The 288358-nt window shown below is 44.2% G+C and overlaps 1 protein-coding gene across 2 annotated transcripts; it reads right to left on the bottom strand.

The window, feature by feature from the left end:
* Positions 1 to 105843: 105843 nt before the first annotated feature.
* Positions 105844 to 265483, bottom strand: ARHGEF28 (Rho guanine nucleotide exchange factor 28). 2 transcript variants are annotated; one of them, XM_087815412.1, is made up of 35 exons: positions 265342 to 265483; positions 262033 to 262326; positions 250348 to 250531; positions 247799 to 247979; positions 245196 to 245268; positions 234228 to 234280; positions 233571 to 233631; positions 199584 to 199705; positions 195986 to 196266; positions 191572 to 191779; positions 188814 to 188932; positions 185357 to 185433; positions 184709 to 184751; positions 179393 to 179516; positions 178921 to 179053; positions 172482 to 172537; positions 171374 to 171422; positions 169411 to 169555; positions 169209 to 169330; positions 167873 to 168013; positions 164747 to 164994; positions 163014 to 163136; positions 161787 to 161904; positions 158025 to 158279; positions 156438 to 156514; positions 153342 to 153520; positions 152276 to 152364; positions 150460 to 150642; positions 148408 to 148542; positions 144470 to 144570; positions 141509 to 141547; positions 141364 to 141411; positions 136396 to 136869; positions 134755 to 135055; positions 105844 to 107042 (listed from the first exon to the last, which is right to left on the bottom strand). In XM_087815412.1, exons 1-35 carry the CDS (start codon positions 265481 to 265483, stop codon positions 106879 to 106881), a joined length of 5142 nt encoding a protein of 1713 aa, XP_087671538.1. In that variant the 3' UTR covers positions 105844 to 106878. The 2 variants fall into 2 exon arrangements, with proteins under 2 accessions (XP_087671538.1, XP_087671537.1); XM_087815411.1 differs by lacking the exon at positions 185357 to 185433 and having other exon boundaries at positions 188821 to 188932.
* Between the last annotated feature and the right edge of the window lie 22875 nt (positions 265484 to 288358).

The raw sequence follows: 288358 nt of genomic DNA, 5'->3' as shown, positions 1-288358 counted from the left end.
GTTGTTAAGTGGCAGCTACTATGCTGAGCATTTCACTTATGTCATCCCATACTCTTCCCAACACCCTATGAGGCAACTACTATTACTACCCCTTTTTATAGGTGAGAAAATGGAGGCTGAGGGAAGTCAGAAGAAGCACTAGACAGTCTGACTCCAGAGACCAACATCTTGACCATGACCCTATACGGCCTCCGGGAAATTCAAAGGTGAGTCACCTTGGTCCATAACCTCATGAACTCATAGTTCAGAAGAGGGGGAAGAATTGCAAAATAGGCACAATGAAAATAAATGTTATCCTAAAGGAATGTGCTCTTAAAACAGCATGGAAGAAGGAGCACCTCAGTCTGCCAGGTCTAGAGGATGGGAATCATGAGGATCATGTGTGGGTAGAAGGAAAACAAGCATTCAAGCTGAGATGCAGACTTCAATTACGCTCAAGTTTTCTCCAATAAAAGATAAAATAAAGCTGAAATCGTTGCTAACAGGCTCACATCTGCTGTGGAATGGGTCAGCCTTCATTGATATAAGAGACATGAGGCGTTCCCCAAGAATTTGTAAATGAGGGAAACCTGCCCTCGGAGACTTAAAGTATCAGATATAAGAACTTGATTAGTGTCTCAGTCCGTTCAGGCTGCTGTAACAAAATGCCATAGGTGGAGTGGCTTATAAACAACAGACGTTTCTTTCTCACTGTTCAGGAGCCTGGGAAGTCAAGATGAAGGGGCCCGCAGATTGGGTGCCTGGTGAAGGCTCACCTCCTGGTTCAGAGATGACTGTCTTTTTGTGATAACCTCACATGCTGGAAGGGGCAAGGAAGCTCTCTGCAGGTCTGTTTGATGAGGGCACTAATCTTCCTCCTGGGGGCTCCACCCTCATGACCTAACTATTTACCAAAGGCCCCCTACCTCCTAATACTATCACAATAGGGGTTAGGATTTCAACATATAAATCTAGGGGGACACAAACATTCAGTCTATAACAAATAAAAATACGCGGTGTCCATGTAGTTCTAGTTCTCTTGCCGGGCCCACCTATCTGAAAGTGTTAACATAAATACATAAGGGACACTGCAACCAGGACGATTGATCAGCCATGTTTAATGATCTTAGACAAGGAGAGGTTCAGAACTAAAGGTTGGTGTGGCCTTTCTAGGCACTGTTTAGGAAAGAGGATGCCCTTTTAGGCCAAAGCCGGCGTCCCAGTGTGTCCGCCCACATCTGGCTGTCAGTTCCTGAGTACCACATCCAACATTCCCACGGAAGAACAAACTCCCCTATTTCTGATCTTGCAACTTTGCTCCCCCAGGATCTTGTCTGTAAGCTACAAAGCAGTACATAGAACTCTATTACTCTTTATACAAATTCACCAATTGTTTGCATTTGCCTCACTTGCGTTATCATTCTGTTTATCAACCTATCTATAAAATGTAATGTATATTATATAAGACATATATATACATATTTACATGTATACATATACATACAAATGCATGTGTGTGTATATATACAAACATACATACATTTTCCCCTAAACCATTTGAAAATGAGTGGAGAGCCCGGCCGGGCATGGCTCAGCGGTTGAGCATCAACCTAGGATCCAGGAGATCGGGGTTCGATTCCTGGTCAGGGCACATGCCCGGGTTGCGGGCTAGGCAACCGGTCAATGACTCTCTCATCATTGATGTTTCTAGCTCTCTCTCTCCGCCCCCTCCTTTCCTCTCTCTGAAATCAATAAAGATATGTTTTTTTAAAAAAAAAAAAAGAAAGAAAATGAGTGGAGACACAGTACCCCTAAATACTTTAGTGTGTATTTCCTAAGAAAAAAGACATTCTCTTACATACAGTGCAATTATCAACATTGTTAAAAAGATTAATATTGATAGAATACAATGATCTAGACCACAGTCAACTTAGAGCTTTGTCAGCTGTCTCAACAATGTCCTTCTTCACTGTGTCATTTTTTAAGAATACAGACAACTTTCCAGAGTGTCCCTCAGCTTGGCTTTGTCCAATGTTGGCTTATGATTAGATTCTTGGTTGTGCATTTTTGGCAGAAATACCACAAAGGTAACACTGTATCCTTCCCAGAGCATCATATCAGGTAGGACATGATTTCAGTTCATCTCAATATTGGTGATATATTTATCCCAAATTTGGTTATATAGTTATTGGTGGTCACTAGGTTTCTTCATTATAAAATTACTTTTTCCCCTTTGTAATTACTAAGTAATTTGTGGCGAAATTTTTTTAGACTACGTAGATAACATGTTTCTCATCAAGACATTCATTCTCTAAATTTAGCATCCATTGATAATTTGATAAATCAATCATTTTGTCTATATTTATTTGTTGTCATTCTAGTTAAAAACTTTTCCTCCCCATTTATTTATTTATTTATACACATCAGAATAGAATAAGGAATTTTATTTTATTCAATGGATTATAAGGCAGTACGATCACTTATTCTGATATTCAAATTGTCCCAGATTTTAAAAACATAGATTTTAATAACATTTCTGACTCTAAGAAGGTATGTGAACTGGGACAGTTCATTTTGCTTTTTGAGTTCCAATTTCTCATTTTGCATGACAAGAGGACTGCATTAGAAAATCTATAATTCCTTTTTCTTTGTTTAAGTCTAAAGAACCAAAAGACCTAATTTTCCTTCTGTTCCTTTTAAAGGCCTTTTGTTTTCATTGTTGTTTTTGTTTTGAGAGTATTTTTTACTCAACTGCATTTAAAAATCATTTAGATAGCCATAATAGCAGCTAATCAGTCTAAAGCAACACATGATTAGTTAATTCATTTATTTCTTCGCATGGGGAGGAGGAGGAGTGGAGTATGGCCTTTCGTACCAAAAAGGATGGGGCAAGCTGCAGACCCCTGACGCTCGGCAGGAAGCATTTGCCGCTTCCCCTGACTGGCAGCTCTTCTCAGATCGGGCGTTGTCCTTGGCACTAACGGCCAGAGAAGCGGCAGTTCTCACCCACCTCTTCACCCCCCTCGCTTCCCCACTGTTCCCCACCCACTGAGATGCCCAGCACCCAAAGCCCCACGGGTCTCTCTCCCTTACAAGCTTTTACAACCTGGGTGGATCTGCTTTGTTAGTGACGACTGGGGGGTGATCTGCAGAGGAGGCAGGTGCACGTGGGGCCCCGCTGTGCCTCCTGCGGCTGTCCCAGGCGAGCAGGCCTCAGCTCTGTCGGCAACCGAATGTCTAAGGTGTTGTGCAAGCTGTAGGTGTGCACAAGCGTGCTCCTCACATACTCTGCAAGAAACATCAATTCATAACGCACTTTTTTATTTCTGCTTTAAAAAATTCTTAGATATTGTGGAATGCACATTTAATCGAGTTATGATTTTATTTTTTCTTTGCAGTGCTGATGGAACTATTAGGAACATTTTTAAAACTAGACCTAAGGCCAAAGAAACAAAGGTAAAAAAAAAAAAAGTGAGGCGCATCCATAGGATCCTTCTAAAAATGTTTCCTTCGGCCATTTATTCTCACGGATTTCAGCAGTATCGCCCTGACGTCATCGAGCTTGCCTCCAGGCCAGGCCAATAATGAAACAGACCAACTGCAAAGCGTTTCTTCTTTGTTTCATTCTTTATTTTAAATATTTCTATCAGCTTCCTAGTGCAGTATAATCACGTTATCAAAGCAGCTCTAACCTCATCTCTGCAAAGACCATGTTTTGAGGGAGGGAAAAGGGAGCAATTACTTATAGACCTTTATCAATATTTCCAGGCAAAAATAAGCCTGATACAAATTTTCCTTCAACCAGGTTTACAGTTGTTTGGAAATACAGACTTTTCTGTTTGCTAACATTCATTTCTTTGAGGAATCCCATGGAGAAACCTATGTTAATCTAATTATCAATTGAACACAAGAGTCCAGACTAACCTAAATCAGAAACTAACCAGAAATCAGAAACCAAACAACATCTTAAAAGGTTAAGAATAGGGCAAGCACGTAGGTTTTATTGCACTCACTCAGTACGTTAGTGTAGCAGATATTCTGACTCTGCAAGCAACCTGCAGAGGCCTTTATGAATGGAGAAGCTTCTAGAGTCTAATGACTCAGAGGAAATGAGTTATTCTTGTTATCAATTGGGGACAGTTGCCATTCATGCTAGAGAAGAAAGCAGACCTATTGCAGGGCATGAAATTAAAATTTCCAGGTAGCAGCAAGTAATTGATACCATGAGGTGACCTTTGCCCGCGGCAGCCAATTTCAGTCTGCCGAGGACAGCAATGGGGCCAGGACCCTGTCTGACCTCCAAAGCTGAGCTGGCAAAGCAAGACACCCGAGGATCTTCAATTTCTTTCTTATAAATGCTCCCCATTTTTGTTATCCTTATTATCTCAGCCTTTGTTCTAATTCAAATTTCCCCGATGGTCTTATACATTTTTTATGAAATCAATAGTTCATCCACCTGAGACACTAAGTGAGAATCCAATCTATCAATTTACTCTGTGGCTTAGGTTATTTTTTTCTCTTTCCCCTTGGGGTTTTCTTTGGGGGGGGGGGGCAACCCAACATTAATTTTAATTTTTCTGCATTTTCAAATCCTACCTTTAAAAATGTATCATCAGAAAGGCTTTTGGGAAACAGAAAAAGGTAAGCCCAGATAAGCTACATCACCTCTTTTCTTTCTGAATACTTATTCATCTACTCAAAATTAATCGGTTTCTTCTGGATTGTGCCAGAGCATCTGTCAACTAGAATTAGTTTTAGGAAGAGCGTTGAATTTATTTAAATACAGGTTAAAATAGAAAAGGCAACCAACAGCAAAGAAATTGTGTGTCTGTCTTTTGGAACTGCTCTAAAATGAAATCATTTTGGAAAATCACTCCATAACCCACTGCTAGTCTTGAGATTCTTGACATTGGGTATGCAATTGCTCCCAAATTAGGATAATTTGGTTCACAGCTCCAGACCTTTTAAAACCCCTTAGGTAAGGAAAATGGACTGAAGTCCTAATATAGCAATTTGGGGCATAAATTATGTAAGTGCAAGGAGCAGGCCAGAAGATCACAGCTCCTTGAGGCAATTTAGATTTTAATCAGATTTTTCATTCCAACTTTAATTAAAGTGTTTGACTTAGAAAAATGGTTATTAGAAAAACTGACTGCCAGTAAAAAAAAAAAAAAAAGAGAGAGAGAAATTAATTGGAAAAAAATGTACCCTGACTGCTGTGAAGATTCATAGCATATGTTAGGAAAGGGAGCAGAAGAATCTTTAATGAACTATTATAACATATAGTGTTTCTCTCTCTAGACATACAAAAAAATGGGTGTCATGTTTTTCTCCTATGCTGATGTAGGTAAAAATAACAGAAAATTCCTTTTTTTAAAATAAAATCTAATGCTACCCTCTAACTAACAGCCATAGTTTATCATGAACTTCTTCTGCCTGGTTTGGCCAGGCTAATTTCTGTAACAATGAATCAATCCACTCATATTTGTTGAGTCTTTGCTGGAGGATTACTGGAGAAGCATTGAACGTGGTTCCTGCTCTTGAAAAGCTTATAGTGTCATTGAGGAAAGAGATGGGAAAAACCTAAGACAATCAGACCTCAAGCCTGAGAAGCTGGATGTCACATCTCTCACGCTTATAAAAGTTGAGGGAAGGTAGAATCTGTCTGGTTATAGCAACTCCACCAGCATCCATGAAGGCAGGATATTGAAGGATGGACGGGATTTGGATAGGTGCAGGGGTGTCCTGAGTCACTCCAATACAGGGGACAGTTGATCAGGCTCAGGCAGGAGAAGGGAGCCACGCCTGACCAGAAGGGAGGGTGTGTATGGGTGATTAAAGATGCAGGAGTTAGGCTGGCCTGGCCCTCGGCTACTAGACAAAGGCATTTACATCAGATATGATGTATCTAGCATTTATTCAGTGCTAGTATGCCTGCCTGGGTTTCATGCATTTATATTATTTCTATGCTACACTACCTCTTTTCTCTAAGGGCTGGAGATGTAGGGGTGAGAGGATGCCATTCTGGAAAGAGCAGCCTGCCGGGTTATGCAGATTGCGTTGTCGGAAGGAGACTGCAGCAGGGAGGCTAAGAGGCCACTGTCCTGCCCGGGTGAGGTGGGCCTGTCTGGACTGAGATAGACGCGACAATGATGGATGCCAAAAGGAGATCCCGAACCACCTTCATTCAGCAAACGTCGTTAAACACCTTCTATGGGCCAGTTTGAGGATAAAAAAAAATCAGTAAGACTTGGTGGAGGAAGGGGAAACTCACGGTATCCACGTAACAAGAACAGAACTCTAGGAGGCACAGGCGTGGATGGCATCTAGCTTGAGATGGCATGGGCTGGGTGGAGGTGTGGGCAAGGGAGGCTTCGCCCAGGTGACATTACCTGGGCTTGGGAGGGCACGTCAGATTTTGTCAGGCAGAGCAGAGAGAAAACACAAAGGCAGAAGTTCAAAATTAACTAGAAAGTTAGGCTAGCAAATCTGAGACAGAAATTAAAAATTTAATTAAAGAGCTGCTACCATCTTCTTTAGTCCTATGCACCCCATCTCTGAGATTTTTCTGAAGGAGAAAAAAAGAAGGGCTCACATACTTTGGCAGACACCAAACCATTTCTAGATAGAGAGGCTGAGTGTTTGTCTTAGCCAGTTTCCCTCAGTGGTTAGAGCGCCGGCCAGCGGACTGAAGGGTCCTGGGTTCGATTCCGGCCCAGGGCACGTACCTTGGCTGCAGGCTGGACCCCCGGCCCTGTTTGGGGCACATGCGGGAGGCAGCCGAGCAAGGTGTCTCTCTCACACCGTTTCTCTCTCTCCCACTCTCTCTGAAAAGCAATGGAAAAAATATGCTCAGGAGAGGATTAAAAGGAAAAAGAGCATGTTTGGAACTGCGGGCTGAGGTGGAGGTGCTCGTGCTTCAGGGGGACGTCCAACCACAGGAGGCGAGGGTGAGGCAAAGGACGTGGGGGGGGAAGCAAGAGTGGGGTGCGCATTACTGCGTCGGCTGCTGGGTCACCGTAAGCCAAGAAGTGACAAAGCCAGTGGCTTGACAGGTGCAGGATGTCTCTGGACAAGCTTGTGACAGACCAACCTCGGACGGTACGTCAGAGGGAGGAGGGGAGGGGCGGGCCTGCTGCCGGCTGCCTGCTGCCTCTCCTGTCCCCCACTTGTGAACATGCCTGCCGTGGGAGCTCACCCCCCACATTCCTGGCCTCCACTGGAGGCAGACCTTGTAACGGCGTGGCACTTCAGGGCATCAGATGTGGGTGACACAGGGGAGCCACGAGGCCCCTGCAGGGAGCTTCCCCCTCAGCTGTGAGGCTAGGAGGTAGGGGTCCAGGACAGGCGAGGCCAGGAGGACCTGACAAGGCTTATAGGACGCGTCCTACACCCGGCGTGATTACCACAAATACCTCATTACAATTGGGGTCAGCTCTTCCTTTCTGCCAAGCCATTTCCAGACCCATTGCTTGTTCGGTGTCTCCACTCTGTGTCCTTCCTGCGCCCAGTTGTTTAGACGCCCTGCGAAGGTGGCATGAGGGAGGAAGTAAACCCGTGCTGGTGAATGCTGTTGCCTGGAAGGTCACAGGCAAAACTGGCTAAGCAAGACAGAGACGAGTAAGGACAGATGGCCTGAAGCTGGGGGGGGGAGATCCTGAGCAAGTTTGCTCAAGGTTGGTTTTCAGCAAGTATCTTCTTTCTTTTAAATTGGGGGGCTGGGGGCTGAATGTGCCCATTTCCTTGAACTTGACGCTGTTCTCAGGGGAGGAGCAGAGAAGGTAAGATGGACCAGATGAAGGGCACGTGGCACGATGGACACAAATGCTCGCCATCAGCGTCACAGGGAAACCTCCGGGAAGGCCGCCTCGAGACTGCAGAGCCGGGAGGTTAACAGCTCTGCCCTCGCAGCCCAGCTGACACACTCATGAACTTGAAAACTACTTTTGGAGAAACACTGTAAAACGAAAGAGATGACAACGAAATCGGCGCTTGGAATTCACACACGTAACTGCTCTAGGCGGCAACCAGCCCATGCAAACGATCGCGAGCCTTCTCTGGAAGATGGTTCTTAACGTTGAAAATGATGATATGATTAGCAACTGGCCAGAAGACCTGGGTCCCTCTGAACTGAGGCTCTGCTGGTCCCCCCTAATCGATCTCTGTCCCGCTCACTGTGAAGTCAGCAGGGGCCTCGCTCCTCCTTTGACTCCTGCTGTCTGCTGACTTAAGCTAATCCTCGCAGTGCTCTGCAAAGAATGAAAAGGAAAAGATTAGCTGTACCTGGAGCTACAAATGCGAAGGCTGTGTGGGTGGGAGAGGAGGGGCCGCCCTCTTCCCTATTGTCTGTTTGAGGCCCCTATTTTTCAAGCTGTCCAGTGTAATTACAAGGGAGAATTCTCAGTGCACCTCCTTGTCATGCTTATAGCCAAACAACCGATTTAATTACTTCTTTTTTGTCTAAATAGATTTGGTATCATGTAAAATTTTTACCTGACATCTACACCTTTTTTCAAAATTCGGTCATTTTCATGCCACCTCCAGCTCTGTCTCTGGATCACTTTTGAATTGGCTCCCTTTGAAGAAAGTAAGTAGCTGCTTTAGCCTTATCGAAGCGACAATATTGTGGAATTCCAGTGCTGATGCGCTCTGTGTGCATATGTGCTTGTGCGTGTATCATTTTTAAAACGTATAATCTCATCCAGATTTTGTTTTCTGGAGAAAAACAAAGTTTGGATGTGGTGCTCTTTAATTAGAACAATGAAAACAATAACATGGAAAGAAAAACAGCATCAGAGGCCTTCTACCTTCCTGGAAATGCGTGGGAGTCTAAACTGATGTGTTTGGTTTTGAAATGGAAATATTGCAATATTTGCCACCTGCCCTGAATCTTTGAACTATTGTGTGTTAAGAAGCACTCTTTCTATAAATCCATACCTATATTCACATTTATTCATCTTTTTATATAAATTTCTTCTAGTAAACCTATAAATAACCAACCAAAAAAATTTTAGTCATGTGCTATATAAAATCATCCCGTGTCCTACAACTTGTAAAAATGGTATACGAATTTACATTAATTTGGAGGGAGGGAGGGAGAGCCCTTTGACATGTGACCTCAGTCAAAAGGGTCGCCATCACTGAATTCCCAGCCTTACTGCTCTCATTCCCTGGAGGTCCAATCACTGAACAGGGTTCATTGGTAATATTTTGCAAATAAAGCACAGCAGTCTGGGTAGACACTGCAGAGCCTGGACTCAGACCCCTCACCCTTTTTTTCTGTAGGGAATTTGGCCCCAGTTCACTTTTCCTAGAGACTGTCATACAGAAAATCGGGATTCCTATCAGATGGCTAGATAGACGCTTAACACAAGGGAAGTTCATGAAAATAAAGAATAGTTTCGGTTCAGGGCAAGAGAACAAGAAGAGTTCCACTTTCAGAAGGGTGGAGAGGAGCTCCATGGAGTCAGTCTCCAGCAAAACAACCATAACTAGGAAAATCTATTTTTAAAGGGAATCATATAAACTCTCTGGAAATCACTCTAAGGGCAAACAGCAAATTAAAAAACATTTATTGAAAAAACTCCACTAAATCTTGGTAAGAAAAGTAAGAGTCTGAGGCGCCTGAGCCACAAGCCGTTCTCTCCCTCCTCCCACCTCCCAGAAGCTTAGAGAGCAGAAGCTCCACTCTGGGGAGATGTGGCCAAGAAAAAGGGCAACAGATACAGTCTCTCCCTGAGACGGGGTGGCCACCAGCGTTTCTCATTCCCTTTAGCTCTGACTTGTAGAGAATATGTTCCTGAAAAGCGTGGCTAAGAGGTTATTCCCACCCTTCCCCCAACCCCCCACTCATAAGGGAGAGGTCCTAACTCAGTCTTGGCAGTCTGAGGACACTGGAGCCCCAATTACCCTGGCCCCAGCTTACTTTTAGGGTGGTGGTTCCACACTGGGAGAAAAACACCAAGAAGTCCAAAGGCTACTGCTCCTGCCCAGCACCCTGCTCATAAGGCAGGGGGATCACTCTTCCCAGCAGTGGCTCAGAGACTTTGCCAGGGAGTAATGCAGACCATGAAACAGAGAGCTCCGAATCTCTTCCCAAAGGAACTGACTTTATTTGAAACAGAGTGTGGGGAAGTTCAAGCTTCTTTTAAGGATGCTCGATGGCAAGCAAATTAAGAAGCAGCTGGTAGCTCTATGAGAACAACAAACTGAACAGTAGGCCAGCTAGTTTACCATAGAGAACAAGGGAAAGAGGTAGTCAGGAAAAGCCCAGCTGGGGTCAGAACAAACCTGAGACTGGCCCTGCAAATGGGGATGGATTTAATGGGATCAGAGTGGGGAGCAATTCATGCACCAGGCCGTGTCAAAAACAATGGTGCAATCAGCCAGCAATTAGAGGAAACTATCATCTGGGAGGGCTACGTCTTAAGTGGCCACAGAATTTGGAGGTAGAATACGCATTCATCATGCACACTTGAGACGGAGTTGAGGCAGCAAAACACTATTTATTGGAGCATTAAGTAAAACAGACAGAGTAAAGCAAAGTAAGACAAAGAGTAAAGCAAAGTCCTCACCACCCGAAGAGTCTTTCTAAGACGCAGGGGAACTGAGGCAGTGCCTTGGCTTCAGGGGTGTCCGGCGAGCGTCCCTTGGCTTCAGGGGTGTCCGGCGAGCGTCCCTAGTTCAGACTAGGGCCTCTCGGGAAGCTATTTTTATAGGATTTCTTATAAGTGCTTGATTTATGGAGTTTTCTATAGCAATGGGGCAACCTACGTGTGGTTACCATAACCACAGGGGGGGCACCTCTACGTGATCCTATGCATGCATTCCACCGGTGGGTCAGCTACCGGTCACCCTGAAAGGCTAGTGAGGCTGCTCCCAGCTCACTGCTGCTGACAAAAGAGTCAGTGCCCGGGTGCCACCCAGGCAGAACGTTCCTAGAGCACAACAAGTGGAAGGCACAAAGGGACGCCTACTTCCTTCTATATTTACTTAACAGTGGGGTATCAAGTTAAACCCACACCTTAACAGATAAACCAAGGGAAAAAATTAAAAACAGTCCAAGAGTCCTGCTTTAACCAGTCATCCCAGTATGAGGGTGCGCTGAGCAAGGTCCCACCCGCTGAGAAGCAACATCATAAGGTTCATACTATGGGGAAAATAAACATCACTATAATGGGCCAGCCAAATACACAAGTAAATAACATCAAAAACAAGCCCCAGAGAGGGGAAAGAGATCAGTATCCAAAGTTGCTACAATATATTTCTTGAAAATGTCCAGTTTCCAACAAAAAGGTCCGAGACATGGAAGGAAACATGAAAGTGTGCCCACACGCAAGGAACAAAGAAACAAAAAATGACTGTGAGAGGGCACATATATTGGACTTAATAGACAAAGACTTCAAAACAGGAAAGGAAACTACACTTTAAAAGGTAAAGGAAGGTGTGATGACAGTGTCTCATCAATAGATGATATTAAACTATTTGGAATTCTTTTGCAATAAATCTTTGTCTTTTCTCCCCATTTATGTATTTAATCATTTATTAATATTGGTATGAATTCATGGATATTTATTTTATTTTATACTTTGAATTATAACCCAATACTTCATTTTGCTGCTCAAATTGTCCCAGCTTTACCCATGGCGAGCTCTGTCAGGTGGCTCCAGAGGCCCTTTGATATGCCCCATGAATATATAGTGTGAATGGAAGAGGGGCCCCGTTCTAACCCTGAGCAGCTCAGGGGAGGCCTGCATGGCGGCCTTGCAAACTCAGACCAAGGGTAACCACAAGGAGGGTCTGAAATGAAAACTCCTAGCTAAAAGCAAGTCATGGCGGCAGTCATGTCCCAGGCCGGTATCTTCCTTGACAAAGGTCAGTCTTTACCTGCACTGAGCCTGACCATTGTCTTTTGCATCCCTGATAACATGCCTTTGGAATGTGAGAGTAATCCCCTTTTCCCGGCCCCTCAGGGCACAGCCTCCCACCAGAGCAGGAGACCGAGGAGCCCCTCATGCTATCTTGCTGCCCAAATACCATCTCCCTGTGCTGTGCTAACTCTCCTGTACTCACCAGTGTCAAAGATGTGTCTCTCCATTTGGCCTTTTATCCAATCTCAGAGATTTCCTGGCTTTGCCTTCTCCCACCTCCCTAACCTACCACCAATGGATTCCATGCCTCCCCTTTGTCTCCCCCCTAGACTCTGATGTATCAAATAAGCCGTAAAACTGCCATTCTCCAGAGCATTTTCTCAGTCCGTTGAGATTTTGCTTCCCAGCAATTGCCGGTTTGGCTCAAATAAACTCATAAAAATTCTCTCCAGGTTTGGATGTTTCTTGCATTGGCAATACATTTTGGATGTTTTGTTTTCATTGTGTGTCTGTTTGTTTTACCACTTGTCTACTTTCTGGCACTATACGATGCTCCAGGTTCATCTTATATATTTCCTGCCCAGTCCTAGAACCAGCCATATTCCCAAGGAACTCTGGCTCCGTTTATCGGAGGATAGTGTTAGAAACCACAATCTGGGCCCTCGGGTTCTTTTCTTTTAGAGTAAGGAAAATGTTCTAAAATTGATTGGGGTGATGGTTGCACAACTTTGTGAACATACTAAAAATCATTCAATTATGCACTTTAAATGGATTAATCTCAAAGCTCTCATTAAAGAGGGAAAAAAATGGTCTGGGGAATACTCTATTTCACAAAGCAAAGGAGAACTAGATAGACAAAAGCTGTACATAATAAACCCTTTGCCAAGCAGAATCAAGCATGTCCCCAGGGAGGGAGGGAATACAATTGGAATATCACCTACACGTCAAGAATTACTACCTGTAAATAAGAGAGTCTTAAAAACTTGTGAGCTCTTTTTAAAGAAAATTAGACCATCTCAAATCATTCAAATTACCTCTTTCTTAGGGCCTTGGGGAGTATTACCTGTGGCATTGTTTAATTAGATCTCTGAAACAATAAGACGGGAAAAAACAACATCATCAAAAACTATATTCCTGTAAATATTTGGGAATCTAAACTAGTTTATTTATCTTTAATGGGAAACATTGTAGTAGTTTCTAAATAACTGCTGTGAACTTTTGATGCTCCACCCACCATACTCAAAACAAAGAATTAGGGTGATATATGTACCTTCAGGACTGTCGGAAAACATAAGCCTGCACACGTGGGAGTGTTGCTTATTTCCTGAACATACTCAGAAGCCCAGGGCTCCCTTATTCCATGTGTGGAAGACTATTTCTTGGTATGGAAAAGAGTGGGAGAAAGAAAAGGAGAGAGAACTCAGATCCAGCAGTTGTGTAGCCACCTCTGGTGTTTATTATCATAGCTCCCAGAGAGATGCCCTGTTGACCTCCTTTCTTGTCTTCACTTTGCAATTCGTTCAAGAGACAGCGCATACTCTTGACTGTACGAGCACGTGTGCAGATATAAGCGAACATCGATCAGCCATCTCCTGCACGCCCACTACTGGGGATCTTTGAGATGGCAACTCAGGCATGTGCCCGACCGGGAATCAAACCAGTGACCTTCTGGAATATGGGATGATGCTCGACCAAATCAGCCACATCAGCCAGGGGTGTCTCCTTAATGTTTATTGGGGATAGAGTCAGCAGCATTCAGTTTCAAACATGCACACTGTGACCAGAGAAAAACATTTCCAACTAAGATGATTTTTAATTTCTTCTTAATCATCTTACTTTGTGATCTGACTCTTATTTGCAAATCTTTTTTTTTTTTAATATTTATTCTGATTTCAAAAAGTCATTCATGCTCAGGAAGGACACTGGAAAGAAAAGGATTAAAGAGAAACTAAAAATCACCATTATTCCATCATTCAGAGGTAAGCAGTAAAAATTCACAAATTGATAAAAAATCAAAAGGCATGAAATCACAAAAGAAAAATAAATAACCCAACAGGAAAACTAGGTCAATGACAGAAATAGACATCTTATGGTAAAGGAAACACAAATGATGGCTATACATAGGAAAAAATGCTCAACTTCACAAGTAGGCAGGAAATGTAAATTAAACCCAAAGGAGAACCTATTTTATACCTATCAGATTGGCAAACAGTCGAGAAGTCTAAAAACATCAAGTGCTGATTTGGATACAGATAGAGGGATTTCTTATACACTCTGGAGTGAGTGTACATTGGTGTTACAACACTGGGAAATGATTTGGCTTTATTGACTCCTGTAGTAATTATTCCTGGACATATCCCCTAAGTAACTTCTGGCATATCTACAAGAATGGTCATAGCACACTCTCTGTAAGAGCTAAAAACTATCCAAACAACCCTACTTTCACTAGTGACAGAGAAATTCCACCGACCCAACCCTCCAGCAACATTATCTCTTTGCTTCTTTAAAAAAAAAAAAAAAAAAAATGTTTTCATTGACTTTAGAGCGAGTGAGAGAGAGAGAAATATTGATGTGAGAGAGAAACATAGATCAGTTGCCTCCTACATACACTCTGACTGAGGATCGAACCCAAAACCTGGGTATGTGCCCTGACCAGGAATCGAGCCAGTGACTTTTTGATGCAGGGACACTGCTCAAACAACTGAGCCACACCTGCCAAGGCTCTCTTTGCTTTCTTTACGGTCTCATTTGACAAACAGAAATTGTTCGCTTTAATTTTAATATTCTTAATTTCCATGGTCCCAGCACTTTATTCCCATTTTGCCTTTTCAGTGTAATTACAACAAAGAAATGACAACACAGCCCAGCATTTCCACCACGATGGCTCCCCAGGAACAAGCTTACAGTCAGCCCTCTGGTGGGGAGGCCATCACAGTCTCAGCGCTCAGAGGGAAGAAAAACTCACTTGGCCCCAATTAACCAGAACAACAGAAAAATATATTTCACTTTAAAAAATACCTCAAATCAGATTAGCAAACCCAGCTGTGTAGCTCCGTTTAATGACCCCCACGCCATCCTGTGTTAATCGCCTCAATTGGCTTCTGAGTGGCTTTCTCATTCGCATCGCCCCCTGCCTCGCCTCTCTGTGCCTGTGTGCCCTCTCCCTTAAATCTTTTTCTCAGGGCTTTCCTGATGACGAATAAATCTGGTGAATTTGGCTCTTTTCACTTCTTAAAGTTCTTTATCACTGTCATACCCATTCGCTTGTCACCATTAAGTTTTCCAGTGCTGAGCAAAAGGGCAACATTCTCTTTCACACTTAGGTAATCCTAATTTCCAGTCATTCTTCACGTGTATGTGTTAAAAGAGGAAATGAGATTATTTTTTTTACCTACTTGGCTTAAGGTTTTCCTAGGATTTACAAGCAGGCTGCTCTAAAAGAGAATTAAAAGGAGTTGGGAAGGTGGGCGGGACCGAGAGAAGGGTCCCTGGGGCAGGGGAAGGGCCCGAGTCTGCTATTATCTCTCCCCCTCTCAGTGGTTCGCTAAGGCGAGGTGGAGGCCGGGTGAAGACAGGGTGGAGGCCGGGTGAAGACGGGGTGGAGGCCGGGTGAAGACGGGGTGGAGGCCGGGTGAAGACGGGGTGGAGGCCGGGTGAAGGCCGGGTGGAGGCCGGGTGAAGGCCGGGTGGAGGCCGGGTGAAGACGGGGTGTAGGCCGGGTGAAGGCCAGGTGGAGGCCGGGTGAAGGCCAGGTGGAGGCCGGGTGAAGGCCAGGTGGAGGCCGGGTGAAGACGGGGTGGAGGCCGGGTGAAGACGGGGTGGAGGCCGGGTGAAGGCCAGGTGGAGGCCGGGTGAAGACCGGGTGGAGGCCGGGTGAAGGCCAGGTGGAGGCCGGGTGAAGGCCAGGTGGAGGCCGGGTGAAGACGGGGTGGAGGCCGGGTGAAGGCCAGGTGGAGGCCGGGTGAAGACGGGGTGTAGGCCGGGTGAAGGCCAGGTGGAGGCAGGGTGAAGGCCAGGTGGAGGCCGGGTGAAGACGGGGTGGAGGCCGGGTGAAGACGGGGTGGAGGCCGGGTGAAGACGGGGTGGAGGCCGGGTGAAGGCCGGGTGGAGGCCAGGTGAAGACGGGGTGGAGGCTGGGTGAAGGCCAGTCCTTGGGCTGATGCTACTTCCATAGCTCCTGTCTGAGCAAAGGCGTGCAGATGAGTGTGTGACCTAACCCGAGGAAGCCCCTCACCATCTAGTCCCTCAGTATCCTGGGCTGCAGTGGAAAGATTCGCCCATAGTACCAAGGATGCTGAGAAGGAAAAAAAAAAAGATTCAAAAAACAAGTCCACCTTCTAGAAGACCTGCTCCTTTGCTGGCTGGCTGGTGAGCTTGTGTTTTTAGAGGCGCAGCCCTCATCCTACAGAGAATAAACCATCCCTCGCCCTCTAATAGCCTCTCTTTGGAAACTCGTATTTATGGCCTGATGTGTCGAAACAATAAACATGGGTGGGTGGCCGGAGTCTCGGGCGGGGGGAGGGTGTGGAGGCCGGGAAGGGGTTCCCCAGCTTTGTGTGAGAAGTGAAAATTAGGTGGCAGCTTTTGCAGGCCGGTCGGGGCCCCTTCCTCCCTGCCAGAAAGCAAGTGCCAGCTGAGGCCCGACACCTTATTTTATTGTGTGAAGACAGGGAAAAAAATCTCTCAATTATCTTCAAATTAACTGCCTCTTGCCATCATCTGCTCCCCGAGGGCCAATCAGAGAGCGCGTGTGGAAAAGCTGGGAGCCAGCCCACCGCTTCACACTCCCCGGGATCTCTTCCCACCTGCCCCTCCCGGACGCCCGGCCAAAGCCATCGGCGGCTGCCATTTCTCGTGACAAACTTTAATGCTTTAATTAGGAAGCATCTGCGTGTCCACTGTTCACAAACACCATATGGCGCTCAGTACTAACTATGTTTCATTTTCGTGGCAGCAAAGCCTTAGGAAGGGCAGTCCTGTGACCGTCGATTGTTCCCACACTGGGTGAAGAATAAATTTTCTGTGCTTCAAAAGAGATGCCGGCCTCGGAGAGAGTGAAGGGTTTATTCCCTACTCAGCAAAACTTGAGGAAAAGATGTCTTATGTTAGAATAAAGCAGGATTCTACTTTCAAGCCTCAGAAATGGAAAGCCCTTTAGGTGTATATCCCAAGAATCCCTAAATGGTCTAAAGATTTAAGATAAAAGATGTCCCTGTGCAAACATTTCACATTGTAAACAGGACGGTAAAATAGCCATCTCTTATATGTCCCATCTAGAGAGTCTGGGACCCAGTCCTGGGATGTGGAAAAGGCCCCACCAACCAAAGCGTCCTGCCTGTCCTGCTCAGGAGAGTGGCTTTTCAAGGGCATGCTACACGGGAAAATCAACTACTTTGCTACTTGGACAGCCATGGATTAACTTGGGAAATATGGCCCAATGGGATACTGTCTTTGGGTTTGTTTTCTTTTGCAATATTGTGTCCTTGAAATAACAAATCTAAGCTTTCCAAAGTTCACATTTCTTTAAAATTCAAGAACCTAAATGAGGCCAAGTTTCAAGATCTTTTCTCCAGTGAGGATGGGGGGGGGGGAGATATGGGCCAAATTCCAACATGGGCCTTTTCCTGCTTTTATGCAAATCACTCAGCATGCAAATGATTAAATAATTAAACCATTATGGTATTTAAATAAGCCATTTATAATTTCTTCCTTGCCCAGGTCAGCTACCATTCTGCTGTTGGAGGCAATAGGAAAAGGTTAGGAAGGGTCCCTCCGGAGGATGAGGGTTTGGACTGGGAATGGCTACAATTACTCATTTTTGTTTTAAAATAAATAAAGCAGTGGAGGCTGTGGAGTGAACAGCACCCCCCTGGCCCCAAATGAGGGATTGGTTTCTTTCTCCCTCGTCACCAGGGCCCCTGCTCCTCACGCCGGCGTGGGTGTCAGTCACCTCAGTTTCCTCTCAGACTCTACTACATAATTATGAGCTACCACATGTGGCTTCTGAGACACAACTTTAATTATCCAAATTCAGAGCACACAACAGACTCTGAATTGACTGAACAAAAGCCTATTAGAAGCTGGTCCCCTGTGGTCACATTGTAATTACTGTCATGGGCCATGGCGGCTGTGGAATTATTTCTGTAATATCTCGATAACCTTCTATCCTACAGTCACGTGGATGATGATTTGTGCCATAATCTCATTGCCTTTAATGGTGTGACAGTGAAAATAAAGGGGGAGGAGGGTTGCCTGACTCAGGCCTGAAACTCAATTCAGAAGGCCGCCGCAGATGTGCAAACACAGCACCTCCAGCAATTATTGCTGTGACAGCCTCTGTCTTTACACCCAGCAAGCCCGCAGCTGGGGACTGTGGGCTCTGCCACTCACAGTCGGCCACTGAGACACCCAGCCAGGGCGGCAGCAGGTCCCTGTGAATGGAAACAAACAGGAGCGACCCAGCGAAGTGGTTCCATGTGTCTCCTCAAAGACTTTAATAGAAACATGAAGACTTATTCCTCTGCAATGGGAAATCTTGAAATGAAGGGCACCCACGTGATGCTCATGGGCGATTTTGTTGCTATAACCAAGCACTCTGTGCCCCCACGAGATGCTCATATTTTATCCTTTGAACCCCTGGAGTAGTTATAATGCAGTTCGGCCCAGATTGCTCACTTCTAGTAGGGTGAAGTAGACTGTTCAGCTCATGTTCAAAAACCTCAGGTCAGCTTCCTCACAGAACTTTAAATATAACACAGAAAGAAAAAGCAGTAAGGTCAAAAGCCACTGCTATTTTCATTGCCTATTGAACAGAAATGCTTTAATGGCTTCCTTTGCATTTTACTCACAGGACAGATATAATAAATTAATCATGGTATAGACTTCTAGATTACAAACATAAGAAAATTCTGATTTCTCATCTCAGAACTTAATGATAAATTGTATCATCATGTTATCACAGATTCTTTTTTCCTTCCTGCAGTTCCAGTCTTTTCCTTACACCAATTATGTTTTTGGAATATGTGCTGACACAAACCAATCTTACTGCTCCCACCCCAGCCAGCTTCTCCTCGGGTTTTGTCTGTGTCTGTTATCACTTCAAATGAGCAAATCCAGGCATTCAAGGATGCCCATCATGTGGACCTAGGGTGTGAAACTTGTCTATTTTCCCTTCCTCACCTACACATGCCACTGAAGCCAGCTAAACTAAACTCTAAAAACTTATATGCATAAATGCATAACCCATGGACACAGAAATAGTATGGGGAAGGCCTGGGGGTAGGGTGGATTCGGGGTGGAGGGGATCAATGGAGAGGGGGAAAAAGGGGACATGTGTAATACTTTCAACAGTAAAGATAAATTAAAAAAATAAATGAAGTGTTCATAATTTCCCTCCCACCTTGCTGTGTTCCTTCGCTCTGCTCCCTCTGGCTGGAATATCTTTACTTTCCCCATCCCACTCCTGATTATGACACCCTACCCATCCTTCCCGGACAGTCCCAAGGACCACCTACCCGTGATTATTTTCCCAGGAGTTGCATTCTCACCCAAAACTAAATAGCGCTTTTTTTTTAAAGGCATGTTCACTGACAAGAATTGTCAGGAAGCAAAATCTCAATGGATTAAGAAAATGCTCAGGAAGATGGCAGTTACCACTTACTTTATACATCAGAGCCGAAGGGGGAGACGTGAGGGGATTCCACGGCATCCAGTGGTGGTGGGTTAGGGAGGCGGGAGAAAGCAAAGCGGGGAAATCTCTGAGACGGGAGAAAAACTAAAACCGAGACACATGCTTCTTTACATTGGTGAGTGCAGGAGAGTTAACAATTAGCACAGAGAGATGGTATTTGGGCAGCAAGATAGCATGAGGGGCTCCTCGGTCTCCTGCTCTGGTGGGAGGCTGTGCCCTGAGGGGCCGGGAAAAGGGGATTACTCTCACATTCCAAAGGCATGTTATCAGGGATGCAAAAGACAATGGTCAGGCTCAGTGCAGGTAAAGACTGACCTTTGTCAAGGAAGATACCGGCCTGGGACATGGCTGCCGCCTGACTTGCTTTTAGCTAGGAGTTTTCATTTCAGCCTATCCTATGTGGTTACGTTAGGTCTCTGAGTTTGCAAGGCCACCATGCAGGCCTCCCCTGAGCTGCTCAGGGTTAGTATGTGGCCCCCTCTCTGTCCGTCCACACAACTCTTCTGTAACTCTAAAATTATTCCAAAAATAAAAATAAACAATAAACAAACAAGCAAATACGCCTCCCAAAAGTAGTCCATGACCAACAAGAATATCATTTGGAAGCTTCACCCTCACCCACAGCAGTCTCTGTTTATGCTCTCAAACAGCCTTTGCTTAAGCTGACAGGAGGATGCAGAGCATGGGTCCACTCACCCCATCTGTAACCTCCTGAGCTCTTGAACTCTCTGAATCCAATTATAGGTCAATGTCTTCTTGACTGGATTGGCTGTGCTGGCCCAAGTGACATTTTGCTGTGAGGCGCTAATGGTGACCTGGGCTATCCCTGGGGTTCTGACCACAGCTCTGTCATTAGCCAGCTACCATTGTTTCATTAATCTAATGAATGGCTCCATAGGAAATAACAGAGTAAAGGCTTATTAAAGGTGCAGGCTTCATCCATTAAAATGCTCTTTGTCCTTAATGAAGGTCAGTAGAAGGCTGATTGTAGGAGGAAATCTTGCTTTATGCTCACCCATATGTCTCAATTAATCACCAGGGCAAGCAAGTCCTCAGACTAGATTTGTGTTTGGCTTTATTTAAAAATTGTTGAAGAGGGTATTACTGAAACAGTCTTAGTACGTTCTGTCGTCTGGGAACTGGGTGTCACATGCAGCATTCACCAAACTGTTTGAGGTTATTTTCCGAGATAAAATATTTTCAAGTATATAATTTTCTTTTAATACCTAATCTCACTAAAACTTTCAGGTTTGCAATATAATAACTACTAGTTACATGTGGTTATTGGGCACTAAAAATGCAGCTAGTATGAACTCAGATGTGCTATATGTACAAAATCTACACACTGGAGTCCAGAGACTTAGTCTCCCCCTAAAATGTATAAGATCGCATTGATAATTTTTGTATTGATTACATGTTGAAATGATATTTTAAATCACAGAGTTAAATATTAAATTTTATTTCTCTTGCTCTTTCCATTTATAGTGTGGCCAGTAGAAAATGTAAAAGTGTATATGTGGTTCAAATTACATTTCTATCAGATAGTGCTGCCTCAGAGAACCCAGAAAAATGTGGTTAGTGACTGCCTGAGCCCACCTTCTTCTCAACTATATTTTAGATCTGATGTCCAGGCAGTGGTGGTGATGGAAAATCTGGTTTTCCCTGCTATAATAAATTAATCGGTCGAGGCCTAGCTGCTGTACTTTGCTCGCAATAAAATGTGAGTTTTACATGCAGCTGGGAATCTCTTGTCACTAAATTCTTACCAAGGACCAGAAATTGCCCATCTTAGGCACTGGGAGTAGACACACATAAGGTGCCACCTTTGCCTTGTAGTCAGTTTGTTCCTGTCCCTGCTGGACCCCTTCTTCCTCTGTGAGGTCTGCTCGAGAACCCCACCCCCAACAGTTATTCAGCATCTACTTTGACAGCTGCTTCCTAGGTCTTTCCAAATTATCTTTTAAAAGAGTCTCTGCAGCTTGACTAAAGCTGCTTGAGAGCACGGCTCATTTTTTTTTTTTTAAATATATCTATTGATTTCAGAGAGAGGAAGGGAGAGAGAGAGATAGAAACATCAATGATGAGAGAGTCATTGATCAAGCCCGCAACCAGGCATGTGCCCTGACTGGGAATCGAACCCCAATCACCTGGATCCTAGGTAGATGCTCAACTGCTGAGCCACGCCTGGCCGGGCAAGGCTCATTTTATTAACTGTCTTGCCTCTCACCGTCCTGGGCACTAGGCACACAGTAGTTGCTCCATCAACATGTATCAAGTAAATAATAACCATAATAGCTGCATCGTTTATTGAACCCTGATCACATGCCTGGTTTTTTCCTAAGCGCTTTTCCTGTATTCTCTCACTGAACCCTCTCAGCAATCCTATGAGATAAATACCAAAATTACCTATAATTTACAATGAGGAAACCATGACACAACGGAGCCTAAAAACTTACTAGTTCTTACACAGGTGGTAGGTGGGGAGGCAGATGTAAATCCAGGCAGACACTGTACAATCAGGGGGAGGTGGCAGCCGGCAGTTTAAAAACTGGCCCAGTGAGGCTGAGGATCCCATGCTCAGCCCGAAGCGAAAGCTGGCTGAGGAGTCTCCTTCCAGTAAGAGCACTAGGCCCGAGAACAGAGAGCCACGTGCCAGCCTCTCCAGTGGCTGATCCTGGGAAGCTGCCGGGACACCAGGTTTTCTGACTTAGACAGCAATCTGCCCCAGACAGCCACATCCCAGGAAACACGCGGTGGAGCCTCACGCCTCCTGCTCCGAGGTGAGAACAGGCAGAGGCCCCACCCAGGCTCGTGCCCAAAGTGCTAATTGGGGGGGGGGGTCAGTCAGGGGAGCTCAGACCCTCATCAGCCTCCCGACGGGAGAGCGCCCAGTCTTCGCTCGCTCTTCAGGGAGCATCATGACTCGGGCCTTTCTTTGCAGCTACAGGTTGATGCCTCCACAATCCACCTGGCACCTCGGAAGAGCATTTGGATAACAGATACCTAGCGTTACAAAAGTATTCCCTCTTCTTTATTTTAAAGAGTTTTAGGCAAAAGGTGGGTAGTGGTTGGAGGGTGGAGAGGACTGAGGGAGAGTCAGGGTGAGAGGCAGGCAAGGAGAGCAGGTGAAACTGAAAAGCACCCAGCTGGTGTCCCCGGTGACTGTGATTCTAGCTCTGTCGCTGATACTAGTAGTTTTATGACCTTAAACAATTCACCTTACCTCAGGATCTCAGTTTGTTCATCATTAAAACGAATAAGTTGATTTTGTCCCTAGTGTTTATCAAACAAAACATATTGGTATGCTAAATGGTATTGTAAATGCATTTCTATCTTTTTAAAAAGGGCAAATGCATAAAATAAATTCACCTCCGCCAACCCCCTCCCTAGAAATGGTCCATGGAGCAAGTTACTGGCAGGGAAAGCACCTGGAGGTAGAGACATGCCATGTGCACATGTTCATACTTCTACGGCTGCCGTGAGACACTACCCCAGCTGGTTCAGCCTTCTCGACTGGAGGGAGACACGGCTTCCTGGCTGCCCTCGGGCTACAGTGAGACAGTCTCCTAATGATCCCGGGCCTCTGGGAGCTTGGCTTTCCCTCACAATACGAGCTTTCGAAATGTCTCCCTCCAGTTAGCAATTACACTGCATGCTGCATCTTTTTTGAGGTATTTATTCTCTTTTCATAGATGAATCCTACTAACCATAGAATACAGAAGGACCTTATTTGTCATTAGACCTGAAATAATGCAAGGCAGTTGTCCCAAATTTTTTAAAAATTGCTTGTAAATGGCATTTATACAATATTTCTTTCCTGTCTACATAAAGTTCCAGTGCGGATTTTCTGGAAGAGTAATCCAGTGCGGATTTTCATTTCCAGGTCTCCTGGGAGTGAGATGACTTCAGAGGATATATAACATGCAGCATCACATCTGACTTGTCTGGGATAGTCAGTTCTTCCACAAAGCATTGCTATTTATAGATGTTTGCATCTGTCTAATTTGAGACTTGTCTGTCTAATTTTTAAATAGCAAGACCTTTAGGCATCAACCACGACTAATTGTATGTTTTGAAGAGTACTTAGCGCATGGTTGGTGCTCAATAAATGTTAAATAATTGAAAATGTTAACAATGATCATATTTGTAAGCACATTGAGCAAGACTGTTCCTAAATATGTTTGAGTAGAGAGCTCAGTGCATTGTTGGCAGGCAAACAGCATGCGATGATAATAACACCAAATGGTCCTCTTGTTTTTTTCCAGAAAAAATATAAAGGGAAATTTAGTGACACTGATTTTAGGGTCTGTAGGAGGCAGAAAAATGGCCTCTCAAAATGTCGGTGTCCTAATCCCTGGGACCTGTACACACATGACGTTACAAGGGGAATTAGGTTGCAATGGAATTAAGGTTGCTCATCAGCTGGCCTTGAAATGGAGATGACCCTGGGCTCTCCAGGTGGCCTAATGTAATCACAAGGGGGCTTACATTTCCATTTCCAAATCAATGGAAAGGATGGTGGGTGGGGATAGAAGAATCAGAGTCGGAGATTTGAAGATGTCACATTGCTGGCTTTGAAGAAGAAGGAAGGGGCCATGAGTCAAAGAATTCAGGTGGCCTCTAGAAGCCAAAAACGGCCTGGGGAAGGGAAGGAATGCAGTCCTGCTAACGCAATGATTTTAGGGCTTCTGACTTCCAAAACTGTAAGATAATAAAAATGTTTTTTAAGCCATGAATTTTGTGACAGTTTGCTTCAGCAGCAAAACAAAACCAATACAGAGTCTCCTTAGCATAGGCAATTGGGCTGACCATTGGTGATGAGTGGTTTGTGTGTGCTCTGGGCACTACCTGGAATATTATCCAATGTTACCTCACAAAGAGAGCAACACAGGAAAAAAGCAAAACACAAACCAGATAGTGCTCCCTATCTGCACTAATACGGCAGCCACTAACCAGCCACATGTGGCTAATATGATGGGGAAGTAAATTTTAAACTTTATTTAGTTTTAATTAATTTAAATGTAAATTAATTTTATACTGGTGGCTAGTGGCTACCATACTCAGTAGTGCAGATTTAAAGCCTTGTAGATACAGACACTAAGACAAATCTTCAATTTACATACATATTTTTCTTGCAGAAGAGTATGATGGAATAATCCACGAAAGACTTTGCTATATTTTTATATAAGAACATATTACATTTGAATAAAAGTCTATGTGGGCAACAGAATGGAAATATAGAATCAGGGCTGGGGGTGGGGGAGACAAAATTTCCAAATGCTAAAGTAGGTCTTGCTCATCTATGTTTTTTAACTGGACCATGGTGAATATCATATCCTTATAGCACTTCAATTCCTTGGATATGTTTATAAGAAGATGTAGTGCTTTTATTTTTAAATGTCAGTATTTACAATATGTGAGGTATTATATCCTTGGTAATAGCTGCATTTCAATGATTCGGAGACTATCTTTTTGCACAATTTTCACATCTCTGAAATTGGGGTGCATCTTACAATGATGGTGGATCATAATTTCACAGAATTTTACCTCCTTAGTTATAGATAACATAAAGCAATAAGCATGATGCATAATATCTTGCAATCAACATACTCTTAGATTCTTGGATATATGATATTGTGGGGGTTCAGAACAAGCCACCCCAAGATGTGCCTCAGTGGCATGCGGATTATTTTGAGGTAAATGCAACTGAGACCTTACAGGCTCAAGAGAAACGTCTGCTCCCCACCCCCCAACTATCTAGAAGAATTTAAATTAGGAGCTTGGCTCATGATATGAGTTAAAACCAGAAATGAGTTTTACCTACCCATATGGTAGGGCAAAGTAATAACTGCCGAACATGAGCTCTCCCCTCAATTACCACAACTACCTTCTGAAGCCCCAAGGCACCTTCCCTCATCCTTAGCTCAGAATGCCATATATTTTAACTTTCTGTCCCTGAACCTCTCATATATGTGGGATCTCTGATTCTCTCAGGTATGCAGGATGCCTGTATGTATATGTACCAAATTTAGTTATTTTCTCTGTTAATCTGTCTCATGTCTACAGGTTGTCTCCCCAAAATGTGTGCACACTTTGAATAATTTTAAAGGCAATGTTTATTAAAATACATTTCATTTTCAAAATGTAATAAAATCTACAGACATGTGTGTATACATTTTGGGGGGACACCCTTATTTTATTATTAGATCAGCCAAAGGAACCTTGTGGGTAGAGGAAAGTTTCTTCCTCTCCCACAAAATGAAGGTAAAACTTTTAAGATATCAACTTGAAAATGTGTGGGGATATTAGGTTTTCAGAATTCTGCAACTATGTGAGCAAAAACATTTGCAAGCCACTGATGTAGACCCCTTCCTGCTGAAGTTCGGGGATTGAATCGCAGCTTCTTTATATGCACGGAACGAAAGGCTTGCTTAGGCCAGCCCAGGGAGGGTTGAAAACTGGAGGGTGATAGTGCAGGAAGCCGGAGCTCTCCCAGGAGCTCAGCAGCGTGCTCAGTCCAGGCTGATCTCGGGACTCCAATCACTTTCCCAGCACTCCCACCATTTCTTATGGGCAATATAATTTCTCCTCTGCTTTTCTCTCCTTTTTCATATCTGCCGCACTTTTCTGCTTCTCTCAGCAGAAAAAACTTTCTCTCTCCACCCACCAGTGTTCAGATAATGACTTCAGACCTGAGTCTACACAACTTTTCAGGTCAGAAAGCCATGTTCACTGTTCCCAAACCAAGGAGAGGGTTCCGATTTATTCGGCTCAGATAAGATGTCCACTCCTGACCCAAACAACTGTGACTTGGATGGATGACCCATTTATGTAATACAAACATCACTGGGAACAGTGGGGGTAGTGGGTGAAAGTAATTCCCGAAGATGGGGGCTGTGAGCAGGCAGACAGCCACAAAGGCATCATCTAGAGTCAGCAATAATGACAACTGACACTTCCATAGTTTTTACCATTGCCAAGACTGTGCTAATTGCTTCAAATACATTAACTCATTTAGTCCTCAGTATAATGCTAACAGATAGGTATTGACATCGGCCTTTTATAGATGAGGAAACGGAGGCACAGAGAGCTTGAGGAAATTGTCCGAGGTCACACATTTGATAAGTGGAACAGCCTGGATCCAAACCCGTTGAACTAAACCGCCTGGGCAATTTCATCTCTGTATCTAGACTTGCCAGTGGCAGCACTAAGCGTGGAAAATTGTGCATCAGGAAGTGGTAACTAACAGATAAAAGGTAACAACTGATATTTATCACATGACTAAACGCCATTGAATATTTTGGGAACTAGGAAGCAAGGAGAGAGTAATGATAGCATGTTTAATACCTACTTCATTCCAGGGACTTTGTATACATAATGATATTTTATACACACTGTAATCCAAAGAAATAAGTATTAAAACTTCATTTTATTGTTGGAGAAAAGAGTTCAGAAGATTGTGTAACTTGCCCAAAGTCTCACAACTAGGAGGTGGCAAAGCCAGAGGCCTGACCTAGGCCTCACACTTGGGCTGGTGGCCTTTCCTCTCCGTCCCTCTGCCAGGTTAGTATCAAAACAAACAGAGCGACGTGCAAAGTAGAGAATAATTCAGTCAATCAGGAAACAAACCATAATAAGAGTCAACTTCCTCAAAGCAAAGTCATTTTTCAAAATTCGCTTACAGATACTTGTCTGATTAATCTGATTAGACATATTTACTCTCTATTTCCTTTTGCCTGTGCACGCATTAATCTAGCTGCCCCTGAACTCTCTGTTGCAGGTATGGAAGTTTCTACTGAAACAAGGAAAAGCTCTGGGCAATTCTTTGCCTTCGATAAAGTTTATTTTTGCTCCGTCTTTCCTTGTAGCTAATTCTTTGCTTGTTGACTTAAAAAGAGTTCTCAGGGGCTCACAGGATTTTAACTCTTCAAAGGCAAACCCCAAAGGCAGGAACAAATCTTTATATTAGTTATCACTGGTACACTGTGAGGTTTGACATAACAAGTAGGCCCTGTTAGGCCCTTTTCAGTGCTAAGAAACCATCTTGTCACGTTCAGTCCGGCAGCCACTCACTGCAGAAATCACATGTCACCCTTCAGTGGAATAGGCACAAGCCATCTGAGCTCAAGCGACCCTGGAAGCATTTCTGAGGTTTACTTACCATTGTTTGTTTTGCTCAGTCTTGCATTCACCCAGCTCACAGTACATCAGCTCAACTGCAATTGAGAAGGCAATGTCTCACCAATAAAGGCAGGATGGGGATCCAGACACTGGGTTTAAGTGTAAAGTTAGAAAGCAATTGGACCATCTGTTATAAAGAACCAGGTGGCCCTCTGGGATCTCTCTGAACCAACTACTTTAATGGAACTGCCTTGAAGTGGGGAGGGGGCCTATGTGTACTGGGGCTTCCCATGTGCCACATGCCATGCAAGGAGCAACACACCTAAGAAGTGACAGAGGAAAGCCAAAACCAACCCAAACTCCAAAACCCACATCTCCTTTACTTCACTATGAGACTTGTACCAACCCTGATGGGCCACACGGAGTAACAGGCAACCAAGAGTTATTAATTAGGGCTTCCCAGAAGAACTAGCTCACGATGTGTTAAATTGTAGTTCACTAGCTGAGATGCAAATCATTCCTCTTCCAGACCTAGATTCACAAATCTTGCACACATTTGCCAGAGTATTTCTCCCCAAATGCCACTGTCACTGTGTTACTTCCCTACAAAGACCCTATCACCTATGACAATATTCTAGAGCCTTACCCTGCATAGGAGAGGAAAGAGATTGAGGAGGCTTGGGAGAGAATCACTGAGAGTAGGAGGCTCTGTGAAGAAGGGTCAGGTCAAAGGTACAGGAAGGAAATTAACCTGAGAAAAGAGAAGGAAACTTTCTTCCTCTGAGATATGGAAGAAAGATAAGAAAATGAGTTTAAAGCTAGACTTTTGGAGGTGGAATGTTCTTAGAAGGGAATCTCATACGAGAGATAACATATGTGGAAACCTTTCAAAAAGATCCTCCCCAGACATAGGATCTTTGGGCATCTGCCAAGAGTCATAAAAGGAAATCTGGCTCCAGAGATGAAAGTAACATTCTGTAATAATGAGAATACTCTGCATGCTGGGCTCCTGTGCTGCCAGAACACTCATTCTGAAGTAATGTTCGTGTGAGGCACTGTGATACACCACCCAGATCTCCCTGAGATAAAAGACCTGTTGCTCCAGCTTCTGGGAGTCTGTCAGTGGACAGCCTTTGGCTGTCAGCCCCTTCAGGAATTGCCTCAGCTGCAATGAGCCATCTCGCCCAAGGTCATGCCCCTTCCTGGGCAGCTCATATCTAGTGGCCAAGTCATGATGGAGTATAAAGACCTCACCATCTGGCTCAATTTAGGGCAACCTAGAAGACCATCCTAGCTCAAGAGCTCCCCATAGGGTTGGCCAAGGCTCTCACTGGCTCTGCATAACATCTCCACTTCCTCCTCCATCCAGTCCTGCTGCGGCTCCCTCCCTTTCACAGGGGTGGGCCCCAAGGACACCCCTTAATAAATATCCCACACATTTCGTACAGTCTCAGAGTCTGCTTCTGCAGCAGTCCAACCTGCAATAGGACTTTTATGAGCAAGGAGCCAAAAGCAAAACAGAAAATTGGTGTTCCTTTTGCCATACCCCAAGTCCATTCGGAGTATCACAAAACAGCACACTGTCTCTCATCGTGGGGTTTGGGTAACTGCTTAAACAGGTCTGTTCGTTAGCTGAAGTACTACCCAAAGAGCCTCCCATGCTGCAATATTCTTTTCCAAAAACTCACAGAGACTTATTCATAAAATGTTGTAAGGTTAGACAGTTTCTTCTTTACTATACACATAGTCACTCAAATCAAGATTTATTAAACACCTACCCAGGCACTGTACTAGGTAGGAGCTGGGGGTGCAAAAATGAAAAGAAGTCCCAGCCCTTACAGGTGAGTAGAGGTCACATCCTCTGAAACAACATGAAGAGGGCTACCATGGAGGCACAAACACAATCTTTTTCCAGTCCAGATGAGGGTATGATTGGAATCTCAAAATGGGAGAAAGAGGAGTAGCTAGCACACGGTTGCCTTTATCATAGGCAATCAGCTGTGGTAGTGGGGAATGCAGACCCTGGAGCCAGACTATGTGGGTTTGAATCTTTTCACTGTCTTTCTAGTTCTTACTAGATAAGTTCCTTAACCGCTCTTGGTCTCAAGTTCCTCCTCTATAAAATGGTGGTTGTATGAGTCAGCTCAGGCAGCCTTAACAAAATACTCAGACTGTGTGGCTTAAACAACAGGAATTTATTTCTCACAGCTCTGGAAGCTGGGAAGGCCAAGGCCAAGATGCTGGCCAATTTTACTTCCTGGCAAGGGCTGTCTTCCTGACTTGCAAACGGTCGTCTACCTGCTGTGCCTGCACATGGTGGGGGGTGGGGAGCAAGCTCTCCGGTGTCTCTTCTTATAAGGACACTGATCCCATCATGAGGACACCACTCTCAAGACCTCTAAATCTAATTAATTCCCAAAGGCCCCATCTCCAAATACTATCACGTCGGGGGTTAGGGTTTCAACATAGAATTTGGAGGAACGTAATTCAGCCCGCAGCAGCAGTGCAAATAGTGACATCCTCATAGGATTGTCGTGAAGATTAAATTACATGGCATGCCTAGGCCAGTGACGACCACATATTAAATGCTCTGTTTGTAAGTGCTAGCTTATTATTAAAGTCACAAAAACTGGGAAATGTCTAATGCATCAAGGCCCTCCTTGCTGAAGCTCAGTTCCTTTGGGCATAATGTCTCTCAAAGGACAAGAGAAAATGAGCTTATCCTTGGGAATTAAGAATGGTCTATTTTCATGCAAATGCTAGTTCCGAGAGCTCTTAGCAATCAATTATTACTAAGGTGAAAATCCCCAACCCCTCTATTTTCTTAGCTTTCATACCTCCCTCTCCTTTCTCTTCTTTCCTTTGTGATCAAATGCCTAACAATCTCAGAAACACTTCCACTCAGGGGATTACTCTTGTTAAAGAGTATTTAGTTTTTAATCCCACAGGGCACAAGCAGGTTGAAATATAAACCATCATAGAAAAAGAAGAATTGAGTAGAGTTAATCTAGAGGTGAGAGGTGAAAGGGGTGAAATGGAATCCAGAGGAAACCCATCTTGATGAAAATACCAGCTAACTTTAGAAGAGACAGGCAGCGGTTAGTGTCTCTGCCCATCAGGAGCTCTGGAACTGTGCTCACAAACAGCACCACCTTCTTTCCCTCCAGGGGGTTTCAGTACATTTTCTCCTGGAGCTGGACTAGGTTCTAGTTCAGAAGATGTGGCATTAATGTACTACCATGGGTGAGCAAAAGGAGACTTCAAAATCCTTTCTGCTGAGAAAAATGGGTTTCTCATACCTGTTTGGAATGTGTTAGGTCCCATTCCTACCTGGCTGCTGAATTCACTGGCAATTGTTGGCAACTTGATTATGTTGAGTGTCGCCACCTCAGTCATTTCCATTGTTATTAGCCCGTAAAGCTGACAGCCAAGCCCTTAGACCCCTGACTGACCCTCAGCTCTTTCTACTGCTTCCTGCTTGGCCCTCCAGCTTTAGAGAAAAAGGAAAAAGACCTTCATAATCAGAATGAATGATGATGAAAAAATCTGAACATCAACCATCAAGAGTGATAGTAGGTTAGTTCAGAAAGTTTTCAACACTCCAAAAAAGAAACCCTGCACCCATTAGCAGTAACTCCCTAATGCACCCTACCTCCAGCCCCTGGCAACCACTAATCTACTTTCTGTCTCTATGAAGTTCCCTATTCTGGATATTTTATTATAAATGGAATGAAATAATTTGTAGCCTTTTAGTGAACTACTTCTTTCACTTAACATACATTCTCGATAGGGTGTACATCGGCTCAAGATTTGGAGGAAAATGTGTCAGTATCAATTAAAATTAAAAATGCATGTACTCTGACTCAGGAATGTTATGTCCATGAATTAATCCCTCAGAAATATTCCCACATAAAGAGAGTTGTACAAAGACATTCGCCACAGCCTAGTCTGCACTTCTCTGCACGGGGGGAAAGTCGGTTTTCCTCACTGTTTTCTATCTCACTGTGTTCGCTCACGTTCACTCATCAGTAGATTCTGGAGATCATTCATACCAGAAAGGTGGGAAAAAATCTAAAGCCTGTCGGTTAGGGGCCTGGTTGGACGCGCCGAGTGCTGTGCAGTCATTCCCAGGGCGGGTGGGCTCCCTGTGGAACGGCGGGAATGATCTCCAGAATCCACTGGTGAGTGAACATGAGAGAACATAGTGAGATAGAGAACAGTGAGGAAAACGGGCCTTCACCTGTGCAGAAAATGTGCATATATATTATATGCATGTGTTTATATATTTATAGGCACGTATGTGTGTTTCATATACAGGAATTAGGGGGGAGGGAAAGGAGGGAGAAGGAGAAGATCCATCGCTAGTGCAATGTCTAAAAAATGGCTAACTGGTTGTTTCCAGGGAGTGAAGTGGAAAATGGGGGTCGGGGGTGAGGGAGAGAAAGGGCCTGCTGGTCATTCTGTACCTTTTGGTGTTGTTTGACTTTTATTTACCAAGTACACATATATCCTTAGGAATTAATACGGAGATGATGTTGATAAAGTTGATTAAGCCACTGCATGGGCAGGTTAGGGGCTGGGGACTACACAGGGAGTCCCACAGCCTCTGCCCCCGGGGTTTTGGGGTCAGTCGCTGCTGGTACTGACACCCCAGGTAGAGAGGACCGGTTTCAGTGAAGCAAATAGATCAGTGGCTTGAAGCTCAGAGATTTCTGTTCTCTCCCCAGAGGCCCGCTGTCACCTGCAGAGCACTTTACCTGCCAGTTAGGACAGACAACGCACTTTGATGTTAAAGCCCGGCCGGAAGGGCAGCTTCAGAGCTGTTCACTGACGCCCTCCCTCCTCGCATTGCCTCTCTCCTGAATGCTCCTGACCTCCGGTGCCAGTGCCATTTCGGAGCCTTTCTGAGTCCCTATTTACACCCCTCATCTCCTTTGAAGAGGGCTGTCAGCGTTGGGCCTGGGATGCAGCCGGTTATCTTAATGCTCCCTTGACCTTTGGTGGAAGCTCTAACGTTTCCTGTCCTGTTTCCCCAGCTTCTCTCCCATCTGCTGAAACACTGACCCCAAGCGGGAGAGAAGATACACTCACGATCCCCACCGCCTCACTGTTGCTCTCTGCAGTCAAGTCACTTTTAAAATTTGATTCCTACCAGAGCTCATTTCCAACCACTAGTGTTGGGATAAATTCAAAATTGAAGTGAAAGACAGATTGTGTAACTTCTATTTTTAAAGGGGGTGTTTAATTATGGAAGGCATGGTTAATATTTTAATACTGTTTATAATGGCCTTCATTTATTTTTTCAGCCAATAAGAAGCAAGAAATCCTGTCACCATAGCCAGAATCTGATATAATTCCTCCCCTGTTATACAAAAGACTCTCTGTTGCTGTACAGGATAAAAATGTCAATATACATCATGTATTAAAATTCACCTGTATTTACTGGACACCTTTTAAGATATCTCTCCAAATTGCTTCAGTAACCTCTCCCATCAAAGACTGGTGAGAATACATGGAGCTTTCCTTCCTGTTTGAGTAACACCTATTAAGAAGGATAGTAACTAGAAGCAAATCATAATTTTTAAACCTTTAGGGAAGCTATTGCTGTGTTGCTGGAAATACTCAGTTATCGGAATGTGAGCTAACACCTCCATACACTGCAATTAGTAATGAAACAGCAAACCCCAGCAAGCTTGAAGACAAAGCCTCTCCTAGAAGAACCCACAAGCAGCAGTGCCATTCACACATGTATGTGAAATGTCGCTCTCGCTCCACGCTGTTCCGGCTCCCTGCTTTGCCAGCACCACCAAGTGCTGACTGCTCGGAGCAGGGCACGGTGATTTGTTCCTGCAGCATGTGCTGGAATGCATGCAGCCTCCTGAGCCACGCACCAGCTGCAGCTCAGCCCAGAGAGGCCAACTGAGGCACCTTCCAGTGCCTTGCCCGCCTCAGCTCTGCACTGGACCTTGAAAGCCACATAGAATGAAAGGAAACCCACTGGAGCTAACTTTACAGGCATCTTAAGAATAATATCGTTTTCAGAGATCCCACCCATGAAACGTCAGATCCCCTCTGCTTTCCAGTTGCCACTGCCCTAGGGGGTAGTGGTCGTATCTGTGGCTGCACATTTAGTCCCCTGGGGGAGCTGGAGTGGCGAAGGTGGGAGCACAGAGGTTAAAACATACCAGTGTCCAGGCCCCACTCCAGAGACCCTAACTTAATGAGTTTGTATTGTGCCCTGGGATTAGCACTTTTAATCCTTCCCTGGTGATTCTAAAGCACAGCCAGGGGTGGGAACCGCTGGAGCCCGACACAGCCTTTCTCGTTTTTCACCTGGATTAGGGCAAAGGCCTCCTACATGTCCTTGGTCCTCTGCGCCTGAGATAGTCACCTGAATGTGTCGCAATAATGATTGATTTCCTCCATTAATCCATGTTCGATGAAAAAAAGCAATGAGAAAATAAATACGAGCAGAATTTCAAAATATATCAATTACAATCCGAAGTAACAACATTGAATATTTCATCTTTCCTCCCCAACTTTTTCTTATGTATATGGACATAAAACATGTATTTGCAAAAATAAGATCCCACTAAAACTGCTCTCGATTCTCTTCCTCTCTTCTTTCACGACTGTGGGCAAATCTCGCATCAGTGAGCCGGGAGCTGCGTCCTTCCTCTGGGCCGTGTGGCACCCGGGCATGTGGCCCGGTGGAGCGATCCCGCTGTTTCCCAGTGGGCTTGCTGCTGCTCTTGTTATTTGCAGTCTTTGTTTTAGTTTTTGTTTTCTTTTGCTATTATAAACAACATGGGGATGAACCATTTGGAACAAAGGTTTTTGTGAACTGACCTAATTTCTTAGGATATATTTCTAACAGTAAATTTGTTGACTGAGCATAGCTATTTGTTCTGATGCATTACAAACCGTTCTTCTAACCCACATTTATACCGCCGGTGCTTGCAAGTGTCTTTTCTCTGGTCCTTCACTAACCCTGGGCATTAGCCCTTAAAAAAAAAAAAAAAAACTTTGTTCAGTCTGGTAAATAAAGAAATAGTCTATACCTATTATAATTTGTTTAGATTATTGGCACAATTGAACATTTTTCATCTGTTTCACTGGACATTTGAATTTCTTTTTATGCCCATTTTCTAAAGGTTTTTTTTTTTTTTTTGGTCTTATTTATGTATATGAGCCATGTGTATATCAAGGCCATTTAATTTACTCCAATTTGTCTTTTTTAACTTTTAAAAAGCTCTTAAGAGATTTTTGCCCTGCCTGGCTGGAGTGGCTCAGTTGGCTGAGCGTCACCCTGTGCACCGAAGGTCAGAGCACTGTGGTTTCTCTCTCTCCCCTTCCTCTCTCTAGGCATGTCCTCCAGTCTTTTTAACTTTTAATAGTTGTTTGGTGATATACAACTTTTAAATTTTACATTTTTAAATTTGTTGTTTTTTTCCTATATGGTTTTAACTTTTTCATGTTACACATGGAAACCTTTTCTTCAAGTTAAAATTACATAAATATTTACTTATTTTTTTTCTAGTACTTATATGATTCCTTCTTTTTAATATATATAATTAAATCTTTGTGGCTAATTAACTTTGAAAGTACAAATCTGATCATTACTCCCCTCCTTAAGTCCTTCCCCATCTCTCCACTGCCTATAGGATTAAGCTCAAGTTCAAGTTCCTTCACGTGTCTCACATTATCTGGTCATTCTTTAGCTTCTATGCCCCTTTCACCTTTGCTTACAGGGTCCATTATTTTTCTAGAATACACTCGAGGAGGCCCCTCCTCCTTCAGCCTCTTACCTCAGGCTCCATGAGAATAAGAACCAAGGTTGTTTTAATCATCCCAGCACCCAACCCAACACCTGGAGAAAACAGACATTTATTAGGTATTTATTGAAAAAATAAATAAAAAGTTAGCTTTCCTGGGAGGTCTCTTCCCATGCCTCTGGGCAGAATCTGTTCTTCTGTTATGTTGCTAAAGCACATTGTTCTGATCACCTCTCTGTTAAATTTCGTCATTATATTGTATAAGTCAATGGACCTACATCTATCTATCAGGCTCAAATCACACCTTATCTCTTGCTGGGACATGCAGCAGGTACTCCATACATGCTGTTGAATTCAGATACATGAATTCTCATGAGGGCGCCCTGGCTTGCAGTTCTGCCATGGGTGTGCCCAGATGTGTCCTGTATTTAGAAGTAAAGACCCTGACAGTCTCTAAAGACAACCAAAATTATCAAGTGACAATGTATGCACCCAGGTAAAAGCTATGATCATCAACATGGGCTCAAAACAGTGCACCATGAAGACAGTGTCTCAGAGTGAGGCTGTGACAGTAATGCCTTCGAGCACCCCAGGCGTGTCATTAAGGATCAGAGCATCACTGCTGGCCCCAGATCCCTGCCCTGGGTGGATTAAAAAACAAAACAAGCAAAAAACTCTAGAATGGGGGGCGTGGGTAATGACAGTGAGCTAACCAACTAACTTTTCTCCAAGGACATGGTACCTGCAGAATTAGTGTTTCAACAGATAAAGAGAAATGAGTTACTCATACTGTTCCCCTTAGCTGCCTTTAACTGAGAAGTTTGATATAATTATTTCCTGTTCTTTAATATATTTTTCTTTTTTTATACTGTAATGGCTTTATTATATGCCTCCATTTCACTACAAGTCACTGCAAATCCCTTTAGACAAGTAGCAGAGTGCCCATCATAAATAATAATTAAAATAAAAAACAAAAACCCCCTTCCTTTGCCTCACTCCCTTTGCCCAGAGGGCTCCATGCATGAACAACATATTCTGAGGCTTTTACCAAGACGTAGCATTGAAGACCTTGAGGAAAACTGTATTACAAATTGGTTCCACTTAGTAGCTTGAGGCAGAATCAGAATTCTCTTTGGGTGACATCCATGATCATAATCTCTGACATTTAATTGACCTTGGGCACGTCTTTTTATCATTCCTAGGTTCAGTTTTCTTATCGGCAAAGTAACAACTCGGTGGGGTTATATGATCTCTAAGGTTCCTTCCCACCCCAGAACTGTATCTAATCATCTTTCCCAGGATGATAGGAACAAAGAGACCACCCAGGCAGAGAAGGGAAAGCTTTCTCTCCTTCTGTCTGCCCTGTGACCCTACCTTCTGTCAGTCACCCTGATACAGATAAGGGGTAGGAGAGTCGATTCCCAGCCCAGCCTTACAAACACTCCAGGCCTGCGGTGGTCACCTGCACTGCGCCGTCCACACTGGCCTCCCCCAGTAGAGGGGCCAGACTATGAGCCAACCAACTGTCTGCTGACTGGATAAACAGTGTGCCGACTGCTTTCTAACAACACCGTGCTTTCATTTATGTGCTCAGGAGGCTACTAGTGATGGGTTAATTTGGTGCTTCTACAAAAGAAAGGTTTTTTCCCTTTTTCTTTTAAAACTCTATCTTGGGTTTTAATCATTAATATGGGGTTTTTAAGCAGAAGTGTTTTGGAGCTGAGAGCCTGTCTTACCCAAAGGGACTGTGAACCCAAAATGAACCCTACCAAAGACAATTTTCTAATCTTAAAAGATGCTGCATGTCCTCCAGCCTTCACAAGTGCCTGGTTACCCCATGTCCACCAAGAAAAAAACACACAACAACAACCAGAAAAGAGAATGCTAACAGGCTAGGACCACACCATGCCTGGTTTTCCCTAAGGAAGCCTAAGCCAGGACCAAGGAGATGCTGTTGGGGTGGGGGGAGCAGGGGGAGTGGGGTAGGTGTAGAGCAGACATCTCTCCCCCCTGCACCTGACCAACACAAACAGCCCAGGTGAGGGAAGAAAGGAAGTGAGCTCACCCTCCACCTTCCAGATCAGACACGCCCCATGCCCCAGGGCTCACATCCTACAATCTGAGGCTTTCCTACAGCTCCAAGAACTAGCCTACCCCACCAGCCTGCACTTGGGCAAAGGACACAGCCCAGTGGGTGCTTAAGCAGACAAGACACAAATGGGGAAGCAGTTAGCCTTATGATTAAACGCACAGGCTGTGGCCCTAGACAGCCCGGTTTTGTGGCCTGGGCATGAACTTAGGTAGATTTACTTAACCTTTCTCTGTCTATCTCCATATCTGAGAAATGGGGCTGCAGTGGTAATGAGTAAATACAGAGTGTGAGGAACAGGGCCTGGCACAGGATAAGCCCTCTAAAGGTTAGTTACTTCATGCACATCAAATAAGCCCGTGTCACCAGCTCTGTCCCCCTAGGTGAACTCATAGAATAACTCATATTGATGCTCATGAGTAATCCTTTGAATTTTTGTTTTTCCTTCAAAGCTTCCTTTGGTAGTGTTGATTTTGATGGCCTCTGCTCGAACAGTAGTGCTGGTGGTAAGTGGGGTTGGGAAAGCTGGTAGTAAAGGAGAGAAACGTAACAGCCACTGCCTCCTGAAGAGATGTCTCTGAAAGAACACATGGATAGTGAACAGTGAGTCGATTTTACTCATAAAATACACATAATATTGCCTCATAGCCTTTTATACATCAAGGCAAGGTAGACTTAGTCATCAGGCTTGAGAGTAAACTCATCTGAAAATACAGACTATTAAGTTTTGGGGGTTTTGTTTTCTCATTTTTGCATAGACTTGATCCAACTCTTGTGTTATTTCAAGTGATGGGAAATAAGCATACTTTTATAAATTGAATAACATCAAAATAGGAAACTGATGCATTTCTTTTCTAGGGGGGACATTGTTTCCCAAAACATGGTGCTCGACTGACGTCCTCCGTGGACTGTGGGAAAATGAGTGTGCAGTGCACTGCCGGATTCCCACTCGGGGCGGGGCCGCGCAGAATCCCAGACTCCGGGGGCGGGAAGGCTCCTCGTAATCGCCGGCCATTCCCGGCCCCTCGGCTGTAAGAGCTGTGAAGCCCACTGCCGTTTTCAACATTTTGCTACTGAGCTACTTTGAAGGACAGAAAATGGGCTGGGGCAAGAGAGAGCTGAAGATGGACAGAATAGCTAACACGTGCCTTGTTTGCAACTTTTCATTATAGTAGTTTGAAAAACAGTTAAGGAAAGGAATGAGGGTCCTGACTAGATAGAATTCAGTCCCCTCCTGTTAATGGATTCGGAGCATGAAGAAGCACCAGGGTAATCTGTCATTGCATTGCTGCCATCACCGGAGTTGTCTGTGTTTCAGAGAGTGTTCATTTCCTTCCCCCGGAGGACACAGACCTCCGTGTGCTGATTTGAGTGTCAAGATATATGAAAAAGATGAAAGAAGAGAATTGGAAGCAGCAGCTCTCAGATCAGCCCTGAGAATGTCTGCTCTGTGTTCCATGGGCCTTTGCTTCTTGTGAGTTCAGACACCTGTCATTAGACTGTGAGGCTGTGGGTGGCCCTATTTGTAGGATTTCCAGAATAATTTGACCCTAGATAAACCTTGGTGTTTTCTAAGGGTCAGCTCAGGTGCTGGACTGAATAGTGAAAAATTGCTTTCTAACTAACCGATGAGCCAGGGCCCTTTGATGTTATGAGAGTGTGCTGTGGCGTGAGAGCACTGCATCAGTGGGATGGGGCAGACCACTCGCAAGCTGCTTACAGAGTGAAACCATCCCTAATGAGATGGTTCTGGAGCTGAGGTTATGAGTCATTAATATGGGTGGCAGGTAGAGGCCAGTGCTGGGCCCTCAATGGCACAGATACAAAGACTATGTTTATAAGCATGGATTTTAAAATAATTCTACAAAATAATAGTAATCACTTACTGAGAACTTGGTCAGCTTTGCACGTATTATCTCTAATCCTCACTATAACTGCTTTTGATGGGTTCCACTATGTTCCCTCTTTCCCAGAAAAAGGAACTGAGGTCCAGAGATAATAAAAGCATCACCTAAGATGACACAGATAGAAAGTGACCGAGCTAAGACGGAAACTCAGGTCTTTCTGGCTTTTCCTGTGTTTCCTTCTGTTTCTCTAAGACAGGCCACAGAGAGCTGCATGTCTCAGCTGTGTCCCAGTATCATGTGTCTAAGGGCAGGAGGAAGAACTTCACAAACATGTCCAGCTTCCTGGCCTTGCAACCTGCTCAGAAAGGAGAGATCTAAAGGCCAAAGACAAGACAGAGCCCTGGAGTCATTGCCCCGTGAGTGGCCAGGGGCCAGTCTGGTACTTAATCAATAAGAGGAACTCATCTGGGGTCTTTGTTAGCTGATTGTAAACTTGGCAAGCCAACTGTTAAAGTATGAGAGGAGGGGTGAAAGTGCTGTGTCTTGTTCCGGCCTCATCACAATTCCTGGTAACTCTCCACAGAAATACACATACACACACATATATTCTTTCCCCAGCCATTCTACTTTCAGCAATTTAACCTGCATGTATACTTGTGTAACTGCTAAAGGGTGAATGTGCCAGGCTACTCCTTGCAGCATGTTGCAATAGTGAAGCACAGGGACCCACCCAGGTTTCCATCGGCACAGCACTGGTTCGGGAACTGACAGGGCACCCGCGTGACGGGATTCCACGCGGCCGCAGGGACACCAAGGAGGCTCCCTGTGAAGTGACAGAGAAACATCTCCAGCATGTAGTTGACTGGGGAAAATAGAAGGTGCTAAATGATGTTTACAAGATGCTAGCTTTGGTGTGAAAGCAAGAAGAATCTAATATTTTCCTCGTAGAACACAAAGAAGTCTCTGGAAGGAGATGTAAGGAACTAAGACCAGGCACACCTGCGGGGCTGGGAAGGGAGAGCTTGGCCCATGACAGACAAGGATGGTAGGGAGAGTTTCCCCCTTTCGGTTTTCACATATGTGAGAGAAATAAAGACAAAAGTGACATGGCCTATGCTAACACCTCCCCCCCACACACACACACACACAACGTAGGCACAGCGGGGCCATGCTCTTTTCTCTAACAAAGAAGAACAGACTCTCGGGCAAAGGGCCAGGTCCCAGTGCTGACTTTCCAGCTTCCTAAATGGGTTACATTTTCTCAACCTCGGTTTTCTCATTTAAAATTAAAAAGGAAGGAAATAACAGCATCACTGTGTTGAGGGTTGACCAAGATCACGTGTAAAAGTGAAAGGTTAACTCTACAGCAGCCCCAGTATGTGGTAGTGTTGCCAGAGCAGTGAACTCTGAGGGCCTGGACCACGGCCTGGCCAAGTGTCCCGAGCACAAGCTCAGAGCACCCTGCTCCCCCCTTGGCCTAGAATGTCACCTTCTCTAAGAAGCCTCGCTAGGATGGACCTGGTACACTTAGCAGTGCTTCTGCATCGCCCGCCCAGTGAGGCAGCCGGCCTCCCATCTTATGCCCCACGTGAACCCATCTTTACTCCTGGCTGTTGCTTTTACTTTCTCGCACGAGTGATCCTGGTACTAAAGCGAGTCAGGGTCAGAGTCTAAGCCCCAGGAAGCCAGGTTTTTACCTATACACTGGTGTCTCAAACTTAGCTGCTGTAAATGATGAGGGTGACAGGGACACATCTCCCAGGAGAAAACTACTGATGAAATGATGTTACACAATTGCAGGTTGAGGCCCGGGCCTCTGATTGCCTCACCATGAGATGTTAAGCGCAAGAGAACTTCGAGATTGCATTTGGATTGACGAAGTTGAACTCCAGGCTCAGCTGCCCGTTTGACTGGCACTTCTGGGGCGCACTCCACCTCGGCATGTGGCACAGCTCCTCAGGGGGCCCTGCTCTCTCTGTCCACTGGCCTAAATCTAGATAACTCCTTTCTCTCCCTTGCTATGCAAGAAGCGCCGTGACTTGCTGACAGCTAAGCTCCCTCCCGCTCCTCTCCTTTCTCCCTCCCCCTCTCTTTCTTCCTTCCCAATACTGAGGGGATGTTCTTCTGCCTTGATGATTTGAGCAAAACAACACCTCAGGTCTGGTTACCGTAAGCCTGGAGCCCTGAGCTCCAGGGTTCAAACGGTCCCGTCTCTGGACCCCTTCTCCTTCAGCCATCGCTGCTTTGCCCCTTCTCCTGCTGTGTCCCCCCTCCGCTGTGAGAGCCCTCAGACCCTGGACCCTAGGACACCCGAGACGCCCTGCTCCTCAGGTGCGGAGCTGGGGCCAGCGTCCCCCAATTATGCTTGCGCACCTTCAGGCCTGGCCCCGGCCACTCCCGGCACCTCTTTACTTGCCTATTTTAGGCGCTCAAGCACAGCCATTGAAAGAGAAAAATGAAAAGACGGCTGTGGAAGCACTTAGTTTTTAGTTCTCATGACAAATTTGCAAGTCATTCAGTTTTAAACAATAAACTCTCCTCCGGTTCATGCACCTGATTCAGACAAACAAAACTGTGATTAATTTGAATCCCTCGTGATTGCTGACATTCATTGAGAGTTAAGGGCCAGCGCCCTGGGAAGCGCTGGCCCCAGGCTGAGCTCCCTGGCACAGCCTGAGGTGGGGGTCCCGGGCAGGCCAGGGGGCACTGTCACTGAGCAGAGGCCGTGGAGGAGGGAGGGAGCCGGCAGGGCAAGGAAAGGGGCCGGGCAAAGTGTGTTTCTAGAGAGCTGTGGATGGCACCCCAGCATTGACTCCTTCCAGAAGCAGTGGTGCTGGCTCTTATATCCCTGAACCGGTAAGCTCCTGGCTGTGGGCCACCCCAAATGGGGCAGGGTGGGTAGAGCACATACGGAGCGTCACCGGCAAGGCTGCTCCTACCAGCCACGGGCAAGTCTCTCGTGAGCTATGAAGTAGCCCAGGCCTGCAGCAGGGAGAGGGGGGCGTGGGTGTCCGTGAAAGGGATCCGCACGGAGCAGGGCCGGCATCTATTACAGCACTTTATAGGTGTTATTTATTCTCCACAGCATTTGGGGTAAGGCACTATTTTACAGAAAAGGAACCTGAGACGCAGAGGACAGGTACATCGATGAAGGTCACAGCAGAAACATGATTACAACCAAGACGCCTAACATCTAGGCCGAGCCTCTTTACGCACCTGCTGTGACCGGGGAGGCCTGGGCGCAGCATACATGGGCGATCTCCTTACGTGCTCACCGGGTCACTCAGGTTAGCACTCCCACCCACTGAGGCAGAAGACTACAACACTTCACGGAGAGACAGTAAATATTTTTCATCACTGCAACATAAAGATTGACTAAGACCAACCATTCCAAAAACAGAATAAAGACTTTTTGGGCAATGCCACTGCACCAAGAGCATGCATCTCCCATGCAATAATATGTATTGCTTGCTCCATTTTAAATTTCATAGCACAGCTCATTATATTTTACAAAATCTGTATTTCTCATAACTTTAATCACTATCTTAGTTTCAAAGCCTAAAACAAAACTTAGAGACAGTAGAAAATAAACTCATATATGTGTTATAACAACATTTTTTAAGTGTCTTCGAGCAGGAGTTCGGGTTCCATTTGTCATACTTGTAACCATGTTAAGCCATTCTCTTTTTCCCAACATCTTCAATTTAACACGAAAAATGAGACAGAGTTAGAATTTCCAGTGTTCTGGCTGTGTAAATGGTATGGAACAGAACTTGACGTTCAAGAAAATGTTTGAAGAACACAAAGTAATGTACTTCTGTGAAGAGTGCAGAGCATGTTTCTGTCGCTCAAACTAATAACGTGCCCCTAAAAAATTATTAGCGTGTGGAACGAGGCCAAGGCCAGCCGGCCACTCCCTCCAGGCAAACAAAAGGAGAAAATGCCTTTGGTAATATCATTTCACCAAACAGCTCCTTGCCTGCCTCATAATTAATAATGCCATAATACTATCTGAAAATAATATAAACTCTAGAAACAGGTACATGTCACGTATTTCTCATGCTTTGTTAGAATGCTTCCCCAAAAAAAATTAGGAAAAGAGAGAGCCTTTTGAAATAGAGCCCTAAAGCATCCTATTGCAGACACCTTTGTACTCCGTCTGTTTAGCATTATTCTTTGAGATCTAGAAACTCTCTCTGGGAACCCCAGCCCATGTGTTTCCTGCAGTGTCTTGGCTGAGCTCAGCAAAGCCTAGGATTTCACTAGGTGTTAGGTAGTAAGATCTACTGTGACAGTGTGGACTTCCCCTCTGGGACCTATTAGTAGGTCAGAATACCTAGCAAACCTTCCTAAAAATGGTCCCAAGGGGCCAAGAAGGTTAACCCAGAGTCACTGTAGCTGTGAGGGACCAGCTGAAATAAATCAGCTGAAAGCTCCTGCGGGGCCCTTAGCTTAGATAAGCAAGAGCTAGGAAGGGAAGGAGAGAAACAAGGTCTATTTTCTGACCCTCAGAGGGGAAGAAGGAAGTTGGCTAATTAAATTTGGGGACCCAGGTGAGAATAAAGAATCCATGATTTCGCTAACCCAGGAAGGAAATAAATTTGTTGGAAAATTAGAGCACTGAAACTCTAATTTAACCTTTGGTCCTCAGTGAATGCTTGAAAGTGGGGAGATTGATCTTAGGAAAAAGCAGACATCTCTGCATTGGAGATTCTCAGGGCTGCCTTGGTGCTTGCTTTAGTACACCCGCTTCCTCTGCCTCCTTACCTCCTGCTCTTTCCTGGACTCTCTGCAGCCTGGATCCTGCCCCACCTTGGAGGGTACAATCTTGAAGGCCCCAGGAGACACAGCAATAGCCTCTCCTGCTTAGCTTCTCTAGCATTAACACCATGATCATGCCTTTCCTAAAATCTTCATTATCTTTCGGTACTTTTCTCGGCAGCATTCAATGGCCTCTCCAGACCACAGTCTGAGCCTTCTTTGCTGCCACTTGATGTAGACATTCCCTAAGGTTCTGTTGCCTACATATTCACCTCACTCCACGTGCTCAGCCTTGCTGATGTCATCTATTTTCCTAGTTTCCACAATCTTCTATATGTTCGACACAAATACAAACGCCCAGACCCAGCCTCTCTTCCAAACCCCAGCTTGAATTGCAAGCTATTAGACAGCTGCGGGCATTGCAAATCCAATAGGTACAAAGCCAGTCATCAGCTTCCTCGTTAAATCCTCTGTCTCCCTAAAACCCCTAACTCTTCTACTGGCATCAGTGCTCAGGCTACAGTCCTTAGGACAGTCTTTAATTTGGTCCCCTCCCTCGTCTATCACATGCAATTTAATTTTAAAATCCTGATGATATTCCTTCCCCTTTGTCTTTCATGTCCAAATCCCCTTTCTACTCCATCTGGCCTCTGGCCTTGTTTAGACTTTCAGACGGCCTCCTTAGCACTTAAAAAATTTCTAAAGAGTTAGTTGGCCAACAGGTCTTTCTGTGTCTCACCCCTTCCTCTAATCTGTCCCATCCACAAACACAGAGCATCAGGTCACTGAATTGATGTCATTACCCTCAAAAACATCTGGGGGCTCCCTGTTATTTACAGAATAATCCAACCTCCTCAGCGTGAACAGCCAGGCCTTCTAGAAACCAATGTCCAACATTTCCTTCTGTCACTCTCCCTTCCCCAACACATACACCTGCTACTCTTCAGCTTGCTGAATATACTCTGCTTTTTTTTTTTTCTGACTTTTTAATATTTTCTCTATGTGAAAAACACTTCTAGTCACAGCTTGCTCAAGCCCTACCCATACTTCTAGGTTTTGCTTGAACACTACTTTCTCCATGAAGTCACTCCAGAGAGTGCCCTTTCCCACCTCATCCCACCCTCAAAATAATTCATTACTCTCTTCCTCCTCTATAAATAACCCCATCACTTTTGACTTCTTTTATAACAGTGCTATTCAAAAGTGGTCCGTAAAGTAGCAGGATCAGCATGACTTGGGAATTTATTAAAATGTAACTGCATGGGCACGATCCCTGACATATTGAATCAGAATCTTTGGGGGTGGAGGGCAGGGTTTGTGTTTTAACAAGCTTGCCAGGTGATTCTGAGACAGGCTAGGTCAAGCACAACTGCCTTAGGGCCCTTGTCCCAGTGTCAACATAACGGGTTTGAATGTGTCTCCCCACCTAGACTATGAACTTCCTGAGGACAGGGCTTACCACATGGCGGCTTAATGCAAGTTTGTTGAGTAGCCAGCGGTTGTGTCTTGGTGGCCTGCTTAAGTATAATGATTCTGTAAAGAATTTGCTGCACATCAGCAAAAGAATCAACCCTCAGCTAGCAGGAGCTTAGCTAGGAGGTTTGAGGCTTCAGGGCCCAGCCTGAGCCATCACAATAAATCCCCTCTATGGCTTTATACCTTCTAACTAGGTCTGGGCTTTTTGTGGAAACCAGAAGATTCTCTCCTGGGTTTCATGAGATCATTCAATTTCCCAGCCTAGTTATGAAACCAGGTCTTACTGTGCCCTGGCTTTTCTTCAGCTCTTCTCAAGCACTGAAATCTCCAAGGCTACAATAGCATTTTTCTTGCCAGTTTTTAGTAGACTCAAGGTCAAAGCAATTATCACCTGGGTAGAGCCTCCCTCCTGTCTTCAGATGAAGCAGTGAGTGGAACTGTTCCTGAAACCCATTAAAGCCTGCCTGGGGTGCTCTGTGAGTCATGAGCCCTCTGAGTTGGAGTAGGCAGCAGGGCCATTGGTTTTTATGGCAGCGCACTCGCACCCGGTATTCTCAGGGTATTGTTAACTACCCTTTGAAGGCCCTGGAAACCTCCGGTTTGGCATGGGGATGGTTTTTCACAATTGTCCCCTAGATAGAGAGAGAGACTGGTTTGGACAAAGCCTGTGGTCTGGAAGGCTCTGTCTGCTGGAGCGTAGGCTCCACACACCGAGGGCACGCCCCTGTCTCGAGCTCTGGGCCTGGTTTATAGCCTTAGACTTGAGAATTGAAAAGAGAAAGGTCAGACTCTCAGTCCTCCTGTGGGCTTTTCTCAGGCCCAGCTTTACCAGAGGACCCAGGCAGGCGCATGCGTTTGGAACTCGCTCAGCAAGCTGGCTTGGACCCTGCATGAGTCCCAGGTTCCCTTTCATTGTGGGGAAGGGGAGGAGGAGACAAGGGGGGGTGCAGGGGAATTACTCTACTTTGACACATACTCCCGTTCAGTATCCAGAAAGGAAGCTTGGCAAGCCAGCCTGTGAGTGTTTTTACCATAGTGTTTAAAGAGAAAGTTAACAGAAAAATACCTCTTCATTCTTCATTCATTCATTCATTCATTCATTCATTCACTTAACAGCCATCCATTCAGCACCCACTAAGCGTCAGGTGCTGTCAGTTAGCTGGGGCTGATTTGCAGACACCACAGCCCCTTCCTTCAAGCAATTCTGACCTAACAGGATCCCTGTATTACGCATCTAGTACTCCCTACTCTCTCGGGGTCATCCCCTGCCAGCAACCCTGTGACTCACATGCCCAGAAGATGTAGAAAGGAAAAATCATTGCCTCTTCAGGCCCACTTCCCCCACCCCCAAAACACACACAGGGAGGCTTGGGCCTCCAGCCCCCCCTCCAGACCCCTAGCCCCTCTGCACCTGGCCCCCTGCTCCTCCCTCGAGAGCCCCTCTGCCCTCTCTAGGCAACCGCAGCCTCAATCGCCTGCTTGACAACTCCTGAAGCCCCCTCAGCCTCAGTCAAGAGAATTCTTTGCTCTTTCCCAGCCTTGCTGAGATCCCTGGTCTAACTCCATTAGAGCCCCCCTCATTCTTTCTTGAAAGATGAGAAAAGTATCCCCTTGACAAATGTGGTTGCCCACCCGATTCCAGCCTCAACCCAAGTTTAAAAGACTCAGAAGTTCAGAAGTCACTAGGGTCAGCCACATCCTTAGTCTGAAACTATCCCCTACAGGTACTTGAAGACCCCAAGAAACAGAAGCCTGCTATCTCCCTCCCCCCTCCGTTGTCATCTCCCAACCACGGGAAAACAAGAGTGGGCCAAGCAGAGAAGGAATGGCAGTGGGCCGCCAGAGGGGGGGTGGAAATGGTGGGTCTCAGGCAGAAAACAAACCCTGGCAAATCCTCTGAGAGTGTGACTCTGTAAGGAAACCGGTCAGTCAGGGGAGCATCAGAAGGAAGGGGACCCGTGAGCACATGATGGTGTCCCTTAGCGTCAGACACCTAGCTTGAGGCCGCCCCTGTGGACACACAAGCTGCACTGCTGTCCCTGTTCCCCTCCAAAGTAGGAGTGAGGCTTCAGGCTGAGGAGGGGGTCAGTAAACTCCAAGTGTAATGGTCCACGTGTAACCGTCCAGAAACTCCATTTCTTTAGCATCACCCTTTCCTCTTTCTGTCCCTCCACTCCCTTCCTCAGTCGTTAAGTCCTTAGGACATCCGATTCTGGTCAGTATCAAACTGTCTTAAGAACAAAGTCTCTGGTCTTTTGATCACAGAAACAGAGTTTGATCAGGCTAAAGACAGCATTAGCCCCAGGCCCATGACCCTATAGACCACACTCAGGAAACCAGGCAGAACAATGCCATGGCTGACATAGGACCTGATGCAATGACCAGCTTCTCCCTACCCCGGCCCCAACCAATCAGTAGAGCTCAGGACCCCAACTCCTTTGGCCACCATGACTGATGATTTCCCCCCCCTATAACCTATCCCCTGGAAGCCATCGGGGGGCCAGGTCTTTCAGCACTAGCTAATCTGTGACTCCGGACTTGGTGCCATTTCCTCAGTTACTAAACCTCTGCTTTCTTTGCTGCAAGCTGCTGTTTGCGTTGGGTATGACTTGCATGCATGCAGGTGACTGGGCCCCCTTTAGGTCCGGGAGCACATGAGGTCACACAGCGCTAAGCCGAAAGCCCTGTCCACACAGGCGAGGTCAGATCCTCACACTGCGCAGGAGAAACCCTTAGAAATATCTGAGGTGCGTCAGAGGTGGTAGGCAAAGAAGTGGGGTGCTAGCAGCTGTGGGGCCTGGGGAGCAAATAAAGTTTCAACAGAAACAAGAATAATTCCCTCTGGAAAATGAGGGGCAGGACAGGAAGGCAGGGTTGAAATTCCTGCGTACAGATGCTTCTCCCTCCTGGAAAATAGCAGCTGGGGCCATTTTTGCTACCTGCCCGGATGCCAGCAAGGTTTTCACGTCAAATAAGCGCAGCAGGACCTTAACCGACGGCAACTTATTACAGGTGCGGCGGCATCGGGTTTCCCTCCCTGCGATGGAGCATCCCCCAGCCCCTGCGCTGGGCTCTGCTTACCCTGCCCCCCGAGATGCACCTCCACCCTCATCCCCGACGCCGAGCTGGGGCCCAGGCGGCACCGCCACGTCCCGCTTCGCTGCAGCCCCATCGCCTGCGGCTCCCAGGTGGCGGGTCCCTGGGAGGCACCGGGAGGAGACTGGAGGGCAGGAGGACATCACAGCATTGCTCCCGGCGCTCCTGCCTCTGCCAGCACCATCGTGAGGCGGTGCCCGCATCCTTCCAGGACCAGAGCTCCTACTGGGCAGCCCCTCTCCTGGGCTCCTGCCTGCAGCGTGGCTGTGGAACGTGCTCTCCTCCCTTTACGTTCTAAGGCCTGGACAGTAGTGGTCCCTGGAGCTGCCCCAAGTTCCCTCGCTGGTCCCTGCATTCTGCACACACCTCTGTAAATAGTCCCAGTCTCAGCCGGGGCTGCCTCTTGGTCCTGGCCGGGGTCCTGTCTGATAAGCCCATATCTTATGCAGACGTGCTTCTGGCCCTACAGTTGTGCCGCCCAATAGCTAATCTAGTTTTTAATTAGGTATTTGCTAGGGGTTTTGAGAGCTTATGCTTGTAAAGAAGGAGAATCTGACTAGATCTTAAGTGTGATATTTTTATTGGTTCTTGAGAGAAGAGGCGGGGAGCCAAATACCATGTGGGTGGGGGAGGGGGGAGGCGGGAGCCCAAACTTTTCTGTGTAAAAATAGTAATAATTTCCTTCCTTCCTTCCTTCCTTCCTTCCTTCCTTCCTTCCTTCCTTCCTTCCTTCCTTCCTTCCTTCCCTCCCTCTCTCCCTCCCCCTCCCCCCCTTTCTTTCTTTCTAAGGCTTTATGTGCTGGGGTCTGTGTGAAGTCCTGGGATGCAAAGATGTCTAACATACAATCGCTGCCAATAACGATGAAGATGATGATGGTGATGATGGTGATGATGGAGCGTGCTAAGGGCTGTGTCAGAGACATGCACTAATCTGAGACAAATACAGAAGAGGACACTTAACCAGAGAATTGGGGAAGATTTCCTGGAGGAAATGACCTCAAATCTAAGCCTTACTGGGGAGCAGGAATTAGCTCAGAGACAGGTACACAGAAGGGAAATTTCTTAACAAGGATACTCCAGGCAGAGCTGTACAGATCCCCATGGGCTTTCACACTCATCCTCACTGTAGGATTCAGATCTGCCCCAGGATTCTCACACTGGAATTGTGCATGCTGCAATCACTTGAGGAGCTTTTATAACTTACTGATGCTTGGGCACCACTAGGCTTACTCCGAAGCAATAAAGTTAACCTTCAGGGTCACTCACTTGCACAAGACCCTTCCCAAGGTCCTGGGATGGGAGGGATCCTAGCAATGTGTTCACAGGTCACATTTCTGCAAAATTTACAAAAGAAGACTCTGGAATGGGATCTGGGCATCAATTGGCACGCTTTCAAAGCTGTCCGAGTGAGTTTAATGTGCACCCAGAGCTGAAAACATTGCACATTTTAAGAGTTAGAAGAGATCTTAGGGTTCCTGGTAAAATTCCCTCACTTTAAAGCAGTCATCATGACCCAGGGAGCAGTGGAGAGTCCACAGCTCATCACTGGAGAGCAAGATTCAAACCTAATCCCCCAGCTGCAAAGCATGGCCCTCTCCCTGCATAGATAGATGCCTGGCTATTTCTGGACACAGGGACCAGGTACCAAAACACACACACTTTCTCTCCCTTCCTTCAAAATCTGGGTTTCAGAGCCGCAGGGTGATGAGCATCTTGTGAGGTTTGCTGACTCGAGGAGGCCCAGCACAGCTGCTGCAGGAAAGCAGAGAGGACAGGGCAGCGGGACTTGGGGGGGGGGGGGGGCCTGAGGTGGTGATGAGGCCCCTCAAAGGCTACAATCCCCAGGGAACGCCTGTGACTGGCCCAGCTGAAAGAGCCCGGGTCAGAGGGAAGAGGCACAAAATTGTAGCTGCTCTAAACAGATCATCCTGGGAAAGGCTTTGCTGGAGCCAGTTTTTACCAAACTCACAGTCTATGCAATTATCACCTGGGCAGAGCCTGCCCGCCTCAGACAACCCCGTATTGTGAGAAGCCTGTGAAACCCACTGGCCTATGCCCAGGGGCCCCACTGAATCATGCACAACATTTTCCCTAGGTCTGAAGACCATTCATTTCATAACAGTGCACTCCCCAATGTATTCACAATCAGTCTTTAAATTAGACTTCAAACTGCCTCTTTAAAAGCACTCCTGTATTTAAAAAAAAGTCCCCAGGGAAATAAAAAGCATGAGATGATTTGGGGAAAGTAGGATACCCCATCCTGCTGGGAAGCACAGTGGCCGCTGGGCATTTGCAGACGGGAGACAGCAGGCGAGCTACCTCGGGCTGCGGGGCGGCGGAGGTGGCGGCCGAGGCTCTGACCTTCACAAGGCGGCTGTTTAGAAGGCCTGTCTATTCGTGCAGTACGCAGAGAATTTCTGAGTTGCTACAAAACAGGTAAAAGCTCACAGGAGGGGCGAGGCGCAGAAGCGCACATGCCAGGACCCATACGACAAAAAGCGTTTCCCATCGGCCCCAACCCGGAGAGAGGGGAACCCAGGACAGGGGCGCGGTCTCCTGGATGATAATTCACTCTCTACGGGATCTAACTGGTGTGACTCCTACAGCGCTAAGGAGACATCGACATCTGACCAGCATGCTCTGCTGCTGCGCACCTTCCGCACCCGCGCCCCTGCCTGCTCCCCGCGGCCGGGGCGGGCAGGCCGAGGCGCTTGGGTGCAGCCCTGCTCGCCGGCCAGGGCTCCGCGCCCGGCCTCTCGGCTCCGGAGCTTTCGGCCAGTGTGCGGGCGGACAGTGCTCGCTTGCGGACGTGTGGAAAGAGGAAGAGAATCACTCCCTCGAAGAGGAGTGTTATAGATATTTGCTACCCCAGGAAAAGCCAAGTTACATTTTAAAGAAGGGATCTGGGTCGTGGAGTGTGAGCTGGCCTCCCCGCAGCTGGCTGAGTCGCGTGTGTTTATGGAACTGGGGCTACTGAGCCAAGTGCTGGCCTCCAAACAGGATGGGCCTGGGGAGGAATATTAGTCATCGCATTTCAGAAAACTGTGGTCACCTGTGCGCCTCTGGTGTGGAAATAAATCAGTCCCGGGGGCATCTAAATTACGTGTTTTCGTCGTCATAACTGACAAAATGTACGTATACACGTCTTTAAGAAGATTAAGACACAGTTGGCCTTCAGAAGAATCTTACCTACGCAGGGCAGAAAAAGAACCTCACAGGAAACACCAAGGAAACCACGCAGATGAGTTCAGAGAACAGGAGATTTGTGCCTTTCCTTTTACGGGTTATAAAAAGAAGAGAATGGAATGACTTTAGGGAAATATGATCAACCTAAAGTTATTTTCCTGGTTCCTCATGTTTGGATGCTAATCCCTCAGCCTTCACTCTCCACCCTGCATTCCCAGGTCTCCTGGGAAAATCTTATGTATTCTTCAAACTCTTTAGTATGGACTGAATGTTTGCGTCCCTCCAAAATTCATATCTTGAAGCCTTAATCCCCAACATCATGGTATTTGGAGGGGGTTCTTTGAGAGGTAATTAGGTTTAGATGAAGTACGAGAGTGGAGCCTCCATGATAATATTAGTGCCTTTATAAGAAAAGACAAAAGATCCGTCTCTCTTCTCTCTCTCTCTCTCTCTCTCCCTCTCTCTCTCTCTCCCTCTCCCCTATATCAGGACACGGCAAAAAGGCAGCAGCCTGCAAACCAGGAAGGGGGCTCTCACAAGATATAAAATCAGCCGTTAAGTGTTGTTTTTCTAAAATATGATTTTACTGATTTCAGGGAGAGGGAGAGAGAGAGAGAAAATCAATAATGTGAGAGAATCATCGATCTACTGGGGATCAAGCCTGCAACCCAGGCGTGTGCCCTGACTAGGAATCGAAGCTCAATCTCCTGGATCACAGGTCGATCGATGCTCAACCGCTGAGCCATGCCGGCCGGACAAATCTGCCAGCAACTTGATGTTGGACTTCCCAGCCTCTAGAACCAAGAGAATTGTAATTTAAGCCACCTAGTCTATAGTATTTTATTATAGTAGCTCAAACTGACCAACATACTCCTTCTAGGCAACATCTTTTTAATGCCACTCATCATTCATCCACCCATTCATTCATTTATTCATTCATTCATTCATAATATCTCAACTGAGCACCAAGCATGTAGCAGAGTTTTGCTACATCTTAGAGATACAAAACCATCCCTGCCCTCAAGATACATTTAGTCTAGATGGAGAGACAGGCAAATAAGCTGATAATTCCGATAGAACTTGCATGGGGTGCTGTCAGGACATAGATAAGGGGCATGTAATCCAGACCAAGGGTTTAGGGAACACTCTCCATAGGGTAATGCTTGAGTCCAGCCTTCCTTATCTTAGGTTGTTTCTAGCCTCACATCACAGAGGTAATCACTGTCTTTACTGTAAAACTTCTGGGACTTTGTATATGATTCTGTCACATCCTATTTAGTTGGACTGCAACTTAATCACACATCTGTCTTCTTCCTAAAATGAACACTTAAGGACCAGAACATTGTCTTACTCATCTCACTATTCTCAGACACTTTCAGAGTATCTGATTCATTGTAGATACCCAATTACTGTTTGATGAATAAATGGATGGATGGATGGATGGATGGATGGATGGATGGATGGATGGATGGATGGTTGCACAAATGGATGCTCGATAAACATTGTCAAGTATTCAGTGTTTTTATTGTCTGAGCATAATTGACACTCCAGAAAGAACTCTTTAAGTAAATTCACTTAAAATATAAATGATTAAAAAAAGGTTAACTTGAACTTTGTTAAAATAAAATTTAAATTTTTGAGATATATTTATAATAAAAATTTAAATTATATGTTTAAGTAGGTACTTTTTTTAAAAAATAAGTACCTACTTAAACATATAATGGGTGTGTGTGTGAAAATTTTCAAAAAACTGACAGCACTAAGAAGACTTTGTAATTTCAGGTTGGACCACTGTACCATAAGTAAAAGGAATATTTTAGAAAAAAATTCAAGATTTTATTATTTTTCACCAGGATTTCCCTGATACTTTGATATGTAATTTATTATATTGTATGCATTTTGTTCATTTCCCTTGGTCAGTTGATAACTAAACAAACTCTCTCACATCTTTACTTCTCAATAGCCATGGGTATGTTTTGGAGTAAAAAATATCACTTTCATCAATGTCACAAAATTGTACATTCTTTAAAAGATATACAGTTTCAGTCTACCTTTCATCTACACTGAAGTTTTCTTTTCTTTCTGGTACTTTAAACAATAGGCAGGAAGTGGTCCAGCAATGATATGGGTAGGCGTGAATATGTTTGTATGCACAAATGTATGTATTATTGACTTTCTAATTTGGGACACAGCTTACTTACTTAAAGATTGTTGAGAAGGTTGATTTGGACAATCTGCAGATTATTACAGTTGATCTGCCAAATGAAATATAACTAACTGTCAGTTCCATTCAGAAATATTTATTCATTTTGGGAATTGCCATGATTAACCGTAAGTGTTCTTGCACATACTTGCATGGACTCCACATAATCAAGGGCATGCAGGCTGTGAGAAAGAACTTCAAAGTTGCTGAAGTAGACCTGGAGTTTCAGAAAACCCTGTATCTACTTTGATCTACCTGCTTCTGAAGTAGGGTGACCGGGGAAATCAACCAAATTATAAAGTCTTTTTTTTTTTTAATGCAATGGGCCAAAAATGAATGAAGCTTTATTGTAAATCGGGAGTATTATTTGGCCCAAGTAGACATTACAGACCAAGGGCTGACTAATCACAGACCTGACCCACACGGCTCTGGTTGCCAACCCCCCGCAGTCACTTCCACGGGCTGGAATAAACCCAGATTGCCGGCTCCCACCTGCAGACACACAGGCAGCTCGCTGTCGGGGCTGTGAGCAGTTTGGTTCTTGGAGTTCAATTACACCTCTGTTTGCTGCCAACAAACATCTAGTTAGTTTATGTTCTGGGGTAGGTAATGGGCTCTCTCTGGCTTTCAAAACTCCCTGGCCGAGCTTCTCCACCCCATCTCCCCCCACCCTGTCCCACAGCCTCTCTGCTGAGTGCACGGAGCACCCTTCTGGAACAGAAGTCAGTCGGAAGTGTCTCTGCCCTTGGGACTGACTCAGATCTCGTGGGTGCTCCTGGAAACTGATGAATGTAAGATCAAGGCCGTGAGCAGAGAGGCCCACCAAAAATGAAAGGTGAGAGGCTGGTCAAGAGAGAAAGGTGCATTGCATTTCAGGGTGATTGAAAGAATGGCGTGTTATAGCATAGTATTTGCCATTTATCAAACCGATACAGTTTAATAAAAGAATGGTCACTGAAGGTACATAAACCTGATTCAATTGCTCTGCCATCTACCAACTAAGGTTACTGGACAGCAATTTGGCAACACATATGAAAACACCTTTAAATGTTAACCACCTTCTTCTCCCAGCCAAGGTGGAATCAGAGTTATCAGATTTACTCTGCTGCCAGAATTTACCAAAAAGAAGTAGGGGGGAAAAATAAACAAAATATATCAAACAATGGTTTTCAAGATACTTTCTGAAAGGCAGGAAACAAATGAAGTGAGCCCTACAAAATTGCCCCAGCTGATGCCTGGAGAGTCCCAGAGCAAGGAGCAGGGAGAGGGAGCCCGAAGCTTCCTGAGTTGAGAGGAGGGAGCTGAGAGTCTGGGGAGACCGGCAACCCGAGTTCTCAGAATGAAGCACTGGAGAGGCAGGAGCTTCACAGGGAGATCAGCGGAGGGTCTCCCCGAGTATTCAGCTGATTAGTGATCAGCATACGCGTGTGAGGAAACTACCCACAGGGAGGAAAGGCCAGCTAACAGGATTAGAGGCCACTGTGCCCGCACTCCCACGGACTGGGGGACTGACTGGACGTTGGGCCTGTTCCCACAGGCAGTTCACTAGGTAGATACACAGGAGGCTTCGCGGCAGTGTGGCTGGTAAGCCCGGCATTGAGCACTGCTTCACTCTTGCCCAAAAGGTCTTAAAAGCAAGACTAAAAAGGACCATACTATCTCTGACCAACTTAACTGCATCGCAGAGCAAAGCTCATGAATATTAATAGAAATCCAAAAATATTCAATACCCAGCAAAGTAAAATTCACGATGTCTGGGATACAGTAATAAATTAACTGCCGTGCAAAAGAGCAGGAGAATATGACCCATAATAAGGAGGATGATCGATCAATCAAGACTGAACTAGAACTGACACAAGCTTTAGATTTATCAGGCCAGGACGCGAAAGCAGTTAATATAACCATATTCCATATGTTCAGAAGTCAAGCATAGACGTGGAAGATTTCCCCCCCATCTTTACTGAGGGACTAGAAAAAATTTTAAAAACCTGATTAAACTTTTAAAGATAAAACCTATAATATGTAAAATTAAAAATGTACTTAATGGTATTAATTACAGATAGGCCTTTGCAGAAGAAAAGTTAGTGAATCTGAAGACGCGGCGATAGAAACTAGTGAGGGAAAATCATTTTTTAAAACATGAACAAAGCATCAGTGAGCTGAGGGACACCTTCGAGAAACCTGGTATATATGTAATCAGTCCCCAAAGGGGGAGGGGAGGGCTGTGCAGAAAAAAAAATGTGTGAAGAAATAACAGCCAAAATTTTACCAATAGATACTATATAAACCCCAAATTCCAAGAAGCTTGGACAACAACCAAATAAGCACAAGTCAGCAAAACCAGTGATAGAGGAAAATCTTCAAAGCAGCAAGAGGAGAGGGACACATTACACATAGAGCAACAAGAATAAGGGTAGCACCCGACTTCTTACAGGAAAACGCAGCAGTGGAGCAACAGCTTCAAGGTACTAAAAGAAAAAAAGCTGTCAAACTGGAATTCTATATCCGGGGAAAATATCTTTGAAAAGCCAAGTCAAGACAAATGCTTTCTCAGATGTACAAAAGCTGAAAGAATTTATCACCATCAAATCCCCACTGGAACAATATTAAAGTATATCAATCAGGGGAAAGGAAAATACCATCAGATATGGATCTACACAAAGGAAACGAGAACCAGAGAGAGCCAGAATGGATAGCTATATAAGATTATTTTCTTATTAATAAAGTATCATAAAATGATAATTCACTGTTTAAACAAAACTAATATCAATGGAGTGTGGGGTGGTAACAGATGCACAAGTAGACTGTAGGACAGTAATACCACTAAGCTTAAGACAGCAGACACGGGAGTATACAGCAGACACAGGAGTATATCAGATTCTTACCTGCAGGTGAAGGCGGAGTGTGGTGGGTTAAAGGTGCATGCCATACACTCTAACCACAAAACAAAGGGTTATAATTACTAAGACAAAGGAGATAAAATAGAAACATTAAAAATATTCAATTAATCCAAAACAACGCATAAAAAAGAGGAAAAAGGGAACCAAGAAAAAATGGGACTAATACAAAACATTGCTGAGATGAATTAAAGATCTAAACAGATAGAGAGATATATCATGCTCATGAGTCCTAAGATTCAATGTGATTAGCACGTCAACACTCTCCAGATTCGTCTATAGACTCAGCACAATCCCAATGAAAATCCCAGCACTATTTCTTGTAAAAATTAAAAAACTGATTCTCAAATTCACATAGAAATATAAAGGACCTAGAATAAGCAACTTTGTAAAGAAGGAATAAAGTTGGCAGACTAACCCTCACAGACTTCAAGACGTATTATAAAGATGCAGTAATCATGACAATGTGGGATTGGCACCAAGCTAGACCAGTGATCAAGGGGGCAGAATAGAGAGTCCAGAAATAGACACGCACATAACAAGACAACTGATTTTCGACAAAAGCATGAAGGCAATCTAGTAGAGAAGGTATAGTATTTTCAATAAATATGATGGAACCATTGGCTATCCACATGCAAAAAAAAATGGAGAACTTTGACCTATACCTTACGCCACATCCAAAACTCACTCAAAATATCCAAAAGTTAAGCCAAAATAGATCACAGAGGGAGCTAACATTAGTTAAGGCCAGGAGTTCCTTGGTCACTAATTTGCATGAGGTGATTTGCCTTGAGACTGGAGGACTGGAAGAAGCACACTGACCTCCCAAAAAGAGATAGGAGTGCAGAACCTACAAAAGCATGGGGTGGAGCCCGGCCAGCGTGGCTCAAGGGCTGAGCATTGACCTGGGATCCAGGAGATCGCGGTTCAATTCCCGGTCAGGGCACACGCCTGGGTTGTGGGCTCGACCCCCGGTTGGGGGCGCGCAGGAGGCAGCCGATCAGTTACTCTCTCTCATCATTGAGGTTTCTATCTCTTCCTCCCTCTCCCTTCCTTTCTCTGAAATCAATAAAATCATATTAAAAAAAAAAAAAAAAAGCATGGGGTGGAGAAAGAGGCATGCTCCTGAGCAGGCCACATGGAGGCCATGGAGGCCCAGGAGGCTCCAGAGCCTCTGAAGCCATGAATGTTTTGCCCTGGCCATGTGGCTCAGTCGGCTGGAGTGTTGCCCGTACGCCCAAGGGGTGTGGGTTTGATTCCTGGTCAGGTCACATGCCTGGGTTGCAGGTTTGATGCCGGTCCGGGCGGGGATGGGAGGCAACGGATCGATGTTCCTCTCCCACATCAATGCTTCTCTCTCTCTCTCTCTCTCTCACCCTCTCTCTCTCTCTTTCCTCCTTTCCTCCCTCCCTTTCTCTCTCAAATCAATAAACATATCCTTGGGTAAGGATTAAAAAAAAAGAAACCATGAATATTTTGTATGTGGGACCCTAAGCTACCCCAGGCACACCTAGGAATGATTGCGGGAGAGACTGAGGCAGCACTGGAGATCCCACCGGAAGCCAGAAAATGTATTAATTTTTTAAAGACTTCATATAAACCCATAAGTTGGTGAGGCAAGGAGACATTTGGGTGACCAGGGTACCCTTGAAAATAAATCAGTATTATCAGTTATTGTCTTTGGTTGATGGAGTTCCAGGTGATTCTTATTTTCTTCATTATAATTTCCGTATTGTATGAATGTTTTACAATAAACATGTATTACTTTTATAGTCATAAGAAAGCAATAAAGCTATTTTTAACTTATTTAAAATCTCTAAAACAAAATCAGAATTTAAAAAAGGACAGTATAACCCCACTTAGTGAAATACAAACTCAATATAAATGTACAGAAAAGAAGCAAACAAGGCAATACACTCAGATATTAACATAACAACCACTTAAATGGAATAATTGTGAGGTATGCGTGTGTTGTTTTTTATTCACTTTGCTTTTCTGTTGTTATTTTTCCTCATTTTGCTGCAATAAGCACTTGTCACTTTTATAATCAGAAAGATTATAAAATTATGATTATTTTAAAAATCTTGTGAATAGAAATGAAGGCTGGCTGGACATGTAACTGTACAAATCTGTTCAGCTCTCTGAGATCTCTTATTTTATAAAATGAGGAGGTTGGACTAGATGGGTTTTTAAAGCCCTTTTCACTATAAAAATTAATCTATTTAAAAGTTTTAGAGATTACATGTGAAGAACTTTGGTACTCTTATGTTGAAGCTTAAAAATAAAAATAATAGGAGAGGTTTTTAATTTCGGATTGTCTCCTGAGCTGGGCATTCTGCCCTAGATTTTCTTCTTTGAAACTGAGGCCCTTATTGCTTCAGATGAGATTAATTCTGAAGTTCAAGATTGCTAGGCCTTCATGTTTATTTATAAGCTCCTTACTGAGGCACATAACTTGTACTTGTGCAAAAACTGATGCAGCCTATTCTGTGCCATACTGCCCATAAATTATCCAAATACCAAGTTTCCAGATTGATTTTTTTTCCTTTCCCTCCCCCATTAAATCATCATATTAATCACTCCAACATTTTCCTTCATTGAGGATGTTGATGAATGGGAGGTAAATTATCTGTCAATTGCATATTCGCCAAAGTATGTAACATTATTCCAGACTTCTTAAAAAGTAGCTATCCAAAACTGCCCGCTAGAAAAACCAGGAGACTGATTTCTTTTGAGTTACAACAGCAGATGTGCTGGACTCCCCCTGGAAAGGGTAACGCTCAAGTAATCACATTGGTGCACGTGAATTTGATTTTATTAGTTGCCATTATTATTTATGGTTTGCTGGGGTGCAGTGATGCATAGCTCTTTGTGGGCTCACATCTTAGCTCACTTACCATGGAAATACTGGGCCCAGGATATATTTTTCCTCTACTAGTGTCTCGTCCTTAAAGGCAACAGTTCACATACTCAAAATTGAAATGAGTATATGGAGCAGCTCTAATATAAGATATGATGCTTCCCTACTCTCTTACAGCTGATGACCTCCTTTGCGGGAACACATTTTTATTACCTTTACAATACAGGTACCCTAGAGGCTATTGGGACAAACCACTCATTAATGTGGGAGGCAGATGGCATTACGGTTACAAGCGTGGGCCTTAGAGTCACATAGATCTGCCCTAAATCCTGGATCTGCCACTTATTAGCTCTCATCTTCATAAAGTTACTTAACCTGTCAGGGCTTCTCTTTGGTAACTGTAAAATGGATTTAATAATAATACCTAACCCCGTGAGAATTAAAAAGATAAGACGTTGTAGACCCCTTAGGGAAGTGCCAAGAGCACAGATTATATCCAATACATTTTAGCAAATATGATGGAGAAGATGAAGACCATGGGCAGCTGCAGTTTGCAGTGAATTACAGTTTTCTTTTACCTGTTCCAGAGAGGCAACCTGACGTCCCCAGGCAGCCAGTCCAATATTTGGTGTCCTCTGAGGGTTTTTTCCCTCCGCAGACCATTTTTGTTCCTAACTGTGTTTTCCACTATTGTCTGAACAAAGGTCTCATGAGTGCCTTTGTGTTGCGCTCTTACTGCCTGCTGAGTGCTTCTCTACGCTGATATCTTTCTGCACACAAGTTGTGCTGGTGAGCTAATGACTGAATGCTCTGGCTTAACACAGTAAACCATAAAAGCATTTTGAAGCCATTAAAAAAAAAGAAATTAAGTAAAATTTAAAAAAAGAAAAAGAAAAAGGTCTGTTTCACTTGTATTAGTGACAGGGGAAAAAAATCTTAGCACCTTTATGGCTGAAAAGAAAACTACAATGACAATAGTTTACATTTTCTTGCCAAAACATGTTGCAAAAATTATTTTATTTTTGTAGAAAACCACGGAGGTATGATACTTTTAGGAGGGCAGAGGTGTAATACTTTCAACTTGCTTTTCTCAACTACAAAGTTAAGGCCAAAAGGAGGTTAAGCAACATGCTTCCTGCTGCAGTTGGGCAGCAATTCTGAAACCAGCGGCTCACGGTGCCATGGGTCACCTTCTCATTTAACAGCGTCCTCTCCTTTGGGGAGACCAGAGGCTGCCACTTGCAGATACTGGAGCTACTCTGATTGTCATCAACATAACAATAACAGCAATAATGGCTGACATTACCTCACCCTTATTATAAATCGGATGCTGTTTGTACATGTATTAGCTCAATCCTTCAACAGCCCATGAGATAGGTACAATACATGCTCCCATGACCAGCACCGAGGGAACTGTGGTACTCAGAGGACACGCTGGTATGCAGTTTGTAGCATCACGGTCAAGGGCTTCGGTTGGCTGGGGTAACTTGACGAGCAGCTCTCTGGACCTACTGCTGCTCCTTTCACACCCTTCCATCCCTGCTCCTCTGCTAGCTCAGCTACAAGCATGACACTCTTCCAAAGGAGGCCACGGCAGGGCCCAGGGGGTGACCGACACTTTTTTAAGTAAGAAACATATAAAAATTTAAAAAGTTTGATGAAATCTTACATTTGCAACAGCACAGATGGACAGAGAGGTCAGTAAGTGAAGTAAATCAGTCAGAGAAGGACAAACACCGTATGATTTCACTTTTATGTGAAATCTAAAGAACAAAATAAACAGAACAGAAAAAGACTCATAGATAAAGAGAACAGACTGATCGTTGCCAGAGGGGAGGGGGATTGGGGGACTGGGTGAAAAAGTGAAAGGATTGAGAAGTACAACTTGATACTTACAAAATAGTTGTGGGATGTAAAGCACAGCGTAGGGAATACAGTCAGTAATATTGTAATAACTATGTACGGTGCCAGGTTGGTACAGGAAATACTGGGGGGCGGCGGGGGGGAACACTTTGTAAAGTATATGATTGTCTAACCACAATGCTGTACACCTGAAACTAATACAAAATAATACTAGATGTAAAATGTAATTTGAAAATAAACTTAAAAATAATAAAAGAAAGGAGAGTTTGGAACATTGGCTCAAACCTCAGTTTCTTTTTCAAATTTCTACCATTTCTTTTTAATTTTTATTGACTTTTAGAGTGAGAGGAAGGGAGGGGGGAGAGAGAGAAAAAAACATCAATGTGAGAGCGAAACATCGATGGGCTGCCTCCTGCATGGATTGAGCCACAACCCGGGCATGTGCCCTGACCGGAATCGAACCAGCAACCCTTCAGTGCCTAAGATGGTGCTCAACCAACTGTGATGCTGAGGACTGAGGACTTTCTAGGGCTGGATATGGTATGAGAGCCTGGCGTGGTAGGGATGGTGTTTGGTGTGCAGTTTGTACTGGATTGAAGTCTCCCGAATGTTGTTTCTTTCATCATTCAAGTTGACTAGAGCATTACTAATACTCCCTCCTTCTTCTCCTAATCACCAGTGACTAAGAGGAGGTCAACCTTCAACGAATTCCTGCCACGGTGAAAGCAGGAAGAGAGAAGGGCCCCATTTCATTGACGGGCACAGGCTGGCAGTGATTAAAATCATGACTCATTGTCAAACCTCAAAGCCTGACACACATTTGTGGAATAAGGTGCCCTTCAAAGGGCTCCTTTAAACCTCCAGGTAGACAACATCAAGTTCTGACCTGGGAAAATAAAAACCTGTAAATGAAAGATTAGCCTTGGAACAAATTCTCAACCAAATGATGAACTTACTCACTGATCAATGCCGAGAGCAGAGGGAGAGGAAACTGGGAGCCTCCCTTTATCTCGACACCAGACAGGGGGTTCACTGTAACCCCAAATCGTTTTTTAAGCAGGAGAAAAAAATTGGCTGGTGGGAGAGCGTCCAAGTAGGTGAGGCGAGCACCGGCACTGGGAGAGGGCTGTGGGCACACCCGAGCCCCGGAGGCCCAGAGCTACCCCGAGAGCCCGCTGCCCCCGGGCCCCCCGCAGCGCGCACGTGGCACGGGAAGGGGTGGGGAGAGAAAAGGTGGCAGAGAGGCTGCCTCAGAGCTTGCCCAGGGCTGGGCTTCCTTGGGGAGTCACCCAGGCACCAGCTCCTGCTGCTCTGCCGGGCAGGTGGGCTGTTTACCCTGCTCCTCTCCCGGGAGGGGTCTAAATTCATGTGCGGCACGAGGCGGAGGAGATAAATAAGGGGGACATTCTGGTGCCTAAGCAAAGTGGCCGAGTAGTAGGTGCATCCCACCTCTGCAGAAGCAGAACACATTTTGCATGCAAGGGTCCTGCGCCCCACGCAGTCCCGAACAGCCCCCCGAGAAGCCAGGATGGCTCAGAGGCGGAAGGGCAGCTGGCACTGGCACGAGGGGCAAGACGCCACAGCTAGGGGCCGGGGCGGGGCGAAGGCCTGGGGCATGCCAGTGTCGCCCACTCAGCTGCTCACCTCTTACCCGCCCCACGGTCTAGCACCGTCCCTATGCTCAGGGACTAGCAGGTACTCTTCTGGCATTTATTTATTCAAGTTTACTAAGATCCTAGCATGTCAGTGGGAAATTTATAAAAAATACAATTAATTTAAAAATTATTAAATGCAACTATCAAATTTTCCAATTAAAACCACAGTGAAATAGTTTGTGTGTTTTTTCTTTCATTTCCAAAATTAGCAATGTTTGAAATTATAATGCTCCGTCTGGCAAGAATGTTATAAAAGGAACCGTCTCTTGATGATGATCATGATGATGATGATGATATCTGTTTTATGAGGTCCTATCTGCTCTAGAATAGTTTCTTTATCATTCTGACAAACAGCCCCAGGGTAAATGACCTTGTCTCTCTCCACGTTAAAAATTCTCCTTGGCCCTGGTGGAAAATGTGATGAGTTTTGCAATGGATTTGAAGTTCAAAGTGTGATTCATGTTCTTTGAGAGCAATCTGTCAAGAAAGCTTTCAACAGTATAAAATGTTCTTTGCAGTAAGGCTTGGCTAGTGGTGTGTTGGTTCAACGCAAACCCATTTGGTTCTATAAATACACAGGTGAGCCACAGAAGTGGTAGTGGGTTACCTTGTTCATCGTGGGGGGTCTTTCATTGGTAGTAGGTGGACTCTCGCCAAAAAGAGTTCTCAGGACTCACTGTGGGTCAGAAGGAGATGGATGTGAGGAAATGATCACACAGGAAGCACAGGATTCTAGAGCCATTAAAACTAACCCATTCTCATTACAGATGAGAAAATCGAGGCTCAGAGAGGGTGAACAAATGCCAAAGTTAAACAGTCGGAATTGGAGTCCTGAGAAACTAATTCCCAGTCCTGGGTTCTTTCCACCTGAACAGGGTGGGTCACAGAATATTTCGTGGAGCACCAATTCTAAAAGATTTCCCAGGACATTTTCTGGGCAGAATGGGGCTTTATGGTGAGATATGTTTTTGGAGCAGCATATATGCACTTTACTCTACCTACCCAAGCCTCTGCCATCCCCTTTCCCCTGGAGGTCCACAATGCACCTCAGTATTTAAAAGGCCCTGAGAAGACAAGCAGCAAGCAATGCTTTTAGGGTTGTTTAAATCAGTGTTTCCAAGTTTGTACGATCAGGTATCTATTACATTGAATGACAAGTCTATAGAGTTTGTAGTCCTCAGAGCTCACTTTCAGAAATGCTGCGCTGTAACTTCCATAAGTCTTCCCTCACCTGAAACCAACCTCTGACAGGGGAGGAAGATCACTGCCAGGCCAAAGATGGGGCCTCAGAAATAAACACCTATTGCTCCCCCAGGACCCTTCCTGGCCTTGAGCACTGGGAGGGACTAACAGGTCTTCCCCTCTATTTTTATTCCTAAACCCTAACCCTTCAGAGATACTGTGAACTCTGTCCATTTCTTGACTAAAGTCTAAAGTTTACTAGCATTGTAGTTATTCCATCTGCAGATAGCCGGGAGTATCTGCCAACTCCCAGCCTGGGTAGAGCAGTACAGGTGCTGTGTCTACTCCACAACCCTGCCCAGAACGGTGGCCCTTCCTAGTAATTACCACAGTTCTTAGTAACACTTCCTCTTCAACTGATCAGAACGAGTGTTTGCATTTCCTGTACCATAGAATCTTCCTTTAGCTTTAACTAAAACATACATCACTGAACAAGTTTCCAACAGCACTTTATTGGCATCAGCTATCATGGAACAGAAGTGAAAACCCCCAAATGATGTTCCATTAGCAGAGATGCAGAGGGCTTTTTCTCAGGTGACACATTCCAGAGTTCAAAGCATACTTGCTAAAAATATTGGCCTTTCCTAGACCTTACCCCTCAATTCTTTTTAAAGACTCCAGAAAGCATTTTGGCTTTCTTTGCTTAATTAAGGAAGCGTTGGATCGGGTGTGGCTCATTCATTCTTTCCAGCATAATCACTTCCCACTCTGCAAAGTCCCCTGATGGGTCCCCATCAAGCCGTTCACGAGGGTCTTGCTACCCATTGCTGCCTCTGCTCCACGTGACCATCTTGAACAGCCTGGAAGGACACTTACTCAGAACTGAGCGTGACAGTAAGCGAAGCAAGTAAGGTTTGTTTTAGAACCTGGTCCTTGCCTCAGAGAAACACACCTAGAGTATGGCTCATAAAAAGAGGGGTGGATGGGTAGTTAGGGGTAAGCACAGCTTGCTCTTCTGAGGGGGTTCAGTGGCTACTCTCAGGGGAACTGAACTACAGAATCTGAGAGGCTTAGCTTAGGAGGTCGAGAGGAGGCAGGGGCAGAGAGGATGATTTGTCCCAACCAAGCACATTTTCCAAAACTAGCAACCTCTCCTAAATATTTTAAGGTAAGGTATAGATAAGCAGTTAAAAAGATGCAAATCTTCATGAAAATGTGTGATTAAATCACCAGTGGATGGATCTTAGGACAGAGAAACTGGAAAATGTACAGCCGCTGTCCCATGCTCTTTCCCCACCGATCACAGCCACAGAGCCCCTCGCGCTCCAGCTGCCTCCGACAGGTTCCTCAGACAGTAAAACCTAGAGAAGCCTCTGGGTGCAAAAGCCTGAAGGGTCTTGTCTTTGCTGCCTGACTGCTCAGAATGGAAATGCTGTCCCTCTTGAGTTGAATGGGCACCTGAGAGTATCTAAAGTAGCAGGAGGAAGTCCTCTGCTCCCACAGCTTTCAGACCCATTTCTGATGTGGGACCAGGACACGATCTGGGAGCAAATCTGGACAGTTCTGTCCTCCACTCTGGGCACCTGAGAAACAGAAAAGAGGTTGATAGAGTGGAAAAGGAAGAGGCATTGAGTGATCTATAAAGAAAGATTAAAGCAGTTAAAAGACAGTTTGGCCAAGGTACTACCAAGATTAGAGAGAAAGGTTAAAGTCCATAAATATTTGCATCATGAAACAATTTCCATCACACACATATACATGCACACACACATGCACACACACGTGCACCCACAGCCCACAGATGGGGTTAAATGCCCGCCCTTTTAGGGGTTTAAGTACGTGCACTGGTGGGAGATTTACTGCACACCTGAAATGGTCTGCTGGTCCTCGCAGGGGAACTGAATTCAAACCAAAAGTTTATCTTGGGGGAGGCAGGAGGGAATTAAGGGCGAGAAGGGGTAAGATTTCTGTCCCAAGCACATTCTCCAAAAGTGGTAGCCTCCGTTTGGGCTGGTGTGCTGGCAAGGAGAGCAGTGTAGGTGAACTTTGGGTTTATAATTCTCTCTCCTCACTGTCGTTTGTTGCTTTTTGTGCAATCAGAAGACTTTTTGTGGAAAAAGTCAGAAGAAACATTCCGACGCAATCCACTGTCATCCTTGCTGTGTGCCTTGAGACAATGACCCAACGGCTGTCATTATTACATGCCATTAGGAAGCCAGAAGGGTTGATACGTATCGAGCACACTTCATTGTTATGTGCCCACCTTAGAATACAGTGACTGGTTACCATTCTTGCTCATAGTTTTATAGTCCTCATAAAATCAGGTAGCATTCTAAGTCATTCTCCTGAGGTCCATGAACTCCCCCAACACAGAGGGAGTTTTGGTAAGAAACCATGAGGCCTGCAAGGTTGTCCAAATCAGAAGACAAATTCTTCTGGTGGAAGCCATGACTGGCCGGATGACATTAAAGATAACCCACAAAGCCAGCAGGCTGGAGCTGAGCCCGAGGAGCACTAACCAAGCGCTGCTACTCCCAAGCCTTGTTTTATCACCCATCTTCCAGAAGAAGAAGAAGACGTTTATTTCATAAGGAACACACACTCACAGTGGGGGGAGCGGGCGACATTCCCTCCGTGGAGGATTGCACCACAATCCCCAGGCCTCACCGCTCTGTCTCAGTGCCTGCTGCCAGGACTCTGCAGATCCTTCCACTAGAGAAAGTTATTTCCTGCCCCCATCGGTTTAAGCTTGGCCACGTGGGCAGAGCTGACAGTGTGCCAGCTCTAAGCCGAAGCCAGAAGAGAGATGTGCACTTCCACTTGCTCCCTCTCACTTTAGTCATTGCCACGAAAAGGAGATGCTCTGGTTTGTTAGCCCACTGGTCTGACATAACAAGGATGAAATAAATAGGGTGGGCCCGGACCCCACCTGCAGCTCGAAGGCCACGCCCGGCCAAGCCGAGCTCCACCCCTGCCGGCCGGCCCACAGGCACACGGCTGTGGCAGAAGAAATGATTGTTGTCCAGAGGTACTGAGTTTGGAGTGGTTGTTACACAGCATTACTATGGCAAAAGCTAAGTGCTGCAAGTATAGAGAGGAAAACAAAAAATGCACATAATCCCAACATCCAGAGATAATCACCTTTGGGTGTGTATTTTGTTCCTAGCGTTTATTAATATATGCTAACTTTTATAAAGCTATATGTGTATATATACATATACACACACACACATATATATATATAAATATATAAATATAGTACATACTTCTTTGAAATTTTTTTCCACTTAATTGGGAAATTTCTTCCAAACCAATGTATTTTACAACATATTTTAACCTAATTTAGTGACCATATAGTGTTCTGCAATGTTGATGCAGCATCAATATCTTTACATTTTAGTTGATGAATTTGAGCAGTAGCTAAATATATTTTCTTTGTAAATGATACAAAAATATATAGACTAAAATGCAATTTCTCCTTTAACGTATGCCCTCCCAAAGTATACCTCTCCATTCCCCAGAGAGAATCACTACTAAAAGCTGGATTTGTCTCTGTTCAGGCCTTTTCTCTATGCTTTTATTGCACGTACAAATATACCTGTGCATGCATAGGATTTAATGGCATTATAATGATTTTATAGTCTGCAGCTTTTCTTTTTTACTAAACAGCTTCTTTTGATGATTGTTGCATGCACGTAGGTGTACCTTGTGATGTTAAATTGCCGAATAACATGTCGCATTACAGATATGCCACAATCCACTGAAGTGCTCCAGTGTAGTACACATGTGAGTGGCATCCAAGTTTTTGGACTGTTCAGCGAACACCCTACTTCATGCCTCTTTGATTACATATGAAAGTGTTTCTCCAGGACCAGCACCTTGAGGTGGAATCGACAATTTTAATAGATACTGTTGGGGTTCCCTGCAAAAGGTTGTGTCCGATTTTCCCCCCACCAACAGCAACCCATCCTCACCAACCAAGACTTCTGCATTTGTTTCCAACTAACTTTGCAGCTTGTCTCAGAATTTCAGCCTCCTGATCTTTACAATGGCCATAATTCTTGCCTCATCAGGTTGCTGAAGGAAAACTCACCACTGTTCGTAGCAGCGGCATCGCTCATTTTTCTCATCACTGTCTGCTAGCGTTCCTCCACGTGAACCTTTGATTTCAGCCAGCCCAGCCCACCTCTCGTCACCCCGAGCCTGCTTCATGCATTCCCCTAGGGCTCCCCAGTCTTCCTGCTTCTCAAAACCAGATCCTCACTATGTTTCAAGGTTAATTGCAGGTCCCTCCTTCATCACATGATTCACTGGCCACTCTTTTGAACTCCTACACATGTCCTTGCTGTGCCATTTTTTTACTTTACTTTGAATCACCACCCATTTAATAATAATGTTTACATGGCAGCTATCGATTGATTCTTAACTCTGTATGAGCCACTGTGTCAAATGAGTTGGAGACATTATCTCTTTTATCATCATTACACTGTTATTATTCTCATTTTACAAAAGAAAATCCAGAGGCTCAAGGCCGCACATGAGTGACAGAGCAGAGACTCAAAGCCACATCTCCATGTTGCACGTCCTTTCACCAGCCACTCCAAGGTAGGGTCCTTTCCCCTTCAAGGAAACCAGAGGTTCCTGAAGGCAGAGGCAGAATCCTGCCTTTCTTTGCATGGTTTTCACAACATAACACAGTGCCCTACACTTGGAGGCCACTCAATTATTGTGTTGATCGGTTGAGTCTCTTCCTCTCCAGGCCCACATTCAAGGCATGAGTAATCAGTCATTCCTACTGTGGCAGGTCCTGTCATCTCAGTCCTAGGAAGGCAGCTAAGATTTTGTAAACACTATGTAGCCACCCTTATGCAAGAGCTATTTGGGTTATGCAAGGAATAGATTACACAGCCCCTTGGCTTAAGGAACTTCCATTCCATATTTAAAGAATGAAACACAGGCAACTGGAACAAATTGTTTTGACTCACAATGCCCCATAACACCTACCTAAAAAAAAAAAGACCTGAGCCAAATCGAGTTCCATGGCATACAAGTGGTTGGGAAGAGACATTCTCCATCAAGTTGAGGTCACATGAAATGTCCTTTCAAGAATGGGTGAAATGGGCAGGTAGGAGGACAACGCCAAAGTAAGAAATAGCCAGAATGAGGTCACAGGGCCAGATTTCCAGCTCCTCCATCTTTCCCAGGCGCCAGGCTTCCCTACTCCTCATTTCCCTCTCTACCAAGTAGGGATAATAATACAGCACATCACTCATACTTAACAAAAATAATAAAAATGATCTAATTTGGCCATGCTTGTAAAGCATTTTGAACTCCATTGCAGAAGGGAAGTGACTAGAAAGAGGAACGTTATTATTAGTGTGATTATGGGATACCCCCCTTTTATTTGAAAACCAGAGCAGTTCTCTCATAATTAATTTTAGTCCTAGAAAGCAGTGACCTTGCAGATTCCTATATAGAAAGCCTTCTCTATTTCTAGGTTTCAGACAAAGACATTAAACTGAAAATAACAATTTCACCATGAAAATGGAAATAGTCAAAAATGATCAGGCCCCACTGGTATCTGAAAGAGTAAATGACTCACATATAGGAAACAACTTGAACAAGCCAGATGATAAAGATGATTATGAACTAGTGATTCAATTGGAAGCCTGAACCCTGGCCAGTCTGGCCTTGGGCTAAAATCACCAAATCTCATACTTAAGCCCATTAGAACATGTTTGCACAAAACTGTTAAGCAATGCTTGCTGTTTATGTCCAAAAGACAGTCCACACAGTGAGTCCATTGTTTCTCTCATAATACTAAGACCTGTCTTCCAAGATTGGAGCATTTTTCCTCTATGAAACAAATTTTGAAAACAACAAAATTGCCAACTGTCTAAACAATGGGTTTAGGAGATCTCTCCCTCTCGTGGAAGAGGGCGTGGCAAGGCTCCCGATGCCAAGTGGCAGGATTGCAGTCAGTTTGTGGATGTGGTTAGAGGGAGGCAGACTTCAGATTTACCCAGAAAGGAATTTGTGACACTTACAGCTAGTGGAGAGTGATATAGACTTCATCTTGAGGTGGTGAGTGCCCCAACACTGGAGGTAATCAAATGCCAAGAGAGACTAGAGAAGGGATTCCCCAAACAGAGAAAACTGAACTAGATGACTTATAGTTGCCTATTTGTGTCTATGATTGGGTGTTTCATCATAATCCAAGGTGGGCTCTGCTGAATATAAAATAAATCAGACCCAAGAATGGGGTGGGGACCAATTAAAAGTCCCCTTTGTTAAATGTTCTCTAGCTGCAAATTATTCAGCATCAACTCTGATCACAGCCCTGGCTTTAATTTCTTTAATGAAAATTAGTAGAGTTTGGGGTTTGAGGAGCTTTACTCCTTTTTTCAAAAAATCTTTAAAACAACAAGTGGGCCATGATCTGACAGGAAATATCATATGCCCTGCTCTGAATGGCTTCTTTTTCCAGGATCCTATTAATCCTGGCATTATGATCGCCCAAGGAGCTCAATACAGACATGTAAGAAAGTAATAAAAATTTAATAGCAACAACAACAATAAAGATAATAAGAGCAACACAACCACTCCCACTGAGAGTGGTATGCCCACTGGTCTTAATGCTATTCTAACTAGATTAACTTATTTAAACCCATTTTATAGATAAGTGGAGCTAAGATTTGGAAGCAGGCAGTTAGGTTCCATGCCCAGGCATGGGACCATTATGCTACACTCTTCACATTTTAAATTTCTTTTTCTATCTAAATTCATCTGTTTATGTGCTGTGCTTCTCTTTGCCCATTTTAGAATGTATGCTTTGGAGTCCATAGCAAAAAGAGCCCCAGTGTCACGCAGATCAAGGCCTGTCATCTCTCATCTCTGTCACTTGCCAGCTGTGTAACTTACTCTCATCAAGCTTCCTCTTTCCTCTATAAATCACTGGTAGCAATACCGACCTCTCATGTTTGCTGTGAGGATGAATGGCCATGTGTGTGCCGCCCTGGCATGGTGGCCAGCACAGAGGGAGCCCTCAGCACATGGGACAGATCACAAAGCAGCACCCTGGATCTCCTGTCATGTGTTTCCAAACGTGGGGTTTTTCACAGGGTGTCATGTTGACAATGAAGGTGGCCATTCTGGTCTGCGACTACGGGTCACTTGCCAATAGCTGGGCCTTCAGGAGGCCAGCTCCAGGCTGGGCGGGCAGGGCCCACCAGAAAGCTGTAGTTTGATTCAACACTTGAAACATGTCAGAGCAGAGCCCGGTCTCCTTGGTGTTTACTGCAAAAGCTGCCAAACATGCCCAGAGAGCAGGAAGGACTGCCTCCCTCTCCACGGCCAGATTCCGGAGCCCGTGGGAAGTCAGGCACAAGTGAGATTCCATGAAATGCAGTCGGGATGCTCACAGTGGGTGGAGTGCTCCTAAAAGTTACACATTAATGTGGGTAAATTCAGAGTTATCTCAGATCGCTTGTAAATTGATGGGAATCGGAATCACAGGGCACTTCAAAGAGCTCTGATAATCTTCAGGTGTTGGGAATTATTTACTGAAAGGCAACAGGAAAACAGACCTATCAGCAAGTCCTTTCTCAAATAACAGGACCCTGGAGTGACTCCACAGAGCCAGGCTGGTGCCTGAATCTTTACGGACAATAGTTAGGCTCTGCACCAAAGGGCGAAGCAAAGGGGACACAGGTCGTGAAAGCTGATATGTACACTTGTTCTGCTAGAAGTCACACGGAATGGGATGTGTTTCCATGTAAGAGCCATGTGGTTTTACAGTGTATAAAGGAAATTTTTGTAAACAGATCCTTTTCCCGTGGACAGAGACTGTCATTTGAGAACCGTTGTCTTTACTTAATACTTGTGGTATGTTAGGGTGACCCACAGTCCCACTTTGCCTGGATCTGAGTGGCTTGCCGGGACACAGGATTTTCATTTTTAAAATCAGGACAGTCCACAGCAAAATGGGATGAATCTAATCCTTTAGATTATGGCCTTCTCCTTCCCTAGCCTTCTCCTTCCCCCACCAACCTAAACCAGTAGTCCTCCAGCGGGGCTACAGGTTAGATCCATCTGGGGAGCTATGGAAGTTCCCAACGCCCAGGCCACCGCCCAGATCCATAACATCACAAGCTCTGGGTATAGGAACCCAGGCACTAGGCATCAGGATTTGGAATCACTGCTCCAAGTAGGCACCAAATTAACAACTGGTGAGGAAACGATGGGGCTGCTAAGGCCCACTCCTATTAAAGGAAATCCTTCTACAAACCAAAATCCTCATGACAAGAATAACTTTGTGCTAATTAATTTGATAATTTTGTATTTTTCTCCCAATGTCTTTTAAAAACAAGGCCCACCAGTAGATGTTCATGTGTGGGCACTCATCATCTCTAAGCATTTTGAAAAATAATTGGCAGTTATAGTTTTGCAATCAAATAAGCTTGAACAAGAACAAAATGAATCAGACTTGGAAGTTACTAAAAGGTTCTTACCACTGACAACGTTAGCAATCTTCACAGCTCTTAAAGCATTTCTCTTGACCTAACCCACGATTTGTGCTTGAAATCATGAGAGACACAGGAAGCATGGGCTCTGAAGGCAGACAGCCCAGGGTCTGAGACTTTCCTCTGCCATCGACTCCCTGTGGGAAGGGCAAGTCATTTCACCCACCTGAACCTCAGTGAAAGGTAAAATAACAGAATTAATGTTGGTTTTTACCCAGTGCCTGCACCTGGTGGGCACTCAGCAAGTGAGAACATCTTCGCCCACCGACAGGGAAAATGAAGTAGGCATGTACCTATCTGATAAACGATTGCTGATTGTGTGGGAAAACCAATATCTGGGGGCAGGGGGAGACTTTGAAACTGGGGGTCCCTTTTCTGAGCCAACAGAATCCTTCATCCAAAACAACAGGCATTTGAAATCCTTCCCAGCTCATTTCCACACAGCTCTTCCCAGTTCTCTGGAAGATACTGTATCACAATGTGAAGCCCAGGCTTTGGTCAGTGCCTCTCTGAGCGCTTGCTTTGATGTGGGCTTAGGATCTTGGGTCATTGGGAATAAAGCCTCGTTCACCAACAGAGACAAGAAGGAAAGGACATGTGCTCGGGGCAAGGAATCAGCTCAGAGTTTAACTGAGTTTGGTCCAGAGAGATGGAGAGGGAGAGTGGGGAGCGTCTGGGTGCAGGTTAAATCTAAGCGGCCTGCCTGCACCTGGCACATAGGAGCAGCCAGGAGGGAAGACTTACACCTTCTACCCTAAGGTGGAGCCTATGATCCAGCCACGCTCAGCCTGAGTCCACGCTCTCCAATTCCGCACATTGCAGGGCTTCTGAGCTAATCCCGAGCGCCCACTACTCTGATTTTACAGAATGTAAGAGCTAAATTACCGAGCTGAGAATTGAAACAAGCGTGTGTGAAGCCAAGTCCATTTTGCCAGCTTCTGCCTTTGGAAACTAACGATGTCAAGAAGGCTTCTGAGTTCCCACCCAGGGCCAGTCACTGGGCTGGGCTTCTCTTTTCTCCACCATGTGTTCCACAGGCTTCTATCAGGAAGTTTTCTGTTTGCTCACTGTTTGTCTAATTTCTGGAAGCAGACTGAGAAAAGTCGAAAGAGCATCCTGGAGTGACACCTGAGGCCCCAGGGTTGAACGGTTTTCTTACCCGAAGGCTCAGAGCAGCGCCTCACGGATGGCGCTGCGCCCCATTAGCGCTGCCGGCCTGCCTGCGGCTGCTCTCCTTCCTAATCGCGCCTACCCTCGGCCTCCAGGCTCTGAGTACCCATTTATGTGAGAAGACTCAAGCGCTATAGCATCTACCCAGGGCTATCAAAAATTCTCTCCCTTTGTCTTGCAAACAAGGTGCACTTTATTTGAAAAAATGAGGAACTAGCGCTGAAGGCATTTGAGTGGCTTGCCCTGTGTTAAAGCGGGAGGGACCTGGCGGAATTAGGACTCAGCAAAGCGCTCTGCCGTCAGATCCGCCAGAAAGGCAACCTAGCTAGTCATTACGTTAGAATTTCTTGACTGTCACGGCACAGCATATAAGTGGAGAGCTGAGCTACCAGCAATAAAATGGGAAAATGGAACAGAAGAGATATTAAAAGTGAAGCGCTGGAGTCCAGCAGCTTTAGGGCTTTGCTAGTCATCAGCTGGGTTGAGCCAATACCTTGTAAGTCTCAAGCACCTTCTCTGTAAAGGGGGATAACAGTACCTACCTTATGGGCGTGATCCTATCGCAGCACCTAGTAGTGGTTTCTGGCAGACAGTGAATGCTCGTACATTTCAGCTACCATCATTATTATTACCAGTTATGAAGACTGGTATTTACAAATAATTTAACTTAAAAAAATCAGTCCTGATTCAAACAGGCCTGTAATAATGTCACTTTTCTTACAGTGTGAGTGGAAGAGAAAGGAGCAGAGCCATAGTTACAAGCCAAGAAATGCTCAGAGTCCTAAGAATGTCAGGGAGTGCCATGCACGTGGATGGCATGTGCGGCGTCCTAACTCAAATGATGTGCCAGGCATTGTTCTAAACACTTTACATGTATTAATTCATTTCATTCTCAACAGCATTCCATGGAGTAAGTACTATTATTGCCACCATTTTATAAATGAGGAAAACTGGGCACAGAGAGGCTAACTGACTTGCCTAAGCCTGCACAATAGGTGGTGTCAGAGTCAGGATTTTAACCCAGGTGGTCTGGCTACAAAATTTATCCTGTATGTTACACTGCAAAAAATAAAATTAAAAAAAACAAAACTTACTGATTTTAATATCTTCTTGATTAAAGAACTGGAATTCCAACAATTGACTAATTGAGCTTTAGTGCACAACTGGTGTGTAAAATAGAGATTTTTACACTTTCTGCATTCCATTCAGAATTCCACTTGTATATTTATTTAATCGCATAAACCCCAAATGAAGTATGAGCCTTTGGGTTCCAGTCTCCCTGCCCACCTCCCCGGCAGTGGGTCCTTGGGTAAGAGCAAGAGCAGAAGAGCCCCTTCCCAACCTCCGTGTGGTAGGCAGCCTTCTAAGATGACCCCCAAAGAGCCACCCCTTACATAATCCTGGGCCCTTGAGTGCAGGTGGAGCCCATTCCCGGCTTCTATCCAGTAGAGAACAGTAAAGGTGATGCATGTCACCTTCACAGAGAGAGGTCTCCTGCTGGCCTTGTTGAGAGAGGGCTTGAGAGGAGGTCACATACAAGGACCTAAGAAGTAGCCCCCAGCTGATAGCCAGTAAGAAAACGGGGCTCGGAGCCCTACAAGGAACTGAATTCAGCTGACAGCCCTGTGATCTTGGAACAGCACCCAGAGATCCAGAAAGAAATGCAGCCCACCACCACCCCGATTGCAGCCTGTGAGGCCTTAAGGGCAGGGCCCAGTTAGCTATGCCCAGATTCCTGGCCCACAGAACCTCTGAGATAACAAATGCGTGTTGTTCTAAGCCACTGAGTGTGCAGCCATTTGTGATGCGGCAATGGAAAATGAAGATGCACTGCCTCTGTCATCACACAGGCTGGCAAACCGCACTTGACAAGACTAGGTAATGCCGGAGTGTAAAAAACAGCCCTTCTAACTAATCTAGCTCCTTAATTTAGCATAAAGGATGTCTTCTGGGGATTAAATTAAAAATATAAAAGAAGAAATCCAAAGAGAGTGGAACTTAAATGTTCTCACAAGGAGAAACAAGAAGAGAAACGTGCGGGGAGGGATATGTTCATTAACCACGGGGAAGGGCGTCCTTTCTCTGTGCAGGCATGCATCAGGTCACCACGATGGACACTTTAGATATCTTACAGCTTTGCATGTCAGTTTACCTCAATAAAGCGGAAATTAAAAGGAGGAGAAAAAATACAGGCAGCTTCCCTACCTAAGATAAAAAAACATATACCAATAAAAAGATGTTTCTTCCCTTTGAGGGAATTTTTCCCCAGCTGGGCATTCGCCTCCTTTCGCGAGGTTGTAGACTCAGAGAGCAGAGTTCTCAGGAGTCTCTCCTGTTCACTCTCCCAGCTCCGGGAAGGCCCAGCTGAAAGCAAATTTAATGAAGAGGTGTCTGCTCTTAAACGTCTCCCTTGACATCCCAGTGCCTTAAAACCTTCAACCTCAGAAAATTCCTTCTGCCCACTGGAAGGTCTCCTTCCTAAGCCCGCTTTGCTTTGGCCCCTTCTCGGAGGGGTGGGAAGCAGGCTGTCTGCATCGTACACACAGTAACACTTCATATATTTGAAGGCAGATAAATCCCTCCTAATGCTTGTCTTCCTGAGGCCAAAATCCCCTCGCTCCCACCCCATCTCTCCAGCTCCCTGATGTCTCTCGCAATGGCTTCCTGCTACCTGTGTCTCTCTCTTGTTAGGGTGTGCGAAGGCCCAGCCACAGGAGTCACAATTCTCCATCAGGTTGGGCGGATCAGAGATCCCGTTTGACCCCAGTACAGCTGAAGAGAGCCCCTCGGATTATATGGGGGTAAAAAGACCAGGAACAAGAAACAGGGAAGTATTAAGGAGGCCAGAGCTGGTGAAAATTCTTCTTAGGGAATTAAGCAGGTGCTGGCAAATGCGAGGAGGAATTATTCCAGAAAGAAAATTTGACAGGGACATTGGAAGAACTAGGAGCTGAAGAAAAGGGAGGCGATCTGGTTCATTTTGATCAGTGGTTCTCAAAGTGTGATTCCAGGGCCAGCAACACCAGCATCTCTGGAATATTAGTTTCCTAGGGCTGCCAAAACGAATTATCACAAACTAGTGGCTTAAAATAACAGAACTTATTCTCTCACAGTTCTGGAGGCTGGAAGTCCAAAACTGAGGCGTAGGCAGGGCCGTGCTCCCTCTGAAGGCACTGGGGAAAGACCTGCTCCATGCCCTTTCTTAGTTTGTGGTGTTGCTGCCAGTCGCTGGAGGTCTTTTCTTGTGGATGCATCACTTCAGTCTGCGTCCCTGTTGTCACATGACCTCCTCCCATGGGTCTGTGTCTCTGTCTCTGGGTCTCTTCTTTTCGTATAAGGACATCAGTGAAATTGGGTGAATAGTCCACCCTACTCCAGTATAACCTTGTCTTAACTAATTACATCTGCAATGACCCTATTTCCAAATAAAGTCCCATTCTGAGGCCCTAGGAAGGACATGAATTGGGGAGGGGGGACACTATCCAACCCATTATACCCAGGAACTAGTTATAAATGCAAATTCTTGGGCCTCACCCAAGACCTACTCAATCAGAAATTCTGAGGGAGGGGTCCAGCAAGCCATTTTACCAAGCACTCCAGGAGATTCCGATACTTGTAAGCTTTCAGAACCACTGATTTTTATACAACTGAGGCATTTTCAAAATGCACCAAAGCGACCCTGACTCAGAACTCAGAAATCCGTAGAAACAGGAGAGTATCCTCAGTGGCATGCAAAGTGAGCCACTTCGTTTGAAAGCGGGCCTGTGAGTTTATTTTGGTGAGGAAACATATTATTTGCTATGAATATATTGAGAGGGCGTCTGCACTTAAGCATCAGGAACCAATGCGTGACTGTTTTGGGTTATCACGCACTCAGGGGCAGTCCAAGAAAGGCCCTGAGTGGAAAAAATTCTGATCTCAGATCACAATTCATAAATGGCCCTTCCTTACCCTCAATAGTGCAAAAGGTCCTGAGGCAAGTGACCTCCAGAATCTAAACAAAGCACCTAAGCTGGTCTGAGGCCCAGAAGCAGCAAAGCCAGGGATCAAGGCAGTCGGGAGGGAAATCCACCAGCTCTTAGTGCGCAGGAAGGAGGGAAGCCATCCTCAAAGGAAACATTTCCAGCTTCCCCTTTGCTAAATAAACACACCTGCCTGGGATGCTAGATGAAGCTCCTGAATTTTAGTACCGTCAGCAGAACTTCCTGGCCATCTGGGAAGCTTCATGCTGTATCCTTCAGGCTTGCTGGGTTTTTATTGCAGAGTGTGGCCTGGAGACTTTGACTGTCTCCCGGGCTGCAGTCAATGAAGGGACATGAAAAGAAAGTAAGATAGCATTCAAAATCGCCCCTTGCACCATGAGTAATGGAAAATAATCACACCGAAAAGAAATGGCAACGTGTCCTTTGGGGGCTCTGCACTGCTTCCTCGTGCCTGGGTTTCTCTTCTCCTGGAAGGAATTACGCGGTGACGGTGGCTTCTGCACAAGCTGCGGGCTCAAGTTTCCCCGACAATATCCTGACTTTGGACGCATGTGTCTCAGCAAGATATATGTCCGTCGGCTTGGGAGAGTACAATAGCTGCTTGGTGGCTCGTTAGAGGAGTGAATATATTAAGCAAGGCAGCAGTTTTTATTTTTAAAATTCAGGCTCTTTCTGACTCAAACATGCCTGGAGGAATAATTCCGCCTACTACCTTGATTGTATGCAGCCTTATTTCGCCTAAAAGCTTAAAAGCTTCTTAAGAGAGACATCGGGACATTTAGATCAAGTGTTGCTCAGATTCTGCATCTATTCTCTAGTGTGCTCTGAGATTTATTCACATGCCACATGCGTTCTGTATCTGAATAGCGTGGACCACTGGTCAGCTGCCACATCTGCAGGCATGATTTGAGGAAGCTTGAATGAGGGACCCCCCACCAGCGGTCAGGACTAGGAGATGAGACAAGAGCTTATGTAGATGGGATCTACCACCCTCTGTACGTGCCATTCACCTTGTTGGCCTCCCACCGCTCCACCACCCCTTCCCCAACCCCTACCCCTTCCCCAACCCCTGTCTGTTTATCTGTCCTCCCTCCTCCCACCATTCCCCAAGGGGCACGCCAAGGGGCTCAGTCAGGGACTGCCCAGGGCTTTGGACTCCACCTGCCCCATGACCACCCCTCATGGGCAACTCTGTGTGATACTAGCAGTCACAGGGCCCATTTCCAGCAGGTGGGCACACACCGGGACAGAAGGAGGGCTCCTCTCCCCAGTCCACTCCACCTGCCACTCTTCACAGGAACAAAGGGCACTTAGCAGTATTCCCAGAGCCCAAGAAGGCAACCAAGCCCAATAGGACAAGCATGTCTTGGGAAGTAAACAAGCCCCCTGCGGAAAGCCTGGCTTTACTGCACCTACATAGTCCAAGTATGCCTGCCCATCCCGCCCACTGCAGGGTGGGGTCCCCAAGCTGCTGCTAAAACGCAGGAGGAGGTTTTCCTGTGAAAAATCCATGAGATCCGTGGGTTCTGAAATGCCTGGAGGATCTAGTGAGAGATTAGCCATCAATAAACAAAGTCAAGCAAAACAGGAAAAGGAAATGGAGGGAGGGAGGGAGGAAAGAGAAAGGAAGAGAAAGAGAAAGAAAGAGAGAAAATCCCTAAGAGCGAGCCCAGGGGGTCCCATTGGCCTGGGGCTGCAGGGATGGGGCCAGCGGAGGAAAGGTAGCTGTGTCACGGTGTTATGTTGCATCTGGTTTTTAACCAGCTTCATTAATGAGCAGATTTATTTAGATGCCACTAAATTATGGTATAACACAATGAGTGTTATGCAAACAAAACATGAAGCACCTGAAATCTTCCTGGCAGCACTGCCAAATGCTTTCATATCACTGTCAACAGTACAGCGTCGGAAGCGCTCTCCTAGGTGCAGTGTTGACGATAAAGAATCCCCCTCCTGGCTTTTCTACACAGCTTGATGAATCTTTTTAATTAGAAAATTTAAAATATGAAACAGAACGTCCCTCAGAAGGTCCCCCCGAGGCAATATTGTGTACAATTTTTTTTTTTTAAAGATCCTTTTTGGGCCTCACGCTGTTTTTGCGCCTAATTATTTAACATCTCTTTATTGTTCAGCACTGCAAACTTTTTTGGGGGGGAGGACAATTTTTTTTATAGGCTTCTCTCTCTTTCTCCCACTTCCTGTCATGGAGAAGGGGAATACATTTTAATTTTGTAATAAGGCTGCTTAAATCGCTTCCTCGACCTCTCTGGAGAACAGGGTTTCAATAAAAACACTTGGTGGGCCCTTAGGCTGTCTTTCTTTTGTGGCTCACTGCTTGGGAGATGGGGAGAAAATGGAAACTACTGCCATGGGCCCAAGCCTGGCAGTGAAAGAACGTCCACCTCTGGAGAGATCAGGCTCAAATTGGGAGGCTGGGTTGTGCTCCACACTTCAGCAGGCCGCCTCCCTCCCTGGGGGCAAACAGGAAAGGGGGCTGTCAGGCTGGCTTCCCACACTCCCTGGCTGGCAGCTTCGCTCCCTCCCAGGGACCATTTGCGAGCTGCTGTCTGGTGTGATAAAGTAACTGCTTTTATCCCTCCTGAAAATATTTATGGCTAAACACTGGAAACCGCCCTGGGAAGTAGCCCTATAAATTTCCTCCTGACCCTCACCTTCCCCGATCTTGAAACTCAAGCTGAATCAATCCTCCAGTGAAAAAGGGGAGGAAGGCCCTTCCAGGGTGAAATCCGATAGCAGTTTCTTATCTAATTGGCAGCTCTGAGTCTACAAGAGCCACTTAGTTGCCCAGGGGTGACCGACCACTGGCTGGGAATCACGGTTGCTGTAGAGAGGTTCCAAGCCTGCGCTGGGGCTGGCTCAGGACACTCGACCCTCTGAGACAGCCTGACACCTCCCTCTGCAGGCTGATGTGCTAGCAAGCCCGGCCGGAAAGGCCGCCCTCTCCAAAACGATCTGAGGCAAAAAGTGAACATTTGCAAACTAAATGAGGCCGTGGGGGCTTTGTTGGCATTCAGCAGCAAGGCGGCCTTTGCCTTGCACGTGAATTCTAGGAGACGCCCGCCCATCAGGCCCAGTGCGGCGTCATGGAGGTTCGGAGCTAGTCATCCGAAGATGCGCTTCTGTAGTATGAAGACTGTTTTGAGCTAAGGGCAACTTTAGCTGCAGACCCAGGAGAAACTTAGGCCCTTCCCTTGACTACCTGGAAGAACTGAATTAGGGGCTTGCCCATAACAGGACAGCATCAAAGACAACCTCTTGACCGACCTGTGGGACAGGACAGATGTCTAGTCACTAAACATCTGCTCTTCTAATCATCCCGCAGTGACCTTTGAACCCCCAAGGGTGTAACCTCATGCCTAGCTCAGGGTGCCTTACCTATCCATGTTCCTTTTCTATCTATGAACCTCTCGTGCATGTGGGGCTCTTATTCGTTCATGCATGTGGGGTTCCCTTACATATGTATGTGTTAAATTTGGTTGTTTTCTCTTGCTAATGTGTCACGTGTCTATTTGGTTATTAGACCATCCGGGAGAACCTTGGGAGCCAAGGAAAGTTTGTTCCTTTACCACAGCACACAGACAGGACTTCCCATCAGAGTGGCTTCCAGAGCTCAGGGTCCCTCAAGGCTTCTCGAGCAGCCTGGTGCTTCCTGTGGGGCCACACACACCTGGCTCTGCCTCATATCGGTTATGTGATGCTGGTGTCCTTTTCTTCATCTGTAAAACAGAAATAATAATTTGCCTTATAAGATAACTGTGTGAATTAAATAAGGCAATGTAGATAGCCTTTTGCATGGTAACAGGCCTGTAGGAAGCCCTAATGGAAAATTAGCTGTCATGCCATTGGTATGATGGTGACATTGTGACGGGCTCCCAGTGACTGGGCTGTTGGCAATTTGATCTTTCCACAGGCTGAGAGAGTCTGTGCTTACAGCAGAGCCTGCTTCTGGCTCCGAATCCAGACCCAAGAATGGGCCAAGCACCCTGTTGTCAGGAAACTTAGTCCATTCTGATCTATAAAGCACTAACATCTCCTCAACAAAGCTCTCTTAAAAGTATTTACATCACAGACAAAATGTCCCTGACATACAAGTAACGCACATGGAGCACATAAATAACAGCCTTTTTACTGGAATCAAGTAACGCTTGGTTGGTCTCCCTCTATCAAGCGCAATGTGTGAGTCACCCTCGTGTATCCTGGTCATGAGGAATCAATGATGAGCAGTTTGCGCACATGACTCTAATTGGCCTGGTTTTCACACAATAAAACTGCAGTTTCCATTTTATTTTCTCATTTTCCTAGTTCAGGACATAAAATTGGTGTTTGCAGTAACTGTTTTCCTGATTCTGGAGATATTTCAAAAAATGATGAAAGTCAGACAGTGCTTTCAAAATTTCTGAGACTTATAACTGTTCCCCACTGACTCCAAGGCCAATTGGACAGGGCTTCCCGGGCTCCGTTCATCACAAGTTCTCAGACAGCAAGCTGAATCTCTTCCTTACCTTTAAGGGCTTGCCTTGCGGTTCATTTCTACCTGACTGCTTACAAAAGCTCCGTGTGTGTGCTGCAGGAGGGGCCTGAGTTCCCCAAGAAGGATCCTGAACATTATGTGCTCTCCTTCCTCCCCTACTCACCCAGGCCATCCCACCTCTCCAGAAAGACCAGTGCCTCATTCTTTTCCATGCAACTTAAGGCATCTAGAACATTCTCTAATGCCAATTGCCTTGGCCACCAGGCACCATGGCCAGTGTTTGCAACCTACAGACCACCCTTGACTTGATCCAGTCTTACTTCATTCACTCCCAGATCTTGCAACTGGTGACCATGTCTTCAGCCTCACTGCAGTCCTAGGAAAAGGTGTTCTAATGGCTGAACAGAAAAGCTGTGAGTTTAGGAAGCTGCCGTTAAGTATTGGTGCTGCCTACCTCACAGGAAGGAAAAGTGTTTTGGGTACTGTGGGGTAGCCTGTCGAGAAGTGAGAATGGAAACCAGCAGCTCGGCAGGCTCAGCCCTTTTGTTCCTCAGCTTAAACCTTCAGCCTGCAGGACCCTGACTTGTAAATGAATATAGGTCAATAAATTCCAGGAGCTTTTTCCTAATTTCCCAACTCCACCCATGACTAGAAATAAAATCTCCCTCTGGGACCCAGTCCCATTTTGAATGGTGTGTGTTTTCTAACACTCTTTCAGTGGAACAACATTAAAAAGCTCTCCTTCATATTTTAAGGTCCTGGAGCCCATACTTAAATCCCTTGTGATCAAAGACTGTTACTCATATTACCACTGAAATACACGGTTTCTATATTCCTAGACAGAGAATCATCAATTGCCAGGAACACAATGCCCCTAAGCAATGGGGACGATCATTTCCATCTTCAAAATTGGCTTTGGCTTCCTTTAGTTCATATAAAGGTCCCACCCGGGCTGCACATTATACTGTGAAACCTTCTTACTCATGGATTTCTGCACAAAGTGAAGACTCTGTTAGGAAGAAATAGGAAGGGTGGGATGGATGTTAGGTAGACAGCCAAGAGTGTCCGCCTTTTATGGGGCAACCAGGGCACTGATGTGGTCCTCCCTTAACCCTCATGAAATCCCCATAAGGTGGAGAAGAACATGGGTGGCTGCTAATTCCAGATGGAAAAATACTACATGGAAATGACTTCTGATCAGCTTCAAAGGCAGTTCGTAACAAAAGACAAGGACACTGCCTTCTACTCCCCATTTCCTACTTTTCCTATATAAGCTCTCACCAGATGTGCAACTTTATGCTGTGCACTGTCTTCCATAACCCAAGGAGCCTCTTCTTTCTAAGCTCCTCTACCTTGCTTTAGAAGGGACTTGATGCCAGTGAAAAGCACACATTTCATTTCACTGTGCATCTTTGTCATGCAGATGTTCCTTTGGAGACAGCAAAGATGAAGCTCGAAGCATTGCAGATAAAGAGGGGAAGCGAGTTGTGGAACGAAGACAGGCATATCTCAGCATTATGTGGCTCCCTGTCTTAAGAGCCAGAGGACTCAGCTATAAAGGGTCATACACACTGCTGGCTTCTCTGACACTTACATCAGTTGCAAAGTGGTAATCCTCCTTTGTCTCTCTCTGCTCACGAATGACTGAACTGTGACTGTAAGAACTCAAATCAGTTGCCAAGTCAGTTGCCTTAAACTAAAAAGAGGTTGATTTTCTCATCTAAGTGAAAAAGTAGGGAGATCAGTGATCAGGTGTGGTTCATACAAGGTCCTAGCTCTACGCTATGTAGTTCTCTTGGGGACGAATAGGTATGAAGCCTCCCTGGATAATTTTCATTTTTAAGCTATAGGAGTTCTGGACCTTATGTCCGTGAATAACAACTTTAATCCTAACATTCCAGGCAAGAGTTGTGAGATTCATCCTAATTGGATTATGTTGGTCACATGCCTTCCTCCTGAATAGTTGACTATGATTGGAAAATGGAATGTGTTTATTGTCTTCCTTAACTTGATTAACTAGGAATGGCCCCTGGGCCACGGAATGTTAGGTTGAACCATCTGAAACTGCTAACAGTCAATGATATTTGACTTGTAAAAACAATTTCATATAGTTCAACCTAACACATGGGCTGTGTATGGAAAAAGACGAAGCCAAATGAAAACCCAAGTAGTTCAGAAAGTGAGTAGGAAACCGACATGTCCAATGTATGAGCATTGCAGGGGATGTTGGTAATAGTTCTCTGACTGGCTTTACTGGGTACTAGCTAAGTAAATTTTTAAATTTCTCTGTGCCTTGGCTTCCACATTTACAAAATGTAGATTACAACAGCCCCTACCTCAAAGGGCTGTGGTGAAGTTTCGATGAGTTAATATGCAAAAATCAAGAATAAGACCTCTCAGCAGATTACAAGCTATTATTAGTGTCGTTGCCTTGTTGTTATTTCTTGGCAAATACGATGGCCTCCATTTGCCATCACCACGGTGCTTCATGCACACTTGGTTAAAGTGCTATTTTGTAACCAAGAGCAATAGCTGTACTTCCAGAGCACTAATGTTCTGGGGGTTATAAAAAACTGGAGTCATCATTCGATTACATGTCATCGCACTGAGCGGAGGTTGTTTTCATTTGTGTGCTTACCCACAGCGGCTCTGCAATCACCATACTCTCAAAGCCAATTAGAGTCCGTGAATTACCCAAAGACATAAAATTAATGAACTTTCTGACATAATTGTTTTCTAGAAAGCACAGAGTGACTAGAGAGGCACAGACTCAAATAAGATGGCTCATTTCACGTGCTCCTCAACCCCAAGGAAAAGGCCAGCTTGCTTGCTCTTGCCCCTCTCTGAAAGGAGGTTCGAGTATTTGTTTGTTTGTTTTTAAATCCTGGGCCTCAGTATTATCAGTAGCATCCTTGGAAAACCATCTCGGTTTATGCTTCTGCCTCTAGCCAGAGTTTTATCAAAACCACCCAAGGCTAGATGGGCAGCCAGGCTCCCCTGGGGGACAGCCCAGCCTCAGCCAGAAGCCCAGCCATCCTTTCCGCCTTCCCCTGCTCTGTCCTCAGTGGGAACTAGGGCCGCGTTGGCAGAGTAGTGGCCAGGGGACGCTGGGGGACAGGGGTAGGGATGGAGGTTTCGGGCAGAGGAAGAACTGTTCTAGAGGATGAGCGACACAGCCGGCCACTCCCCAGGCTGCTGCTCCGGCCACCTCTGCTGTGGTGTTTGGAGAGCAGATGTCTCCTTCCACAGGATAAGGTGTTTAGACTGCATGGCCTTTCATCATGCTCAGCTACAAACTTCTAAGACTCTGGGGCTTGGGGCCTCTGGTGACATGCCTCCTAATCAGTTCTAGCTAAATTCCCAGAGGCACCACCTGTTAACACATTTTACCCAGGGGCAGACACAGTGCTAGGCTCCAAAAACATAAGACCATAGCCTGCCTTGCACCCCCCAAGCAGGGGCTCCATCGGGAGGGCCTTCACAGCGCGATCGAGGATACCGTTTGAGCCAAATGTGGTTTATATCTATTTGCTTGGATGATACGGCCATTGTGTAGGAATCATCTTTAATTCATTTAGCCTTTTGCATAATGCCAAGTTGTCATTGCCACAAATATATCAGCCAGCCTTTAATGTGTGGGGATTCTACATGGAGCAACTAAGGTCTTTGTCTGCATTAGCTCATGGAACCCTCTCCCTCCCCTTTGAGGTAAGATATACTAACCCCGTATTACATATGAGGACCCTGAGGCTAGGCTCAAAGAGGTTAAGTAACACGCCCAAGGTCATACAGCTAATATATGATGTGATGGAGGCGAGACTTGAACTAGGTGTCTGCTTCCATAGAGAACCCTCTTCATTTGTAAAATGCCTGTGCTGCAGGCTACTTGGGAAGGCGATCATTACATTTCCCTGGCTCCTCACAGGACCCAGCACAGAGCTGTACACCGACTAGAACCTCACAGCCTCTTCGATTTGCTTCTGTCTCTACTGAGGTCAGCAAAACTCCACTTGGGACCTCTAACAGCTGCCCTGTCCATTTCTGGCTTCCACCCCGTCTTGTCACACTATCATCCATGACTACTGTGCACCAAACAAAAGCAAGAACTATTAGTTTTGGAAGCCTTAGCAGGTATGAAATGAATTCAGAAAATTTGGCTCTCGGCCTACTGAAACTTGAGGAATCAAGCAAGCACATGTTGTTGGTCAAGTTTGGGGATTTTTCTAAAGATGTGTGGCTCCCTCAGCTTTCGTTCCACATTCTTTAGGTGTTTGCCTGGGTGCTCGATGTACAGCATTAAATTTAACTTCCCAGCCCTGATAACATCCCAGCATTGCTAAGTGCACCAAGGTACTTGGTAACTCATCTTACTGGAAATTTTCACAGCTCAGTAAGCGTGCATTTATTACCATAGAAATCATTTAATGTTTAACAAACATATCTGGCATACTCTCAGCATTCACATTTTCCATTTCCACCTAACTGTCAAGAAACATGCTATACGTATACAAATAAACAACTCATGCAGAGATGATTTCTCACTCTAAGAAAAGACGTTCAAGTTTCAGATTCTTTTACAAGAGGTTTCTCCTTTCCCAACAGGCTGTGTTTTGACTCTAGTAGCTACACCCTCAACAAGGTAGGTCCTCCTTCCATTCAAGACCCAGTTTAAGATTCACACCCTGCATGAAGGTTTCCCTGAGTAATAACACACCTACTTCTCATTCCCTCGGGATATACGTCTGCGATTTGTGCAACACTCCCTGTCCTGAGTTGACAGTCTTTGGGTTCCCAGGTTGCATGGGCGTGGTCCCTTCCATTAGATTACAGCGATTTATCACAGTTTCTTCTGTTTTGCTTTTGTTTCTCACATACTCTTTTGTGCTTCTCACTGTGTTGTTCCCTCTGTTAACACTCTATAAATATGTGTCAATGTTGGGCACCAAGATATCACGTTTCTTTGAAAATATCCTACGAGGACCCACCAGCCAGCCACAGGGAGGATGTCCTAAGGAATATGAAAAAATATAGCCTGTTCCTTCCTTTTAGATTGCCCACAACTGAGTGGGAGAGATAATGTTTTATAGATGAAACAATAAAGAATGTAATTAGCATGTAGATTCTTGATATTCTCTAATATGCAATTTTAATGAGCTTCCCCATGACAGGAGATACAAACTGGCAGCCAGCCAAGTTGTCCAGGCTACATGTAGACCTTGTCCTATTCATTTTTGGCTTACAGAGTGTTTATACATTTATAAATTAGCTGCCAAAATTTTAAAAAATAGGACATTTCACAAATATCTATATTTCTAGCTTCTCTTGGAAAATAAAATATGTTTTCTTTTTGGAAAACAGGCAATACTCAATCCACATTCCCCTTCCAAGAGCCCTTTGGGAAGGGTGTGAATCTCCTGTTTTTCCATAGTGCTCAACATTCCTACTGTTTCTCTAGCACTGAGTCAGAGGTCAGCTAACACTGACTCACCTTTTCACCTTTATTTATTTATTTTTAAAATATGTCTTTATTGATTTCAGAGAGAGGAAGGGAGAGGGAGAGAGAGAGAGAAATAGAAACATCAATGATGAGAGAGTCATTGATCAGCTCCCTCCTGCACACCCCCTGCTGGGGATCGAGCCCGCAACCCGGGCATGTGCCCTGACCGGAATCGAACCTCCTAGATCCTAGGCCGATGCTCAACCGCTAAGCCACGCCCGCCAGGCTCTTTTCACCTTTAAAAAAATCCTAGAGTTTTTCTGTTCAGAAAAACAGGAAAGAGAAATGAGTGAAAGGACTGTGTTTTTTGGTTTGTTTTTTTCCAAAACGGGGAGGGTGGGGGTGGTGACAGTTCTTGTGGGAAGGAAGACTGACCACGTGCTTAACAGGGTAAAGTATGTTTGAATGAAAGAACACAGCTTAATGTTTCATTATGAAATAAAATATGATAAAACTACAATCAGTGAACTGGTCGGGAATATATTCAGCTACAAGTAGGAGAGAACTCGAAAACCTTGGCTTACATAGGTGTGAGGGTCAGCAGCTCCACAAAGCTGTCAGAAACACAGGCTCCTTCCATCTCTCTGCTTCACCATCTTCTGCCTGCTTTTCATGTTCATGATTGAAAAACATTTCGCATGTTTCAGGCAGAAAGAACAAAAATGGACAAAAGGCAGCTCTCCCATGACTTCTACCTGTGTCCCATTGGTCAGCACTCTGCCATGTGTCTATTCCTGGTTTCAAGGAAACTGGGAGATCAAGTTCCAGGCTCTAAACACGAGAAAGACAAAAGAGAAGGGGGTTTAAATGACATTAGAAGGTGCCCTTAGATGTTGTCGCCACAGTCGGTATATGGAAAGCTATGCTTGGAATAGACAAGAACCAAAATGTCATAGCATTCATTCATGACCCTGTCCCCCTTCACCCAGTCACACAGCCCTGTGGGCATCCAAGGCTGCAATTCTTAGTCCAGGATCTACTGCAATTTTTGTGAATGCAAACTTGACTCACTCAAGGTGGGAGCCTCGCATGAACGAGGAACCACTTAGTTGAATGTTGGAACCCAGTGCAACTCACAGCATCCCCCTCAAAACTGGGCTTTGCCTCCCTCTGTCAGGGCCCAAGCAGTAGTGTTGGTAAAATAATAAAATTTTATTTCTTTGTAAGAAATGGCCCTAAAATGAAAGCCAACCAGCTTTATAAGTAACTTAAGTCCTATAATTTATAGAGTCATTAAGGGTCTAAAGGAACACTTAAATTTTTCTACCACATTTTATTGCATTGTGTGTGGGATATTATTATGTTATAATAATATTTGCAATTTTGGAGATTCACTAGGGTTTTAGAATATATTCCAGTGAATTCCAGGGGTGTACTGTGTGTCATAAACTACTTACTGTGTGGTAGAGATCAAAGTGATAGATGCCCTTAGGGAGTCAGGGGAGGAATTAATGAGGGCTGGCTTCATGAGGAAGACTAGCACCATTTGCTGTAGGAGCCAACAGATACACGGGCAGACTAAGTAAAGAGAGAGGTTCTGTTTTCAAGATTACAGCAACATCTCAGTTACCTAGAATTCCCACATCTTGTAATTTCCCCTATCCAGAACACTAAAACAAGCACAAAAGGCTATTAAAATAGCCAAAGGGGATCTCACAAAGTCCATGTACTGAAATGTAAATGTTTTATGCAAAATTAAAAAAATAAACCCTCACTCGGAGACTATTTACTCTCGCTTTATTTAAAAGTTTACTAAGATTGGTTATCTGTCCTTAGTCCAAAGTTAAGTAGGCATGGGTGATTTAAGGAGAAAGCATAGAAGGAGACCTACTGATACAAGCAAGCAGTTGCACCAACAAAATGACATCATGAAAGAATGCAAGAACGATTCAAAAAATCAGAATTCCAAAGACAAGCTCACCCAGAGCCATCTAATGAAGGGGCCTCAGAACACTTAGGCAAGTCTTAGATCAGTACAGTGATGATGGTTTTTAACCCTCACCCTGACTTATCAAGGAAAATTTAACTTGTGTTGAGAATCACTGTTTAGGAACTCAGAGAAACATGCTTTAGGATTCAGAAAATATTTTCATTTAAATGATTGAAATAAATATGTTCTCACTCTTAAAGGGAATGAGCTTCGACTCTCTAGAAAATTCTTATTGTGGACAACTTAAATCCCTAATAATGCTGGAAAGATGTGACTCTTGTATCTATACAGGTGAAGTTGTGCACATGTTCAATTTGTAAAAACATAAGAAAATAATCAATGTTCAGGATATAACCATTCTTCATTGTAATCCACTTTGAGTCAAGCTATAAATATTTCCATCCTTGAATACAGAATGAAATAAACATGCTCAAGGATATTTATTGACTCATACTAACTCCTTCAGTCAATTTGATTCCAATACAAATCGCCTCCAAAGCACTCTCAACACACCCCCCCCCCCATACAACACAGGCAGGACTGGACATTAGAAGACAGAAGACAGAACAACTGAAGGAGTATAGCGTTCATTAACCACAAGCATGTGGAGCACTCAAGCATGTTCTAATGAGTGTGACTGAACCAAACCACAGTACTGAGACACAGCACTGCCAGTAAATGGACACTAAATATTTTCCATTAAAGGCATGTCGAGTAGCAGTCTCAAAATCAGGCCCTTCTAAGTTATTCTCGGCTCAGTAAGTCTGCTGCCTAAAAGGGTGTACATTGTATGGTGGTTGGTCCCTCGGTAGGAAATCATGTAGAGCTAACTTGCAGTTGGTTCTTCTCGTATCACTTCGATTGTCAGAGTGTGCTTTCCCCTCCAACTCCAATGCGAGAAGGGGCTGGGCTTTACTCAGGGCCCTCTCTCAGGTGTTCCCGGTCAGGTTGGGCAGCACCCTCTGCCCCAGGGGTGGGATGAACAGGAAGGGAACGGACACTGCTCTGGAGTCCCTGTGAAAAAGAGGAAGTGCGCATCTTGTCTGCATCTATGAGTCTAGTGTGAGGCCCACCATCTGCAGAAAAGCCAAGGCTTTTGAAGAGCATCCAGAGATCAAAAAGTTAAATATACATAGGTAAGTAAAAAAGGTTTCTGAGATTGAAGACTAAAGCATCTGTTTTTGCTGTCAACCTGACACTCAGATTAGGAATCAGCATCATCACCCTCATCACCATGCGTATGAAACACCTACCTTATTTTTCAGGATTTTGTAAGACTGGAGCTTTATGCCAAGCATTTTGCATTCATACATGCTCTTATTGAATCCAATGAAGTAGTTATGCTTCCCCATTTTATTGCTAAGGAAACAGAAGAATAGGTAAAGAGACTTGCTTAAATGGTAAAAAGTGGTAGAATTAGGATTGGAAGCCAGGCATCAGACTCCAAACCCCATTCCTTAAGTCACTGGTCAATGTTCTTATGCCCACCAAAGTAACCGAGTCAGGCTCGAGGAAACCCTCCCAGTTCTGCTTGGAGGAAGGGCTCAGTCCAAGAAGGGTGTCAGTGTAGAAATGGAGGTGTTCAAGCCCTCTAGGGCTCCCATGGACAGGCTCAGATTCTGGCCTTTGTTGCTCTTTGACCACCTGCACCCCCCCAGTTAAAATTTCTAGCTGCCATTATCTTCTAACTCTCCTTTTACTGCCATGCCCAAGTTTTGTGTGGCTACAGCCCATCCATGTAGTTATACCCCAGAGAGGGCAAGGATGATTGACTTGTAGGGAAAGGGCTTTCCTCTTTGCATGGATCTTTAAATGTATATAAGATCAATTGCCTAGTCTTAGAGCGGCCAGGCATTAGGTACATTTACATGTCACTTGTGGTTTCCTGTTAGTCACCTCCCAGTCATCCCAAATATGTCTACTATGATCCTTTTCATTCTTCCATAAAGTTGATTGGCTTCTCTCTGCTAAAATCTTTCAGAATTACTTTCCTCTGGTTCCTTGTTCCCAGGTTTTTAAAATTTTCCATCCCTTTAATTAGTTGGCCCATGGAGTTGAAGCCAAATGCCAGGGCCAGCCAGGAGGAAGAAATGTTCCACAAGGAAGGAAAGAGGCAAAACCGTTGTCTCCCCTCCTGCATTCTGCCCCCCGCCCCCCGCACTGCTTCTGCTTAGAGAAACAGGAGGCCTAACACGTTTTCCTTTGTAGTTACACAGTGAGGATCAGCTTCTTCCTCCCTCCACCTCCCTCTTTCGGGGCATCACCTGCTTGTTTCTTTTGCCCGGTTGGTGGCTTCTGCTGAGAACTGAGTTTTTAAGTGACGTGCATTCATGGGTAGCCAACAGAACCTAATTCCCGCTTTTCTCCCTCCTTTCCCCGCCCACAACCTTACCCTTTACCACAGCTGCCACCGGCTTCTCATGGCCTTTGCCAGAGTGGCCCACTCTCTGAAGAACTTTCTACTCGTGGGGACGAAACAGCTTTCCTACCTCCTCCAAAGTTATCACCAGCACTTCTGAAGTCTGTCCTTTCCCAGCCCACACACCCTGGGTTGGATTCGCTGGAGTAAAAAGTGGCTGGTGTAGCAAACTGGGAACTAAGGGAACATCAAGGTCAGCCCCAGGCTGAACCGCTGACCGTGCAGGGCTAGGCTGAGAGCAAGAGCCAGAAGCCACAGAGGGTTAAATCAAGAGCAAAAGTACATAGGTTTCGAGTGAGCCAAGAGGTAGGAACCAAGGGAGGAGATGAGTCACCTGGAGCAACCTCATGCCCAGGGCCGATCCAGAGGAGGAGCCAGGTCAAAACGAGTCACGACAGGACCAGCAGGAGTCTGAGGTGAATCCAAGGACAGGAATCAAGAGGCAGAAACAGAACAGAGCTGAAAAGCAGCAGGACCAAGCCTAAAACAAGAAGATGGCGGAGAGGGGTGGGCATGATATCCAGGGGCCGAGCTTCAATCCCACCACTAAGGCACATCCTACCATCTTTTCGTGTCCGTTCGTTCTAGAAGCATACGTCGGTCCATGCACTGTAAAGCGAAGCTCAAACACTTGAGCGTTGGAGTCGGCCAGCCAGCGGGTGAATGAATCGTAGCTCCACCGCAGAATGGCCTTGAGCCGAGCACTCGGCCTTTCTGAGCTCAGCCCGCCCCTCAGCGTCTGAGGGTAACAGCAGTACCTGCGGAAAGGCTCCTGCGAGGTGGCAGCCCACGCGCAGCATGTTGTGGGTGCTCAGCAGGTGGAGCCCTCACCTGCTGGCCAGACCTCAAGCCTGACCCTGGCAGCCCACTAAACGCAGCTCCCAGCCTGAAGCCACACAGGCTCTTGTATGGGAAGGAGAAGGCTAAGCACGCCCCCCACTCTGTGTCTATCTACCCATTTCCCACCCAGTTCTAGGACTGGTCTTGCCTGGAGGTCCTGGATTTACTGTGCTGCCTGCCATTGACCGGTTTTGTTAGGTGGCTGGTGGTTTCATCTCAAGCAAGTCAGGGAGGTGGTTTGGCTTAGTCTTGGAACAACTCTTACTTTGCTTGTGGTTTTTGAATTTCAGGTTGGAAAAGAATTCTTGGCAGGTGGAGACTTTCTCATTCAAAATAAAATAGCTTGTTTGTTGTTTTATTAAAGACTCGTTGGATTTCTGGGACATCAAATGGCTCTTATGAAGGAGAATATTAATTGGTTTTAGCAGAAAGTCGTTCAGAAGCAGAGACAGGACAATTTCCTTCCACAGGCAGATGGATTTCAGAACTTGGTGCAAGGAGCCGGCAAGGACACCTTGGGTGCAGCTGAGGCCGAAATGTCTGCAGGCATTTGGCTGAGCCTGGTCTGCCTGCTGCTTTTCCCAGTGGGAAGCTGAACAATACCAGTAGCACCGCAGCCAGATTACATGTTGCTACTGGGAATCATGTTATGTCATCTCACAGAAAAAATCTGCACAAACATGCCAACTTTCTTCGGTAAAATCAAAGGCCCACACATCTCTTTCATCTTCCCGGCTCTACACCTCCCAGGCTTCCAAGTTGCTGCGTGTGGCTCGCCGTTTGCATTAGAATCAGCAGAGTTTATCAGCTCAGCTCAAGTCGGGCGCGTAGCCCATGCCGCGTAAACAAACCGCAAAGGTAACATGGAAGCAGCTAACATTCCTAAGTATGCTCTATCACAACATGGGCACGGTGGGCAGGAGTAATGAAGGCCGTGGGACAGCTTCATTTTGGTTCAAGAGAATGAGACCTATGGATCTTGTAACATAAAGGAGTGGTTCTGTTGGAATTACCAGCTTAGGGAAAGGTAGTAGGTTCAATTAATGAGTTAATCAAGCTTCTTGTGTCCTTTTTTTCTTTTGATAGTATATAACCTATGGATTCAAGATGGTCTTCTTTATGGATTCTGTGGGAACAAGCTTAAGTCCAAGAAGAAAATTAGAGCTGGACAGTTAGCCTCTATTCCAGAATCAGGGAACTTTATGCCTCATTCAGCAACACATCACACTGGGCCCAACAAATTGTACCTGAGAATCCACTGGGTCAGAAGACAGAACCAATACAAATTGCTATGACGTCTAAATATGAGACACACCGAAGCCCCCAGCCTTAGGAAGTGCTCCTTCCTCCCCAAGTCTATTCTGGGGGATAGTAACCTTGACTCAGGGAAGGAGTGGAACTGAAATGGTCTTGGGAATGCTGTGTGTTAAACTAACAGCCGCTCTCCCCCTCCTGTTGATTACATGTAATATACTGGGACAGAAAGGTCCTATTCCTACTAAAATTAGCATCTTGCCTGAGAGGTAGCTTTTACCAAAACAATGGCAAATGCCATTCCCTTTTGCTCTATAGGTTTGTGTGTCAACTCTAGCAGAAGTTCCTGAGTGGAAAACCAAAGAAGTCATTCAGTGGTGTCCCTTATCCGTGGTTTTGCTTTCTGCAGCTTCAGATACCTGTGGTTAACCTGGGTCCGAAAATACTAAATGGAAAATTACAGAAGTAAATCATTCATAAGCTTTAAATTGCATGATGTTCTGAATGGCATGATGAAATCTCACGCAGCTCTGCTCCATCCCGCCTGGGGGTGAATCGCCCCCTTGTCCAGCGTATCCATGCTGTATGCGTGCCCCCACCAGCCACCTAGGAGCCGTCTTGGTCATCCAACCAACTGTCTTGCTACGGCAGTGCTTGTGCCCAAGCCACCCTCATTTTACTTAACGGTGACCCTCAAGCACAAGAGCAGCGATGCTGACCATTTGGATATGCCAAAGAGAAGCCATAAAGTGCTTCGTTTAAATAAAAAGTGTGGCCTTAGCCGGTTTGGCTCAGTGGTTAGAGCGTCGGCTTGTGGGCTGAAGGGTCTCGGGTTCGATTCCAGTCAAGGGCACATACCTCGGTTGCAGGCTTGATCCCCTCCTTGTGTCCGGGTGGGAAGCAACCAATCGATGTGTCTCTCACATCGATGTTTCTCTCTCTCTGTCTCTCCCCCTCCCTTCCATTCTCCCTAAAAAAATCAATGGCAAAAATATCCTCAAATGAGAATTAACAAAAAAGTGTGGACATTACAACAAGATATTTTGAGAGGGAGAAACCACGTTCACATAATTTTTATTACAGTATGTTGTTATAATTATTCTATTTTATTATTATCATTGTTAATCTCTTACCACGCCTAATTTATAAATTAAGCTTTACCAAGGGTACATATGTATAGGAAAAAACAGGATATATAAGTGTTCGGTACTGTCCTCAGTTTCAGGCATCCACTGGGGGTCTTGGAACGGATCCCCCGTGGGTAAGGTGGGACTCTCCCATGGATAAGGTGGGACTTCCCCTGGATAAGGTAGGACCCCCCCATGGATAAGGTGGGACTCCCCCGTGGATAAGGTAAGACTACCCTGTGGATAAGGTGGGATGCCCCCGTGGATAAGGTGGGACTCCCCCTGGGTAAGGTAGGACCCCCCCGTGGATAAGATGGGACCCCCCCCGTGGATAAGGAGGGACTCCCCCATGGATAAGGTGGGACCCCCAGTGGATAAGGTGGGACACCCCCCCCCGTAGATAAGGTGGGGCCCCCCGTAGATAAAGTGGGGCTCCCCCATGGATAAGGTGGGACACCCCCCCCCCGTGGATAAGGGGGGACTCCCCCGTGGATAAGGGGGGACTACCATATTTAGTATCTCTCAGGGAATGACAGTTTGAGGTTCTCTTCCCTTTATTCCCCCTCATTGGGGCTGGTAAATTAGTCATTAGCACTTCTGAGGTGAAGTCACTAAGCTCATGAAACACGGTGAGAAGAGAACCAGGAAAGGCCAGAGAACTGGCCTGCTAATGAGGCGCTGGGTGCAGCAGCGTTATTTCCCCGTCTCTAGCAAAGCTGCTACCAGAAGACTCGCTTTCTTTCCATTGTGGGGAGGTGGCTTGTACTTGTGCAAATGCTGGTAGCTTCTTTGAAATATTGTGTTCTCTTATCTACTTGATGATGCTGTGAGAATTAATTAGGGGTCTTCAATCCACTTCTAAGTTCTCAGCTAAAGGGACCTCTGTGAATCAGTCAATTATTTCAAGGGAGTGGTGGGGATGGTTAATGCCATTGTACAAATGTAGTATCCAAAAGTAAGTTCCAATAACGGCTCTTAATATAGTCATGGAGGTTTACTGAGGGTTTCCTATGTACCAGGTAAAGCTCTCTCAGAGCTTTATATATATCTCAAAATAACCTTATGAGGTAGGCAATATTATTATCCCCAACTGACAAATGAAAAACTGAGGCACAGAAAGTTAAGTAATAACTCACTTAAGGTCGTATAAGTAGTAACCAGTAGCCCTGGGCTTCAATTCCAGGCCGTAGAACCCAGGCTCATAACCACTTCTCCATACTGCATTTCGCAAATTCACCTGAGATCTGTTAAGGCCCCGGCTTCTACTCCATCCCATTTAAGCTATGTCTATGAAGTGAAGAAAATGATGTAGTTAAATTTCTGTCTGCAAGGCTAGCACTCTCTGGCACATTCCACTTGATCTAATGACTTCAGGATGATTTAACCATAAATTCCTTCTCCTCTGCACCCAACACTTAGTTGGCAACTTCAGATTGCCCCTCCTGGAGGAGTACTTTGGCACTTCAACACAAACTCGGGTGGCTGTGTGGGAGGCAAAATGCCTCCACCGGCAGCATGAACCCTAACACTCTATATGACCAGGGCCAGCAATGAAGCGCTCTGCTCACTGGAGTCATGTCAGCCATTCCTAGATGCTAATATGTAACCTGATGTTGCCCAGAGGAGTCCATCAGCAGGCCTGTCCCTTACAGTTGTTAGAATTCAAAAGTAATTCCCCCTAAAGCCCTTTCTTCCTTTGTAATCAGGGTTGGAGCAAAGGGTGGGACAGTTGTGGCCCAGCGAGCTACACAAGGCTGCCAACCAGCGCACAGAGCCTCTGGCAATTAGCACCGTCCCTACAGTTCCTTAAACAATGTTGATGGACCCTTGTCTTTCATTAAGCTGCCTGAAAGTCTATCTCTTGATGGATCCCACAGGGAACATCAAGGAGAGTTTATTTTCAGACACAGCTTAACAGCAACCAACTTAAGAAGTACCTAAAAAATGATAATTAAATATTTCTCCAAAGAGCAAATGAATATAAATACCCCAAGAGTTATTCCGCACTGATCTGTTTAGAAAATGTCTAATTAGGATAATATGCGTCACATTTCAAAGACCAAAGGGACTGTTTTGCTTCACTCCTTTTATGCCGTTGTCGATATTCCACGTTTCTAAGGTAATGATAATTTTTTACACATTCGGGAGCAGCCTATCTTCTCAAGGGCAGTACCAGGAGCTATATTTGGGGACACAATATCTTGTTCCCACTCTGATTTTGAGAGGCAATGGCTTCTTAACAAGAGTCAAAACTGAAGTTGTTTTGGACCAATGAATGGAACCTGTTAAAAAGGACGTATCTCATTGTGACCAAATTTTGTGTCTATTGATGTGATTCTTAGAATAGCCCTCTTGTGCTTTTATCTCCATTTAATAAAAATGATCATCTGTTTTTCTAAAAGAAAATTAAGGATTCTCTTGTCCTGTTTATTTTTATTGGGCCCCCAGAAGGCCTCTGTCAACCTGGCTTCTAGATAAATGTCCCCTAAAGTGGTTTCATTCCAAAGAATTCAAAAGTATACCTTGTGGTGGATCCTTGAGTTAAAGTCCTTTACGTCTCACTTCATTAATCTTCGGTGAGAGGGTGAACTTTGCTGTTAGACCACTTTATGGATGAGGAAAGCCGAAGTGTGATTGTTCTGCGGCAGCAAAGAGGGCTCAAGCCCTGCCCGGGCCGTGTCTTCCTCCTCACAGCTTCCTGATCCTGCTGCCCCTCGTGACAACGCAGTTAGCACTCGTCCCAAAGCAGGTGATACATTTCCAAACGAAGGTAGATCGGTTTAGTTTTCTGACCTGAGCTTTCCAAACCCCCACATTTCACAGGTCACGGCAGGACCAACCCACTTATAGAACCAATTTTTGCTTGTCTGTCTAGAAGGCCCTTCAGTCTAAAGCACGTTGGGAAATTTCAGAGAGCAACCATTTGTGTCTTTGACACATGAAATGCCTACCAGGGTCTTTGTCCTGATCGTTACCAAGATTAATATGAAAAAACGCTACTGTGAGCAGAAGAAAGGCAGTATTTGAATAACTTTTAGTCTCAATGCAATGCAAATTTTTGTAGTTCAAATGCAGAAAGTGCCTCATCTTCTTTGCTTTTGGCCAGGAATAGATCATTTATTACCCCTTACCACGAAGAGCATGGCAGAGCTCTCATTATCTCATATCCATGCCTTTCAAATCAATCAGCTCTCTGCTACACTGCTGGGCTTTTTAATTTAAATCAGCTAAAGTTAGAATGTGTTTTATAAAAATGTCAGAGCCTCATTAACTGCGGTTTTGTGTTGGTCTTGTCTATCATTTCTTTGGTTGACAATGTTAAGGAAATTATTTCTCTAAGAATGCTTGCACTAAGACTCCTCTTTGAATTATTATGAAACCCTTCTTAGAAATCTGAACTCTGGTTAAAAACCAAGATGCTCTGAATTACTAGTATCTATAAATAGTCACATCTCAGAATGTGCAAGGTTTGTAAATGCTTTCCCGCCTTTGAATTCATGTGGCGAATAAATAAAATACTCCAAAAGCTGGAATTTGATGGGAGCTTCTCAGTGGGCTCCGGAGCGTGACAACTGTTCCTGGACGGGACCGTCCCACCCACTGCAGGACCTTCAGCTTCCCTTCCCCTCCTCTCCACGAAATGCCAGCGATTCTTCTCAGTGATTACGACAACAAAAAAGCCCTACACACATTTCAAACACCTCCTGAGGCCCGATCTGCCCCTGTTGAGACAAGATTAAAACAAAAATTTCAAAATCCTCACACCGGACAACAAACCAACCAAATTACTTGCCAGCCACAACGCCTGTCCTCACACTCAGAGCGCCCCTACTTATTTCAGCTCCTCAAACGGCATGCTCTCCTCCCCATTTCACTGTCGGATTCACTACTTGGGACGCTGCTGGAACTCACAGCTATTTCACTGCTAACAGGGGTCTTGACTGGCTTCACAAATGGTGACCTCCTGAAGGCAGATAGCACAGGATAGACAGAGGCCTGGGCACAGCAAATATCCACTGACTATACTGAAGGCAGGTAGACGGATGGATGAACAGAGAGGCCCGAAATCCTGGACCACTGGCCATTGGCTTAGCAAGAAAAACAGGGCACTCTGCCTCTGTGCGTCTCACTTGCCTTCGTGACTCGCTGGGGTTGCGATTGTGTCTACAGCGTGGCGCCTGCTGGGTTCTCCTGGCCTCACACTAACACAAGGAAGGCCCCGCTAGTGGGAAATAGGGTGCAGCAGGTATATAGGGTGGGGCAAAAGTAGATGGACAGTGTGCGAAACACAGAGTTTATTCTTGAATTATTATTTATTAATTATTGTATTATTTTCCATATGAACAACTGTATACCCACCTTTGCCCCACCCTGTGTTATCGTGACCACAAATAGTGGTGTGTACACATACATATGCTGACACACACAGAGAAGGAAGACATACTAACATTTAAGAAGAATAAAATCCTTTCTCAAAATTTTATGATTTAGGGGAAAGGGAGATTTTCCTCTTGGATTAACTCCCTAACCTGGCTCTATTTTTATTCATTTGTTTCATGGTTTCCATTGTTGCTCTTTTACTAAGACACTTAACAGATGTCCCTCTAAAGGCGTCAAACCACTGTTGTTGTTTTCTCCCATCCCAGTATCTTTTCCAGTAAACAAATTACCCAGAATATAGTTTCCCTTTTATCTAAATGTGTTGGGGGAAAAATATACATATACTTTTAAAAAGGTCGTTTTTCTTATTAATGACCAGGGAGAAAGAAAGAAACCACAGTTGATTCAAAAGGAAAATACTAATCCTTTCTATTTCTGTAGCCTCAGTAACGGCTTTCTCCCATGACATAAATGGAGATTATTCTCAAATAAGAGGAAAGGTGGAAAATACAACAGATTTAACAATCAAGCTTGAGGGTGAGTGAACTACAGGTCACATCTGGAGAAAACAACACAGAAAAGAAGATTCAAACTTGAGTTTTTCCCCCAGATGGTGATAAATTCGCACTGATCCAATTTGTCTCTCTTTCTCTGTCTCTATAGCTTCCAATAGCACACAAGTGTAAGGCGTCTGACCTCTAAGATTTAAGAGTGCCACCTATAGCCTTCAGCTCATTAGAAAAAGAAATTGCTCCATTCACAGACTGAACCAGGCTGCAATCAGAGGCGTGGCAAGACTGGGCAAATGTTTTTTGGGGGGTGGGAAGGTGCCTTACCCTTTAGGAGCCTATGTGTACAATCAAATACCAAGCTTTTGTTGAGATAGCTTTGTCTGCCTGTGTCGGTATCTATCTCTATCTCTACCTATCTCTACTATCTCTATCTATCTCTATCCTCTCTCTATCTCTATTTATCTCTATCTCTATCTCTCCCTCCCAGGCCACGCAATTCCTTATATCATTCCATTCTGACCCATCTCCATGGTCTGAGGGTGGTAAGAAGCTGACTCGGGCCTCTAAGACACTGTCCCCCAGGAAACAAAGTACCTCCGTGAAGTTTTCTGATTCCCCATTTTCAGACAACACTGCTTCCACAGATGTGAGACAGAGGAAAAATGCTCATGCTTCAAAAGCGACCAGTTCCAGCCGAACAGCATGCCGCCCACCCAGCAGAAGAGCATTAGGGCAGGCTGCCGTCCAGTCGGAAGAATTGCAACCCGTTAACTCCTTCCTGCCTGTCAGGGACGCTGCTCACTGGGGCCACTAAGCAGGAGGCAAGCAGAACCTAATTTGCTGAACTTGGACCTAAACCTAATCTTAATATCATTCAAGTGAAAATAGAAATACATTGTTTTAAAAATCGACAGATTTAGTTTAAACTACAACAATCAAATATCCTCCAAACCAAACCTAATCTAGATTGACATGTCATTTATTTTCAAATCTTGAAGGTATTCCTACAATAATTTCTCCATGGCATTGATCAGCCAATTTCTATCTTGGCTACCAATTCAGTGATGACAATACCCCTGGCAGGTTGGGCAACGAATATAGCTCCAGTCTGCAAACTTGGTCTCCTTGCCAGGTAATTTAAAAACCATTCACACAGTTCAGTTTGGTTTTTGAGTGCTCAGACAACCCGCTGATCCAAGAACATGCTTTTGCATATTGCTGTGCCTCTTATAAATCAGACCACAAAGGGCAGAACGGATGGGCTGCTTGGCCATTTCGAGCAAGCATTCTGCCTGTCATGGGTGAAGGAGAAAGTGGAGAAGTGTCAGAGAGCTATCAGCAGACAGTTTTACTGGGGGAAACACTACATGTCCGGCGCCAAGCACATCTGTGTGGCTTCTTTGTCCCTGATTGTCTCCATTTTTTCTCCTCTCTCACATATACACGCACCCGCTTTAATTACTAGCAGAAAACAGTGCATTCTGCACACTTCACAACATCTGTTAAGGCCTTAATTAATCCAACTCTCGCACAGTCTCCATAGCAACTATGCTTAGCAGGCTCAGTCTCTGCATTTGAAAACCTTCCTCAAAGCCAGTGACTGAAAACATGGCCATTACCAAAATATGTCTACATTAATTCTAATGTCAGATATAACAAACTTCTCACAGAGGGTATCTGCATGGAGAGACCAAGTTACGAAGTCACATTCAGCATCACCACAGTCAAATCAACTGCCTCAAACCAAGAATACACGATAACACTAATTTTTCAAGGTATTGCAAAAGAAAAAAAATCTATTCCTACCTTTATGTTACAAGAAATTCCCATGCTTACAGAAGATTAATGACCACAGTTACCCTGATGGAGCATACAGCCATTGTTTGCAGGGAAGTTAGAAGAAACGCCAGTGTTAAAAAGAAACTCATTAGGAGGTTGCTTCCTGACTTCTGGCTCTCCAGGCCTTAATTAAAGGCCTATTGTCCTTTGCTGGCACCTGCCAACTTCTTACCCAAATTAGAGCTTGCCAGCAGCAGAGGAGAGGAGTAAGGCTTTCCAAGGAGCCCACGAACGCTGCCAAAGGAAATGTCGAGCACATTTCTGAGAGTCTGTTTTAGCTCCATGGCCTATACAGATCCTCTCCTTGATGGGGGCTATGTTTGTGTTTATATTTGACGCTGTTATGTTAGAGGTTATAAAAATAAGCACTGACAACTCTCCAGAAAACCTGCTCAGACGTTATACGTGGTGCTGGAGGAAGCAGTGGTCAAGAAAGCATAGAAAAACGAAGCCAGGCATTCACCCCCAAGTGATGCTTCAGCCATGCTGGCTTCTGTCACTCAGTGTTTAACTTAGGTTGCTAACAAGAAGGCAGCCGTTCCTCAGAGCTCTAGCGCTCTCCCCTCGCCCGCTTTCTTTCAATAGGCAAACGACCCCGCAGCAGCCGAAAGCGGACAAAAGAACAGACACACTCTTGGGTAAGTGGAAACATACTTTAGTAGAATAATTAGGTCCCTTTTCTGATCCCTTTTCTGACACACTCGAGTGTGTCTCTGAAGAAGACGACCTTCCCAAACCTTCCTGAGTGGCGGGATTCTGTGGAGCCAGGGAACACTGGCCTTGAGGACACTCTGTCCCCAGGCTGCCTGGGGACAGAGCCGAGCTGAGCCAGGGACCTGCGCTGGTCCCCAGACTTAGGGATAAAAAAGGGGTCACTGGAGGAGGTGGGGGCTGGGGGTCCTTGCAGAAATAAGGGCCAGCTCTCTAATGTAACTATAGGACCTAGTGGCATTAGCAAAGGAAGCATAAGCGTCTTTTCTCAGCAGGCCCACACCCTGTCCCCAGGCATTCTAGTCTGTCCTCGTGCAGGCCTGGGCCTCCCTCTGCTCTCCCCAGGGCTGGGGATCTCGCGGGCAGGTGCCCACTGGCCACGGTGCAGGTGGAAAGGCGAGGGCTGAGCGCAGGACGCGCCTCCGGGGTCCCCAGCGGCGAGGGGAGAGAGCCGGCTGTGTCCCCTCGCCTAGCGCAGGGGTGCAGGCGGCCCAGAGGCACAGGTTCCCCCACCTGGACCCAGGGGGCTGCCCGCCCTGCGGCGCCTCCGATGTGTGCTCCTCTGCTGGTTTTGCGCCTCTAGACTGCTTGGGTTGCTCTCCTGGCTCAGAAAGTCCCCCCCGCCCCTCTCTCTCATCCCGCAAGCCTCGGGCACCTGCTACTTCAGGACAGCGCCCTGGTCCTGTGCGTTGCTGGCCCCAGCGCCCCCCCTGGGAGCTCCCCCAGCAGCTGTACTCTTCCTCCCTCTCTCATGCCTTCCTCTCTTCCAGCAGCTTACAGGCTTACGCATCTTTATTTCACTCCTAACAGATTGTTTGGCCTCAGCAGTCAATACATACTTATTGAATAGATAAGTTGAGTGGAGGTTTAGAGATGCAAATAAGTTGAAAGCTAACCTTCTGAAACCCTGGCCGTCTTATGAGTAGCTCTCTCCCTCCAGGCATCTGACTTCTCTAGTCACTGTTTCTGGCCGTGCAGGTGCCATCTGCCTGAGGGCTGGGACCAGGCTGAGCAATTATTAAAATATTTTTTAATTATATGATAATAATAGCTAGCATATATTAGTCTGTAATTTTACTGTGTCCCAGGCTCTGTTCTAAGCACATTGCACGTGTTAATCATTTAATTCTCACAATTCTATAAAGTAATCATCCCTGTCTTACAGACGAGGAAACTGAGACCTAAACAGGTGAAGTGACATACCAAGGACAGAGCAAGTTGAAGATCCGGTTCCAGAATCCAACTCTCAACTGCTGTGCTCAACAAGAAAGACAGATTCTGACTTTGAAAGGTGGACCTAGGTCACAGGAAGGAGTACATACTCCTTTCTACTTCTTTATGTCATCCCATGATTTAATCAGCTCGCCTCTTTACCTTACATGACTCTTATACACACACTCGGCCGCTGCCACCACCTCTGCAGCAAGTATTTTTATTTTACCATTTTCTGAATGAACACGGTTCCAGTTGTAGGTGGGCTGGAAGGTGTTGCATGTCTCCAGGAGTTAATGAGTCCTGACAAAATGCAGAGTAGCTGGGACTGTAAAATGAGATGGCACGTTAATTCACGCAGCCTGGGACAGAGCAAAAGCATTGCTTTTTCCCCCACAACAAATCTCTGAAGGGCTGACTGTCTCCTTTAAGCTCTCCAGTTCATAGGAAAAGTAGATCCTTCGGAGGGGAACTTATTTCTTATGCTGGGAAATAGGGTGGTCTTCTCTAACAATTAGTTGGAATTTCTGTTGGAGCCACAGAGTGACCTCTATTGAGACCTGAGCTCCTTACAGAGTGAGGCCTAAGCAAAAAGGAAGAACTGACCAAGAAAGCTTTGAAACTTAATTATATTTAGTTGAAAAATCATAAAATTAAAGAGGAACCTATGAATCTAGGAATCTCAAAAGATCCTAAGGCTTCCCAGGGTGGTTACATGAATACCCAGATTTTGCAGAGCTTAAAAATCAACTGAGCACACATATTTTTAAAGAACTCCATGGAGACTTTGAACAGTTTTATATAGTTTCACATATGAGTCTTTCCATATCCATTGTCAGGAAAAGAGAGAAGTTATTTATAGTTATTGGAGCAAGGATTTAGACTGAAATATCTATATGGTTTTTATTCCAGGGCCACAGGATTCTGGAATAGACTTTATTGGAGAGAAAGGGAAGATGAGTGTTTTTCTCTAGACGTCTTTAGGACTGGAAGCTGCATTTTATAATTTAGTAGGAGTTCAGCTTGTAGGTTGATTGACTAAAATTTTAATAAGTTGTATGCATTCTGTGAAGATTAGTCTCTGAATTTATTATGACTGTGACCAAAAATGGCCCAAAGCAACAAGCGTCAGCAAAAGAGTGCCCCCCAAAAGGCTTAAAAAGCACACACCAAGATTCAGCTTGCCTAAGTGAAAAATACCGAATAGGTATTCGACTGTCAACTTTCAGTAGGAAAAAACCAAGCGAGCAATGGAACGCGGGTGAATTTTCCCTTCCTGTCATAGCTGCTCCCCGCAAGTGCTGCACTACTGGGTGAACTTTGCACTCCCCCTTCATTTTCACTTTCATAAGGGGATATTGGTGTTTGTGCATGAAGTGTGTATTTTACTGTGGTCTTACACAATATTAAAATTTCAAAGTAAAACAGACAGGTAAAAGACATTTATTGACACTGAGCGAAACATGTACAAGTGTTTCTGAAGACCGGCTGCAAACATTTCTGGTTTATTTTCTCGCACAGAGACCCATATCACTCTGAGGACAGAACGGCCGGCTTTCCTTTGTGGAAGAGCACACAACTGGCAGTGAGCTTTGCCAAGAGCAGGTCTTGCCCTTGAAGAACTGCAGGGCAGAGATGCTTCCCGTGAGTGGGAGTTGGTGTGCCCAGGCCTGGCAGGAAGGGCCAGATGAGGGAAATGAGGACACTACTGGAGTTTCGCTATTTACATCAAAATTGACCACACTGGAGCTTGCCTCTGGGCTCTCTTGAAAGATGTGGCTTGAAAAACAACCAGCATTAGGACTGAGAAAGTGCATCTGCAAAGCATGTGGCCCAGGTCATGAGAGTCCAAATTGTGTCCATAGGAGAGTGGCCTCCTGCTCAAAACCGTGCCCAAACAGCACACGTTGGTTGCACCGTGACTGTGACAGGTCACCACCAGGAGCAACCCCTCTGATGTTGCAAAGAGAAACTAGCACAGAGAAAGGCCTTTCCCACACCCTCCTCTGCCTTTGGGGCATTGAGGACACTTGAGTCAGCTGCTGTGATTGTGAAAGTTTGCCCATCACAAATATCAGTCTTCCCACTCAAACTGCTTCATCCAGGTCTTAAAGGCATTTCAAAAACCAGATGACTCAGTAGAAAATGCAATATGGAATTTTAGTCCAGAGTCGTAACTTTGAAAATATTTCTTCTTATTCAAGTTAATTTACCCTCCAGAAATCTGAAATTAGCTGTGGTAAGTTAACAATGATAGAAGCAGAGACGCTTTCAATAATTTAATTATTAGACTCATGGCCCCAAAAGGGGCTTGCATGAAATATTAACTATTACTCTTAAAGCAGTTTGGACACAGTCACACACACATCAGGAAAGGACAAAAAAATTCTCCCCAAAATGCCAGCGTTCTGTTTCGTTTGGAAAAACAGCGACAGCACAATTAGAGGTAAACAATATTTTCTTCGGCTTCATCTCCAGTTTCCCCGTCTTGTCTGGTCACTGTCTGTAGATTTAGCTTTGCTTCTGCTATACACGTCTGCAGCTCCGGGCCGTGTGGGTTTGAGTCATGGGGGGTTGGGAACGCATCCTCAGAGATGTCCAAATCTGTAACAGACAGACAGCACAGGTCACAGGAGAGTCAGCGGGACACCCACAAGGCAGGCAAACTATGACGCAGCCAGCCACAGGGAGAGTGGTGGACTCCGGCGAGGAAGAAACAAATCAGGTATCTAATGATTTAATCAGTATGGTGAAGATACCCTTGGCTGTGTGTACAGTTGTCTCCTGCGGCTAAAAATAACCTTTATAAGATACTCCCAGGGCAGTGTCAAGTAAACAGACTCATCGCCATTTGTGGGCTGTGAAGACAGTGCTACTGCTGAGAAAGGAGCACCCATTTACCTTTTTTTTTTTTTAATACTCACCAGAGGATATTTTTTCCATTGCTTTTCAGAGAGAGTGGAAGGGAGACAGAGAGAGAGAGAGAGAGAGACACTGATTGGCTGCCTCTCACATGTGCCCCAACCCAGGGCTAGCGATGGAGCCTACAACCGAGGTACATACCCTTGGCCAGAATCGAACCCAGGACCCTTCAGTCCACAGGCTGACACTCGAACCACTGAGCCAAACCAGCTAGGGCCCCATTTACTTTTTAAAAGGGGTTCAAGATCTTAGAAATACAGCGCATACTCTAGCTACTTGCAATTAACTATATTTTCACCTGCACAGCACCTTCCCTCAAATATCTCCAAGTCAAGAATTGACCTCAAGACAAATAACGTACCCGGGGTTTTGTCGATAGGGGTATGGGTGGGGAGAAAGGAGCTGAAGGAAGGAGGCCCTTTGGCCTCCCCTTTATGCAAATCCGTTAGCACGACACAAATCACTCAGCAAGAACAGCCGGGTTCCTGGGGAAAACGGTTCCACTATCAACTATGATTGGGCTTATTTTTCCTGTTACCTAGCAACAAAAGGGCATAGTCTATTCTTTTTTTTCTGGTAAAACTCTTTAATAGATGATTTAAAGGGGAGGCAAAGGGGAGTTTTTATTTGAAGAAAACAAAGGCTCCGGCTGCAAACCATTTCTCTGCACTTGTTCCGCTGACCGTCCTCCCCGAGGCTCAGCTACGTGGCAGGGCAGCAACCCACCAGCCCCAGCCGGAGGGGACAGCAGAGCAGGCGTGGGAACCGGGCAGGGAAGGTGTGTGGCCCGGAGGCCCGCCTGCTCCTTTCGTCAGGAACAAGGACCTGGACAGCCCCTGCCACGCTTATCCCAAGTCTCTATTATTAGACGGATGCACGGAATTGCTGGCATCCCAATGACAAAAATGTTCGTGACTTTTGCCACCTTGACAAGGATCTTTGGCTGTCAGAGAAAGCAGGAAGCAAGGCCTGGCAGGAATGAAGAGAGAAACGTCCTCACAGGGCTCCATCCTCAGAGATCTGGCACCTTTCACCCTCTGCTGCACCTTTTTATCATTTCTTCCCAGAGGAGGCAGGGCCAACGGAGGGGGCAGCCAGGGCCACAGGAAGCAGACAGGTTACCTGGTGGGACTGACCTGTGCCTCTGAAGCTGGAGGACCCCGGGAGAGGGAGGGAAGGCGGTGGTGAGGGGGAAAGGCTGCACTCCACAGCCCTGCTCCAAGGTCTAGGTCAGCCGTGATTCTAGGTGCCGATGGGCACAAAGGAAAAAATCCATTTACATTGGAGTGGCTTGATTTTACTGGCCTCGAATCCAAGTCCTGTACCTCAAATACTGGGAACTCACTAACTACTGAAAACACATCCACTGAAGATGCCTCTGACTACCACCGTGTCTAGCGCCTCCTCTGGGACTCTTCCACGTCTTACCTCCCTCATTTAATCAGGTAAACACCCCCCACCCCCCACCCCCAGGCAACGATCTCACTGTCAGAACTATATAACCAACCGAGAATGTTCTATGTCCTATTTCACCACAGTGGGAGACAAAGCATGCTCGTGTGGTCACAACACACTGTCATAATTTCAACTCTTTTTCCCAGCCATTGAATGAATAAGGTCATTTCACCTCTAAAACTAAATACTCCCAGTTAAACTACTGATGTTTAATATAACACAGTCTAAAAAAGAGAGAAGCCTACACAAATCTCAAAACTCCCATCCAGCAGATGCTGGCAGGCTGGAGAACAGTTCACCTGAGACACTGCAGCGCTGCCCCCTGGCACACAGGAGGTCCAGCCAGGGCACAAGAAATACTACTTGGAGAAGGAACAGTCATCCATGGAATGAGGCGGCTGGGAGGCGACTACCGACAATGTGACGGTGCCAGGCACAGTAGAGGCCCTAAAGCCATATAGTTCCCTTCCTCTGGGTGTGAACACTTGAGCGAAGAATCTACAAGACTGGCGAGTCTAGGTATCTGGAAGCCCCCTTCATGGTTTCAAGAGAAAACTTGTTCAAAAAGAGCTAAAGAGCCAAGTATGTATCAGAAAGAATCCTTTTATCTGACATTAAATTGTAGGCCCTAGTTCAGGAAGATAGAAAACCAAGAATGATTTCGGAGGGGGAGCAGTTCGTGTGCGCGCATGTGCGTAAGGGGGTATAGAAGTTGAATCAGAATTTTTTCAAATAAGAATAAAAATACATTTCTAGGCGAGAGCTTGCTGGACTCTAAAGTGAATGGCCCACGTTGTGATCCCAGATGTATTAGTGGAGGTGGCTGTGGTGTGTGTCACCTGGAGGGGAACTCAATTTCCTTCTCCGTGTTCCTTCTTGGTTTCTACCTGAACTGTTTAGGCAAGGTCAGACAGCTTGTCTTTGAAATTAAAAACCGTTCTGTGACTTCTGGTTTTATTACTCCACTTCAGCCCTGAAAAAACTCCAGCACAGCAATTGTGTATTTCTCAAGGTCAGCCACCTTTTTCCACACTTTTTACCCTAGAGAGCGTAATCATCATATAGAACCCTAAACTCAAAAAACATTTGTTAAATAAACCTCACTGATTCAGAAAGCAGAATTCTTGGGGAGTAAAGTTAATCATCCCATTTGACTTGTGATCAAAATGCCTGCAAATTGCTGGACATAAAAATAGAATACCTCATTTTTTTAAATAAGCAAAGTGATATTAATACAGTCATAATTTGGTCAACTAAAAACCAAATGCTACTATAATGAAACAAAACTTCAAACTGTAAAGAACCTTTCAATCTAGTGTCTCAACACAACTTTCCCTCTTAGTTGACATAACAGAAATCCCTTACCATTCCCTGGAAACTAAACAGAGTGAGCATTGTTGACCTTAAAATAAGGACACATATGATGAAACACATGAAAGCCCAAAGGCCTAGTTAAACCAAGAGCAGAGGTAGAATCTTGCTTGGTACCATTTTTTTTCTAGTTAATTTTTATCCTGATCCTAAAACTTTGTCCTGCACGAGACATTTTCTCAGAGCCACCGCAGAGTCTAAGTTAGCTTTCGGATGCCTTCTGCACTGACACCCAGACAGTTCCCTAGATCTCCCTGTTTTTAGCCCTTAGTTTCAACCTGTTGGTTGACATTTGCATTTATCATTTTCACACTTTTCGCTGCTCACCCGCTGTTGGAACGTCAAACTACCAGGGGAGCGAATCCGGGTCTGGGACGGCACACGACCGTGGAAGTCAGCTCCTGAAAAGCTGAGGCCGGCGGGCGGTAAAGTTGGCCTTCCCTTCATCGGCTCGCCATCATCGTTATTCTTTTGAGCCAACTGAAGCATTGGTTGTTTTCAAGACCAGACTATAAACTCAAGGTATAAAATGCACCCATGTGCCATATTAAAAATGAACAAAGTGCCTCCTAAACGAGAAGTGAATGAAATCTTTTAAACCACAGGGTAAAATGTGACCTTTGGCAAGTCATTTCCCTTCCTCTTGGCTTTAGTTCCGATGGATTGAGCTGAAATCAGCATTTGGGCCTCTTAAGCTTCTTACACTATATAAGAATTTTTACATCTATGTTTTGGCTCAGTGACTCACCAAATAACAGTCTAGAGGTGCAACAAATACATGCAGTTTTCAACTGCCCATGCTCAAGAAATGCACATTTGTTACCTTAAGTTATATTTAAAATAATGTTTTTAGGGTAATTTCCAGATGTATGCCCTGGCCCCCATCCCTTCCGTCTTCCCAACAGCATGTATTTGAGTTGAGCCCCATACAGTCCTCCAGGATGGGATTTGGAAAGAGACCTGATGAATGCGGGACAACGCCCATGGTCCAGACCTGTACTCAATCTTTCCTTCTATAAACGGCCCATTTAAGGGGAACTTGTCATCGAGAACAGGCTTCTGACAAGTCAGAGAGGGCTGCCTATCATTTAAAAATATTTAATTAATGTAGTCTTCACCTTTGTCTGCATTTTCTGAAGAGAAAAGCATTTTAAATTATGATAACTTCTAAAAAAAAGCTTTATTAAACTTTAAAAGCACTGGTATAATTTTCATTATGAAGATCAACTCTCAAGGTCTGAATGCAGCGCCACAGTGTGCCCAGTGGCCAGGCACCCAGCAGCCCAGTGTGACAAAAACTACGCCGAGCCTGGGGCTGAGAGACTGGGCCTTGTTCAGCCAGGTCGCACCCTGCCCCATTCTCCCCAGCGAAACTCACGACACCGAGGTCCGTGTCTTCTGGGTCTTGGCTCTGTTCTTGTTTATTTTAATGAAGCGTTCTGACTTGCACTTATTACTCTCTCCCCTGTGCATGTTCCTAAAATCAAAATTCACACTCTCCTAAAATAACTCTACCTCCAAAAAATTTTGTCGTTAATGTTCCAAGTCTGCAAAATAAGTCATATTCCCTGTTTAATGATTGATTCATGCTTACACTGTGAAACATTTAAAAAATCGTTTCCTGATGGCATTACTGGCAATCATTCTTTTTTCTCAGGAGCACTAATATGCAGCACTTTCCTTCTAATGGAAAACACGTATTGTACAAAGCACGAGGTGTCTTCAGAGCAAAGGAAAATTGGTCTCTGTCCCTTATTTTGCTCAACTCCATTTTCCAGAGTGAGCCACAAACAGGATGTGAGCCTCTGGCACGAAAACCAGCCTGGAATTGATATCTGAAGCCGGCGGACTCACTGAGCGTTCTGATTCCCTTCACTACGCCTCAGGTACCAATCCTGCGCCTGAAACAAAATAGCCAAAGTGTGCTCTCAGGTGTGTGTGTGCGCGCGTGTGTGTGCGGGAGGGTGGGGGGTGGGGTGTGCATGTGCAAGTGTGTAACATAAGGAAGCAAACTATTACTTTTTAAAGGTGTGGCAGAGTCAGGCTTTATTTTCCTACCAGTGATGAACGTATTTGGAATAATCAATGCTGGTTCTCTAGGTAATGCTGACAAGAAACAGCAACCGAAGCACAGTACAAGGGAGACGCGCTTATGTCACACAGGTCATGCCACGACGCGCCAGTCCTCCGTCGTCTGAGCTTTGACTTGCCCTCACCCTTTCTCCCCAGAGGGTGCCAGCGTTAAGGAATCACGATCTTAACGTCAGCCAGCTCCACGGGAGGACGGGGCCATTACGTCTGCCTTCCCCTCTTCTTTGAGAGACATTTCAAAAACTGTGGTTTTTATTATTTCAAAAAAAGTTTCTCTAAACAGAATGCTTGATAGGTATTAACAATGAGAATACAGTAGTCAAGTAAGTTGATGAAACGCTGGGTAAATCAAGTTTCTTTATTGACAGAGTGCTCAGAACTTTAACAGGCTCACCTATGTTATAAATCTCAAGGGACAAACAGAGCCCGGCATTCCCTGAACTCAGCAGGTGTTCCCACGGTGCACTCTGCCGTGTTGTGTCCATGTAGCGCACTTTGGGGGATACTGCACTAGAAATGATACACCTATTGCCGACTAAGAAAGCGACAATCAGTGACCAAGGTGCCAGGATAAATCAGGGGTGGGAAGCTGGGAATAGGTGAGGTTTCCCAAATTCAGAAACTCTTAGCTCTGCATATAATGTCTATAGTGGACCCAGGCAATAAACAGCAATGGCTGCTGAAATCATTAGGAGAAAAGCTAATAGGAAACTTTCTAATGGAATGGATCCAGCTGAGAACATCTGAACCCACAGGTCGACCTTAATATCATAAAAAGAGAAACAGACATGGTACGCCGCCTAATGGGAAATATGCAACATATACAACACAGGAAATATACAACACCATTTATGAATATTTTTTCATGTCAAAAAATAAACCCTGTATCTAGTCAAACTTCAAACATATTCCCAACTACCAGATTATAGGAAATATAGGGGCAAAAAATATGTTAAGTGACAGCACAGGGATACAATCAACAAAATCCAGAATGTAAGAAATTTTTCAGAAAATAATCTTCCCCCAAAAAAGTCTTTTAAATACACAATCCACCCTGACTGGTGTTGCTCAGTTGGTTGAGCATCGACACAAAGGTTGCCGGTTCAGTTTCCCATCAGGGCACATGCCTGGCTTGTGGGCTTGGTCCCCACTAGGGGGCGTGCAGGAAGCAGCCTATCAGTGCTTCTCTATCACACTGATGTTTCTCTCTCTCCCTCTCCCTTACCCTCTCTCTAAAATCAATCAAAACATATAAAAAAAAAAAAGTAAATAAACAACCCAGTCTTTTCAACAAATTGTAAGGCTTTCTTTTAAAAGGGACAGGAGAACTTTAAATTAAAAGAGACTTAAGAGATATACAAACCAAATGCAGCATATGAAGTTATCTGGATCCCAATTCAAACAAACCAAGGGGGGAAAAATCGAGACAATCAGAGAAATTCAAGTACTGACAGTATGACCTCAAGGAAAAATTGTAAAAATGTTTAAGTGTAGTATGATATTGTGTTGATGTTTAAAAATAAAAATAAAAAGAGTCCATGTCTTTTAAAGAAAGATACTAAGGTATTTTTGGATGAAATGACAGGATGTCCTGGATTTGCTCTAAGATAACCCAACCTGAGAGGAGAGAAACGAGCACGGCTGAGCTAGAATTGACCGTGTGCTGGTAATCGTTAACGCTGGGAGCTCATTAAAGAATTCTCTCTGCTTTTGTGAAATTTTCCATGATATATTTTTAAAGTCCATAGTTGGACTATAAAATTATAAAGGTTTCACTGTTATTACAACAGCATAGCTTCTATGTATCTGATGTAAACGGCACACTGTAGCAATAAATTAGAGGCCTTTTCTGGATGCTGAGTGTGTTTCGATGAATTTTAACGCAACTGTGTGACAAGGCATCGGCAGGTGTCACGTATGGGTTTATATCTACGTAGAAAGATACATGATTTGCAGAAACCTATTCCATAAAATAGATGAGGTTCATTTGAGTTTATAGCTACCCATAAAAAATAATACAGATTCAGGTATGGCCTTTGCTCTTGCCTAAATAATCTAACATCTCCTATGTGAAATATAATTTAGAAGAGAGCTCATTTTATACCCTGGGTGCACTTGGCCGTGGCAATGACTTAATAAGGTTCTCTTGGGGGAGGAAAACAAGACGGCGGCGCAGGTAACAGCTGCGCCCGCCGCCTCCCGCAAACACATCAAAATTACAACTAAAATACAGAACCACCAGCACTCACAGCCTCCTGAGATCTGGCTGAACAGAAGCCCCACAGCCAGGGGACTTAAGGAGCATCGAGACCAGTAGGAGGGACGAAGACACAGGCGGACAGGGGCCGGATCGGGGAGACACGGCCGCGGGCCCATACCCGGTGCCGCCAGTTAAACCCGGGAGGGAATCTCGGCGGTGGGGGTTCCCCAGAGGAATGAGGGGTCCCAGCCCCACAGCAGGCCCCCAGCCCAGGGCTCCAAGGCCGGGAAGAGACGTCCCTACAACGCTGGGCTGTGAAACCAGCGGGGACTGTCCCTGAGGGTCGCGGAGGCTGCGGGAGCCCCAGCAGCTCCTCTAAAGGGCCCGGCACGGACTCACTCGGACGCTCCCTCTGAGCCCAGCGCCGGGAGCAGCCTGAAAGGACCCGGGACACTCGGGAGGAACTAACCTGCCTGGAATCCGGGCGAGAGCTGGAGGGGCGGCTTCCTCCCAGGCAGAAGGGCTGGCGGAGGCCATGGCTCCCTTGGCGAGTCCTCCCCGCACACAGCCGGCAGGCAGGCGCCATATTTGAATCGCCAGCGCCTGACTCCCACCTTTGGCCCCGCCCCGTGATTCCAGGAGGCCCCGCCCCTCCCCACCTGCAGGATTATCCAGGCCATTTCCAGGCGCTTTTCTATGCAAGTGGCCTCTCGAGCCTCATGCTTAGGACTTTCCTAAAATCTCTCAAACAAGCAGCAGCTGCCCCATACAGCTTGATAAGGGGCCCCAGGCCTGGCACTAGCAGCAGCCTGCACTGGCTCATAGCTTGGCCTCTCCTGGGCACCTCCAACCCCAGCACAAGTTGCAGCCAACTATGGTTTGCTGAGTAGCTCATGCTGGGGGGCCCTGGGCAAGGCACTGGCACAAGCTGACTTTGCACCTCCTGGGAGGCCCCACAGACAGTGCACCTGGTGGTCAGACTCAACCACACTGGATTACAGCCCTACCACATCCATGAGCGACACACTCAAAGGGCGCACTTGGTGAACACCAAAACTCCACTGAAGTAAATCCTGCTCCATAGGGGTGTCTCCAGCACAGCAGCTCTTTGGCTGTAGTTGCAGCTGGTCCTCACAGCTGATTGGCCTGGGAGTCAATTCCTCCCAGGGACACCAACAGCAACCAAGGCTCAACTACAACAGGACAGTGCACACAGCCCAACACAGGGGAGCACCTGGAAGGCCTAGCTCAGGTGACTGGGGAGGCTGAGCCACTGGACCCTACAGGACACCTACTACACAAAGCCACTCTACAAATTCCAGAAGACATAGCAGCTCTACCTAATTCATAGAAACAAACACCTGGAAGCAGCCAAAATGTGGAGGCAAAGAAACATGTCACAAAGGAAAGAACAGAAGAAATCTCCAGAAAAGGAACTAAATGAAATAGACCCAAGTAATCTAACAGATACAGAATTCAGAATTTTATTTATAAGGATGTTTAAGGATATTAGTAAGAGTATGATGAAAATAATTGAGAAAATCGACGCTACATGAACTGAAATGAAGAATAATTTACTGGGAATCAACAGTACAGTAGAGGACGCTGAGAATCAAATCAGCAATTTGGAACATGAGGAAACAAAAAACACCCAACCAGAAGAGCAAAACGAAAAAAGAATCCAGATATATGAAGATAGTATAAGGAGTCTCTCAGACAACTTCAAGAGGCCCAACATTCATATTATTGGGGTGCCAGAAGGAGAGGAAAGAGAGCAAGGAATTGAAAACCTATTTGAAAAAATGACAGAAAGCTTCCCTACCTGGGGAAAGAAATAGACTTACGAGTCCAGGAAGCACAGAGGGTCCCAAACAAGAGGAACCCAAGGAGGCCCACAGCAAGACACATCATAATTAAAATGCCAAAGGTTAAGGACAAACAGATAATCTTAAAAGCAGCAAGAGAAAAGCAGTTAGTTACCTACAAGGGAGCCCCCATACGACTGTCAGTGGATTTCTCAACAGAAACCTTGCAGGCCAGAAGGGAGTGGCAAGAAATATTCAAAGTGATGAAAAACATGGAACTACAACCAAGACTACTCTACCCAGCAAAGCTATCATTTAGAATAGAAGGTCAGATAAAGAGCTTCTCAGACAAGGAAAAGCTAAAGGAGTTCATCACCACCAGACCAGCACTACAGGAAATGTTGAAGGGTCTTCTTTAAGAAGAAGCTAATGAACAAAAGAATCTGACGAACTAAATAGATCCAGAGACATTGACACATGTAACAGACGATCATATTTCAGAGGGAAGAGGGAAGAGGGAAGGGGGGTGCAGGGTGGGAAGAGATTAACCAAAGAAGTTATATGCATATATGCATAACCCATGGACATAGTCAATAATGGGGTGAAGGCCTGGGGAGGGGGTGGGAGCAAAGTGGAGGGGATCAATTGGGGGGGGAAATAGGACTCCTGTAATACTTTCAACAATAAAGATTAAAAAAATAATAAAGTTTTCTTGGAACTTGGATTCCTATTCTTCAGCCTTTGGAGTTTACTTAACACTAAAACGCAACATTTAAGAAACAGGAAGTAAAAGTAGTATGTTTAGTCCAACAATATCAAAGTAAATTTCAGCTCATAACAATGGTGTCACTACATGTTTGTACTTCAGAAGGATGAATGGATTAGTGAATAGCTGATCCAGAGACTCTACCTAATCTAACTAGAGGAGTGGGGATCAGCAATTTGAAATTCTTATGTTCAGAAAGTACCTTAAAATTTTATTTAGTCTAATCCCTCTCTTCTCAGAGGAATGAAACTGAAAATCAAGATAGCACTGCTTCACAGGGCTTCTCTCCTGAGGGCACTAGCAGTATTTGCCTGGAGTCAGGCATCCCGTGGAACCCTCACACCGGCCCGCGGTGGTGGCGACCACGGAACACGATGGCGCCCAGAGCCAGCGCAGAGACAGGCCCAACCCAAAGCAGAACACAGCTCGGGACGAAAGAAGCCGCAGAGAACCCCCAAAAGGCAGTTAGTATCTTCAAAGAGACATTTAAAAGGTACTTCAGCCACAAAACAAGAGCAAGAGTCTATAAAATAGGAACGACAGGAGAATCAGAAATATTTCTCAGAAATTAAAAATATGATAGCGGAGTTATTTTTTAATCGATGCAACACTAGGAGGTTAAAGATAAAATCTCCCAGAAAGGAGTACAAAAACATGAAGAGATAGAAGGAAAAAGAAGGGAAAAAACCAACAGAAAAATCAGAGAATCCAAGAGGCCCAAGTTATAACCAGAAATAGTTCCAGTAAAAACAAAAGAGAAGTTGTTGTTTTTTTTAAAAAAAGAAAATTTCCCAGAATCAAAAGAAATGTCTCTAGATTGAAAGAGCCTAATCAATAACCAGGAAAAATGATTTTTAACAAGAGACCACAGTAAGGCCTGTTAAACAGTTCTCCCAGAAAGGGGTAAAAGGAGCGTTCCAGAATCTTCCAAACGCGGGGCCGGGTTCAGATCTGAACGGCATCAGGCTTCTCAGCAGCAACCCTGGGAAGTGGAAGGATCAACTCCCTCAAAATTCTGAAGGAAAGTAATTTTTATCTAGAATTTTAAGCCCAGATATATTATAAAAACCAAGCGAAAAGTAGCAAAGATTAATAAATGAAATGAAAAAGACATTTCAATTAATTTGGAAAAACGTGTGCTTTCATTACAGCATCTTAGGGAATCTGGAGATGTGCTCCACCAAATAAAAAAAATGCCATTGCGGAGAGTCCGGGACTGAGGACAGGGACCCAACGGGGAGAGATGTGAAGGGAAGCCCAGGGCAGCTGCGGAGCGTCCTGAGAGCAACAAGGACACGTGGGGACAGGACAGAGGACGCTGGACGGGAAATTCCCAAGAAGGAAAATGAAGCTGATAGGCATCGGATATGTTCACTGCGTGTGAAATACTGTTCATCAGTTTCTGAGAGGTGGAGGAGCTTTGGGGAAAACAGCGGAGGCAGGAAAGAAGCAAGCGGATGAAAAATCAGGCAGATGGTTCCAAGTCTCGTCAAGGACATTATTTTAAGTAGCTTCTGCCCATGCAATTGATTTTCCTCTATTTTGAAAAAGCTCAGCTCTCCCAAATGTTTTCTTTGCCAATCTTCAAGTGCCCACATATAACTTGTAAATATGATTTCTCTGAAAACTACTTCTCAAAGTACAAAATGTATTGAGCCCATTCAAAAACAATCAATGTGTCTGTGTAATTGACAGTGGACACTTTTGAAATTCCAAAATCTGCTGTTAGAAAAAAATTTTATGAACAGGTAATTCACAGAAGAGGAACCCTAAAAAGCCAATAAAACAAAAGGTACTAAGTGTCTATAATTAGGGAGGTACAGACTGAAAGAATGAGTCACTATTTCTTACCCATGATACTGGCGAAAATTTAGAAGCCTAACAGTCCTAAGTGTTGGGGAGTATCTTAGGAAACTAGAATTCTCATATTTAGCCGCTGACAGTGATATTACTCAACTTTAGAGAGAAATCAGAGAGAAATTCTCGGCAAAACCACAGGCATCCCTACCACTTCCAGGTGTTATATAATCTAAATAAACTCATTCATGTGCACAAGGAGATGTGTATAAAAGGATGTTTACTGAGACTCAGTTGTAATAGAAAAAAATTGGAAACATCCTAATTGCTCATTAGTAGGGTAATGAATATGCTCTTATTTATTCATATAATGGAATAGTATGCAGCAGTTTAGAATGAACTATTTGTGCTACATGTAAGAATATGCATTGAGTGAACAAAACAAGTTGCAAAAGACATACACACTAGCATATATACATACATATATATGGAAAGAGGGAGAGAGAAGGAAGGGGAGGGATAGGCTATTTAAGTGTTAAAAACAAAAAATATGTTATTTATGACCCTGGCAGGGTAGGTCAGTTGGTTAGAGCTTCGTTCTGATAGGCCAGGGTTGTGGGTTTGATCCCTGGTCAGGGCACAGGCAGGAGGCACCCAATGAATAAATAAATAAGTGGAGCAACAAATCAATGCTCCTCTCTCCCTCTCTCTCTCTTTCTCTAATCAATAAATAAAAATTTTAAAAACAGAAAAAATATATAATTTATGGATACATATATATGTAGTGATAGCATAAAAACATACTGTGGAAATGATATATACCAATTACAGAATACTGGCTAACTCTAGGAAAAAAGATAAGGGGAAGGAACTTCATATCTGTAACATTTCTTTTAAAAAAGGCCAAGAAATACCTAAAGCAAATATGGCAAAATGTTAACATTTATTAAATGCATGCCCAATACATATTTTCTATACTTTTCTGTAAGTTTATAATTTTTCATAATTAAAACTTTTATGTTAAAAATACATTAAAATACACAGCAAGCGATTGCAACTGTGTTCTTTATTTGTATCTTGAGTCAAAAAAACAAACAACTACCTGGATGAAGTACACACACACACACACACATTTACAAAACAACTGTAAATTTCAATACTGACTCTATGTTGATATTATGGAATTTTGTTCATTTTTTCCTTGGTGTGATAATAGTTTAAAAAATAGAGCCTTACCTTTTAGAGATATATATTGAAACGTTATGGATTAATAAGTGTTTGCACATGATTTTTAGATATTGCTTCAAAATAATACAGGGTGTGTGTTGGGGGGCAGGGGTCTAGCTGAAACATGGCTGGCCCTAAGTACCTAAATTTTTGCAGTTGGGTGGCTGTTACACTTCTGCTTAGTTTTGTACATGTCTGAAATTGTCCATAATACATTCAGGTAGGAAAAAAAAATGCCAAGTTCAATTTTTAAATCAAAACAAATTAAGATATTCAAACCTTGGAGTCCCTGCTAAAAAGCAAGGACAAGTTTCTAAGAGTGCGCTGAACGGAACGACAGGTAGGTCTCCAGCGACAAGGACAGGGCGGTATTTTCATGGCACTGGGTCCTCTGAAGGGTGCAGAGGCCAGGGGCCTCTCAGTGCCATGCCCTTCAAGTGGACTCTGGAAACTGCCTGCTGCATGACCCTGCTCACCCACACAGAAAGAGTTACGCCTCTCATTCTGCTGAGAGAAGGGGGACTGAACTCATTTCTCTGGCAGGTAAACGACACAGGAGATCAACCTAGGAATTGTAACGCTGCACTTACTTCTTACTGGTTCAGTGGAGGGAAAGGCGGCTGGGCAAGTTCTTAAGCATACAAGACCCAGTGTTTTTCTCTAAACCAGAAAAAGGCAAGCAATTAGACCGAACACACCCAAGCTAATTAGTTCTACCTACTTCTTAATAATTATGTTATTATCAGACCAAAATAAAACGGCGTCCAGTTTTTGAAAGGTCTACAAACGAGGGTATTTTTCTCTTGATCAACTGCAAAACTATGAGATGTCAGAGAGCTTTTGTTGTCAGAGCAACATAAAATTCTTTTTAGAAATTTAGAAGCATTATTTTCACAACCCTTATTTGTTTGCAATAACATTTGCCAAGAAACCAAACCCTGAAATACCTTTTTCAGCGCAGCCTGAAGTTTATGCTATTCAAAAATGATGGTAATTTTAAAAGTGCACCTTCACATGTAGAAAATGTTTTGTTCAGTGCAGAGTTTCATAGCCTCGGCATTCTTTTCACATTTATGTTTGTTATCCGAGTAAAAATACTATATTATATTTCCAAAAATTGAATTTAAATTCTTTTCTATAAGTTATACAATTAAAGATGTGGGCAGTTTGCAGAGCAGAGGCAAAATTAGGACTTTAAACTACCAAAAGAGAACATCTGTATCACACAATAAACTGCTCTACTCCCTAGAGCCAGCTCTCCCAATTTTAAATTGTCTTATGCATACAAATGTCATATGAAGCTCCTCTACTTGTTAATACCTGTGCTTTCTGACCTGGGACCTGGGACTAACACTGGAGCCTAAGGAAGCTTGCTAATTTCCCTTTAATTATCCACCAGCAGACACGAATCCCAATTTAACTTTTCTTCAGTGGAATTGGCCAGAAAGAAAGGATCATGAAGAGTAGCCTCAGCTACTCCCTTAGTGACCAGCAGTCCCCGTTTTTTCTAGACGGCTGAGGGCCACAAAGCACGTGGCCCTGGGAGAGCCCACTCCCTCGCAGAGTAGCGAGGTGCCAGCCCAGATAACTACCATGAAGACAGGACTTCCTGCTCAACGGCTGATGACCACCACCCACAGCTGGACACCACGCCAGAGGCCTCCAGAGGGAGCTTCCAGACGTGGTGGCCAGGTCGGGCTTCAGAGAGACAGCATCTGAGCCGAGCCTGGCAGGCTGACCAGCACGTCTAAGGAAGAGGTGGCCTCCTGTGGACGTATTTCACAGGAACAGGGGGAAAACAGTTGTCAAGTTTGGCTGCAATATGTTTGTGAAGATCAATAAGGGGGGGGTGGGTGCTGGAAAAGATCTTGAATGGGAGTGTTGGGAGTTTTAACCCTAGGGAGAAGCTTGGCAGCTACTGGTGATCAAGACCCCTCTGTGGTCCCCTATCAATCTACATGCTTGGCTTCACCTGCGGGTAGTGCCGCCCTGAATTTAGAAATTCAGCTTCAGGAGCAGGAGGAGGGGAACTGTATTGCCCCTGATTTCTGCTTGCCTAGAATAAGTCCACATTTAGCCAATTAAGCTTTCATTCTTTGTCGATTAGTAGAGGGTATGTCAACATAAAAGCTGGGTTGAGCTTCTTATCTATTCATTCCTCAATAAGCACTGAGAGCCTGGTGTGTGCCCCGTACTGGGCTGGACTCCAGGGAAACCAAGTTGAACACGATCTTGTCTCACCACCCAGTTTATAGTCCATACAATCACTTCAAAAACTGTTTCAGTTTCTTAAAAGTTAAGTAGGTACCTATTCTAGGAGCAATTTTCTTCCTAGGTATTTATCCAAGAGAAATGAAAACATAATTCACAAAAAGCCTTGTACCAGAATAATCACAGCAGCATTATCCATAATAGCAAAAAACTAGAAATAAGCCAGGTGTCCATCAAAAGAAGAATCACTAAGTCAATGGTAAATTTATCAATGCAAGTTTACTCAGCAATAAAAGGGAAGCAACTATGGATTCATGCAACAGCATGGATGAATTGCCAAAATAATATGCTGAGTGAAAAAAAAACCCAAAAAACTGGACACAAAAAGATATAGTGTCTGATTCCATTCGAGAAAAAGCAAAATTAACCTGTGGCGATGGAAAGTGGATGAGCATTTGCTCCTGGGGTTGGGGATTGGTTGGAGAGAGGGAACTTTCTGGAGTGATAGAAACATTCTGTGCCTTGCTGTTCTTTTTACAAAACTGATTGAACGATAGAGTTACAGCTGAGCATTTCGCTGTATGCAAATTATATCTCAGTCAATAAACTATAAAGGGCATCTTGGAGCCTAAAGGGGAAAAAGTGACAAAATATGGTGGGAAGTAATAAAAGGGTCTCGGGCACTTCGGGATCACACAGGAGGGGCTCCTAACCCAGAGAGGGTGCGGATAGAGTCGGGAAGAAAGTGAAAGATGGGTAAGAGTTAAGCAGGCTGGGAACAAAGGCTGGAGGGGAGGACATTCCCAACAGAGGAAATACACGTACAAGAGGTAGGGGGGCTGCCCCTTTGCATGACCGAGGGAACCTCAGATGGCTGGACCGCAGGGTAAGAATGGACAGAACAGTGTGAGACTAAGGCCCAGAGATCAGAGGCCGCCTGTGCTTCATCAGGGATGGCGGACTTGAGCACATGGCATGTCCGAATAAGCCCAAGAAAGCTGACCCAGGCAAGCCCTAAGAGGACCGGACAGGAACCCTTATCCACAGGCCCAAACGCTGGCCTGGGGGCCAAGCAGCGCTCTATCTTAAACCCATCAGGCTGAATTTAGATTTCAAAAGACAACCCATGTGGTAAATTGTGTTGGGATATGTCACTTAGATTTCAACTGTTCCCAAGGGAGAAAAAAATGTCTTTGAAGGGGGTGCCACAGGCAATGGATTTATTTCAACATCGGCTTACGCCAGTGTTTTTTCCTGTGTATTTCAAGAAATAGTAGCCCTGCAGGGTGGTGGGCTGGAGAGGAGGCTGCTGTGGTTGAGTAGGTTTGGGAAGTGCCACTTCTGGGAATTCACGGCGCACACGAGCTCAACAAAAGTTCTGAAAAGTTGCGTAGTCCCCAAACCAGCATTTCTCAGCATTACCCGATATGGGAGCCTTTTATCATGTAAAACCCAGACAGCCAGTAGAGCTGCGGAACACTTTTTTGAGACGTGCCCTCTTAGATAATACCCGAAGGAGACAGAGTAAGTCTCAGGTCACCAGAGCAACCATCTGGGGCGCAGTCCAGTGGCTCAAGCGACCCAGCGCCCTTCCTACTGATCTACCCCCTTTCTTAACACAAAGTAGAGTGGTAACAGTGGTAACGACCGTGTCTATTGAGTGCTTCCGAAGTTCCAAGTATGTTTGTCTCATCTTACTTAATTCTCCTACCACCTACCAAGCAGAAGTCCAATTTTACAGATAAGAAAACAGACACACCAAGTAAGTTTAGACACTTGTTTGAAATTTCACAGGTAATAAACAGCAAAGCTGGAACACGAACCCAGACACGGTGTCCAGGCTTCTGTATTAACCACTGTGCAGCGACCGTCCCCACTGTTCAGTATCCATCGGCCGCGTTCCTTCACGCCTGCGTTTGCTCATCCATTCCCTTATTCACTTAGCCAATTCACGTATCGAATTCCTCACTTAACAGTGATACTACTGATAAATGCATGTAAAGTTCGTTACACTGGAAAAGCATGTTTTTAGTCTACTTTTGATGAAACTTGGTTGGGAAGGTGGGAGAGGGTGGATTCTTCATCTTCTCACCTTTGAATGACAGGGAAATATCCCATCACCTACTTTCCTCACAGGAACAGGTCTGGCCTTGGTCATTTTGGTCAAAAACAATATTTGCCAAACAGGTTTCAACCCGAGTAGATTTCTGGGTCAGTCCTGACTCAGTTATATGACCAAGCCTTTCATGAAAAATACTTTCTGAATTTTCCTGAACCATGTACTCAAAGTTAACTAATAGTCTCTCTAAAGAAAACCCTGAAAATAATCTCTAAAAAACAATGAAAATCATCACCAATTGCTATCACCGTAAGTGCTGTAAATTTGCAGAACTATGTATTTATAGAAATACTGTAAGTTTGTTTCAGAAAATAAATCTTTTTCCTTTGAACCCACTTTGATTTATAAAAATAAAAATTTAATTGTGTCCCTATGTGGGTGGGTGGATGGGTGTGTCTAGGTGTGTGTGGGTATCTGAATATTTGAAGTACTGCGGCAGGCAAGAGACTGAATCTGACAAACACACCTGCCATATCTGTATATCAATATTTCTACATCTCTTATCTGATGAATACAAAGAGGAAATGTTTTAATTTACTGGTAGCAGCACTTGCAAAAAAATGCTTCCACATTCCTACCAGGAGCAATGATAACTTCTTAGAGTAGGATAACTTTAATGTGATTTTCCCCAGTACTTCCTTTGCTCTTAGGCTCACACAGTTCAGATTCAGGCCCCCCCCCCCCCCCCCCCCCTTCATTAAGGCCTCTCAGAGCAGAGGGAGCTCATAAAAGATGAATTTAGTATCTGATCTTTCACAATGCTTTACCTCAGGCTGCTTGTTCAGCATAAAAAACCTTAAAAATTTTTAATCCTATGTATGTAGTTGAGTCAAGCACCCTAAGAGAAAGCTAAACACCCGCCCCCCTTGCGGCATTACTGCAGCCTCCTCTCAAGGGGGATGTGATTCCAGTGCGGGGTCCCAGGGGGCCGTCAGTGGGCAGCTGTGCTCCCTCATGCTGGAGCCTCAATGCAAAATCCGAGCTCGTGACTCCACACACACCAACGGACCATCACATTTTGGCCAAAATTGTTCCTTGTGCTTCCTCCCTCCAACCTATGTGCCCATGAAAAGGAGTCTGCACATGCAAGACTTAGCGTATTTCAGAGCTCATGCTGAACAGAAGCATCAAGATCTAAAAATACAGGATGAGCTCTACTGGCGTATAATGTCCTGCAGATCTGGATACGTGAACGAGTTATCAAAAATAGCACGACTGGGTAGGAACAAATTCATCAGGAGTCAGAAGTGTAACTTGCTCACTGGAAGTGATACCAGCTTTGAAACCTTTAGTTTCTTAAAAGAGGGTTCAAGTGTAATCAAATGGAATATACATTCAGCTCCTATATTCTTGTTATAAGAACATCCACAAAATAGAAACATATGGAAGTAAAGACAACACAATATGCGTACGCTTAAGCTTATATAATTTTAAGAATATGTAACAGCACCGTATTTACTATGCTAAAAGAAGAAGAAAACATTCCAGCATAGCTCAACAGTTAACTTCAAGGGCGCATCTTAAATGACAAGAATACAAGCCCAAGATCCTAAACACGCAGATTCCAGAAGCTTTTGGCAAAGCCAAGTATGCGAAACCTCCTTGACTCCTAATATCACACCGGCCCATCTGCTGCCATCTGCCTCTAGCAAATGCCAGCGTCTTCCCTGGATGGAAACACGCTTCCTTTCTGAATCATTCCTACAAAGACATCCAGAAACACGGCCTACCACCATTGAGCATGACTGCCCTGAATCTGGGGGGAAACCAACGCCATAGCCTTCTGTCGGTAATCCAGGGGAGTGCAGAATTCCCTCGTCTAAATGACCAGCGTCTCACATGAATGCGGGGAACACGTGCAGGCTCCCATACCGATAGCCCAAGGAGAGGCCAAGCCCAACGAGAAACGAGAACTTCAAAATCCAGAATCTACGAGAAAGGACCGAGGCTTCCGAAGACACGTGAGAAAACAGAATGTTAAACCACCTTCTCATTCTGGGTTCCACGTGAAGGGGGCTTTGGGCATATAATCCCTGTTTTTGTCGCTGGTGGATTTATGAGACTCGGCGCGCAATGCCTTTCCTGCAGTGTTACAACATTCTGTGTGATTAATTGATTGCAAATCATCGCACAGGGTGCCAAGATCTCTGGTAGGAAGCAGGTCATTAAATAAAATGAGCTCTGCCAATGTTTTGCTTGTAAATGTTGCTTCCAAAGCCTTAGAGCACCATTCCTTCCAAAATGGCCTCACTTCACCAGAGGCGCAGCGTCTCCTGTATTTCTGGTGGATGGTCCAAATATTCTGTATTGAATCCAAACATTCTGCATGCTATGCTGCAGGGAGGAAAAGCTGTGGTGTGATGAAAGCTGCACAGAGAGAGGTGTGGAAAAGAGTGGCCATGAATGTAACTGCACGGCCTCTCTGTGAAACTGTTCCGCAAAGGCTCGGGGTCCTTTGTGCATAACTGGGAACCCCGTAAGGCTACACTCTTTCTGAGGTAAAATTTCAAACCAAGCATTAACATATCGAATTAAATTGAATTAATGTCTCATCCAGAGAGAGAACGGATACCCTGGCCCCTTATCCAAGGAAGCTCAGCAGTGATTTATCATGGCAAATTAACATCTCCACAGATCAAAACTCAGGCCCAGGCTTATTTATTATCTGGCTCGAAGTCTGCAGAGAACAACAGGGACGAGCCTTCTCCCGCAGCCAGCTGTGCCTGGGAGCCGGCCAGCCGAGAGCGCAGAGGTGCCTTTCAGTCCGGCTGGGGGACCGCGAAGGGATGTATTTCTTAAGATGCCACCGCACTTGATTTTAAGATTGCTATGTGTGATATTTCAGGCAATATTTTAAAGCTGACAAGTAGAAGGTCCTGCCAGGGAAACTGGTTCACAGTCTAGGAGCGTATTTAACTAAACATATAGTAATTGTTTTGCCTGGGGAGATACACTGGACTGTTAAATAGGATTTAGCAGAAGAAAAGGGTTTATGAAAGTATTTCATTGATGCTGAGCTGGCTACCCATGTTTAATGCACTGGTGCTCGAGCTACTTTATGGTTAAAAAAGAAACAGCCCAGTGAACATATTAAGTTGACTAATAGTTACTGATACAACAATTAAATGCTAAATTGTTTATGTGCTATCTTCCTAAAATGACAGCAGTGGATGCATTTCCGCTTGTTTAGACTATATTAAAGCATTTTATGGAAAACACACTTAAGTTTTTATTTGCTACACATGGCCATATGGGACTATATGTATGATGATCTAAATGGAAAAATAACTCATATAAAAAGATGCTCTCCGGAGTTGTACAGAGTGCCTATACCAAACTGATACATAGGCCTGGGCCTCAGTAAGCAAAGCTGTTTCAGCATTCGGGAGGAAGAAGAGCTGGTGACTGTTAGCATTGCTGCCTAGTGCCCGGGAGGGGAGGGGAGGGGAGGGGAGGGGAGGGGGGGGAGGGGAGGGGAGGGGAGGGGAGGGGAGGGGAGGGGAGGGGAGGGGAGGGGAGGGGAGGGGAGGGGAGGGGAGGGGAGGGGAGGGGAGTAGTCTCGCAGTTACCCTGGCATTTTAAGGATGCCATCTAGTATTAGGCTCAGTGAAATAAATCAGACAGAGAAAGACAAATACCATATGATTTCACAGACATGTGGAATCTAAAGAACAAAATAAACCAACAAAACAGAAACAAACTCATAGAGGGAGAGAACAAACTGGGGGACTGGGTGAGAAAGGTGAAGGGATTGAGAAGCACAAGCTGGTAGTTACCGAGCAGTCGGGATGGAAAGCACAGCGCAGGGCGCGGAGCGAGAATGCTGCCGCGACTCCGTATGGTGGCACGGGGTGTTAGAATTATCAGGGATCACATTATAAATTACATCACTGACCCCTATGCCGCACACCTGAAACTAACATAAAATAATATAGAATATAAAAAAAAAAAAAACAAAAAAAGAAGGCCATCTAACATACACCCAGCTTGCAAACGTGTTGACACTCACTGGGTCCGTGAGCCAGCCTGAGGCACTGCCCAGCGGCCTGCATGAGCCCCCCTCCCACTCCACAGCTCTCCTCGCTTTTCTCAGCCTCTTCCAGCTCTCGTTGCTGCTAAAGACTGCGAACCCAACTCCTTCGTTCACATCATAAATATTATTAGCTGTTCGTTATGCCAAACTCTGTGCTTGGTGCTTGTGATGGAGCAATTAAAGAAGACACAGGTCATTCTCAACCCCCATGAAGCTGATTCCATTGTGGGGCAGACAGACATTACGTAAATTATTACACAGGTAATTAATTGCAATTATGATAAGTGCTAATAAGAGATGCTTCCCAAACCAGGAGGAGTATGACCTCAATTTAAGTAGAGAGAAAAAAAGTTAGACCACCTGTTCTTATCAATAAAGTTCTACCGGACCACAGCTAAGCTCATTCTTTACGCATTGCCCATGGCTGCTTGCCAGCTGCAAGGGCAGAGAGTTGACTACATGCGACCAAGACCTGATGCCCAAAAAGACAAAAATATTCACCTTTAAGGAAAAGTTTGCCACCCACTGAACCAGATGGTCACATTCTTTGTAGGGAAACATAAAATAACAGTCCTCAGTTGAACGCTCCACATTTTAATCAAACCCTAAAAATGGAATCCCCGTGGTCGGGTGGACATAGGAGCGAGGAAAGACAGTCCTAGGGTTTTGACCCGCGGGCAGGGCGACGCTTCCTCGCCAGTTTGGGATTGCCACCCCACGAGTCATTGCTTAGGTACGCTTGGTATGTAAACAGTTACAAACTTCCCTTCCAGGCCCAGCCCTTAGTCACTTTGAGAATAAAAGCCGCATTACAGCAGAGCAGTCCAAGGGGGCCCATCGACCACAAACATGTGTATATATGTACTTGTATGTATATATATTTTTCTTGTTTTAAGCTAAGGATAACCCAAGGCCAGGCCCAACCTCTGGAATCTTTTATACTGACTGGACTCCCCCGTCAGCAGCTTGCTCAAACCAAACTGGAGCCCAGGGTGGGGATGAGCAGGCACCACATGGCTGGCTGGCGGGCTGCCTCTGAATCCACCCACCTGCTGGTTTTGCTCTCCTGCTGCGTACTGGGCTCTGCGCGCTAAGGCCGGATGGCCCTGGCCCAGTTGGCTCGCACAGTCAATCTGCCCCCAGAGAACTATGCAATCAGGAAGTTGGCAGTCAGCACCCGTGGCTCACCAGGCTCTACAAGCCAATGGCATGTTTCCCTTTCCTGGTACAAAATCTGCAGAAGGAGAAAGTCAATCATCTACACTAGTCTGTGAGAAAGATTAAAAGTAAGCCTTTGAGCCCAATTCTGTACATTCTCGTCAAGACGTAGGTCACTGAGAGCAAGCGATACTATGGTTTCCTTTAAAATGTTACCCAAAATGTCAGTCAAGATTCTAGAAGATAAACGGTTGCCCAATGATTTCCCAATTTTGACTTCTACAAATTCCCATAAATATATCTGAATAATAATTTGATGTCATAACAAATGCTCCCAAGCCTTCAGCTCTGGTTTCATTTAAGCAATCCAATATAAAGGCAGCTAATATCCTTCCCAATCATAAAGAGAGCTCAAAATTCCCAAAGCTCCTAATTAAGGCCTAGGTTTGGAAATATAGCCTAATGAATATACAGACTCAGTATTTTCTGCCCTAATTTCTACAAGCTGACATAGGCTTTACAACAGACACCTATATCTATAAACATATAGACGTATATGACATATATATTTATCACAATTTCACTGTTATGCTATTTTTTTTAAACAAAGTTCAATTCACTTCCCTAGCTTTTTTTACTAAAAAGCTCACAATGTAGGTAAATTATAATTCAATGTTGGTACATTCATAAAAATTAAAGCCTTCATGACACCTAAAAATATTGCAATGAGAAAAATAATCATTTTATCCTGTGTTCAGGGTTAAAGGATGTCCCCCTCCCCAATTCACATATTGAAATCCTAACTCCTATTACCTCAAAATGTATTTGGAGATAGAGCCTTCAAAGAGCTAATGAAGTGAGGACATTAGGGCAGGCACTAGTCCAATATGACTGGTATTCTTAGAAGATGAAATTAGGACACAGACGTGCATGGGAAAGGCCATTTGAAGAGAAGAGAAGACAAGGACCCTCTACAGGCCAGGAGAGAGGCCCTCGGAAACCCACCCTACCCACACCTCAATCTCAGACTTCCAGCCTCCAGAACTCTAAGGAAATAAACTTCTGTTCGTTAAGCCACCGGGCCTGTGGTACATCATTATGGCAGTGCTGGCAAACTAATACATCCCCCTTTTCAAATACACCTTTGTGATTGAAGCTTACAGTATCTCATGCCAGGTTCAGTTTTATGGGAAATTGCCTAAAGGTCTTTGGCAAAGCTTCTTTCCACACAGATCACACAAATAAGGTGATATATCTGAATTATGGAATATTTGCAAAACATTAGAAACTGTCATATACTCACTTCTTAAAGACTTGCTTAAATACTAATTACAGTAATGCTTTTTATTGGGAAATTTTTTCTTTCCATGTGTAAAAAAACAAAAACATGTCATTTAAAGTTTAACACAGCTATCTGTAATTTTTTTTAAATCATTGCCAAGATGAAATACTCTGAATACAATGCTTTGAATTTGGAAAATATTTTGATGGGTGCCAATTCTAATATGTAGCAAAGGGAAACACTCTTTTGAAATTTAAACATGAAGTTATCATCTTTTTCCAATATCTACAACACCAACATAAAATTTGGCTCTTGATTTAAATCTTACCATACGCATGGTGAAACCATAATGCTTTAACTACACTGAAGAGAAACTTTTTAGGTAACCTGCAAATACTGAGGTGCAAATACAAATACAACTGAAAATGGGGACTAAGAAGATTTCAGGTTAATTTTCACACCATAAAGTGTTTTTTTGTTGATTAATGAAAAACACAAACATCATAAACTAACAGACGCATTGAAGAAATAGTTCTAGAATTCTAAAGCTAGCGATTATCCCGTAGGGACGACACTGTTTAAAGAAATTCCTATTTTCTGTGTTCTTGGCTGGTGTCCCTCAGAGGAGTGCAGATTAAGTTCTTAAACCAACCATCCCTTCCTCTAAATAAAACCAAATACCAATTTGGATTTAGTGTTCAAACATCCAAGAATGTTGTTCATGAAACAACTTCCAAAACTGGAGAGTAAAGTCCTTTAAAGTGCTACCTCAAAAAATATTTACAAATAACATGAGGCTATCATTACGCATCATTAGAGAAACTATCCTTAGGAAAGGTATCTTCTGGGAAGAGGGAAGCTAAAGGGTATTGACAATATCTAAAGGTACCCAGAGCCCATGCAAGCATTGCCCACGGCAATCCAAAAGATTTAGAAATATTTTCCAAATGCTAATATTAAAGGGAGGGAGGGAAAGAAAACTACCACCACCCCTGGCTCTTAATTGTGCACATCCTGCTAGGCATTATAGCAGGATTCATTCTATTTCTACTCCAACTTCTCTAAAAAGCATAATTCTAAACAGCTTTCCAGAAATCAACAGCGTATAGTATAGTGGTAAAGAGCATGGACTCCAGGGCCAGTTGTCCCCAGGTCTATCTCTGGCTCTGTTGTTTACTAGCTGTGTGACCCTGGACAAGTCACTGAACCTCTCTGTGCCCCAGTTTCCCCTCTCCAATGGAGATAATCACGGAGTCATCTCAGTGGATTGTGTTAAATGAGTCTCTCCATGTAAAACCTTAGCGCAGTGCTTGAAACTTGGTAAGATTCACATAATTGTTGGTGGCAGTGGTGGTGACAGAGAGATTCAAAACCCAATTACAACCAGAGCACAAGGCGTTCAGTGAAACGTCTGGTGAGGTTGGGTTGAACAAACCGATGAAAATTCCAGTCTAGGTGACAGCTGAACACATTTGAGAATTTAATTTACAGACAATTTTTTCCATCTGGCTTACACTGTTCCAGAAATTCACATTTCCACTGATCCAAGAGGTCACATGCACCCAGGGCTGGACCAGACAACAGAGCAAGCCAGTCTCCAAGGAGTTGCCTGAAAACGGCTGACCTTGGGGCTGGCCTACAGGTGAAACCTTTAGTGCAGCCTTAATCGAACCGTGGTTAAATGCATATTTAACACAGACACTGACAAGGGCATTAGAGACAAATTTCGTTAACTAGAGCATTGTGAACTTTGGGTCCTCAGGAGTGGTCACTGATGACCTCTCACCCCAAGATTCAGCAGCCACATGTGGGAGCAGGTGATGATGGCACTGCACTGTCCTTGATTCCAGCACAGGGACTGTCCCCTGCACCTGCACACCCTGGGCCTGATTCTCCCGGCCCAGTGCTGCCACCAAAGACGATGCAGGGAGAGCACCATCAGGGTCTCACGAAGGCCAACACCAGGGGATTATAGTGTGCTACTTGCAATTGTATGAGCTATGAAGGCTCTGGCGAGGTTCGAACAATTTTATCTGGCCCTGACAACCCTCTTAAGAATATATATCCAATTTTTATTCCACTTCCCTGTCACCTCCTAATCTCTGACTTTCTTTTCTCTGCTCCAGGAACTGCTTATCGCGCTTAAGTAAACAAACATAAATAGGGTTTTTCGACTAGTTGTAAAACTCCAGCGTTTAACAGCACACACTGCATTTCTGATCCCATCCCTATGTACACTCACCGGGATGTTCAAGAGATTTAGGCCAAAGTTGATTTTCCTCTCCTCTGGCAATGCCCTGAGCGCCCTTGGCCTGCACTGGACACACAATATCTGAAGCACAAGTACTTTTTGTCAGCATTTCCCTTGGCTACATCTAATTCTTTACATGTGGAGGACTGGTTTTGTATATAATCACTGTTTATTTCCTTAGTACATTTTCTATCTCCTGCAAGTGTGCTGCCAAATGTTTAAAGCTTTCTAGTTTGAAGCACAAGGCAATTGAAAAAGATGGGAGATACACAAAAAGCATGAGAGAAATACTTCTTTTAAACAAAAGCCGAATGTGGTTTAACTCAAACTGAGTTTTTGAATTATGCCACAGTCAGTATGCAAAATCCCACCGACAAAAACAGCCGAGGCCCTGGAAACAGCAAGTTAATGAATCAAAGCAGCAAAGCAACATGTACCTACAAAAGCGCTCTGCAGTGTGGTCTCCACCAATCTAAAGCTGCAAGATAACTCATCAAAGTGGTTATGTTTTATAAATTCTTGCTGACTCTTCATTTTATTGAATTCCAATGAACTATTCCATTTTATCTTTTTTATTTAAAAAATATTTGAAATGATACTTTAAAGAAATATTTAACTCTCTCCTATAGGCTGGCAAGAAATAAGACTGTTAAAGCAGTGACTATAAAGAATGATCCACTTCTCGGAGTCAACATCTTTCGGATTAGTAATAATAATTCAGAGAAGCTGAATACCTTTAAAACTTTCCATTGCTGAAAAATTATCCTACTGACAAACTAAGAATATATATCAAGCGTGGAAACAAGTCTGTGCCCAGTTCTGAAGACCTCCGTACTGTGGCTTGCTTTCTGTGACTGAAGCATTTTGCTGTAGTGATTTATTTTACACCCATGTGGCCAGCCATTTGTTTATTCTATTGCATGCCATCTGTTTTTTGGTAGAGAGGTTTCAAGTTCTTCTCATTCCCTTCCTCATATCCCACGGAAAACAATTTATAATGCACTTAGATTTAAATCATTTGGATTCATGTGGAGCTGGTAACTCGAGCTGCCTTTCACTGATATTTGGCAAATGCTTTAATGGGATTAGCAAATTGTGTTATTATGAGGTACTTATGGAGACACACACCTTTTTTTTCCACAATGACAAATGATGTTAACAGTTTCATTTTGGGTGTTTAATAGCGGTACGGTTTCACTAACGTTAAAGAAAATTGCCCTGATAGGCAATAAAGTCCTACCACAAACCCTGTCCATATCTTGTATTTCTGAGAGTCAACAAATTGTGTATCTGGATGTGGTAGGGTCTACAGTGAGACCCTAAATATCAAGTTGCTTCACTTTTAAGAGTAAGTTATCATTTAACCCACAGGCCTGAAAACCCTATCTGGTCCCAGCATCTTGCTGGCATCCTGGAGGCCCCGTGACCATGGTCTAGCTTCTCCAGCTACTCACAAGGGGCGGCATGCTCTGGACTTCCCCAAAGAAAAGTTTATGCCACGAACTCCAGCTCAACAGCACCAATTTATTCCCATCCTAGGGCCCACTTTGAGTCTAAAGAAGAGTCAACCATTCAGAGACACGGCTTCTTGTTGAAACTACACAGATGATGCTTAAAGTGTTAATTACCATTTTCACAAGAATCCTCGCTGCTTTGATGGAGAGGGGATGTCTGATGACAGGACTCAGCGGCTGTCCACAGTTCATGGTTGCTACCCGCAGGCTGAGAAACGTCCGTCTTGAGGTCTACTTGACTCTCACTAGTCCTTCCCAAGTCCGCGTTAGACATATTGAGGGGGTGGGTGTCATCCTGGTGGATGGCTGTTGGAGCTGGTGTGTCGAAAGTGTTAAATGACATTTGTACTAAAGCATTGTTGACGGGGAATGAATTTTCATAATGTAAACTCTCAGATCGATTAAGTTCCATTACCTGTATAAGAAAATACAAAAAAAGAAAAAAGAAAGCCGCACAATAATTTCTCCAGGCATTTGAACAAGTTTTATAAAGTATTTACTCCTAATAGAATTTAGCAGTCAACATTTTCATCAGAGTGAAGCCAAGAAGAACATTACCCTTGACCCCTTCCTTCCATCCCTCCAATGAGCTAGTACCAAAAACTTCAGTTTGCTATGCACAGCATATCTTTTAAAAAACAGAAAACAAACAAACAAAAAAACAGCCCTGGCCTGGTGGCTCAGTTGGTTGGAGCATCGTCTTATACCCATGACCAAGTGACTGTGGAATCGATTCCCAGTCAGGGCACATGCCCAGGTTGCAGGTCCTATCCCCCGTAGGGGCGCATACGGAGGCAGCACATCGACGTTTCTCTCTCACATCGGCGATGTCTCCCTCTCCCTTCCTCTCTCTCTAAAATCAATAAGCATATCCTCAGGTGAAGATTAAAAAAACACCCAAGCAGCACTGCTCTCTGCCATTCAAACATTTCCACTTTATTTTAAGGGAGAGCAGCACTTGGCTAAACAAAACGATGAAAACATATACATGCATACATGTATTTGCAATAAATGTAATTTAGCCAACTTGAAAAAAAAGTCAGATGCAGGTCTTTCTTATAAGCTTATCGACTTTTACAGCTTTATGTACTGTCAATAAAATAGCCTATATTTGCACACAGCACGGAAAAGCAAACTCTTGGGACAAGTGCGGTTGTCAAGCCTGGTTAGAGAGGGCGCAAGTGGAACAGAGGATCTTCCGAGAGGTCTTATTTTGCCCAGTCATCGACTAGTATACTCACGTTAACCATGGTTAGTGAAGGGATTTTGAATTTACTATATCAAAATGACAAAAAGAGCATAAGCGTGGAATAACAGACTAGTGTTAATAACAGAATAGCATTACACTTGCTAAGCTGAGGACCGGTCATGCCCATTAATAGCTAACTGGTCTACAGCAAGGTGCACCTGTGCACACGTCTGAGCCAGGATCATGTAAAGAGGGGCTTAGCCACAGGGAGCACAGCAGCCCGCGGTGCGTGTGCCTCCAGGGCAGACCTCTGGGCACCGGGGCGGCTCCACCCTGCGTTCATCCCCTTGGGTTGGGGCGTCTCCATCTCCAAGGAGCCCGCATCCAACAGGCCCAAGGCCTTTCGAATTTCCACATTTCAAACCAAGATGCATGTGCACCGTCTGGGACGGCTCCCAGCGCCTGCTCCCTGATACCGAGTAAGCCCGGGGAGCAGAGACAGGGCGGCGAGGGCCTGCCCTGGAGGAGCCGCCCCGGGCACCGCCGGGCGAGCCCGGGAGACCTACCTCGGAGCCTCCCGGCGGGAAGGCGGCGGGAAGGCTGCGCTGCCGGCCGTGCCTCCAGCCGCGCAGCAGGCTCTGCTGGGCGCGCGTCCGCTCCCGCGCCCTCTCCACCAGGCGCTGGCCCTCCCGCAGCCGCTCCAGGTTCTGCTGGTACTCCTGGAGCTGCTGGGCCAGCTCCCCGCGGCCCCTGCGCAGCAGCTCCTCCCGCGACTGGCAGGCCCGCTCGCGCTCCTGCAGCCGGCTCTCCCGGGCCTCCTGCTCCCGCCGCTGCCGGTCGCACCTGCGCTCCCAGTGCCGCTGCTCCTGCTGGAGCTGCAGCCGCAGCCTGGGCGCGTGGGCCAGCTCCTCACGCCGCCGCTCCAGGCCGCGGTCCTGAAAGGGGCTGCCTCGGAGAGCAGGGCCCGGGGACAGGCTCTCCTGGGGCCGGAGCAGCAGCCGGTGGATCGCGATGTGGCTGTCCTGGATGGTCAGGGCGGCCTGTGGGGCAGAGGGGGACGGGGAGGCGTCCGTGTGGTCCGCGCTTTGGGTTGGAACGACCTCGCCACACAAAAGGCTTGACCAAATTATGTTCTCTCGCTATTGCTCCCCCCTTTCCCAGAGACCTCCGAAGACCAGCCTTGGCACTTCCGATAGGCCTGTCTTCACTTCCCAGTGGCAGGGCCTGGGAATCGATACACAAAAGAAAGAAAGCACAGAAGGAATGCCCACCCCCTACTTTCAGAAGTGGGGTCTGTTGCTGAGTTTTGGATAATATTTAAGCAAACCTTCTGAATGAGAATTCAGTACATAAATTCACAGGACCCTGTGTTCCTGTTCTGAGCCTCATGCTCTTTCCGAACCGTGAGAAGTTAAGGATCTATATACGAGCCCGGCAGGATCCTTGATTTGAGTCTCAAAACCAGAAATGACTTAAGCTACTTTACATATACAAAGACATAAAAATAAAAGCCAGCCACTTGTAGACTTTTGGTAAATAATCTTTTTATAGCATAATGCCCAGGAAATGCAGTTAATACCATACTTGGGATACGTACGTGGTAAAGCTAGTCTCGTTACTGCCAGCGCTTGTATTATAGCAGGAAGGTCATGCACAAAACTCTAAGGTGAAATTCATTTGTCTAACAGTTGCTAACAGGAGGCTGGGATGGTTAAGGAAACATAGATACTCTAAAGCCCAGAGGACATTCCCCACTAGATTAAAAAAACATTTTGAGTCACGGTATCTGCCTGTGAAAACTTTGGCCGCATCACAGGAAGTAACTGCCAAGCTTTGGAAGGATCCACAGCACACAAATCTCCGTGAATGCCCTTGGAAGCTTTTAATTTTAAAAGTTCCCGCTGAAAGTGCAAAGAAGCACAGGAGGGACTAACCTGACATGGCCACATACTGGGGTGGGGGTGGGGTTTGACTTGTGATGAGAAATGATCAGTCTTCTAGGGATAAATCCACATTTTTCTTTCTTGAGAGTTTTTAAAACTGTCCGAGTAACAGACGCTGGGAAGACGGGGATTGGACCCTTAGTCCTGTTAGATCGGCAGCTTCCCACACTTCTGAAGGTTAAAGGACCCGGGCACATTTTAAATGGGTGCTCGTCTTGGGATAGGATTAACAGCTGTATTCACTGGGGCCTTTTGAAACAAAACTCACAGTTTTAAATTTGAAAAGAAGTCTTAAAATTTCAAATTCACATAAATATTTGATGAAAGTATTTAAGAAGTTATTACAAAGAGAACAGTTACCATTGAGAACAGGCACTAATTACCTGGACCTTTAAATAGGAAATAAGCCACTCGGGACTCCGAGGACCTGGCAGACAAACTGTAGACTGTGTACCACCGTTTAATTCTAACAAATCCTAAGGGCATCAGTGCAATGAAACAAACACCCAAAAGTTTGTATGTCAGAACTACCATAAGCAACGGTAACGCTCATGCAAGGGTTGTGCTCAGACCAGGTGCTGCAGTGAAGTATTCCTCGGATCTACTAACATGCGGGATGAGGCGGAATCTGAAGACCGGAGAGTGTTCCCTTTCACACCTAAAGCTGACAGTGGTCACCAGGGCAGAGAACAGCACTTGCTCTTCAGGCTGGGGGAATTCCCAGTTCACTCTCTCTGTTCTTCGCCCGAGTAGCTGCACCCTTTCCTTCCCGCTTTGCCGATGCCTTGTCTCTAACTCTGCTCTCCTAACACAGGGATCGCATTTCATTTTCCTCCCATCCAAAAACGTTTATGTAAAAACTTCAATCGTGCATAAGAAATTCAGCTTCTAAAGAGGCGACTGTGCGGGAACAGAAATCTCTGAGCCCATGTCCTGAGACCGGCTCTGAAGCTTTGGTTAAGAGAAGCCCATGCTGCTTCAACCCAGTGAGTTGCAAAGACTGGGCCGGGTAGGGCACCCGGTTTTTCTGAACCTTGGGTCCACATGGGCTGCATTCTAAGTTGAAGAGATAGGACTTTGTGAGTGCTATCATCAGGCACACACGCCAGGATGCTCAATGTTTTCATCTCCCCGGAGTTAATGAGCTCTATGCAAACCATATCCCCTCTCAGTTAAAATCGAAATGAAAGAATACTTGTTTTATGTGATAAATTCAGTCTCTAAGCACATCAACCCCAGACCAGCATGCCTAACGTGAGACAGTAAAGGCGCTCCCGCTAAATTTGGAACAAGACAAGGAGGCTTACAGTCACCACTATTAGTTAATACATTTTCAGACGTTCTAGCCAAGAACATAAAACTGATATAATTATTGAAAAATAGCCATAATAACATTACTTCCAAATTTTTACTTTCTACCTGAATATTGCAAAGAATCAACAAGAAAAATTACTAGCCCTGGCCAGTTAGGCTCAGTGGTTAGAGCATCAGCCCACGGACTGAGGGGTCTGGGGTTCGATTCTGGTCCAGGGCACATACCTCGGTTGCAGGCTCAATCCCCGGCCCCAGTCGGGGTGCATGCGGGAGGCCACCAGTCAATGTCTCTCTCTCACATCCATGTTTCTCTCTCTCTTTCTCTCTCCCTTCCACTCTCTCTGAAAAGCAATGGAAAAAATATCCTCAGGCGAGGATTGAAAAAGAAAGAAAGAAAAAACTATTAAGACAAAAAATAAAATTCAATGAGTGGCCAGTTACAAAATAAACATATAAAAATCAATACCCTATTATCAGCAACCACCACTGGGGAAACATAATAAAAAATATTCCATTCACAATAGGAACAAAGAGACAAATATCTGGATATAAACTTAGCAAAAAAACCCAAAAAACAAAAAACATATAAGCAGTACCTACGTGAAGAAAATGACGAAGCTCCCAGCAGAGCATAAAATAAGAGATGACTAACCTGTTCTCAGACCGGAGGACTAGTTATTGCAAAAGTGCCCATTCTCCCCAACTGAATTCATAAATACAGTGGAACAAAAGTAGGTTCACAGTTGTGGGTATGGAAAATAACACAAGAATAAACTCTGTTTCCCACACTCACAACTGTAAACCTACTTTTGCTCACCCCGTGTAATGAGATTTTAATTGAACAGTCTTGGCAGAAAGGTAAGGAACTCGTCAGTCATTCAGACGCTCTCACGGGCGAACATACACATAAGCACAGCCAAGCAATGAGGAAGCCAGCGCCGCATCACGCAAATGAACGCAGGACTTCAATAATCAAGGCCGTGGCCCAGAGCGGGAGTCGGCAGACGGTCAGTGGAACATAGAGAAGCCTTGCTGCAGGTTAAGTCCAAGTAAGAAAGCTTAAAATGCAGCCTGACTTTACTTTTTTTTCTGGTGAAAACATAAAATCAGACTTAATTTTCTTTTAATATTCAACAGGTACAAGATAGGACATCTGACTAGTGATAAACTAGTAGGAAAAAAGTTTAATCGTAAGAGTAACCCAAAAAGTTAAAACTAAGATAATCAGGTACCGTGGCCCATTTTCAAACTGAGAAGTAGAGGGGTGTTGATTTTATTATTTTGGCAATGTCTGCTAAAAACCTAAAGAAAAAAGTTCCAGTAATTGATCCTACAGAAACGCTCAGATATGTTTGAAGAAATTAGTGTACAAAGTTCATACGAAAGCATTAACTATGAGAAACTGGATAAATACTTTCCACAGACTGGAACATCATAGAACCGGTATACATTGTGCTACAGAATAATCGCTGATGACACAGAGAGGTGCGTGTTGTAAGACTACATGCAAAATGATTCTAAGAAACAGGAGGGATATATGCCAACATGTCAATAATGATTCTCTCTAGAGAATCACAAGTTATTTTATTTGTATACTCAAAATATTCTATAAATTTGTCTACGATAGAACCATTCCTTTTATATCCTTTTAAATATTTTTTAAATCCACAAATTAAGCAATTAGATGCCTTCCGCCTTTCTTGTGTGCGGCCTAAGGAACCATCCAAACCTATAACCCTAAACGCAGGCCTGTCCTTCCTGGGCAGATGGCGCATCCTTCCGCCTTTGTGTGCTCAGCCCTGTGCCTGGTGGCTGGCACAGGGAGCGCTCAGTGAATGTTGGGTGGACGAACAACCAGAAGAATGAAGGAGCATGTGAACTGTTTAACTGCTCTAAAGGCCCAAGGCCAACATGTGGAAGTGAAAAAGGTTTAGGTGTGAATTTAAGTTTTCACCAGAAAATGTGAAGTCATGCTACACTCACCTAAGAGTCTCACTGTAAACTTCAAGCCAGGTCATAGTCACCATATTTTTAAAGATATGAACTGTTTTATGGTTTCAGAAGAGAATGGTATAAAATGTACTAGTGGTGTCGCCTCGTGATGACAAAACCAGGTGAACTCAGCACGCCTCACTGAGTGCGGGGGGGCTGGCACTCTTTTAAGATCATTCACTACCTCGTGAATGTTCTAATTTTTGAAGTCTGGGAATCATCAAATAAAGTGAACTGCATTGAGAGAAACACTCACAAGGTCAAAAATTAGAGGAGCGTAGTTACCTGGAGGCTGTATAAGAGACGGGTTAAATTCTGTATCGCTTGTATAATCTGAAAAACAAGATCCTAAGAGTCAAATTCTGGAAAAAGCATTTATATCCACAAATGAAGAGGAGATGGTGGTATATTTAAGGTATGCATAGCTCACCTCTGACTGAGAGGAACCTGGAAAACTTCTATATTCCACCTAAAATACACAAAAACATAAGAAAATGAAATATTGCTCCACTTTTGAAAAGCTGCCCTATAGTGTTTCCAAATGCATGGCCTCAGGTAGGTCTCTCTCTAAGCTCTTCTACAGTGACTCCATCCCCCAGAAATCAAAGCCCATGGAATTGGACAATCATGTAATGAAAGCCCCTCTGGGTGCAGACTCAGCATTTGAGATGCACCCCAGCTTTTCACCCAACCATTCCCTGCAACCACAGGGATGATGGTAAGGAAATCCTACACACTCTCGATAAGTGACAGTATTTACCTGCACAAACCACACTGTAAACTGAGCTCTCTGGTGCCCGGGATGACTTGCCTCCCAAGCCAAGCTGGCCCCTTGCTTCCTGGAGTCCAGATTTGGAAGCTAGAGATCATCAAGCCTGGTCTCTAGCTCCCTGTCTCAATGTTTGAGATTCACAAAGCTCAAATAGCTAGTGGTGGGCAGAAGAAACCAGACCCAGAGGCAGCCCAAAGGGGAGCACTGAGCTGACCTGCCCCAAACCCTCCCTCTCTGAGTTCACTGGACCTTCCATGACGGCCTTAATAGAATCGCTACAGCAGAGGCCATGAATGAGGCGACAGGGACCATCCGCCCCCCCGGGAGATGGGGTCTCTCCACCCACACAAGGGCACATGTGTGTAATGAAGGTTCCAGCTTCCAGAGCTGAACTGGACATTTGTCTATTCATTTATCATCCGTTTCTTCTCACTAGGATGTGAGCCAATGAATAGCGGGATTTCATCTGTGTACTCAGTGCTTAGCCACAAACCTGCCTGGCATGAAATGGATGCTCGCTCCACTCCATAACTAAACATCGGGCACCTGTGTGTATCCCACACATTATGCTATGAAAGGCGACCAGATTCACCCCACCAAAAGCCTACAGCCTCCCACTGCTCTTGTCTGAGCAGCTTCAAATTGAAACCACAAGCAGCAGTCAGCTGTTAGAGCTCAGGTAACACTGGGCTTGTTAAACTCAATTAGTTCAGGCCGGTCTGCCTTCATGACCTAGCCAGGCCTCTTCCCCCACACCGCCAGCTCAAGATTTCATCATCAACCAGCACCTCTAACAGGGGAGGACAACGGATGGCAAGGAGATGAAGCTCAGAGCCATTAGATCTGCTCCCAACCGTCTGGAGGACAAGGGGCTAAGAACCGCCCTTCTGCAGTGAACTTTGGAATTTTCTCTGCATTCCTGGTTCTGTCCTTGCTCCACACTCCATGGTTTGTGTAATAAAAAGATAGTTTGATATACAATTTTTATATTCTATAAAAATTAGAAACATAGGAATGAGTTACGCAACATGTGGTCACTTATTTCCAAGAACCACACCAGCTTTGATACATGCCAGGAATGTTTTAACATCACCTTTTTAATAGAGTTGGTCCGCCACCTTGTGGTCCCCGTGATAGCTGCAGGTGATGATTCACAGGCTATTTTGCCATTTGGGCCACAAATTTAGGGGTTTTTTTTAATTCTTTCAGAATTTTTTTTTTTTTTAAAGCCTTACATTATTAAGAACTCTCATTTAAAAATATACATTATGCATTTTTTTAAGTTTGATTTCAAGTGATCCTGTCCTGTCAGTTCATCTAGTTTATCAAAATGCCTTATTAATGGCACATTTTCCAGACAGGTTCGTCCAAAGAGGAATCTGGATCCTTCATCTCACTTACCTGTGACTGAATCACAGAAGAAAAAGACTTTAGGGGTGGGGACCAGCCAGCTTTCCATCAAGAAAAAACTTAGTGATCACCCTCCCTTCCTTTCTCTAGTAATGTAAAGGCAGTTGGGGGCTACAGACTTAAAAGTGAAGTCTCCACCAAAAAGGATGGAAAGCAGGAACATTTTAAAATGAAACAAGTTAGAAAGTAAAATATCACACTCCTATTTTCATTTGGCCTCTGAAACTTTGTTGTCATTATGTGTTGTTTTACCAGGTGAAACAATATAACCTTTTGTTTTATTCTGGTCCCTGGAAGCTCCACTGTGAAGTCTGCACGGCCTGTGAAGTTTTAAACCACCACAGCCATCTTTTAAAACTATCTTTGGATTTGGTTTCTCAGTCATTTGTATATTTATACACACACAAAAAATAGATGCTACATAAAATGTTACACATATAAAGATCTGACGTGTCACTTTTCCACATAACGCATATTGGCATTTGGCAGCGTACCCAATTCGACTTTAGATAAAGCTAAACTCTTGAGCCCAGACAATCCCGGGGAGGCCCACCGGCCACCTCCCAGAACCACGTTCTAGACATAGTCTATTTCCGACATCTCAGCTGCATTTGAAGTTCGTAGGAAGTAAATTAAATTCCACACATTTAATTTTTAGAAGAGAGTGTTATAACTTACACGGACAAAATGTCAAAAAGAAGAAGCCGCAAACGAGAGAGAGAGAGAGAGAGAGAGAGAGAGAGAGAGAGAGAGAGAGAGAGAGAGAGACAGAGAAAGTCGGAGAGAAACAAGCAATAGTCCAACATCAAAGTCATTTCTGCCACTTTAGTGCCACCTGGTGGCATAAAGTCCCGATGGCCCGGAACACACCTTGGCCAACCTTTGCTAAATAAATGTAAGTGGGTGAAAAGCTAGAGGCTTCAGCGCGGAACGTGAAAGTGAGACCAGAAGACACACAAATAAACACTGGAGTTTGAAATCTTTTTAATAACTTGTCAAGTGTTTCTTGGTTTACACCTACATGATTTAGGAAGAGCGAGAACATTTTAAGAAGAAATAAGTTAGAAAGTTTAAATATGAATATTGAACTTGAGAACAATTCAGGAAAACATGTTCATACCACGCTCGGCCACAGACAGACCAGGGCCTGAGGTTATTTTATTACAGAAAGTAACCGGTGCCATTCACTAACAAATCAGTTCACAATACCTTCTCCCCTGCATCAGAGACCGCCAAGTCGGCTCCCACACCCTGGGTCCCGGGATCCACATCCCAACAGCCTCTTCCTTCTGTCCCTTCTGTGACTAGTGCTGGAAGCAGGCCGTTGAGACAGAAACAAAAAGGACATCATCACACATCAGCCAGCGCACTGGGCTCTCTGTACACAGCTGACACATCATTCCCAATAACAGACATCATAGAGTCACACGTATCGAATGCTCTCGTGTGAGGTGCTAAAGTAGCGCTGAGCAATGCAGAGCCCTGCCCGCAGGGAGCTTACACACTAATAAACACCGAGCTGGCAAATGGCATCAGTTACCACCACCTTTCCATTTTTCTTCTTTCCTTGCAGAGAGGTGTTGGTGTGATTGATGGTGGCGATACCGAGAGGGCAGATTCTCCAACTCACTTTCACTGAATAGGAAAAAGCCGCCTGGGGAGGGTGATATTGGAAATAGGCCCCGTGGAGCAGCGAGGGCTGGCAGGCCGGGATCCAAGGACAAGGTCTGCACAAGGCTCCCCGGTGGCCGGCACAGGAGCCGCAGACCACAAACAAGGCTTAGAGGAGGGAGTCGGCCACGGCGGGTGCTAACACTTCATGGCCTCACCTGTCTCTGTCTCCAACTAACTGATTTTTAAAAACAATTTCCAAATGGATCTTTTTCTCACAACTCTTGTTTATGCTCTAAATGTTTAATACTGTAACTACTGTATGTTTAACCTAAAAACACGGAAATATTTCTAATCCAGAAATATTTTTAAGCTCCACCTACAGATTTCACTCCATTCATTAAATCTCTGTTGGCGGGATTTTATTTCCTTGCCCAGGTGAATTTGGTTAAACTCACACTATGCTTGCACTACACTGATTAAACTAGACCTTCCAAAGCCTGTTCACACGTAGAGTTTCATTAGAAACAGGACCCCGATGAAACAGATATGTTGCGACACTGTTTGTAATTTTCCCCCAGTGCCATTCTGAAACTTTATTTCTGATAAAGGAAATACTTTTTTTCTCTTTGTTTAAGTGAGAGTCCTCTATATGGACTCTCACTAATGGAGAAGTTTTTGTTTAAGCAGAAACTACTTCAAATTCTACCAGCTAAAAATTAAGTTCATTTTACCCAAGCTAGTTAACACTGTTCATGTACAGTGAAGGGACATTTTATAGAGACTTTTCTGTCACTAAAAACTGGTTCCACTATTGTGTACTATTCTTAACTCTTAGAGAGATGCCAAAGGCATTACCTAAAGAATTAGCCACCCTCTCTCTCCCCCGCCACAGGAACGAGGACCATCAGATGGGAAAGGCAGCTGGTGGTGGGTCCAACAAAGGCAGAAGAATGGAACATAGGCGAGGCCCCTCTGTCCCCGTGTTCAGTTTCAGAGGGGACAAGCGGGTCTGCAGAATTCTACAGGGAGCAGACTACTCATCCACCTGGCTGGGGTCCTGAGGACTGAAAACTGAGGGCCTGGCTAGGTCTGTAAACTCAGGCTGACATGGGCCTTGGAAGGACACAGTCCTCAAAGTCACCCCCAGAACTGCCCCTTCAGGTACAGCCCCTCACTTAGGGATGGTATTTTGTCCTCATGAACTTCACAAAGAGAATCAAACTCTTGAGACACCGTGTTCCAGTCCAGCCAGAGCTGAAGGGGTCTTTGGGGTGCATGACCCCACCCCTCCTCTACATGACTCCTGCTATCAGGCCACCGTGAACAGCCTCTGGCAGGTGTCCCGGGTGTCCTGGAAGATACGGATGCCGATAGGGAGGACCTTCAGCCCTGGTGTGCAGGGAGAGAAGGTGCGACCGTGTGCTCTGAGCAGCCGCCCAGCTGAACAGAGTCCCTCCCAGCTGTCCCCGGGTGAGTCTGAGGGCAGCCGACCCCTACGTGTATTTTTAGGTGGGGCTTCCTCAGTGGCATAACGAGGCTCTTCTTTAAAGAGGAAATCACCCAGGGCAGTAAACTCCCCTGATGAACCTGGGCTGTGTTGAAATGAAAAACATGCGCACGTTCTGAAAACAGAAACCCAGGATTAGATAAGGCAGAACTTAAGAGGGGACAATAATTATTGATGCTAGTAAAAAAAAAAAACTGCATAGAATTTTAAAAACTGCACTGCTTCCATATATCTTAATTAGCCACGGGTGGTCTGCAGAGACATTCTAGGGCAATCGAATCCTCACCTCTAGCTACGAAAGACATGCGAGCCCTGGCGGGAGTGAGGTTTTTACCACCTGAGCATAATAAAAAATATAGTTGTAAATATCTTTTTAATGCTCATGCTCTTGTTTCAGTAACTTTTGGAAAATTAAATATTTAGCTTACCACTACACATATAACAGTATAATTAGGTTCAGAGAAATTACATAAATCAATTTTCTACATTCCATCTTTCTGTATTTAACAATATTGAAGGTTTTAATAAATGAAATCTGTCCCGACCCGAAGTGTATGACTACACTGATCAAGAATCTTTTGGCACTTCTGCTGTTGTCTTTTTTTTTTTCTTTCAGTTTCCTTTTGAAGTTTTTTTAAACTGAATTTATTAGGGTGACACCGTTAATAAAATTATATAAGTTCCAGGTGTACAATTCTACAGCACATCATCTGAATACTGTATTGTGTGTTCGCCACTCCAGTCAGCTCTCCTCCCATCACCATTTCCGCCCCCTTTCCCTCTCCTACCCCCACCCCCTTTCCCTCTCCTACCCCCACCCCCTTCCCTCTGGGAATCACCATGCTGTTGCTGTGTCTATGCGGGTTTTTCCATAATCCCTTCACTTTTTCTACCCAGGCCCCAAACCCCTCCCCCCTGACAGCTGTCCGTCTGTTCTCTGTCTCTGAGTCTGTGTCTATTTTGTTTGTCGGTTTATTTTGTTCATTAGATCCCACATAGGAGTGAGATCGTGTGGTACTTGTCTTTCTCCGACTGGCTTATTTCACTTAGCAGAATACTCTCCAGGCCCATCCACTGCTTCTAACCACACCACCAGACTGCCCACGTGTGCGTGTGTGTGTGTGTATGTGTGTGCACATGTGTGTGTTTGTGTCTGTGTCTGTGTGTGTCTATGTGTGTTTGTGTGTGTGCTTGTGTGCCTGTTTGTGTATGTGTGTCTGTGTGTGTTTGTGTGTGTGTCTGTGTGTGTTTGTGTGTGTCTGTGTGTTTGTGTGTGTCTGTGTGTTTGTGTGTGTCTGTGTGTGTGTGTCTGTGTGTGTTTGTGTGTGTCTGTGTGTTTGTGTGTGTCTGTGTGTGTGTGTCTGTGTGTGTTTGTGTGTGTGTCTGTGTGTGTGTGTCTGTACGTGTTTGTGTGTATGTCTGTGTGTATGTGTGTCTGTGTATGTGTGTGTGTGTGTCTGTATGTGTTTGTGTGTGTGTCTCTGTGTGTCTGTGTATGTGTGTGTGTGTCTGTGTGTGTCTGTGTGTGTTTGTGTGTGTGTCTGTGTATGTGTGTCTGTGTATGTGTGTGTGTGTCTGTATGTGTTTGTGTGTGTGTCTCTGTGTGTCTGTGTATGTGTGTGTGTGTGTGTGTTTCCACTCTTCTGAGTTCTAGTTTCTCCACTGATGCAGAGGAGATTACGTTAAACGGCTTGTTCTCTAATGAACTACAGGGGCCCTTTCTCAAAAAAACCCAAAAATGTTGAAAAGTTCTTTCAAAACTGTATTCAATCGGTTATATCAAAACTGAGACAGTACGTTTGGGGGCGGCACAAGCCTGCGGGGCAGCAGAGCCGTGGAACCCACCCGCCACTCCTCCAGCCTGCCCCTGGAACAGCGGTGGCCTTACTACAAGCCAGGAGGGCTAGCGTATCTCTTCTCGGGCTGCCTCAAACTTAAAAAGCGCGTCACGGCCCCTTCGGACAGGAAGGCCGCCGCGCCGCGGGGACTGCGCGGGCTCGTGGCAAAGGCCCGCGGGGTCACTTACAGGCGGTGGGCGGTCCTGGCGCGTCGCAGCCGGGCTCCTCCGTCCCCGTCGGGGCAGGCTCCCCGCGCCCCTCCTCGGAGGCCGGGCAGGCGTCTCCCCCCCGGGAGGCCTTCACTGCCGTCTGAAGGCCCTCGGCTAAGAGGTGGGAAAACCAAGTAAGCGCGCACACGCACACACGGGGGCGCGCAAAACACACTTACAGTTGTTCACACGGAAAAGAATACAAGAATTAATCAATAATAACACAAGAATAAACTCTGTGTTTTGCATACTCACAACTATAAACCCACTGTGCGTATTTTTTTTAATCTAGACCAGAAGTTGGCAAACTATATTTGGCCTGTGTCTGCTGTTATATGGCCCAGGAGCAAAAAACATGGTTTTTACATTTTAAAGAGTTGTCAAAATACACACAGAATAATGTGTCCCAGAAACTATATGTGGCCTATAACGCCTAAAATACTATCTAGCCCGTCACAGAAAAAGTTTGCCAGCCTGCAACCTAGACCAATACTTTAAGAATCATTTTATGATAGAGAATTCAATTAAAAAAACAAGTTTCTGGTATAAAAATACTTCAAGTGCAACTTTCAGTAAATTAGTATGCTGAAAAATTCAGTTAATTTAAATATGATTTTGGGAATTAGGATTTTAAGACTTGCTACCCTGAAATGGTAGCTGTTCTTCAAGGGTATTTCTCCAGCCCTGGCCGGTGTGGCTCAGCTGGCTGAGTGTCCTCCTGAGCACTGAAGGGTGGCTGGAGGGACCCCCGTCAGGCAGACACCCAGGTCTCGGGTTCGATCATGGTTGGGGTGCTTGCAGGAGGCAACTGGTCGATGTTTCTCTCTCACATCGATGCCTCTCTCTCTTTTCCTCTCTCTCTAAAATCAATTTTTTTAAAAAGGAAAGAAGAAAGAGTATTTCCCCAAACATGCCTTTCGAGAGACCCTCACTCCTCGTGGTAGGCCTACGGGGTCATGGATCCTCTGGGGGAGAAAAAGGGGATTAGAACTTTAAATAAGCACCGAAGATTTTAAATGAGGTCTTTTATTTACACTAAAAGCTTTCCAACTAGCCTGTGGACCACTCTGTGGTCTGTAATTTACCAACCCTGGTTCTGAACAATAGCTTTCCCTGCCTCTCAGGTGGCGGCGGTTTAACCCAAACTCTTTGTCCCTATTGTCCCTTCCAGCCCCATTTGCTCCCTTAAGTCCCTTTTTACCTTAAAATGCCCCTTACACCACTGCCTAGCCGGTCCTTGTCGCCATTCCCCCTTGAACAATGGAAGCGCCTGGTGCCATTTAACCCCTCCCCACCCCGCTCCTCTCGAAACTCTCCGCGTTCCAGCTCTGCGAGCACCAGCTCCCGATCCCCTGGCATTCCCTGAGCTTGTCTCCCACGGGCCTCAGCCTCAGCTCTCAGCTACGCCCTGGACACGGCTATTCTCCACACAGCAGTCAGAGGGTTTATTTTAAAACACCGAGTAAATCGCTCCTCTGCTCAGAATTCTATCAGGCTTCCCATCTAGCTTAGGACGGCATTCAAAGCCCCGACCCCCACCCCGTCATCTGAGTCCTGGCTAAGTGGCTCACCGCCCGCCGCTCCCAGCCCTCACTTCACTTTGCCTGCACTGTCTTCCCTGCTGTTCCTCAGACAAACCTGGCACTCCCCTGCCTCGGGGCATTTGCCGCCGCTGTTCCCTATGTCTGGAACATTCTTTCCCAGATTCCATTTGGATTTTCAATTCCTTGTGTCTGCTTATATTTCCATATCAAAGGAGGCCTTTGCTGTCCACCCCAAACTAAAACCTTCCCAGCTCCGTTATTCTCTATCCCCCGCACCCTGCTCACTTTTCTTTAAAGCACTTGACACAACCTGATATATTTATTTCCCTACATTCTGCTGTTTCAAGAATATAAATTCCAGGAGGGTCAGGACTTGGTCTTACTGTGCTGTATGCTCAGCGCCAAGACCACAGTGCACAGCTCCTAGTGGGCAGCCAATAAACATTTTCTGAGTTTGTCAAACCAAACCCTTTTGGAAGCAACTTACCTTCCTTCAGTGCTGCTGCCAATAAGGAGGCTGCCTGGGGAGGCTCTCCGGGGTCAGGTTTGATCAGGAGGTGGGGCTCCAGATGGACATCTTCAAACCCACTCAGCTCTCCAAGCTCAGCATAGATATGCAGCTTCTCCTCCAAATACGTACAAATTTGTTGGTCTTGATTACAGAGTATTTCTATGAAACAGTATTTACCATAGAAGGTTATTGCATAGATTTAACAACTAATATGAACATCCAAATTACAAGACAAAGAAATTGCCAATTAGCCAGTAGTGTGACCTAACAGGTAAAATAAAGTTGTTGGGTGGGACAGATCCAAGTTCAAATCCTAACTACTCCATGAAGTGCCTGTTGCCTCCAGCACATAACTTAATTCTCTGAGCTTCCGTTGTATTTTCTATAAATGAGGTACTCAATGAATGTCTGTTTCCTTTCCCAGTCCCTAATTCCAGAAAAACTTGCAAAGCTATTCTTGTTTGGGGCTGTTTTCTATTACGACTGAACACGAAGCCCAGGAATGACAGCGAGGTGGCTTATCCACAGTGAGGGGAACCCACGAGGGAAAACTAAGCAAAGGCTGCGACTGCTCGGGCTTCAGCTAGCCTTGGTCAAAGCCAAACACAGCGGTTTATGTTTTTATTTCTAAACGTCCAATTTCTTTGACCATCTTTGCAGGCATCTCTTTCCTCTGATTTCAACATGGATTCTTCAAGCTTACAGGGACCTAACCAGCACCTAATCCAGGGGTTCTCCACGCTCTCTGCCTCAGAATCACCTGGGGAGAGTTGAAAATACTAACGTCTGCACCCCACCTCCGACAGATTCTGACTGAATTCGTTGAAGGTGGGGCCCAGGCATCAGAATTTTGAAAGACACCCCCCACCACCACCCAAGTGATTCTAACATCCAGCCAGAGATGAGACTCACTGAGGTGACCTAATTTCCAAATGTCACCAGCTTGGAAACTGAGGACAGAGCTCCTGTGTTCCTTGTTTGTAGTCATAAAACTATGACCTGACGGTGCTGGGCCTTAAAATTAACCACTGGAAACAGTTCTGAGGCCCACTGGCGCCACACCGGTGACTGTTTCATATGTGGTATGCGCAGAATTTTTTAAATACATATATTTTTACATTAAATATTATTTGTATTAGTTTCAGGTGTACAGCACAGTGGTTAGGCAATCATATGCTTTTCGAAGTGTTCCCCTGATATATACAGTACCCACCTGGCCCCATATTACAATATTATTGACTGTACTCCCTGTGCTGTACTTTACACCCCAGTGACTATTCTGTAACTACCAATCTGAACTCCTTAATCCCTTCACCTTTTTACCCAGTACCCTCCCCTCTGGCAACCATCAACATGTTCTCTGTATCTATGAGTCTGTTTCTGTTTTGTTTGTTCATTTATATTTTTCTTTAGAATCCACATATAAATGAAATCATATGGTATTTTTTTTTCGGGCTGACTTGTGTCACTTAGCACCATACCCTCTTGGCCCATCCACGCTGTTGCAAATGGTAAGATTTCGTTCTTTTTCGTGGCCAAGTAATATTCCATTGTATATATGCATCACTGCTTTAAAAATGTATATAGTCTTAATCACCGAGGAAGCAGGGAGAGATGCATTTTATTTAAGCACTTCTAGTACCAGTACTTTTTTTGAGAGTGGTTAGGGGGGCCTTGCATGCACAGAATTGGATTAGTCAGTCAGCCATAACTTCCCATTCATGACACTTGGGCTTTATAAACATCTACGGACACACACAGCAACCAGGGAACCAGAGGTGCCACACCATACCTTGACATTGCTGAATTTTGGCCACTCTAGCTTCAGCTTTCCTCCTCTCTCCATCAGAGTCACCTGTCCTTCCCCCTTCTTCTGGGCAACTTGAAAAGACAACAGTCAAGAGACACAACTGAAACCAAATCCAAGTATCTTTAGGTTCAGTAGAAAAACATGGGACCTAGCAATAGAACTATTCAAAGAAAAATTCAGCATAAAGAGAATTCATCATGCCCCTGGCCAAGAGATTTGGTTTCCTTGAGCATATAAAGGACCTTGCGTAATGTAACATAGCTCTCAAGCCAGCAGCACAGGCCGACTCAAGCATTCTAGCAAACACACACACACGAACATACACTCCTGTACACACACACACAATACTAACTAAAACAATAACTTTTGCTTTCTACTGCCGTTGGGCAGCTCTATTAATGGGGCAGAGTAGAGGAGTTGCAGGGAATGGGAGGAGGGCGTGAGGTTGGGTGGGGTACAGTGGTGATGCAGGAATTTCATGTAACATCATTCAAGATCTAACAGATCAAATTACCGCTACGAATGATCGCCCCACCTTCCCACCCCCTTCATAAAAACTGCCCTTGCGCAGTAATGAGGAGTAACTGACTTAGAACGCTCAGCTCCACTAATCTAAAAGCATTTATTGAACGATTCTTCAGAGCCCAGCACACAGAGACACGAGACATGGGCCCTGCCCTCCAGGAGCTTCCAATCTAATAAACATATATACATAGGAAATTATTGTAGCCACAGGCAGTGTGACAAGCACCAAATAAATGCTTTCGAGAGCATGTGTTAAAGAATTTCAGGTACGAAAGAGCACTGGCCGCAAAGAGGCGCTCGGGAGGGAGGTGAGCATGAACTGCACCAGGATGGGTCGGGCTCCCGCGGGGGGGGGTACATGCAGGGGGTGCGAGGTCAGAGCTGAGTGAGGGGCTATTCCCCGCAGGTGCAGGGGAGCAGGCCACCGGGCTGAGGCCGTTTTCATGCAAGGGAGACACAGTCAGAACATGTTCCCCGACTGAACAAGCCCATTTCCCAGGTTACGGACAGAAGGAAACGTTACCTCTCGACTGCCTGCTGGATCCGTCGCATCCAGTTGTTTCGCTCCTCCTTGGAACTGGTGTGAATCTCATACATTTCAGGACCAGCAGAGGAAGCGCTGATCAGAAACATTCCTCTCTCCTCATTAGCAACTTCTCGGGCAATAAGCTTCTGAAGGGAAATGACGGATGGCTTCTGATCCTACGTAAAACAGGACGCGTGGGTGAGACAGCATCCTATCTAAAGCGAGGGACTCAGAGGACACGCTAGCGAAGGAAAGGGACAGTGTTAGGTGAATCTTAACATCACCTCAGTCTTTTCCAAAGAGCTGTGGAAGGTGGCAAGATCTCCATGGAAAGGGTTTGGAGAAGAGAGGATGGGGAAATGTCTGTCCTGAAGAATGGGTGATTTAAAAGGACAACTTTTAAAGACACCAACATGTAACTGACTAAACTGTATATAAGCAATGGCCAAGGCTCCCTTCTGGGGGGCAGAGCTTTGGATATAAATCCCATCTTCTTTAATTGCTGCAAATAAATAAAAACTACCTTGCAACAAAAACAATAAAGTAAAACAAAAGGACAACTTTTTAAAAAAGAGAAGCATCAGAGCATTAAAAAAAAATACCAAAATGCCATAGCCAGGGCTGGAGAGATTTTTCTAGAAGGGCATGAGATGGGAAATAGTGTATCAAATATTACAGAGAGATTGGGAGAGATGAAGACCTAAAGACTGCCATTGGATTTGGCAGTTAAAACAGCAACACTGTTTCAATAGGGGATGAATGCGGAATCCCAGGTACCAAGGAGCAGAATGTAAAGATGAAAGGCAAGGATGAGGCGTCCGGGCGTAGGCCCCCCTGGCACAACCACGATCTCCTGCTCTTATAGGGGCACAGCAACCCAACTTCCATAGTTCTGCCTGCAAATGTCTCTTCTTTCCAGCAACCGGGGCGGTGGGGAGGCTTGGTGGGCAGGAATGGATCTAATTCATCCTCAGATGTCTGACACAGCACTTTGCATGAGCAGGCACTAAGTCATGTCTGTAGGACTAGATTTAGTTTAGTTCCATCAGAGGGGAATGGGAAGAAAACTTGGCATCCAAGCTACGATTAAATCACCTCTTCTCACAGCATCTACTGTGACCCGCCCCCTCTGAGTCCCGGGGACGCGGGGATGAGTAAGACACTGACAACAGGAATGCAGTTAGGCAGCTGCAGATGAAAGGACAGCCAGAAGAATGCCTGCTGCAGTTTTGGGGGAACATGTGAAGACTCCTTTGGTTTGTGGCTTCCACCACTGTTTACAGAGTCGGTCGCAGTCTGTGGTTTTGCTTCTCCCCTGTGGACTGAGCGACGCCTGTATCCAGACCCTGCCGCCCATTCCCTCTGCTGACTCCTCAGTGCTGGCTTTGCCCCCAGCGTCACACAGCTCTGCCACGTCTGGAGACGCGTGCGGGGCTCACCCGGGGTACCTCTTCATCCCGGTCCTCTCGGAGCAGGAGACACAAGAGTGAAAAGGGGACAGGCCACAGGCACACCCAGTGCTGTGCTCGGCCTCTGCAAGCGGCAGCAAGCGCGGCTCTGAGGCTGTGCTTTTTGAATCCTGCCCTCTCTAGCTGGGGAGAGCCCGAGTCCTGTGACTGTCCCCGATTCGATTACAGATCTACTGCCTAAGACCTTCTCTCCTTTCCTTCTTTCAATGTACAGTTTTAGCTCCCTCAGCTCACAATATAAACAGCCTCTGTATATACAGAGGCAGAGTAGGTTTGGATTGCTTAAGACATAAGCAAGAGGGAAATTATTTGAACTAACCTACAGGTCAAACAAAACGGTCCCACCTTCCCACTAGTTTACTCTGTTCTTTCAGAGCATCCCAGGTAACAGCAGAGAGGGGGTGCTGGACAACTCAGGAGGTGATCATGAAATCTGCAATATATAAGTTCAAACGGATGAGGGATGTGGGGGCTTACGGCCCCTTGTTCTCCTCTGGTGCCGCTTTGTGAGAGCCTCTGACCTTTGGACAACTCGCACACTACGCTGACACAGGCAAGGCGCCCAACAGGGCGCAGAGCCTGCTGCGCCAACCTGACACGCCCGGAACCCGTCCCTGGGCAAGCACGCTCTGGTTTACTCTGAGCAGCATAACAGAAAATGCACTGAAGTTTGAATTTGCCAAAACCAGGTGGAACTGATGGTATCGGCTAATGATGCCTGAATATCCTACCCGTCAATGGATGACAATCACTGGTGTGCTGGAGACTCCGTTAGGCTCTCCGCACTGGTATTGCCCCTCAGATCCTTACCTCAAAGGGGGCCTGACGCTCCGTGATGCTGATGAGTTAACTGCTCACATTTTCTTCTCTAAGCAAGTCATTTTGGACCACAAGATGCTGTGTAAGAAATGTTATAAAACTCTGGTTTTACTGCTAATCTAATCTAACTCTGTGGGCAATGAGATCAACATAATGTACTAGAGAGATAACTGTTATAGGAATAGGCTTCATAATTAGTAACCATTCCAGTAGAAATAAGAACGAATCCTTAAATTGAAGATACCAGGATGGTGTTTTCTTGTTAGACAGAAGGAATGGAGCATCATGACAGTTTGACGGGGTTAGCAACAGCTACAGCAGGCAGCATCCAGGGGAACACGCAGCAGGGGCCAGGCTGAGCAGCGTGAGCATTTGAGCTGCTGGGAAGCCAAGGCGGAGGGTGACTGGAGGAAGGGCCAGGAGGCCAGACGGCAGAGGGGCACACTGCGGGGTGGGGGGAGGGGGCACACTGCGGGGTGGGGGGAGGGGGCACACTGCGGGGTGGGGGGAGGGGGCACAGTTAAGGCAGAGCCTAGTCACCAACCAGACCAAACTACTTCAATATTTTCATAATTGGGTAAACTGCTGAGCCAGCTAACTGCCTGTCCTGGTTGTGATAACTCAACACTTACGCTAGTTAAACCCACTCTTAGATGCTTGTTACTGACCATTCAGTCACTGATTGCAATGGGACTATAACAGGGGCATATTCTTGCCAATGACTAATGTCACTAGGAATTTCAGGCATTTTTCAAGATGTGGGATTAAGCCATTTAAAATATGCATCACATGGCCATATACTTACAACAGCTGCAAAGATGTACTTCTGGTCTTTTTCTTGTAAGAAGAGCAGCACATCAGTTAGAAGTAGAGCTAGGATATCTTCAAAGAAAAAGGCATCGTTAGATCAGTGAAGCCAACCACAGCTGAAATGCCTTCATGAAATATTGTGATTTCATGTTTGAACTTAAATAAATTTATTAAAAATAAGACTAAGATTCAGTCTAATTATGAAACTTTTATAAAAATGCCTGCATTATGATAGCCACGACATTTTATAACAGATAAGCTGTGTTTAGCTGTGCGTGTCTATGTGTGTAGCTGTAAGGACTGCTAAATCTCCAGCAAAATTTAATGTTGTAGCTTTTAAAAAGGAAGAAAAACATCCAATAAAAAAAAAGGGGGGGTTTAATAGAATGGAGCAAGCTCTTACCTTTGGGGGCCCAGCACTTAATTAAAAACGCTAGAGGGCAGCTTCTATCTTAAACAATACATAAAAATCTGCTATTTTGTTCCATCGAGATCCAGGGAAGTTTGAGACCCTAATGCTTCCCTTACAAACTGTTCACAAGAACCCATCTTCACTACACCACTGACCACTCAGACCAAGTTACCAAACTAGTGATTCTGCTAAATAGGTCAAATGACTTGGACAATAGGATCTACCGACTGTGCTTAATATCTTAGTTTGGTTAATATTCTAATTGCGGTTAATGTTTAGGTGCAACAGGGCAAGTTGCTCATCAACAAACCCCCTTTCAGTCGTTAGTGGCAACCACTAGCGAAACTTGACAACCCTCCAAAGGGATTAACAACCTCTGGGTGCTTACCTAAGGGTGTTAGGATATGTTTACGAGGACACACAAGGAGGGCAGACCAGTGGTTCTTAACCTGGCTGCACAGCAGACTCACCTGGGAGCTTTTATGCATCCCTACACTTGAGCTTCATCCCCAGACCAATAAACTCAGAATTTCTTGGAGGAGATAAGCAGTAGTAAACTTCTTAAGCTCCAGAGGCGATTCTGGAGTGTGGCCAGGGTGGAGAAAGCCTAGATGGGGCAAGATGCTCGTACAGCATCAGCCCTGAACGAACTGTTTCAGACTTGAACCAGATTAGCAGAGTCAAGTGGGTGCCGTTAGCAACAGTAGCGCTGAGGAAGCATCCACACCAATACAAGCCTGCCTATTTCTGCAGTACATTCCTCGGTACCAAAGGTGATGTGTGGAGTTCATTTCTCCTCTGCATGGCCTGCCAGCCCTGAGCTGGGTGTGCAGGTGTACACTGTTTCATTTTAAATACACATTTGCCAGATTAATATTTGAGTGCCGACAATTAGCAGAATTCTCAGTTTGAACATAACACACTTGTGCATTCATAAGATATACATGAAGGCTTTTGCTTAGAGCAGCGAACTCCCACCAAAGGCTGGTAGCATTGGCCACAGAGCCTGTGGACATTCATGACCCGATCCTACAGGGATTTTCCCACGGATCCAGGGTTTGTGTGAGCGCTTATATCTCTGAGTCATTTTTCTTCAAACTTCTGTCCTCTGTTAAATGAATAGCATGTGTGGAAAACAAAGGAGAAACTGGTCTGTTAGCACCACAGTACCTTTGAAACGGCCCGTAGCAGTTTTCCAGAACACGAGGCCATCATATAGCAGAGTCCTCTCTTTGCTTATCAGCGCCTGCTTCCTAAACACGTGGCCATTTTTGAGCTTTGTACACGTTTTGTTCTCGATCTTACTCAGGATCTCAAGCCATTTCTGGTTTTTCTCATATTCGCTGACTTTTAAGTCCACGGCCGCAATCATGTCTTTAATTAAGCAAAGTGCTTTGCACAGGTCTTTGTGCTCTTCTGTGTTTTCTACATGGAAAAAAAGAAAGAAACGTGACACAAGAAGCCAGAGAGCTAAGAAAGACAATTTTTTTCTATACTTCTAAAACAGTTAAATGGATCACCCAAATAGCAAATATCTCAGGACAAAAACGATGGATTAAAGTCAAATGCCACATTATCACTAGGCAGCCCTCCTACCAAAAGAACCGTCAAAATATTTGATTATAAAAGATTTGCCATCAGATGTGCTTCAGCTGAAACACTATGGAAATAGGATGTCTGATCTCTAGGGACTGGTTTGACCTTCCCCCTAGACCAGGGTGGGGCAAAAGTAGATTACAGTTGTGAGTAGGCGAAACACAGTTTATTCTTGTATTATCATTAATTATTATTTTAAAAGTAGGAACAACTGTAAACCCACTTTTGCCCTTCCCTGTATACTAACTTAGGCCTTCCTTCTGCCTTCCAGATACAGGTAATCAAGTAACTCCCACACCAAGTGTCTCAGAACTTAACCAGGCCACAGGCCTAGGTTAGAGTCTTTCATAAGTTGGAGCTTCAGGTGCCTTGAATGGGCCTCAGACTCAGTTGCTCTCCTGGATGCCTTCCTCCACAAAAATAATACTCAAAATTACATTTTACAACTGCAAAAACATGAAGAAAAATATATCAATAATACATACAGGGTGTCCCAAAACATGTATATACACATAAGCAGCTGGTAGCTCAATTTTGAAAATGAAATGTATTTTAATAAACACTGCCTTTAGAATTATTCAAAGTGTATGCATACATTTTTGAGACACCCTATATTAAACATTTTTCAAACTAAAAAATTGGACCCAGGCACTGTGCCTCGCAGCTCATGCCAACAGAGTGATAATCACCAATCCCAGTTGTTAGTCTTTAAAACACTGGCCACCTGCTCTTATCTCTGGATTATCTTAAGCAAAAACTCTGGAGGAGTTTCTGGAACAGGCTCCTGAAACTACGGGTGAAACCAAGCGTAGCTGTTTTCTATATTTGAGGATGCAAATGGAGCTAAAGGGGAAAGTTCCAGGAGGTCAGCAGGTGCTAAAAGAGGAGGGGGAAATGGCAGAGAAAAATAAAAGGTTCTCTAGAGCCTAGAGCAGCAGAAATAAACACTCAGGAACAGCAGTCAAGTGGGTGAGAACAGTCCTCCAAAGGGTGTAAACATTTCAGGTTCTAAAGCCTTAGATACACAAGCATCTGTCAGAAAAGCTAAGGGACAAAACCAGACACTCATCTTTAACAAGGAAGATGCTTTCTCACTGCCCGTGAAGAACACACCTCACTGTTTACTCCAGTTGCTGCCCAAGAAGCAGCATCCACCTCAAACAGTTCTTTCTAAAGAGCATGCTTCAGAAATAGGAAAGCTGGGTAGAGAAAGTCAAAGTTGAGTTACAAGGTAAGGCCAAGAAAAGGCTCAAAGTCTTCTGACCTTCAGGGACAAATTCCTGTCTTACAATAGCTTTCTACTCGAAGCGCAGCAGCAGCAGCCTCACCTGGCGGTGCTGTTAGGAATGTTCACCTGGGCTCTACCTCAGATCTACTGGATCAGAATCTACCTGTAAACAGGATCCGCATGTGGAGGGCAATTCCTACTAAAGTCTGGGAAGCACTGTCATACAGAGTCATGTGAACCAATGGTCCCAGCAGCCAGAGAGGGAGGGAGAGCTGTCCGCTGGGGAGGTCTGGCCTAAGGAGGTGGTGTCCTCAGCCACTGTGCCGGCTGTGCGTGAGGAGCTATAATGTACGCCATGGTTATCACGGTTGACACGCGTGGTAGACAATCGCTGTTATTCATTCACTATTTTTCCATTTGGGCTGGGATGATTCTCGGGGCTGACCTAATACAACTCGACAAGTTTTAGTCTGTGAGGTGTTGTATTAAGCTTAAGAGAATATAAACATAATACAAACTGAAAGTCTTGGTTTTGTTTTCATTCTTTTGCTGAAAACAAAATTTATGAGGCTTTTCCCTGTATATTGAGCTTCTATTTTCTTTTATGTCATATTATAAGGAGCAATAAAAATGGGACACAAGGAATAGCTGCTACTCACCCCTTCCCCCAAAAAAGGATATTAAAAGTTGCCTCTTTTAGAGCTGGCTTATAAGACCTCATAGATCTTATACAGTATCTTTTTTTTTAATATTTTTAAAATATAGACTTTATTTTTTAGAGCAGTTTTAAGTACACAACAAAATTGAGTAGAAAATACAGGGTTTCCCACATACCCCTTGCCCCCACGCATGCACACCCTCTCCACTATTAAGAGCTCAGGCCACGTGGCACCTTTGTTACAGCCAGTGAGCCCACACTGACATCATTACCACCCAAAGTCCACAGCTTACAGTAGGGTTCACTCTTGGTGTTATACATTCTATGGGTTTTTGACAAATGTACTAACATTTTAAATAATTTAAAATAAATTAATGTAGTAATGGCTTTTTTATTGTGTAAGAACACTTAATACAAGATCTATCCTCTTAACAAATGTTTAAAAGCACAGTACGGTGCTGTTAGCTACAGGCACAGTGCTGTTACACGGTATCTTAAGACACCATTTTCATTACCTCTAAGTCAACTAATCATAACAAAGACAATAAAACCAGCTCCCACTTATTGAGACCTTGTTTATACCAGGCTCTGCACTGGGCACTTTCTGAGACAATCTCGCTTAATCCTCACAATTCCATAAGGAGATTCTTCTTCTCACTTGGTAGTGGAGAAAGCTGAGGCTCATTTAATTAACGTGCCCAACTATGAGTGGCAGAACCAAGTGTATGCAATAGCAATGCAAGTCTGTACAGCTCTAAACCCAAGCCCTTGTTAATACAACACGCTAACCCCTAGTAATAATCAGTTCAAGATCAACAAGCTAGCTTGAGGAACAGGCATTTTTATTTATTCATTCATTGCACTGATGTGTTTGTTCATTGACAGGCTATTCTGTACCAGCCACTGCACAAGGCACTGAAGATCCCACTGTGAACCAGATAGACACAGGCCTTCTAGATCCCTCAGGAGCTTACAGTCCAGCATGTGCATTAATAGCACCTTAAAGGATACCCAGATGTTACTCCCTGGAACTCAATGAATTGACAGGGTCAAAAATAGCGCCTTCTTAATCATTCTCAATCTATTAATTCATTACTTGGGAGAGTTGACATTTGTTGCTAGGATCAATCGCATGTGTTTCATCAGACAGCAAGAGGGAGATGAAGATGAAGAGGTATTAAGAAGATCTGGATGCGGAAAACACTGCAGAGGGAAAGGCAGGATCGAAGTATGAAGAAGCCTGCTTGGTCTGGGCTGCTTGCAGGACTTCAAGCCACATTATAAACGGTAACTTTTCAAAATAGATCCAAGTCCTAAGGCTTTAACAGGTTTTCCATAATGGAAATCCTAATGAATCAGAGGCCACAGCACTTACAGGTCTTTACAACACCTCAGGTATGTTTCACACTAATGAAAGAGGCAAATGTTTGTCCCAGAGGTTATCACTCACCCTTCGTGTACTGCAATATCCTCTCCACTAAGACCGGGTATTTGGTGATGCGCTGAGTGACTAGCAGAATGCATTCTGGAATTCCTCGGCGTCGAGCCAGAAGATTACTATTTCGGAGCTTAAAAAATATAGATATATTTTTTATATTCACAAACTCTATCTGTATTTTCTTTATAGGTGTGAATTTAATAATACAAAGAATCTGCAACAGTGTCCTTCTATTCAGACAGAACAGCAATGTACATTATCATTAATTGAAAATCGATGCATTGTCTTAAATTGTACACTTTGTCATTAATTTCAATAACCCAGCTCCCCTGAATTTCAAGAAGTTTTAGGTTGCTCTGATATATTTGTAGTTAATTCCAAAAGTAAGTAAATTCCAATACTTATACGTGATAAGATTCATGAACAGCAAAAAGCTTTGAAAAATACTCAGAATACACTAATCAGGGCAACATTTTTCTAAAAATTTCAGAGTATTCTTTAAGTTTTCAAGCTCTCAATATACAGGGAAAAAAGGAGGAGAATCTGTTAGAATTTTTTAAATGGTAGATAAAAATTTAGGATCCATGAAATGCTAAAGGACAAATATCTCTAACAAATAAATTAGATTCAAAAAAAGGAAAGGGGAGCATTCAAATTAAAAGAGATTTAAAAGATGTAATCCCCATACACAACTATGAACCTTGGACAGATCCTGATGTAAGCAATTCAAATTTAGGAGATAATCAGAGAAATTCGAATACTGGCCAGCTATAGGAACATATTAAAGAATTACTGTTAATTTATTTAAGTGTGATAATGTCACTGTAATTTTTAAAAAGAGATCATATTGTTTAGAGATACATATGAGATGATGAGTCATGGATTTGCTTCAAACTAAGCCAGTGGGGGAGGAGGAATTCTGTCTTTATTTTTACTATGATTCTTCTGATTTCTAACTTGTCAGGGCATGAAAGAGCTTCACAGGATATTATAAAGGTGCCCATCAGCTTGGAGGGCATGACTTCACAAATATAAGCTACAAAAGAAAGTGATTTAGAAGAAATATTTTACTAACACAGAAAAAAGGACTTTCCATCTTGGGCACAAACTATTAGTACTTCCTTCTCCTTCCCCTGAAATACACCTAGAAGTGAAACTTATCTAGATCACATAAGAAATAAGCGTGAGCTATTTCCAGTCCTGGGTTACCACTGTGTGACAGGGTTTTAAAATACTTGCCTTAATAAAATTCTGAAACTTCTTATTCTGCTGGAGTTCTTTAAATAGGCTAACAGCTTCTTTGTGATGACTACAGAATTCTCCATATATTTTCTTCATTTTATTTGCATTTTCTTCTGAAAACTGAGAATAACATTTCAATGATGGATTACAAATTGAGTCAGTTCTAAACACTAAAGGGAAAATTCGGTTTTCATACATTTCAATACATTCTTTGCAAATAAAGAATAAACATCATGGTTTCCAAAGCTCAATGCTGATGAGCACATGTTAAAATAATTCCCTATTTATGAATCTACAAATAGACAATAGTGTTGGCATGTTCTCTTTGTCTATTAATTGGCCTGCTTCTCTGCAATATTATAAATGTTTTATAATAGCAGCTCATGAGCCCAGCTGGTGTGGCTCAGTGGTTGGGCATCAACCTATGATCCAGGAGACTGCGGTTCGATTCCCAGTCAGGGCACATGTCTGGGTTGCGGGCTCGATCCCCAGTCGAGGGTGTGCAGGAGGCAGCCGATCAATGACTCTCTCATCATTGATGTTTCTATCTCTCTCTCCCTCTCCCTTCCTCTCTGTGAAATCAATAAAGACATATTTTTAAAAAGCAGCTCATGATACTTTTCTGGTCTTCCCATGGCATATGAGCAAATAAACTATTTACACTACAAAAAAAAGAATAAACATCATGAAACTTCTGAACACAATCACTTCTCTTCCCCAAATATTGTTTAAGGTAAAATAAATGAAAGTCGTCAAGAGGTAAAGGGAAGGCAGCAATCTAATGGGATTATATTATATTAAGCTAATTCAATTATCAAATAGCCAAATGAAAACCCACGGACACAGACAAAGTGTGGTGAAGGCCTGGGGGAAGGGGTGCTGGGAGGAGGGGATCGATGGGGGAAAAAAGGGGACATTAGTATTACTTTCAACAATAAAGATAAGTTTTTTTAAAAAAAGAAAACCATTTGATATATTTATTTCTTTTTTAGCGTTTGTGCGACTTTATTATTTCAATTTATGGTCTGAATACTTTCATAGATTGAAGAAAGTGTTATGTGGCAACATTTGGGGGTCCTTGATAAGGGGCCTCTCGTGGATTGGCATTTACACTGGCTAACTGACCGTGTGCAGGCACTCAGACCTCAGCCAGGAATTTGATTTTTGTCAGCACATCACAAGTGGATCAAGAGGCAGGTAATCCATCGTTAGCCGAGATAAAAGAGAAAGATGAATAACTAGGCTGCCAATTAATTAACTGACGGAGAGAACTGGAGATGTGGGGTAGATATTTCAATAAGCTTGACCTACAGAAAAATCTCCCAGGCATGTCTCCCAGGCATGAACTCTGGGGTTTAATGGTAATAGACCTGCCTCACTCCTCCTAAAACCATCAGTGCTTATCTTGGAGATGTTGGTAAGACTGTCACAGGCCCACTGGGGGAGCCATCACAATAAGGTTAAGTAGACTTTTCATAAGGGGACTTATTTATGGCTGTGACTCCTGGTGGAGGTAGTGATAGGGCCAGTGTTGATCCAGCCAAGTCCTGAGCCCGTCATTGGCTATTAAAAGCTGTCAGGCATCAGTCATACAAACCAACATCAAATAAAAGAAAACCAACCAAAGCCACCTGTCAACCAAAACGAAATCAATTCCAGTTCTTCACAGGTGTTAGAGAAGCTGCAAACCTTTCTGTTTTTTGAGGTCAGGGCCTTTAAACTTCTCCCACCTGTTGTACTAGGATATCTCCAATGCGGTTGATGATGAAATTCCTGTCGCTGTCAGCGCAGGATTCCTGCCTCCGCTCCTTCATGCTACAGAAGAAATGCCTATGGATTTCAAGTAGCTCGTCCAAGCAGGGGAAGATTTTATCCACAGTGCTGTGGTCCAGCTGCAGCTCCTCCTTCATTCCTTTCCTGAAGATCTCGGACATGATGAAGAGGGTCTGGATGTGATGCATTTCCGTCTGCATTAGCTCTGGAGCATGCGAGCAGAGGCAAGCTTTAAAAACAAGTCTCCCCACTGACCTAAATTAGTAGCTAAACACTACACATTACACACATTTAAAAGAGGAAATGTTTAAGAATAGCCTTCCAGTATAAAAGTCAGCATTGATTAAACATTCCTGTAAGCTTAAATTAATCAACCCCCCCCAGATATAAGAGCATAAACATAATTCAAATCCAGTACATAAGAATCCAATGTATCTGAAACTCTCATAACATAACTAGGCAGCATCTCGAGGTACCTTCCACTAGGAGCCAGGTCTTACCCTCTGCTGAGTGCTCTCTAAAACAGAACTTAGTATGTCTGGTTTTTCTGTTTTGTTTTTCTGTTTGGGGGAGCAGGGAGTTGTTTGTTGTTTGTTTTTGGTTTTTTTGCATTGAGTAGGAACACAATTAATTTGGTGAATTAAATTGAATTAAATATAATAAAGTTCCTCAAAGCAGACAACAGTAGGTCCTTTCCACTCCTGGATCGGTCTCCAAAATTCTACTTCCTCTAGGAAAAAACCATGTGTCATGATCAAGGGACGTCATCGATAAAGTAAAAAGACAACCCATAGAATGGGAGAAAATATTTACAAATCATGTATCTGGTAAGGGACTTGTGTCCAGAATATATAAAATATTCTCACAACAACAACAAACCCACTTCAAAAACAGGCAAAAGATTCGAGGAGATATTTCTTCAAAGAGATATACAAGTGGCCAATAATGACATCATTAGCTATCAAAGAAATACAAATCAAAACCAAAGTGAGACACCACTTCCCACATACTGTGATAGCTGTAATAAAAAAGATGGACGATAAAGAAGCGTTGGTGAGGTGAGGGTGCAGAAAAATCAAACCCTCACATGCTGCCAATGGGAATGTAAAATGGGGAAGCTGCTTTGGAAAACAGCTTGGCAGTTCCCGAAAAGGTTAAACATAAAGTTACCATATGACCCCCAAAGTGGAAACAACCCAAAATATCCATCAACTAATGATTAGGTGAACAGAATGTGGTATGTTTATACAAGGAAATATTATTCAGCCATAAAAAGGAATAGAAACTGATACATTCTACAATATGAATGAATCTTGAAAACATGATGTGAAAGTCAGTCACTGAAGATCACATATTGTACAACTGCATTTATGTGAAGTGCCCAGGACAGGCAGGTCCCCAGAGACAGAAAGTAGAGTAGTGGCTGCCAGGCGCTAAGTGGGAGGGGGAGCGGGGAGTGACTGCTAATGGGCACAGGGTTTCCTTCTGGAGCGATGAAAACGCTCTGGAATTAGACAGCAGTTGATAGTTGCACAACTTGGTGAATATACCTAAAACCATTAGGTTTACTCTAAAGGGGTGAACGTTATGGTAGGTAAATTAAATCTCAGTTTTAAGAATGCATCATGAGAGAAAATAATAATTTACAATTTGTAGGAGCACCAGAAATCCTAGGTTAGTATTTCCAAACTCATGTGTTTTGAGAAAGAATCTAAAATGTTAACAATAAAATAAAGAATAAAATAAAAATAAATAAATTAGCTACGGAGGGTAAAAAAATCTAAACATAGCTTTATTTGCATCATAAACAAAAATTTCTTTAAATGATTTCCTACATGTTTCAGTGCTAAACACATACCCGAGTCATTTCACTTAATCCTTTAATCCATTTATCCATTATGATCCCCAAATAGAAATGATTTCCCTCTTCTTTAAAAGAGGAACAATAAAGAAGAAAGGTAAAGGAATTTTCCCAGAATCCAAGCCTTTCTGATACAGAGGTCATGCCATGAACTATCCTACATGATAAATTCATCCAAAATGGGTTAGGTTACTTTTAATAATATATAAATCAGGAGATAAATGAAGAAAAATTACATATAATATAAATTGCATGAAAAATACCAAAGGGGACAGCATCTTCCTTCCCAAAGTAACTGCCACCTACGCAGCTCCGACAGATTTCAAAGCTCGCGTGCACACAATCTCACCTGACCTGCACGGCCACCACCTGGCCCAGGCGAGAAGGGGTCCTCCTTCGCCAGGGGCCTTCTGGGGCCTTACTTGCAGACAGACATACCTCCTTTCATTGTGCTTTGCTTTTATTGTGCATTTATTACAGATTGAGAATAAGACCCTCCACTGGCAAAAAAATCACAATTCACAGTATTGCGACGCTCGCTTTATTGCCGTGGCCTGGAACGGGCCTTACGCACCTCTGAGTCTGCCTGTACACGGGATCCGCGCAAACTAAGAGCTAGTCTCTCTTTCAAACAGGGCGTCTTGTTGGAACCATTTACTTTGTACTTGAACATTTTTTCTAACTAGTGTGTAATTGAACTTCCTCTGGTCAGACTGCCTCCACCCCAAGCAGCATGGAATAGTAAAACGTCACCAGAGCTGACCTCCAAACGCAGGACCGCAGCACACCGTGAGCACGGCCCTGCCCGTCCCACTGCCGTCCAAGGGCATGGCAACCTCTGGTGTGTGCAGCAAATTACAGGGTCATACGGGCAGCACCCCTGTCCAGCCCTGTGAAATTTCAGTGTGATTCTTACAGTAGCAGAGGTGAAAGTATATAGGCCCTGCCTAAGTAAACTTGAAAAGGGCCTGAGAAATAAAATCCTCTTCGTACCAGGTACACACAATGCCGTGCTTAATCCTCACAACACTGTCAACCTGAGTATCACTAGCCTCATTTTACAGACAGAGAAACTGAGGTCTAGGTGAGTTAAACAATTTGTCAGAGATCAAGTGACTATGGTAGAAGTGGGATTTGAAGCCAGGTCTGCATGGTTTCCAAGTCCAGAATTTTTCTCTGCATGACCCTGCTTCATCCCCAGGGGCACACCTGAAAAGCTTACCGAAAATGACATCCTGTCTTTTGATGACGCCCTTCTCCTGCCTACTGCAGAACGAGGGGTCCACCACGAGACTCCAAGATTCTGCCTCGAACTCCTGGGCATCGCTGCTGAGGTCGCTCCACAGGCAGGAATCCACGACATCTAATGTGTTTGGAGAAAAGTCAGAAGTGGAGTAACATGCGAAACACAAACAGGCCTTCCCAAGTACCATGTTTACGGATTCCTCACACTAAATAAACATGTTACGAACAGAGGAACAGCCAAGCCAAAACACTGTTGAGGTGGAGTTGAAACGTCTGAAAACCCAGACGGCTCTCACGAAAGCAGAGAAGGGTCAGATGGTAACGCAGTGACCGTGTACGTGCCAAAAGGAGGACGCGTGAAGATTCTCTGTTTGTTTCTTTTGGCTCGGTTTTCCTTTTGGTAACCTTCAGAGCCCGCGTGTGCTCGCAGCATCCTGAGCACAGGGATTTCTTGTGCCCCCGCCGCTGTGTTGCACCGTTTACTCGGATCGGAGCTGTGTACCTGCCCGCTGGACTGGCTCTTTACCTGGCTTGTTGTCCTTAATATGAACGTGAGCGCCGCACCAGGACTCCGGTCACACGTGTGCACAGAGTTTCCTGACAGAATTTGACAACACCCCCCCCACCCCACTTCAGGAAAACTAAATTCTGTTCATCCACACAGCACTCCTGAGAATGAGTCCAGCTCAGAGCAATAAAGGTGGCATGACAGTGAATTTAAAGTCTTGAGTTTAAAATAAAGAAACAGACTCCTGGGGCAGAGCTCACTCCTTTCTCTTGTCACTAACTCTCCTGTCATTCGGTTTTCTTTCACTTACTGATACAAGTTGGATACAATAAGTAATTCCCCAGATTAAGTCCTACCCTACAAAATATGCTCTTTAAAAACAAATGCTTCTATTTCCCTAGAAGGAGGAGGCAACAGGTGGAAATAAATATCCCAGAGTTCCAAGCAAGTCCTTTAACTAACTGAAACATATATTTTAATGTATAGTCCTATTTCAGCTCATCAGCAGCTATAAAACTTTTTAAAGGATAACAAATACATAAATGTATGTCATTTTCTTCACTATGTTTATGACATGTGTCCATTAAAAACACATCGTATTTCCTTGGTCACCCTACGGAAGTCTTCTTTGGGGCTAAATTGCCCTTTCTTTTTATCAGAAGAACCTATACCAAAGAGACACCATGAAACAGAATTCTTTTAAAAAGAACAAAGAATCTTTTTCAATCTTACACCCTTCAGAAAATACTCCTTCTGGCAAATGCTCACAGAAACACAGGCAAATGCAAATGCATCTTTTCCTCACCTTCCATTAGGAAAGAATCCGTGGAGGGAGATGAGCCCATGGACTGTAAAAGCTCATCGGAATGAGACCTGCTTCTCCAGGAGTTCCCGTCACTCTCAGACTCCAGGGACGTCCCTGGCCTCCTGCAGTGGAGGGAGGGAAGGAGGAGAGTTAGCCCAGCAGTGACTCCGAGGCGTGAAGATGCAAAACCACACTGACTTACCTGTCCAAGGTGGTGCCCGGAACGCTTCTGGACAACGGATGGGCCTGCCCTGCGGTGTCCTTCCTGCCAGCCGGCAATCCAATGGGCATGGAGGAAGAGGGGTGTAAGGAGAGGCCAGGCAGTGGGACGTCTCTAAATGAAGAATCTGGAAATCAGAATGGATGCTTCATGCGTTTTCATAGAGGGCAGTAATTACAACAAGTACAGGTAAAAAGCCAGAGAGCTAAACACTCAAATGGCCACGTCTAATGTTTCACAAGCCCAGCCTTGAAACCAGTCTCCCGGCCACATCCCAACACCTGCTTCGAGTGTCCCTTCCATTTCACCCTCCCGACAGTGGGGCTGCTGGCCTGCTCTGGCACGTCCGCTTGGGGCCTGTGGGCAGCTGGGATCACGCAAACAAACAAGGAAATGGACCAGGGGACACTGGGACGGTTCTCTCATAAACCACTGCTTGTACTCCTTGGAGCCGGCTTCAGATGGGTGCACCGTGTCATTAGTGCTGTGACTAGAATGCACGTTGTGTGTATAAACAAGCACACGCACACACAGGGCATGTCAATGGATTGGAATGATGCTGGGCAGTCTGCTTCTTTATGGTCTAAGAATTTCAGGCAAATAAAACCTTCAAGCCAAACTGGGCTGTCGTCTCTCACCTACTGAAAACGAAGTGGTGCTGCAACACCTTCCCGGGCAGTTCTAAAATGCTATGGCCAGAGCTGCATTTACATTTGATGTGCACTATCAATGACTCTCAAAATATTTCAGGCCTGTAGTATTATAGCTGCTGCAGGTACCTGCTCAAGCAAAAGGGGGCATGTTTATATGGAACCCCAGGATATTACAGGGAATTTGACACATGTATGATTTAATTTTATTCTCATGACTCCCAAGTAAAGAGAGGGAATGGGTGGTATTTTATGAATTCTAAGATGCTTTGTATTTTCATGCTTAACCTTTTGAAATTGAGAAGCACCTTACAGCTCAGGTTGAAGGGACTTCTGGTGTCTGAGCAACGAGTTAACGATATCACAGTGGTACTGACTGCACCAGCTGAACCTGGTGTAAATCACACCCAGTCTCATGTCACCATGAATCTGCATACCTCATTGACCCCCAACTCAAGTGGTTTTAAAAACATGGGTCACACTTTGTTACAGCCTTGAAATGAAAAGGGACCACAAATTTAAAAGGCCTATCACGTGGCAAAGAATGCAATTTGAGGCAGAAGAAATTGCAAAATCTCACAACAAACCAAAGGATTTCAAACTCAGGAGATGATGGTATGACTGGTTCTTGCATCAAAACTTGGATATGCCTTGAAATTTCACTGCCATCCTAGAAGAGATCATGAGATCCCAGCCTCAAGTACAACTAAGAAAAACACCAGGTTGCTATGGTAACGAACAACAGAGAATGATAAGAATCTATAGATTCCAAACTTGAAGATTTTCTCCGCTAACCTTGTGATTCTTAAGAAGTGCGTGGTGTGTAGTTGTGTAGATAGAGATGGGCTACTGCTAGGAAGACATAAAATTGTGTGCATTTAATGTAGTGTTTCTTTCCCCCTACAATGTTATTAAATCAGTAGTGTATATGATGCTAGACTGCATCTTAGAATTGAGGCAAAATCATAATACCTCCTCCAGATAGTCCTCCGTAATATAAAAGATCATAACAACTATGCTGTACACCTGAAACTAATACAGAATAATACTGAATGTAAACTGCAATTGAAAAAAAAATTTTTTAAATCATACGGTAATATAGTACAAAGGCTATTAGGTTGCCATAGAAGTGTATGTCATTCATGACCCCTTTGTATAACTAAAAATTATGCCAAGCGTTTTTTCTGAAAGAAGAAATAATTGGGCAAATGAGGGAACAAAAGGAGGAGTGTTTTACATTGGAAAAATGTGTGGTATGGGAAGCTGGGAAAGCTTTTGTTTCCCACATCACTTACTTCCAAGGATGGTCTGCGGTTTGTTCTTGTTATATTTCTCTTGGAATTTCTGGTAAAGAACATCAGAAACACACAAAATGAGATCAAAGCACCCACAGACTACAAGATCGTCCCCACAGGACACAGGATGGGATTCTCATCTACATCATTTCGTTATTTCACTTATTTCAAAGAGGAATTCAAAGCAAAAGACATGAAATGCAATGAAGAAAAATGTTAGGATAATGAGATGTGCGCGTTATAATGAATGTGCATCTCAGCAGCACGTTGCTCATGAATTAAAAGCCTCAAGGAGCCAGAACTCTCCCGCTCACATGTCCAGACTCGGGCTGAAAGGGGGGGGTCCTGTTAGCTCTGCCTTTCTCCCACTCTTTTCTTTCTATCCTGGCTATGCCTCCTGCCTGCAGGACACAACTTTGAGCAATGAAACATCACCCTCAACTCTGGCCTGACACAACATGTGCTGCAGTTAACACGGAGGTTGTGGCTCCAAGTTTCCCTCTGAAGGATCCTCACATTTTCTTGCATGAACTTCTGACATGTCTTTAGAGTGAAAAAGGAATAGAATGAAAGACGGGTGCATTCACCTACTCAAGCTCACCCCCAAATACAGAGGGTGTTCTTCTGGTCCCGCAAGCTTCACAACATAGTCCCGGGACCAGCAGCATCACCAGGGAACTTGTTAGAAACGCGAAGTCTCAGACCCCACCCAGACCTACTGGATTGGAAATTCTGGAAGTGGCCCAGAAATCTGTGTTTCCACAAGTCCTGCAGGTGATTCTGGTGTATGCGAATTACTGCTCTAGACTTCATTTACATATGCTTAGACTTCATTTACATATGCTTAGACTTCATTTACATATGCTGGTAAACCAAGCAGGTTCCACCCACACTGCATAACACAGGTGGCCAGACCGGAGCTTCCCCTCGAGTTCTGGGAGCACAGAGTTAAGGGACAACCACACACTTGAGTATGTGTTATTTTATCACTACAGGGATCATTTTAGAAATAAATCTAGACAACAATAGAAGAGTAACAACCTAAACAGATAACATGGAGCAACCGAGCTAGATATGAACATGAACATGCACAAATGACGGAGATTACCTTGGGACACGGAGGCGCAGCATCTTTACAACCTTTATGTACATTTGCATTGCAGTCTGAAAGGGAGAAGATAGAAAAGCGTCGTCTTAGGATCCTCAGAAATGAATGGACTACATCATGGTTTTACTGGTCATTATAAAAATAGCACATTCACATTAAAAATATTTAGGACACTCAAGGAAAAAAAGTATTGAATCACATGTAGCCCCACCACTCAAGCACAAACACACTGCTGATAGTTTAATGTCCTTGGAGTTCCTGTTCCCCTTTTGCACAGAAACTCATCAGTTGTGACACCGGGAATTATGCATGACATACACTCTGTGTCTGCCTGAGAGCTCATTTACTATCAACTGCCTCTACTGTAAGCAATTTCTGACATCTGGCTGATAGCAACTGCCCACCCCCACACCAGGCAAAATGCCTATGGAAATGGAAAGAAAGAAAAACTCACAACACTGCTAAAAAATATATCATCTGGCTCTGACAGGAATTCTCACTAACTAGAGGGAGCCAAAATAAAAGAGAAAAGTTAGTGACCTGCCTGCATTTTACTTCGTGAAACAATGTGGCCCCATCTCACTGAAAGAAGTAAGGGGACATTTTGCCTGCCCCTTTCTGCTCACTGGCTTGGAGGCCCAAGTTGTCACAGAAAACTACCCCTATGTGGGGACTGCTTCTGCCAGGCTGCTGTCTTCCTGCCTTCTCCCCCTCCCACTCGCCAGGCCCTCCCTGGCCGAGGGCAGATGGAGGAACCTGTGCTTATCAGAAGCTTCATTAGAAAGATTTCTCCCACCGTGTGTGGGGGTTGGGGGTAGACAGTCCCGTTTAGGTCCATCAAAGCCACACTGCAGGGAGCTGAGCCCAGCCACCCTCCCTCCTGTAGCTCCGCAGAGGCACTTCGGCCAACGCCCCCATGGCCAGCGTGCAGAGCCCAGGCTGATCCACAAGCTGGTCCTGCCAGCAACCGTGGAAACTGGACGGCTCTCTCCTCATTCCAGAACAAGCAAACAAAAGCTAAAGGAAAAAGAAGCTATGAGATGCCACAGAACAAAGTTATACCGAAACAAACAGGCAGAGTGAGCCATAGAGTGTTATTAAATCCAGAAACAGAGAAAAATTTAGACATTTTAAATGTATTCTCCCGAAGAGACGTAGAATAGGACCAAAAGGCCATGGAGGGAGAAAAGATGAGGGGTAGGCGGAAGGACGAGAGGAGAAGGGAGCTCTGCGAGATGAGAGGCCGGAGGAAGGAAGGAAGGAGGTGGAGAGCGGGGCTGGAACGCAAGTGCACAGAATCGACGTGACAAAAACATCAAAGCTGCATTTGAAATGAAATTTGAAAGATTTCCTCCAGAATGTGGAGAAAAAGAAGGGTATAATTATAAAGTAGAAGGTGTCATACAAAAAAGACAGATAACAGAGATCACACTTCTCCAAGGAAAAAATGTGAAAAATTAGATCAGAAGCAATAGTCAAAGTGACAACTGACAAAAAAAAAAAAAGCCCAAAAGACAGATCAAAAGATCTCACTGTTTCCTAGAAAAAGAAATAATTAAATGACACCTATTCTATAGAAACATTATGATGATATCTGTATGATTAAAATTTTTAAAAAGTCTTCAAGCAGACAAAGCAGGTCACCAACAAGAGATAAGGTCAGGCAGGCCCCAGACTTTTCTACTACAATATGAAATGCTCAGACAGAATGAACTGGTGTTGACAGAGAATTAAGGGAAAAACGTTCAACCTAATAAGTTAGCCAGGTAAACTAAAGCAAAGATATACCAGTAGATGCACAAGATTTCAGGAAACAGACACTCCAATTACCTTCTTTAAATACTCTCAACAATCTAATTAATTAAATTAATAAATTAAAATTTAAAAGGTATTAAGGGCAGAATCAAAATTAAGGGCTCAGAAATAAATATTTTTTTTAATTTTTATTTTTTTAAGGAGCAAAAATGAGCACTGGAACCAGCTAAACAAAGAAATGTATCTAACAAATTGTTGTAAGTAAAGACACAGAGCTGCATACAAACATCAAATTATTCTTGTAATGGAAAACTATTTTTGAAAGATTATACTTATAATATAAAGATAATAATTTAAAGATGAATTTAGTATACTAACAGAGGCTAGGGGTAAAAGAGGTAAATAGAAGGGAAATAAAAGAGTATGTAATTATAAGCCTTACAGAGCCTTAGGCTATTATTAATAGATATAAAAGAACAGATCATCTTGCCAAATCTCTGAAAAAGATAAAAGCAAATAGCTGAAGCAGACATCAAGGGAAATAGCACAGAACTATGGAAGATAGTTGATAGCTGTAAAATTCAATGTGAATTAGGGGGAAAAGCTGTTATAAAACAGGCCTCTCAGTTACAGAGTCTGTATACCTAAACTAAAGACACACACCCCATATCAAAAACACAGAATTAGTTAAAGGAAATACAAAGAAAAGGAAAGCAAGGGGAATATTAATCTTAAACAAAGTAAAATTCAATGAAAAAGGCATTTAATAGCATTAGGAGGGTAATTTTATGTTGATGAAGTGAACTCTGCTATGAAGGTGTGATCTGTGGACTTCAGTGCACCAGACGATGTGACATCAAATATAAGCAGTGAAATCTCCTTGTTCTACAAACAAGGAAAATCTCATAGGAATCCGATTTTCATGAGAACTAACTAGCGACTCAGGCTTTAACAGAGAAAGATGCGGACACCAGGATTTTGAATATTCACATCATGTTTTGTTTCACATCATAGTCTAAGAATTAGAAATATTAACTTTCACAATTAAAGGCGAAAATACACCAATGAAACAACAGCAGGGACTGGACATGTCCTATTCTCTTATCCAATGTAAAAAAATACTTAATGTAAAGTTTAAAACTCCAACATTCCTCTACCCCCAAAACCAAACATCTTAAAACTTCTTCTAAATAAGTTTTAGAAGTGGGAATTAAATGTATATGGATACTGATTCTAGAATTTAATCTAAGGCAATAATCAAAGATGTGTACAGTTATATGTGAAAATAATTCTCACTGCAACATTATGCTAGGAAAAAACTTAAATGTACACTAAGTAAGGGGTAACTAAATACATGTGACAGCATCATGCATAAAACATGAGTGTAACATGCTGACTCTTTTTATTAGAAGGGACTCCATCAAAATATTAAGTAGCAGTGTTCTCTAGGTGGCAAAATTTTGGATAATTTTAAGGTTCTCCTTAAACCTTGTATCTTCTATGAATTTTATTACATTAAAAAAAGTTAATGACTCCTTTAAAAGCTAAACATATCCTATGTACTTCCGGAGATTTCCATCTTCCACTCAAACTTCCATGGCCAGCTCAGTATGAACCAATATATTCTATGCTACAAAAGTTTACTTTTCAGTGAGCCCTGGCTCCCTAAGCTGCATTAACTACATGAGCATCTAACTGCATGTTACTAATTACATATTAACTACATATGAGTGTTTAAGGGCCCAGCTTAGTGATAGCTGCTGTAGGGGATACAAAAGAAGTGTGTGATTATAGTCCTTACAGAACTTAAAGTTTATTTTAGTAGTTAAAACCAAAAGAGGTTGCACATAACTCAGTATTAAACAGAAAAGGAAAAACAGGTCACAAACGTGATGTGCAGGAACTCGGGCCACGGGGCTCAGGGAAGATCTCCCAGAAGCGGGTAAGAAATGCGGACTGATGCAGAGTGGGGACAACGGAGGGAAGGGCGTTATAATCCTCAGTGGAGGAACAGAGGCAGGAAAACGCACGAGGCGGGGGAGAAGAGGCCGCGGGGCCTCCGGCCGTGAGGCTGAAAGGGGAGCAAGCGCAGGGCTCGCCCGCAGGGCACCAGCCGCATCTGACCGGCTGCGGCTTAGCCCCGTAAACAGAGGGGCGTCCCTACGCGTGCGGCTGCTGAGAGCGGTGTCTTACGCGGACTGATGCGGTAAAAGTGTGCAGAATAAACCGTAAGTGAAAATACCTGGCGAGGAAACCTAGCACAACCTGCGCTCACCATCCAGGGGTGGTGATGACAACCCACCGAGTGGGCCCCCTGAGGCGGCCAATGGCAGAGGGACTGAGCAGCATTCCCGGGGTGCGGGGCCAGCGGGAGGTGGAGTGAAGGTGCCCGGGTCTGGGCCTGTGCCACCAGTGCAGCAAGGGGGACGACCCTCACACGTGGATTCTGAGGCTGCTGTTAGCCACACGGGCCTGGAAGATTCGAAATGTCTGGGTGGTCACTCTGGGTGACCCTCAGAGAGAGGGTCACTCTGAGCCAGTGTGACCGGTCTGGTTTATTGTCCATGTAGTTCTTCCATATCCTCAAAAGTGGCCACAAATTACGTGATTGCTCAGCCTCTCTAGGCAATTGCAAATATGGGAGTAGAAAGTGAAGAATGATGACAATCTGGGAAGAATAGGTCTAAATACGGTATTCTAGAACAGACGGTTGCAGGACTACTTAGTAGCTTAGAAACAATAAAGGGGAAAAGCACAAATGCGTAAGAACTGAGTTTGGAGGGCACTCAGGAAAAAGGAGAACCGTGTGCCATGGAAAAGAGAGTTCCCCTAAACGAAGGGACAGTCAACGTGAGAACAGGAGACACCAGGGAGTCCGAATAATGGCAAAGACCCTCGGACCCGACTCGAAAGTGATGCCAAGTTTCCGTCACAAGCAGGACTTCTGTTAAGTGGTGGAGACAGAGGCCAAAACACAGATGGTTAAAGCAGGGGCAGGGATGGACATGAGCACAGCAAGTGCAGATCACCCCCTTGAGCAGCTTATCTTGAAGTGAGGGGCGAGAGAGATCGTGGGTGTGGCAGGGGAACAACTGTAGGGATCCTGTGAACTGGGTGGAGTGACAACCTAGGAAACGGTGCCATCGCACATGCAAACTGCCTGCTGACAGGCAGGCGAGCCAGAAACAACCCGTGACAGTACTTACAGCAGATTTCTCAAAACTTAGCATATAAATCACAGCTGATGTTATTTCAGATCCCGTAAAAGAAAGAAATTAAGTCTCCAAGGAAAGCTGAGTTCAAGCACGCACAAGCTGGCATCACGGAAGAGTGTCAGCTGGGAGAAGGAAAGGCCATCTGCCTTTAATGCCGTGTGGATTGTATTTTCATGAGATGCACAGCCATCAATACAGTTCAATTTTTAATTGACTCATTTCCTAGGAATCTGAAGAGGAATTCACATGGAAACTTTCCCCTGCTCCTCTCTTTCCTTTGTGCTCCCACCCCACCCCCATTCTGGCCACCAACAAATACCATAAAATACATTTCACCTGTCTGGGCCTGAATTCTTTTGCTCTGAATAATTCTTTCACTCCACAAATATTTACTAAGCCACACTATTCACAAGGCATTGGCTCTGGGCACTGTGGATGTAGCACAGAAAAATCCAAGCCTGGCAGAATTCATACTCTGGTGAAGGGGTCAGGCAATAAAATCGATACATAAAGCATATAGTAAGTTAATGGTGCTACATGCTATGGGGGGGGGGGGGGGGAGAAAGGGGGAAAGAATGAACCAAGCATAGGACGGTCGGGAAAGGCCTGACTGAGAAGCGTCTGAGCTGACCTGGAAGAGGTAAGGGGCATCCTTACTGCTATCTGGGAGAAGAGCACTGCAGGCAGAGGATCGGGCAGGAAAGGCCCTATGGCGAGAATGCCTAACATGTCTGAGGAACAGCAAAGAATTCCAAGGGCCCGGAGCAGGGGGGCGAGGCGGAGGGAAGACAACCAGACAGATGGCGGGGGCCTTGCAGCCACTGGCAGGGCACTGGCTTGTACTCAGGGGGATGACAGGAAGCCCCCGGAAGACTTAGAACACAGGGTCATAGGCCTTACCAAGCTCGCTCAGGCCGACGCTTTGGTAAAGGCACAGGGAAACCAATAAGAAACTACTGAAATGTTGGCTTCAGGTGAGAGAGAGAGCAGTGGCAGGGGTGAGAAGTGGCTGGCTTTTATATATATTTTCAAGATAGAGCCAAAAAGATTGCTGAAGAATTGGATGTGAGATGTGAGAAAGAGGCCTACAGAAATACTCCAAGATTTTTGGCACCAGCATCTGTCTGGCTGGAATGATGGGGATGCCATTAACGAGGAGGGGCGGCTTGCAGGTGGGCACGGGATGGGAGAACAGAGCTCCATTCTGGACATTTGAGAAGTTTCTAGACACCCAAGTAGAGACATTAAGTTAAGAGTGAGGTATACGGCTGGGTTCTGGGAGGCTGTGGGTGAAAAGTAGTGACCGAACCATCACGGGTCACTGCTCGGTGAGCTGGTGACTCGTATCGTATGTGCAGCACTAAAACAAAGTCCATGTGAATATGCTCAGCAACAACCCTATCCTCGGGGACCTTACTGTGTGGGGAGGCAAAGCACAAAGACGCCACATACAAGGCCCAGGAACTTACTGGAACACTGGCACGACTCTCTCCCCAGGAGCGTTTTATCACAAACCGCGCACTGCAGCACACCGGAGAACGTTCCAGGGACAAACTGATGCCGGCTCAGTTTCTCTTTGTCTTTGGCATCCTTGCTTTTTGTCTTCAGATAGAGCAGCAGCAGCAGAAAAATGGGGAAAAACGAGGAAAGAGAAATGCTGAAAGCCAACCATCTTACAGAAGTCATGCAAAGTCTCAACAGCTTCAGAACCTAAGGACTGTACATCACGGGGTTCAATGAAGCCAAAATGCACTATTACCAGATGCAGTTGTCTTAGTGCTTCTGATGATTTAGATAATACTCCATAAAAAACAGAGGTTTTCAAATACCTAAGTATAAAATCTGAGGTAAATGACTTTAAAGGGGGAGGGGAAACTGTACTAATTGCTGAGAACTGAGCCCTCTATGTTTTAAGGACAATAGGTACAAAACCTTAGCTACCTTAGACTTATTCCGAGGGCTAGTCATCCGATTCATGATGAAGCTGAAAGTTCGGCTCACTTTGTACTTTTCAGAATCCGATTTGGCAGGTATGATGTATTTATCCCACTCTTCTTCTGGAATTCTACAAAAAAGAAGCTGTATTCATGGCCTATAGGACTTAAAGAGCGAGCAAAATACAGCATATTCATGCTGTGTACACACATATACACATATTTTAATACACAGGCATTTACACATATATATTTATACATGTCATGTTTTTATACATATTTATTTACACATATATATTTTTTCAACTTTTAATGGTTATTCTAAAGATAAATATAGAAACTATTAAAAATATATCTTATAGATGGATAGGTAGATAGATAAAGCAACTATCTCACAATTTTAACAATTTTACAGAATCTAAGTAGTAGAGGTAGGTATTCATTAAATAATTCTTTCAACTTCTCTGTATATCTTTAAAATTTTTATAACAAAATATTGGAGAAATAAAGGATAACTCAGATTTATAATTTTACTCTGAAAACATTCATCTCCCTGTTTATTATACTAACAGGATTTTCTTCTGGCATAGAGGAGCCAAATAGCCAACAATATAAAACTGTATTTTCTTTATTTTTGGAACATAGAGATAATACTCAGCAGACACATTTTTCCTTTGTCAATACAGCCTGAGAAACAGATGGTCTGCCTCTTGGTTCAGTGTCTCCCACTCAATCAGGCTACTTGCAATCTGACACTCTCTAGGGTGTAAAGGAGAGAAGGCTGTGGACACTCCCCCAAAAGAAGAGGCAAGCTAGAGGTAACTGTACCCAATCCATGAACACACTGAACATCATTTATTTTTCTCTAATCCATATAATCATTCTGTAAGAAAAAAATAAGTCCCAGCTATGAAAAGTCATATATCCCCTGGAACTTTCTCTGGCAGTCTTATATTCCTAATGTTATAACAGAGAGAGAGAAAGAGAGAATATTTTAAATATCAACCTATGTATGTATCATGTCAAACCAGATAACACTTCTGTAGACTATTTCCAAAATGAACATTTCATAACCAAAGGCTCTCCTAGCCTCCACCCCATAAAACCTTCTCATTTGTCAGGATTGGTGGTTAACACACTCATCTCTGGGAAATACCTTTCCAAAGCAATCATATTATTGATATGCACCAAAATATACATGATTACTTTTATGAAAATAAATTCAATGACAACTTTCTAGGACTTCAGTTTTCTCATCTGATCAATGACAGGCTTAGACTAAATTATTTCTAAGGGTCCTTCTCACACTTACGTATAATATGCACTTCCCTTGCACATATTAAACAAAACTTTAAGTTATTTAACCTCTATACTAGGCAATGGAGAGTTCAAACCTATGAATGTATTTTAAAAAGCCAATAATACATGGCTTCAGAGCTGCCCCTTGGTCGTGCGGATCTAAAGGCATAGTCAGGAGAGCGTGTCCTGCTTTTCAAATCCTGCACAGTAAGTGAAACTGGGTTTGCTACTAGAGAGAACAGTTGAAAAAGTCAGAAAGGAAAGAGGGAGAATAGAAGTGAATGTATCCTACAGCTGCGCAGCGTAACAAAAAGGAACTCAGACCTTGTTATTTCCTTTCTACTTCCCCAGTCACCTCCGTAGATAACTAATATAATCTGTAATGTTCATACCTCTTATGTCTTAAGCATCCTAATTTTCAAAACTCATGGTATAATATTCAACAGGCTCACTTTGAGTGTGGAAAAAAACACATTTGTGTCACAAAAGGTGCCATCCACTGCCTAAGAGGACAGCAGTGTGCTGAGAGACTACACCTCAGAATTAAAGAATGGTGAGGTCAGTGTGGATTTGAGGTGAAGAAGTCCTCTCCCCTGCTTCCCAGCAGAAACTCTCTCAAACTAAACTCTCTCAAATAAAAGAAAATGATTTACCCAACTGTACTCCAAATACCTCAAGCTAGAGAAACGGTATCAAGAACAATGTTTCAGTTTTGATTTAAAATGTATGCATACACCACAATTTAGCATGCATTCTACTTACTTCTCCAAAATTACATAGTTATACCACTTAACTTTTAAGCTCAAAGGCTGATAAGACCTGAGACATGATCATGTAAATGAAAAAATACTGAAACACTAAATATTAAATCAGAAAATCCATCCAACCTGGTAGAAATGTGAACATCACAGACACGATCCACTGTCATATTATGAAAATGGGTAACACGGTGTAAACTTTGGGCAAATGTTGAGGGTTGGTTGAGTCTATGTTGCAAATTTAATTTAACTATGTGATACTAATCTATATAACAAGTAGGTACTGTAGCGAAGAACTGAGAAATGTCCTCAACTGATTTCACAACGGAATTTAAATAGCTTTTCAATTTATAAGCATCTGGGGGAAAAATAATTTAAATTCTTTTTAACATTCCAGAACAAGAACGGCTAAGCTCGCCTGGCCAGGCATGGCTCAGCGGTTGAGCATCGACCTGTGATCCAGGAGATCTCGGTTCGATTCCCGGTCAGGGCACATGCCCGGGTTGCGGGCTCGATCCCCAGTCGGGAGCTTGTAGGAGGCAGCCGATCAATGACTCTCTCATCATTGAGGTTTCAGTCTCTCCCTCTCCTTTCCTCTCTCTGAAATCAATAAAGTTATATTTAAAAAAAAAAAAAAAAGAATGGCTACGCTCTGTTATCATTGTGATACCCAGTGTAATCACCCACAGTGATTTAAGCTTTACAAGCCCCATTCTTTAGAGACTTTCTTGGTATCTAGTTTAAATAGGTAAATAGATATTTAAAATATCTTAAGAATATGTATCCTTAATATATTAATCCTTAATTTATTATGTCTATAACCTATTTTTAAAATAAAAACTGGGCATCCCGCTATCCGTATTGAAAATTGACACAGTGAGACTTTTTTGAACACTCAGCTTCTCAAAACATCTTTTTAATAGTAACAGATGTAGTAAATTTAAGACAGATGGTGGTAATAAAATAGGTGAGTCATGCCATGCAGTGTCTGAGAAGTTGGGATAGGCAGAGTGTCTGCTCTGCAGCAACGAGCCTGCAAGGTCTGCAGCGGGCGCCCCTTTTACCCAGCTGCGTTCTTCTCCAGAAACTCACTGATTAATATGAGTAAAAATGCCAGTGTAGGCAGACCCTCAAGTAAACATGTACAACATGACCAGAGCAAACCGTCGGTATGGCCAGGGCCCTTACTGGCATATCCGACAAGATGTCAGGAATAGAACAGGTGAGATGAGAGATCTGCTCTGCTAGATGCACCAGGGCAGAGACTTTCAACCGTGTGCCACAGGAGTTTTTAAAACATACAATGTCTGACTATTTAGTCAGGGGCACTGACCTCTTCCCTCAGATTGCCAAATTAAAAAAATGACAACGGCCAACACAACAATGGCCATCTGGTGTGGATGAATCAAAATTTTACCTACTCTTTTTGTCAGATGAGCAAAAAATATATTTTTGGTGTGCCGCAGAATTTTAGTAATTTGTTTGCGTGCCACGAGATGAAAAAGGTTGATAATTGCTGCCCTAGGGGATATGACAGAAAGTCAGATGCTTTCGGGATGTAGACCAAGGGAGACGAAAGAATAGAAAGAAAAAGCCAAACAGAATGACAGAAAATGTGCCATGAGCGAGAAAAGGGCGCACCCTGCGCTTCCCATCCAGGTTAAAGCACCTCAGAGGCTAACACTGAACCAGTCATGGCCCTGGCCTTTCTAGCCTCAATCCCTCTCCTAATGGAAAATAAACGTTTTTATTAAAACAATCCCGACAGCCCTGGCCGGCGGCTCCGCGGTTAGAGCGCCGGCCCTGCCGGAGGGCCGCAGGTTCGGGTCCCAGGCAAGGGCACCCAGCTGGGGGGCAGGGTCCACCCTGCCCGAGTCACGGTGCCTGCGGGAGGCCACCAACCATGTGCCTCTCTCACACCGACGTTTCTTCTCCCCCTCCCTCCCGCTCTCTCTCAAAATCAACGGAAACAATATCCTCGGGTGAGGGTTAACGGCAGCCAACGCCCTGACTTCTCCAACTGAAAGAGGGCAGAAGACAGCCGATGGGAACGGTGACCAAATTCCAGGCAGTGACTCGCTCAAAGGAACAGAGAAAGGCAGGCAGCTCAAAGCGGCCCGGACCACACGAAACACCCCAGACGGTCAGGCATCGCTGCCCCGCCGTCGTCACTGTCCTGATGCCGGCGTCATCACCATTCTGTTCTTAAAAGGCATTCTTAGTCCCCTCCGGTTTTCTCATTTCAAAGTTTCTATTCTGGTCTCAAAATATAAGAATAAACAAAAGGAGGCTTTTTCTTATTAAGACCTTAATTCCAGGATTTAAAGCACAACAGTTCACCTTGATCTATATATTAAAAGGTTCCAGAGTTTTAGCATTAATATCGCCACAATTAAAACCATTTCCCTCTTTTCCGCATGGTCTCTTCAAGCCAAACATTTCCGACATTCCTGACAAGCCCAAGGCTGCTTCGCAGTGGGGCTCACGAGCAAGTGCGGCCAAGAGAACTCAGCAGTCAGCTTCCCAACATTACTCCAGTTGACAGGGTGTTTTTTCATTTATTTTTGGGAAAAGGGATGCTTAGGCATAAAGCTTTCAAATCTGCACGTCAATTAGAAAACTGATAATGTTTAAAATACTTTCTGCATCACGTATTCTTTGTTTCAAACTTAACACTTCTAAACACTACTCCGTACAGACAGGTAACAGAGGTTTAGGTCTTTTCTATAACTGACCACCCAGGGCCTATTATCGTAGAAAAGCTTCTTGTCATGATGGAGAGCCCCAGCCAGATCCTCAGGCCTTTACATTTTCTTTCTTCTTTTAAAAAAAACAAACAATTAATTTGAGAGAGAGGGGAAGAAGGAGAGAGGAAGGGGGGGGGCACTGATTTGTGGCTCCACGTATTTATGTATTCATTGGTTGCTTCTTGTATGTGCCCTCGCTGGAGATTAAAACTACAACCTTGGCACCTAAGGATGACTCTCTAACCACCTGCGCGGCTGGCCAGCGCCTGATGCCTTCTAGAACAGGTGGTCCTCACACTGCTTCCCTTGGCCCCCCAGTCGGGAGGCCCGCACATCTGGGGACTGAAAGGAGCAGCTGGCCAGCCTGTGCTGATACAGATCACAAAGGAAGCGAAGGATTCAGGCAGGCCCATTACATAGACACCTCACAAACTATTAAACAAGTATCCAAAATGACATGCACACATTTCCAAAGATGGATCAGGCAGTCCCTCAGGAAATTTGGAACAGAAAAAATACCTTTTTTCTCCTGGAGGCTCCGGTAAGCTGTAAGCTCTTTGCTCTAGAAGACACAGAACAATAAAATGAAAACTAAGGCCGACAAACTAGCAGTCATGTGGTAGCCTGAAATGTACACACTCTACCGTATTTGTTCATTATATACACCCCCAGTTATGAGAAAATAGGCCACTTGACACAAGCAGGGCATTGCTCTGGATAGCTTTACCACTTTCCCTAGTTTAGAGGGAGTGGAGCAGAGGCCAAAACCCAGCAACACTTCATGATTTTATGAACTAATTTAGCATCAGCAAGGGCAGCAAATATTTTCAGAAGTGCAGAAACTTAGTTCTATCTTTTTGGACATTTCTCACCAGAGCTTTATCCCTTATTTGTAACACTAATTCCCCAAGATACAGAATCAGTAAATATCTTAGCTGCTTTTTAAGTGAAGCTCAAAAGAAAAGTCTTGAAGGCCTAAGGGAGAGCCCATTTGAATACAGCTGCAAAGCCCCTAAGGAATCCTCGCCACAGCCAGTCCTGAGATGCGCTTTGTGGCTCGTGGGAAAGGGAGGGCCACTGGTCCCACTGGACTTCTGGGGGGTGAAGGGCAGGCTCATGCAAGCAGCCCAGCGCTAGTCTTGTTGCAGAAGGAACCCGAGTACTTACTGCAGGGATGGAGCAGAGACACTGATTTAGACAGTGAGAGAGGCTGAAGGAGGGAGTGGCCACTGTGGAGCCACCATCTTCAGAGCAGGGACAAACCCTTTACTGTTACAGCCCAGAAGCCTGAAGAGGCAAAACTAGGTTGCAAAGGAAGGTGGGCCAGATACATGAGGCGGAGCACTAATAAATACATGTCCCTGAAACGCGCCAATGTCAATGTTGAACCTAATACTGTCTTGTAGGCCACAGAAAATCTACTTTGAAGAATTTGAAGGCTTTACTTTATTGGTATTAAATGTTCCACAAATTAAGTCATGGGAAGAAATCAGTGTCCTTACTGTAAACAGGCGGGGGTACAAGAGTTACCACGAGAATAAAGCCTTTTGTCCGAACAGTCGAGCTAATGAGGTAACAGAACTACACTCGGGCAACCGGACAAAGCCTAACAGGATTCCACCCATCAGTGCACAGTAATTGTCAAAAGTACACTCAGTTCCTTCCTCAGAGTCTTAAATGTAGACGCTTTTGTCCGTCTCGGTGAGGTTATAATTAGCATCTCAATGTCGACAATGTCCCTTTCTATCCAAACCTATGATGTACCAAAGGGAATTATGTGTAGGATTGGGTTTTGTATAATGTATACAAGCATTAAATAATAAAGTAGCCATCCTTGTACTCTGGGCTCAAAAAAGATGAGACGTGACAGTAGTAATCCTCTGGAAGTGACAAGGAGAGAGATCACAAATAAAAATAAAAGGGCAGGAAGGCCACCCCATCTTTGTGCATCTATTACAGACCATACAGGGGAATTTTCACTGGGACAAAAGGAGACTCGGAGCCTATTCAAATAGAGAAAATGTTTAGGACTATTCAAAACCCATCGAGAGAGGATTTCTAACACCACAAATATCAACTTACCTCTGATTAACCTAAGCAAACTAAACACTGAAACGCCAGAATACGTCTTTGACTGAGTCAGGCTTTCGCACCTGTGCTTTGATCAGGGTTAAAATCATTCCTTGTTCCTTGAGAGTTCATCTGTTCTTCAGAGTCCCACAGCATTGTCTGTGGGTCATGGTGTCAGCCCAGACATTTGTTTGCCACCTTACGGGAGTATCTGTTGGAATCCGTGTATTTCGTGTGTAGCCTCTATCTAAAGTACCTGTTTGTCATTCTCACCTTTTGGAGAATATCAAACTTCACTCAAATAGCCCTGTTTTAAAATATGCTGTCTAAAGATAAGCTTCCATTCACAGAAAACCTAAGCATGTCCATTTTTATTCTTTCTAATTCAAACGCCAAGAGTTAAGGATTCTATGTTAGGCAAAGATACCCTTCCTGATTCATTAAAGATTCATAAGTAAGGGTTATCTCCCCTCATAAACATCGATTTCCTCTAAGTCATCTGCTCAACAATTTCAAACTTGGAACTGTCTGACTTGGAAAATCAGAGATATTGCAAATATAAAGGCAAGGCCACCACTCTGCACATTTCACAGAAGACTTTAAAGTGTTTTCCAAGTAGTTATGGTATAAAGTTAACTCATTTTCTGGGACTATGAGTGAAAAAGTGTCAATCTGCCATTAAGAGGCCTCCCAGCCCGGCCGGGCATGGCTCAGCAGTTGAGTGTCGACCTAGGATCCAGGCAATCGGGGTTCGATTCCCGGTTGGGACACATGCCTGGGTTGCAGGCTTGATCCCCAGTCAGGGGCGTGCAGGAGGCAGCCGATCAATGACTCATCATTGATGTTTCTATCTCTCTCCCTCTCCTCTCTCCGAAATCAATAAAGATATAGTCAAAAAAATTTTAAAAAAAGAGACCTCCCAACCTAAACTAAGATGAGGGAGAGCTGGAAATCTTAGAAATGCTCATGATATGCGGGGGGAAAATCCAGGGCAAATTCAATCCATCTTCTTTTCCTGTCCTCATAAGGGTAGCCATGTCCTTTCCTTCTCTTAGTCCTTTGCTCCATCTTCCCGCTCCAAAAAATTAAAACTGACACGCATCAGTAGTCGTGCTCTCTCCTCTTCCAAAACACTTCCCAGAAAGGGCCGGGGCGGGGGGGGGGGGGCACACCTGCAGCACTTATTTTGTATTTAATGTATCTTGACTACTATATTTGTTCAACAAATATTTACCAAATATCTCCCACACATAAGTCCCTGTTCAGGATGGCAGTTCCAAGCACAAAGATTATGCTTTCAATACTGTTCTACAGAGCATGAAAATGCAAAATAACAATGCAATAAAGCAAGAATTTAAAAAAGGAAAGAAAAATGAGTAAAATAAATTCTATTTTAAATATTCTACACTGAGAAATTGAGAATACTTAAGTACATCTCTTATTTTCTGAGTCTTTTTAAGACTCTTCTGGATAATAGACAAAAAAAGGCATTACCTAATAGATTGACCATTTTATTATATACTCTGCTATGTATTGCAAAGGAGCATGAATACGTCCAAACATGCCTTGAAACACAATTATTACATAATATATCATGTACAGAAAGTATAAAATAATTACATTTCAAAATAAAGTTGAGAATGGGGGGCAGTAGCTGAGGGAGGCTACAAGAGCAGCTCTGAGTTACCTATAATTGTTTTATTTCTTGATCTGAATTCACTTTTAAAAATTCATCAAACCATATGATTACAATTTTCACCCCTTTCTGTAAGTATACTATATTTATATTAAAATTTTATTACATAAAAAGTTACATTTCTGAATGTTTACATTGCCACAAAAGAAATGTTGAGAGCCCGGCCGGGTGTGGCTCAGTGCTTGAGCATCGACCTGTGACCCAGGAGATGGAGGTTCAATTCCCGGTCAGGGCCCATGCCCGGGTTGCGGGCTCGATCCCCAGCCAGGGCCGTGCAGGAGGCAGCCGATCAATGACTCTCTCATCACTGATGTTTCTATCTTTCTCTCTCTCCCTCTCCCTTCCTCTCTCTGAAATCAACAAAGATGTTTGTTTGTTTTAAAAATGTTGAGATACATTTATTCATGTTTCAAATATGTTCTCTTATTGCAACTCTCTAAAATCCCTTGCTAAATAAAAAAAATCTATTTTGCAGTGGTTTGCCTCTGAGGAGCTAGATTATTTCAGCAATTTATTTTATATTGGGGAGAAGTACTTTTTATACTTTACTTAAATAAAAGCCTCTGAAGCCCTCACAATAATGAACCTAGAATAAATTCTAGTTTACACTACTCTGGAGGAAAACACTTTACTCAAAGAATAAAGCAACAGAGATGGGTGGACAAGTTTGTAATTTCATCGAAATCGAGTCTTTAACTTGTCTGATATCTAATGAGCAAAAGATTGTGCTAAACTTAGAAAAATCAATGGTGAAAATAAAATGGAAAACTCCTGCCTGCTGCTCTTGTGCGTTGTATGTACCTGGACTACCTGCAGCTCTGCTGGACTAGAAGGCTCTCCAAGCCAAGAAGTAAAAACTGCTCACCTTCGCTTGAGTTGCACGCCGTAAAGTCACGCGCCAGCCGAGTTCTTCCCAAAGAAATTTTGGGTGACGAGCAGGAATAAGAACGTGAGCGGACCCCAGAAAGCAATGACTCCTAAAATAGAGCATAATAAAGTTTTTTAAAAATGCTACACAAGACTTGAAAGTGTATGTCACCATGAATGTTGCTAAATCAGCATCTTTGTAAAGGATTCAACCTGAAAATTTCTGATGTAATCTTACGGTTTCGGTTTGCCTCTCACAACTTTAACAAAATTTTTTGGGGGTAAGTAGTAGAGTTTATTAAGGGAAACTTACATATTAGCTATATTTTGGGTGGTCTGCAAGACAAAATGCTTTGGGAATAGTTCCTATATACACTTTAGGATGCACTTACGACATGCCAATCAAGTTGGTTAAAGGTGAAAAATGAAGCCAAATGACATTTTCTCTGTATATTTAACAATGAGCATGACATTTTTTTCACCGGAGTTGTCCTTTTTATTTTACACTGTAGCATTCAAGCAAAATTCTATATTAATATATGTCTCTATACTTAGTGATTATTAGAAGGTAGAAGGAAGCCCACTTATTATTATAAGAGTTTTTAAAACTCCCTAACAGCTGTTTAAGTCCATAATGTTAGCAGCAGCCGCAAGGGAGTACACAACAGGTCACTACACAAATCTTCCCAGGCTGCGCTCCTCTTTAGCAGACCTTCCACCCAGCACTTCTGGGATGATGTCTGAGTATCACTGATTTATGTATCTTTATTCCTATTAAGTGACCTGCCATTTTTGTTTCTGTTTTCCCAATTACATACTATTTCTGTTACAGTATTTGCAACATATGTGAAAATCCAAGATGGCAAGACAATTAAAACTTGGTTTTCTTACATGTTCTTGAAAATTTTAATGACTATGCAATAGGTCTCCACGAAAACCATTTGTGGTACCCAACTCCCATCCAATAGAGAGAGGCCTAGCGGCCTTAGGGTTCATCCCACCCATCCATTTGTAAGATCCCACTTACAGTTAGGGCTAAACTAAAGTAATGCAAAATTTATTACTAAAATTGAGCCATCTGCAACTGTCCTTCACAAGCACTGGTCTCTCCTGTTCCCCCTAAGTGAAGACACATGGCTTCCCTAAGGCCATCGGTATCAAGAGCCTGGAGCAAAGTTGAAAACAGGTGGTGCCTGATCCTGCTTCAGAGGGTCTTGGGCTGTGGCTCCTCTGACTGACTGAGGAGGGAGGACTCTCTGGGTCTGAATGTCAGGAAGGCCAGCCCACACTGTCCCATCTTCCTAACAGTGAGCTTGCCACAGAGGGTCCTAGCCCAGTGCCACCCTCTGCACTGAAGTCATACACGGTAATCATTTCGTATAATATGAGGCTTTGAAAATTGTCCAGAACCCTCAGGTAAAAAGTAACATAAGGTAATTACAGAGGCAGGGCAGGCTATCCTTAAAGGACAGAGTCTTCTTAAAAGTGGACAACACTGCACTGCTTCACAAAGACTGAATTATTTTCATCCCAAGCAATGATGAGTGTTGCACAATTCCACCCAAAATGCAAAACTAAGAATAATCTACACCAACAAACATACTCATTTCTTATTATCCAGAAATATCACATGGTCTTCGGGTCCAAAAGATTATGACAGTGCTACAGGCTTCAGAGCCGAGGGGAAGGGCCCGGGCTCGGTGGTCAGAAGGCCTGGATTTGAGTTCACCAAGCTTGGGTAACGGGGATAGGACATCTCACCTCCACAGAACATCTGCTCAAAAATTAACACAAAGGCACTGCTTATGTCCCAGGAGAGCTATGATAAAGTTATATATGTCGTACATACATACAACATGCTTTGTATGTTGTAGACTATAACTACAAAAATAAAGCTTTATCGTAACAGCCATGTGTTCGCGGTAAAGAGCTGTTGGGGCATAGCACACATTATGCTATAGTAGTGAACTCAATTTAAGAAGAAAAAAGTAGACAATACAAATCGAAAAGGAAGAAAACATATCCAAACACAAAAGGGCCTTCTCTGCAAGACTGGAAGAATATACAATATACAGATGCTGTATTGTAGAATCCTGTACTTGACACCTGTATAATTTTATTAACTAGTCACCCCAATAAATTCAATAAAAAATTAAAAATTAAGTGAAGAAAAAAGAAAATTTTAAAGAAAAATAAGTATAAAATAAATAAAAAACAGCCACAACCAAATGAAACCCCATGTGTAAATGCCGGTGAGAGAAAATCTGTCTCCTATGGAAAAACTGATGAAGTCTATGGTGTTTCGGATTAGGTCGTGCAGCCAGGGACACTAAACAAACAGCACCTCTGCCTTTACTAACATTATATACCTCGGCACCCAGGCCAAGAAAATTTTATGTGAGCAAAACAAGGTTGATCACTTAAACCCACTGAATACTACCAGTTTTTCTCCCTCTGCTTAAGAGACGATGGCAGAAATTTTGTGTAAAATGACAGAATTTTCCAAGTATGTGAAAGGTGATAAGGATCAGTGGTGAATTAGTGAAAACAAATCAGCCTTCTAAGTTAGGCCCGTACAGGTCAGAGTGGGAGAGATCAACAAGACAGGCCCAATCAGCCAGCTCAGGCGTCTCCAGATTAAAAAGTTCATACGTGTGAATAAAACACCATTTGTCGTTCAGAGATGGGTAGATTTAGACAGCACGTTTTCCCGGCCTAGAACAAACCACGTTAATACCAATAAGAATACCTTTGACTGCAGGTTACTTGATAAGGAAAGTGACTCAGTCCTGGAGATGTTAAAGTCGGGCTCGGCGCTGGTCTCCAAAGAGTCGAACTCGTCGCCGCTAGGAAGCCCGGTCCTGGAGGAGCTCTGGGACACCGGCGTGTAGCGGGTGCGGGGCTGCTCCGGGGGCCCCTCCCCCTCGCTGTCCGCGTCCAGGGCGTCCAGGCTGGAGCTGAGCGGGGGAGCAACAGTAAGCAATTGAGGCGCAGGGGGCTCTCGGGTCTGGCGGCTTCTATTCCCCCCAACTCAAGTTCTTCACTGACGTGCGGTATAACAGGTACGCATTTAATTTCTTCTGTTTTTAATTCTTAAAAAAATTATTGATTGAGCCCGGCCAGGTGTAGCTCAGCAGTTCAGTGTCGACCTAGGATCCAGGCGATCGGGGTTCGATTCCTGGTCAGGGCACATGCCCGGGCTGCGGGCTCGATCAATGACTCTCTCATCATTGATGTTTCTCTCTCTCTCCCTCTCCCTTCCTCTCTCTGAAATCAATAAAGATATATATATTTTTTTTAATTATTGATTGATTTTAAAGGGGGAGAGAAAGAAAATGGGGGGGAGTGAATGAGAGAGGAACATCGCTTCGTTGCTCCCCTTGGCTGCGCAGTCTTGCTGGACTTGTGTGTGCCCCGGCCTGGGCTCAGCCCCACAGCTTTGGCGTGTTGGGATGACGCTCTAATCAACTGAGCTACGCGACCAGGGCCAATCTCTAAAAAATTTATATTTAAGTAGTTTTTATTGTTTTTTCTTGCCCCCAATATCCTTGTTTTCAACAAAATTTTGTTGCCCCAAGTGAACATTTCTACTTAGCAAAAGCCATGACAAGTTTTCTAAGGAACAAAAGCTGGTTCGAGTCAGTATTATCCAATTTGTTTTGTAAATGTAATTATTACAAGCCTCAAATAGTTACCCTTCAAATATTAAAATACAGACAAAACAGAGCCCCTGGCTGTTTGGGGGGCGCTGGGGGTGCGCATGTGAAAATACGCAGTGGCACTCTCTCCCCGCTGTCCCTGGGCTGGAAAGCTGGGGCGGAGGCCAGGAGGGGCGGCCAAGGGCTCACTCCCGAGGCGCTGGCACGGCCCAGGTCAGCCAGGAATCTAGTGAGGTCTCAAATGCGTCGTATTAGATTCTCATTTTTAGAAGTTTTAAAAAATTATCCCACGAGAACTCCACCTCAGAAGCAGGTAGTGATTCTGCTCAGCTACTACTGCTTTTCTTTCCTCGTTTAACTGTGACAACCGTAACGTTTAAAGGAAAGAACTTGACCTTCCGCATTCCTGGCTCATTCCAGACACTGACATTTCAAACCACTCAGGCTTTGAGGCCAACAGCTTCCACCGGCATGTTAACTGCACAGTGCATTTTTTAAATGAAATTTATTTTAATTGGGGGTATCATTGGTTAATGAAATGATGCAAATTTCAGGTGTACCACTTTATAATACAGCATCTGTATACCCCGTTGCGTGCTCACATCCGAAGTCCAGTCTCCGTCCGTGGTCACCATATATTTGACCCCTTTACCCTCTTTGCCCTCCCCTGACCCTCCACCCCCTCTGGTAATTACTATTCTGCTGTCTGTATATAAAACAAAAAGCAACAAATGAAAAAACAAACAGTGCCTTTTCAAATGGATTTTTCTTTGGTTGTTACAGCTCTGAAGTTAAAATTTCAAAAGCCATTTAACGAGGCCCTGGCAGGGTGGCTCAGTTGGTTAGAGCATCACCTCAATAGGCCAAGGTGTGGGTTCCATCCCAGGTCAGGGCACACACAGGAATCAACCACTGAACGCGTAAATACGTGGGACAACAAATCCGTCAGTCAATCTCTCTCCCTCTCTCTAATCAATCAATAATACTAATAAAAAACAATATAATGAAACCATCTTGATTATGAAATATAGAGAACCAGAAAATAAAACTTTGAAAAACTCCTTTGGGTTATTTTTCTTAAAAAACCACAGGCTGTAGAATAGCCACTGAATATTAACTTAATAAATTACATGACACTTGGTCCTATATGTGTCTCTAGTCCAAACACTTAGATTAGTCTCTAATCCTTGAACTTCTTCAAGGCACCTCCTGGGCACCGGAAAACCTGGCAGTAAGTAAAGGACATGACTGGCACCTCTGGGGTTTCCAGGTGGAGTTTGTTCCTTAGAGGACACAGTGAGAGCCTTCACCTTGGCAGAGGGGAGGGCAGGACAAATTGGAGGCGATGTCACACTTTTCTTTAATTCAACACTCAACTGTGTTGGAGTACATAAAATCATTTCTCATGAAAAACTGAAGCTTAGTGTTAAGAAAACCTTCCTGGTAAATGCGGGTGCTCTGAACGTCCCAGTGATGTAACTACAGGTATTTTACGGTGCTGTGTAGTTTCCTCAATTCAGTGACACCCAGTGAGGGGAGGGTCCCACGGCTATCCCAGGGTCAAAATGGGGCTTTCTGGGATCACAAGTCCTTTCTCCCCATTCCCACATTTTTCAGAGGAGACAGAGTGCGCAGGACTAGCTGGAAGGTTTTCCTTAGGACACCTTCCTCTCCTTGCCCCGCCCCCTGTCCCCACCTGCCCACCCATCAGCTGTGACATTTTTACAGAGGCATCTAATTACCTTTATTCAAACTGGACAGTTTTTCTTCCATGTTAAGATGTCAAAACTCTAGCTGCGGCAGTGAGATGTTTAAACGTCCCAGAACAAGACCATCATCAGACAGTATAATCTAGAATGCCTGCGCATGTTAGCAGACGTGGGACAGAGAGATCATTTGTCCCTTTTCCTACCTCTATTCCTAGAACTCATACGCCACCCAAGACCTGGGTACGGACTGGACTGATCATAAAGACCCTACCAGAATGCACCGATAAAGCAGTTAAATCTGGTTTTGCAGAACTGTACAGATTCTTGCCTTAACTGACCGCCTCTTGTCTCATGCAGATATGTGGAGAGCCCAAAATGTCCCATCAATTTAATTTATAGCCATGCCCACTCAGCATCTTTTAAATCATAATTCCAAAAATGCAAATCTAAAGAAAACCTCTCATTATTTATGTACCAGACATTACCCTTGGTACCAAACCTGCTATAAAGTGTTTCAACCTCAAGTGGCTGTATATCCGTGTAAAGTACAGCACAGAGACTGGCACCCAGGGATTGCTGCTTCCCCTCCCTCTCTCTTCTTTCTGACGAATTAAATCTCTGCTGAATAGTTATTTACCTATGTGGATGTTCATTCATAGATAAATAATTATACACACACTCGTGTGCTTGTATTCTACATTCATTTTCATTCAGATTGTACACATGAAAATGAGCATATAATCAGAAGTCTTGGGCCGGGGGTTGGAATAAGCTATTACTTATGGAAAGTGAAGAGTAGAATAAAATAAAATGAGCAGAAATTGGCCTATTTCCAAAAGAAAATAGACAACAGGATGGCTGAATAAGAAACAGACACAAAAATACAAACACACGTGCGCGCACACATGTAAATATATACCATCCTATCATATCAAAACTGTTGTCTTAACAACACTTTTGTACAACTAAGAAAATATGTGCAAGGTAACTAAGTTACAGAGCATAAAAATAAAACAAACACTAATGATCCCACCCAACTTGAAACGTGAACATTAGCCTCACCATCGATCTCTTTCCTTTCCCGCTCCCTACTTCCCCCACCAGATGCAATAACCATCTTGAACTTGGGGATTTTTCCCTCTTCATTATTTTGTTTGTTCTTTACTAGTTTAAGCACATATGTATCTGCCCTACAATAATAAATATTTGATTTTGTTTTGCATTTCATAAAAATGAAATCCACCTAAAGTGCTTTGTGCCTTACTTTTTTGTTGAGCTTCATGTTTCTGTGATTCATGTCATGCATGTAGATATAGTCAGTTCATTGCACCACTGGGTAGCACTCCTTTCTGTACCTGTACTATAATTTATCTGTTCATTCCCCATTGGGGTCATTTCCTGCTCTATAACTACTCATGGATATGTCTCCTAAAACACAGAAGTAAAAAAAAGTAGAACTGCTGGGTCATAAAATACATATCCAAATTATTTTCCAAAGTTTTTGTACAATTTTCACTCCTATCAACAGTAATGGGAGTTTCGGTTGTATGCATTTTCATTAAAATACGGTACCGTCAAAGTATCTCATTGTGGTTTTCCTCTAGTATTAGGTTTTTTGCCAGTTTCCTTAATTGTCTTACTTTCAAGTCAAGGAATTTGGAAACCTAACAGGGGGTAACTTTTTTATGTAGAGATAAAAATGGCGGGGACAATAGAAAATAAAATAGAATTTTCCCATTTACGCTACAACGTTCTTTGATTTTCTACATTTTCCCTCTAAAATATAGTATCTTACCTTCTTTTCTTTAGATGACTTTGCTCCTTCTCAAATCCATGACGACCAAAAGAGAGATTTAGGTGGGAGACACAGGACCGAGATGGTGATGTGAAGGGCTGCTGGGCTTCAGTATTTGCTGTTATTTCCCTGTTCTCACTTGGCGGGTACATGCCAGGGCTGGTTTCAGCAGAAAGGATATGCTCACAGCTCTGAGGTCCCAGAGTAGAGCCCATGGATTCAGGGCAGGTGTCTGTAGTGATTCCCTCTAAGTTTATATAGTTAATGTCCAAATCACCAACCTGGAAGACAAAAGAAAAACAGTCGCTAAGCAAAGCAGGGCAGACTGGCTTAGCTAAGAATGAAATTCTCCCAATTTAAAAACCTTCCACTCTATTCATCTTTTTTATTTTATGTTTTCTTGCTTTTGTTTTGTTTTATGTAAGCAGAGAATTCTTTCATGATATATTTTTGTTCACCTGGCTGCTATCCCATAATTCACAAAAGGAAAAAGACCAACTGATCATTTTAACAATTTTATGAACCACTGACTCAAAATTAGAGGAAATGCTTTAAATACCTGAGAAAAAACTAAGGAGCAGGCAGCCTTATTTAAAAAATAGTTTATAGGAATTTGGGTAAACAAGTTAGTGGTGGCTGCATAAATCTGAGTCTCCCAAAAATCACTACCAAACAAAAGTCAGAATAAAACTGCATAGGATGCATAGACTTGGCATAACTTTCTAGATCTGAACTTCAAATTACCTAGATATAATAAAAGAAACACCCAATCTCAGCAAGCAACTTGTCATACTCCTGCCATAAATCTTTGCAGAGAAAAAGGGCAGTCTGCAAAAATCTGCATGGCAGACAGAGCAAGGAGGTAGTGCAGGGCCTAAGACCGATCTAAAAATTATCATGGGAAGAGAAAGCCCACGTGTGAAAAAGTGTCCCGAAGCGCCTAAGGAAGGGGCTTAAAAACAGGTGATCTGAGGTGGCACTCATCAAAAGGCATTGCTTCTGGGGAGAAGACAGTAAAAAGAAAAATGACACCATTTAGATAAAGAGTGGCGAAGGGGAAATGAATCTAGGGTCCTAAATCAACCATCGTAATGATAATTTACTGAGGCAAAAACAGTCAAGGAAAGCTAAACCAGTGGGTGCAAGTCAAATGAGAAACCGGATATTTACAATGACTCAAACTATCTCCCAAAAGATACTTAATATATATATTTTTTTAAATAGTAATTTTATGAAAAATAAACTTGGTAGACCAAAAATAACATCACCAGTAAAATTATCAATGTCATAAAAGGTGACTAAGGAATTGCCCCAGATTAAGGGAGACTAAATACACAGGGCAACTAAATACAGATGTCTGATTGAATTTCCTTCTGCTTCAGAGAACTTTCAGATAATTGGCTAAAACTGAGTAAGATCTGTACACTGCGAACAGTACTGTATTGACGATGATTCCCTGGTTTTGGTAACTCTCTATGCTTATGCAAGAGAAGGTCTATGTTTTTAGGAAAATACACCACGAAAGATTGAGGGGGACAGGGGTAACATATTATCAATTTGCTCTCAAATGGTTAAAAATATTTACATATATTTTAAGCATTTGCATGCACATAAACACACACCCATACTAGGGGATAATAAAGTAAAATATTAACATTTGGGGAGTTTTGATAAAAAGTATACAGAGATCCATTGTACTGAATTAAGTAGGCTTGAAAATGATGCTCAAATACAATGTTGTGGCTTTTTTCAAAGTAGCCTATATGACAGAGTAATTTTCAAAGTAGTTTTATCCTGTGAATTTCCTCATCAGGTAGGTGGATAACCTTGAGAATTCACAGGACACAGCATTGCAAATAGGCTAGCAATCTTTTTAGGTTTCTGTGCCACGTTGAGGGAAACGAAGGAAATAGATAAAATTCTTTCCAGATACTGTGAGAAATTATTTTAAATATGCAGAACTTGGACTGCTTGTTCTTGATATTCAAATGGACACAGGAACAGTAAGAGAAAGGATACGATAACAGTACCACACTGATGACAGTGAACTTTGTGATGTGTACCCAGGTTTTTAGTTTCATTTGTTTTCACCGCACACGTTTCACAATCCTCTACTACACTTCAGTTGATCAGTCAGCCTGTTTGAGCTCTCTTCAAATGTATGCTTCACATTATTAAAGCAATTCTTCTCTCACTCAAAACATTCCCAAACAGGTTACATCCTAACTTCATCTTCAGTGTGTAAGGTTTTGTATTTTTAATGTATCTTAAAAAAAGCCATGGTTTTCCCCTCCTAGTAGCGAGTCATGCACCATTTTAGCTAGCTGAGGCAGTGAAAATGTTACAGCGTTCACTGAGGCTCAGAGCCAAACAATAATAACTCCAGAAATATCTCATGTAAATGCTCAGAAAATATGGCAACAGAATAAAACCATCAAAATCAGAACGTGACTGGACACCAAGCCCAATGAGCCTGTGTCTTCAAAGACGGTCCCCAGAACCCCCACCTTGTCCTGCACTCTGTGCCTCATCCTGGACCTCTAACCAGGGTGCACGCTCGGCTGCTTCATACCAGCTACTTCTAGCCTGATGTCCATGTCCCAGTGTTCATTCCTCTGTCATTCTGAATATCATCCCGACCATGCATTTACACAATGCATTTGAGGTAATAACGTTTTATAACAAAAAGGAAAAGCAGAGACATTAGACTATGGGGATGAAATTGAGGTCTAGAAGACAGAAAAATGTTTACATCACAGTAAATATAAGTAATAGGGTGCAATATATGCACACTGACAACAAGAAGGGTGCAATGCCTCACTGCTCAAGGAGCAGCGACCCAGAGCATTCACGTCGGAATTGGGCTTTAAAGTCCGTGGGTAACACAGCAATTGTGTTGTCAAGATAACATAACCCTTGGCTCCCTTAAACCTAACAGGAATTAGAGTGCACGGAAATCTTCAGATCTATGACTGCATTTTAATTTTCATAAATATGAAAATGAAAGGGTCGCTGAGCTAGAGAAAGGAATGAAGGGTAAATTCACATCCCTGGTAGACACACAAACACCCGCCTTGATGAGACTTAACCCACAGTCTCTCTCAGGGACCGGCGGGGAAGCCTGCAGGGTTCCAGCTTCCCTGTCGCGTCACACCGTTCGGCTTCAGTATTAAAGCTCTACAACCTTATTACATGTTAATAGGTGTGTTGGAAGGATTAAAGCGGTAATTTCTGGGGCTGGCGTCAAGCTCTTGCTCACCAGGCTCTTGCTGGATTTGAATCCAGACACTGCTAGAGCAGATCGCACGCACGTGTTTTGAAAAGCTGTAGAGAAGCGGCGGGCCTCCCCGTCGTGGGATTGCCACTGCCCATTCTGGCCCCACTGAAGAGCCCTGGCCCTCCTGTCACCTGGCAGTGCCAGAGCCCCTTCCTCGCCGTGCGCCTCGCCAGGCAGGGCGAGGGGAGCTGTGTTCGCAGGGAGGACCCCGCGAGACGCCCACTCGATGGCGCTGCACTGAGGCTCAACAGCGCTGACTGTCTGCATCACACACTGGCGCTGGGAAGAGGGCAGGGCCGCCCTGCACCCCAGTCGGCTCACCTGAGCTGCCTCCAGGCAGTCGGCGCAGGCTTCGTCGCCGCCATTCAGCACGTCGGACAGGCCGCCGGCAGCAGGGAACACGGGGCGCTGCGCGGGCTGTTTGAGGGTCTCACGGGAGCGATCTAGGGCAAAACGAGACCAGGAGAAATAAAGCGGAAGGAATTGGTTTTACAGTCAGCCTTTACCTTCTCAACCAAACCATAAGGAAAAAAATCAAGATTGTATTTTTAAAGATAGTTCTCTGCTCTCTCCACTCATTCAGAACTATATGCAAGCACTTTACCTTCTACGTCCAAACCTTCTCAGTATCTAAAACCAGCACACAGAACACATCAGCCTAGATAAGTGTGTGCCCACCTCGAGCACTATTTTCCCAATCATGACAGATTTTTATGAAATCGATGAGAGGTCTGCTTTCAGTTTCTAAGAGATGAGACTAAACGTCGCTTTCTGTGTCACTGGGAAGCATTCCTGCTCTCACGGCGCTCGCGGGGCGCTGAGGGGCCCGGCTCCAGGCCCTTTCCTGGGCCAGGGCGCAGGCCCCCGGCGGCGCCCGGAGCGCGCACTCCACGCCGTCTGGCCTCTCGGGCAGTCACAGCGCCTTTTGCCAGCTCCATGTTCTCAGCTCTGTTCCAAGGACATGAGCTTGCTAAAGGGCAGTCCCAGACAGCTGAGGTGTCACCGTATTTGTAAGCAACATAAAGCTGAAGGCAATAAAGCAGGGCTGAAGCCAGAATGCTTCATTCCTGTGTCTCTGCCTGAATTGCTTCATCTCCAGAGACCCTTCCAGGGTCTCCTCACCTGTACAAGTGGGTATTTATTACGCTTCCTCACTGTGAGGGTACGAGGATTACATTAGTTCAGACATGTAAAGCACTGGACACACGCCCAAGTACTTAGTATGTGCTCGGTGAACACTGCCACTATCACTGTATTTTGTTACTATCAATAGTAATTTTAACCATAATCAATGTGAGGTACAAAGTCATTAATACTAATCATAGGGTATCATCATAATAAATTATCAATGTCTGTAAATGGCTTTAATAGGATAGGTTCAAAGTTATATCCATAGCAAATGACATCCTCACTGACATTCCATTCAGTTTTCCTGCGTCAATACAAAAGGAGTAGTGCTGTCTCAGTTCTCTCAGAAACGGCACTTATGCCACCGCCTGTCTTCATGTCATAGCATAAAACCCAGGTAAACCCATGGGAATCAGAATTTTTTTAGAAAGTTGAGAACTGTTGGGCTGATGTACTAGGAATAAAAAATTCTATTCTTTCATTGAAAGTCCTGGATGACATTACAGAAGTTACAAAGATATATGAATTGTATGAGCCAAATGACCCTGGCTTCAGGTTCTGCATCTGAATTTATCTCTTCCCCACAGAACACCCAGCTGAGATTTTTATTAAGCTCCTTGAGGAAATATACAATGTAAATGTAAAACATTATCTTCTTATATCTGTCATGTCTTATCAATGTATTTACATAGCTAGCAATATAACATACAAAGCCCACAAATACTTCACAAGTATAACCTTTATGATCAATTACTATACATTTTTATTCTAATTACACAAAATAAGAGTATGTTCCAAAGGTTATAAATCAAGAACCTGACAAAACCCTTTCACTATGTTCTGAAGTAAGAAAATACTTGCTCATTTGTCATTTTACAGAATGTTTGAAATACAATCATAAATAACTCAACATGGTCCCCTGACGTGTAATTAATCCAGCTTAACTGCGCTCGTGTCCTGAGTTCACAGACTGTAACACACCTGCATGTCTGCCATCAGCCTTGGGAGGCTGGTTGTGCCCCTTTAACCACTTCCATCACTGCCAAATTAAAACTTCACTGATCACTAGACTAAGGAACTAGCAAGGTATTTAATGAAACAACTGAAAAAAAATGATAATTTCTTTTTCTTTTCTTTTTTAATACATCTTTATTGGTTTCAGAGAGGAAGGGAGAGGGACATAGAGAGAGAGAGAAACATCAACGATGACAGAGTCATTGATCGGCTGCCTCCTGCATGTCCCCAACTGGGGATCGAGCCCGCATCCCGGGCATGTGCCCTGACTGGGAATCGAACTCCGACCGCCTGGATCCTAGGTCGATGCTCAGCCGCTGAGCCACTCCCAGCTGGGTGACCGATTTCATTTTTAAAACCTAGAACCAAATGAAACATTACCCCAAATGGCCTGGTGCCAGTGACTGCATTGCCCAGTCATCCGACAGCCGTGTCCTGAGCTACCAAGAGAGCAAGCTCTGAGTTCACACTGACCCTCACTTTAAGGACGAGCAGGGCCAGGAACTACCTCTGTTTTCACATGCACAGGCAAAAGTCATTTGGATTCAACTTTTCTTCCACAAATACATCTCCCTGGCCCCATGTGGCAGAATCTATAAGGAAATGGTACCCGGGCAGTAAAAATAAACTCAAAAATGGCAGTTACTTTGGTTACTTTGACCAACTTGGAATCTAATTTGTTTTCTGTATGATTAATTTGATCAGAATTTTAGAAAATGATGTGATTTATTTATAAGACGGGTCCATAATCTCTGATCTGCAATTCTGACATCCAGAAAGCTCTGAAAAATCAAAAATTTTTTTCCCTAAGTTTAAAAACATGATGGCAAAATCCAACCCGAACCCACATGAGGCCATGTACAGTCTCTATTTACCCCCTTCAGTGTGACCATTCATACACCCTGCTGCAGAATTATCACCGTGCCTGACGATGGCATTGCCCAGTGTTTCCTACGGGAATCATAGCACATGTATTATAAGCACTATACCAAAAAACCTGAACATTCCTCACTCCAAAACATAGCTGGTCCCAAGAGTTTTGAAGAAGAAATTGTGGATCTCCACAAAATCAACCAGAGCACGTATTAGACCAAGATTTTGTCGTTCCTCTACCAAATTCACAATTTTCCATACCTACATCTCACCTGTATTATTATATGCTCTACTAATCTTTAGACGGACTTACCTTTTTCTCTTTAAATAAAACGAATTTTCAAAGAAATAGCTATCCCCACTGTAAATGGAAATTATACATATTAAAACAATAAAAACAAAACAGTGAAACTACATCTGACTAAATACAGTTGCCTGTGAGAGCTGAGCACCTACAGCACCTGCTCTTTGTCGTAAGGGGAGACTGAACAATTCGCAATGTTGAAGATGCAGTGGTGCCACTAGATGTCATCTAATGTTAGGTTGGGACACCGTCTCCAAGACTGATGGACCCCAGAAGAATGTACCTTACCCTTTGGAAAGCTTGCCTAGATTGTGACATCCTGTCAATTAGGTAAGGATTGCACTGAGTCAGTCCTGGGGGGGGGGGGGGGGGGGGCACATGACAATTCAGCTGTAAGAAGGCAAAATCTGTGTCCTCTCTAGATCTGTCACCCATAACCTGCCATGTAGATTTGCTGGGTTACTCACTGCAGCTATTTATAAAATTGGCCCAGAAGTCTTTTGCATTATCTGTCTGGGCAGCCCAGCTTCTGCTTGTCAAAGGACACCACAGACAGATAACAGGAACTAGACGTGAACAGATGCTGACAAATCAGAAGATGACAGACTTATAAGACATCCCTCTTTTATTAATTGCAGCAATAATCACTGCAAGACCAGCAGAATAAGATTTATTGTGAAAAAAGCCTTTAAAAGGACTTTCAAATACACACCAGCTGCCTATATTAAAGGGGTTAATTGCTGCACTGTGTCAGCCCATTACAAAGAAAAAGCTACAGTGGTTTTGTTTTCTTAAGGTTTTCAAGATATATGATTTTATTGCTTCCATATGTAACCACTTTAGTAGCAAATTAAGTGAAAAATTACTGTCCCAAAAAAGTTCTTCAGGTTCTTTTTCAATATAGAAATAATTCACAGTAAGAATCAGCTCTCTGTCTTAAATTAAAACTTTTTTTTAAACTCGAGGTGGGGAAACATACTATATAATATACAGATGATGTATTATAGAATTGTACAATTGAAACCTATATAATTCTATTAACTGATGTTGCCCCAATAAATTCAATAAAAAATAAAAATTAATTAATTAATGATATTTTGTAAACAGTTAACTTCCACTCAAACAGCTGCAAATTTTAAATGAGTGGAGGGCAATGTATTGCATTAGTTATGAGCACGGGCCCTGGGCTGGCCAGATTCAAGGCCCACTCCATCATTATTAGCTTTGTGACCCTGGGCAAATTACTTAACCTTTCTGTACCTCCACTTCCTATCTGTAAAATAATGGATGACAATATGCTTATCTCTTAGCATTGTCATAAGGATTAAATCATAAGGATTAAACGATTTATATTTTAAGTGATTAGAATATAATCTGACACAAAGTAAGCACTAGGTAATGCTTAATATTACTATATAAGCAAATGAAGTTGTATAGTTGTAATACTTTATGTAGTATTCTTTAAAAAATGATTTCAGCCATGGTTATAACTTTACATGTTGAGAACCAGCCCAAGGCAACTAGAATTCACAAAATATTCCATTTGCTACACAAAGAGCTTTAAAAATGTTGTAACTCTTTTATTTCTGGCTCAGTCCGTCCTGAACACGGTCACTGAAAAACAAAATCAAACTGCCCAGTGAGAGTTACTCACCCAGCGACTCAAGGGTGAGATCTCATGAAACAGGAAAGACTCTAACAGCAGCACCAAGTATAAAGTCAAACCATCAGAGAGAGCATTTCTCAAGAATGAAGGGAGGATTTCAGAAACCGCCGTGTTCTAACACGAAGACGTGGACGCGGGCCAGGATCTCGCTGCACGGCGCCTAGGGGATGAGCAGTGACTCTGAGGGGATCCCCAGCTCGCCCCCCATTATTCTCAGTGCTTTGTAATGTGATCTCTGGAACTCTACCGGGCTCCCGAAGCAGCAGCTTCCATCAGCCCTTGCCTGCTGCACTAGAGGCTCTAGTTAGGCCACCACGGAAAGTAAGTGTATTTCGCCCACAGAATGAAGGGAAATCGGTACCAGCAAGGGGGGAGAGGAGGCTGCGGGTGCCACCCTTTTCTCTGACATGTACAGCTACCCCAAACCCGGCAGGAAACGGTCAGGAGCACAGACCAGCCAGGGGCCTCTGCCTCCCGATTTATAACGAAATCCAACCCTCCCTCAAGCGGCTAAGAGCCGTGTAGCTAAGGGAAACGTGGCTCCTTGCATGGTTGTGTAAGAGACCCACACCCAGGCACAAACCAACCCGGCCAAGGCAGCCCTCTGCACACCTGCTGCTGACCTGGTTTGGCCCGCTCTGGGTGCCAAGCTCTTACTCAAGAGAGAGCCTCTCGGTCCAGATATCTCTACACAATGGCTGGGAAGGTTGGTTTCATTCATTCATGCATGCATTCAGTTACATTTTAAATCTAGAAGTTTATGAACACAGCAGGATTTAGTCTCACCCACCACAAAATGGATAAGACTTATTTTACTTGTTTATTATTTTTACTTTTCCAGTTACAGCTGACATTCCATATTGTTTTGTATTAGTTTCAGGTGTGCAGCCTGGCGGTCAGACAATCATGCACCTTACAAAGCGTTGCCCCTGACACTGCCAGTGCCCACCGGACACCACACAGAGTTATTAAAACTTACTGACTACATTCCCTGTGCTGTATTTCACATCCCATGACTGTCTTGTAACTATCAAGCTGCACTTCTCAATCTCTTCACCTTTTTCACCCAGCCCTCCAACCCCCTTCTCCTCTGGCAACCAGAAGTCTGTTCTCTATGTCTATGAGTCTGTTTCTGTTTTGTTTGTTCATTTCCATTGTTCTTTGGATTCCACATATAAGTGAAATCATATGGTATTTGTGGGTAGGACGTATTTTAGAGTTCGGTCCCCAGCACTCTGTTACGAGCGTCCATCACAGTCTCAAGGGCCATGCTGTTACAGAATTTAGTGGTCAGTTCTCGGGTCTCACCTTGTGTGACCTGCAACAGCACTGGATCCAGCTGATTGCTCCCTTTTCCCCCTTTGTCTCCAGAACCCCACTTTCTCTCTCCCTGGCCTTTCCTTCTCAGTCTTCATCTTCTAGCTTTGGGCAGGGAGCAGTGCTCCAGGGCCAATCCTCTTTTTCTCTTTCTCTGTCCATTCATTCCGTGGGTCATCTAACAACATGCATCACATACCATTACATAATGACTCATCTCCCACCCAGACCTGTCCCCTGAATTATAACTATCTCCTCGGTTTCTCCACTGAGTGGTCCAACAGCCATGTCAAGCACAACAGATGCAAAACAGAACTCTGGATTTGTCCTTGTACATCTATGTGTCCTCCCAGCAAATGGCAACTCTATCTTTCCTGGAAGTCACCCTGACTAATCTTTCACAATCACATAGATCCAGAATATGCCCCTTTCTCATCACCTCCATGGACACTCCAGAGCAAGCCACCGCCATCTCCTGCGTAGACAAGGGCAAGACTCCTGTCCCCTAACTGGTCTCCCTGCTCCTACTCTTCTGCCTTCCGTTGCCTGTTCTCCAAATGTAGACAAAGCAACTCTCTTACAAAGGAAACCAAATCAGGGCATGTCTCTCAAATTCTCCAACAGCCTCCCATCTCATTCAGAGTAAAAGCCAAACTATACCCCAACCTACAGTGCCTCATTCAAATGGTTCTAGGACCTAATTCGTGTGTGTGTGTGTGTGTGTGTGTGTGTGTGTGTGTGTGTGTGTGTGTGTTGGCAGGGGCAGGGAGGGGGATCCCACACATCAAAGCAATTCTTGGACACCAGCTAGATGTCCTACAATTCAACTCAATTCTGACACTACCTGGAGACAGCATCACACTGTCGTACAAAACTGCCATCCCCCTGTCCCAGCTTCAGATGCCAATTACAAGTCTAGGTTGCTATCTGTACTTCTGACCAACTATAAATCAGAGGTTCCCACAACCCCCTCCTTGTGTTTGGTTAATTTGATTGCACACCTCAGAGAAACATTTTACTTACTAGGGTACAAGTTTATTATGAAAGGGTATATTTATAACTCAGGAACTGCCAGATGGAAGAGATGCATAGGGCAAGGTATGTGGGAAAGGGCTCATAGTTTCCATGTTCTGAGCACACCAAGCTCCAAGAACCTCCATGCGTTCATCAACCAGAAGCTCTCTGAATCCTATCCTCTTGGGTTTTTAATGGAGGCTTTATGACATAGGCATGATCGGTTAAATCTCTGCCCATTGATGATGGAGCTCAATCTTTAGCCCCTGCCCCTTTCTGGGGGTTGTGGGGTGGGACAGAAAGTTTCAACCCTAAACACAAAGTTGGTTCTCCTGGCAAGTAACCTTCATCCTTAGGTCCAAAAGTCACCTCATTAATATAACAAAAAACATCTTTATCACTCTCATCACTTAGGGCATTTCAAAGGTTTTAGGAGCTCTGTGTCAGAAATGGAGACAAAGAACAAATATGTATTTCTTATTATAAATTACAATATTACACTAAACTTAGTCTGCTCTCCTTTACCTTCACCCAACCTCTCTGAAGCTGCCGATGACTCTAGCCACTGTGGCCTTGCTGTTCTATGCCTCAGGCCATTTGTACTTGCTGTTCTCACTACCAGGACTGCTCCTCCCCTGGATACCCAGATGCCTTCCTTCTTCACTTTCTTTAGCTCTCTATTCAAAGGTTATCAAAGAGTCTTTCCCTGACCATTATATACATATTTATATATACACATATATGTACATAACATATATATAATAGCAACCCCCAAGCCCTGCTTTACTTTCCCTTATACCAGATATCATTACCTTGCATATTGTGTATTATCTGTTTCATTCCGTTAGAACATAAGCTTCATGAGAATAGTGACTTTGAATGCTTCTTTCACTGTATCCCCAATACCTAGAACCATGTCACATAGTAGATGCTCAACAAATATTCTCTAAAGGAGTGAATTCTTTCTCATTAAGAATCTCCCTGCACCAGGTACAACTGACCTCTTCTGGTCTGGTAAGGTTTGCTCAGATTCTGGAGGTATCCTTGTGGATTGACCAGCTATTCTTGCTTTACCCCAGGTTGCAATGAGAGTGTTAATTTCTTATTTCTCTCATCCACTCACCCAGTCATTCTCTTTTTCAACATGTACTGAGTATCTACTGACTGCCAGGTACTGTGCTACCTGTTGAGCCCCAGCCAGGGCCCTCAGCCTCCATCTATGACTCTTAAAAAATTCCTCAAAGCACAGTCATTATGGATATTCCCTGGGAGATCCCCTGACAAGTCCCTAAACAAGCACCAGGCTGTTCTCCTTTGAGCTCTTCCTGCCTGTTTCCTCTGTGTTTTATTCTGTGTCTTCTACACACTCCAGTGACAAGAGAGTTTTACTTTGCCCCTCTTGGAGGGACAGTAACTTCTTAGTTGAGGTCTGAGCTAAAAAAAACATTTTCCCACTGTGCGGAACACCACAGATGCCACTTGCTTCCTATGCAACGCCATCGGAATGCCTTCTGGTAGCAGTAGCCAAAGAATTTACTCTTTAACCTCTTTAAAATATCAATTAGCTTACTCTTTTACTAAAGGAATAATAGGATGATCAGGTAAAGTTGCAAAGTAATGGTACTGGGAGGGAGATTATCCCCCCAAAAAACACATTAAAAGGGAGAGAATAGAGGCAAAATATTAGGTACTCCAAGAGTAAGCATCTATTGAACACCTCCTCCACATTGGGTACTTATACAGGGTACTATTACTATTATAGCTCAAGGAAATCCAGCACTTACTGTGAACCAGACACTGTCTGATTTACATACACTAACTCATGTGACCCCCAAATCAATTCTCTGTAGCTGCACTATTTACTATTTCCACTATGCAGAAATGTGGTGCTGTTTAAGTCACTTCCAAGGTCACACAACTGGTGACTGGCAGCTTTAGGTAAGCACTCTGCTAGGCAACTCAAAGTACTTTAATAATTGAGATTACTCGGTATACTATTTTGAGCCAAAGAGAATGGTATTTGAGCAATGTCTGGTATTTTCCCACTGGGAAGTTTCCTTAATGTGTTACAGTGTGACCTGAGCCTAGGTGCATTTGTTCACTTCCTGGGCCTGTGTTAGCCCCTGCTGCAGACTTCCCATCAGAATATGACAGTGTGAGTTTTGCTGAGAAAACATTCAGAGAATGGTAAAGATGCGATTTCATTTTGTCTAACCACACACAACATAAAAAATGATCAAGAGAAAGGACTGGAAAGATAAACCAAGATGTTAACTTCTATCTCTAGGTGATGGGCTACAGGTGGTTTTTACTTTCAAGTCTTTACTCTCTGTAATTTCTAGATTTCCAACAATAACTATTTTTACATCTAAAATAAGAGGAAAAGACAAGTCATGTGTTTAAAACTGGTCTTCTATGTAAAAGAACAGATTATCAGTAAATCAACCATATCAGATAAGATGTATGTAAATGCATTAGCTGGAAATGTTTTACCCAAGAGTACATAGCATTGTTTTTACGCATTTGCCTACCCTGCTCTTCATAACCACATCCTGTATCACCATGTCCATTTTGTAGACCAGATGGCTGAGGCCCAGGCAGAGGGATTAATCTGCCAACGTTATTAGGTGACGGAACCAGAATGCAAACACAGTGCTGACAGAGACGCACACTCTCTCCCAAATCCCCAAATTCAGAGGAAACTGCCACCTTCTGAAATTCACAGATGGTCCTCTTTACCAATGGTCTGTGTGTGCTCCAGATGAAAGAAAAAACCTACCCTCACAGGTGAGAGGGAACATTTTCAGGGATCAACTGTCATCTATCCCCTTGCCTACTCTTCTCGAAGGTTCTCTTAGGATTTTCCTGATATTAGTCACGGCCTGGAAAAATCTCTTGGCCTCACTCTTCTGAGTCAGAGTTGAGGTTACAGAGAGGATCCATCCAAATTCCAAAGTTATCCTCAGCCAGGAATTTCCTGTGGGTCACATATAAGCTAAAGTTACTCTGAAGATTTAGTCTGCACCACGAAGAATCTGGGAGAACCCAGGGAAGAGACTCTCTAGCTTTGTCTACCAAGCTAGAGAGTCTCTAACATGGATCCAGTGTCCAATTCACCCTCAGGCCTTACCTCACCCTCCTGGGATCCTGTAAAAGGAAAAGTGAGCCCTGGGATGAGGTCCAGTGGCCTCCTGCCAGTCCTGGTAACAACATTCACAGCTGAGGACAGAACTGGAGGGACTCCAGAGGTGCTGGATGAGAGCCGTTTCTCCAGGCCACTCCCGTGGAGCAGCAGTTTAAAACCCCTTCTAAATAACAAGTTACAATTTGGTACTCCAAAATCAGATGCTAAGGGAAGTCCTATTCTGGTGTTTGAAAGACCTAATTATCAAAATTATTAAAAAAGAAAACCAGCCTTTCCCACTGTAATGCACTGGAAGGGAAAGAAAAGCGGGGAGAGGGGAGAAAGGAAGGGGGAAGAAAATGCAGCCCTCAGAGAACTTTCTATAAAATCTTTCCAAATCCTCATTCCTAATTATAGTAGCACAAAGTAGCCTTCAAGAGGACACATGTCTATGTTTGGAAACGAAGGATCTTAAATATATAAGTGACAGCTTTTTCCTACCCTTGCTCCCCCCAGCTATCAAGATGGTTGGTCATGTGTGGTGTGTAGACTTTGGTGTGACCGGGTTTAATCAGCAAATTCCTTTCCTTCTGGATGCAGTTCTCCAAGGCCAGAAGCAAATTAATCTACAGAAAGGGAAACCGGGCAAGTTGAGGGGAAGAAAATTAGCACATTATACAAACACCAGGTCAGAAGTGAAAGGCCTCAGATAAAGTGGCAGGACTTTGCTGAGACCACTTCAGGTGACTCCGGACATATATATGAACTATATGTCATCGTTACAAGAAATCCTAGGAAAAATCCAAATCCTGCGCAATCTTATGGAAAGACGGAGGCACATGAAAATGATTCTGCCTTCTTCAGAAGTCGCGAGGCGCTCCGATTCTCTAGCACCTATGTCTAGAGACGTGTGGTTTTAACTCCCCCTGATATCCTAAAGAGAACTGAGTTCTACTACAGACAAGAAACCATGCTAGCAAAATAAAGAACTCCCCAATAAAATGTAAATTCTCTCGCTTGTTTTTTTTAAATTGAGGTATAAATGACAGAGCATGTTAGTTTCAGGTATACAATATGATTTGATAAGTGTATACATTGCAAAATGATCACAAGAAGTCTAGCTATACATCCATCACTATACATAATTACAATTGTTTTCTTGTGTTGAGAACTTTTAAGATCTACTCCCTTAGCATCTTTCAAATAGTTTTCACTTGTTTTGTGTGTCCTTAATGAGAGCATTTTGAATGAATGAATGAATGAACGATGAAAGCCATGCACTGTGAGCATTCCTCAAAATTGTTCTGGGTTTCTCCTGGGTTGGAAAGTCTGCATGGTTCCTAAATCTTGTTCCATTCTCCTGAGCAACCCTGGGCACCTCTGAGCTGGTTAGACTAATGAGAGTTGGAGAAGAGATTCATTAGAATCCATAGTCAGAGTTTTTCACTGGTAGGGGCAATAAAATCAAAGGACTAAGACGAGCGGTTGCCCTGCCTGTGGGGAACGTGAGAGACAGGCCAGGGGCTACCCTGAGGCTGGGTGGGCTTCTCTCGCTCCACCTGGGGCTCTGAAGGAGAACGCCTTGCAGGCTGCCCCACACCAGCGTGAGGACGACCACCGCCAAGCACACTTGGTAGCAGAGCAAGGTCAGAGAGCAGGGCCAGGCAGCCTTCCTGGGCTGCTCCTCGCTGCCTGAGTGGTGAGAATGGGTCCCTAAGATCCCACAGGCCTCTGAGGGGAGCAGGAAGTGGCTGAGTCAAGTACTTGGGGCCCAGCATGGGGCCAACCATGGTGTGAAGGAAACGGACCCTGTAGAAGATGTTTTCAGGCAAGAGCCTGAGCCAGTGGCCAGGGGCAGAGATTCTAAGATTTCTGTAGTGAAGAAAAATCACTAGGTCCTGACCAACACCAAGGAGAGGAGACAACTGCAGGACCTTGATCACAGATGCCAGAAGACCCAGGTCCTGACCAACACCAAGGAGAGGAGACAACTGCAGGACCTTGATCACAGATGCCAGAAGACCCAGGTCCTGACCAACACCAAGGAGAGGAGACAACTGCAGGACCTTGATCACAGATGCCAGAAGACCCAGGTCCTGACCAACACCGAGGAGAGGAGACAACTGCAGGACCTTGGTCACAGATGCCAGAAGACCCAGGTCCTGACCAACACCGAGGAGAGGAGACAACTGCAGGACCTTGGCCACAGATGCCAGAAGACCTGGTAATAAAACAGCCATGGCTGAGGGAGCCGATCTGCAGCAGAGCCCAGGAGGATCCAGAGAGCATCCAAAGATGGGGTCGCCTCTGCCCGCCACCATCTGCCCCCTCCCCCAAGAAGTCACATTCAAACCCAGCGTGGCAAGGAAGAGGAGGAGGGAGAAGAAACCTGAGAGGTTGGATATTTTACTTAGACACTGAGCAGTTACAGAAAATGACTATTTTCATTATTGCCAGGACCAACTTTTCTCTCAGATTAAAATATACCCTTTTTCCCTTCCTACTGCCTAAAAGGTAGAACTTCATAAGAAAAACCAGATGTATTATAGACAAAATAAAGAAATAAAGACAAAATGGGAAGTGTCTGAGTGTAGTGTGAGTAAACCTGCGTCACCATACACCTTCGAGGTCCACTGCCTGCTTCCTGCGAACCACGCGCGGGGGCGTGAAGACGGGCAGCCAGCCTGCACTGCAAGGACTTCAGTGTCTTAGGGTGGGGACGTTAAATACAATAGCTGCACCACAGTAAGAGGGGCTATTACGGAACTATACACCAGCCAGCATGGCACAAAGGGAAAAACAGTGAACCCTGAGGGAATTCGGGGAAGGCTTCCAGACCGCGGGCCCTCAAGCGACGTCTGAAAGGACAAGTTGGAGATATCCAGCTGGAAAATATTCACTTGAATTTGCTAAAACAAAAATTAAGTGGGGAGGGGAAAGATTTACTGAAGGCATGAGGGCAGCCCACAGAACTGAAGGAATTTAATATCCAAACCTTGAAAGGGGGGCACCTGGGTAGCAAGACAGCCCCAGAGGCTAGAACAAGGCCCTGGAATCCAACAGGACCCTATCTCATGATGCTCCTCTTTACGACTGCAGTATGTCCTCCTACTACAGACTGGTTTCTCCCAGCTAGTGGCGCCCACTCCAGCCCTTCTAGCACTGCCCCCCAAGAAGGAAGGTATCTCCCTCCAAACTGCAGGTGAGAGAATCCCAAGGAAGGACTCTGATTGGCCATGTTTGGGTCATGTGCTCACCCTGGACCAATAGCTGTGGGCAGGCAGCACGGGTGATGAGACTGGCTCACCTGGGTGGGATGCCCAGCCCACTGCACCCAGGAAGGCAGGGTCACATGTGGATCCATGGCCAGAGCAGAAGGACCACCCACAAAAGAATGTGGGTGCTGTTCCACGAGGAGCAGAATGCTCAGCTGACAAAACCAACCGTCCAGGCCAGTGCAACATTTGGCACCACCCTACACCTCTCCGCCATGAATCCGCAGCGCACAAGCCTGGGCTATTTTCCGTCACTCCCAAACCCTCTAGGTATGGCTCCCCCCATCTGCTTGGAGGGACCACCTGCCTGCTCACCACAGGCTATTGAAATGGCATCCTTTCCATGATGTCCTCAGGTTGAACCGGTCTCTTCACCCTGAACTTCTCCAGTAATATGTCTTGACCTCTCCTATGGGACTTTATGCCTCAATACCTGAACACACAACCATCGGTCCTTCCCCCAAACCGCTGTGGTGGGGAGGAGTCTCCCGAAAATGAGGTAATAAATGGGAATAGTGCCTCCCCTCCACTTACAGGGATTAATGTAGAAATATACCTTGCCTAAGAATTTGAACTAGCCCGAAATAAAGAAAAAAACAGTTTCACATATTTGGCAAAGTAGTTGTTTAACTAAAGGGAGCCGTGAGGAATACATAGCTATGTGGTTTGGCAAGGGGCTCATAATGGGCCTTCTTCCCTCCGCCGGCAAAGGGAGGCCGCCAGGCAGAGACTGAAATTGAAACTGCTCTGCGTGCGGTTGGGCACCATCGCCACTGTGAGCCAAGGCAATCTTAGCGGGTTATGTCACCTTTATGGAAATATTTCTCTTCCTTAATAAGGATTTCTGCAGCGGCTTATCCCTCCTGTGGTACTCAGGCATCCTTTGGGGAATTTCTGAACTGAATACGCATAAGTAGATGGAAGCACATGAGTGTATTCAATGAAATTTCATAAAAGAAAGGAAGAGATGACAAGAACAAACAAATAAATTCATGAGAGAAAAGTAACTTACCTTTAAAAATTATTAAACCTTCTGAAGTGTCATCATACCTTTAATACCTACTTCGTCGGGGATTGTTTTTCAGTCTATGCACCTGCCCTCCAAACACTCAATGAATCATAAAAATAGCTAACCAGTGGTCCCATGATTTCCCTCTCTGCTCCCAGCACACTCCATCTCTAACTCTCTCTCTGTCTGGGACAACATCGTGAATTTTCCAGGACACACTGGAAGCGCTCCCATCCCGTCCTTTCCTCAACTCGTCCTCAGCAGTCACCGGTCCATCTTTTCCACCCAAACCAATGACGTGTGTCAGTGCTTGACACCTGTGTCTGGGTGCATTGAGATGTGGAAACAGCACTCCCGTTTGGCTCCCCCCGAGTTTCCACTGCCACCCCTAATCCTAGCCAAAGGTTCACAAGAGAGGGGAAAGCTAAGATGGAGACACACTGGCACCTTTGAACACAAGGTAGGTAGCTACCCACTGAAGTCTACCCTCCCTTACCTCTACTACGAAGTGGTGAAACTTACTGGGAAGAATAAAACTTCTGAACCCAATGTCCTGGTGGTAGGCCTTCCTCTACCATTTATTAGCTCCGATCTTGGGGAACTCATTTCTCCACTCCGAGCCTCAGAGCCCCCCAGTAATAAATGAAGGTGACATCCACATCTAACGTACAGGGCTTTTACAAGGTAACATGTGAATAACTCCTTATACATCATCACTCCTTCATTCATTCCCTTCCTTATTCTACCATGATTACTATTCCCTGCATTTCCTGTATGGCTCTAGGTATAACTTTAAAACTCTCGAGGCCTCCGTTTCCTCACCTGTAAAACAGAGATAGCATCTACCTTATAGAGTTATTTTGAGAATCACATATCATTTATGCAAAGTAACTACCACAGCTTAGTAAACAATGGTTATTATCATCAATAAAGTACCACATAAATATTAGTTTTTTGACCATGACTACAGAAAAGTTGGTACTATCCAGGCTCTTCAAGGTGGTTAAGCTTTCTGATAGGCAGTCCTTCCTTCGGCAACCACAGACTGGTTCTGCACCAGCAAGAAGGAAAAAAGGAACAGCACTCGCTCACACTTGTGTCATCAGAGGCTTATGACATAAGCTGGAGCAGGGGACAATGACAAAAGCTACACAAGTCGATGAAAAGCACAGAGAACAGTTCAGCATTTCCCAGGTCCTGCTGATTTATATTAAACAATGCATTTTAAAGACTGAATGATAATTATAGGAAACTTAGGTAAGGTCTAATCCTCACATTTTTAAATCTTTGATTAATACACATTACATTTCTTGGTTGAATCTCCTACTGAAAACAAAATCTCCAACAAAACAAAAATCCAGGCATTCCTGGAGTCCTTGAAGCGGAACAGTCATGGATTCTGGCCCACTCCAGTCATTAACCACGAGGTTCCCAGCACAGCCTGGCCCGGGTTGCCCATGAAACGCAGAGGGCAACTTGTTAGGACCCCGGGACTGTATGTGAGGACCCCGGGACTGTATGAGGACCCCGGGACTGTATGTGAGGACCCCGGGACTGTACGAGGACCCCAAGACTGTATGTGAGGCAGCTTGGTTTTAACTGCTTTCATCCTCAGCTTACGTCACATTCCCCTCTAGACACTGGTCATGTCCAAAGGCGCTGCTTCTGAGTTACATCCTTTCTTCTTTCCTTCCGAAGGCATGAAAATAAGAAAGTACTAGGTACACTTTTTAGTTAATATATAAGTATTGGGGAGTTTCTGCTCATCTACTTTTTCTTTTATTACCAAACCCTCTACATTTTCACATCTCTCTAAACAAGCCAGTTATGTGTATGTATATAGGTGTCTATCAAAGAACAGTGACAATAAGAACAGAAGGAGTATTATAAGAAAAGTAATATAACAAGGAGGGTCAGGATAGAGAAAGCATAATAGAAAATAAAAAAGAATACATAAGGGAGGTCTGTTGATAAGCTAGAATGCCAAGCCCACAAAACCCCCTTCATGATTTCCCAGGTGACCAGAGCCTATACTCTGAGAATGATGTTGGTGATGACTAGGAGGAAGGAAGGAGTGAGAAAGAAGTTGAAGCACCTTAGTTTTAAAGCAAAAGTAATTAGATCATCCTCTAAGAGACATGAGACAATAGCAACCACTGCACTGGGGAAAAAAAATCAGCTTTCTTGGTGTTTCTTCTGCCATACAGGGGTGGTATGTCTGGGTCCTGGGAGATGTGGGACCCATTCCCAATGCTAAGACCCCAGTCAACAGAGATGGTTTCTGTCTGGTTCCCACCCTGCCCCACCCTCTGGAGATGCCTGTGGAACATGTGAACAATTCCCCATCGCTTCACCTCTTTGGGCCCCATCACCCTCGTCTGTAAAACATGGCGATTGGACCAGGTCACCTCTGAGACCAATGGTTCTGGGACCCTGTCGAGCTAACATTACAGCATGACCAAACCCCCTCTTCACAACTAAGCCATGACCGCTGAATGAAGAAAAGGAGCGTAGGACACTGTCTGACGACCCCCAACACTCTGCTGCCAACCTTATTTGCACTTGTCTTTTGCTTATTAGCAGCAAATAGTTAATCACTTTCATATTCTGGGTACCTGCTTCCACTTGAACCAAGTTTAATTTACACATAGCTACGTTATGACTTTCTGTTGTAGCTCAAAGTGGCTGGGCTCCAACTTTGGATTTCAAAGGAGAGCGTGATTAATGCATGCCCTCCAACTCCACCGGCCTCTCAAGGTTCTCCACTGGCCTCCTAATCATTAATCCCACATCCCTCCAGGTTGTTAGGCTACCCAGGCCGCCAACAACATGGGCACACAGTTAGCCAGCCAGGCACCATGAATACAAAAATATATTAAGCAGATTATCCCCCAAAATTTAACTGTGTTAGAATTAGCAAAAAGACATATCATTCTTACAGAACTGGTACCCGCCCTCGAGAAGTTCTCTATGTCCCCAAACTAGTAAATTCACTCTAAAGTATTACTGACTTAGTGTAGCTCCCCTCTCAGAAGTAATTTAAAAGTTTTTATAAAGTTTTATAATTTAGAAGAAACTCCAAGCTTGCAGAAAGGCTGAAAGAATTCAAAGAGCACAAAGAACACCGATATATTTCCTTTACCCAGATTTACCTATTGTTAACATTCTGCTCCATTTTCTCTTTGTGTCGATTGACTTGCTTTTCCATGCACACGCTTGCGCTCTCTCATAGGTACAGTTTCCCCCTGAACCGTTTAATGGCAAGTCCCACACATCATGGCCCTTTACCCCAACAGAGACGACATTAAATTTTAGAACATAATAACAAGAGACTAGAACATTGTAAAAACTTTTTAAGTTCCCTGTGACAGAATTTCAAGGATGGCAGCTGAGCAGCACAGGAGGTTTGTGCAGGCCGAGGCTTTCCACCACCCCTAGATGTCCAGCCATCCCATTCCTGGGGCTGGCCTTGATCCCAGCCAAAGAGCAAACAAACACACACACCCCTCTGTTTTAGAAGAAGGAAAAAAGATCCTTGAAGAGAACCAGGTGTGTTAATAACTGCCAGTCTCCATTTTCCTCGGGGAAAAGTACAGGGTGGTGCATAGGTCATTCTGCTCCCCGAGGACAATGCTGCAGAGACACCCCCTTGCAGAAACACCTCTTCTGCTTGTGAGCTCACGAAAATGTTCCTTTCTCCCTGAATTATAAACAACCACATAAGCCCCTGCACAAGACAGGAGATGGGAAGGGCTCACTGACTACCTTTCTTGTTCTGGTAAATCTCAGAAGGCAACAACCGCCACCTGCCGAGCCCCGCGAGGCCGGTCGGCAGACACTCAGGGCGCCTTCGCTGTACCCGAGCACCAGCTTGCCCCTTGGTGTCCAAGGCCTGCGCTGCAAGAGCGAGTTGCAGGCGAGGGAAAATATGTGGCATAAGCCCACTCCATTATTAATCACGCTACAGGTAAACGGCTCTTCTTCCTGTGCCATAAAGGATGTTGCATACTCAGTAATTATTGCTAATAAACTTTTTACTATATGACTGTATCCCCTGGAGATACACAGGTTTTCCTGTTGAAATTACTTTTATAATATAAGTCCCTTCCTTAGATCATCTATAAAATCAATAAAGTTGTTTTTTAAAAATACACTTTTTTTTTAAGTACAAAATATATTTTTTTAATTAATACACAGTTGAAAACCAAAACGCAAAAGAGGCAGAAACTGGGTATTGAGCAACAGCCAGGGACATTTAAATCAACAGGACTCTATTGTCAAGGTAACTCTGATTAAGCAAACCCAAAACATTTACCTTGTACTAAACTCCCTTCACTTTTATTTTTAAAAGGAGAATTACCCATGCACGATACAGCAGAAAGGTAGGTTCAAAGTGAAAGACACATAAGGAGTAGGGTTACCTCGGGAGTCTCGGTGTAAAGTATTTACATAGTGAGAGTTTTGTAAAGACAGGTACAAACACGTACTTCATCAAGAAACAGTCTGGCAAAGGAACAGGGAAGAAAAGGGTAGGAATACAGGGGCGCCTGGCCTGGCTCCGGGGAAATAAATAAAAGAGCCCGGGATCTACCTTGTCTGGACGCCCTCCGTTGAATCTTCATTCTGGGGAAGGAAGGCCACGAGTAGTTAAAAGGCGAGTCCGAGTCAGAATCCATCCTTCTGTCTGGGTGAAACCCACAGACCCGACGGCAGAGACTCGGGCAGACTCGGGCGTCCCAGCCAGGAGGCGAGTCTCCGTGTGATGTAAAAGGAAGGAGTGGGGCCGAGTGAAAAGCTGGCGAGCACAGGGAGGGAGAGGCAATAAATGTTTTGCTTCCTTCAGGCATTCGGGCATGTAGACCCGAGAAGGAGGCTGTAAATATTAAAGCCAAACTAGGGAAGTAAAAGGAAGAGAGGGAGGGAGCTGAGAGCCGCACTGGTACCTCACAGTTCAGTTATTCAAAAGGTCATTGGGAGCCAATGAATCATTAACTCCCCTCTTCTGGTCGCTGGAAATGGAAATGGAGAAAGGTAACTGGGATTGAAAGAGCTGCTTGTGATTCAAGAACAGCTTCCAAAGGCAGGCGATTGTTTCGATCTGGAGCTAGAGTGTCATTTCTCAGAAAAGCCACCCCGTGCGGTGTCAGATAAAGGCCGAGGTTTACATGTGTGGACAGCCAGAAAGCGCCTTACACACGCAAATGGAGCCCATCACACTTGGGACAAGGATTTTTCCAGAGCAATGTACCCTCTCATACCATGGGCAGGTCTGGCAGCCTTTCAGATCTAAGAGCCAAAACAGCTCTGATAGTTCATTTAACGTCCAGCCTCCCCACCTTTTTAATCCTGAAGTGGTTGAGAAGCTTTACATTTTACACAGAATTGTGTACTCCTCTCACTAAATTCAGGCAAAGTCATCTACTACTATGGAGCACAACTGAGGTACTTTCTCGAATTATCACCAAGGCTGGCTGTCGATCATAAGGATTTGGGCGCCTTTATAGCTCTGATCTAAACCTGCACTTCGCTGTCTCAGTAGAGCTAGTGACTAATTTACCACAAACCAGCACTTCTTAGGCAGCCTCCCTGAAGGACTCTGCAGTCATTAGCATTCAGTAGAAGCTCATTGTCGCCTCCCATAAAGCGTGACACCCTCAAACTTACTTCCCCCCCTCCCCAGAAGCACACAGATGCATGTGCCCCAGTTAAGCTCAAGCGTAGCAACCAAGACCCGCGGGGGAGACATGTATCCCGTCTCCTAGGGGAGGCTCTTTTAGGCATCTCTTTAAGTAGCAGTGAGAGCAAGTAGTACTGTGTTTTGTTTTGTGAGGTCATCTGATACCCAAATAAAGTAAAGGAGAGTGAAAACAATATGAGGATCTAGTTGATCCCACAGGTTTAGAACATGGCAATGTATGTCTTAATTAACATTCGTCTCTTCAATTATTTCCCAAATTGTTCGCACCATCGTCCAACGCTGAGTAAGGAAATAGATGCATAATCTGCTCCGTGACAGCTAATCCGTGGGGGGGGGGGGGCCACAAGTAGAAGTGGAGAAAGGGGAGGAGCCACTTAATTTCAAACTCAAGTCAAAATCAGAATTTCATAAATCACGACTACGTTTTTCCATGGTTGGCTACAAAAATATAACATATAACTAGAACAAAGTACAACTAGAAGATAATTGCAAGCATTACAACTAAGTGAAAATAAACATTAATACATTTCTACGTTATGGCTTTTATTTGAATAATTAAGTATTCCTCTTCATCAATTAGGTGCAATTGTAAGGATAAATCGCTCTCGATCCTTACATTAGGTAAGTTTTAGTCCATATGAATTTTTAATAAGAAAACAGATAAAATCTTGTGGATGGGTGTTTCCATTCATTCTGTTTTAGGGCTCAGAACAGCGCCAGAAACACTGTAGGCATGTGCTGAGCGAATGCATGATTTACACTTATTTGTCTCAACTTGTGGGTGAAGATCTTTACATAACAGCTGTTGTATTTTTTATATCCTCTTATTGTAAACATGTACCTTGACGAAGCTACCTGAACTCCTGTCCAGTGTTTGAGTATTTGTATTTTATTCATCAGGACAGTGTCTATATTTGAAAACAGAACAATACTTATGGGTGGAGAAAACACATTTTTCTTTAAGGCTCCAGGCAATGCTTGGGGTGTGCCCTGGGGCTGCTTCAGAGGTGTCTACAGACAAAAGAAAGGGAACCTCCACCAGTAGAGACAATCATCAAACTGAAATGAAAGTGTCGGACCAGGGGATACTATTATCTTTCTCTCATTCTCATCCAAGATGAAGTTTTAGAGCCACTTAACTAGGATAAATCCCAGGTCAACAAACTACTGGAGCAGGCTGCCCCTCTCTTAACTATTAGCAATAATAGACAAGAACTCAGGACAATGCAGACAGAGAGATAAGGAAGAATTTTGTAAAATACATTTCTATTAGCTGAGATTCCAGGTAGTAGATCCATCTTCATATAATTTTCCCCAAGGCACAGTCCTTGTTGATCAATTGAATATCAATTGACTATTGATACAAAAATTATTCTGACAATAAAAATACTAGGGCCAACCCAACCAATATGTGTGAGAAGCCCAACAAGAAATTTTCTGTTCTTATTTGCTGTTCTTATTATTTATCAACATCTTTTAAAGAATAAAATGACTTCCACTAACCAGCCATACACAGCTCCGGTAACATATGAAGTGAAGTAGAAAACACGGCATCTGCTCAGCCCTTTCTGCCTTTAGGCCAGCTCGTTTTCTTGCTCACCTCCCAATTGCTCCCAAGTGTAGGTCATTATCCTCATTTTCTATAGTAATAGACTATTTTTTTCATTGTGCCAATATTTAAATTAATTCAAGATGTCATTTACATCTCATTCATATTCACTGCGTTAATTTCTTTGCTTTCTCTGGCTGATTGCAATGGCAGTTGGCAGAGCTCAGCGATATATCCCCAAGGCCCCTTTCCCACCAGAGAGCATGCAGCCGTTACAGCGCGAGCATGAGAGATTTCCTCAGCCCCACGGTGCCCCTTCAGTCAGAAAGCCCTTCACTTAGAAAATGACCTCCAGGCGGTGACAGCCACCCAGGGCAGCTTCCCCAGAGAGCCGCAGAGAGGGGGAGCTTCCCTCCATTCTCCTCATCTAGGGACCAGGTCGCCTGCCTTTCAACCTGGATAAAATTAAATCTCCTTAGAAGAGTATTTATATTTTGATTTGAATTATAGTATTTATACAGTTTTCTTATTCTTCATTGGGGCCTCAAATTCCTGGAGGGCAAGAACTGTGTCATAACTTATATTTTTAAGGAACCACAAACCAAAAAGAAAAATCATGAATTTTTGGAGTCACACATATCTAGGCTCAAATACTGGCTGTGTCACTGATTTGCTTAGTGGCCCCAATCAAGTCACTCATACTTTCTGATCCTCAGTTATTTCATTTAAAATGGGACCATAATATCTATACTTCAAAGATTTGTGAGGAGCAAATGAGATAATAGTAAAGAAGTTAACATAAGTTAAGTTTTCAATAAGCTTTAGCTTAAATATTCAAGTTTCCCTTTCATTCTATTTCTCTTCTACACTATAGACACTGAACTACTGGTATCTTTACCTCAGAAGTTACAGCTTGATTTTCAAAACTGAGACATGGCAATGTGCAAAGACGGTCCCTAAAACCATACCAGGCAGAGAGAGGAAGAAGACTTGTTTTTCTTTTCTGCTTCCTTGTTTGACCACCGGAGACCACAGTTTTTAACACTGCAAGACACCAGTCTTGAAAATGTCATGACAAGTACAGGCCAGAGGAGACAAGACCCCTCATGTCAGGACAGGCCTATCCCAGATAACTTCAGCCAGCACAGCGACAATTCAGCATGGCCTCGGGTTCTAACATTAGTTGAAAACCAGAGATTGTCAAACTCTTCCTCAAAATCCCTTAGAAGGACACCATGTCGTCGAAGCCCAACCCAAGCGGTTCTTTGCTGGAGAACAGCATTACTTCGGTTGGGCAGCGGGTGAAGTGGTTGCTTTCATTGAGAGGCCATGTTATACAGAACGTGAGGATCTTTAAAAGCACGACCCATGTCCATGTGGTAGGATGTGCTCACTTATAAGAAGCACGGTGGGAACAGCACAGTCACATCTCCAGGGTCACACGCACTCAGGGGATTATACTCACAGGATGCAACCATGGGTGGAGCCACCCAAGGTTTAAATTATTATTTTTCTCCCTACCTCCCCATCCTGTTTTATATTTTTAACAGAGCCCATAAAATTGAGTTCACACATACTACATGTGAGGAATTCTAGGATTCTACTATTCATAATATCACCTTATTTTTATTTTATTTTAGATCAAATTTTTAAATTAAATGTATTGAGGTTACATTGATTAATAAGATTATTTAGGTTTCAAGTGTACAATTCTATGATACATGATCTGTGTATTACATTGTTAGCTCACCACCCAAAGTCAGATCACCTTCCGTCACCATGTATTTGACCCCCTTTACCCTTTACTACCCCCTCCCTCCTTCCCTCCGAGTCTATGAGTTTTGGGTGGTTTTTCTTGTTTGTTCGTTGGTTGCTTTCAGTTTTATACCCCACATATGAGTGAAATCATATAATTTTTAACTTTTTCTGTTGGACAAACCATCCAAATTAAAAAATGGACAGAGGACCTAAACAGACACTTCTCCCAAGAAGACATGCAAATGGCCAACAAATATATGAAAAGATGCTCAACTTCACTAGCTATTAGGGAAACGCAAATCACAACTACAATGCGATACCACCTCACACCTGCTAGAATGACTATTATCAACAAGACAAGTAAAAAGTTGGAGAAACTGTGAAAAAATGGAACCCTCGTTCACCTTACTTTTAAAAATAAGATTTTTTTAAATTTCTCATCTGCCTTTATCACCTTTATTTATTTCAACAAAAAACCTGCATCCCGCTTCAGAGGTTCTGATATGCCCCCTTTTATCACTCTATTGTCTAAGGAAAAAAATGGGTAAGATCTAAAAATTCAACAAGAGGACATTACTTGTATTATGATATATCCACATGTGGTATAATAAGGAAATACCTAAAGCACTTCAGGATAGGAAAATAATAGATTTTCTTACTGAAACAACATGTTAAAGAATTATATTGTCAAGGCTTCCACCAGTGTTTTGTATTGCTACAGATACCGGTTCTACTTAGATGATTCTCTTAAGAAAGAAAAGATCCTTGGTGAACATCAATTTGTTTTAAACATTGAAGTGCCTGGGCATAATCTGAAAGGAAAGAATTAAGCTAAATTTTTCTAAACAATAAATTGTGAAGAATTTTGCATTTATCTTGGAGAGGCAGCTCTGGATAGTGGATGTGAGGGGTCCTGGTGGTGCGGGAAGAAGGATTCGAGCCATGGGTCTGGACAGAGAAAGGGTTGAAGGGGTAGGAACATGTCTTGTTATAGTCTAAGGAGAAAAAAATTCCTTATAGCAGGAAGAGCCAAGACGGTTAGGGAGAGATACATCTGTAATTACATTTTAGGTTTGCTCTGATAATGTTCCAATTCCAATTTTCCCAAGCATGCCAAAAAAGTTTCTTCCCTGCCACACACTTATTCACAAACTTATTTTTATTCGTTTTAACATTCACAGGTCGACTAGTTGCCCTAAAGACTTTCATACAGTTATTCACATGTAAATAAGTTAACTATGAGGTCGAAAATGAGCGAAGAATTTCAATAATTAGTTTTACCATAAACTCTAAACTATCGATTCTGAAGCTAAAATTCACACAAAATGTAATGGATGGCTCATCTCATATACGCTACTGGATGGAACGCTGCTGCTTCCAGTCCCCTCAACTAACAGGGCACGGAAATGTGTGCGTGTGTGTCCTAACCTATGTACACACACATATCTGCAAATAGTTCTCCATACAACCATGTATGTCTGTGTTAACTAGTCATGAGTGCATACTGATGTCTCCAACCCTAATTCATCAGCACATGAATCATTCCAGCCTCCACTCCTTGCTTATCTACAAACTCCCACTCCAAGTGAGAAACCTGGCATCTACTCTACATAATCCACTTACTTGGTGGCTCATTTCCCTCACACATTTATAATGGCATCTGAATTGTTAACCTGTATCCCGTGGGAAACAACTTTGTCACCTAGAAGATAGTGCTTATGTACAGTTTCTTTTGCCTTGATTCTTGCAGACTCTACTCATTCCCAAAGGTACTGAGGTCTGCACTCCCCACCCCCTACAGTAAGGTATTTCACACATACCTTCCCTTGTAGATATGTTTAGTAGTGAGTCTTTTGTCACATCCTGCATTCCACCAGAGATCCTCCAACTTCTTAATTTTTTTATTTGCACAGATTAAAGTTTACTCTGTGTCCATACATTCTACAGGTTTTGACAAATGCAGTGTCATATATCCACCATCACAGTATCATAGAGAATACTCTTAGCACCCTAAACAAAAAACCCACAATGATGGGAATACGTAGAAAAGACACGGAAGCCAACTGAAAGATTCCTATTACCAAAGCCAGAACACTCTGAACAACAAATAAAGTAGTACCAGATTATTACCCAAAGTATACAATAAATATTCATGAATCCATTCTGACATAAATAATTGAATGAATAAATAAATAAGGGGGGATACAAGTCTCCCATATAGAAGAATTCTGTGTAGATGTTTTACCCACAGGAAGTATATAAATAACTTCCAACTCATGAAGTATGAGCTGCATATCGTCACTTCCTTTCAAAGAGTCCAGAAAGAGCAGTGAGAAAGAGTAATTTCACCATGGAGAAACCTGACAAACCCTACCTTTTCCAGGTGACCAAGGTCCTCATTCACAGTGATAAGTAATGTTGATATATATGCCATTGATAGGATGTGATGAAACTGGCACTTTACCTCTGTGGACTTCCTTTCAGAACTCATGACCCCAGTTTAATGATGGGAAAATATCAGAAAAATATCAGTTGAGGGGCATTCTACAAAATACCTGACCAGTGCTCCTAAAACTGTCGAGGTCATCAAAAACAAGGAGAGTCTGAGAAACTCTCACAGCCAAGAGAAGCCTAAGGAGACATGACAACTAAATGGAATATGGCATCCTGGGACAGAAAGGGGAATTAGAAAGAAACTAAAAAATCTAAATCAAGTATAGACTTTAGTTGATGATAATGTATCAATACTGATGTATTGTCAACAAATGTAGCACAATAACATATGATGTTAATCATAGAAACTGGGGAAGTAGGGAAATGGGCATATGGGAACTCTTTGTATTAGCTTTACAACTTTTCTGTAAATCTAAAACTGTTCTAAAAAACAAAGTTTAAAAATGTCAAAGGATGGAGACAAAAAGTACAGAATCTATGTTGATTAAATGTTTGGAATTCTTGTTAAAAGAATGTTTGCATCACTTATTCAGATGTATAGAATTCAAATCAAGCACAACATTCCATTTCCTTTTGCTTAACTAATTATGTAAAGCTACCGTGTAACTCTGAGGGAACTGATTAAACATTAAAAATTATATGCTGAAAATAATTTTAATTTTTTTAGAAACAAATAGTGTCTCTTTGGGGTTACTAGTCCCAATGAGGAACTCCCATATGCCACCTGTGGGCAGGTGAGTCTACCTCAGTTAGGTCAACAGAAACCCTCTTGGCACACAAATCTCAAGAACCTGGATGAGACCCAGCTCGCTTACTCAGTTTTCTTCTCAAGTTCTAGATACCTTCAACTTCACTCTTTACTCTGATTTTTTGTTTGTGATTTTAAATATTATAAAGAAACAACAGATTATTTACTGCTGGGTCTCCTACTTGACCTCTAATTGCATCACGTCTTTTCTATATTTTTACTACACATAGTCTTCAGCAGAATCTCATACAAAGAATAAATTCTGTTGGCTTTCTTGCCCATGCCTAAAGTAGGGGCCGTGTTTCATAAAAATGCCTTCTAAATTAGCAACTCTAAAAGCTAAAGCAAATTGTCCCAATAAATTGTTAGAGCTTGTACTGCCTGGCATGAAAGCTAACCAGAATCTTAATTGGCCTAAAGTCCCTTCCAAGGGATTAACCACTGGTACTCTTCCAAGGGATTAACCACTGGTACTCAGTAAAAAACAAGCCTAAATGCACATAAATACATTTTACACTGCAATCAAGCCCACAGCCCAAGGAGTCCCCTGTGAGGGCAGTTCTTTCATTGAGTGTCTGTGCACACAGGTTTTCTGAAGTGTTTCAACACAAGAAAAAGGGAAGAAATTCCTGAGGAATTTTAACTTTCCATATAAAAATTTTATAAATGCTATTTCCAGAATATATTTCATATTTTTCATTTGTTTCATAATTAGTTGTAGTTTCCTTAAATGTTTTACTTGTTTGAAATGTATAAGCTAATCCTTTGATTTAAAAAAACATCAAAATAAACTCTTTAGGGATGGAACCTATGGAATTAACTTATTCACTAAGCTGGTTTATTTGAACTTGAAGATATTGTTTTGGAGAATGAAACATTTAGAGTTCAGAGAAAAAAACTGCCATTTCCCCTCCCTTGATTACATTTCAGAACTTAAGGTAGTTTGTGAGATGAAAAAGGCAATTTAGATTATACTATAGGCACTAATGCCCAAAACATCAGGCATCGTCATAATGCCCTTATAACATTAGTGTAAACCCAACTCCCTTCATCCCAATCTGTGCTCTTCATACTAAACTATCTCATTAGGGTTCAAGTAGTTAGGAATTTTTTTCAATAATTTTTCCCCCAAAGTTTTCACATTTCTAACATCTACGATAATATTGATGGTGACAGTCATTAAAAGTCTGCAGACCTAATACAAATTGGCTTCCATTAATTGCTTTTATAAGCTAAATTCCAAATATATGGAAAGCCCAGTAAGCCCAGGTGATTTCAGCCGAGCAGAGCTCCCTTAAGCTAAGGAACCATGTCCCTGTTCGCAGCGAGGCCACACCTGAGAATCGCCTGGGCGCTTTTAGAACTCTGAGGCACAGGGTGCCCTCCAGACTGATTAAATCAGACCTCTCTGGGGGTGGACCCAGCCTCCAGCCTTGTTACAGCTCCAAGGTAATTCCACTGAAGTTAAAACTTGGAAGAGTTTAGAACCATAGGATAACTGAATGCTTAGATCAGCAACGCCAACGCTTAACCTTAACTCACATATTGCTTTTTTTTTATTTTTTAAACCTTGGTGAGCAAACATTAAGCAGGACATTAGACCCATCATTGCTTCCTAGACTTGGGAATTATAATTTAAGATGTGGTTTTTTTAAATTTTTTAATTTCTTCTTAAATCCTCAACTGAAGACATGCTTAGAGAGAGAAAGGAAGGGAGAGAGGAAGGGGGAGGGAGGGAGGGAGAGAGAGAGAGAAACAGATTCGAGAGAGATCAGCCGCCTTTGCCCTCCCTAGGTGCCCCAACCGGGGATCCAACAGCAACCCAGGTATGTGCCCTGACTGGGAATCAAACAGGCAACCTTTCAGTGCACAAGACAACGACCAACCAACTGAACCACTCAGGCTGGGCAGGTGGGTGTTTTTTAATCAGAAGAAAAGACAATATGATAAACTATAGACCTCTAGTAAGGCTTTAGTTTCTTCATCTTTCCTCATCTATATAAATATTAGCCTTAAAAAAATCCCAAAATTCTTTCTTCTAATTTATGGGATGAAAGTCTTCCAATAAATACTCCAGTTGTCTAATTTAATGAAAATTTGCTTTACTTACATTCTACAACAAGAATTTTATCCAAATAATGAAGCCACAAATATAAAAGGCAGGACATTTGTGATAAGAGAACTAAATTGAGCTTCGAACACTCAGCAGAATCCCAGTAAGTTAGCAATTTCTTCTACAAAAAACAATTTTTAAAACCTCAACAACTGCAATAAGAAAATTTCACTTAACAGAAGGCGTAAACTTTGAGTCAATTTTTACAAATAACTTTGCATTCCCAATGGTCTTCTTGGGATATTTTTCCATCCCCAGCCCCTTGATTTCAAAACCAAATCACTTGTAAGCTTTGGCTTGTGGTAGAGAGGTGACCCCACCCCGAATCCCAAACAAAAGAAAAAAAGACTGATAAAAGGGGAAATCCACAGTAGCTTGTATAGCCTGAGGCATAGAGAAACATCTGCCAAAAATTTGGCTTACAAAACTTATTTTTCCAAAGGGTAGGAGCTTTACTAAGATTTCCTCTCCTTTTGTTTCTTTTTTTTCCTTTTTCATGTTTCATACAACATTCTTGAGATCTCAACATAGACACACATGTGTTTTCAAATAATAGCCAATAGAGGACCAGCTTCCACTGACATGGGTCCTAGATCTTAAGATTCCACACTTAAGATCTGGTTGGGAACCATCACACAACTGTGTTTTCACAAACTTAAAAATACTATTTTATAAGCTTCTATAGCTTCATAGCATTAATTCCATTCCCGAACTTTTAGTTAACATAAGAAGAGAAATATTAACCTAATTGGTCTTACTTATTTGGTGGCTTGCCAAACTAGCACCACTGACTGCACCTCTCCGCCCAGCTCACCACTGAAACCCATGGGCCTCTCCCAGACAGATGCGCAAATGGCCATCTGGGAGGAAGAGACTGCACTACACCCCACATTCTGCTCTAGGGGGGCTGTTCCTTCGGATCTTCCAACCATCGCCTTCCAGTTCCCTGGGCTGACGTTCCCCTGAGCTGCCTGTGTGGCCTTTGACTGCCCTCCCTGGTCTTGTCTGTGGCATGGGAGGTGTGTCATCTAGGTTGAGGGCTCTGAAGCACCTCGCTTCCTAATGTGTGCTTCTGTGTTTCTGCTCCCTTCTGTTCCCAATTGGTCTGGGTGGGCTTTGGGGTATCAGGTCAGGTTTCCTCCCACACCCTTCTCTGGTTCATCTGTCCCCCTCATGCCCAGCCTCCCAGTCCCAACACACACTAAGAGGCTTTCTTTTTCTCACATCATGTATAAGTAACAAACAACAGTAGCAATGAAGTGACCCCAAGTGTTGAAGAATAATTGGGATTCGAGCCTCAGCACATACTGACAACCAGGCCACTCCTCAAAATCAATACATAGTATTTAAAAAAGGGGGGTGTTTTTTCTGGCCCATAAATATATTTGTCGGGAGACTCTATGACATTTCCCCTTTCTTCTTAGAAAAGTAATCCATATTTTTTGTAAAAAAATGGTCACAATCATTTTAAGCTACCTTCTGAAATGGAGCCTACTCATGGTATATAATGTTTAATGAATAAAAGACACAAAATCCTACTGTTTACAGGATCCCAACTGTATAAACAATAGCTACACGGGAAAAAATACTGGTAGGGAATATACCAAAATTTAATAGTGGCGGCTTTGGAGTGGGAAATTATAGGGATGTTTTTCTTTTTTTCTACTCATTCTAAAATTTCTGATTTTTCTACTATGAGCATTTACTATTTCTATAATTTTTTTAAATAATTTTTTCCCAAAAAGCTACTTAGCCGAGATATTATGTTTAAAATCTTCTCTGGCACTTGTGCCAAGCCCACTGTCTGCAGCCAAACCTGGGACAGCTGACACGGTACTGCTTCATGCCCAGAGCTTCAAGGCACTGGGGCTGCCTGAGCAGAAAGGATGACACCAGCCAACGCCACCACCACCGCCCCCAGTGTGTCTCCCTACCTCCCTTCCATCGTCCCCCCACCAGGAAAGTTAAAACATGCTCACATAGTTCTTGTTTAAATAAGTCAGTTTCACCAAATCCTTTATTTTTTCCCATCCAAATAGTCATACAACATACAATTTTAGCCAAGTAAGCTTCAAATAATCTTTAGTCAAATGCAGCTACAGCTGATAAATTATTGCAAGAAAATCGCTTCGGTCTGAGTGTCACTAAATCTGGCTGTCACATACAGCCTCACTCACCACTTGTTGAGAGAGCAGGAGTGTCACCTTCCAGGAGCATCTGTAATTCACCTGAGATATCGGCACTCTTGTGTCACAGTCCTCAGCATGAACGTAACTTTTAACTGCACATAATTTCTAACCAGGCACATGGTTTTTAATCTTTCAGATTCAACCTTTTGAAAGCAGAGTTTGCAAGAGAGCAACTAATCAAGCCATTTACAGCTTTGCTGCTCCAGCGATGGTTTCTGCATCTGTTTGCAGCTGGGATTCCAACAGGGCAGCCAAAGCTCGGCCATCCCACTGGATTCCCACAGGCTGTCTTCTTGCTCCTGCCAGATGTTCACTTCCCTTCTCCTGGGCACGCATTTGCTGCTGCCCACTACTGAGCTTCAATTTCTTAATCATATCTCATCCCCTATACTTCTATCAGGGACTAGAGGGACCCTTGAGCCAAATGACCCATCCCCCCTCCTTAATTTCTATATTGATCCATTTCATCTACCTTCTCTTTTTCCATTTTCTCCAAATGCTTTGCCCTCTCCTCCCATTCTACCTGCCAAAAATGTGAAGGACCCACACACTGAGGAGTCTGTGACGGCAGACGGAATCAGATCCCACTGCAACAGCCACAGAGTTGGATTCCAGCCTCCCTTTGGAGCAATACACCAGGCCCTACAGCAGCCACAGAGAACGGGGCCATCGCTGCTGACTCACCATAAATGTAATCCTACTGTCCCTACCCGCTGAGGTGGTTGGGGGGCTCTGGCTTGGATGAGCTCACTAACTGTTATCCACCCAAGACATCATCCCTCCAATCAACATCCTCGGTGTATAAACTAAAGGTCAGTATGATTCTTGACGCTCTGATGGGTTAGCAACAGCAACACACAGCTAACTTCCAGTGCAATATACTAAATAAAATTAAAGCGCCAATCCCTCAGCCACACTAGTCACACATCACACATTCTAGAAACAGATGTGGCTGCTGGCGCCCATACGAGAGCAATGGGCGACCATACGCAGATATAGGGCATGTCCATCACCACAGAGCGCCCTATCGAAACAACACTGATGTAGTTTATGAGCTCACACTAAGCTCATGCAAGCCATTTTCAATAATGCAAGTCAGCAAAGACAGACCTTGAGCCCACATGCATCAGCCCTTCCCTAGAGACTGAGCAGGATATAGGCACATATAAAACAGCAAAACAGTCTGCAAATGGCCTTGAGGAAAAGTCGCTTTCAGCTGCAGACTCCAGCTTGTCATCTGACAATTGTTCACTGCTGGCTGCCCCCTTCTGTAGCAGGCTCTTTTAAAATCTATCATCATTTTCTTTGCATAAAATCAGGCGACTTTTTTTAATCCAAAAAAGTTTAACAATAAGCAAATATTAGCAAGAGAAACAATCACTCAGAGCCCTTTCATAAATCACTGGGTTAATGTCACACGGTTCTCTCTCAGATCCTTCACTACGACCTTCCTCCAACACAGTGACGTTACCGACAAAACACTCGGATTAGGTCAGGCTACCGCAATTCCTTGTGTGTCTTCTCTACCCAGCAAGTACACCGGGGTGAGAATGGAGTGCGTTTTTAAAGCTTAACATTAAAATAATCCTGGTATTTCCTTCTTTCACCAGCCAACACTCCTCCCCACCAGCAATTTGTCTTGGTAAACATTCTGCAGAGTTGACATTCCTGGAAGAGCCATGCGCTTTGTGGATGCGACATCCTGGATGCGTGAGCAAGGGCCGTGCTCCCGGCTTCAGGGCCACCGCAGCCGTCCACACGGAGATGCCGGCTTTCCTTTCTCTTCCCCCCCCAGAAGCCACTTATTCCTCTTACCTTATATAGCAGAAATATTAGAGGCGCGTGCGCTGCTGGGTGCGGGCTGACTTTCTGCTCCAGTTTCAGGAGCACCTCACGCACGGAGATCCAGCAGATCGCCGCTGGCTCGCGGCCAAGCCGCCAGGCCCTGCCAGCCGCCCGCGGGCGCTTCCTCCTCACCCGGCTTCATTCTTCATGATTTCCCAACTGCTGCGACTGCTGTGCCCATAGCGCGCCAGGGGCCTGCAGGGAGCACCCCCCGCTGGGCTCCGCGCCCAGCGCCACGGTTGGCGCAGCCGGGACACGGCTTGGTTTCCCCGATTCCACATCAGCCCGAGCACTTCACGGCCGCCTCGCCCTCCGCAGCTCCCAGGCTGCTGTGCCCTTGCGCTCTCTAGGCGTGTGAATGGCGCATCTCTGCTGAGCCTGAACAACCAACTAGGAAACGTGTGCTTCTCTGCTTCCTCTGGGCCCACAGGCCTTCTCAGACCACCCGGGCGGCAGGCCGGGCCTCTGCCCAGCCTTCGGAGGCCCTCAGACCCAGCAGCTTCATCAGGATCTAACTCAGAAGAGGAGTCTGAGGCCCGTCCTAGTCCTGAAGAATTAGAAAATGTCTGGGAAGGGATTTGGGGACAAGCCCTCAGGGAGCTGTGAACTAGAACGCGTGGGGCAGATGCGCATTTCCTTGTCTGTGGAAAGATCCACCTTCCCCTTGCCGAGGGGCCTCCCGCGTCCTTGGAAGGACACCCACACCACAGCCACGTCCCAGGACAAGCGCCTGGTCTTTTCCTGAGGCCAGGGGGTAAGATCCCATAGGCTCAGCTCCAAGGGGGCTCCACTGGGTATCAAAATGGGACAGTGGTCAGCTTGGGGTTCCAGGGCCAGGCGGAAGGATGTTATCAGTCTCAATTCCACTGCATACTCCCCACCCATGGGGTCGCCTCACATGACACCGGTAGTGCCTACTTCATGGGAACAGCAAAGGGACATACAGGTCGCCAGCCAGAGCTGGCTCAGAGCAAAACTGCGCAGGAAAAGCTTTCATTGCTTTGATCTGATTGTTTTGCTTTTTAGATGATACATGGAGACTCAGCCCCTGAAGTCACAGTATTGTAGCTGATGCTGCAAAGAAAATTTACCTGAGTGGGTTTCAAGAAACAGACAAGGCTCCCAGGAAGGAAGACTTTCTTTTTAAAATATACTTTCTTCTTGTGCTCCGTACACATGGGACCATGATGCCCCTGAGAGTGCAAGGGAAAGCAATGTTTTGGAACCTACCTGAATCTCGACTGTCCTGGTCTTCATGTTCATTCGGTTCGACCTCCATGCTTTTCACACACTGGGAAAAATAAAGTCAGGTGGTGGTGTTTTTTTAATGACTACGCGCCACATTAATGTTTCCTTATTTTTGTAAACTAGAAAAACAACCTCCGACAACATCAGTAAGTACGTGTTACATGTATCAGGACACATAAGCAAAAAACTAGTCTTGCCCTTAATTGATATTATTTAAGAGCTAAAAATAAGAGAAGGATCTGTCCTAAACTGAAACATGCCTGCAAGCTCTCCACAGGTTATTTATTCCGGAGAATTTCTCCCAGGTACACTCTAGCAATCACATTACTGGCAAACATTTGTGGTTATCAAAACTCAAGTACAAATTTGTTTTGGAAAATGTATTAAGTCATCTTGCATATACAACTACAACCCAGAAGGATAGCTGGGTATGGTCATAAACACTAGAGATGGAAAATTCGATAAAGAAAACTGAATTTCAAGTTATTCTAAATGCGACTCGGGGCACATCTCTGGGTGTTGGGGTTTATTGTTTTGTCTTATTGGTTTGGTAAAACTATTATTACCACTAGATCTTCACTTCTACTTCAACTCTGGAGGGCAGGAGAGAAGAAACGGGGGGGAGCAGGGAATCATTACCTTTCCATCCTCTTGTTCAGGCGACGATCTACTGGACGCCAAATTCTTAATCTCTGCAAAAGGAACAATTCTCATCAGGATCTGCTGATAAAAGCTTTTGTTTATGGGAAAAAAGAAAAGGGAGGGGAGTAGGAGAGATGGGAAAGCTGGATGAAGATTATAAATGAACCGCCCGGGTGCTGTTCGCGTGCAGCTAGGACTCAGATTAGGCTTCTTAAAAATCGGCCCTCCACAAAGCAGAGCATCTCGTCCCCTCACCGCCCACACTCCGGGATTGCTTGTGTGGACCAAGGTGAAAACAAGCCCAGGAGCTCCCACAGGAAATCCCGAGGGGGGAAAACGACCACTGAGCAAATAAACGCCCTTGATTCAGAAGGACGGCTGCTCGCTCGCGGAAGGCTCTTCGCAACAGCACAGACTATCTGAGGCCACGACTTGAACCCACCTGAGGAAGCCCCGCACATCTGCTTCCTCAGCTACCACAGGTGTCGTGTGTCATTCCTTCTAGAGGCGGTCTGGCCTTTCCTGGGGCGTCAGTGGAAGTGGCGCTGGGGCAGTGGCAGGCTCGGCACTGCCGGGCCGCAGGCCTGCGGCGCCCTCTCTCTCTGAATCAACACTTTCCTGGAAACGTCGGCGGTCAGGATGTTCTGGGATGTACAGGAAGGTTCACTTAAGGGGTATTTTTCTCTGCGCCTTGACTGATTGGTTCTCTTCCCAAGCACTCAGGTGCGGTAAACAAGGGCCACCATTGTTAAATAACCACCAACATGGGGGCCGCAGGGGCAGGGAAAACAAAAGGACAGCCGGCTAAGAATCTTTGCCCACATTTGTATTAACATAGAGCACCGTGGGCCCCACGGCCTGCCCTGGACCGCGCAGCGCCCCTGGCCCGCTGCTGCTCCCAGCGCACAGCACCTAGCCGGCCCTTATTCCACTCGGCCACGCCTAGTAATTCAAGTCACCTGAGGCCTCCGACCTCAAAGTGGATTTTTTTCAAACTCTTCTCACTGCCTGGCAACACGTCAGGAGTTTTCATCCGTGTTCCTGCTTAGGAAAGTCTGAGGGATTCATTTACACCTTGAGGCAAGGAGGAGGCAGAGACGTGAACTTTCCCAGTGGCTGAGGGGTTTCTAAAAATCTGCATCACAATAACTCTGAATTTGCTTTACATCCAACAAGTAATAAGATATTAACACTGCACAGTAGTGTGCTGTTCTTGACTTCATTGTGCATGTTACGAGGGAAAACAAATAGCCTCAATTTTGTGTGGTCTCGTCAACTGACCTCAGCACAGAATATGAGGGCAAAGAGGGAGCTGACCCGCAGCCGGGGCAGCTTTTGTTCCCCGGCATCCCCGCCTACCTCTAAGTGCACGCCCCGCACAGGCCTCCAGGTGGCAGCAGAGTAACACCTGCAGGGCGACATGGGCCACAGCATGTGCCAGCTGGGCCAACCTCACCCTTCAAAAGCCTGCGGTGTAAGGGCCTGGGTCCGAAGCTTTCATCCCACCGCACAGATGCAGAAAGTTGATGTGAAGCACCTACTCTGTTGTTTACATTATAGTAACATAGTAAGGGTTTTATTTTGAAACATGTCTACCCAAGCCCATAAAAATTGGGTAAGTAGGAAAGATACCACCGTGTTAGAAAACAAGGGAAGGGTAACCAGAACCAAAGTTTCAACAGATACATCCGCAGAGACAGCAAGAGCCACACACGTTTTCACTTCGTCTATTATAGGATATCCCTTTAAAGCCTTTTCAGACCATGTGCTCTTAAATTATGATCCTGCATTGCTAAAGAATTCTCTGCTACATTAGCGATTCAGAACAGTACACATTTCATTCAAGATTGCTCATGAGGAAGGCTCTAGCACCTGGTTGAGTGTGCAACAACAAAGAATGTGTTCACCCCGGCAGTACACTCACGCTCCAGCTTCCTGCCCTCTCTAAAAGCCAGTCTTTGTTCATTGCCTGCCCACGTTTTTCCTCATAGTCTAATGTAATTTTGTTTCATTTTTGAACAAACTATCTTAAAATAGACAAGTCTTCATAAAATTTGTACTCCATCATTTAAAAGATAACTTACAAAGTTATAAAACCTTTATCCTAAAATCATTAAGATATTTGTGATAGTGTGTAAATTCAGGATAATAATGTATCTTTAATTAATCTAGGTCTATACAGAACTGCATCTTAGAGCTTTCAAGGAATTTGGCACTCATTCGACCGGGGTTTAATTAAATTGCTCCAGGAGAGTTTCTGCTAAATTACTAGGATCCTTTTACAGTCACCCACTGTACCACCAACTGCACAGTGCAATCAAACCACTCATTGCTATAGCAACCTTCAGCAGATAATGATATCAGTGACTCCAAGCTATTCTGTTTTAAAGGCCTATTAATCTTGCCTTTAAGGCCCACCCAGAAGTAAGAATTACCCCCTCTAAATCGGACTTACGAACTTCATAAACATACTTTGTATTGCCAAGCTACAATGGAACAAGAAATAATCTCTAATAATCATGTTTGCAGTGACATTGCATCAGCAAACAGGGTTTTCAAAACAGGGTTAAGTAGCTGTAAGATTAATATCAGTGTCTTAAGAAACAGATTAGCCTAACAGATCTCAACTCTGTGCACAAACCTGTCTCCTTTTGAAAAATGGAGCCAAAGAGGCCAGACTTAAGCGAAGAAAAAGCTTACATTGAAAATAAAGCATGCTCAGTATTCTTTAACTACCACTTGCTGTGCCATCTGACTCCTCTCCCAGGAAGGAGGCAAGAAGAATCATGTCAGAGCCAGCCAGACAGCTGCTGCTGTTTCAAGCCTACCTCAGGCTCAACTGTCCACGGTCAAGTGCACCACTGGCTTAGATGTGCAGAGCACCACCAGAAGCATAACTGGAAACAAGGGCCATGCTCTCAGCTTGCTCTACCTGCCCACCAATGCCCAGAGGAACCCTTAGGGTGGTTCACAGTCTTTGACGGAATCTTTTTCTCCCAACAGACTGAGTTCTGGAAAGGCTGGTCCAAATCAATTTCGGTCCAACACTTGCATCTGCAGCGCCAAGCAGGGCGCCGAGACATGACAGGTGCTGAGTGAGTGCTTCTCTCCTCCACCTGGACCTGGTGGCCTGAAACAGCCACCGAGATGTGGCAGGTCACTAGGCAAGCGGGGGGTGAGCCAGGGAAGGGAGAGCCGTTTACTGCTCTGAATTGCCACCTTGAATACTTCCAACACTAGCACTATTTTATCACGACTCCGAGCTGCCAGGTGGATCTGCCCGATGAACGCTTTCCCCTTGCTTCCCCCCACCCTGCATCTCGGAGACCAAATCCACCCTTTCCTCTCCAATTGGGCACCGGTGTTTCACTCACAGTGACTTCACTTCAGTGCCACTTTAGTGTTGCGGCCTAGTGTGCCCGTCAATCCACGGCCGCCAGAGGTTCAAAACGGCGAAGGGAACAAATCTGAAAAACTGTCCACCACCCTTCATTCAGAGGCTACACAACACTTTGACCTTCTGTTTCAGCATCCCAATCATGTTTCTCCCCCCGAGAGAGGGACTACTAATAAGGACAAGTGCGGACTGGGGGAAACAGTGAGGCACTTATCTATCGAAATATCGACGTGAGCCCTGTGGGTCCACAAGCGAAGCTGGGCCCCGCTGAGCCGCAACACCAGCGGCCGGGCCGCACACCCGGGGAGGGAAGAAATGCCTGCCCTCCCGCAACTCCAAAACGTGGTCCTTCACAATTTGGTTCTTATATTTGTACTCCGCATTCTTTCAGAAAGAATTTATGACATCTTTTTTGAAATACAGTTTTTTAAAATAATTTGTGACACTTTTGAGCCAAAAAAGTAATTGTTTAAGAAAATTTGAACAGGACTACAGAAGAGTAACCAATAACACCACGGTTAATGTTTTAGCATATATTCCTCCCCATACATATATTTTTGTCACAGCTTTATTGAGACATAATTCAATACCATATTATTCACCCACTTAAAGGGTACAATTCAGTGATTTTTAATATACTCGAAGTTGTGCAATATCATCACCACAATCAATGCCGGAACATTTGTATCACGCCAACTCGAAACCCAGCACCCCTATCACTCACTACCCATTCCTCCTCAGTCGCCCCCTCCCACCCCAACCCTGGGCGACCACTACTCTATGTTCCATCTGAAGGGATTTGCCTATTTGGATATTTTATATAAATGGAATCACACAATATGCAGTCTTTTGTAACTGGCCTCTTTCACGTAGCATAATGTTCTCAAGGTTCATCCATGTTGCAATGTATCAGCACTTCATTCCTTTTTATCGCCAACTACTACTCCGTTTCATGGGTACAGCACATTTTATATATCCGTTCCTCAGCTGATGGGCATTGGGCTGTCCCACTTTTTGGTAGTTATGATGAATGCTCCTATGAACATTTGCATATAAGTTTTTATGGAGATGTTTGTTTTCATTTCTCTTCTGAGTATAGATCCAGGAATGTAATGACCTGGTCATGTGGTAACTCTATGTTTAATGTTTTTATAATACAGATTCTTTACATCTCCAGTGTACACATGCACATATCCCCCCACGACCCCCAGTAAAATCTCAAACAGTAAAGAATTTATTCATGGAGAGAGAAAAAATATATCCTCAGCCCAAAAATTTGGTTGCAACTATCAACTGGGCAGAAGCTCTAAACTTATTATATTTCAAATTGAGATCATGGCATAATTTTCCTAATTTACTCAGTTGCTTGAATAAAATGAGCTAAGTCATCATTCAAAGATAAACAAGGTTCATTTTTGTTTTGGGAATGATTTTATGTCCCTAAGACTTTACACGTAGGTCCTACTTCAATTCAGGAAAGAAACCCCTTCGCTATATTTTCAACTAAAGCTTATTTCAATTCTATGAGACTCTTAGTCGATATGCTTAGTTAATGCTTGTCCTTGCCCCACAGCCTGTGAACCTGATGCAGCTGGAACAGCATCCACAGCAGATGGGAACAGAATTTGTTGTATCTGGGTGCGTTCTGAGGAATCTCAGACGATGACTTTTTCATTCTGTGATAAAGTGGGGGAGGCAAGGAGGAGAGTTTTTCTTTTTTGTGTGAGAAAATACTAATATCATTATAATAATATACGAAGTGAGCATCGTACCAGCTTGATACCCTATTTTTTTGCCCTTGGTGACAAAAAGGCTGAATTGCTTTCCACAATGAAAGAAGCTTCCCAAGCTGGGAAGAACATTCTCTGTGTATGATCTGTAATTACCTTGAAAATGCCAAAATGCCTGACTCCTGGGGGAACAACGCTGATCAAGTCCTTGGGTGGATATCCCGCACTGGGGTTAAGATAAGAGCTGGGCGTCCAGCTGAGGCACTGCCCTGCGGGACAGCCTTCCCGATGCTCCTCTGAGTCCCCACCACTCGGGTCCCAGCCATCCTGGGGTAGACAGAGAACCTGCGTCTTGATGAGACGTAGGAACCACATTCAGCAGTTCTGAAAAGGCACCGAGCTAGAATATTCAAACTGAAAAGCTCTGGAAAGGAAATTTTGCACGATGAAAGCCCTCTTGTTCCCCAGTTGCATCTAGCAGGAGGTATTTAAATAAATTAGGTGCATCACAGACCTCCCTCTTCACGGTTCCCTCACTCAGAGCGCTCAGGGAAGTGAAGCACCCTCGTCTAAAGGAGGCCAAGCAAAAAAAGTGCTCACCTTGTCACTGAGACACAAAGAGCTATGTCCCGCTATCTGCACCCAGACATGCCCACCCCTGAGTCGCTCCAGCACGTGACACAGCCTGAAGTCATAACAACAGAGCCGGCCTGTGTCAGAGGCGGGGCAAGGTGCTCGAGCGCTGGTTCCTCACCTAGGCCTCACTAGGAAGGCAGTTTTCAGTGACACTCCCACTCTGCCATTTTCTACAGGAGAAACCACAGCGCGGTCACTTGCATAAGCTCAGAAGGAGTCTGTGCCAGAGCTGAGGCTTTCAGCAGTCCGCTTGCTGCTGGTGTGTGTCATCGAGACGTGTCTGTGCCTGTGGGCCACAGATCTCCCGTCCTAAGAGCTTTATGAGGCCGGCCAGCTGTGTGGGAGAGCGCTCATTTCAAGGCAGTGGTGTTCATTTTGGACTGTTCATCACACAAGTGCTGGAGAGAACCCTAGATCGGTAGTCCAACGGCTACATAAGTCAACATTCTGTTATGTAAGGGTGGTGGGCATTCTCCAGGGTAGTGAGTCCTGGGCAAGCTGTGTCACCCCAGACAAGCTGTAACCTCTCTGTGCTACACCTGACTCCCAGAAACAGCCCCCCCCATGACTGCTGGAAGGTGCACTCCATAAATCTGCAAACTTTGCTCAGCTCACAGCTGAAGCCCCAGCATGTGGAGCCACGCGTGACACAGCAAATGCTTGAGTGAAATTAAATGACAGTCAGCTCCTTGAGATCAGGGATTTTTTTCCTATTTGCCTTTTTGGTTACAGCTATGTAACGAGTACCTGGAACAGTGCCTGGCACCGGGTGGGCACCCGGTAAGTGTCTATTGAATGGATAGGTAAACGAGCCTGCAGGACTCCTGTCTGTCTACCTAGACTGTGCCGTGCATGGGATCCACGGCCTCTCCCACCTTCCACAGGGGACCTGAGGAAGAAACCCTCCGAGCCTGCTTGCAGCTGCTGCCTCAGCCCTGAAGGAAATGACCTGGCCTTCTCCCCTCTGGGACTGGACCTCACGCTCCAATCCCAGCTCCCTGGTTTTTTTGTTAATGAGAATGTGGAAGATAATTAATGGGGAGAAGCTAACAAAATAAGAAACCAGTTACACAAAAGTTTAGACAACAAATCACGCAGGGAGTTTTAAAACTACAAAAGAAGAGGAAAGAAAATGGGTTTATAGAGTGGTCAATGGTATTGCAGTGGTTCTCTGCTTTATGGCCCAGAGGCTCTGGGCCTTCCAAACAACACGAAAGTGTGTGACAAGGCATGGGTGATCCGAAAACTCAAGGCGGCCAGAGCAGTCCCTTGCTCCATCCAGTGTGAGCATCACTGTACTAATGGGTGGAGAGAACCCAAGAGGTAGTGGCAAAGGAGGAAATGAGGTCTAGAAAGGACAGGATCAGTAAAGACGATGAACAGCAACATTTCTAAAGGACCCGCCACAGACCACTTCCGTGAGATGCTGAGAGCTGTGGGAAAGAGGCTCTCCCAGGGTCAATTTAGAAAGCTGTAGGTTAAACAAGATTACACCGGTTTGTTGACTGCAAGACTTACTAGAACCTACAAAGACTAAATGTGTTCTCAGTCTCCAACACGGGGAGGTTCATAATACAGCATTTTCTACTCATCTGGCCAAAGAATCCTTATTTTTCAGAACATCGTCCGGGATTGGCGCTCTGGACAAATGCTCTTTGGAAATCCTAATGCAAGATAATAAGGCACAAGATAAGGACCGAAGCATCAAGGGAAGAAACAGAGTCAGCTGGGGGATTAATAAATGCTAATAATTAGCTTAGTCATCTCAGCATATTAAAAATGACATCACTTTGGGGCCATTTAATTCATTTGAAATAACTTCCCATCATTCTGGAAGTACATTTACAATCATGAAATTATGGAAACATAATTGGTTCATAGACAATAATAAAACCATGATCACACTAACAGGAACAGCACAGTAAATATCCAGGCTAAAGTTATTATAGTCTTTTAATCAATGGCAGCCACAGATACAAGCTTAGAGCATCCCCCTCTGTCTGCTGCTGCAGGAGGAACAGAAAAACATGAGCTTTTAAGAATCTTCTAGTAAATGTCAAAGGGAAAGTTTGCTTTTGGAGTTTAAAGGGGGGGGGGGTGTGGAAACAGGCTCTTACCCTCAGAATGTTTTGTTCTTCCAGTTGAGTCACCTCCAGGGTTATGAAAGGACAAAAGCTAATAGAATATTTTCACTTTAGTTGAATACTGCCCTCTGCTGGAACATGCATACAGTTTCTATTGTCCAACAAGCACATACAGGTAAAAGCATTGTTTAGATCTATAAAATACATATGTTGCTTGGAATTAGAGGACTAGAGTTTCTGTCCAGGTTATTTTGCTTATTGGTTGAGTGACTTCAGTCCAACTAGCAGCCAGGTATGTATTAACTCGTCTGTCCCCTAGGCCCATCAAACTCAACCTGTCTAAAACTGATCCTTCTTCCCGTAAGGCCTGTCCATCCAGGGACACACCAGGAATCACCTCACCGCTGACACTCACATGACATGCTACACCTTCAGGACAGAACCCACCTCTCCAAACTCATTGCACTGCTATGATGCTGGCCTTCTTCTGCCTTACTTTCAGCAGCCCTCTGGCCTCTCCAATCCATTCTCCACACTCTCACAGTCACCCTTCTAAAATAATAATCTAATATTATTTACTTCAAACAGCTTCCTAGAGCTGTTGGGGTAGAGTTCCATTTTCTCACCTGGTGTACAAACCCTGCAACCTGCCTCTATCCCAAGCCTATGTTCCTGGTTTATTACACACTTACTTATACACACACATACACACACACACTCCACACACACCATACTCCAGGACTGTAAAGTGACCTACATTTCCCCCAGTGCATCATCTGGTTCAGGGCTCTGTATTGCATATATTTCCCCTGTCTAGAATTCCCTTCCCTTTATTAGATCACAGCTCCAGGGTCACCTCCTCCAGGAAGCTTTCCCTGACCACTCCATCATCACATTCTACAGAGTTCTGATAGTGCAATAGCCATAAGACTCCTGTAGCACTTACCATAATGTGCTGGGAAAGCTTTTTTTCCTGCCCCAATCTCAAATTGTTCATCCCATATGGGCAAAAACTTAGAATTTAAGTACACATTTAGACATTACATTGTTCTAAATTAGTTTGAAGGTGTATCACAGGGGAATAAAAATATACAAGACATTAAGTAAAGATCAGAAGTTGACTTTTTTAAAAAACAAAGGCAAAGCAAGGGCGAAGGCTTAAGAAATAAAAGTAATGCAAAAATGTATCGGGCAGTACCCCACACGTTCGCAGTCGGCCGGCCAGGAACTTAGCTCCACCTTTTAATCAGCCAACTAGAAGCAAGAAACTGATCGGTTACAGTCAGAGCAGTAAAGCCAGCCAAACGCTCAGCGAAGCCAGCTTTCCTGACATGCGACCAGAAGAGGTCTCCCTGCAGGTCACCCAGCACCACCTCGGGCAGCAGGGCCGGCTGCAGCTCCCTGGGCACAGCCAGCACGCTGCCCGCGGCAGCGAACAGAGAGGGCGTCTCCACGGGGCCCACGCGGGTGCCGCTGTGGGAGGCTCGGCGGGTCAGCCTCCCCCAGAGTGTGTGCCGTGTGGGTGGGCCACACAGACTTCCACAGACTTTCCTTCTCCAAGATGACTGTTTTAACAAACATGGGGACAAAGAGTTTAAGATTATACTGCCTGACAAATACCTGGAATGAAATTATTCTACGTTCTAATTACATGCAGAATAAAAGGGATTAACCAGTTGTCAGCAACCCCAGCAACAGGCATGGTGGCTCTCAGCCCTATCAGACTGTCGTCTCTTTAAATGAACAGACAGTTTGTAATGCCCCCTCCATGATCCTGGGTTTAAAAAGAGAATATACCCTACTCCCAAATACGTACAACCCTAGCCTCACATACAATGTCAAAAAATAAAAACAGTGCTCTAACATATAAAGCAAAAGGAAACCGATAAAAAATAATATGTATTTCAATATATAAAACCTTTGGCCTAACTACCCTAGAAGACATGGTGATGTAGTCAGATTCTTGGAACTACTGTGTTTTAGAAAATAAAACAGCCTGGCGGGCGTGACTCAGCGGTTGAGCATCGACCTAGGATCCAGGCGATCGGGGTTCGATTCCCGGTCAGGGCACATGCCCGGGGTGCGGCTCGATCCACAGTCAGGGGCGTGCAGAAGGCAGCCGATCAATGACTCTCATCATTGATGTTTCCCTCTCTCTCTCTTCCTCTCCCTTCCTCTCTCTGAAATCAATAAATAAAATATTTTTTAAAAGAAAACAAAAATATCAGAATCCATTCCACATAACAAGTGCAGGAGTACTCCAGGGCAGGTGAGAAGGCTCCCTAGAATCACAGCGTGTGTTTACTGTTAGGACTCACTAACAGGCCAGACTTATTTGTGTATGTAAAGAGGGAAGAACCTGAGTGGAAGCAGAGATTGCACATCCAGAGAAACAACCAAGTTGGAGAAAATAAGAAAGTACCCCATCCCGGCAAATGAGCCGGGTGTTACGTACGAATGCAACATCAACACGACTCCATGGGTCAGGACATGGAACAGAGCAGTAACGATGTGGTATAAACATTTCACCCCCTGTAGGCTCCCACCTCGAGTGGATCTGTACCATCAGTCTCTGAGGCTCCCTCAGGACTGTGCGACACGCAGCAGGACAGCCCGGGCGGCGGGGCTGTCTGTATCCCGCAAACGCCCGCAGCCCGGCCCTCACCCCTGCAGGCCAGGAGTGCTCCCCACTACCCTCGGGACAACAAAAACAGCTCGCATCCTCCGTCTTCTTTAAGGCCCACTAGCCCAGCGCAGAGCAGGGGCCCACAGAGGTGGGACAGCTAAGGAACAGGCGAGCGAAACGGGATGAGCAAACGGAGCTTGCAAATGAGGGGAACCCTCTGTGTGTCAGGAGAGTGCCCTGAAGATCAGGAATGCCCAGGACCTGGAGAAGAGCACTCAGTAAATGCTAATTGAGGGAAAAAAAAGTGGGAAAACGCAGTATATCTCATTCGATGCTGTTGGAGGACCCGGGGCCACATAGTAGCCCACAGCCCTGGCCTTGCCCCTGAGCCCTGGTTCTGGCTCCGCCTCACCGTGCCCTTCAGCCCCAGCGAGCTAGCTGGTCCCGGGTGCTTTCCTAGCTCCCGACCCGAGGGAGAGGGAGCGAGCATACCTTCCTCGGTTTCTGCAGCACTGGAGGGCATGTCTGGGCTTTCCTCCCGCCTGGTTTCTTGCTCTTCAAGAGTCTAAGGAAGCAAGAAAAACATAAATCACTGAATAGCATTTGAGGCTTCGAACGGGCAACAAAGATAAAATCACACTCAAGGATCTCAGAGCTGGGACAGGCCAGCAGCGTGTCAGGAAAGACCGTGAGAGATGTTGGAGGAACCTGGCGGCGTGGGCCAAAACTTCCCTGAAACAAATCCTCTACCGCTTCCCCAGATCACAGCAAGGCTCTCAGGAGTGGGATGCATGAACCAAAAAGAAGACAGAGAACAGAACATCTTGAAACCAGAAAGGAGGGCCACTGTTTTATGCATCTGCCCACCTAGACCAACCCCCATCCACACCCTGAGACACAGGGGTCTCGGGGACCCAGCACCACCATCACGCAGCGGACCCAGGCTGAGCGCGGGCCTTGGGCTGCAGGCTCACACGCGCAGGGGCGGGCTGACCCCGCTGAGACGGAGTCTGTGAGCCTCTGAGAGGAGCTGCCCTCTTTGGAACCCTCGTATTTTCTTTTGAAATGGATTTCCCACAGCCAGTGAAAATGTGAAGAAATATAGAATTATGTGTTAATGGATCAAATGGTAAAACAGCCCCAGACTGCATTAGCACATGTCCCAAACTGAACACATGGGCAAACGTGGGCGGACAACCCTACAACCGACACACACGCCTGCATCCCCCTGGGCATGTGACTAAGCTCAGTGCATCAATTCTCAGCATTCCCGTGGCCAAAACGCTGCCACAGGGAGAGAACTAAAACACGATTAAAAGATTCAGCTAAGATTTTGCCTATTATTTAATTTCCTAATATCTTTATAGTTTGGATATGTAGCACCAGCCTGTCGTTGTTTAACGTTTAATATTCATTACAAATTACCAGCCCACCAGTGCCAGCTGTAACAGGATGTGAGGGCAAGAATCCTTTACAACTTGAACAGTGCGGCTGAGTGGGGTCGGCCGACTGGCTCTCAGGCGTGGTCCAGCAAACTTAGGTTCTGCAGCAAGGTTTTACTATTGTTCTAGAAGCTGCAGGTAACTGGGCAATGCCCAAACCCTGGGACTGAAGATGCCTCCGTAGCAATACTGCAGATATACTGTGGTTCACTGAGGATGAATTAGTCCCTCAGATCAAGTCAGATATAAAATTAGACTTTTAGACACCTAAGATTTAAGAAAGCACAAATACTTTTTTATTGCAATACATAATATCATATTTGTTACCCAAAAGTGTAAAGCTTTAGTGTGGACAGCCTATGTAACAATTCCCACCTGCTTACATTTAAAATAACATCTAACCAAGTAAGAAGTACCACAAATATTTTTTTTAATTCAATAATACCATAAAAACATTTTGTTGGGCACGTAAGAATTAATGACTCTGGATATCCTAAAGAATCTCAGCCTTGCTCCCTTCCGGTCACCCAGCCACACAGCTCGGGGTAGGAAGAAAAAGAGGCGTGCTAACACCTGGAACACAGGCCGTTCCACTGTAACTGATGCTTTTATCATAAACAAACACTCTCAGTGTTTTTCATGAAACAAAAATCTCCAAGTAAGTGGAATGCAATTTCCATTTGGTCTTTGTTTTGTGAAGTCCACCAGGAAAGAGTATTGAAGCACCTACACTTACTCCTAAACCTTCCGCAAGGAGGTCAGCGTTATCTCAAGTGTGTTATGAGAAATCACAAATCCAAACCGAGAAGCTGGAGGATCTTACAATGGAAAGAAAGCTCAATAATCGTTGCTATACACAGAGCTTGCTCCATCCTTCTGAAGCGCTGTGTTACCAGGCGCCTGTGGCGGTCTGAGGATACATATGCGGCTGAGCTCCGCCCTGAGGGACCTGCACGGAGCAGAGCTCATCCCGAGCAGTGCTCTCCCAGGCCAAGCCTCTGCCCAACGGAGCAGCTCTCAACTAGATCGGCTCGGCCCTTTTACTCAAAATAGCATTTTGCTTAATAATAATTATAAGATGTAAAAAGTCTGTATATTCTTCCAGATTCCACACAAAAAATTAAAATAATGAAGATGCAACATTTTAAAGCTCAAGATGGGCATGCTATGACAGCCCTCAATGCTGGTGTTTGGGCCCCGGTGGGACGGCAGAACCCTCTTTAAAAAAGAACTGGTTTTAAGTGAGCAGACCCCATTCAAGAAGAATCTGTACACTGGGACAAATGCTTAACCACACCTAAGCCATAAGAAACCCCACAAGTAGGTATTACACATGTAAAATAACCCTAATTGCAACTGCTTTAGATAGGAATTATAATATAGTCAATACATTAACAGAAAATTTCCAATGTTAGAACTTTAAAACCCAACATTGGCAAGGCTGGCTCATAAAAAATAAAAGAAACAAGAATAATCTATAAATTACCATTTTCTACTATAGAAGTGTTACATAATAATCTTCATTCTACTGTGTACGTTTCCAATTCCCCGGCCCCCGGGCTTCTATTAGGAAAACACGGTTCCCCAAACAACGCGTGCGGCCCGCGCTCCGCGGGCGCGTGTTACTGTAGGCTAGGATAATGGGGCACAAACCTTGGAGAGAAAGGCTCTGTCCCAAAAGTATTTCCTGAAGAGTTTAATATCGGCCTCCAGCAGATGCTCGGCCGTGTGGTTCAGCGTCAGCGTGAGCGTTTCCGACGCGTGGGTGTACCGCAGGACGGCATCTTCGCTGAGCCGCGCTCGGGAGCAGCCCGGGGAGCGTCTGCCCTGGAAACTGAGCGGCACAAATCAAAACCCGCGCACACTCCGGAGCACCAGCCCCGAGCCCAGCACCCTCGCTGCCCCCGGTATCGCAAATCCGACCGGCGAAACAATCCTCCAAAGCCACCTGCTGACAGTAAGTACAGAAGATCATGGAAGCAGGTTCTAATAAAGCCATCTTTCTTTCTCCACCTGGAGGAGATACCAGTGGAAAAGCCATTCACATGTATCATATATATTAAAGATTTATGTACATAATGAAACAGTGCTGACTATTAAGCATAGTGCTTTACCTCAATATTTCATTCCCCTTTCACTCTGAAAAGATGCCTCTCCCTTTAATGGAGCCACATGTAGAGCAAATTAGCCAGCAGCCACCCGTTTATTAGATGATTACAGTGGAAAACAGACATGATCTCCAGGGAACGTGGTGAGGTTTGGATATTGCAAACAGTGAGATATTCAGAACACACTGGCCGACTGTTGTAAATCATGTTCTCATGCAAATTAAAACATGCATAAATTCGATCGTGCTGTATGCCTGAATACACTCATACACAAAGGAACAACATTCCCGAACTAAATTCTTGACTATCAGCATATTTTCTGTTCTGTTTGGCTAAGAACAGTTCCACTTTTATTAGCTGTATGCAGGCTCCATGGCTAGTATCATAATATTCTGGATGGCTGATCAGGTCCTACGATAAACACAGTAAAGAAGCCTCAGGAGGAAAATGTGAGTGTCTCCCAGGGAACAGCCCCCCAGCATGTCGTCACATCCCAACAGCTTGCTCCCAGGTTCCTTACATCGCAGAACCAGGGCTCTGCCTCTTTCCCCTCCACTCATGACTTCATTCTGTTCATGAAGATCTGCTTTTGAAAAATGTAGTGTACTTCCAACCAAATAAACGTTATCTCCATCACACGGAGCGACAGCAAGAGATCCATAAAGAGCACTTACACTCTAAGGTTTGGGGCATCTCCCTAAACTCTGGGCACTAATCACTGGCAGGGACTCCAGAATCTCCCAGGAAACACGTTCCTGTTCCAAAGACAAGCCGCTGTGGCAAATGGACAACAGACTCTGAGCCTGAGCAATCTGATCACCGCTATTAATTTAGAAAATGGAAGGTCTACATTTAGCTTACAGTCCGTCTACTTCTAACCCCATGAATGGATGTATTAGATGTGTAAACTTTTAAGACACGTAATATCTGCAGGTCTTGGACCCTGTAGAAAGATAAAAGCTACCAAGGATGAAGTCAGCCTCCAGGATCTCAATGTAACACTAAGTCCTGTCTTCCCTGTTTTAGCCAAAAAAGCAGGATCATGTTAGAGCAAAGGAAAGGGCAATTCCCTGTGGATGGGCTCTCTCCTTGGTTGGTGATCATCTGACCAAACTGGGGGGCCAGGGAGACACAGAAAGCTCTGACTTCTACTCCAATGTCCAAGTATGTACCATAAAACCATAAATTAATTACATTGGGTTCTATGAGCCAAACGAGAAAAACTAGTCCATTAATACTACAGTAATTCTGACAACATTTCATATTTATGTAGCGCTTTGTAATTTTTAATTTACTTTCCCATTTATCTGGGGGGTTTTTTTCCACATTTTAAGTGGCGAAAATTACCATATATGAATCCTTGCTTCATAGCTTAAAAATAATGACCGATCTGAACCATTCTAAGTAACAAACAATACATTCATAATTCACTGAGAGTGTGGATATCATCGTCAACACAGACAACTTCACAGCTGACAAATTATTTCTTTTACATTATTTCACTAGATCCTGATCCACCCACTGGCTTTATAGTGTTTTAAGGTTTCTCTGTTATTTACTGATTCAAAAACATTTATATTCTTTCAGTGAATGTTACATGCTGAACACCGCAGTGTGTGAACCAGAAATAGTTTCAGCCCTCCGATGATTTAGGAGGGAGGCATACGAAACAGGTGATCACTATATATAGAAAATTCTAAATTACAACTAATACGGTGAATGATTTTAGTCACAATTACTGCTGTGAATTAATAAGCATAAAAGACCATCACACAAAAGGCCTCTCTGAAGAAGCGACATTAAAGCTGAAACCTGAAAGATAAGTAGGGGTTATTAATTATTATTAAGTATAGCTCCTCATAAAGATTTTAAGGCATCTTCCCCTAACTACTCCTCCCCCATGAAGTGTTAATGCCAAATATATCTGTATATCTGCGTATGTGATATGTATACACCTGTACCTTACACATGAGGACTAATGGGAAAACATAAACCAACATTAGCTTGTGGTTTGGTTATTTCAATTTTTCCATTATGAACAGCAGACTTTCTAGAAACAGATTAAGAGAGAAACTACTAAGTAGCCAAACTCACTTTGTGATGTCTTCGGCCAGCGTGGAGTGTCCACCATCTAAAGCTAAGTCTAAAGGCGTGGCACCCTCTTCATTGGGCAAAGCCAAGGCCTGAGCTCCCCCCGGGAGGCACACGAGGAACTGGGACAACTTAGGCAGGCCCCATCGCACAGCCAAGTGGAGCAGAGACTCTCTGGGAAGAACAACTGAGGAGAAGACACACATATATTAGTCCCTCTGTTTATAAATTCTGTCTCATACATTTTATCAGAGACCACATATCAGACACAATAAGAACGGCAGAGCCGGAAGGAACCATCATAAGCATTTAATCCGAACAACTCATCTTAGAGATGTGGAGAGTTCAGTGACTTATCCAAGGTCAGGCAGGTACCGGAGTCAAGTCTGCTCCTTCCACCCACTACGGTGCACGTTCGCATCGCCTTTCACTCACGTGCAGTAACGTCATCAGGGGCAACAGGTGCCAGGAGCAGACCACCCTTTGGGGTCAGACACTGTCTGGGGAGCTGGTGCTCCTGCAGCAGGGCAGGCTCTCAGGGGCCAGTGCCAGAGAGCAGCCTGTTTCCACCCTCTGTCCTCAGACGTGCTCTCCCCTGATGAAAAACTGGGACAGAAATGGGCTTCATCTTTACAGCTGCATAGTACTCCATGGTGTAAATGTCCCACAACTTTTTTATCCACTCATCTACTGATGGGCCCTTGGGCTGTTTCCAGATCTTAGCTATTGTAAACTGTGCTGCTATGAAAATAGGGGTGTGTATATTCTTTCTGATTAGTGTTTCAGGATTCTTAGGATACATTCCTAGGAGTGGAATCACTGGGTCAAAAGGCAGCTCCATTTGTAATTTTTTGAGGAACCTCCATACTGCTTTCCCCTGGAGAGTATTATGCTAAGTGAAATAAGCCAGGCAGAGAAAGAAAAACACCACATGATCTCGCTTATACGTGGAATCTAAAGAACTTAATAAACAGATGAACAGAATAAATTCAATGACATGGAAGCATAGATCAGACTGACGAATGTCAGAGGGATGGAGGAGGGTGGGTGGGTGGAGGGGGAGAGAGTGACCAAAGAATTTATATGCATATATGCACAACCCAAGGACACGGACAATAGAGGGGAGAGGGACTGGGGAGGGGGATGGGACAGGGTGGAATGGGTCAGAAAAAGGGATATCTGTAATATTTTAAACAAAAATTAAATTTAAAAAATTAAATTAAATTAAAAAAGAAAAAAAGGAAATGGGCTTCACATGTCCAGAAAACTGGAGACCATGGTCCTCCCCAAACTTCATCTATCTATTAGATCTGTGGGATTATTTCAATGTATCCAAAGCCACCCCAGCTCCTGGCTCATCTGCGTGTCGTGGTTTCATTGCAGTATTTCCCGCTCTATATACTATGGTGGTTTCCTAACTATATCATCTGACAGGTGAAGGGGGTCCTTCAAGTTTTTATTCCTAACATCCAGCAACCTATCTGACAAACAGAAGTCATTTGGTATTTGTGGAGGCGAATGGCAATTGACTGTTAAAATCTCAATTATTTGTGTATGTTTAAACCACCTGGTTTATACAGAGTTTGTGCACCTGTATTTCCACTGCAATGACCCAGTGCCTGGAACACAAGCGGCCCGTGATAAACATTACATTGGAAATATGTAAAAGAACCAATTTGCTTACATTTAAAAAGCAAGCCCAGGCCCGTGGACTCCAGAGACATCAAGACACACCTTAAAACAAGCCTAATCTTAACAAGCTAAACATGAAAATTCTAAGATTCAAGATCTGTGGACTAAACATGCAGTAAGAATCTGACTTATACATGCCCTCCTGCTAAGTACTGTGACTATGTGTGTACCTGAAAGAGATCCAGACAACCCTGCCTCACACTGGGCGACAGGGCTGAGAGGGAGGGGCCTGCTCTGTCCTTTCTCCTGGCATAGTGACTGGCACATGTGATGTGCTCTATATATATTTGTTTATTGAATGAATGAATAAATGAATGAATGAATGACCAATGGCTCTTTCTCTGGTGCGCACCCATGGAAGTCAGCTTTTAATAACTACAGCAATTTGGACCTGCAGCTGCCATTTGGAGCATCTCTCATTCTTGGTTCTGCCTCTGATATCTCTTAACTAAACTCAGACATGAACTACCTACTCCTACATACAAGTTAGACACTCAGGACAAAAGCCACCTACTTCTCCACACAGCTTACCGTCCGCACTAACATGATTTTACTATCCCACTGTCTTCAGCAGCATAACTTGACTATTCCATTTACTTACCCAGGCAAATGACTGACTGACCACTATGGGAATTTCCTTTAAAACCCGTCAACTCTTCAACAGACAGTTTTTAAGCCCTGAAACCAATGTTTATTATATCATGACCCTTACCCAATCCTAGTCAAACTCCCCTCCCTGCCCACCACCCTACCACCGCTCCCCTGCATTAAAAGGCCCTCATTAAACCAAACGTCAAGTCCTCAATAAACTGCGCTTTGCCTTACCCACCGGAGACACTGCTAGGATGTGTGGAGGGGAGCTCTCCCCTACACAGCACGCAGCAAGCTCGCTTTGTCTTACTAGCAGGCGGTGGGGATGCTATTGGGGGAGCCAGCGTCCAGCAAAGCTCTAGTTTGAAACAACCAGGAAATACTCCACTGCACATGGATGCAAAGAAAACTGCTTAGTCTACATTTAAACGAATTTATACTGCTATTTCTATATCTAGATCAGTGAACATATGGCCTTATATTTTAAATAGGTAAATGAGCCCTCCCAGTGAAATGACAGGGACTTCATGTGTATTTGCCAATCATGCACCTGAGTGACACAGCACAGACTCCCAGGAAGGGGACATCCGAAATGTCAAAACATCTAAGCCCAGGGAAGGTGGTGTGCGCACGGGGACACACACATACACACACACAGACACATTTCAATATACTTCATATCTTCAAAAGAACTGTGGTGGCTATTAAATAGCTTGTCTTTAATTATTTTAGCCTTTAAATTTTGACCTTTAAGTCTGTTTTATTAGAAAGTGGGATTCTTTTTCTTAGCCGATTCCCGACAAGGCATGTTTGATGTTTCCATTTTGTTTCCTTTTTAAATGGTAATCAGGAAGAGGGTTGTTAGGGTCAGGTAACAAAACAAACACACGCATGTACACTCCCCAACATGCCTGTCAGCGTGAGACTGTTACCAGCCGCACTAGGATGGACTTTCTAAGTCATCAACCCCAATCTGAATCTGGGGAGCGTGTCCCATGGCTATACAGGACACAGTTTTCTTCCAAGAAAAATATGACCAGGAACACCTAAACGTTCTGCATTCCCTTTTAGAATAATGCCCCTGATAAAGGTGGGGATGATGCCCGCCATTTCAAAGGTACTCCCTGCTGTGCCCGGTAAATGCCCTAAACCCCCCCAAACCCCAGGTGTGCTTCACTGTGCTTAGCCCGACAGACAGCGTGTGTGGGGAGGGCCTGTTTCCTCCACCAGGAGGGCTTTCCAGGCCTGTCCTGTTAGCCCAGCTCCCTGTTCCCTCCTTTCTGGCTCCATCCTCACATCTAGTTCAATGGGAAGGAACAGTAAGTGCAGGGGACTGAATGTCACTCCCTCCACCCACCCCTCCTTCTTCCAGAATCTACCCACTTCCTAGGGTGATGGGAAGGCAGGGGGAAAGAGATCTTCTACTGTTTCGGGGGAGGGGGGAGAAAAAAAACATACAAAGCCAAGCAAAATGTTTGAGAGCTCTTTCTCATTCAGTATAAAAGTTCAGAGCACAGAATCAGCCAAAGAGCTTGAAACAGGAAACAGTAAGACACATATAAATTATTATGTTTGTTATAGAGTTTCAGATTCCTAACAGCAGTCAGGAAAACAAGCTCTGTAAAGGGGTTATACAATTTGGCAGAGGTGGAGGTGTTCAATTAAAATGAAATCTTTTATCCCCAAATAAATAGGTCCCTTCCTGTTTAGTTGGTACCAGGAGTTGTTTGAATTAATTGTAACTGCCACAGAATGACTAAGAATTGCTCTAATGGCAAACATTAAAAGGTATGACCTGTACCATCCTGGGAGCAAGATCACCCAGACACAGAGAGGAACTGAGCCGGCTGTGCCATTCAATCCACATTCCCATCGGGACATAAACGGAGGCTCATCTGCCCCAGACAGAAGGGGGCTGCAAGGAAAATACTAAATGGGACAGAGTTCTCAAGAGCTAGGGAAGCCAGGATTGGGGGACTTATTAGTCATATACATTTGTCTGGTCTTTTAATACCAAAAAGTATAATAAACAGTCACTAAGCTGATATGTGGTACATTTGAAAACAGTTTTCCTCTGGCTATAATTTAGAAGCATAATTTAAGGGAACTGGCTGTCTGCTCAGGAGGCACTGTGATTGCATCAGCAGAAGACACCAGCTGGGCCATCAGCCGAGTGCGCTCCGGCCACGCCCCGGGCAGCAGGCGCTCGCTCACTCGGTGCCATCAGCAGCGATTATGTCAGGCACCCTTTCCAGACTGCGCGGTGACTTTTTCATTTGCTAATATTTCTTCAGGGCTACGATTTGCACCCACCATCCATGCAGTCATTAGATGTTTGCTGACGGCCCAAATGCGCCAGGCGTTCTCTGCTCTCCCCTCACAGCACAGGCACCTCCAATTCACTCACCAGGTACCCTGTCTTGTTTCGGAGACAAAAATGCAATGCGACCTAATTGGATTATTGACAAGCAGAAAAGGTGTCGATTCAACCTATCATGGAAATGGCCTTTGGAAGCCCGCAATGTGAGTTGATATCAAATGCAGCCAGGAAACCGGCCACTCCTCGGCGGCCAGGAGGGGTCCGCTCACTGCCTTTCACTGAAAGCCAGAGCTGCGAGTGCAAAGGCCCAGCTGAGAAATATTACACTCTGGATGTGAGCTACAGCTTCAATTAACAGAGGAAAAAGTACACTTTTCCTTAAGAGTTCACTTCTGTATTAAATTTTTTCCTACCAGAAAAGCCATCCCTTAAAAATGAAAAGCTAAAAAAGGATGGGAGAGAGAGGAAACATGTTTAAATTGAGGATTTAAAACCTCACAAACGATGCAGAGGGTGTGTGTGTGTGTGTGTCTGTGTGTGTGTGTGTCTGTGTGTGTGTGTCTGAGTGTGTGTGTGTCTGAATGTGTGTGTGTGGCTGAGTGTGTGTGTGTGTGTCTGAATGTGTGTGTGTGTGTCTGAGTGTGTGTGTGTGTGTCTGAATGTGTGTGTGTGTGTGTGTGTGTGTGTGTGGCTGAGTGCCGTGAAGCAATTTTACCCATTTGCCATCGGACCTATTTTAAAGAACACTGTCCACCGCTAGCATTTACCCAGTGGGTCACCTTAGCAACCAAAGGGACAGAACAGCAGCTTAAAGTGTCAGAAAAGCAAGTGTGGAGATACGTGTCCCTTTCGATACCATCCAAAGTGACAGAAGGCTAGAAATACTGAGTGTATATACAACTGCTCGAAAAACGTCAAGATTTCCAAGAAAAACATAAAACCCCAAAATCAGTCAATACCCATAATGCATTAATTTCAAAACTCCTCAGGAAGCGTTTTTTAATACCTGGACATTTGTATTTTGTAATAAATCTGTCCTTTATGGGTTTCCTACCCACTGGTACTTCAGCTGATGCTATTTCAAACTTGCTGTCCAGTGCAAAGTTTGGGGGCCGAAAAACAAAGATGACATTTCACACAGTCTGTGGGCCAAGTCTTATAATGCAACGCGCCATCCCCTGGTTAATGAAACCTGGGACACAAAGTCAGGGCCAACCAACAGAGCCAAGCTCCTGAGCCTCTCTCTGTTTTCTTTCTAAAGCTACAGCCAGCAAATGGTATTCACCAATGGAAACACCAGCCGAGCTCATTTCAAGTGTTAAACAAATCTTCTTCTTACTAGTTACAGATCTCTTTCCTCTATTCACAGAAAGATAAACAGATATCTTCCTCTGTCAAACATCGCTGGCCCACACATTCCCTTCTCCTGTTGCCTAGAAAGAAGGTGATGGTTTCGGGTATGTGGCTTGAAACGAGATGTGGATGTCACAGAATTTGGCAGTTCCCACCGAGTCCTTCGTAATGAACTGTTAATTCTCACTTAATGGCTTTCCCTGCAGATAAGAAGAAATATTATGACTGCTCTTTAAACTCCTTAAGAGAACACTAAACCATCAAGACACATTTTAACAGTGGCTGGAAAACCCCTACTTATAAACTCTCTTCCGGAGGCCTTTTGGCCCTCTGCATTGCTTTCCTTTGTCCCTGATAGTTCTAAAGTGTAGAAAAACAAACATTCTCCTTCAAAGAGAGAACTAATTTATGAAGACACTATTAATGAAACAAAGCATCATGAGAGCGAGCCACCCTTCTTCTTAGTAACAGCATCGCATCACATAACCTACACATTCAACGCAGGTTGACAAGGTTTCTCCTTTCCCTTTGAGTTCACCCTTCATGACACCATGACTCGTTTTCGCACAGATACTCTACTTGGACCTGCCCTTGTAACGTGGATTCTACAGCTAATAAACCATTTCTCCAACTTCGGGATTCAAGTTTAAAACTGTAGTGGTTGCTACAACTCCTTCGATGTTACTTGCACAGTGATCTTTGGAATCAATAATTAAAATAATTAATCCTCTAAGTCACCCTCAGTAGGTCCTACCAGTTCCAACAGTTAATTCTCCTTGGGGACACCTTTCCAACTAATGATACATCTACAGAATGGAAAGTTGGCTGTCTAAATACATCAACTGTATTTAACTTTATGCCCAAGACAGCCCTGCAGAAAAGTAGCAAAAGTTCAATTGGCTTACCCTAAAAACTTCTCCCATTCATAGAATTAATTATAAAGGGAGGAAGAAGGTTTAACTCTTTAAACTTGTTAAAGCAATCTAACATAAAATTTTCTTTGTTTTACTAAAGATTTAAACATATTTGCCCTGCAGATTTAATTCATGGTATCACCTTTCTTAAATGTTCTCCCCACAAGAAGGAAATGGTAACTATGTGATGGGAAGGAGGTGTTAGCCGATGCTATGGTGGTAATCATTTTGCAATATATAAATGTATCAAATCAACACATTGTAGACCTTGAAATTATACAATGTTGTATGTCAATTATATTTCAAAAACTGGGGGAAAACAGGTTTTGTTATGTTTTTATAATTGGAATGATAAAGAGTTCCTTCTCTTCTACAACAAAGAACTTCAGCCTATAAGGAGGCTTTTGAACATATGAACTACTTTTACCTAGAGTACTGCAAAAAAGTCCAAATCAGTTTTTCAAAATAACAGTAATTTACTTTGGCAAAAGAAAAATATCTTGAATCTGCGAATCTTTGCTGTATATTGGTTTGTAATTGTAAATATATATATGAAAGTCTCTGTGGTGTTTTTTTTTTAAGCAAGTGAGTTTTTTCCCTTAAATCAGAACACATAGGTCCTGGCCAGGTAGCTCAGTTGGTTAGAGCATCATCCCAATATGCCAAGGTTGCAGGTTCAATCCCCGGTCAGGGCACATACAAGAGTCAACCAATGAATGAATGAATAAGTGGATCAACAAATCAATGTCTCTCTCTCTCTCTCTCTCTCTCTCTCTCTCTCTCTCTCTCAAATCAATAAATAGGAAGAAAGAAACAAACAAGACACGCTCTACCTCTTCCACTGGGAGAGGAGCTACTATGTTCCCAGGGGCAATGCTATCAGTTCTCTGAGACGGCATTTATAGTCCCTTTGGTCTCTTTATTCAAATAGCAGCCTCCCCAGTGGTGATGTAAAGCTTGGTGCACGCCAGCCATGGCAAGCATCTTGGAACATAAGTGAAAGAAAGTAATTTGGTTGAGCAGGAAGGGAAGACTTTAACTAAAAAATTATCCAAGCACCAACAGAATAAAACAGAATATTTTATCCCAGTTAACCTAATTTTCAAAAGTATGTCAATCTTTGAGAAAATATTTCTGTCCAAAAAACAAACAAGTAAAAACCCCAAAACAGGAAAAGATAAATTGTAATTTTAATGAATAATCATTATATAAGTATTCGAAGTTTCACTGCAAATTTGGGTCCCTGAGACCCTGCAAAAGCTTTTATCATGAAAGCATATTTACAGAAAGAATGGGTTTAATTTTACAAAATAGGAATCCAATTTTATTATGGCACAAAATTAAATAAAACCTGGGATATTTCCTTCCCTAGAACACATAATGAAGTTGCACTGTGAGTAATGATGGGTAAGATGCAGGGCCAAGAAGCAGCTCTGGTTTTCTTTACGAGACATACAGTCTGTTCGGACTCTGGGCTTTCTCCGGGACCTCAGGCCCTTCTGACAACTTCCAGTGATGGGAAAGGGAAAGGAAATACAGAAATGCTTCAATCAGACTTTTTCATGACAAAGTGATTACAGAAATCAATACTCATTCAGTAGCATCCATTTATACCCCCAAAAAGCATAAACAACTAAACACAAAAATGTTTTAATTAGTGTGAATAGTGAAGCTTTAAATAGTTTTTGCATAAGTATTAGAAGAAATAATTACTAGGGGAAAAAACTGTTTCAACTTACGATGCCCCTTCCACTAACTTACTCCAATGGGCCTCATGCCTCAGTTTATTTCTTTGTTGCTGTAAATCATTTACCTTGAAGACAAGCAACATTAATGGAATACGTACACTAGAAAAAGATGTAATGAGCACATAAGAGACTCTAAACTGCTTAGGGTAAAACTCTACTAAATTGAAGAAGAGAGACCAAGGTGGTGACATAGGAGTCTCCTAAGCTCTCCCAACCCCCATCAAAGCACCAAATATACATCTACACATGGAGCAATTCCCTGAGAGAAATCTCAAAACTACCTGAGTGACTCCTATAGGTACAGTAAATGAGATGATACCCACATCGAAATGGGTAGGAAAGGCTGAGACACACTCTCATCATAAACCCCCTCCCCAGCACAAAGCCATACAATCCAGAGAGAACCCCCAAATCCCAGCTTCTCCCTAAGTAGCAAAGAGCTTGGAACACACAACTAGTACCTCAACTTTTAAGGCTCCCACCTGAGGGACAGGCCCCCAAAACCCTCTAGTTCTGAAAGCTGAAGAGTCTTGTATCCATGAGTCCCACAAGACTATAGTAAACCAAAAAGCAGTTCTTAATGATCACACAAGCATGCACAATGGCCATCTCTCTCCCCAGGGCTCAGTGAGAGGGGAACAGGCATCCATCCCAGTCTTTCCCTGGAACGGATTTGACTGCATACAAGCTATTGCCTGAGGGTTCCATTTCTAATTAGCATGCATCTAGGGGCAGGCTGGACCCAGAAGCCAGTGGGCACTTCCCTCCTTCTCACTCCAGCTCACTCCAACAATAAAGCCAGATCACCAGCCTCTCTCTGAAAAGATCTTGTACACATGTCTGATACCACCCAAGGGACAGGTTCCCAAATCACCTGGCTCTGATAGCCAATGGGGCTTGCATTCTCAAGGACTGTAGTGGATAAAGCAGCAGCTAATGGGTGCACATGTGAGCACTCGCTACAGCTGTCCCACCAAAGTTCAGCATGGAAGGAGCGAGCAAATAAAAGCCTGTCTCCCAGTCTTCCCTGGAAGGGGCTTGACTGCATACTTTCCCAACTCCTGGCCTCTAATCAGCCCAAATCTAGGTATTGACTGAGATCCTCCCCTTCATGGCCTTGATGGGTCTCGGAATAGCCTCAAGTTCTGGGGACCACTAAGAACAAAGACAGCAAACTTGAACCATCACAAAGGTTTAGAGGCAACCAGGAGCTTGGGCTGGGCTGCTTAATGAGGCTCATCTCCCACACAGCACCAATTCTGTAGAGACTGGGAGAAGTGCCTCTTTTATCTAATGCACAGAAACCAACAGAAAGTCAAGGAAAATGAAGAAACAGGAGAACATGTTCCAAATAAAAAGATAAATCTCCAGAAACTGAATTTAAATGAATTGGAGAAGAGTGATTTATCTGATAGGAAGTTCAGAATCACAGTACCAATCACAGAGCTGAAGAATATAATCACTGGAATGAAAATATTAAAAAGTACCAATCACAGAGCTGAAGAATATAATCACTGGAATGAAAAATACAATAAAAGGGTCTGACAGCAAACTAGATTAGTGGAAGAAAGGATCAGTGAACTTGAAGACAGGGTAGTGGAATTCACCCATTCACAGGAGCAAAAAGAAAAAGAAGTGTTAACCCTGTCCCTGAACACTGACGGTGTAGAGAAACCCCATTACAAGTCTAGGCTCCAGTCAATGTTATCTGTACTGTAAACTGTTCTTACAGAAAGTCTAAAAAAGTTCCTAGAAATCTTCAAGGAATTGTTTACAATACCAGGATTTTACCCCTTTGCCTGTAGCTTCACTTGTCCAGACCAATTGCAATTTGCTTTCCACATAGGTACATACAATATATTCTCTATATATGGAAATCCATTCGTACACACACACAAAAGTCAAATTAGACTGAGAACTTGGTATATTCAGACATTGTTCTAGAAGCTTCACCATACATTATCTAATTTAACCAACACAACAAACCAGTGAAGTGGATACTATAGTGCCTCATTTTAGAAATTTTAACTTTGTGGCATTGGAACTACAATAACTTGCCCAGGAGATCTCATAGCCAGGAAGCAACAGGGCCAGGATCTGAACCTGGCCTCAGAGCACATATTCCTAATGACTGTGATACTAGAGCTATTCTCTCATAAAATACAATGTCTCACCACAAAAAGAACTGCTTCAGTTTCCCTCGCGTGAAAATATATGTATCTCTGTAAGTATGGCAGAGGGGTCAGAAAGGACCTCTTGGTGGCATAAGTCAGCCTGTTATAAAGGGTATGGATAAACGGAGGGTCGTGATAGATAGAGGTTGGAAAGCCAGAATACATCTCCAAACAGCAATGAAAATGGCAATAAGATGACGCTTAGCTACTTGGGGGTGACCCAGTATCCTCCAAACATATTTGATCATGTCCCTGTCAGCAAAACTAACCGAACATGCACTTCTAATACAGAACGCGCACATTACATGCTGTTGAGTCGGCTTCGACTCCTGGCGACCATATGAATGAGTGAGGTCCACAACGTCCTGCCTTCAACAGCCCTGCTCAGAAAATTGCATGCAGGACATTGTGCGCATCACTCATTCATAGTACAAATATAATATGAATGCTCACAGTGACACTGACATTTTTTAAGATGTCAGTGCAATGGTTACATTTTCTTCATGGCCACATTTCTTCTAAATGTTCCACAGAGATGGCTGCATGCTCTTCACTGCCCAATGATTCTGTCTGTTTGGAAACAGGCAGTAATACCCCCTTCTCCCAGCAAGAAAACATGCCCAAGGAAGTGGAGCCGCAGCCCAGAGCAGCTGGTTCAAGAGCCTTCCACAAAGAACAGTCCTTCCCTCCTGAGGCAAAGCGCCTCACCTCCTAGAACAGCATCCACCAGCCCAGAGTCGAGTGGCTCAGGACCTAAGGAAAACCAGCCACATCAGATCAAGGCTTGGGTCAAACATGGGCAGGAAAACCACCCAGGGAAACAGACAATAAATTGGAAGACATATTCTGAACTTGACACAGAGATGAAACATACACATTTTCTGGTGAAGACCCACCTTCAAGTGAAGAACTTCCCAAGACAGTCCACCCAAGCGGCAACTCCAGATGGGTCAGCGCCAGCACGAGCTCCTCGTCCAAGGCAGGCAATGCTCCCACCGTCAGGGCAAACGGGGTCAGCAACGTCTGATGGCTACTGGCAGTGAGGCGATGGGCCTGGGTGACCAGCAGCCGGGCCAGCCTGCAGGCCATGTTGTCCATGTAGGTCACCGAACCGGAGTCCATGGTCACCGGGGAGTAACCTTCCGAGCACAGGCACACAGACACCGTCACCGTCTCCTGAAGCCCGTGGCCTGGACGACAAGACAGTGGACAGTTCACCCAGAGTCTACACGAGATGCTGTCACCTGCCTAAGCAGACCACATGCTCCAGGAGACGGAGGCAGAAAGGACACGCGGCCAGTTATCTTTAAATGCCGCCAAGCCTGTGGGGCCAAATTAAGAAGCTGGCTCCGTCTTCTTCCAGCGACACCTGATCTAAAACGAACCGTTATGAGCTCTGAGCGCTTCTATTCTCCTGGGATGACCAGACACTGTTATTTGGCACCCCCTCACCTTTTACATCTACCCCAATCCCCGAGTTCAAGTTTGTCGTCTTAAAGGCCTTCGCCCTTTTCTGCTCTGTTTCCTCCGGAGTTGCACAGGCTTATGTACTTATTTAGATGACAGTTTTATTGAGTAGCACGACACGGCGACACAGGATCACCCTAATTCCACAGACTCCACTGAAGGGGAGTCGGGGTGGGTGAAGATCGCCCAACAGGGATACTTATGTATATTGTTCAGTGCCGCCCACTTCTGACAATGGCTTCTCTGTCCTGCGGGTGTTCTCAATGCTCCTTGTGAGCGGGCACCTGACCCTGCTCTCTGTTCTTCCTCCTCACGCCTCCCCTTTCATCTTGCCAAGGTGGGTGAACAACTTCTGTTTTTACACTACCCTTGGCAGTTTCCGGGAATCAGTGCCACCAAACCTCTGTAATTATGAAGCCACCACTGGCCCCCGCGCACATGGCTAACGAATGTGAGTCTTTCCTGCTCCCCCTTACCCTCCAAAGCCTTCGCCCCAATGCAACGCACCCAGGCTCCAAGGAACAAGAGCACCCCGGGTTTACCAGGCAGGAGATGCTGCCGTTTTCACACTGACTTTTTAAAATGCTCTCACGCGCGGGCCCAGGACGCAGCGCACACCCCCAGCCCACACATGTCCAACACGTAATAGAGAAATCTGCTCTATGTACTTCTGAACGGCTACCCCGGTAAAGCTGTAACCAGCGAAATTTAAGGGTCAGAGGCAGGGACTGTTAGAATCAGGTAAAGCCCCCACTTCCAAGCAGGCCACACTGTAACAGCAAAGATTTTCTTTAACACACAAGCAGTGGGAAGGAGGTTCACCCCTATGTGCAAGTAAAGAAAAAGGCAAAACAGAAGTCTTTATATGAGAAGTGGCACTTTGTTTTTATTCTTTCTCTAAAAAAGGCTTCGCTAAAAAGTAAACCAAGAGAAGGGGAAGCTCAAGGCAGGGAAGACAAATGTCAAAGTAAACGGTCAGAGGCAAGAGAGACCCGCAAGCAAAGCCACTCTGTGTCATTAATGAGGTTTGACTCTTTTTATTAAAAAGATGGGAGTTGTTGAACCAGGGACAGAAGTGCCTGAAATCGCCCACAGAACAGCATATTGACTCAAGCCCAGGTAGTGGAAAGGCCTTTGTACATCCTGCAGGTTTACTGTCAGCCTTCCTTCCTCAAGTGATAGATACACTAAGGAAGCACTTAGAGATGTGTTCCTCTACAATGAGGCCAATCTGACCTATAAGAAGGCGGGTGGGTGGAGGGGGAGAGAGTAACCAAAGAACTTATGTGCATATATACACAACCCAAGGACATGGACAATGGTGGGGAGAGGGACTGGGGAGGGGGAAGGAACGGGGTGGAGCGGGTCATTGGGGAGAAAAAGGGACATCTGTAATATTTTAAACAATAATAAAATTTTTAAAAAAAAAGAAAATGGGATGGTTCCCTCTATGATACGATTTAAGAGTAACTGAAAGATGCACAGGTAAATAAAACTGATCAATTTCGACAAACAAGAACAACAAAACCTTCCCTTCCTGCAGGTAACAGCATCTTAATTACACCTTTAGGCTAGAGCTTGGTGTCCCAATGCACAGCCCACACCCCAGTGAAAACACAAAACAACTGCATTTGAAAAGGGCTATTAGCTCCTGATAACACATTAACGTGATCCATTAACCTGTCATCCGTCACCATGGTGATTAAAGAAGAAACATGGGAGAATTACAGGTTTTAGAACATGACCATTTTGGTGGTGGGAACAGAAAGTTCCGGAGCCTGAGACCCAGCAAGGAAGCGTCTGGATGGACAGGGTGCCAGGTAAGGAGCCCCAGCCACCAAAAGGAGCAAGCGGGACAGGGGGCCCCTGGGCCCGCAGGACTGACCCCAGGGAATGAGGGAGGAAAAACAGACACCTGTCCATGTCTGTCTGTCTGCCTGAGCCACCCCTGGCCACAGGGCCTGGGACTGCAGGAGGCGATCCTGAGATTCAGGATCACCACTGGCTGCACCCAAAGCACAACCAGCCTTGAGAGCTGAGTCCACGGCGAGGCTGCTTGGAGAGCGGTGGACCAGCTGGGAGAACCCAGACGTGAGACGACCCGTGCGAGCGCCCTTCCCAGCAGTCACCCGCACACCCGCACACCCGCAGAGTCGCCCGCACTCCCGCACACCCGCAGTCACCCGCACACCCGCACAGTCACCCGCACAGTCACCCACACACCCGCACAGTCACCCACATACCCGCACAGTCACCCACACACCCGCACAGTCACCCGCACACCCGCACACCCGCAGAGTCGCCCGCACTCCCGCACACCCGCAGTCACCCGCACACCCGCACAGTCACCCGCACACCCGCAGTCACCCACACACCCGCACAGTCACCCGCACACCCACACACCCGCAGTCACCCGCACACCCGCACACCCGCACAGTCACCCGCACACCCACACACCCGCAGTCACCCGCACACCCGCACACCCGCACAGTCACCCGCACACCCGCACAGTCACCCGCACTCCCGCAGTCACCCGCACACCCGCACAGTCACCCGCACACCCACACACCCGCAGTCACCCGCACACCCGCACAGTCACCCGCACACCCGCACAGTCACCCGCACACCCACACACCCGCACACCCGGGAGAGGGGGCGCTGTCCACCCTCCCCTGCGGCTCTCCCCCCACCCCCTGCGGGCAGGTGGACCTGCGGCCGCGCGGCAGGCGGCGCCTCACCTGGAACGCGGGACTGGAGAACGCTGTCCCCCGTGCGCTCTGCCATCACAATGTGCCTCTGATGGGATCCGTCGTAAATAAAGTAAAACTCGGCATCTTTAGGAAGATACACATTTTTGCCAAACTTCGCAGTGACCGGCATCTGCCCCTGAAAAACGAACAAGGGGGGGGCGTCACACTTCCGCATCCTGGCTCCCAGGCACCACAGTGAAAGGGACCGTCCCAACCAGGGCGCCTGTCGCGTCCGCCTCGTGCGAGGGTGCCCGAAGAGCACAAATCCTTTTCAACCACATTTTGGTGATGGGGAGATGCTTTCTGACACACTGAAGCGTGAGTGTCAGAGCTCGTTTGCTCTGTCTTTAAAGCTGAAGTGTGGTGTGCCGGGGAGAGTTTTTACTTTCATTTGCAGGAGGTGAACGCGTGGCGCTCTGCCTTTTACTCCGTTTGAATTCCTCCCTGATGAACACCATTGCTTGTGTCCATGTTTTCCTCTCTCCGAGACACCACCGTGGCGTAAAGACTCACAGTAAGTATTCTTTAGCTCTGGCCTTCCCCTGTACTACCAACATCACCGTCGGGTGCGAGAACCTTAAATATGCGCACACATCGCCAAATAAACGGCACCCCATCACCCCACGCTTGCTGGGCCTTTTCCAATAGCTATTTGTCTTCTCCGAGGGGTTTCCAAGTTCCCTTTCTCACCCGGCCTGGCCTCACACTTTCTCTCGAGAGCTCCTGGCTGGAACAGGGCCCTGCTCAGTGCCCTGGTCCCAAAGACAGGAGCTGCCCCCTGAGTCACCAAGACACACTCTGAGGAAGGAGGGAAGGTGAAGGAAGCAGGTGCCGCAGGCCAGCTCTCCAATGCACCACCACCCGGGGCTGTGTGGGGGCCACATCAGCAGTGCTTGCAAGGGGCAGCAGCGGGGGATGAGCCTGCCAGGAGGTCTTGGGACCTTGAAGGACTCGGGACACTCCCTCCCCTCACACATAAAAAGGGCAATACAAAGGGGGCCTCCAGGGAGAGGGTACATTCCGCCCAGCCTGTGGGAGTGGCAGGGAAATGGAAACCCGGAGGTGGGAAGGGTCGCCCACTTTGGAGGGCCTCCAGAGCTCGGCCCAGTGTGGAGCATCTGGGCTTTTGTGTGCCGGCCCAACAAAAACAAACCCACCCTTGGAGCAAGCCTCACCCTGCAATGGGGAGGAAAGTGAGCAGAGAAAAGTCTACAGTCTCTTAAACAGCTGCTTGCCTTTGATGGATATTAGCATGAGATTCCCTCGGATCTCGAGTTAGGCCAATCACTATCAAAAACAAAATTGGGGTGGAGCTCCTCTTCCCAGTAACCACATGGTGATTTCTTCTAAAATTTTAAAAATAAAAAGGCTATGTTTCTCTAGTAGTGTGCAATCCATGACACACACGAAACACTATCTTAAATTTTGACTTGGTATAAATACAAACTGTAGAGTTCTAAAATAAGCCACTGGTTTCCAATTTTGAATTGTCCTTTCTCTGCGTGTGAGCTCGCACACACGAGCACAAACATAATCAATAGAAAGCAACATGCCAAGAAAAATCTACCATACAATAGCTTCAAAAAAAGTTCAGGAAGAGGATCTGAAAGGCAAAAAAAAAAAACACCACACAACAATAAAAAAGTCTGACATGACTGAGAGAGGAAACTTAGACGAAATTCCATTTCCTAAAAAACGAAGAGCAGCTTTAGCCGTGTTCCTGGTTGCTAAAGGGACTGCTAATTACTCACAGGCAGAATCTGACCTGACCTGCTGGGTTTTTTTCAAATAGAAAACATATTGTGTAAACAGATCAAAGATTTTCACAGATCACAAGGATATCTAGTCTGTCTCTACTCAAAACAACAATCACATCACTATTTTATCTGGTTGGGTGAACAGAACTGCAACTTGCGAAGGAGCTGAGCTGCAGCCCCCCGCTGCAAACCAAGGCAGCAGTTTTACATTCAGTTATGCCTCCCTTTCAAGGCCATACCATCTTTACGTTGATAAAAGAAGATAAACAGCAATCAGGTCAGAAATGACATGTGTCCATTAAAGAGAGATGCCCAGAAGTCCTAGCATCGAGAATAATATTCAGCATAAAAAGAGTTTATTTGCTAATTGTAAAGAGATCAGAAAAGACAGTGTCGTTACAGAAGGAGGGGAGGGGGTTGATAATAAACCACCAACAGAGAGACCCAGTGATTTAGAAGAGAGAGGGGGCCGCAAGGGAGGAGGTGGGGAGAGAGAAAGAGGAAGACTGGGAAAGAAAATATGAATATGAAAGACTGTCATTCAGAAAAGTTAGATAAAGCCACACAGGAGATCAGCAGGAGGCATGGCTTCCAAAAAACATGCAGAGGAACAAGGTACAAGGCCATCGGCCACAGGTGACAGTTTTTCACTAAGATTGGGGTCTTTCTCATCACTGTGGCCACTGGAAACCGGCCACTTTACTGAAAAGGCCCCTGATCCTATTAATGGCAAAGACAAACTGGAGTGTACAGAATTCCACCGTGCCTCCATCATTCCTCCATCTGGATTCAATTGCATACTCTGTTTTAAGCAATTGAAAACTGTAAACTTTCCTAAGTGAATTTGTTGGCATCAGTACCAGAATCACTCTGTTTCTACACAGAAATAATAGAGACGTGTTATCGCCTCTCTGTCAATTCACTATATCCCAAATAAAAAATCACTCGGCTATTTTACAGAAACTTCTGGAAACAATAAGAGGCATAATAGGCACAATTATCTCCCCAAATTAATCTATAAATTTAATGTACTTTAATCAAAACCCAAACTGAATTTTTCAAATGAAACTCAACAAGCTTATTCTAAAGTCCATCTGTAAAAATAAATACACAAGACTAGAAACAAATGATTCAAGAAAGAATGCTTGAGCTGGGGGTGGGAGGGATCAGAACTTACCCCTCACAAACCAAAACATTCAATAAAACCAGGGTCATTTAAAGAGTGCGATGGTGGCACAGCATCGAGAAACAGATGCATGGAAATTATGTAATGAGGGGGGCATTTCAAATCAGGGGGGAAAGAATGTTCCACTCAACAAATAGTTTTTAAACAATAGCTATCCATTAGGGGCAAAAACATTCTTTATACCAAACAGTTAAATTCCCAATTAATGCAATATTGAACATACTTCATAAGCACATAACATTAGAAGACTGTCTAAAATTTTTCATTATTGCACAGAAGGATAGCAAATAAAGATATCTAAATTTCACTATACTGACGCCACCTTAATGTATCAACAGTTTTTCATTTTTCCTATTTCCTCCCAGACTTTGTTCAATGCACAGCTAATAATAATATAGCTATATTCATGGCATAAATGCACATCACATATGGTTGTGTTTTGCTCTTTTCTGTCAAAAATCCTTGCCCATGTTGTTACAATCTTTGGCACCATTTTTAATTGCATTTCATCGATGCAATGGAATGTTTGATGCTCCAAGATTTAATCACTCCTCTGTTGTACATTAAGGGTATTATAGCTTAACATTACAAAAAAACATATTACAGTAAACATTTTTATGTACATTGTTTTTATGCTTTAAATCACTTTTAAGAATAGAATTCCAGAAATGGTCCAAGACTGTGAAAAATTGTCATAGACTGAAAAACTGCTTTCTAAAAATGTTACAACTCTCATCACTACCTGTATTGGGCAAGGACATTATTTTCATCCCAACTTTGCCAAAACTGTCTTTTTTCCGTATTTGCTGGATTAACAGATAATAAACAGCTCCTGGTTGATTTCATTCATGTTTTCCCTTGCCATTGAAATTTACTGCCCACTTTTATAAAAGTCTATTACATTGTTAGCGGTCTGATTAAATTTCAATTTAAAGAATTCTGGCCTCCCCTCTTCTGCCTTAGGCAGATCAAAATTTTCACTTTCCCAAGTGAGCCAACGGAGCTGAGCAGCAGCCTCATTCCCTCTGCCCTCAGAAGAGCGAAGGTGTCCCACCTGTGTCCCTTCTCTGCCCAACTAAAAGGCACTCAAATGTCCTGCAAAACCTCCGGAGGCCAGGTAACATGGAAACAGGAATGGCAAATGTAAACAAGAAAGCTGAACTAAGTATAATCATACTTAGTATATCTCAATATAACCACAAACCAAAAAAATCAAGTAAATGAAACCAACATTTTTTTTTTTACCATCAAGCAGCCCCCTAGAGAAATTCTACTTGCAAAACCTCATCAGTAATTCTCAGAGCCAAGCCTTCTGCACGAAATGCTACAACATCTATGAATTTCTTTCAAAGAACAGAAAAGATATTAAGTGTTTTTGCACCTTAAGCTGTGTCAGCCACCTCTCCCACTGCTCTTCCGGTGGCCCTTAAGGTGAACGGGGGGGGGGGGGGGGCCCTGACATGGACGCGCACCTTCTAAGAGCTCCCCCCGTCTCTAACCGGCCCCTCGGGATCCCTAGCTCCCGAAACAGCCCGCCGGCCGGCGCACCCCAATCCCTGGGGACTCTTGGACTGATGCTCTCCCTCTGTTTCTCCCTTTCTTCTCTCTCACCTTCGAGAGACATGTATCTGTATGTAACTTATTTTATTAGGAACAATATTATTTGTAGGACAAACCTTAACCATCTCGTTTCTAAAATGTCTGGCATGAGCAGGCAATAACCACACACTGTCATTTCAGGCCTGACAATGAGAACAAAGTGCCCATCTTTTGACAGCGGGGGGGGGGGGGGGGAGTCCTTAACCTGGGGCCACAGGAAGAGCCCATAAATGAGTTTCGGGTGATCTGGGAACCTCTTTAAGTTGTTAGCAAAATCGTTTTTATCTGTATATGTGTCCAATTTTCCGAGGAAAGGGTTATGTCTTTCATCATATTTTCAAAGGCATCCAAAGACTCAAAGAATATTATGAACTCTAACATTTATAGTAACAAACAACAATGGAAACCTAAGTGCTTTTCAATGACAATGGTCACCTTTTCATATGACAGTAAGACTGCTCTACTGTTTCTAAGGTATGCTAGTATTCTACGGCTTTTATATGGGACAATTTCTAGGATAGAAGCACAATGAGGGTGAATGTTAATTGACATATTAAATATTAAAATGAAAGTTTACTAATACATGCCATGAAGACCATTATCATAATATAAATATAATGTTCTAAGTAATCAAATTTGATTCTTTGTTTTTAATATTTGAAACTTGTCCTTTTTATAGTAAAAAGAAAAAAAGAAGTAGTAATTCTACCTATAGCTTTCCCTGCAGAACACAGTGTGTTAAATATTGTAAAAGTAAAAAAAAAAAAAAAAGCCTTATCCCATTTTATAGGCAAGTGAATTCGAATACAGGTACTACTGACTAGCACAGGATCCCAGAGCCAAAGGAACAGTGCAGGGTTTCTTTATTTCTGCCCAACCTCCAAGTTAAGTTATTCTCTTTATATTCCTCAAGTGCAATTCTAAAGAAAGTGCTATGGACACAAAGTATTTTATTTCTAATTAATGTATTTAACCTAAGTTCTTCTTTAAAACAAAGTGTGGAAATGCAAAAATTATTTTTATATGTGTACACATATATCATATGTAGATGTATGCATATCTATATACATACACACATATATTATATTTTATGTATAGAGTATTTCACAATTTGCAAGGTGCTTTCTTGTGTATTTTCTCATCTTGTCCCCACAATAATACCTGGGAAGTATAACCATAGTTATTTTATCAATGAGAACACTGACAAGAGCAGGTCCAGTGAGTGGCAGAGCCACAAATCAAACCGAGGTCTTCCTGTCCCAGACCCAGCACACTTTCCCCCCAACGTGTTACTGTACAAACAGCAAATGCGCAAGTATTTATTAACTTATCTATGCCTTTATGTTTAACTCAACACTTATTTTAGGGTACTTAATACAAGAATTCTCACCCTAAAATCCATGAGTAGAGAGCGGAGTTCAGAAAAATGTTCCTTAATTCCCCTGAAGACATATGCACGGATTTAAGCATTCATTTGGGGAGGGTGTGTGTCTCTTAATCAGACATTCTTAGGAGAGTACAAGAGCATATAACTCAAAAGGTTAAGATCCCCTGATTTAAAGCATGTGTACAGCAAGATCATTCAAATTTATTATCCCAAACCAAAACTAAGAAAAAAAAATACAGGTGAATACAAATTGTTTAGATCCAGGAAGAAATACCAAAATGTCATTTTTTTAAGGAAGGTAAATTAAAATGACCTAAAAGACTTAAGACATCTCTTTAGAAGTAGCCCTTGGGTAGGAATGGCTTCCATTTCCTGACAGGATGAAATAGAGCAGAGCAGGCCAACATTCTCGCTGATAACAGCTAGAAAACAAAGACAGAAAAATTAAAAAGTCACTCTTAAAGAGACTATGGAAATGAAGGTAAATATAATAAAACTCCAGAACATGGAGAACCACTCAGAAGTTATAGAATCCAGAAGATAATAGTATCTTTAAAGCAATGAAAGAAAATAACTGATGATCTAAAATGCCATTACTAACAAAAATATTCTTAAAAGTGAAGCTGAAATTAAAATATGTAAGACAAATACTGAGGGAATTCATTGCCAGCAGGGCAGCACTAAAATACTAAAGGAATTTATTTGGGCCCAAGTAAAATGATCTCCTACAGAAACATGGAAATGGAAGAGGTAATGAGGAACAGTAAAATAGGTAAATATGTGAGTATAATAATATCTAATGTATAAATAATTATGTCATGGAGTTTCAAATATTTGTAGAACTACAATGTCTGACAATAATAATATAAAAGTAGATGGAATTAAAGTATCTAGCAGTTTTGGAAAAGTGTTAACAGTAAAAACTTATTATATTTATAATATGTTAAATACACATGTTTTAAGCTGAGCATAACCACCAACAGAATAGTAAAAAGAAGGTATAACTATAAGTTATAGAGGAAAAAATTAAATAAAAATATTTAATCAAAAACACAAGACGAGAAATAAAGAACATAAAACGTGTGTGAAATAGAGAATTATATAAGTCCAACTATATCAGTAATTATACTAAAGGTCAATGAACTAACTGATCCAAATACAATACCAAGACAGTCATTATGAATTTTTTAAAACTCGAAAACAGTAACAATACCTATATACTGCTTACAAAAGAGACACTTACAAAATAACATAGAAAGCTTACAAGGAAAAAAGATATACTAAGCTACACTAACCAAAGCAAAGCTAGTATGGCCAAAATAATATCAGACAAAGTAGTTTTTAAAGGAAAACATCTTACAAGAGACAGAGGAACTTTTCATCGTAAGAAGTGTCAATTGAACAGGGTGATATCATAGCATTAAATCTGTATGTACCTAAAAACATAGCTTCAAAATATAAAGGGAATATTAACAAATCTAAAGGAGGAAACAGACAAATCCATAATCACAATGGGAGACTTCAGCTTGCCTCTCACAATAGCTGATAGAACAAACAGATCAAAACTGAGAAGAATACACAATTAACAAAATTACTAATAAAAAGGAATAACTGCCATAAATTAAGTGCATGTAGTAATATTATTTCAAAAGACATCCATCATTCAAAACTGCATCAAACTCAGTTAAACAAACACCAAATTTCTCGATGACTTTCACACTTGCCGGAGTGAGTCACCACATAGAACTGAAATAGCCTTTGTTCTGTAACACAGATGAATTGAGCAGAACACAGTTCATGACAGAGGTCAGTAAAGGGCTCCAGACTCCTCGCAAGACCAGAAGCAGGCTTTGAAAAGCTCCTTAGCTTGCTTCCTTTTAAAATCACTAGCTCACTCACAGATTCCATGAAAACACAGAACTCCTAGAAATTAAAAACAAATACCTGACATTTTAAGCAGACCACAGGAGGAAATATATTGGGTTGGCTATAAGAATACTTAAAATGCAATCTCTACTCTTGTATTATCCCAATATTTCTTGAGGAGTAAAGGTCTTGCACTTGGTTTCAAAATAATCAAATACAAAAATAAAGAATAAAGCAAAATGCAATTTAATAGTTGGACACCAGTTGAGATTTTAGTGAAAAATAAACTGAGCATGAGTCATCACTGAGACTAAAATGCTAATTCTGCCCAACCCTACACAGATGAAAATCTAGTAATTCCATTAAGAAGGAGTACCGACGGCTCTTTTCTATACCTATCAGACATACCTGAGCCATGGAATACTTTAATGTAAATACAGACTAAACTGACAACACGTTCAGAGGAAAATGACGAGGATGCCGTAGGGACCCAAAAACCATGCTGTCATATGAAGAACAATTGAAGGAACTGGGGCTGTTTTGCCAAAGAAGACTCCTGGGTAAACGGTCACGGTTGCAAATATCTGAGGATCTGTCATGCAGACACGGGATTAGACATGTTGTGCAGGCCCCAAGGGGAAAGCCTGAAACAATGGAGGGGAGGACAGGACACGGCTCAGGTCTGCAGCGAGCCTTGCAAGGATCAGAGGTGCCCGAGGATGACCAGGGCGGCCGCAGCCCGGGAGGAAGGAGCACCACCAGGAAACCGTGGCGTGGCTTGGCTTGTTTGTTCTAAGGAGAATGGGACTAAATAGCTACTCTTGAAAGGCTAGAATCTGTGACACCTGGTGTATAATTCCAAATTAGGAGCTTCCATATAAAAAAATAAAAATAAAAAATAAAATAAAAAAGGTCCAGCTGGGCGTGGCTCAGCAGTTGAGCGTCGACCTAGGATCCAGGAGATCAGGGTTCGATTCCCGGTCAGGGCATATGCCCAGGTTGTGGGCTGCAGCCCATCAATGACTCTCTCATCATTGATGTTTCTATCTCTCTCTCTCCCTCTCCCTTCCTCTCTCTGGAATCAATAAAGATATATTTAAAAAAAAAAAAAAAAAGGGTGGCTCTAGATAAGTGGTGTTTTGCTTTTTTTTTTTTTTTGAATTAATCTGTCCCTCATTCTTTCACTTTTGTTTAGCTCCTAGCTCCTTGGAGTAATGCTTAGTTTATTTCAGTTGTCAGCATTAGTGATTTTCAAGCTGCAATCAAGGAAAGCCTAGGTTCTAACGGAAGAATGTTAGGCATTGTAATGTCCCATTTAAATTTCATTTTGAAGAATGTTTCCAGTTATTTTTAATCTAAAAACAATGCACTTACTTAAATGTATTATTTACAAATTTTAATACCCTGGAGAAGGCCTGAACTGCCAGGCTAAGTCATTGCTCTCAATGCATTAATTAATTAATTAATTAATGCAATAAATTTAAATTTATTGAACATATTTATAATAAAGTTTTTATCAAGTTTATATGTTAAAGTTCTCCATAACATTTTGTTTGGAAAAACAGATTTGTCCTTCCAAAAAAAAGTTGGAAGACCATTGGCTTAGGGTCTCTAAGGCCCCTCTGACTCTAGGAAACCTTCTGTTGTTTATATTGGAAGATAAAGTTCTATTAGCTCATTTTATGTTTCATATCTCAAACAAGCTTTACATTTGCAGCACAGTAAAGACAACAATTCATCAGTTTTAGACTCAGGTTGAACCCATGCAGGTAGTAATTGTACATAATTATTACTTAATACCTGAAGTCTACGGATTTATGGCAACCAAGTGTTGTCTAAACATCAGTGTGGATCAGCTGACAGCACTGAATGTGCCAAACCAACACCAAGGCTATCAGAAATACAAAGAGCCCTAAGTTTCTGTAAATTGATCTCCCCTGGGCAAAGAACAGTGACACAACTGTGTGCATTCCCATTTCAGGGTAGACCACACAGTTCCTGTATTCCACAGGATGTCCCTCTTAGGAAGGTACAAAAGAAGGGAGTCCTGGAGGAGAAGGAGGGGCTCACTGGGGGCTCAGAGGTTGCAGCTCTTCCAACTAATAGCTTTGAGCAGTGGGAGGAGAATCGGCCCTTTGCCCCTCTCATCTGACCAGCATATGTGCCAGAACACCCCCTTCACCCTCTGTCCCCAACACACACAGGCACACACCCACACTCATACACATGCACACACAGCAGGCCACTCTGAAGTAAGAGCGCTGAAGATCCTGCCAAGTAATGCCGCGTGCCAAATAAAAGAATCAGGGAATCCTCGCTAAGAGAAGCACAGATTTAGGCATTTATAAAACACAGAGCTAAAGGAAGGCTTAGAGCTCATCTGGATCAAAACGCTTACAAAATCTTTACCTTACGGTGCAGAAACTGAAGGTAACCTGTTCTGGGTCCCATCAACAGCAGACCTAGGGCCAGAACCAGGTCTTCCCGTGTTCTTCCTACTGCTCGAAGCTACTAGTCAGGGGAGTTGCAGCCTCTGACCCCCCCAGTGAGTCAGATTCAGAAGTCAATCAACTCTCCCCAAGCTCCCCAACACCCACCCCCACGAGACCCACAGCCCTCCGCTCTCTCGTCTCTTCTCTTTCTGGGCTCCCATCACCTTCGTCAAACTACAGAGCACCGCAGGGCTGCTGCTCTTCCTTCTCAAAGCAGGACGAGCAGGAAAAAGCCAGCTCAGTCCCAGCATGGACACCACGAAGCCAAAGAAACAAGAGGGGCAGGGCAATGAGGAAAGGGCACCGAGAGCTCGGGCAGCCCCAGCTCCAAAAGAGGACCTGAGAAGACAGACAGACGGGAGGGGGAGGGGGGGCTCGGTGGGAGGAAAAGAGGAAACAGCAGCAGCAGCCGGCTGGGGAGTGATGACAATGACAAGGGGAGATAGGGCTTAAAAAAAACAAAGCAATGTGGGATTTAATTGAAACAGGAAAAGGGCCAAAATGATGGAAAATAAATAGACAGATGAAAATAAGCAAAAGAGAGAAATATCCACCCTTCCAGGAACCTCAATCTGGAAACACTTTTGTAAAAAGGAGAGGCATGGAGGGGAAAAGCTGGATTTTGAAGCTAACAAAGAACGTTTCATCTGATCAAAATCAAAAGCTAAGGGCGAAGGAAGCACTACGGAAAGTGTCTTTTTTGTGACACATCATCATGAAGGGAGAGGGTGCTTTTCAAACCACTCCCATGCCATCGTCACCCCCGCCTGGTGGGGCCGTCTTTACATACAACCGTGGCGGGGCGAGGGCAGGGCACCCCGCTCCCTCTCTCCTTCTCCAGCTTCAGAGCTGGCAGTGGCTTTAGAAAGCTGGGTCCCATTTGTCTGGCCTGTCCTCTTCTGCCCCTTACTTAGGACTCCGAGTCTTCAGGTCACCTGGATGGGCTCTCGGGCAGTGACAACGAGGCCTTCGCACGAGCTTCACCAGAGGCACCACCCAGCCGAAAGCCCACTGGAGTCACTCCCCCGTCCTAATTCAGCACAAAGCCCTAAATACAACAACAACACTGGCAGCAACAAACACAGAGGACAGTCCAAGAGGCCTGAGCGTGCCGTCGACCTTGTTGAGAGTAATAATCCCTCCCCGGCAGTTACAAAACAGGGAAGGGGCTGGACGGCACAGCGTAAAGAACAGAGGTAACTCCCTGTGGCCGGGTGGGCACCAAATTACTAGGAACGCTTTGCAACCTATACGAATGTCTGTCCGCTGTGCTGTACACCTGAAACTAATCCAAGAAACTATCCAATGCAAACCGTAGTAAAAATAGAATTTGAAAAGGAATAATACCACCCATTTCCTTAGTGCTTCACTATTAGCAAGGCCCTTCCGCCTACGCTGTCCTATTTGCACTTCACTACCCCCAGAGACACAAACAGGTGAGGGCCTGGCCACACCCAGCCCTCGAGTCTCCTCATTCATTCATTCATACACTCACTCCAGATAGGCCTTAATCTCTCCGTCCCTTAATTTCCTTTCCTCGCCTGTAAAATGAAATTAACAGTGGATACTCTTTCTTTAGATATTAGTGAAGGTCAAATGAGATATAAATGCCTGTGCCTGGCATAAAGTAAGAGTCCAATAAGTGTAATTCTTTTCTTTTTTATTTATAAACTACCTTTGTTTATAATATTCAAGGTGTTAATGAATTATTTCATCTCAAATGTGCCTCAAATATCTGACAGTCTCTAGGTTCCATGGACAATCACAGCTGTCCAGGCCTGAGCATGGCACCCATCTCTTCACTCCCATTCCACTGGCAAGGACTCACCTACAAAGAGTAACTGAGAAACATTTCATAGCTGTGTGTCCAATAGAAGGCAGGAATGGTTTGGTTATTGGCTCAATCTCTGTCATAGGCTCAGGCACAGTGAGTAATTCCAGAAAACATCTAAGAGCTAAAAATGTCACTAAATCTCAAGTTTAGTTTAATCAAAATTGAATAATTCTACACATCAAAGAAAGAAAAAACATGAGCAGAGAGCCAAGAGTTGGTGGATTGTGCTGGAAATGATGGCAGGCTCTCTCTCTTTCTCTCTCTCTCTCTCTCTCTCTCTCTCTCTCTCTCTCACACACTTTCTCACTCTCTCAACAATCTTATCCCAAACATAGTACCAAAAGTGGTACTCCTGCAAGTGTCCCTTAGATCAGAAAAGAGAGGAGCTGGGAGAGAACAGCTTCATCAATAAAGAATTATTTACATAATAAAGAAAAACTGCATTATTTTAAATGTCACTCCTAATGATAAAAGATATTTCTGACACTGTAGATTAAATTATGCCATTTTCCTGGGGCCTCTTGAGATTACCCAAAAGGACAGCACAACTAATAGATCTGAAAGTTTTCCACAGTTTGACTTTTATAATTTACTGATCAGAGACGCACATTAATTCTCATTCCATAACTACCCTATCCCTTCAAAATCAACAATTTGTAGAGTTGTTTGCTGGCCACATGGTAGCAATGGGCCTTCTGCAGTAAATAACAACACAGAAACACTGTGCCAGTGTCCCAACTATTTCCTTAATCCTGAATGTGCACTTAATATTACACAAGACCCTTTACCTCTAAAAAAATTCTTTAATAGCCAAGCAAAAGCGCGCCCCTAAGACTTACAATAATCAGTGTTTTTAAAAACATCTAACTGAAGAAATCCTTAAATTACAGTATGCCCTGAAGTTATCTCAGTCCTAACAGGATAGACATGGACTCATATTTCATCTTTAACTAGTTATACCCTCCTTCCAAACTACACACCTCTAAAATCTTTTGACCATATAATGAAAGCACATGTAACTCCCCCCGAGTCAATGTAAACATTGACAGAAATTACAGAAATCAAAGCATTCCCACTGAAACCCAATATGCTAAATCTTGAACTTATGGGCACACAGCTGCTAAAAATGGATTATTCTTACCAAAGAGAACATCAAGAGATCTGAGATGTTTCATTTTGTTTTAAATCTTAAAGGCAGAAAAAGGGGGAAAAATTAAAGAATCTCAACTGATCATTACAATAAAAATAATCCAGTTTAATGGTTCAAACTGTCCCAAACACATTCAAGAGGCTGGTCTTCAACTATTTGATTAGAGACACAACACAGAGTCAGTAAAAAGACCAAAAGATTCTAAACAGGTGGGTACTTTTTAGGGTAACCTCAAGAATAACTTTTTCAACTCTAAAGTTTGAAACCACTAAAGACATTCATCATTCAAGAATTCTTCTTCACAGCAGACAGCTTTAGCCTGTACTGACTGCAGGTTGCATCCAGGGACCACCCTCCCTCTCAGCCCTGCTGGCACATCTTCTTAACGGGGTGAGAAGCATTTTTTATCTCGACTCCTATTCTGTGAGAACACACAACAGGTCCACCCGGGCAGTTTACTATTTTAACCAAAGAACTTATACAAATATAAGCGTAGCCCATGAACACAGACAACAGGGCAGTGAAGGCCTGTTGGGGGCAAAAGGGGAGAGTGGGTACATCTGTAATAATCCCAACAATAAAAATAAAGAATGAAAAATAAACTCTGGATTTAAGAGTACACTGGGTAGATCTCATTAAATTTTATTTTACAAACTTATAAACAGAATTATAAGCTATAAGTTTATATTTTAGAAACTATAAACAGCCACAAACTATAAATAATGTGTACATTAATGTTCTCACTTGAACTTTTAACCTTAGTAAAACTTATTTTTATCCAGGATTGTGTGATGCTTTTAAAGCTACTCTTCATTGGATACCACTGTTAGGAAATACGTTTAATCCTTACAATCACACTGCAAGGTGAGTTTTATGATTCCCATTTATAAATTAAGGAACAAGTTAGCAGGTCATGACTGGGATTTGAGTTCAGGTCTATGTACTGCTTGTTGCTATTTCACGATCAAAATAACTGTTAGTGGGGCCATGGGTATTTATAGGCACCCAAAAGACAAGTCCCAACTTGTGAAGTTCCACTGTCTCAAATGAAATATAGTCCACAGAATTTGGGTGAAACTGGCTACTTACTATATTTGGACACCTATTAAGGAAAGGAAAGTACTTGCCTCCATAATATCGAAAAGCGTAATGTGATCAGTGACCAAATAAATGAGAAATTTAATAGACTTTGTGCATTGACATAAATGGTGATGCAATAATGAAGAAAACAAATTGGAGGGTTATGACCCAAGTGATCTTTAGAAATAGAAAACCTAGAGAGTGGGGATTTTTCCTACCCTTATTGTCCTGCAGGAAAGAAGACACAACCAACTAATTTGAATATTTCAGTCAGTTGACAGTGGGTGACCCACAGTGGATGCCTTAGCTCCCTAAAGCAGCATTTGCAACAGTCCTCCTTTATGGCCCAGGGAACACATGATAGTCATCCTCATTATTAAGGCATTATTAGAGCACAGTGGTGATATTACTTATCACCATTTACTAATGAGCTAAGCCCAGTTCTAACTGCTTTCAATATATTAACTCACTGAATCTCACAACAATCCCCTGAGGTAGGGGTTCAGTTATAACACCTATTTGACAAATGAGGAAACTGAGGCAGGGAGTGCTTAAATAATGTAGCCAAGGTCACACAGCTAGTTAGGAGGCTGAGCCAGACAGTCTCCCAGCCTCTCGTAGTCAAGTCCTTACAGATGCAGTGATGCACACTGGCAATCCCTGCAGGCTCTTCAAAACCCTCCCTGCCCAGATGTGCCTCCAGCTATATACCCGTAACTGTGAGTCAAAACCTCCAGGTTCCCGTGTGATTGAGGAGGCTCCTCAGACTGCCCTGGGCTTCCTACCATTTCCTGCTTTTCTGCTCAGCTTCATTATCTGTTTCCTTGACTGCACTCTGAGCTGTAAAACTCACATTTCAACACCCAGCACCATGTTCTTCTTTTGTTTCTTGAGGCAAGTTTACAAACCTTTGGTCAACCATCCTGCATCAAAACTGCTCCTTTAGGACACAAGGTCGAAGGTGGAAAGAGCAGCCACAGAACACAACACGATCTGTAGAACACACTTAACCCAGGAGCGCTTGGCAGCTCACTCACTGACTGACCTCACCAGGATTCCCCAGGGGAACCTTCTCCTTGGCCAGAGCACTGGGCACCATGTGTCTGGTGTAGGGTGCACACTAGCTCTCTGTGGCTGAGAACATTCTTTAGCATTCTGAACAAGAGGAAAAAATAGTAACCTTTCCATTTGTCTTAACTCTGTGATAAGTTCAAAGGGGGTTATGTTGGGTTATTCTCTGCACTGTTCTCTATATTTCTAATATTTTATAATATAAAAACTTCTTTAAAAGCAGGTTTTAAGTAAAAGATTTATATGTCATATCTGACTTGAAAAAAAATGGAATCTTCAGACTTGCAAAGCTAAGGAATGGATCCAGGATCAGCAGAAGCACCACAAAGGGAAGAGGCCAGTTGTGACCAATGATTCAATCAGCCACTAGCCCAGTCATTTCTTTACTATTTTGGGATAAAACAAAGAAATGATTGTTTTAACAAGGAGAAGCTTTCCTTCAAAAAAAAAGCAGGACTCTCCTGTTCTACAAGTTTACTAATGGTTTCAATAGGTGTCCTTATACAATTCACAAACGACAGGAGCAAAATCGGGAGGGCCAGGTATTGCAAATCACGATTCAAAAAGAGCAGAGCCAACACTAACAAGATGAGCTTCCCAACTATCAATGAAAGAATTGTACTTAAAGAAAACCCAGCAGCTCAACAGAAGACGGAAGGGAAACAAAGAAGCACGGCTGATGTGGAAAGGATCTAGAGGTTTCAATGGGCGGCGGCCTCGGGCCGGTGGACAGCATCACACAGCGGCCCAGAACAAGCCGGGGCCAGCCTGAGACCGCGGGACGGTGTCCAGGGCAAGGAAGGGGACAGTTCCAACAGTTCCACTGTCCTTTGCACTGAACGGACCCTGCCAGGGTTTTCTGCTTTATTAGGAGCACCGTGTTTTACCTGGACGGTGAGGGTATCACCAGGGCAATAACAGCTCTCAAACTCACATCGTGCGAAGGCAGACTGTGGAAATCGGGGTTTACTCTGGCCAAGAGAACACGTAACAGGGAGACGTGAAAGCTGCTCTCCAACTTTTGAGGCTAAAGGACAAGAGCGAGCAGAGTTCCTACACAATGTGGCCGGTACAAAACTCGAACCAATCGAGAGAATTACCAGGGGCAGATGTTAGACCACAATTCAAAATTATTTGTAATAGACAAAACTGTCCAAATACGGGTGCTCTTCCTTACTGGGTAAAGAGGCTTCTCTCCACCAACAGAAGTGTTTAAGGAAAGTAGGTGACCGTCTGCTGTCGGAGGGAATTCCGTGATGAAAATGATTCAAAGTCACACTGGACACACAGGGCTTTCCCCTTTCGCTTATATCTAGAGAATCCAAAAGCACAAAGTACAAACTGTCACAAAAGATCATTTCATGCCCTCTCCCTAACTCTGAGCAGAGACACAGCCAAACTCCCGCAGAGATCACTGTGAAATGTTCTCTCCGTGTCTCCGGGGCGCTATTTCCCCACGGTCCTGGCTTCTCAGGAAGGCCCTCCTGATGTGCAAGCAGAGTTTCCCCTGCTCCAATTATACCAGTTCACGCGGACACCAAACGGGCTCCGCAATGATCGTGACAGAAGAACAGACATAATAACACATCATAAAGAAAAATACTTGCAAAGAAGAAATATTAAGCAATGAATTTTTAAATATTTCCAATCTCTAAATTCCAACGGCCACTCAGAACAGTTCTAAAAGCCGCTCCAAGGCCAGTTTGCACACCTCCTCCTCTGAGTGCGAGCACGGACCTCCTGGGAGAGGAGCTCTGCTGTTCTTTTCAGACCCAGCTTCCATCTCTGTGCAGAAAGAGCAAGGCTGACATTTAATGTGTTTAGATTAACATCACTCAGAACTGAGGGGAACCTCCCTGGGCAGCAGGGACACGGGAGAGCTTTAAAAGGCTAGTGAGAACACGAAGTACTTAAAAATGCCTAGTTTGCTTAAAAGGTACCAAAATACAAATTAAATAAAACATGTCGTTCTCTCATTTCCTTAGGAACTAGATAAGTTGCCCGAAAACAAAGCCGCCTTGAAATGCGGCTCAGCAGAGCCCTGGCGGCCGTGCTCCCAGCAACTCACACCGCGCCTCGTAAATGGATCACATACGGGGGGACACACCGCTGCACCGGGCTGATCTGCCTCCTTGTGAACCAACCAGTTTGCCACTGAAACTCCTGACTTCCCAGTTAACTCCAAAGTATAGTCTGGATTCTTTTTAAATGCTTCCCTCACAGAAATGAAACCAAATTAAGCTCCAAAGCAACTCTTTTAAAAGAACTTATTCTCTGTTGCTGCTACAGCTGGGTCTCAGATGTGTCTATAAGCAGGACAACAAACCAGCATCTACACAATGTGAGTTTAGTTTACAGGCGGGCCGGCCGCGCCCAGCAGGCAAGGAGGGCAGGGCCCAGATGCTCCGAAGAGCTCCTCATGCTCAAGCCTGAACGCTGGGCTCCTCTGTTCTGGGCGCAGCGGGATTCTTACTCCATAGAGAGGTGGCGTGAGCACAAGTGCACACACACTTCCCCCTGAGAGCATTCCCGGTTCTCCCAAATACCAACAAACACAGCACACTCACTGACTACCTCGGTACAGAGACCTCACTTGAATTGGTAATGCAGGTAGTGTATAAAATAAAATAAAAGACATTTTGTTATTATCTAATTGTTCAATATATGCTAGTCTCTAACCTTAGTTTCACTTAAAAAAAAATAGTGCAAATTCTTTTATGAAAATGAAGGACAATAATATTCTTAGAGGTGCCATGTAAAGAATTCTTGTTTTAATTTCTTACTGTTGAAAGTATTACGGCATGGATGGAACTGGAGAGCATTATGTTAAGTGAAATAAGCCAGTCAGAGAAAGACAAGTATCACATGATCTCACTCATACGTGGAATCTAATGAACAAAATAAAGCATTCTTAATAGTTATTGTGTTTACCCAAGAGAAAAAAATGATGTGGAGTAGATGGAAATTCTATTCATACCTATAAGCCTCAAACCTAAAGGGTGCATCCACACAGAGGCAATTGGCCATGTCAGTTCTAACTGTTCCTAAATGAACTCACACAATATATGGCTGTGCGACTGTGACCAGGCGCGGGCAGCCAGCTGCGACTGAGGAATTCTAAGTTCCCTTGTACCAAAATATCTCCTATGTTAGTCTGGCGTGAGCCATGATACTCCTATCATCAAATTTACTTCTTAGGTATTAAGAAATCATGATAAATAGCATTTAATGATACAGAAAAGTATTTGTGAAGTGAAAGATAGGTCACGAAACAATAGGCAAATATCAACCATTCCTGTTAAAGTAAATTTGCATGTACCCAGATGAAAATGAAAGATACACGAGATGAAAGGTGTTTGGGTTTTTTTTACCTTCTTGTAAATTTTCTATATTTTTCAAGTTTTCTATAATAAACATATATCACTCTTATAATTGGAAAAAATAATAAAATTGAAAATAAATTTAACAATCACTCTTTGAAAAACATAATCTTACCATATTGCCCAGCAATCCCACCTATAGGTATTTATCTAGGTTTTGCATGAACTTATACAGGGTGGGGCAAAAGTACATTTCCAGTTCATATGGAAAATAATGCAATAATTAATAAATGTTAGTACAAAATAAACTGTTTTGCATATTCACAGCTCTAAACCTACTTTTGCCCCACCCTGTAGTCACACAAAACCTGTGTACCAATGGTTATAGCAGCTCTATTCATAACCACTGAAAACTGGGTATACCTCAGATACTCTCCAGTGGATGAACAGATGGACTGTGGGACCTCCACACAATGGAATACTACTCAGTAATATTCCTGAGACATGCACAAATGGACAAGTCTCAGTGCATTATGCTGAATGGTAAAAACCACTCAAATGGCTACATAATGTACAACTCCACTTATGTGACTTTCTAGAAAGGGTAAAACTATAGAGAAAAGAGCAGATCAGCAGTTGCTAGAAATCAGGGTTAGGGTTAGGGGAGGCACTGGCTACAAAAAAAAAGGCCACACAGGGAATTTAGGGGACAACTGAAATGTTCTGCATCTGGATTGTAGTGTTGGTTACAGGACTATATGCACTGGCCAAAACTCAGAACAGTACACTAAAAAGGCTAAATTTACTATATGCACTTTATACCTTAATAAGCTTGCCTTTAAAAAAACCAAAAAACCTTTGGAACTGAAAGTCTATTCATGTCCAGAATATATTATGTTCTGTATAGTTATTTTCCAAAATGTATATATGTTTCCAAAAAAAGGGTTTTCCCCCCTTAGGATTACATGATCATCACCTAGTAGGTACAAAATTCTGAAGGAAATCGAAACAGAATGAAAATTTTTAATAGGGGCGAGTGGATTACGTAAGGTTCAGACCCATCCTAATTTAATGTCCCTGTAGACCCTGTCAGGGGCACTTTGTGGGCCACTAGACAGCCACCCAGGGATTCCACACAGAGCTAGAGAGAAGATGCTCAGAGGGAGGTGGGACCAGAGATTATGTCTCCCAGCCTAATACTTTCAGGGAGGTGGCTCAGATGCAAACTCTGGAATCCACTCCGGAGAGCCAGGGCTTTGGCTCTAGTTGAGCACTTTTAATTTCCCTAATGCTTATGCTAGAACCATTTCTAGTCCAAGTAATGTGTGACTAAGCAGTCGCCAAGCCAATTTCTTTGTCAAGTTAGGCTGAAAATGCCCTCCACACCTCTGTGCTATTAGGAAAGGGCTTCTGAGAGGTGTAGGAGGAGATTTAGAATGGCTTAGCCTCCTAAACGGATTTGGGGACAAGGAACTTTCTCTTGAGCTTAACCAGGAAACTGGTTTTTGTTTTGTTTTTTTCTTTTTTTCTTTAGAAGAGCACACGAATAAGCCTTAACCAAGCCTTGTCATGAGCTTAAAAGGGTATAATTAGACCAGCGATATAAAAACTATTTTTTTAAGTAGGAAATCGTTGTTCCTAAGGCATATTTTTTACCCAAAAGGAAGAGAGTGACACTCATTTTTCTTGTCTCTGAGAAGAGTGGAAACTGGCTTAGGGCAGGTAAAGGGATAATTACTGGACAATACATTAATCTCTTCCTTAGATACTCTAAAAATGTAAAATTTTCTTAAAATGTGGACTGAAATACATTTTCAAACTGTATAAGAAAGAGTGACTAGCACACTAATGTTCTTAAAAGAGAATGCTATGGCTAATTAAGAGATTAAATTTTTTAAGGCCTTAAAAGGACTGTCTACATCAAAACAAGGAGATTATCCTAATCTGTTCATTAAACCAGGTCATCAAAGAATGACTACTTTAAAATCTGATTAGCCTTGTTTTCATATACACACACACACACACACATCTTTGTCTTCATTGTCTCTGAAATTCTGCATTAATAAGGATTTGTCATAAAATAGATAGCCCTGTATTTGACTTTCTCATCAGGCCTTTTCTGGACATTGAACTCACATCAAGAGTAGCTCTGTGGGGTTTAAATCAGCATCCAAATATCCAACAATGAATTTGAGTAAGAAAATTCACACACATTATTTTCATGTCTTACTCAAAGCAACTTGGTCTTCCTAAAAGATAAACAAAGCATTATATATTTTGAAAAATACTTGATGAAATGCAAGACAAAGTGGTTATGTGGAAACTTGCTTCAGCTGCAGGTCAAGAGCACTGGGTCATTCTGCTCTGTTCATCCACTCCACAAACACTTACAGAGTTTTTCCAGTCTGATAATCCCCGAGTATCCATCAAATAGCTGCGCAGCCTTGGACATACGCATAATCTCTGAGCTTAGAGAGGAGAACACCAGACTTAGCACACTGAGTTACTCGTGGAAATTAGGGTTTTTTTAAAGCCAGCGTGGTGTTTGGTATGTAGTAGATGTTCAAGAATATTAATTATCTTTTTTTTCTCTCTCCCTTCCCTCTGAAAAGCTTTTGTTACATATTCACAGTGAATCTCTTTGCTTAGTCTACTGACGGTTTCGCATAGAAACAAGCTTTCCTATCTCTAAGCCCACACATGTCAACTATATCTGTGCTACTGCTTCATCATTTTTCAACAAGCAGTGAAGAGCAGCAACAGCCCATGATTGACAGGCTCCCACATGTGATCATTAGGCATTGTATGCCCAGGTCTGCAGAGAATTTTCCAGGTTGGGTGGGACCAGCACAGGGCTCCTGTCAGAGCTGCTGCTAAGCCCTTTACACCGAAGGCATCTCAGGCAAAGGGAATCCAGGCCGATGGAAGTAAGATTCCTCAATAGTTTCCAAGCAAACGGCACAGGACTGACAACTACTAACTCCAGGGCTAAAACAAAAACAGACACCAAACAATTAAAAATAAATTACTTAAACCTTTAAGTAGGGCAATGTTAAATCAAAAGCAAGTAGCCTAATAAGCCAAGTTCAGGCTCATTTTAGACAAAGGCCCTCACTGCACTCAAGCAGTAGCTTCTGGAGGGAAATACACCTAAAGTCACTGAGCCACAGACCAAACGGCAGGAACTACAGACAGCTTTGATTTTTCCCTCTGTGCCCAGTCAATAGGATCCATTCCTTTTCCTTTACATCTTAGAGATTTCATCAACTAGTTTTTTCCTAGTTTCTACAGGATGAGTTGGTATAAGCAGTAACTCAAGAAGACAATACAAGTGAGAAGGAAGTCTGACCAAAGGGCGACCACGAAGCCCTGAAGTAAAGAGTCATACTACAGAGAGGCCCGTGGATAGAGGCAAAGGAACGCGCCTCACCTTCCTACTCCAGGGCCCCCACTTCTCTCACACACCACACACTGGGGAGACCAGCCTCTGTGGCCTCCCCTCCCCTTCACAGCCAGAGGGGAAAGAAAAAAGAGAAAGGAAAGAATTCCAGATTCAAGAGTTTCCTGCTCTCCAGGTTCTCAAAAGCAAAGACCTTAGAGGGAATTTAAATAATGAAATGCTCTAATCTCTACTTTAAAACTAATGATTAATGTTATGAGTTTGAATTTATTATGAGAAAATTTGAGAATCAGCACCTTTGCTGCTATTTTTAACCAGCAAAGAACTTTCAAGTTTCCCCAAAAGGTTCTTCAACTCTTAAGGAGGTCAGCAAAAATGCCCTGATCCCCCTTCTCTGGGTTTGGCCCCGGCCATGGAAAAGGGTGTCGGATAAGTTATGGGGCACTCCAGGAATGAGTGGCATTTGACCCACTGTAATCTGAGGAGGCTGCTCTTCCATCAGCTTAGGATACATTAGAGCAGAGTAAACACAGCCATGCGAAGTGGCCAGACGGAGGGAGGGACGGCGCTTAGCCTTCCCCAGCTAACGTGAGTTCTGGTGTGATATGGATGAGACCAGAAGTTCCTGTGCGCCCCTGGGGAAGATGCAGGCAGAAGTGAGCTGAGAGAGAGCAGGCCTGGCAAGAAGAAAGATGTCCCCACAGCAGGGATTACAGGCGCGACATCCTAGGCCACGGGCTGGATGATGTGACTGAGACATGAAGGGGTCCAAGAGTATCGGCAAAGCTGAGAGGAGACGGAGTCAGGTCAGCTCAGAGGCACCACTGGGCCTTGACCGCTGAAAGAGACCAAACCATGAACTG

Source organism: Miniopterus natalensis, chromosome 3, assembly GCF_054644295.1.
Source record: "Miniopterus natalensis isolate mMinNat1 chromosome 3, mMinNat1.hap1, whole genome shotgun sequence".
In the NCBI taxonomy this organism is placed as follows: Eukaryota; Metazoa; Chordata; class Mammalia; order Chiroptera; family Miniopteridae; genus Miniopterus; species Miniopterus natalensis.
This window is presented reverse-complemented; position numbering and strand designations above follow the sequence as displayed.

What these genes read in the sequence shown, in the direction of transcription:
- ARHGEF28 (XM_087815412.1), bottom strand. Translation starts at nt 265,483, where the DNA reads ATGCCGGTCACTGCGAAGTTTGGCAAAAATGTGTATCTTCCTAAAGAT. An exon ending in ACCGCAGACCATCCTTGGAA is followed by an intron (nt 169,556 to 171,373) that starts GTAAGTGATGTG and finishes TCTGATTTCCAG; the next exon opens with ATTCTTCATTTAGAGACGTC. An exon ending in TCTCTGATGCAGGGGAGAAG is followed by an intron (nt 141,548 to 144,469) that starts GTATTGTGAACT and finishes TGTGTATTTTAG; the next exon opens with GTGGAATATAGAAGTTTTCC.